This window comes from Haliotis asinina, chromosome 13, assembly GCF_037392515.1.
Source record: "Haliotis asinina isolate JCU_RB_2024 chromosome 13, JCU_Hal_asi_v2, whole genome shotgun sequence".
Taxonomy (NCBI): domain Eukaryota; kingdom Metazoa; phylum Mollusca; class Gastropoda; order Lepetellida; family Haliotidae; genus Haliotis; species Haliotis asinina.
Window position 1 is genome coordinate 51,857,695 of NC_090292.1, and position 288,358 is coordinate 52,146,052.

The 288,358-nt window shown below is 39.6% G+C and overlaps 3 protein-coding genes across 3 annotated transcripts; all 3 read left to right on the plus strand.

The window, feature by feature from the left end:
* The first annotated feature begins 10,673 nt into the window (after positions 1-10,673).
* On the plus strand, positions 10,674-18,378 carry LOC137259675 (non-neuronal cytoplasmic intermediate filament protein-like). The gene is made up of 4 exons (XM_067797274.1): positions 10,674-11,685; positions 17,707-17,772; positions 18,127-18,213; positions 18,368-18,378. The coding sequence occupies exons 1-4, from the start codon at positions 10,674-10,676 to the stop codon at positions 18,376-18,378; spliced, it is 1,176 nt and encodes a 391-aa protein (XP_067653375.1).
* A 66-nt stretch (positions 18,379-18,444) lies between these two features.
* On the plus strand, positions 18,445-126,948 carry LOC137259909 (ankyrin repeat domain-containing protein 29-like). Its single transcript, XM_067797556.1, has 2 exons — positions 18,445-18,937; positions 126,891-126,948. Exon 1 carries the CDS (start codon positions 18,496-18,498, stop codon positions 18,928-18,930), a length of 435 nt encoding a protein of 144 aa, XP_067653657.1. The 5' UTR covers positions 18,445-18,495; the 3' UTR covers positions 18,931-18,937; positions 126,891-126,948.
* Positions 126,949-130,562: 3,614 nt separating this feature from the next.
* On the plus strand, positions 130,563-138,943 carry LOC137259676 (uncharacterized). The gene is made up of 4 exons (XM_067797275.1): positions 130,563-131,574; positions 137,713-137,778; positions 138,133-138,219; positions 138,536-138,943. The coding sequence occupies exons 1-4, from the start codon at positions 130,563-130,565 to the stop codon at positions 138,934-138,936; spliced, it is 1,566 nt and encodes a 521-aa protein (XP_067653376.1). The 3' UTR covers positions 138,937-138,943.
* The last annotated feature ends 149,415 nt before the right edge of the window (positions 138,944-288,358 follow it).

Consider the following 288,358-nt stretch of genomic DNA (forward strand, 5'->3'; position numbering starts at 1 on the left):
CCAGCTGAGATCGTGTTTGTCAACAAGCGTGGATGTATCATTTTTGGTGCGAAATATGTGTGTGACAACATATTTCATACTTGCGATATGATTTATCTTAAACTACTGTACGAATATAAGCCACTTATTGCCGCCTAGCAGTCCTATTTTAACACATATTTGGTGTAAGTAAATAGCGTGCACACTGACTGAGCTGACGTACATTTTTTATGAAATTGACATGGTTATCAAAAATGAAATACCACTGAGTGAGTGAATTAAAATGTGATTGACTGTTTGTATACACAAATTAGTAACATTTGACAGTTGAGCGTGACGACATTTTATTTTGTATTATCTCCATTTTCGGTCATGGGCATGGACTGACTAAATGAGGAGAAGAAAAAGAAAATGCCAGGCTACTTATGTATTGCAGAATAACACAGATTCGTGGTTAGTGTTACATCAGACTTGCATGATTAACATGCAACTTGGCCTGTATGCTGTCGTTAGGATTTCTTTGAGACATTTATATCTGCCATGTATTGATAACTTGTGATAGAGTTGAAAGAACAGGACTAGGTACTATTTCAAGGAATAACATTATTTCTTCGTATGTTGTACATTAAACTTTGCCAAAGTGGATACATAAGCTCCCAGGATCATTGCAAGTGAAACTGTATTTGCTGGAAGGTATTTGCCTAAGTATTTATGATCACATCCAAAACAGACCTCAACCCTGACCTCTAAATATCAGATATGGTGTCAGTCCATCATGGACGAGATATTGTAAATGATATAAAAGGGCTTAGCTGAGATTTGTTTATGTAACTGGGACCAAAAATTAGTTTTCAACCCAGTGATATATATTTTTATGGATTATATTGTAGGAAAGAACTTTATTTATTCAATTTGTAGTGGTACTACGTTGTCTGTAGAACGTTTCTGTGGTTGCTCCTGTCTTACGAAAGGAGCAAGAAGTTCTTATGTTTTACTTGGTTGTTACTTATTTTGACAAACTTTTCTTAACATCAAACTTGCCTTGTGTACAGTTATTGTCTTTTTCTAGTCACTACTACATGTCATATGTTTATGATGATGTTGAAACAGCTGACGTGATGCCAATAAACAAGCACAATGCATGCCAATATTTTTCAGAAGTGTAGAATTTTTTTTAAAACTTACCCTAGAAATAATTGGCTGGAAAGGAATGAGGTAACTTTTTGGTGTAACAGGTCTGTAAATGATAATAATTTTTCAAATAATTTCTTTTCTTGAAAAAAAAGTGTATTTCGATAAATTATCCCTTGCCCTAGCTCCACATAAAATTTCATGTAAACATATACAGGTAGGACACTAGATATTCTTCTAAATACATTTACATATGTTTGTATTACATGATCTTAAAATTGTAAGGTCGAACGTATATTTCTATAAACGCTGTAAAACATTCTCTTCTTTCAGATGTTATTGTCACTATTTTGGGATGGAAAGGCCTGTTGTACCATGACAATGAATATGTATTATTTTGATGATGTGTTACTCACCGTTACACATTAATCATGAAAACTTCGTATAAAAACAAAAAAAGGTTAAACAATATTGATATGGTGCTACTCTTACAGGGCCAGATTTACAACATACATATTGTATGTTGTAAATGTGTGACTGCCATCACCAAAATGGATAGACAGGATACCATTACAGAACTAGAATGCTACAACATATATTTTGAAGTGCAGAAATATTTTTAAGGCGTTTCTAACAAAAAAATGGCTTAAAAAGGTTCATTCTTTTCTCACGATGGGTGTCTTGTAAACTAAGAACTTTTTAATAAATGTTTTCTATATGAAAACCAATGTGTTTTGTTGCTATTGAAACTTCAATCTAGTAACACATCAAATTTGGTTGAAAAAGTCCTATAAATAAAAACATGACTGATTGTGCCTACCAGCATCTTCAAATGTCATTTAGTTTCAAATTTCATACAGATTTATAAGATAATTAAAAGGGTGTAATATATACTCTTCAAAAAAAGGAAAAGAAAAAAGAAACTTGACATGCTGTTTTGCAGTTTACTTACTGCGTGCATATAATTGATTCAAATATCTCTTGAATATTGAGAGCCAGAATATTAAAACAACCACACGTGAAACGTCACACAGCTGTAGTTATCAGAAATACAAAATTAATCCTTTACTTGACCATGTTTGCTTCTCTACATAAACTACAGGTTTTCATTTTTTCTTCTTACTTTAATTATTTCTTTTTCTGTACTCCAGGGTCAGTGAATTCAGATAGTGAGCGAACTTGAGTTTTGAATAAGTTAATTTGCTCTAGTTAGTGGTATCATTGATACTGTTCAATGAGCGTTGGGTGTTGAGATAACCAACAGTTGTTCCATTCAGGGTTTTATGTATTAGCAGTCTGACATTTGCATAAATGTGTATAAATAACATTTTACTCTCAAAACGTGTTTGTCCTTACAACATGGCAGCAAAATTGTCCCATCTGGACTGCTTGTTCCTCCATCAGTTATGGAGGGTGTCCAGGAACACCTGGTGTCCCAGTGCACCACAGTCATCTAAGAAGTATGTTGCATCCAACGGCTGGTCGTGTGAAAAACTGTGACAACAGTACCCGGCCTTGCAAGCTGACCCATTCTGTCTTCGACAGGCAGAAATCACTGTCTGGGTAGATGCTGACTTTCTTTTAAATTCTATTAAAATTGGAATGTATCTGCATAATGGAGCTATATAAACTGTAGTCCATGTCAGGCAGAAGTCACTGTCAGGGTATTTGCTGGGTTTTATTCAAATTCTACTAAAATTGGAATTTATTTACATAGTGTAGCAATATAAACAGTAACTCGTTTAAATTCACTCAGTTCTGCTGTGAAAATCTATGACAAGCACAGTACCCGGCCTTGAATAATGGCGCTGATCACGTGACTTGGTAAATCGAACGTTCAACGCAATATAACTCTTTTTCAGTATACAACTCCCTTTGAAGAAATCACCCGTGTCTTTATCAATGTGTGAAAATTAGGGGGAAAAAGTGGCAGTTGTTCAACTCCAAATGTAATAGCATACACATACCCGGTGGGCAGAAAACGTTTTCTAAAATTTACAAGTTTTCTGGCAGTTTTCTTACCGGCGACTGCACCAAGGTTCAGGTACAGTGGTCATGACGTCATCATCGCCTGTTCTGACCTCACGGGGTTTCAGTCGTCTGAGTGCTTGTTTTGATTATTCTGGTGCAATGATGCGGATGTGTTCAAGTCAATGCTGTAAACTTGGTTTTGGAGCGTCCCAAATATCGCGATTTTCTACTCAACTCAACACTATTATTTGCAATTAGTCATTATATTGTAGATAAATCGCCGTATAACATATCTTCGAAACATTATCGTGACATTTCGTAATAGTTTCTTTAAAAAAAAAAAAAAGAAAAAAAATCCATGATTACTTGTAGCCTTGTAAATACGTTCACAACTGTTAAAATGCTATTGTGTCGCCAGCTCCCGTATTTATTATTTTTTCTTTCTTCAGTCTTGTGGCTGCCTCTCAACAATCAAATAATAAGGAGTTGTACGTGCTACCTGTAACCTGACGCCCAGGTAATTCTCGAGCTTTTGCCTGTGACGTCAGCACAATTTGAATTCGCTTCCTATTGTCATCTGTCAGCCTGAGACGACGGCAAGCAGACAGATGTCAACATTCCATAATGTTGTTATAATTACAGGTAAGGTACTTTCCTTGTATGTTCATTCTATAAATACCTTTAGTTGCTAGTGTAATAACTATACCTAATTGTATTACTTAACTGTCAATAAGGCTATGTAATCACAAAGTTAGTAAATCCGTGTATTGATTGTGTATAATGTAAATACAAGTATCCCGCTTGTCGCGATTACTAACTTGAATATTGCACTATTTTAGCACGTAAGAGAATGCGTGAAGGGTACATATTTCATATCATACGAGATCACTGTATTCCATGGATCACTGACCTCGCGCCATATCTGTGACTGTGTTTTAGATTGTCGAAATTTTAATCTCACTCTTGCATCAGTACTTTCATGAAGGAAAACCTTTCTTGAAAGGAGAAGTAGTTATGTTTCCATCCTCAAAACAATTTTTGCTAAAGGGATTCGAAACAGAATCTTCTGCAGGACGAGGGAAAGGTCTATCCACTAGGCTACCCCACGGTCCGCCCAGCCAGGGTTAAGGCGCAATAAGACGAGCTGTGAATGCCGCCCGCCTTGTAATCCAGGGTCTAGATTTTCTAGGCTCTCTTAGCCCTAACATAGTCTGACTGCCATGCATTGGCAATAACGTACGGCTATCTTAGAACTAAGAGAGCTTCGAAAATCTAGGCCCTGATTCATAGCACTACTTCCCTACCCATGGACCCCACCAGCAACCCTCAGTTTATAAGAACGGACTATACAATAATAATATTGATAATACAAAAGGAACCGAGAAAGAAATGGCTGGCACCTTCAGGGTCTTTCAGATGCAAGGTCTGCAGTAACATTTAATTAAAAGAATAAATAAGGTATAGCCCAAATGGGTAATAACACCTATTTCGCACACTGACTTGTAAGCCAACATATAAGTAATTAACCGTTTCTCGGGCACATTTTCATGGGGGGCATAGGACTTTGTTTTGTAATTGTCAATGGAAAAAAAAAGTGACGAGGGAGGAACACGTTGTCATTTTTTTTCTCTCAGATATTCAGCTCGGAAAGTCTAGCACGTGTTTATAAGATGTAGCTTAAGTAACTCTCGCTCTTTCAGACACTTATTCTTACAGTGGTCAAATGGATGATCGGGACACAGCGAAGTCAACATTATTTTTATTTAAATGCCAATAAAATATTATTACCCACCCAAACAAAAGTGACGCGCCGATGCCTGAGAAACATTTCACTTTTTCTGTTTAGCCTAATGTATTAAACATGATACTCACGCCCTCCCTTTCAGAATAACATTTAGAAAGCAGCAGGTGTACAAATTCTCCCGTCTTCCATACTGTGTGTCTTAGTTTTATATCAATATACCCTCCCGCCTTTTTTCTGTATGGTTTAAGTTATATATCCGATGCACTTTTCCCGTCATTCCCTTTGCGTGGTGCAAATTATATATCTTATATATCCTTCCCGCTTTTTATTCTGTATGGCGTAAGTTATATGTCCGATATATACCTATCCCGACTTTCATTCTGTTTGATGTGGTATATGAATATAATCAAAGACGAACAACAACACACAGCTGTAACACTGCTGACACAAATACGTGCTGATGACGATTGTAAACACTCCTCACGCCTGCCATTGTCTACGAATAGTATATCCCCACACACCTTGGTTACATTTCAGCCACAACGTCAACGATAGGATATTATACAATATACGCAGCCCCCTGCCTGCCTCTGCCTGCCTCTGCCTCTCTCTCTCTCTCTCTCTCTCTCTCTCTCTCTCTTCTTAACCGTAACAAGGTTCCATGTGAGCAATGCCAGTGTCTATGCTATTTATACCCTAGGTCACTGTCACCTATACACACTCAATATACAACCTGTCTTGTAGTTTAACCTGCGCTAGTGTTTGAGCAAAGAATCAAATATGCTGCTGGTGTCTTTCGGCACCCTTTTTTTTAGTTGTTATTATTTTTCATTTCACTCAGCCCCAATGACTACTGAAGCAGCTGTTTTACTACAAGTTGTAACGTTCTTTACTACATGCGTGGTTTAAAGTGGCTTTTAACCAGACCAAAATGTTGCATTTACCTTTTTGTTTAAATAGACTTTCAACGTTTAATTTTATATATTACTTCGCAATTTTAAGATGGTCTCATACGTTTTTTGGGTTTAAGCATATTTAAAATGTCATTGGAGTTCAAAGTGATGGTTGGAGAGGTAGGACAAACATGTATCTGTCCGTCTGGCAGGCAGGAAACTCACTTTTTAATTATTCCTGCATTTACCACACTGATGTATATGCCCGTGGTGATTTTGATTTGAGGGGTTAATCTCACCCGGTACCGATCGTCATTCATGTTCCTAATCACATACTTTCACGTTGTAAAACCTAGATTTAGAAAGTGTTTCTTTTTTCATGCACGGACAAGCGGTCTCGGTTATCTCAGGCAAACTGAACGATGTACAATTAATACGTGTTGTATATTCTATGTAGTCACAATTTAATCAAGCATAGTATTGAAAGACAAAACGCATGTAGAAAGACGACAGGCCAGCAGTAGAAATGCTTATATATAATTTTTCTGAAAAACACATTCCCTTTTGTCAGCGAGTGAGGATCTGACACCAAGCAAGACTTTTCCACCGGCGCCAGTGACGACACAAGACTGATCCACACGGTGGGAAGACACCCCAGCACCAACAGGTGTACTGATGCTATCACGTTGGAAAGTTACACAAACATCAACACTCTCAAGTCGTACACAAATGATGCTACAACTTCAAGCTCTAACAGAATCTTGTGTCTTGAAAACACCATCGTTAATTCTAGAAACCACATGCTAACATTCCCGTCATGTTGGATTGTTGTCAGTACCAGTACCGTACCAATGTCAGAGTCACGTATCAACATGATGTAAACATTGTAGATGTGTGACAAAGATGACTGGTGTACAATGTTTACTTTGTGTTACAGCGACTCCATCACCAGCAACAGGCCGCGACCTCTACGACGCCAGCAGGCACGGTGACCTGGAGAGAGTGAAGCGGATCCTGGCAGCCGGTCAGGTGAACATCAACTATAGAGCAAGGAACAACAGGACACCGATGACATAAGGGACACAGGGATGTGGTGGCGTTCCTGGTGGGTAGAGGGGCTGATGTGTCAATGGTGGACAGGGACGGTAGCAACGGCCTTCACTTGGCCTGTTATAAAGGAGACGGTGAAGCTGATCCTGTCCCTGGACGTGGTTGACGTCAACGCCAGTGACAAGCAGGGGAAGACAGCGGCCTACTACGCGAGAATCGGGGGACGTCAGCAACTGGTTGCACACTGAAGTTAGTGTTGGTGTAGACAGAGAATGGGCACATGTCGTTACTGACACTGACGTGGTGTGTGCCGTTCACGTAGTCGTGTGATTTCCTTTTTTTTCTTTGTGAATATAGATAAAAGTTGTTGAATGTATTTTTGTATGTGGATCAACGCATGATCAGATAAGAAAATGAGTGATTGTACGTAAACGTCGCCCGTCTTGACATAATGCTGTGTTAATTTTATTCAGAGAATCTCGCGAATTGTGAAACAGACAACAACAAACTGTTTGTTTACATGTCACTGCACTCTGTGACGTCAGGCTGAGTCCAGGTTCACCCAGCTGACGTGGCGCCATTTGTACTGTGAGAGTGACGTCACACTGCTGATGACGTCACAATCATACATTGAGGCGCCCGTCGTCTTCTCGGCCAGCTAGAGCGGCACAAAGATGGCTCCATGCCACACACCACAAGCAGTGTTAGTCACCATTGCTTATGAAAGGGAGAACATATGTAGCTGATTACTGTGGCAGAGGGAAATGCACCTATTTCGCACTGACTAAACACACACAACACAAATTTCAACTGAAAACACTCATCATCCAAATAATGTATGTTGCAAATGTAAATATTACCCGTTAAACTGAATTTGAAAAAAAAGCCAATAATTTTTATTAGTGATGAGTGATGTGTGATTTTGTCAAGTCGCAAATGATTTTGCTGAGACCTCGCCTATAACTATGTGATATAAAAACATGAAATCTTAAAATCTTCTCTCCGTCATATTTGTTAGTGAGAGTCTGGGCGAGTTAGCTTAGTTTTGCGCCTCTTCTGGCAATATTCCAGGAATATCCCGACGGGCGACACCAGAAATGAGTTTCACACACTGTACCCATGTGGGGAATCAAACCCAGGTCTTTGGCGTGACGAGTGAACGCTTCAAACACAAGGTTACCCCACCACTTCTGTTTGACAGTGTTTACAGTATCCTGTTTTATGAAACGCCCACAACACACAAATGTTCAACACTCAGCCGCAACACACGCATCCTTGAATTCTTCACAGATTCAAACAATCAGATGACTGGTGTTTTTCTCTTACGCGTGAAAACAGTGTTGATGATGTTAGCCCGTTAGATGCCAATGAAACAATTTTGATAATATAAACTCAAAGTTTGAAAAGTGAACGGTGTGCGATAATTGCGCTCACGTGGTCCTGGATCTGCTTGCGGCTATACAATTACACAGAAATGTAGAATATTATATTTTATTGACTATTAATAAAATACTAAATATATATGCAGCTCCCATCAGGATTTGAGACTAAATGATGTCCAATTGCGTATGCATTGAAAAAAGTCAATTTCTCCGTTTGTAATCGTGCATCGATTAAAACACTCTGCAACGATATTTTTAACTTGTCATCTGTACGAACAGTGTGAGTGAAGAAAATACAGCCTGATATCTGAACGACATAAATATATATAAAGTGGATTTATGCGGTTGTGCATAACATTAAACCTCAACATTAATCATGACCTGTAAATCGATTCCAATACAAAGTTTCCCAGTGTGAGCGGATATTTTGGTAGTTTCACAATTCATAAGAAAATATGCCAATGTACTACAGGAGAAAGCATGTCATAGCGATTTGGATTTTCCCGTTCGGTCTTAACTACCACACGATAAAAAAAACTATGTTTGATCTGACGTGTAATAGTACATATATTTTGATATGGCGATGTTTGTTATGGCATACTTTTGGGTTCGTGAAACAAGTGTGGACGACTTTAAGTTTATGTATGGCGTTATGACAGCAAATACTGAGCGGAGGGAGAAGTGACAGTTACAGCAAACGTTGTATCTGGGATCAATCCTTAGTAAAGTACATATCTCTGTGCTTTTGCTCGCAGGCAGATAAATACGGATGATTTACGACTTTGTTTACATCTTGGCTCTTTTAGTGCATTTCTTGGACATTTTCCACGTCGATCACGGCGCTCGTACAGTGTTGCAGGTTCCATGTGAGCAATGCCAGTCTCTATGATATTTTTACCCTAGGTCACTCTCACCTATACACACTTAACATAGTCTTGTAGTTTAACACAGCATGTCTATCAAAATATAAAGTACATATTCCGAGCCAAATATTTGTCGGAGAAGTGTCAGTACGCGGTGCGCTACTCTTCACTGAATCCACTCCGAAACTACATATTCTGTTTTGAACAAGTTGGAAAGTTTTGTCAAATCAACATCTAGACACTTTAACACCGCAATTTCAAACGAGAGATGTACCCGCAATAACTGATCTGCTTTACCAATGTCTGGGGTGTCATATGTAACAGTTCAGTGAAACTGGATGTACATAAAGTACACTGGAACTATGATATCTATCATGTACAAATAAATATCATTCTGCTTCCTACAGTGTTCAAGTATTTGTAGGTAAGCAGGGAAATATTGTCTCCCTGGATCACAAACATTATTCTATTTTAGTCTTTGTGCAGTGAAAATGCAAAGATGAATTAAAAATTAAATCGAATAAGGCAATTAAATAATCCAAATTAATGTGCACATATCTTACTTTGCCAACTGTTTAACAAACGATAATAGTATCATATTTGTTTGTATTACAAGGGAGTATGCACATTAAATGAAACAACGAGAACAAGTAGGGCGTCGCACTTGCATTTGCTTCACTTCACTTCTACAACCACTGTGTTTACCCTCTTGTAATACAAACCAATAAACACGATAACCATCCGCCTGACACACGACGTCAGTACATGGCCGGGAAAACCAGGCCTCGTCGATCACGTGCCGTAGTAGATTACATAAGTATGCATGCAGTTACAACTCTACCCTGGTCACCAAACCCAGATCTGCGGGGGCAAATTGATTTGTACAACAATGTTGACGTATCACATCTCTTCAGATGGCCATTTTCTACAAAATGGCAGCTATTCTGACAAGGGTACACAGGATTTTGGGATGACTCGTGACGTGATTCAGAGATTGTTTGTGAATAATTAAGAGATGTACGTGATTAGAATGACTCTCACTGTTTGTGTGTTTGTTATTCGTTTTTATTGTTTTCATTATAAGTTGTTTTCATTCATTTAGTTTGTTAGTTCAGTTAGCCTATTGACACCAGCTACATAATGCATGCACACATTCAGCCTATTGATGCCAGCTACATAATGCAGGCACACATTCAGCCTATTGATACCAGCTACGTAAAGAATACACACATTCAGCCTATTGATACCAGCTACATAGGGCATGCACACAATCAGCCTATTGATACCAGCTGAAGTAGTGTGTGGTTCCCTAGCTGGGAGCCATGTCTACACACACTGCTAGAGTAACGTGTGGTTCCCTAGCTGGCCGCCATGTCTACACACACTGCTGGAGTAGCGTCTGGTTCCCATAGCTGGGCGCCACGTCTACACACACTGCTTGTGTAGCGTGTGTTTCCCCTAGCTGGGAACCATGTCTACACACACTGCTGGTGTAGCGTTTGGTTCTCTACCTGGGCGCCATAATTGCATACACTGCTGATGTAGCGTGTGTTTCCCCCGAGCTGGCGTTGTTCCAAACACTTCAGTCGAGCTGTATAAAAGCCGTTTACCCAGCTGCGAGGCGGTCGCCTTCCTATTTGCGTACTGTTCTGTTGGAAAAATGGAGCTATCAACAGTTGTATTTCTGAGTCTTTTATTGTGTGGCATGCAAGACGTACATGCTGATGTCAGTTTGGCGAAACTGACTACACGTGTGAGGGTGGTAGAATATGACCTGAGCAAGTGGAAATTATCAAGTATTGCAGCTGAGAATAAACTGATGAAGAAGTTTAAGGTTTGGGAGGAGTCACTGAAAGAAGAACTGAAGTCAACATTCCTTCCTTCATTGATAGAAACTCTCGTGAAACAAGCAATTACAAGCATCCTAACTGATGATGATATTGGGCATCCGATCAACGGACAAGTTCTCGATCACGTACACAGCTTGGAGGATAAGGTGCAAAACATAACCACAAAACTTCAAGTCATAACACGAGACTTAACGCATGTTGAACGGGAAAGAAACACCTACAGGAAAACTGTCGGGAAAGAACGTAGCGATTTGACCAATGACATCCGGGCTCTACAGATGCAGGTAAATCAGACAGTAGTTCGTGTAACCTCATATGCAAGGTTACTGAGATCAGAACTGAATGAAACCATTGATCACCTGGTTGAGGCAAACCAAACACTTGCTGGCCTCACCCAGGACTTCAGGACGCTGAATACCAGTTGTGTGGTGACGGAGAAAGAAATAAAATCATACCGGGAGGGCTTGCAGGAAATGCAGAGAAACGTATCCAAAGACATTCGGAGTTTATACATTCAACTGAATCAGACCATTGGAGACCTGTCTGACTCAAACCAGACACTCGCTGGCCTCACAGAGGACTTGAAAACGGTGAATACCAGTTGTGTGGTGACTGGAAAGGGCTTACAGGAAATGCAGATAAAGTTACCTTCAGACATTCGGAGTTTATACATTCAACTGAATCAGACCATTGGAGATCTGTCTGACGCAAACCGGACACTCGCTGGCCTCACACAAGACTACAGGACGCTGAATACAAGTTGTTGTGGGATGAGGAAAGAGATCACGGAGCCTTCAACCACGACCTATCCTGGAACGACAGGTGAGTCATTAAGCAAAAGATTTGTCACGTAATTAACTTTCTGTTTCGATGTTACAACCAAAATGTATTAGATTAGCATTAACATGATTGTCAACATAGGGTTCAGATGACAGGGCAACATGGCATTAGGTTGGCATATCAACAAAACGTTGTACACGTCAACATGAAGTTTGGGTATGTCGAATTGCCGTTGTCGAATTGATAATCAAGGGATCACAAGGCATGTAAACGTTGGGCTGTCAGGTAAAGCCAACCTTGGGCTCACAAGGCATGTAAACTATGGATATGATTTCGAATTTGTCAAACATGATTTCATGGGTACCGAAGTTCCGTTGGTGATCTGAGAGGACTGATTTGCTCTCTGCTTGGCTGTTGTGGTTTAATATTCTCTTGTGCATGTATCAACGGGGGGCCTGGTAGGAGTAACCACATTCTCAATAAATCTTGCAGATCACTTTACAAGTAATTGAGCAGAGGGGGGTAGGGGTGAGGTGGGGAGGGTGTGTGTTGAGGGGGGGTGGGGGGGGGGGGTGGGAGGAGGGGGGATGGTTAGGGGGTTGGGAAGGGGATGGCTGATTTTTGGAGGGTGGATTACGGTCATTGGACTGGAGGGTTGTCCTGAGTCTTTGGAGAGCCAGTGGAAATGTAGTTGTGTGCTTTATATTTGACTCACAGACTTCTACAATGAAGTTAAAACAATTACAACATTGGCTATTTCTAACAAATTGGATCAAGTCCGAGGTTAAGCGACACTGAGCATGTTTGTTTAATTAACCTCAACAAGGGTAAACCGATCTTCATTTTACTACATGACGTATTTGTATCATTTTACTACATGACGTATTTGTATCATTTTACTGCATGACGTATTTGTATCATTTTACTGCATGACGTATTTGTATCATTTTACTGCCTGAGAACATCACTAAGAGAAATTATGTATATGTTAGACATTAATGAAGCCAGTATTAAATTGTAAATGTGTGAAAACAGTTATCCTGGTTGTGTTGAACTGCTAGGGAATATGCGCTAATCGGTCATTGTGTTTGCATTCTACGGACACACAGTGAATAACAACGGTCATCTGTTTTTACGTATCAGATGTACTAAACTTGGAATTTAAAAAAAAACATTTTCGAACAAAATCGTTCATGATACTTTTCTATACTTTTGATATGTTAAAGGTACACAACTTACTTGTTCCAGCAAAAATTGATTTTATTGCAATTTGTTCTGTCCTCTTGTTATTATTACGGGACGATAATAAGGAACTCAAATGACATAACACCGGGCTGAGGTTAGGTCAGCATGACCTGTATGGGAAGACGACACTCGCATTAACCCTCGGATGCCACAGCGACACATATGTCCTTCCTCTTCACCCATCACTTTGAAGTCCAATAAAATTCTAAATATACCACACGCACACATATATACTTCAGAGTTTTAAATTCTGCGGAAAAGTCCCCGTTTCCTGACACCATCAACTATTATTTCAGACTAAGCTGAGGTGCTTAAATTGCCTTTCAAAATACGCTTCATCGTAAATGTAGCAATTTTTCACACTATACAAAATCGCGATTCAGAGCGTTATTTGCTGTATGTTTTGAAATATGAAATTTGTATAAATACTGGGTGTATTGAACAAGGGAGTTAACTGTTGACATACAAGGACGCGCCTGGTCGAGTTTAAGAAAAAAACATACACGACTGAATGGGTAGGCGACATTGCTGAGCAAGTCGAGATAAAAGACATATTAACTTGGGGGTAGCAGACAAGACACACTGTACATAAGCTGCCTTTACCTCGTGGAATCACTTCCTGGTAGTCACATGACAAACGACAAAGGCCGGTTCTCGGCAGAAGAAACAAAAAACTTACAGACTTATCAAGAAGACCTGATCTTGTCAGGTCAGTGCCTTTAGGTCAGGCCTGTCCAGCACAGCCCCGGTCAGCTAAACATTGAACGCTCTGTGACCTGACAACTGAAAACAGTCTCAGTATGGCAGACATATGAACGTCAGATTGATATGAGAACTGAAAACAGGCTCAGTGTGGCAGACATATGAACGTCAGATTGATATGAGAACCTGAAACAGTCTCAGTATGGCAGACATATGAACGTCAGATTGATATGAGAACTGAAAACAGTCTCAGTATGGCAGACATATGAACGTCAGATTGATATGAGAACTGAAAACAGTCCCAGTATAACATACATCTGAACTTCAGATTGAATGAAACCGTACACCAGATTGTATCTTTGCTTGTCCGTGAATACCGGCATTTTTTGATTGCGCTTATAGACATTAGTTTATATTTACCCTTTCATGATTGACAACACACCAAGTAGTTCTAGGAGGTTACCCCGGGTAATCAGGCAGTGCGGGACTGCAAGTGGGGTATTTCTTTCACTAATTAACTGCATGGTAGCAGAGGTAACACAACTGCGAGGTTGGGTCTGGAATCTTCTGAAACAACCACCAGGTTATAATTACTCTTGGTTGATGCCATGGTAAATTCCAATTTCCGAGTGTTATTGAGTATTTAAAGCACGGAAATGTATTTGGAACCGACGGCGTCAGCCGGAGGTTTCAAATGAAATATTCCCGTGCTTCAAATACTCAATAACACCCGGAAATTGGCCAAAACATGATGTTTATCGACATTGTAAACAAAAAAGTAAACCAAAGGGGTTTTACTGTCTGCAATCGTTTACATCGAGAACGGGTACAGCAGTGAAGTGTCATCAGCTGGCCGTTTCAGCTGTTTCTCATGGTAGCATCTGGAGCTGCTCATTTCTGACGTCATTCTAACTTTATGTCACAATATGATTTGAATGACGTCACCACTGTTGATGACACAACTAAACAGTTGTTTACGTCTCAATACGCAGTGAATAGTCTTGCAGTTTCCGGGAATCTAATAACATTTGATCATGTTTTTCAACCAATCAGATTACAGAAAACAGTAACTTTTGGTTTACAATATCCATTATAACCAGACTGCACTGTATCTCGGTATGTATTTCGCATCTTGCACGATGGATGCTGAGTTGTATTTTCAGGCGTACATTTTCAAATGTTTTGAAAGGTGAATGTTGTGCGAGAAGCCCGCTCGCGAGATCCTGGATCTACATACCGCCATGAAATTGCACAGAAATGTAGCATATTCAAGTTCCTATATATACAATGGTATAAAAGCGACTGCCTCGCTAGTTTGAGAAACAGACACTGCTAATTTTGTATGCGTCAAAGATAGTAGAAAACGTGTTACCGTGCATCGATAAAAACACCGGGTTTAGGATTTACGGAGGGGTGTGATCAAAGAAAACACAGCCTGACATCTGAAGGAAATGTGTGTATATGAAATGGATGACTTATGTGCTTCTCCATTACGTCATACGCACAAGACAATAAATGACTCGCAATAAATGTTTAAATTGACAACATTTATTTTTCGGTAGTGCCTGTTTTATGTATTTTGCGATGTTGGTTTGCTAATTAGTAATATATCTCACACAATTTCCATTCACTGCATAAAAGGTTTTGACGACGGTGTCAGAATTTAACACTCTTTATACAAACCATAAATGATTGATTTCACCATTTAAACAGAGTTCTGAATATGTCAACACTTAGACATGTAAGCTTTCAAATCTGCTTAACCTGTTTGGTATCAATTTTAATGAAAATGAAAAATAATTTTTCACAACACCTGAATATATCTTGTAGGATAAGGCTTTTCTTTCTTTTATCCATTAATACGAATCTATTTCTCTTCATAAGTATGCAATGCAGAGAGCAGAAAGAACTATCATAGAAAAGGATCAGGCTTGTCCAAATTAAGAGGTGACATGGTAAATATATTTTACAGCAGTTTTAGTTTAAATATTGTTAGAGTTCGTTATGTTGTCATCACAATATTTTCAATAGAATAAGAATTGATTATATTAACAAAAACAATTATAATGAATTGCAAAATATTTCTGTCAAACGCGCACCTGCCCTATGAATATGCATAACTGTTTTGTGTACACATATACAAAGACGGACACAAATTCAGTGAACAAAACAATTCCTTTGAATTTGTGTACATGTATGATTCAGTAAATGGTTAAATCATTTTCATTAATATTATCAGTTTTACTTGTTATTTAGTTGAATTAAATCGGTGTTTATTAACTAGTTGATATAAAACTGTATATATTAGTTCCACTGAACTGGACATTGTACACGACAGGAACTAACGTTCAAACTGTGATCTTCTACCGTTTATGTACATATTTAACATACGGTGGACTACACTAAGTTCGTGGGTTTCTTCTGTAAGCATAATGTAAACAACTAACACCTTCCAAAGAATAAAAAATAAAAAACGCATACCACACCTCCATGTATGGTATGATGTGTCTAACTGTACATACTGAAACAAGTTTCACGAAAGCATATCTGGACGATACGCACAATGTACATCGTAATACTGGAAGCGTAATGATTGGGCGATTGGGTTTACTCTTGTTCAACCGACCGTCTAATATGTATGTATACAGGCCTTCGCAAAACATGACTTGTTAACACTCTCCAATATATGGCACAAAGCGCACTTCAGCGTCTGTGCAAGTGTATTTTCGAAAACATCCCAACAGATTCTGTTTTCACTGGCAGTGTTTCAAAATTATTACGAGTCAGTGATCAATACTCCCAGTAATTGTCCGATGTCACATTTCCAAGTTTACGTGAAAGCGAATTTCATATCGTGTCAAAAATGGCGATATTTACGATGAAACGTATTTGGAAATGTAATCTTAATCACTCTAGCTTTGACTGATGTAATAGTGAATGAACCTCAAAAACAGCAAATTTCCCGCAGAATTTTAAACTGAACTGTATCGGTGTGCGTGACATATTTAGAATTTTAGTGGAATTCAAAGTAAAGGTTGAAGTGGAAGGACATATATGTCCCTGTGGCATCCAGGAGTCTAGACGGAGTTGGAGAATGTCTGTCTACACGCAACACAACATACATTATAAGCAGGGTGCACGGTATCTGGGTATTTCTATTTCACACCTAGACTGAGCTCGTGAATATCCATCTATAGATCTACTTAGCACAACAGGATCAGAAAACTGCCGTTTCTCTTTCAAGGTTGCATTTAGCGTTATTAGCTCAGTCTGAGTGCGTCAGTGTCCTGGTTTGACAGAGTGGTCGGAACTATTACATCTGAGTCCCTGACGTCTACTAAGAATCTGCATATATATATCTGAATGATATATTCTGAAAGGAGCTCTACCGCTGTGGCTCGATATTCAGCCATTTTGTGAGAGCTTCGCAGAATCTGCCTGATACAAATTACAACTGTGTTGCACAAACACTGGCTCAAGTTGACGTGTTGCTTGCCCTTCAGACTGCCTGAAAGACACTGAAGTTTTAATCTGCTTCACATTAGAATTTGTCTAAAATACCGGGTACAGAGTCGTGCAAAAAGTATTAAGACACAATTTACAATTTCATAATTCCTCATCTTCGCTGTTTATTTGTCAAATGGCAACAATTTGATCAACAAATGCACAATGCCGAGATTATGCACTGAGGAACTATACGTAATTAAGTTGATAAATATGATGTCATTACTTAAATAGTGGTCGGAAAGTCGAACTGAAATTGTGTGCTCTGAGCAGAGATGATTTTAAATTTCAAATTCAAATTCTATGTTTTATGAAAATAAGCATCTATTCAATTACAACACTTCAACAAAGAGGACGATCTCAATTCTCATCACACCGTAAATGCAGAATACACACCTTACTACATTTACTGAAGCAGACTGTGAAAATATATTTAGGAAATGAAATCTCAATGAAAGCAAACCATACATTCAATGCCTCTGTTATAACTGACTTTATCAATACATACTATTGAAAGGCAAAACATTTGTGGAACCTGAGGCCAGTAATCATAACACTTTAAATATGTCTGTACTATGTATAATTTTCTGATTAAAATTCTTTCTGTTTCAGCCTCGACTGACCTGATCCAGAAATACACGGTTTCACCTGTGCCATTGACGACACAAGACCTACAGGGTAGGTGGGAAAACCCAGCAGACAGGAAGCTCAGTTTTTAATTCTCCCTGCATTTACCTCACTGATGTATATGTCCGTGGTGATTTGGACTTGAGGGATGAATATCACCCGGTATCGATCGACCTTGTCAATCACAAAATTTCAAATTTAATATCAGGACGTGTAACATTTTTCATACTATTAAGAGTTATCTCAATCAAACTGAAAGATATATGGTTAATACTTTTTTCATAAGATATGTATTTAGAATTTAATCATACATAATATTGAAAGGCAAAACATATCTAGAAAGGTGAAAACAGAAATGCTTATGTGCTTTGTATAGTCTTCTGAAAAACATGTTCCCTGTTTCAGCCTCCACTACTGACGCGAGTCAGGATCTGTCACCCAGCCAGACGGTTCCACCGGCGCAAGTGACGACACAAGACTCTGATGACCACGGTAGGATGGAAAACCCAGCAACAACAGTTGTACTGACACTATCACCTGGTAAAGTTCAACAAACATCAACACTCTCAAGTCGTACACAAAATAATGCTACAATTTCTGACGCTAACAGAAAGTTACTTATTAAACACGCGATCGTTAATTCCAGAAACCACATGATAACATTCCCGTCATATATGTTGGATTATTGTCAGCCATGATGGAATTGTTCAAATGACGTAGCAATGCCCAAGTCACGTATCAACATGATGTAAACATTGTGGATGTGTGACAAAGATGTCTGATGTACACAGTTTACGTTGTGTTACAGCGACTCCATCAGCAGCAGCAGGCCGCGACCTCTACGACGCCAGCGGGGACGGTGACCTGGAGAGAGTGAAGCGAATCCTGGCAACGGGGAACGTTAAGATCAACTATAGAAGATGGAGCAGTGTGACACCGGTGATGGTGGCAGCATATAATGGACACAGGGACGTGGTGGAGCTCCTGGTGGGTAGAGGGGCTGATGTGTCACTGGTGGACAGTGGCGGTGACAACGTCCTTCACTTCGCCTGTTGGAGAGGGGACCTGGAGACGGTGAAGCTGATCCTGGACCTGAACATGGTGGACGTCAACGCCATTAACAACTTCGGGCGGACAGCGGCCGACTTGGCGAGAGTCCGTGGACATCAGCGAGTGTTGGATCTCCTGGTGTCACGTGGTGCACACTGAAGTCGGTGTTGGTATAGACAGAGACGGAGCACATGTCGTTACTTACACCGACGTCGTGTGTGCCGTTCACGTAGTCGTGTGTCACAATTCACTTGATTTCCTCTTTTTCTGAATACAAATAAAACTTGTTGAATGTATTTTCAGACATTTTTGTCATGTTTTGTGTTTGGAACCTCGCATGATCAGGTAAAAAATTGTGAAGTGAATGTAAACATAAACTATGAGTGATTGTACGTAAACGTCGCCCGTCATGAGATAATAATTATTCTGTGTTAATTTTGTTCTGAGAAACAGCCAACAACAAACTGTTTACATGTCGCTGCACTCTGTGAACTCAGACTGAGCCGAGGTTCATCTAGCTGACGTGGCGCCATTTGTACAGTGACAGTGACGTCACACTGCTGATGACGTCACAACCATACATTGAGGCCAGCTAGAGCGGCGCAATGCTGGTTCTATGCCACACAACATAAGCAGTGTTAGTCAAATACGAGGTCGTTGATATTGCTTAGCAAAGAGAGAACGGACATTTGTAGCTGATTACTGTGTCAAAGGAAAATGCACCTTTTTTGCACTGACTAAACACACAACATTAAGCTGAAAACAATCATCTTCCAAATAATCTCAGTTTTATTTTTCCCTGGATGCCATTAGGACAAATATAATCTCCCTCCTGACATAACATACAGTTTTTAGGCGAAACACAATTTCTGAAAATGACCGATAATAATTATTTACATCGTAAATCTCGCCATTTTCGACAATGACGAAGTCACCTAAGTCTATGTGATTTAAAGAAACAATCTTGGTTAAAACATAAGGATGACTGTAATGTGTGGGTACCTGGTGGCTAATCTTGGCGGGTTTACTGGCAAACTCGGGTGACGAGGCAAAGGTGGTGAGCTCCTCAACAGCACTGATGAGAGGCCGAGATGCTTCTGCACATTGCTGCCGATTTGCATCTGTGAAGTCACTGTCCAGGGCCTGTAAAAATATAGTTAAAGAGCTTAAAGTGTCACTGCAGTGTTATATTGCCTGTACAAACACATCATAGTGTCATAATACCTGTACAAACACATGAGAGTGTCATATTGCCTGTACAAATACATCATAGTGTCATATTGCCTGTACAAACACATCACAGTGTCATATTACCTATACAAACACATCATAGTGTCATATTTCCCTGCATAAACATCATCAGTAATGTGACCTCTGTCTACAGCCTGTGACCTCTGTGACCAGTCTGCAGTCTGTGTTCCCGGACTACAATTTGTGACTCCTGTCTACAATCTCAGTCCCCCGTCTACAACCTGTGACACCTGTCTACAATCTGCAAACCCTGTCTACAATCTGTGACCTGTATGCAACATGTGTTCACTGTCTACAACCTGTGACCCCTGTGTACAACCTGCAAACCCTGTCTACAATCTGTGACCTGTCTGCAGTATGTGTTCCCTGTCAACAATCTCTGTACCCCTCTACAATCTGTGATCTCTGTCTACAATCTGTGATCTCTGTCTACAATCTCTGCCCCCCTCTACAATCCATGACCTCTGTCAACAATCTCTGTCCTGTCTGCAATTTGTGACACCTATCTACAATCTGTGACCCCGTCAGCAATCTCACCTTGATGGCCTTGACTAGCATGGCCGTGCTGTTAGCCACATCCTTGGCACTCTGTACAAAATGTCTTTTGGCAACTGGGTTGGTTGTCTTAGAGGAGGCTAGCCTGCAGGCGTTACACAGTGCAGATGTGTGCTTGGCGACGACAGTAGCAGCAGACAGCACCTGCAGTTGTACATCATCACATCATGAAGAGCCATCACCACACTGCCTGAGCGCTAAGATCAGGTTTACTTTAAGCCAGTATTTAAAATACTTACAGTCATGCATATATACAGAATTAGTTACAAATGGATGGAGACTCTTCAGTTTAAGATGATTAAGATGAAATTTCATCTGAAACGTGCTCGCACCTTCGCCAGCACACAAAATTGCCCCAACAGAAGAAAAACATGAAACAGCAATAAGAAAAAATGTCCCCAAACCCTCAAAGTGCAGATAAATTTAAGAATATGCGATAACTAATTTACATGAGGAGCATTACCAATAAGTCCTCCCAAAGGAGATACATGAGAATGGTTTAAATCTGCAACAATTCACAGTGACCAAATCAACGGAGCTGATCACAAACTAGAAATAGTCACAGAGAAACCTGACATTATTCAATCTTATATTTAAAATATTACAATCTCATATTTATAATTTAAATGCTTTTGTAGAACTGAAGCTAAATAGGTCCTGGTGAAGAAAGGGGGTGGTCATGCAGGTTTTGGGGGGGATGGTAGGTAGGGGTGTCTACTGAGGTTAGGTGTAGGGGGTTATGTCAGGAGGCTGCGTAACGTAAGCAACACAGACAAAGCTGAAACTGACAATACAATTTCTAACGGACATATAAAATGCTTGATGTTTGGCACCAGTTGATAACCATTTGGTGCAGACGATTTGATTATTGCATTAACTGTATGTGGATAGGTCAGAATTATCGGTCTTGTTTTGTGGGCAAACTAGCATGACATTTTTAATGATCGACCTAAGAAATGATTAACAGAAGTTTATGACATATTTGACATATGTATTCGAAGGGAGTTCCTGACACATACACTGGCAGAACAAATGGACACATACACAGCAATGGTCGTGGATGAAAGGGTGGTATGGTGTAAACATCAAGAGCACATATCATGTACACTGTGGCTTGACCATCGTCTTCTGGACAGCCACGCAGTCAAGGACTGGTTCCATCACCATTACAGGCATTCAGACACCATTACAGGCATAGAACACTGGGTTCCATTGTGCCCAGGACTTCCTGTCCTTGGATCTGCATTGTAGCCAAGGGTGGGGTATTACTGCATGGGGTATTGCAAAACCTGTTTTGACCAACAATCTGCAGGGGGTGGACAAGCATAGGGCATTGGATCCTGTTCTGCATTTATCCATTCAGGAGCTAAGCATGGGGTACTGGGGATCTGTTTTGCTCTTATCTGGACAGGAGCTAAGAGTGGGGTTCTGGGGACGTGTTTTGCTCTGATCTGGGCAGAAGCTAAGAGTGGGGTTCTGGGTACCTGTTCTGCTCTAATCTGAGCTGGAGCTAAGCAAGGGGTACTGGGGGCCTGTTTTGCTCTGATAAGTGTGATCTCCATACAAGTTGGGTTTTTTTCTAACTTCCGATGTACTGTGAAAAGACTGACAAATTCTATTCCACGTCCTACGCCTGAAAATAAGTAATAGATCGTGCTGTAATGCTCTATACTGTGCACATTACGAAGGCATGTAAGGTTGTAGAACAATAATCACAACTTTGCACAAATTCGTCCAAAAGACGTACACATGTTTTTGATTTCATTTTAGCAGCTGAAACATGATGGTTGCGCTCTGTACTATCTGATATAATTTTACTAGTCAGTACGCAAATTTAGGATTGCAGCAGCAATTACTCCCGTGTATTTTCTTTTGTTCGTGAGATGAGGTTTGTAGTACATTCCAGAACTCCTAACAACAGTCCATTTGTATTCCGGTCATTATTTTAGTGTGTGCGTGTTTGAGTGTGCATTGATCCTTGCTTGAGAGTGTGTACGTGCTTGTGCGTGTGTGTGCACGTGCGTGTGTGTATGTGAGGTTATCAATAGTTATTTAGGAAGGAGGTACAGATGGGAGCGATAAACAATACAAACACACGTGGCAAAGTATCTGGTCTACTGGTCTGACAAAAAGTCGATTTATTTTGTCATTTCTTTGAACAATAGAACTTAGTTTTCCGTTACTTGTTCATGACTGAAGGGGAAGCTCGCAATACCTCAACGTCAAAATCAACGCTTGCTACAGTCGATGAGTAGGTTACTCCGCACATTGAAATTGTGCGCAGAACATATTCTCCTTTCGTATGCATTTTCTTGTTACAGAAGACGCCAGTTATCAAACCTGAATGTATTGTTTGCTCTGTGTGGTGCTTCCTTATGACAGGAGTCCATAACTAACATTGTAGGTTTATCTGTAAACCATGTGAGGCAGTTCCGTAACATACGCAAAGCTCTACAATACAAATGTGATGAGTGGTGTACTAGATGTCAGCTTGGTAATCGCTGGGCTTTGAAAGGGAAATACACACCTTTCCGCATAGATGTTTTGAGAAAACATCCACTGCATGTGTGTTTCAGGAGTTTGTGATTAGACCACAAACCGGGCAGTGTATGACGTAGTCAGTGATTCACATGACGAATGTGTCTTCGGAAAACCTTGATGCTGTCACCAGAACTCTGATTCAGCTTAACTGGAGTTAAGCTGCCTCATGCATATTGTACAGGATTATATGCAACACCTGAGCAAGGTATCATTTTACACTGGCTTTAAACTCGTTGCCATGGATATAAGTTATTATCATCAAACATGTTTTCGTGTCCCTCACAGCACGAGAAACCTATGAAATCGCACATTACACTGCTGGTACACAGACTAATGTGTCTGTTTGGGTACCCTGGACCCTGTTCACAATTCCAACAAGAATAAGCGCAACCTGCAGACGTGGCCATTGCACGATACTGTTCTTCCCTAAGCCTGGACATAACCATTTGGATCGTTGGAATTATCAACCGAGATCTGTTACTAGCAGCGTTGGCAAGACCATGGAACGTATGATAAATAATCGCATTGTTTGGTACGTAGTAACCAATAATCTTAGCTATTCAATATGCTTTCCGTAAAAAACTAAAGTACCAGCGATCATTTAATGCGTTTAGTATATGTTGTTAAATACGCCATTATTAAAAAAATGCAGCATTTAATTCTTTTAATTTAGAAAAAAAACTATATTATACTACAAAGAAACATAATATTTTCAGAGATTTAAGTTTGTATTGAGAGACCGTTTACCACAATTCATATCCGAGATTTTTAAATGACAGGCAATATGAAGTCCTCGTGGGTTCAACCTTATTTGACTATTACAGTCAGGATGTAGGATGTCCTAAAAGGTAATAAACGGGCATGAAAACGCTTGCTGCTATGTGGTCTCTCGTGCTTGAAGTTCAGTGTAAGAGAAGCTGGAGATTTGCCGACAAAAATATATGAGCACTCACAGCTTGGCGCATTTTATCACAATGAAACACGGCAATTTCAACCAAAAACATGTGTAACCAATACTGATGCAGTCGTACACAAGTTCCTATTCACTAACCACAATTGGTACTTCTGACATGGTAGGGGCACCCGTGGCGAGCCACCTCCTCGTGGTGGGTGCTGGGTAACGCCAAGAGCTCGCCGACACCCCCGTAGTGGACCCGGGGGGATATTTGGTCAACCAACCCGTTTGCCGTGGGTTGCGGCCCTGTGTCGGCGGAGGAAGGGATCCTGGTGGTTGAGGGCAATAGGAGCTTGAATCCATGTTCCTGTTGCCTAGCACACCACTTTGGCCCTGACTTCGCCTAGACGGGTGGTAGAACTGGCCCGGTTCTATCAATCGGCTGGTCACGCCATGCCCTGTGCATAGTAAAAGTTTTTTGCACACTCAACTACTTATTGGGTCTTGGCCATTTCGAGTTTTCATTTCCAAAATATTAACATATTTAATGCCTAGAGTCCTATGCCAGAAGGCGGTGGCTCATGGGCCAATCTGGCAATGTTGACCTCCAAGTTCAATATGTGTCCAATCATTTGTCACGGGCAGAACCACCCTGGCAATTTATTTGGTATACAAATGTTGCTATTTGTGTCATAGTTGCCGGAGTATAGCACCCCTGTATCCCTGGTGTCGGCATCTTGGAGATCCGATGCTATTTGACATCGTCCTTGTTGACACTCCATGGTGGGTGGGGAGTAGGGATGCTGAATTTTTTCCTTCAATCATGGATCCCCAATCATCTGGTTCTTGGCGAAATGAAAAAAAGCGACGAATTGAAAATATTGATGAATCAACAAGAAGTGTTTCTTCCAATGCCGATAACTGGGCACGTTTCTTAGTGATTGAGGCAACAGACAATCTTCCTATTAAATTAAATCCCTTTGCCATTTCTAAGGCTGTTTCAGGTATTTGTGGAGAGGTTCGCAATGTCACCCGTCTTCGTAGTGGTTCACTTCTGGTGGAATGTGCACGGAGACAGCAATCTCTAAACCTTTTATCTATCAAAACATTTGCCAATATTGAGGTTGCTGTGTCCGTGCACAGAACATTAAATTCCTGCCGGGGCATTGTTCGGGACAGGGCTCGCTGCCTGTCTGACATGTCAGAACAAGACATAGTAACTGAACTTCATGATCAGGGAGTCACAGCTGTAAAACGGTTCACCGTCAAGAAAGAAGGAATCAGTGTCAATACCAATACATATCTCTTGACGTTTGCTCGTGCATCCTTACCACCTTCAATCAAAGCAGGGTATTTCAATATTGGAGTGGACGTGTATGTCCCCAGCCCGCTTCGCTGCTTTAAATGTCAGAAGTTCGGTCATGGGGTTAGTTCTTGTCGTGGTTCGGCTGTATGTCATCGTTGTGGTGAACAACATGATAATACAGACTGCAACAATGAGTTCAAATGCGCAAACTGTTCGGGATCTCATGCTGCTACATCAAAATCTTGTCCTGTTTGGCAAAAGGAGTCCAAAATAATGAAACTTAAATGTGAAAGGAATATTTCATACTTTGACGCAAAAAAACTGTTGACAGCTGAAACCACATCTCCATTAAATAAGACCTACTCTGCTGCCGTCACTCACGCTGTAATGACATCGCCTGTAAGTTGTCAGACAGACTTGACATGGGTTAAGTCTGCAAAACCCATTACCTTATCCTCAGTTGCAAAACCATCTTCCCCAGTAACTCAATCTACATCTGGATCACAGACTGAGAGACAGCCTGAGCCCAAATCACAATCGTATGATAAACAGACTGACAGTCAAAAACAGAAAGGAAAAAAATTAAATAGGAAATCAATTCCCATCATCCCTTCATCTTCAGAAGTTCCTGTAGAAAACTCTTTTGGGCCTCTGGAGATGGATGTTACTCTGTCCTCACAGGACAGCAGGAGGAATTTACCCTCCACACATTCGCGTGGAAGATCACCAATTGAGCCACCATGAACAAGTCCAATCTATTGCAATGGAATTGTAGAGGACTAAAACCTAATTTCAACGAGGTACAATTGCTGATACAGGACTTTCAACCATCTACGCTATGTCTCCAAGAGACATATCTTAAAAATACAGATACCTTGAATTTGAGACAGTACAGCGCTTATCATTCTTTTTCTCTTCCGGGAGATCGGGCTACTGGAGGCTCTTCTATTCTCGTTCATCAGAGCGTAATACATAGCCCTGTTACTCTAAAAACAAACCTTCAAGCAGTTGCTGTTCGCTTGACTTTACATATTGCTTTGACATTGTGCAGTTTGTATATCCCTCCATCTTCCAATATTTGTCAGTCAGATCTTCAAAGTCTATATGATCAGCTCCCCAAACCATGTATAATTATGGGGGACCTCAACGGACACAATCCATTATGGGGAAGTGACCATACTAATAATAAAGGCAAAATCCTTGAGGAATTCATTTCCGATAATAATTTTTGTATTTTCAATGATGACTCAGCTACTTATTTACATCCAGCTACGGGAAAATACTCTTCCCTGGATTTATCACTAGCTGATTCCAACTTATACAATGAGTTTGAATGGCTGGTCCATGATGACCTATGTGGGAGTGATCACTTCCCCACCATGCTGAAAGCCATCCACCCTGGTGATGATCCTCCTGTATCAAGACGGAACTTTGCTAGGGCTGATTGGTCATTATATCAGACACTGTGTGCTGAACACTTGAAGCATGATCTTTTTAAGAACAGGGAAGATCCAATACAGTCTTTTTCGGATATACTAAATGCCATTGCAGACAAAACAATTCCTATGTCCTCTGCAATTCCACATATTCGTAAACCATGGTTTACTGACGAGTGTAAACAGGCCAGAAAATGTAGGAAGAAAGCCGAAAAATATTTTCGCAAACATCCTACAGTTCATAATCTAGACAAAGTCAAAATTACTAACGCAAAGGCTAGACGTGCTTTTAAACAAGGTAAACGTCAGTCTTGGCGAAATTATGTTTCCAAAATAAATTCACGTACACCAATGTCAAACGTGTGGAATATGGTCCAAAGAATAAAGGGCAAGGGTTCCAAATCTACTGTGCATCATCTGAAGGACGGGGATGCCATATTAACTAATAAAACTGACATAGCAAATAAACTTGGCGCAACTTTAGCCAAACATTCATCTTCATCAAATTATGTCCCTGAGTTCCAAAAGTATCAGAAACAAGAGGAAAAGAAAAGAATCAATTTTAACTCAGACAATGGTGAAGACTATAACGAATTATTTTCGTTGCATGAGCTCCATACTGCCCCTGAGCAAGCTCATGATACAGCTACAGGAACCGATAATATTCACTATCAACTCCTAAAGCATTTGCCCGAATCATGTTTAGAAGTCCTTTTAGGAATTTTTTATCACATATGGACGTCGGGGAATTTCCCAACTTCATGGCGTAATGCCATTGTTGTCCCTATTCCAAAGCCTGGCCGGGATCATACTGATCCGTCTAATTACAGACCAATATCTCTAACCAGTTGTGTCTGTAAAACCATGGAATGTATGGTGAATAATAGATTAACTTGGTATCTTGAAACCAATAACATTATAACAAATATTCAATGTGGTTTCAGGAAAAATCGTAGTACCATTGATCACTTGGTACGTTTAGAATCCTTTGCTAAAAATGCTATAGTTAATAAACAACATGCTGTATCAATTTTCTTTGATCTTGAGAAAGCTTATGATACGACCTGGAAGCATGGTATTTTACAGGATTTGCATGATTTTGGTTTGAAAGGCCGTTTACCTCTTTTTATATCACAGTTTTTACAAGACCGGCAATTTCAAGTCCGCGTGGGTTCTACCCTGTCTGAACATTATAATCAGGACCAGGGTGTTCTACAAGGGAGTGTTTTGTCTGTTACTTTATTTAGCATTAAAATCAACAGTTTATCCAAAGTTTTAAATGATTCGATTGACGGATCACTTTTTGTGGATGATTTTAATATTTCCTGTCGTGGTAAAAATATGCGTACTATTGAGAGGCAACTGCAGTTATGCTTAAATAAAATTAATAAATGGTGTCTTGAAAACGGTTTCAAATTTTCTAAATCGAAAACTAATTGTATACACTTCTGTAGACGATATAAGCCACATAAAGACCCTGAATTGTTTCTAAATGGCACTGCTATTAAAGTTGTTAAAGAGACCAAGTTCTTGGGATTGATTTTTGACTCACATTTAACGTTTCTTCCCCATATCAAATCCCTTAAGACTAAATGCCAGAAGGCACTTGACTTGTTGAAAGTCATTTCTAATTGTAAGTGGGGAGGAGACCAAGCTACCCTCCTACAAGTTTATCGATCATTGATCCGTTCGAAACTTGATTACGGCTCCATCGTATATGGTGGAGCCTGTAAAAGCAACCTTAAACTTCTTGATTCTGTCCATCACCAAGGTTTGAGACTTTGTCTTGGATCTTTCCGAACTTCACCCGTTGACAGTCTTTATGTTGAGGCCGATGAACCATCTCTTACACAACGTCGTATAAAATTATCCTTACAGTACATTACTAAATTATCCTCTAATGAATCTAACCCTGCATATAACTGTGTGTTCAATCCACTTTATCAGGATTTGTACGACAAGAAGTCTTCTCTTGTTCCACCTCTCGGATACAGAATTAAACCATTTCTTTCTTCGGCCGGCATTAAGCTGGAAAACATAGCTCCCTGCCGTCTTCTTTCTTCTCCTCCTTGGCAGTTGGTTAGGCCACAAGTTGACCTAACATTATCTCCTTTTAAAAAATCCGAAACTAATGAATTACAATATAAACAAGAATATAATCAATTAAAAAGTAAATACAGTCATTACAAACCCTTATTTACAGATGGTTCCAAGGACGGTGGTGCAGTAGCTTGTGCCACTGTCATTGGATCCAGAACAATATCTTCTAGAATTCCAGATAACAGTTCTATTTTTACTGCAGAAGCAAAAGCCATATTAACGGCTGTCAAATATATTCAAAGACACCCTAAACATAAACAATATATTATCTATTCAGACTCTCTTTCTTGCCTTCAGGCGATTAAAAATATTTCTTGTAAACATCTACTTTTAATTGAAATTATTGAATTGTATAATGATCTTGCTACTGGCCAGTGCGACATCGTCTTCTGTTGGTTACCCAGCCACGTTGGCATTTCTGGGAACACGCTGGCTGACCTTGCTGCAAAAGCAGCACTCAACAAATCTGTGACACCACTTCTTATTCCATACACTGATTATAAAGCAATCATTAGGTCTTACATCCATGATCTGATGCAGAAGAGGTGGGACATACAAGTGGGTATCAACAAATTACATGAAATAAAACCGTATATTGGTTACACCTACTTGGGTTGTCAGTCAAGATTTGAAGAGGTCATTATGCGACGATGTCGTATTGGCCACACTAGATATACACATGAATATGTGCTTAAAGGTGAGGATCCCCCTTTTTGTATCCCTTGTGATGAAAGAATCATGTGGAATATTCTATCACAAGGGATAAGTATTTCAAATCAAGAAATATGAAGGATCTTTTTAGTAATGTTAGTTATCATTTAATCATTGCGTTTTTAAAGGAATTAGACCTGTTACATGACTTGTAAATGGATAAATATTTTATGATTGGAAGTTGAATTAGTAACTAAGATTGTTAGTGGCTGTATCCTCGAAGGGGGTTGAAGTACCGTAAAGTTATTGTCCTCCTAAGAGGGTACGTAAGTCCCAAACAGTTGAAGTCAGATTTAATGTTCCACGTTTTTAGTCGTAGAATATGTGTAATTTTAAATTGTGGCTAATCTTGCATACAGTCGCCAGCAGCTGAGGGGGTGGTGTAAATCCAACTAGGAACCATGCAGGTAGCTGAGGTACTGTAAGTCCCCATGGTCCCTAGTATGGTGATCTACCTTCGGTTGTTGGCGATCTATGGCCTGTTTTTATATTGTACTGTCCAAATAGTGATACGCTAGTTTTAAATACTAACTGTGATAGTCTAGTGGTTTTACTGTCCTTCGTCGACAGGTTCTTCATAATATGATTATATATTCCGTTTTATGTCACATATGTTCTCGTCACAATATGGCTACAATATTGCCGACGTGACGTTAAATGATAACTCACTCACTCTGACATGGTAGGGTAGCGATTTGTTTGTGAAGAGCAAAGATGTTGTCATGTTGTGTATCCACACGTCACAATGTTTGAGCTAACAAATGTGAAAACAGGTCGTGAAGATCATGCTTTTAATGATTTAACTTATTTCAAAATATTGACTCTTACCATGAAAAGAAACAATATATTATGACTATTGATCAAATCACTGTTCACATATCTCGGAATAAAGGCACATGGACTTACACTTTCACTGGACCTTAAACTTTGCTTGCTTCTATAGTTACATGTAACATCGCGAGAATGGAGACCATGGCATGCGCTGTTGAGCATAGTGTTCAGTCTTAAACTGACACGTACTGGGCTTATGGAGCACAGTGTTCAGTCTTAGACTGACTTCTTGGACTGGTTATGGAGCATAGTGTAGTCTTACACTGACTTCCTGTACTGGTTTATGGGGCATAGTGTGCAGGCGGAAACGGTCTCCTTGTACTGGGTTATTCAAATATAATCCGGCATCAGAGCCAAATCACATAAGCTGGGATCAGTCTCTTATTTAGCCAAGGTCCCATAATCCAGGATCAGAATCTCTCACAAAGCCAAGGTCCCATAATCCAGGATCAGAATCTCTCACAGAGCCAAGGTATCATGAACCGGAATTAGTATGTCTTACATAACCAAGGTACCACGATCCGGGATCTGTATCTCTTACAGAACCAAGTATCATGATCCGGGATCAGTATCTCTTACAGAGACAATGTATCATGATCCGGGACTAGTATCTCTTACAGAACCAAAGTATCATGAACCGGGATTAGTATCTCTTACAGAACCAAGGCACCACGATCTGGGATCAGTATCTCTTACGGAACCAAAGTATCATGTATAGGGACCAGTTTTTTTCTGATCAAGGCAAGACACAGTACATTAATCTGTCTGTACGGCTGTTTGTTTTCCAAGTTTGTCACGCATGTACCACGTATACCCTCGTGACATACTCGCAACAAGTCATCCATGATGATGGTTTCATTTCCATGTTTGTCCAATAAATGTTGTTAGAAGCTGACAATTCCTCAGTGAGCCCAGTGAGATTAAATGGGTCTGAAATTCTGCGTCCCAGTCGCGTCTTCTAAACCTGATGTACTGACTTCACTAAACAAGACTTGTCTCGCGGTAACGAGGACGCAGCACTGCTTGTAAATACCAGATGTCGTCGACAATCGGCAATCGCTCCGATGCGAGTTTTTTCATTCTGCAGATAACGTCTCCAGAGATGATGCTGTAGTGTGATGACCATATTAGGTCGGACAACATCTTCATCATTCAAAGAAGCAACATACACATGGTGTTTAGAATCTTGTTTATAAGGAGTGAGTGAGTGAGTTTACTTTTACGCCGCTTTATAGCAATATTCCAGCAATATCACGGTGGGGGACACCAGAAGATGGGCTTCACACATTGTACAAATGTGAAATAAATTACTTATCAAGCTATCATCACTGTGTTTTCCGTGTGAAGGTTTACGAGGGTAAAATAACGGTAGTACTTCTGTAGGAACAGCCGCGATGGCGCGAACAACCAAAGGATGGCAAACGTTTGGAGTTGTATAAAACATTGAAAGTCAATATATTTTATGTTGATTTAATAGAGGCAATATCCAGAAAAGTGTTTGGATTACTGAGTATCTGGCACTGGATATTCATCTTAGTATTCTCATGTACTGTTCCGCCATGTTACGTGTTATGACGTCACGTGTACGCACACTACTGGTGTAGCATGTGGTTGGTTCCCTGAGCTGGCGTTGCACCAACACCTGATTCGGGCTGTATAAAAGACGTTTAGTCGGCGGCGGGGCAGTCGTCTTCCTAGATGCGTTCTGCACAGTTCACTGGTATAATGAAGATCTCAATCTTTGTCTTTTTCCTTGCGGTGTTTGGTGGACATGCTGGTCGCAGTAGTCCAAACTTGGCTGATCGTGTGGCAGAAATGGAGAAGAAAACTGAATCACTGACAGCTGTAACTGAACAAGCTAAGACCGAACGGGATACCTTGGCTGGACGTATGAGGCTGGCGTCCGCTGAGATTAACAGCCTTAAATCCAGCCTACAGAATACAAAGACACGCCTGAAAATAATAACTCGAGAGCTCAGACATGTTCAACGAGAAAGGGGCATTGACAGGAATAGTCTTGGACAATTACGAGGAGACATGATCGAAAACGTCCGTACACTGCAGCTGAATCTGACCACTGAAGATCTCCTTGCTACAAAACAAACAAATCAGAGGTCTCACCGAGGACTTGATGACATTGAATATCATTTGTTGTGAAATGAGGAAAGAAGCTAAAGAGACTGGTGGTAATGAGAGTTCGCTGACAACATCGTCCCTGTCGCAGGGGGCGTTAACGACCGCGACAACTACGTATCCAGGAACTACACCAGGTGAGGCTTTTAGCAGAGATTTGGTTAAAATATTGATATTCCACCCCAAACATATGCGAAAAACATTAGTATTTAGTTGTAATTTATTCAATTTTCTTATAGCCATACCACATACTTACTGACTATGTGTCTTCTGCTTTTGAAACAATATGTTGGAGGTAAACCTTCTGCGTTTTTATGGAAACCATTCATTTCCGAATATGACAGTCTTTGAACTGACCATATTTCAAACGCATATTTACCAGTAGAATTTGTGAACACAAAGGCTAAGCCATTACAGGGCATTTTCAAATACTGATCACAACATGCAGATTTTATTGCGCATGTGAACATAATGTTGATAGGACATATATTTTATTGGGTATGTGTACATATAAGATAGTGTGTATTGTAGATACGTGCAGTGTGGAGTTTATTGTACATTTGATCATTAGGCTAAAGGGACATGCCACTGGTGCATGTCCTGCACAGTGTTTGTTGGACATACAGCCAACCAGGGGCTTACAAAACATGTGAACGTTGAGCTTACAATGTATCTGGACATATGATTTCTAGATTTCCACGTGTCTGTTCCTTGCTCTGCTTGTTTCTGTTGTGTATCAATTCCTTGATAACGATGATAGGAACTACACCGAAACGTCGAATCTATCTGAGCAAGAATATGTCTGTCCATGAAAAGTGATTTCTTTTGAGTTTATCATACGTCATATTTGAGATTAGGCATTCTTAGTAAATTCCATGCGTTGTACAAGATGGGATTGAGATTTTTGACAACACAAATATTTAGCAGATACAGAGAGAGGTCACGTGAATGTAAAATAACAGTAACAGATGAATTATGTCAATCACCCGCTACACGTAACCTACGCGATAAACATGGGCATAACTAAAATCTATTTTTGTTTATGTCTGTAACGGTTTGTGATGCATGAAATATAAAATTACTGTATGGATAAATAATGCAAAAATTACTACAAAGTTCTACAATGACTGCATTTTAATTATCCTGAATTACGGGTATAAATAAAATGTTTTGCTTTCTAAACTTTTATTACAGGGAAATAATATTAAAATATGAATTTATTAAATGTACTACGTGCGACACAGAAGAAGCAAAACTACCATTAGTTTAAGTACGTATGCAAGGGCACTTTCCAAATTCTATTTTTCATTACACAGCTAAACAACACATATTCACCTTGATAATATATATTCAGTCTCTAGCATAATTACTGGCACTGTTAAGTGTCGTCAGCATCAAATGGTTTACATTTTCCTGCAGTGTCTACATACATCTTGTCTTCACAATGGTCAGATTATTATAATAGTCATGACAAGGCTCATTATTATCTTTTTGGAGCTAGCTCTTCACGGTTTGTTGCACTACATTGATTTTATTTTCTAATTCTTACACAAATATATTAATAAAGTCAAGATATTTTCCCACTTTACAATATATCTGCACTGTACAGTGTTGTAGTTCTATCTGAGTTTTTGTGTGCCTTGCAGGTGTACTTTAATATTACATTACACATGCATGACTTTATTCAGTCACTGTACATATGATCTATTAAATTTGAAATTTGTTCATTGACTATTTATATTAAGAGCTGTAAGTGGGATAAGTATTTTATTTCAAGCCATGACGACTGGTGTTTCTGACGCAACCGACTAACTGCTTGGATAATAGGAGTATTGCTTTAGTTTAAGTATATCTAAAATAAATATACAGAAGTGTCAGAATTTAAAACCAAGATGGATTCAGAGGAGTGAGGAACTGCTGCTCAAAACGTAACTTATATATATATCTAACTAAATGTTATATTCTTTATGGAATTCTAAACTAAAACGTCAAACTAAAACGTGTCAGTTAATGGCTTTTCGTCGTAAAGGAGAGTTTTTATTTAATGAAGGTGACCAGGGCAATGAGTAAGCTTGGTTCTGTCTGTACACTTAGAAAATTGTCGCAACACACATTGAGTCGGGAACCAGACCAGAAGCGAGAAGTTGGACCGTCGCTTATATCATTTCAAAATGAGAGTTATTGTTAGAAAATAATTCTTGAGATGGTGCGCGCGCATTTGACCTTCAGTGTGACGCTTCACTCTCTTTTGGCAAGACGCTTGGTGATCAAGTTTAAAGCATACGACGCATTTGCTAACTGATGAGCAACATCATTTTTAAGTTGATTGCTGTCTTCTTTTACCTGACGGAGTTAGTTATATACGACCAGAATTCAGTTTGTTCCGACCACCATGTCCGCTGTAAGCCGCCATGATGGCTGATGAAATTGACTTGAATGAGAATCTCCTCAACGAGGATAGTGATAGCGACTCTAACATTCAACAAAGCCAAACAAAAACATCACTTAGCAAATTGGCGAAACCAGTGCCAACAAGTGAGATTGCTGAAACCCAAAAAACTGTGCAAGTGGGACAGAGCGAGCAACTTGATAAAGTTTCATGTTTTATGAAGAACATGAGTTCTGTTTGGAGGAAGGCCCATCATCCATCGTGTAGTTACACACGGAAACGAACTGCTAATGACAGTTACCACAAGTCGCACAAATATGCTCGATATGACACTGTACCTTCCGACAGTACAAGTGAAGAATGTCAAGAAGGGAGCTGTGAATCTAGCGACGACGCTGAAGCGCTCGTAAAATCTGGATCTCGACCTGATGAAATCCCTGTCAAACCTAGCAAATCTCGCTGAACTGGACCAGGAGCTTGAATGTGTTCAGACGGGGCCAGATGTGAATGTCAGAGTGGCTAGTGTGATTAACAAGCAGTGGGACAAACGTCTCGATCAGAAAATCCTGAAGGAGAAAATGAACAAATATATCCGACCAGGCAATGCAGAATTCATACGAACCCCACGAGTGAATGGACCTGTATGGAAATGACTCTCAAACAATCATAAGCGCCGAGACAATCGCATGCAGAATATTAAAAAACTTGTGAATCAGTAGGGGCAAACTTGTCCTATTGCTTGAATGAGTTATACTCCAAACCGAAACCTGAAGAAATGGCCATGGACATGCTTAAAACTCCTGTAACTGATGCTATGACTATGTTGGGTACGGTTCAATATGATCTGTCTTTGAGGAGAACACATGAGACCTGCTCTACACCCAGACTATAAAGGTCTGTGTAATTCTGATCCCCCTATCACTGCTTTCTTATTTGGAGACGATCTGCAAAAGGAAATGAAGGACGATATTGAAACAAACAAACTGGGATCAAAAGTCTCCAAGGCGCAGTACATGTCCAAGTCACAGTATGAGGGAGACTACTCGTCCCACAATAAACAACGGGATTTTCGTCAAGGACGGAAACCCCCACATCGGAAACGTCCACAGAAGTCCCGACTAAAGATGACAGTCAACAATAGACACACTTGTTGATAAGGTGAGTGTCCTTATCATTTATAAAGATATCAATGATCTGAAATGCTCTGTTGAAACACTTTTTTCGAAATTTGAAGGCGTCCAACTTGCAAATTATGTCGATCAATTGGACATGTTGATAAATGACCCAGAGATCCTTGACACAGTAACTGGCATGCATGTTGAATTTGATAGTAAACCCTCAATGAGTTGCTAATCCACCAAGTTTATGGTTCTCGGAATTTAAAGAATGTAGTATTGAAACAATAAAAAATGGTGATTTTATATCCAACATCTTTTTAAGAGGAAAGCGAGACGGAAGTTATCGCATGATTCTCAATTTGAAACCATTGAATAAAAGTGTCAAGAATTATATTAAAATGGAAAAACTGCAGTCGGTTTTGAAACTGGTCACAAAAAATTGTTGCATGGCATCAATTGATATGAAAGATGCCTACTATTCCTGTCCGATTGCCACTGAACATCAAAAATGCCTTACATTTGAGTGGAGAGGGCAGTTTTAGCAGTTTGTTTCCTTCCAAAATGGTTTAGCATTTGTCCAAGGAAATGTACTAAACTTATAAGAACAGTGTTTACGCATTTGAGACACAGAGGTTACTTATCAACAGTTTACATTGATGGCATGTACCTGCAAGGTGAATCTGAAAGTGACTGTATCAATAATGCCTTAGAAACTGCAGATTTTTAACAAAATTGGGTTTTAAATTCAAATCAAAATAGGCTGGGGAACAATGCTGGACTCTGTTAGAGCAGGTGATAAGTGGACTGAAATTGAAAAAAAATCACCACTTGAAATACTTGGTGTTTAGAGCAGTTTTAATAGCATTGAAGGTATTTCAGTCAGATTTGGAAAATAAGCATGTGAGAATTATGTCTGATAGTATAACTGTTGTATCATATCTGAACAATATGGGCACCTCTCATTCTCATGAATGTAATTCAATCAGGAAAGAAATTTGGGCGTGGTGTGTTGAAGGTGATATTTGGATCAGTCTTGGTCATATTGCAGGGAAAAATAATCATCAAGCTGATCAAGAGTCAAGACAAATTAGAAAGCCTACAGACTGGAAACTTAATTCACAAATGCTCTCCTCAGTTCTTAATATGCTGAGATATCCCCTACATAAGACATAATCATCAGTTTGATAAATACATGTCGTTTAAACCAGATCCAGGTTCATGTGCTGTTAACTGTCTGATTGAACCAATGAAATCACTGTTTTTCTCCTTTCAGTGTGATATCACAGACTCTTCAAAAGCTGGAGAGGGAGGGGCGACGGCTACCATGTCACCCGGAGGAACATCACTATCCACACAAGTCTCTCTGACTCCTAATCTGCCTATTGTCAGGTGACAGCTCCATAAGACTGGACTTTCAGAGGACGCTATCCAGCATGTCCTCCATGCTTGGTGAACCACAACACAAAAACAGTATCAGACCTACCTTAAAGAATGGGAAGTTGTCTGTAAGTCCTCAGGGTATGATCCATTTTCGGCCCCTTTCTGTACAGGGGTTAACTGTCTTGTAGAACTTAGTCGGAAAGTAGGGTACAGTGCTGTTATCACGTATACTTTAGGGGTGCAAACGCATAAATCACTCATTGACATCCTTATAAACACCGTCATAAAAACTACTCATTTCGATCTTTAATTACCTTAAATCGACCTTTTTGACAACAGTGCACAATTCTTCAGCCGCAAACGAAATATCAACCAATCAGAGCGGCACGTCTCCGTGATGTAATTGTAGGTATAGATATGAGGGTCTATACAGAATTCATCTACATTTGAGGGGGGAAAACTATTTCGTTTACAGGTTTGTACAAACCTGTAATTGCGACAGCTGTTGTGAAAAATGAAAGCTATATGTTCTCAAAATCCACTATCATTTAGTTTTGTCTCCTGCTTTGCCTAGTTTCTGAGTTACAACCCCTGTTTTCATGGACGATTCTGTGAAAATTACTTGGTGTCTCTAGGTTGTAATCCGTGTTATGTGGTGTAAACCTACACGTTATTTGTCGACATTCACTTGATGCTCGGTTAATGAATTCATAACAGGTATACTTAGTGATAATGTCACTCAGATTACCAGACAAAGGTCCCCATTTTGCATTTCTTGTGTCTGGATCGATCAAACGATTAACCGACAACACACTGATTAATTAACTACTTGTATGCGGATTTAAATGGGGATTTGTCAAAAGGTACTGTTTATGTATGTGCACTTACTAATCTATACTAAATACACACTGTGTCTATGTGAAAACAACACCCTTCTTTCAAAGGATTAATCGCCAATACATTGATTGATTGTTCATTACTGGCTAACTAAATTACGTTTTAAAAAGAATGACGCACATTATGCAATTAGTTGCCAGGTGTGCTATCTCGGGTGACCAATGAGACTACATACCAATGTGAAAAACCTGAAACGATACATCACGTTTTCCTATAGTAAACTGTTAAACAAAACATCACTTGGAAAATCTGCAGATGAATTATATATCAATCGTTTTTGTGGATATTGATAGATACATTCCTTGAACAAGGTGATAGCCTGACGTTGCTCCTATAACTTTAATTTGTTTTAATTTTAATATTTACGTTTTGTTTTTATTAAGTTGTCGTAGCTTTCAACTGAATCATTGTTTTCGTAACGAAGTGTAATGATACAGACGACATGCACTTGGGCGTGCGTGCGAATTATGATTCTTATAGGTAAATTATAAAATGTCTAAATATTACATTCCTGTTATACATAAGCAGATCGCTTATTTTTGTTAACTCATTAAGGCCGAGAGACGCATATGTGGGGGTGTGGGGGCTATATAAAGCACCTCTTATTCAGCGAGAGACGCATATTGGGGGTGATAAAAACACCTCCCATTCAGCGAGAGCCGCGTATTGGGGGTTTTGAATTTTAAATTCGTATTGTACCTATTAATTCAATCAATTTAGCAGTAATGATCAAAGATTACCTTTTGTTACGAGAGAGGTTACTTTCTGTGTTAATCAGAAGAACTATTAATGTGTTCTGATAACAATTGCTTGCAATGTCGGGGTCTTATACAGGCATGAAGACATGTCTGCAAGAAAGGGGATTATGAGATGTTGTTACAGGAGGTAAGTGTTTGTTACTCGTCATTGGGAGTGAGTACTAAGATACTATGTTTGCACATTGATTGAATTAACGGTGACAAGTTTACAAAACCTTCTAAATTAAATCATTCATTCATTCATTTTGTGGAGTTCATTGTCAATCTTCTGAAATTCGTTTGTTTTCAAAACAAATATAAGTACGCCCATCTTCATAAATATTTGGGGAGATTCAACTGCAAGTGTATACATCACAATAAATCAGTATCGTGTAACTTATTTTAATTCTATAATACATGTACTTGAATTGTGATATTTATTCGTAACGATGTGCAGATTATATTGAAATGCAAGCCGTTATGTTTGATGTACAGGTAGTGTGCGCAAAATGTATATGCAAATAAATACTAACTCTACTCAATGGTTGGATTGGGTTATCCAGGGTAAAAATAATTGGATTGTAGCGCTTTGAGCGCTTTAAAGAAACATAAACTCATCAAAGTGCTTGTTGGTCTTACATGTACATTTCAGGCATCCTTACGATTATGTATGTTCACGATACGCAAACTTTTTCATGATAGCTAGAGTTGATAAAGCCGAAATCTAGCATATCGATTGGTCAACGATCTAACCAATAGTCAATCTGTATCCACGCTGTCTAGTGACCGAACGTGCTCTTCAGAAATTTAGTCCACGCCCCATCACCTGTCACCTCTGTGACAGGTATCTTACGATACGATTGGTCATAGATAAGAAATCATCCACTATATTGAACAGTTGAGATACAAAACGTCCTATTCGGGAACTTTGATGACGCCCATCTCATGATCCATTGTCTTATGTATGTGTAAGGAATAGCTTTATACAATATGCATGTATGTATGTTCGCGTGATAACGTATATTTTCTACCAACCAAAGTGACAAACTGTGAATCTGTTCCATGTAAGTCACACATTAGCTTATTAGTACTTACCTTAAAATATTCAGTATATACTAGCAACGTATCAACGAAAACTCTTCTTTCATAGAAGATAATAAGGCATGTGCGTAAATTCTTTTTTTCTGCCATTGACATACCAGTTTTTTAACAATTTAACCTCACACAATGATATGAAAGGGGCAATATGTTTAATTATGTCTTACATGCAAAGAATACAAACCAAACATGTGTTAAGGAAATGCACATGCACCAAGATTATTCGGCATGAGCGTAAATTCTTCTTACTGCCATTGACATAGGTGTTTTGAACAATTTAACCTTACACAATGATATGAGAGGGACAATATGTTTAATTATGTCTTACATACAAAGAATACAAACATGTGTTAAGAAAAAACACGCCACCAAAAGTCTACAAGAGAGAGTGTAATAAAATTACGTAAAACGTTACATATGTGACATGTATTGACTCCTGCTTTCTTTCAACATATACCTTTACAACGCAATTAAACAATTAAACAATCAGGACTTGCTCGTATGACGAGACAGTTTCCTGTAATCTACGAAACCAGCCAGGGATATCAGGCGTGATTAGCCCTAATTAGTCTCGCCACAGCCGGCCAGGCAATGAGCACGGGGTTCCAGGTGTTGAGCAGTGAAGTGGCTCTCGGGCTTAATGAGTTAAGTTTCAAAATGCATACACGTATGATTATAAAGTCATTAGGATTAAGAGACCAAGTATAAAGACGTATATTGACAAGTGTCTACATACTGATGAGTGAACTTTTGCAAACCAAGTAAATTTAGCAAGTGAGGAAATTTATCTTCACTCGACCCCGACCTCGCATATGTTATGTTTCAGGTTGTGTCATGCAAACTCCTTTTGGTCCTGATTCAGATACATATTTAACTACTAGTAAAAAGTAGTTTTGATTTTATATCTTGATGAAAGCAAACCATAGTCTTAGTAATTCTAACGGACTTTAACTCGTGAACTCATGATTTGCAAAAATGGCGGAGCCCTGTCTGGGGATAAATGCTATTTGAGAGTGTTTTCACCGACTCAAAATTACTTTTCACTGGTAGTAAAATATCTATTTTATTGATAGACATTAGGGTTTTCCATGACATCGCTTAAAACATAACAATTTCACTCTTGGAAGCGAGGCGGGGGTCGATATAATATTACTTATGATAATATTGTCACTTCGACCACAACCTCGCTTACGAGAAAGAAAGCGTAATATTCATACAAAATCCTTTCGGTCAGCAATGTGTGGTAAGCAGTTTTGATTTTATAATGAAACTTGAACTCCAATATCTATCCTGGAAGCATGGTAGGGGGGAAACCATCCGATTTAGTATATGCCACTGGCTTCCACAAGGCTCGTTTCGCACACACAAATAACCAGTTTAAGCACAAATACAGGGTCCGCGGAAATCTGTGCATAGTGACACCATCACCCGACCCCCAGGAGCAACTGCCGGCAACACAGCAATTCGGCATGTCTTTGGTGACGTCGAGGAATCAGCAAAATGACGAGCTTCCTACATATTTTCTATACAACTATCTGAAAATCGTTCCTTCTATAACGTCACTGCAGGGCTCTGGTGAAAGAATTACGTAACCTGTCTGTGGTTTCGTTTGCGGGCGAGAGAGAAGCAGGCGGAGTTTTAGCAACTTTTAAGTGCTTGGTATTAATTACCCACAAGGGTTTTATGTAAAAACAAAAAAAAGAAAGAAAAGAAAAATATCGTGTTCCGTTTATGACTAACCAGAAATCTTTCATATGCAGTGGTAAAAAGAGTACCAGAAATTTAGTTTATTTGTTCTTTAATACAGCGAGATGTGTACTTTCATCTGTGATTATCATGCTAGATGGTTCAGCCTTTGGTTAACACTCCATTGTGAAAAGACTATTGAAAGGGGTATTTGAGTGTAAACCAGCATTACCCAAATGTGTGCAGGTCTGGGATCTTAATATTGTACTGTTGCATTTGAAAACTTTTCCTTGTTATGAGTCAATCTCATTGAAACAATTGACACTTAAACTTGTCATGTTATTAGCCATCATTTTAACTGGACAGAGATGCCAATCTCTGCATTCGTTGACTGTAGATTCATTGAAATTCAGTGCGGAATAGCGTCTTGTGCATATTAATAAACTGTTAAAGCAGCCCAGAGCTGGGTTTCACCAGAAACCTGTTTTGCTGAAGACATACGAAGCAGACTCAAGTTTGTGTGTTTTAAAATGTTTGCAAGGTTACATTAAGGCCACTGCAACCCTAAGGAAGGGTAGAAGTGAGTTATTTTTTAGTTACCAGAAACCATTCAGACCTGTTAGTGAGGACACTTTTTCCAGGTGGATACATCTGGTATTGTCTGCAGCAGGTGTGAACACAGAACTGTATGGAGCTCACAGTACACTGTTTCCAGGTGGATACGTCTGGTATTGTCTGCGGCAGGTGTGAACACAGAACTGTATGGAGCTCACAGTACACTTTTTCCAGGTGGATACGTCTGGTATTGTCTGCAGCAGGTGTGAACACAGAACTGTATGGAGCTCAAAGTACACTGTTTCCAGGTGGATACGTCTGGTATTGTCTGCAGCAGGTGTGACCACAGAACTGTATGGAGCTCAAAGTACACTGTTTCCAGGTGGATACGTCTGGTACTGTCTGTAGCAGGTGTGACCACAGAACTGTATGGAGCTCACAGTACACTGTTTCCAAGTGGATACGTCTGGTACTGTCTGCAGCAGGTGTGAACACAGAACTGTATGGAGCTCACAGTACACTGTTTCCATAGTGGATACGTCTGGTACTGTCTGTAGCAGGTGTGACCACAGAACTGTATGGAGCTCACAGTACACGAGCAGCTTCCACCTCTCCTTCAGTGAGTGAGTGAGTGAGTTAATATTTAACGTCACATCGGCAATATCTCAGCCATATCGTGACGAGAACGTTTAATACTGAAGTGAAATTATATGGATACTATAAAAAACCTGTCAACGACGGACAGTAAAACAACTAGAATATCACAACTGGGATTAAAACTAGTGTGGAATGTTAAAACTAATATCACTATTCGGACAATACAATATAAAATCAGGCTATAGATTGCCAACAACTGAAGGTAGATCACCATACTAGGGACCATGGGGACTTACAGTACCTTTGCTACCTGCATGGACCCTAGTTGGATTTACATCATCCCCCCCAGCTGTTAGCAATTTAGTCATATCTAGCCAAAAATTAAAAATACACATATACCACGACTAAAAACAGTGGAAGTCTAAACGTACAGGAAATGTTTTGGGGCTTACGTACCCTCTCAGGAGGACAATAATTTTACGGTACTTCAACCCCCTTTGAGGGTACAGCCACTAACAATTCTAGTTTCTAATCTAAACTACCATGAATTAAAATACAGCTATCTACAGAACATAATAATCAAAATTCAAAGATGAAATCAATTTCTTTTAAAAATCCAAGAATTAAATGAGAACTTACGGTGTTAAAAAGATCCCTAATTGTTTTTACATTGAAATATTTATCCCTTATGATGGAGAATTCAACACAGTCAAGCAAGATATGCTTGACCGTGGTTCTCTCATCACAAGGGATGCAAAACGGAGGATCCTCACCTTTCAATAGGTATGAATGAGTATATCTAGTATGGCCAATACGACATCGCCGCATGATTACCTCCTCAAATCTGGACTGACAACCCAAGTAGGAATAACCAATATAGGGTTTTATTTCATGTAATTTATTTATACCTACTTGGGTGTCCCACTTCTTCTGCATTAGATCACGGATGTAAGTTCCAATGCTAGATTTATAATCAGTGTATGGAATAAGAAGTGGTGTCACAGATTTGTTGAGTGCTGCCTTGGCAGCAAGATCGGCCACCGCGTTACTGGAAATGCCTACATGGCTGGGTAACCAACAGAAGACGATGTCGTATTGGCCAGTAGCAAGATTATTATACAGTTCAATAATTTCAATTAAAAGTGGATGTTTACAAGAAATATTTTTAATAGCCTGAAGGCAAGAAAGAGAGTCGGAATATATTATATACTGTTTACGTTTCGGGTGTCTTTCAATATATTTAAGAGCTGTTAATATGGCGTTAGCTTCTGCTGTAAAAATAGAACTATTATCTGGTAATCTAAAAGATATTGTTCTGGATCCGATGACAGTGGCACAAGCTACTGCGCCACTATCCTTGGACCCATCTGTAAATAAGGATTTGTAATTGTTATATTTATGTTTCAATTGATTATATTCTTGTTTATACTGTAATTCATTCGTTTCTGATTTTTTAAAAGTCGTTAATGTTAGGTCGACCTGTGGCCTAACCAACTGCCAAGGGGGAGAGGAAAGAAGACGGAAAGGAGCTACGTTGTCCAGCTTAATACCATTAGCAGCAATAAACGGCTTTATTCTGAGCCCAAGAGGTGGAACAAGAGAAAACATTTTGCTATACAAATCCTCATAAAGAGGATTGAAGACACAGTTATATGCAGGGTTAGATTCATTAGAGTATAGTTTTGTGACATATTGTAAAGATAATTTGATACGGCGTTGTGCAAGAGATGGTTCATCGGCCTCAACGTAAAAACTGTCAATAGGTGAAGTTCTGAAGGACCCAAGACAAAGTCTTAGACCTTGGTGATGGACAGAATCTAATAGTTTCAGGTTGCTTTTGCAGGCTCCACCATATACAATGGAACCATAATCAAGTTTGGATCGTACCAATGATCTGTATAAATGAAGGAGGGTAGTTTGATCCCCTCCCCACTTAGAATTGGAAACAACCTTCAGCAAATCTAGTGCCGTCAGGCATTTAACTTTAAGAGATTTAATGTGTGGTAAGAAGGTTAAATGAGAATCGAAAATTATACCCAAGAATTTAGCCTCCTTTACAACTTTGATTGGAGTACCATTTAAAGACAGTTCTGGGTCCTTATGCGGTTTATATTTTCTACAAAAGTGTATACAATTAGTTTTTGTTTGAGAAAATTTAAAGCCGTTTTCAAGGCACCATTTATTTATTTTATTTAAACACAACTGTAATTGCCGTTCAATGGTGCGCATATTTTTACCACGACAAGAAATATTAAAATCATCCACAAAAAGTGATCCATCGATTGAATCAGTTAAAACCTTTGAGAGACTGTTGATCTTAATACTAATGAGAGTGACAGACAAAATACTGCCTTGTGGGACACCCTGATCCTGAGTATAATGGTCAGACAGGGTAGAACCCACTCGGACTTGAAATTGCCTGTCATTTAAAAAGTTGGATATAAATTGAGGCAGGCGGCCTCGTAATCCAAAGTCATGTAAATCTTTTAAAATCTAGATCGAAAAAGATTGAGACATCATGTTGTTTATTAATTATGGCATTCTTAACAAAAGATTCCAAACGCACTAAATGATCGATGGTACTTCTGTTTTTACGGAAACCACATTGTATATCTGTTATTAGGTTATTAGTCTCCAAGTACCAAACAAGTCGATTATTTATCATGCGTTCCATGGTTTTGCAAACGCAGCTCGTTAGTGAAATTGGTCTATAATTCGATGGATCAGTATGATCACGTCCAGGTTTAGGGATGGGTACAATTATGGCATCTCGCCACGAGGGAGGAAATTTTGCAGTTGTCCAAATGTCATCAAATATATGTAAAAGTGTCTCTAAACAGGATTCTGGCAAGTGCTTCAGAAGTTGATAATGTATACCATCAGCACCGGAAGCAGTATCGTGAGCTTGGTCAAGGGCAGTATGAAGTTCATGTATCGAAAAGGTTTCATTGTAATCTTCCCCATTATCTGAAGTAAAATTAATATATTTCTTTTCCTGCTGTTTTTGATATTTTTGGAATTCAGGTACATGATTTGATGAGGAAGAATGTTTCGCCAAAGTCTCACCAAGTTTATTAGCAATATCTGATTTATGAGTCAATAACTGATTCCCATCTTTAAGATGGTGAATACTAGATTTAGAGCCCTTACCTTTTATTTTCTGGATCATGTTCCATACCTTTGAAATTGGCGTACGTGAATTTAGTTTTGAAACGTAATTTTGCCATGACTGGCGTTTATTTTGTTTAAAAGTACGCCTTGCTTTAGCATTTTGGATTTTAAATTTGTTTAAATTATGCACCATAGGATGGCGACGGAAATAATGTTCTGCTTTTTTCCGTGCCTTCCTAGCTTGTTTGCACTCATCGTTGAACCATGGTTTTCTTATGTGTGGAACTGCAGAGGACTTTGGTATACACTCATCAGCTATGGAATTCAGTTCATCAGAAAAACATTGAATAGCATCAGGAATGTCAATAAAAAGTTCAGGTTTAAGTTTTTCAGCACACAGTGTTTCATATAAAGCCCAGTTAGCTTTTTTAAAATTCCGCCTTGATGAAGAAGAAACAGCAGATGGAGGTACCGATTTTAATATAGTAGGAAAATGGTCACTTCCACAGATGTCATCGTAGACTGACCATTCAAATTCATTAAGTAGATTAGAGTCTGCAAGAGACAGATCCAGAGAAGAGTAGGTGCCGGTTGCAGGATGCAGATATGTGCTCGAATCATCATTACATATGCACAAATCAGTATTGAAAATAAAATCTTCCAGTGTTTTACCTTTAGTGTTTATATTTGTACCACCCCACAGTGGATTATGGCCATTGAGATCACCCATTATTATACAGGGTTTTGGAAGTTGGTCATAGAGAGCTTGCAAATCAGACAGTTGAAGTGTTGAAGAAGGCGGAATATACAACGAACATACTGTGAAGGCAACATGAAGAGTAAGTCTCACTGCAACGGCTTGAAGATTAGTTGTAAGTGAGACAGGGCTGTGTATAACATTCTGATTTACAAGGATTGAAGATCCTCCAGTGGCCCTATCACCTGGAGGAGAAAGAGAATGATATCCAATGAACTGACGTAAGTTAAAATTGTCTGCCTGCTTCAGGTAAGTTTCCTGTAAGCAGAAAGCTGATGGTTGTAAATCCTGAATCAACAGCTGTAATTCATTAAAGTTGGTTTTCAGTCCTCTACAATTCCACTGGACAATACACGGAGAAACTGTTTCTATGGGGGATTGATTGGGGATCTACCCCTGATCTTTTTTGTTGGTGACAAGCTACGAGCTCTACAGAGGATGTTGTCAGAAACATCCATATCTTCAAGAGATCCAAACTTATTATATATTTGGATTGTATTTTCTGCCGCTTTTGAGGTTCTGCCCTTATGGTATTTTTTTGCAGACTCATTTATTGGTTTGAGTTTTTGTTTTGGTAGTTGCTTCCCATTATTCCCAGAGGAAGGTTTGGAAATGGGCTGTGATGATGATTGTTCCTGGGAAGATGGCCGAGACTGAACTTCTTCTCTAACAGTTGTTGATGTACATAAAAGAGTTTGCGTTAACTGGTCAGGACAGTAGATTTCGGGTGCAACAGTGTCAACCCATGTCAAATCAGTTTGGCACTGCGCTGATGAAGTGGACACTGTTGAAGTTACAGTTTGATTTGTTGATGTTCTCGCAACTGAAGCATAGGATTCGTTGGGTTCTGATGTGTGAACAACAAGTTTCTTTGCATCAGCAAAACTAAGATTCCTTGTGAATTTGATTTTATTAATTTCCATTTGTTGTTTCCAGATCGGACATTCTTTTGAAAAAGATGAATGTGTTCCAGAGCAGTTGGTGCATTTTTAAAAGTTGCTGTCACAGTCTTCAGTAACATGAGTTTTGTCGCTGCAGTGAGCGCATGTAATAGCATTTGTGCAGTTGGTAACACCATGACCATACCTTTGGCATTTGAAACGGGTTAGGAATATAAGTATCAACATTGAGACGACAATATCCCGCTTCAATTGCTTTTGGTGCAGTTGGAGAAGAAAAATGGAATAGGTAGGTGTTTGTTGGTTTAGTTTCTGAGTTTTTTCGAGTTGTGAATCGTTTCACAAAAATCACTCCTTGTTCTTTCATTTCTGTGGCTATGTCTAATTCACTCATGTCGGCAAACAGTTGATCCCGGTCTCTGACAATTCCTTTGCTAGTGTTCAAAGTTCTATGTGGAGATACCGAAACTGTTATTCCAACCAAAAGCTGTGTTGACATCAAATTTGTTGTTTGTTGTTTCCTGCTGCATTCAATGAGCAAAGAACCTGATCGCAGTCGTTTGATGTTTGGGACTTCACCTGCAATACCTTGGATACCTTTTGACACTGCAAACGGATTTAATTTTAATGGTGACTTGTCAAGTGTCTCAAGAACTAAAAATCGTGGCCAGTATTCAGTTGAGTTAGAAGGTCGTTGGTCATCATCATCATCACTGTCCAGTTGAAGTTTGTTTCGTTTTTGGGGGGGTTTGTATTCCATAGTTAGTGTAGAAGGTTCATCATCCGAGCTCCCCACCCACCACGGAGTATCACAAGGACAATGCTAAAAAGCAAGTGGGTCTCCAACTTGCAGCACCAAGGATACCCGGATGATATACTCCAGCAGAAGAATTATAAATAATTAATCTACCAGACTGGCCCATGAGCCACCGCCTTCTGGGCATAAGACTCTAGGCAAGGTAAGAACTTCAAAAATGCATTTCAAATTCAGAACATATTGATGAACAATAAGGCCAAGACCGAAATTAAAATGTCCAAATACAATTTGTGCAATGGCATGTATATATAGTCCATGCACAAGGCTTGGCATGACCAGCCGATTGGTTGAATCGGGCCAATTCAACCACCCGTCTAGGTGAAGTAAGGGCCGAAGTGGTGTGTTGGGCAAATGAAACGCAGTTAAAAGCCCATCTGCCCTCAACCACCAGGATCCCGTCCTCCACCGACACGGGACGCAACCCACGGCAAACAGGTTGCCCAATTTAGTCGCCTCTTACGACAAGCAATGGGGTGCTGTGAACACATTCTGTCCCGGGTCCACACGGGAGAAGAGCACTTAGCGTTACCCAGCACCCACCACGAGGAGGTGGCTCTTCATGGGTGCCCCTCTCCTTCAGTGCAGCAGGGGGTACCTGTGTCTACCATTCTGAACATTGCAGCAGGTGGTACCTGTGTCTACCATTCTGAACAGTGCTGCAGGGATTACCTGTGTCTACCATTCTGAAAAGTGCAGCAGGTGGTACCTGTGTCTACCATTCTGAACAGTGCTGCAGGGGTTACCTGTGTCTACAAGGCCGGGCAGAACAACTTAGGAATGGCCAGCGAGTCCTAACTTGACATACAGAAGGGAGCAAGCTACAAAGACATATTTTATATCATTGGAAAGATCTCGAGGAGATGAACACGAAACGTTCATTTGCCAATGTGTTCACGTGTTAATAAGCTCACAAATTGGCTCTGAAAATGCATTTCTGCAGAAATTTCTGGCAGAAATGTTTTTTTCCGCAGAAATTTCTGGCAGAATTTTTTTATTTCACTAACAGAATTATCTTAATTTAACAAAATTAGAGAGTATAAGTAATGATACTGCTGCATGAGTGGTAGTTTCATGTTTATTACAAGTAATAAGCACTTAGCGTGATCAACGGATCTGATATTTTTGTTTGATACCAGAATTATCTTAGTTGAATAAGATTAAACACAATCGTTAAGTAAGTTAGGACTCGCTGGCCATTCCTAAGTTGTCCCGCCCGGCCTTCTACCATTCTGAACAGTGCAGCAAGGGGTACCTGTGTCTACCATTCTGAACAGTGCAGCAGGGGGTACCTGTGTCTACCATTCTGAAAAGTGCAGCAGGGTGTACCTGTGTCTACCATTCTGAACAGTGCAGCAGGGGGTACCTGTGTCTACCATTCTGAACAGTGCAGGCTGGGGTAGTGACAGTACATTTTCTATGTTTTGCAAAGTTCAGCTTGAACAGTCAAGTACTAATGACTGTTTCGCTGAAAGTTTATTGTCAAGGTTTGAGCAGGCTCGCTCATCTTCACAGTGTGACACTGACTGACTCATAAGCTGAGTATTTATGCTATCAAGTGTTATATTTACACTATGAAACTGTTAACTTGTAAAGATGTTTCAAGTTATCTGAGTAAACATTGTGAAGTGAACAATGAACACATTCTTTGATGTTTATTCTTTTTTATGTTCATGGACTCACTGCTTTAAAATCCCACGTGATTACGTAGTGACGTAGACTTTAACGAAATAGAATTTTAAAAATTAACCGAGACTTACCAGTAAGTTGAAGTTTGAGGAATCCCTAACCAACCCGGGCCTAAGAATTTCCATTCTTAGTGTGCCCACTAACTAGCTTTAAAAACTTAAGGTCACATGCGCGCGCACAATCTCACTTGATTCCTCCGTGATATTCAGGGGACCAGACTGAGTTCGGAATGTCCGTTTACACGTAGTACAACGTACATTATAAGCAGTGTGCACTGCATCTGTGTATCTCTATTTCACACATAGACTGAGCTGGGGTAAAGCTGTCTACACGTAGCACAACATACATTGCAAGCAGGGTGAACTGTATCTGTGTGTCTCTATTTCACAAAAAAATAAATAAGGAATTAAGCGATACAAACAGTCGGTGAGCGAGTGCTATTTAGGGAAGTGCCCGGCATGCTAATATACAATTGTTGTCCATGTCATGCCACAGGTAACGCGAACTGTTTTGTAACTTGGTGCTATCATAAAGCTAAAACAAAAGTAGAGAGCAAACATGGGACGATTGGAATCATTTACATACAGAGCTGTTGATCAGTCCAAGCAGGCGAGCGCCAAACGTTGTTGTGCTCCTAACCTAACACGTCACAATGACGTCATAGCTGGCAGCCCTGCTTCGTGGCGTCGCCAGTCAAAGCGTTTCTCAACTAGCAGTGAGGTGTTGCTCTTGTTAGGACGTACATTATTGATGAGTACGTTGTCATTTTGTGATTTTAAACGGATTTATGAAGTTAGATTAAACAGTGTAAATGTATATTGTATGACTGCTGTGAAGCAGTATGAATGTTGTATGAGCCAAGTGTTTGCTTCACACAATGTTTACACCCAGACCTGTGTTTAGCCTGTCACCAACGAGGGACGATGGAAGGTCTGGCGAAACATAACAACGCAGCGTTTCACCTGATAGACTTGCTATATTTAATCAAATAATGTACTCTTTCTCACCGTTAACCTTTGACCTGATGATATTTACCTCTGTCACGGGTGACTTTATGATATTATTTTAAATCTGTCTAGCCAAATATTTCATTTCAAATATTTCATATCCCCGTTGTAGCACACATCCAAACGTATCTTTATGCATTCCTGCAGCAGTCTATCAGAAATTCAATGGGAAGTAGATTATGGAAGGGCAACTATGCTTCATTTTCGTTATTTCTAATATTGAAACAGACGAAGAATGTCGGGCAACCGCCATATTTATCTTTACCACCACACACTGCCACGTGTTCCTAACTTTTATCAAAGCACATTGCTTCCATCCACAAGTAACGTTGTGTCAGCTGCAGTTTCCGCCTCGGTTGGCAGTTGTTTGAAAATTGCTCTGTCTACCATTTTAACTCGGTTTTCCGACATTTGTGAGTGATTCACAGACTATATGCCAGATTCAAACTGCAACTGTCGCACAGCCAAGTTGCCCTATTGTCCCTCACACTGTTTGATAAACACTAGTGTTAATCGCCTTCACATTAATCAATTTACTGAATAAGACTGTGAAAATGTATTTAGCAAACGAAATATCCATCAAATCAAACCATATATTTAATACCTCTGTTATAACAGATGGTTTTGGACTTCGTCCATACAAAATAGTGAAAGGCAAAACATTTGTGGAAAGCGGAAACTAGTAGTCATAATACTTTAACTATTTTTGTACTATGTGTAGTTTTCTGATTAAAATATTCCCTGTTTCAGCCTCGACTGACCGGAGCCCGAAATACACTGCTCCACCAGTGCCCGTGACGACCCAAGACCTACAGGGTAGGTGCGAAAACCCAGCAGGCAGGAAGCTCAGTTTTCAATTCTCCCTACATTTACCACACTGATGCATATGCCCGTAGTGATTTTGACTCGAGGGATGAATCCCACCGGTATCGATCGACGCTGTCAATCACAGAATTTCAAACTGTAACAATTAATATTAGGAAGTGTCACTTCTTTTCGTGCTATTACGAGTTATCTTAATGAAACTGAACAACACATGCTTAATACTTTTTCAATAAGATATGTATTTAGAACTTAATCATACATAATATTGAAAGAAAAACATATCTAGAAAGGCGAAAACAGAAATGGTTATGTGCTATGTATAGTCTTCTGAACAACATATGCCCTGTGTCAGCCTCCACGACTGACGCGAGTGAGGATCTGACACCCAGCAAGACGGTTCCACCGACGCCAGTGACGACACAAGACTCTGATCACCATGGTAGGTGGAAAACCCAGCTGCAACAGTTGTACTGACACTGTCACCTGGTAAAGTTCAACAAGCATCAACACTCCTACGTCATACACAAAATAATGCAACTACTTCTGTCTCTAACAGACAGTTCTGTATTAAACACTCCATCCTTACTTGCAGAACGACATGTTGACATTCCCGTCATGATTGTTATCAGCCATGAAGGAATTGTTTAAATGACGTAGCAATGTCCAAGTGAGTGAGTGAGTGAGTTACTATTTAACGTCACATCGGCAATATCTCAGCCATATCGTGACGAGAACGTTAAATACTGAAATGAAATATATGGATACTATACAAAACCTGTCAACGACGGACAGTAAAACAACTAGAATATCACAACTGGGATTAAAACTAGTGTGGAATGTTAAAACTAATATCACTCTTCGGACAATACAACATAAAATCAGGCTATAGATTGCCAACAACTGAAGGTAGATCACCATACTAGGGGCCATGGGGACTTACAGTACCTTTGCTACCTGCATGGACCCTAGTTGGATTTACATCATCCCCTCAGCTGTCAGCAATTTAGTCACATCTAGCCAAAAATTAAAAATACACATATACTACGATTAAGAACAGTGGACAGTTTAAATTTACTGTGAATGCTTTTGGACTTACGTACCCTCTCAGGAGGACAATAATTTTACAATACTTCAACCCCCTTCGAGGGTACAGCCACCAACAATTCAAGTTACTAATCCAAACTTCCAATAATTAAAATACATCTATTTACACAACATAACATTCAAAATTCAACCAAAAAATCAATCTCTTTTAAAAAACCAATAATTAAATATGAATTAACGCTAGTAAAAAGATCCTTCATTGTTTTAACTGTAAAATACTTATCCCTTGTGATGGAGAAATCAACACAGTCAAGCAGGATATGCTTGACCGTGGTTCTCTCATCACAAGGGATACAAAACGGAGGATCCTCACCTTTCAAAAGGTGCACATGAGTATATCTAGTATGGCCAATACGACATCGTCTTAAAATAACTTCTTCAAATCTGGACTGACAACCCAAGTAAGTGTAACCTATATACGGTTTTATTTCATGTAATTTATTTATACCTACTTGGGTGTCCCACTTCTTCTGCATCAGATCAAGGATGTAAGTTCTAATGCTAGCTTTATAATCAGAGTATGGAATAAGAAGTGGTGTCACAGATTTGTTGAGTGCTGCCTTGGCAGCAAGATCGGCCATTGCGTTACCGGAAATACCTACGTGGCTGGGTAACCAACAAAAGACGATGTCGTATTGGCCAGTGGCAAGATTATTATACAATTCAATAATTTCTATTAAAAGTGGATGTTTACAAGAGATATTTTTAACAGCCTGAAGGCAAGAAAGAGAGTCTGAATAGATTATATATTGTTTACGTTTAGGGTGTCTTTGAATATATTTGAGAGCTGTTAATATGGCGTTAGCTTCTGCTGTAAAAATAGAACTATTATCTGGTAATCGAGAAGATATTGTTCTGGATCCAATGACAGTGGCACAAGCAACTGCGCCACCGCCCTTGGACCCATCTGTAAATAAGGATTTATAATTGCTATATTTATGTTTCAGTTGATTATATTCTTGTTTATACTGTACTTCATTCGTTTCTGATTTTTTAAAAGTCGTTAATGTTAGGTCAACTTGTGGCCTAACCAACTGCCAAGGAGGAGAAGAAAGAAGACGGGAAGGAGCTATGTTTTCCTGCTCAATGCTGGCAGCAGAAATAAGTGGTTTTATTCTTAAACCAAGAGGCGGAACAAGAGAAGATTTCTTTTTGTGTAAATCCTCATACAGGGGATTGAAAACACAGTTATATGCAGGGTTGGACTCATTTGAATATAGTTTTGTTACATACTGTAAAGCTAGTTTTATACGTCGCTGCTCAAGAGATGGTTCGTCAGCCTCGACATACAGGCTGTCAACAGGTGAAGTTCGAAAGGAGCCAAGACAAAGTCTTAGACCTTGATGATGTACTGAATCTAATACTTTTAAGTTGCTTTTGCAGGCTCCACCATAGACGATGGAGCCATAATCGAGTTTCGAACGCACGAGAGATCGATATAGATGGAGAAGGGTAGCTTGATCCCCTCCCCATTTAGAATTTGAAACCACTTTCAACAAGTCAAGTGCTTTCAGGCATTTAGTCTTAAGTGATTTAATATGCGGTAAAAACGTTAAGTGTGAATCAAAAATGAGACTCAAGAACTTAGCTTCCTTCACAACTTTAATTGGTGTGCCATCTAGAGATAGTTCAGGCTCTTTATGTGGTTTATATTTACGACAAAAGTGTATACAGTTAGTTTTCGATTTAGAAAATTTGAAGCCGTTTTCAAGACACCATTTATTAATTTTGTTTAAACACAACTGTAGTTGTCGTTCAATGGTATGCATATTTTTACCACGACAAGAAATATTAAAATCATCCACAAATAATGATCCATCAATTCAATCGTTTAAAACTTTTGATAAACTGTTTATCTTTATACTAAAAAGAGTGACTGACAAAATACTGCCCTGTGGAACTTCCTGATCCTGACTGTAATGATCAGACAGGGTAGAACCCAGTCGGACTTGAAACTGTCTATTATTTAAAAATTTGCCTATGAATTCAAGCAAACGACCTCGCAAACCGAAATCATGTAAATCTCTCAGAATGCCATACTTCCAGGTTGTGTCATATGCCTTCTCAAGATCAAAAAAGATAGACACAGCATGTTGTTTATTGACTAGTGCATTTTTCACAAATGATTCTAAACGCACTAAGTGATCGACAGTACTTCTGCTTTTACGGAAACCACATTGTATGTCTGTTATAAGGTTATTTGTTTCCAAGTACCAAACAAGTCGATTATTTATCATGCGTTCCATGGTCTTGCAAACACAGCTAGTTAATGAAATCGGACGATAATTAGATGGATCCGTATGATCACGTCCAGGTTTAGGTATTGGTACTACTATGGCATCACGCCATGAAGAAGGAAATTTCCCGGAAGTCCAAATATCATCAAATATTGATAACAGCGTCTCTAAACAGGATTCTGGTAAGTGCTTCAGGAGTTGATAATGTATGTTATCAGCTCCTGTAGCAGTGTCATGAGCCTGATCAAGAGCACTATGGAGTTCATGAATAGAAAACGTTTCATTATAATCTTCCCCGTTATCAGAATTGAAATTAATAGTTTTCTTTTCTTGTTGTTTTTGATACTGCTGGAATTTAGGTAAATAATTAGAGGAGGAAGAGTGTTTAGCGAGGGTTTCGCCCAGTCTATTTGCAATATCTGATTTATCCGTAAGTAACTGATCTCCATGTTTAAGATGATGGACAGTAGATTTAGTACCTTTACCTTTAATTTTTTGGACCATGTTCCATACCTTGGACATGGGTGTCTGAGAATTTATTTTAGATACATAATTTTGCCAAGATTGGCGTTTGATCTGTTTAAACGTACCCCGCGCTTTAGCATTTAAAATTTTAAATTTATTTAAATTATGCACCATTGGATGGCGACGGAAATAATGTTCTGCTTTTTTCCTTGCCTTCCTAGCTTGTTTGCACTCATCGTTGAACCATGGTTTTCGAATATGTGGAACTGCAGAGGACTTTGGTATACACTCATCAGCTATGGAGTTCAATTCATCAGAAAAAGATTTAATAGCATCGGGAACGTCAATAAAACGTTCGGGTTTAAGTTTTTCAGAACACAGTGTTTCATATAAAGCCCAGTTAGCCTTTTTAAAATTCCGCCTTGATGATGGAGGAACATCAGATGGAGTAATAGCTTTTAATATAGTAGGAAAATGGTCACTTCCACAGAGGGCATCGTGGACTGACCATTCGAATTCATTAAGTAGTTCTGAATTTGTGAGTGACAAGTCGAGAGCAGAATACGTCCCTGTACCAGGGTGTAAATATGTGTTGGAACCATCATTATAAATACATAAATCATTGTCAGAACAAAAGTCCTCCAACAATTTACCTCTAGTGTTTGTATTTACACTACCCCAGAGTGGGTTGTGCCCATTTAAATCTCCCATTATAATACAGGGCTTTGGGAGTTGATCATATAGAACTTGAAGATCGGTTTTGGCAAACGCGGAAGACGGCGAAATATAAAGAGAGCAAAGTGTAAACGCTACATGTAAAGTAATTCTTACTGCAACAGCCTGCATATTAGTAACAAGCGAAACAGGGCTTTGAATAACATTTTGTCTGACAAGAATGGATGATCCCCCAGTGGCTCTATCACCCGGAGGCGAAAAACAATGATATGCATTAAACTGACGAAGGTCAAATATATCTGTTTGTTTTAAATATGTCTCTTGGAGACATATCACTGAAGGTGTAAAATCTTGGACTAATAGCTGTACTTCATGTACATTAGTCCTTAATCCTCTGCAGTTCCACTGTACAATATTATTGGAATAAACTATCTTTTGGGGGGATTTATGGGGGATCTACCCCGCACTCTTTTGGAGGGCGACAAGCTACGTGCCCTAGAATGGACGTTTTCAGAAACGTCCATGTCTTCAAGAGACCCTTATTTATTAAACAATTGAACTTTATTTTGTGACCCCATGGGAGCTCTGCCACTTTGTTGTTTTGAAGCATCAGGCTTTGGCTTCGGTTTACTTTTCACCGTTTGTCGACTATCAGCTGTTGATTGAGACTTTGAATGTGACTGAGATGCTGATGATTTGTGATCAGAAGACGACTTTGAGGTACTAGGAAGTGATTCCTCAGTCTGTGATGATATACCAGTGCACAAAGGCTGTGGAGAATCACAATTGACCCAAGTCAAGGTAGTTTGGCAGCCTGTGGTTGATGTTGTTTTAGAGCTAGAACCCGATGATGTTTTTACTATTGTAGCATAACTTTCTGGAAGATCAGATCTTTTTACCAGTTTTTTGGCCTCAGAGAAAGATATATTTTGTGTAAATTTGATTTTATTTATCTCCATTTGTTCTTTCCAAATTGGACACTGTTTAGAAAATGAAGAATGGTCACCTGAGCAGTTGGTGCATTTTTTAAAGTCACTGTCACAATCTTCTGTTGTGTGTGTCTTCTCACCACAGTGAGCACACACAACAGACAATGTGCAAGTACTAACACCATGACCAAACTTCTGGCATTTAAAACACCTTAATGGACTGGGTATATAGGTGTCTACATTGATGTGACAATAGCCTGCCTTTACAGATCTGGGAGCTGTTGGAGAGGAAAATGAAAAGAGGTAGGTATTAGTCTGAATGGTCTCCTGGTTTTTACGTGTTGTAAAACGCTTAACGTACGTGACCCCTTGATCTTTCATTTCTGAAACAATATCAAATTCAGACATGTCGGCAAATACTCCATCTCTATCCCTGATGATTCCTTTGCTTGTGTTAAGTGTCCTATGTGGAGATACTGATACTGGAATGCCGACGAATGTGGTGGTAGACATCAGGTTAGTAGTTTGTTGTCTTCTGTTGCATTCAACGAGCAACGCACCTGAACGCAAACGTCTGATATTTTTGACGTCACCAGCAATTCCTTGTATGCCTTTCTGTATCGCAAAAGGGTTCAACTTCAGTCTGCTGTTATCTTGAGTCTCAGTCACGACAAAACGTGGCCAGTAATCAATGGAAGTGGACAGTCTTTGGTCGTTATCATCTGGATCATTGTCAAGTGGACGTTTTTTCTTTGTAATGGGGATTTGAGAAGCCATGGTTATGGTTGAATAGTTCATCATCCGAGCTCCCCACCCACCACGGAGTATCACAAGGACAATGCTAAAAACAAGCGGGTCTCCGGCTTGCAGCACCAAGGATACTCAGATGATATACTCCAGCAGAAAAATTAAAAGATTAATGATTCCACCAGATTGGCCCATGAGCCACCGCCTTCTGGGATACGACTCTAGGCAATAATAAACAATAACGTTTTCAAATTCTGTTTCGAAATTCGCCAAGTCTAGAAAATATAAACATACAAATATCAAATTTTTGTGCAACACTACAGAGTTATAGCACAGGGCTTGGCGTGACCAGCCGATTGATAGAAACGGGCCGATTCTACCACCCGTCTAGGTGAAGTAAGGGCCAAAGTGTTGTGTTGGGCAATGGAACGCAGTTAAAAGCCCCAGTGTCCTCAACCACCAGGATCCCGTCCTCCACCGACACGGGACGCAACCCACGGCAAACGGGTTGGTGGACCAAATATCCCCCTGGGTCCACTACGGGGGTGTTGGCGAGCTCTTGGCGTTACCCAGCACCCACCACGAGGAGGTGGCTCGCCACGGGTGCCCAATGTCCAAGTCATGTATCAACATGATTGTAGATGTGTGACAAAGATGCCGGTGTACATAGTTTACTTTGTGTTACAGCGACTCTATCACCAGCAAAAGGCCACGGCCTCTACAATGCCAGCAGGGATGGTGACCTGGAGAGAGTAAAGAGGATCCTGGCAGCAGGGCACGTGGACATCAACTATAGAGGAAAGGGCAGGTGGCACAACTCGACGCCGGTGATGATGGCAGCATGGAAGGGACACAGAGACGTGGTGGAGTTCCTGGTAGGCAGAGGGGCTGATGTGTCGCTGGTGAACAGTTACGGTAACAACGTCCTTCACTGGGCCTGTGTTAGTGGAGACCTGGAGACCGTGAAGCTGATCCTCTCCCTGGACGGGGTTGACGTCAACGCCAGGGCCAACAATAGGCTGACAGCGGTCGACTACGCCAGACGCTGGGGACATCAGCGAGTGTTGGATCTCCTGGTGTCACGTGGTGCACACTGAACACAGTGTTGATGTGCATGTGGACAGAGACGGAGCAGATGTCGTTACAGACACTGACGTGGTGTGTGCCGTTCACGTCGTTGTGTGTCACAATACAGGGGATTTCCTTTTTTTTTAATGTAAATAAAAGTTGTTGAATGTATTTTCAGACATTTTGTCATGATTTGTGTTTGGAACCTCGCAGGATCAGGTAAGAAAATTGTGAAGTGAGTGTAAACATAAACTATGAGTGATTGTACGTAAACGTCGACCGTCTTTACATAATTCTGTGTTGATTTGGTTAATCAAATACCATGTCGTCGCTGTTGCTTAACAAAGGGAGAATGGAAGTGTGTAGCTGATTATTGCAAGATTTAACCATATTTAAACTGAAAACAAGTATCACACAAAACCTCTCAGTTTTATTTATTCCTGTATACCAGAAGGACACATATATATCCTCCACTTCTGTTACTCAATCTAACATACTGTTTTTAGGTGAAATACAATTGCTGAAATGACCGGCTGTAATTATGCACGCCATTTTGACACATGATGAATTCGTCATTGCGGCATCGTTTACAGTATGAATGCATGTAAATTAAATGTTGGATATGTATCCATTGAACTCAATTTTGAAAACAGCCAGTTAGTGATCAGTGGCATGTGTGGTTTGTCAAGTCGCCAATGACTATGCTAAAATCTCACCTATAAACATGGGATAAGTCTTTAAATCGCCTTAGCGGCAAGCAAACAGAGACGCCGAATTGGGCTTTACGTTATACATGTGTATTTGATAGTGTGAGTGCGTTAGCTTGGTTTTATGTCGCTTTTATCAATATTCCAGCAACACCCTTGCGGGGGACACCACAAATGGGTTTCGCACACTGTACCCACGTGGGGAATCAAACCCGGATCGTAGCTGCCGTCTAATCCAGCAACTCGGCCTTTTTGAGTTAACCTCAACCGGCGACATCCTTGACTTCACCTGTCTCGTGGCGTTTCTATCACGAACCTGTCTTGTAATCAGTCGTAGGGATATGTCACCTTCTCTCATTTTGCCATTTTGTGGCCTCAGATAACTGGTTGTAAGCCATTTTACTAAATCGTCAACTCACATAACACTACTCTCAAAACCATGTATTGGTAATTGTGTACATGCATCCATTTCACCAGGAGGCACGAGGAAAACACGTTTTCTGAATTGGTGAGGCGAATGTGTAGGTCACTGAAAGCTGTATTAATTTGAATGGTTTTATTTACATCGAGTTCAATGAGGTGTTGCCTCAAATTTTACCATCAGTCTATATACAACAATGTTGAAATACAACCTCGCTATCCATGACATACTTTTATAAAATGACGCACTCACTGACATCAACACCAAGTATTTATTTATTTATTTATTTATTTATTTATTTATTTATTTATTTATTTATTTATTTATTGCAGCATAGAAAAGTTAGAAAGGACGGTGATTCCGCTGTCAGTCTGAGAAAATGTTACACAGTGGATAAAATTGATTGTTCTGTATTTGCATTTCAAACAAGCACAGTGTTTGGTTTTACACCACATACATTTCGTTTGGTAGTATCTCTACACTAGGTATTGCTGAAAAAGACCATTTCTGATTTTATTCTGAAATACACGATGAATTAAAAAATGCATTTGTCACTGCTGAATCTGAAATGTACATGACGTTATGGTGGTTTCATGACAGGAGTAGTATATAATTAATCACTTACAGCCACACAATGGAAAATATGCGCTACACAATAGCATTCCAAGCTAAACAATAACATTCCTGAACTTAACAATACACATTCCATCTCCCAAACAATAGCATAACTGTGGAGCAGTGCGGAGCAACAGCTTAAACAATGGAAATACTTTGTATAACTGTGGAGCAGTGCGGAGCAACAGATTAAACAATGGAAATACTTTGTATAACTGTGGAGCAGTGTGGAGCAACAGCTTAAACAATGGAAATACTTTGCATAACTGTGGAGCAACTGTTTAAACAATGGAAATACTTAGCATAACTGCGGTGTGATGCAATAACATTCCTTTACAATATACATTCAACAATTAAATGAAGGTATTCCAACTGGGTAAGCTTGTGAACCAATCAAATGGTAGTAGTTCTACTCCATGTCCAATCATACAACTCATGTTTTACACAATCCCATGTTGCACCTTCTACTTAAAACTTATTTCATAATCACTTTCCCTGTCACTATCAACCAGACAACATTGAGAAAAGCATCTGTGTACATAGTCAGTATGGCAGAGAATATATTGGACATTCCACATGTGGACTTTTCCACAGATCAGTTACTTCAAGTACATTTGCATGAAACCATGATGAGGACAAGTGTATTGTACAAATCCACATACATTCACATCACAGAGAAGATGAAAACTGTACAACAGAAGCTTCCCTTAGTATCCCCTGCTCTTCTGATGATGGATTACACTAAACTTGTCGGTGCGTGTACTAATGCTAAACCTTCTAACAGTTCTCTTCCTAAAGCTAAGAAGAGTGGAAAAGTGAAGAAGCAATGCACTACCAAGGAATCAATGAATTGTAAACCAAAGAAGGTTAAACAGAAGCACAGCACACTAAAACAGAAATCAACTCCTGCTGCAACAATCACTTTTCCTCCAAAGTAAGTGGTATTTCGTCTCCTTCAAGGTTATGTCTTTCTTTGTAATTTGTCATTTCTATTCATTCACATAATGCTCTTGTATGTTCCACAAACTATACACCTGGAAATTAATCAAGCAACACCCCAATTTTTTCTATTGGAGCAACTTTGAAGTGTTCTGACAATCAAAATATGCCGGGTTGATATAGTTTGACACTTTTTTATTCAACAGACGATCTCTGACAAACAACTTAAAGGGAAAAAGTATCAAGACTTTGCTTTATTGCAACGAAATCCAAATTCTTAAAACTGTCTTAAATTCATGAAAAAATGGACACAATTTACTATTCATCCACAGACGTTGTTGTCAGGTGTATTAACACAAATGTCACATGGAAAGAAAGAACAGTCATCTGAGAGTCTGCACACCGACTTTCATCAATATCTAGTGTGTCCTCCCTGCGCACGCACCACCGATTCCAGACGCCTCCTCATTCCTTGGATGAGTCTCCGGATTTGATTCTGGGGGATCCTGTTCCACTCCTCATGCAGGGCAGCCGTCAATTCGTTGAGATTATGGACTGGTGGGTCTCTCTGCCTCACACGACGGCCAATAAAGTCCCACAAATGTTCAATGGGGTTGAGGTCAGGGCTCATGGCAGGCCATGGAATTCTGTCAATTGCATTTTGCCGCAAAAAATCATTTACAGCATGCGCCCTGTGAGGTCTAGCATTGTCGTCCATAAATATGGGTCTCGTTGCCAGAGGATGGTTCTCAAAATGAGGTACCACAGCCCTGTCAAGAACCTCCTGTTGGTAACGAACACCGTTAAGGTTGCCACGGATGGTAATGATATCCAACTTGCAGTTCATGGAAATGCACCCCCATACCATAACGGAACCTCCCCCAAAGGCCACAGTCTCCTGGATGTTCCGTGGAGCCATTGCTGTGTTCCTCTGCCTCCAGACCCGAGTACGACCGTCCACCATGTGCAGCAAGAACCGGCTCTCATCTGAGAAATGGACCTTCCTCCAAGAGGCAATGTTCCAGTGCAAACGGTCATTACACCAGGCCAGTCGGGCTGCCTTATGGGCTGGAGACAGTCTGGGTCGCTTGATTGGCCTCCTTGCCCGGTATCCTGCAGCTTTCAGACGATTCCGAACAGTCCTGTTCGAGATGGGTCTCCCTGGAAGCCACTCCTGTCTCAACCGAGAGCTCGAGTCGAAGGACCTGCGCCGTACAAGTCTCAGTAAAGCTCTGTCCTCCCGGACTGTGGTCTTCCTGGGTCTTCCTGGTCTAGGCAGGTCTTTAACTTCATTAGTGGCCCGGTATTTTTTCAAAAGTTTTGAAATTATGGAATGATGTCGTCCGATTTGAGTCCCGATTTGTCTTAGAGACATACCAGCATTCCTCATGCCGATTATTTGCCAACGAGTGGCCTCTGATAATTTCCTACGTGCCATGACATTGAAATGAATGAAAAACCGAATGCAATCGACAACCTGCGCTTGTAAACACCCCAGGGAAAAAGTGCATTTTTCGAAAGTTGAGGTTAAAGCAATGCACGTGCGCTGTGCAAGCTTCACGCGCGTCATATCAACCCATGAAAAGCTCATGCTGTATGTCAATACATCAAAATTGAATAATCAATCATCAAAATTACTTCGTTAAACTTTGTTAAGTTTTTATGTGTCTTTGAATTTGGTGTTGCTTAATTAATTTCCATATGTATATATTATCTTGTTTTTGTTTCTCTTTACAGTGTGGATGATATAAATACTCCTCCCAACAATTTAATATCAACTCTGTCAACTTCACCACCTATCATAGAATTCACAACACCACCTATCATAGAATCCACAACATTTCCTTCACTGGATGACTGGAATCCAAATATGTTTTACTTTGATGGTAAATGGTTAGACAATTCTTTGTTGGATGATCCATTTGAAGAAGAAAAACGCACACCTCTGCAAAAAGGTTGTAGTATATGTCTCCACAATAATATGTTAAGACATATGAGTTGTAATAGTGGTCAGGTTCGGTGTCATGTGTGTTGTATGGATCTTATGAACTGTCTGTGTTATCATGATCCTGACGGTATGATGGAACACATGGTATCTCAAGACTTTGAGGGTCATATCCTTACTGTCTGAATTCTAAACATTCACATTTGTCAATAGTGGTTTTTTTCAAACATCATCCTTGTGTATGTGGTAAACACAGAATTAGATCATCATAAAAGAAGAAACATGGTGTCACTTTCAAGCTGTCATCCCAATGTTATCATCACATTATTTCTTTATCTACACACTAGAAGAGGTACAGTACTTGAGAACAGTGCACATGACTAAGAACTTATTATGGAATAACTGTCTGTCACCTCAATAATGTAAAGCAGCTGTTATGTTGCACACATGTCACAGTGTATATTATGTATCATACATGAAATTATATTGGTAATCACTTTCACATGATTATATTTCTCAGCTCTAGAACTTTATGAAAGTTGGTGTGATGAACCGCTTTATTATTGCTCAATGTTAAACAGTGTGCACAAACAATTCTTAAAACATGTATCATATCATTATGTATATATATATATATATATATATATAGTACAAATAAAGCAGTAAATGTATGTTTCCATTATGTTATATATTCATTGTAAAACATGTTTTTTTTCAATTCATCATGAATTCTGGAAAGAAGAACAGCACTAAGCAACAGAAAGCATTGGAAAAGTATTATTTCAATGCTCAAAATCCAGGAGCATATTTTGGTCCATCAAAACTTCGTGATGAATTAGCGAAAAACAAACCACACAAGATCAAATTGAGGAAGGTGAAACTATTTGTCAATAATCAAGATGCATATACTTTACATAAACCAGTCAAGCATAAGTTCAAGAGATTGAAAGTCAGAGTCAATTTCATCAATGAAATGTTTGATGTGGATCTAACGGATCTCTCACGATTTAGCAAACACAATGATGGTATAAGATATTTGCTGGTAGCTATTGATATCTTAAGCAGATATGCTTTTGTTCTACCTTTAACCAATAAAAAACCTGAAACAGTGTTGAAAGCCTTCAAGGAAATACTGAATACTAGACAACCTAAGAAGGTACGTACAGATGATGGATCAGAATTCAAAGCAGAGTTTCGCTCATTCTTAAAAAGGAAAAACATAACTCATATCATTGCACACAATGAAAACATTAAAAGTAATTATGTGGAACGTTTTAACAGGACATTGAAATCTTTGATCACCCGGTACATGACTCACAACAACACCAAACACTACCTAGATGTTCTACCTAAACTAGTACACAACTACAATCATACATTACATTCCTCTCTACCTGGTGTATCTCCAGCTCAAGTCAGTAAAGCTAATGAACTGAAAGTTTGGGAACATGTATATGTCAAACCTTACATGAACCAACTGAAAAGTCTCCACAAAAGGAAGAAATTCAAATATAAAGTAGGTGACATTGTTCGCATTCCATATCTGAAGAGAGCATTCAGCAAGGAACTTGATTTGAAGTGGACACAGGAATTGTTTAAAGTAGCTCACCGTTACAAGAGACAGGAAATTCCTCTCTACAAAATCCAAGATTTTCATGATGAAATGATCAAAGGCACATTTTACACTAATGAACTGCAGAAGGTTGATAAAGCAGAAGATATTGAGTGGCAGGTGGAAAAGGTTTTAAAAAAGAAGCGGATGAATGGAAAGACATTTTTTGGTTCACTGGCTAGGTTGGCCTAGTTCCTTCGATTCTTATGTGGAAGAAAGTCAACTGAAAGTCTTGTAATGGAGAAATATGTGTTTCTGAAGTCTTCAGACTCTAAAAGTAAATATTTTAAAGAAAACTCTCCTTATCATTTTCGAGTGAAACTGAATCAAAGATTAGTGTTTGATGGTTTTTGGGTTGTTTCTCTCACTGAACTGAGTTTTGGAAAGACTGATCTCACACACATGAACAACCCTTATGTAGATGTGCTGTGTAACTTATGCGACAGTTCATTAGTAGGCGATACTCAAGCTCCTTTGTTGAGACAAATTGATTTGAGAGAGGGACCTAATTTCAAATTTGCCAATGAATACAATATTCATGTCATGGTTAAAGAATCTCCAGACATTGAAGTATGTATAAAAGCAAGTGATGGAACACCTCTCTCATTCTTAAAAGAGGAGACACACCTCACACTTCACCTTCAACGTTACCCCTTTACCAACTGATATGGAGTCTTTACCACTTTATGTCCCTGATTATAACAAATGGCAGAATTACTTTAAAACACACATGACAAACAGTTCCCCTCTTGTAAATGGAAAAATTCAACCTAAAATCATTACATCGCACTCACCAGACTCATCAAAAGTCAAGACTAATGTCAAACTGCAGATGACTTCTGAACCTCAAAGTGTGGTGGAAAGAGCAGATGCCAAAGAGAAGCGTCACAAGTCCTTAAAAAGAGCTGCAGGAGAACAAGTGGTCACAACCAAAAAGATACGTCGCACATGTACCATCCCTTCAAAGACAGCTCATGTGCTGAAGTGCAGTCCTGTGAAAGAAAACAATATCTTCAGTTAACATTATGGCATTGCTGACAAGTAAAAGTTTACAGGAAGTAGTTCCGGACTCTTTGAGCTTATTTACCCTGCCACCCTTTCAGACATGTATTCAACAACATTACTATGAAAATGTTCGTCCACTTAGTCAAATCAATGATTCGGCACCTTTGGAATTCCATGTTTCCAATTCAGGTAGTGATTACATTGATTTGAAGAGAACAAGACTACATGTGAAACTGAAGGTTACTCATGTAGATGGAACACCATTAGCAAAAGATGAACATTGTTCCTGTGTGAACCTGTTCCTTCAATCCATCTTCAGTTCACTGTCAGTTTATTTCAATGGACAATTGGTTTCTTCCACAAACAACCATTATGCTTACAAGAGCATGATGAAAGCATTGCTGAAGTATGGAGCTGATGCGAAATCAACTCAACTGTGCTCACAGTTGTTTTATAAAGATGAAGGAGATGATAATGATGATAGTGAATCCACTGATCCAGTCACAGGCTCTAACAGTGGGTTGTCAACACGAGCAAACTTTATCGCATTGAGCAAAGAAATGACCATGTCTGGTAATCTTTTTGAAGATGTGTTTGACATGAACAGACACATGATTAATGGTGTAGACCTGAGTTTCTTCAGATCATCTCCTGACTTCTGTCTGATGAGTGGGGTAGCTGATAAAGAGTACAGTATTAAACTGTTGGATGTTTATCTCAAAATTTGCAGATTGAAAGTCAACCCTGCACTCATCCTGGCTCACAACACCTTGTTTGAAAACAACTCTAATGCTCTCTATCCTTTCATTAAGTCTGAGGTGAAGGTCACCAGCATTCCGGTCTCACAGTTAACTCATACCATAGACAATATCTCAAACCCTATTGCTAACCAGTATACCATTGGGTTTGTAGACAGTGACAGTTTCAATGGGAAGTATACTAAGAATCCTTTTAACTTTCAATCTAGCATGATTAAAACTGTTAACCTGTATGTCAATGGAGTAAGTGTCCCTGGAAGAGCTGCTCCCTCAGATGATGCAGACACCTATCTCAACCTATTTGATAACTTCAAATATTGGAGTCAAGACAAAGGAAACTTCATTTCAAGAAAGAACTTCTTGCTTGGAAGTGCTCTGTTTGTTTATCATCTTGATGAAATAGGTACTGACTATCTTAATCTTGTCAAATCAGGAAATGTTAGACTAGAAATAGAATTTAAATCTGCTCTTACAAAGACATTGAGCTGTATCATCATGAGTGAAAGAAACTCTATTATAGAAGTGGATAGAGCCAGAAATGTTTACATCAAGTAAAGAAGATGAAAGCAACTGAACTGTCATGTGCACTACAATGTGACCCTGTTTTACACAATCATGTTTTGGGTGTGTTTGCCAAAGACACCCTACCTATACTGTCAGTTTCTATGATAAGGAAAGGAGTTGGACTTATTGTAAATACTGACTTTACAAGCAAGAAAGGTCGACACTGGATTGCTATCTATCTTAAAGGAAATAAAGTAGAACTGTTTGATAGTTTAGCTGAACCTGTAGATGATGTATTTCATAGTTATCTAAAGTCTTATGTTCATTCCTACACCTACAGTAGCATACGTTTACAATCAGTAGATTCAAATGTATGTGGAATGTATTGTTTGTATTATCTGCTATGTAAATTCAGTGCCAACTGGACTTTTCATCATTTCTATCATCAGTTTGAGGTTTTAACTCACTAGTACAATACACAGGCAAAGTGTGCAACTCACCATGGAAGAATGTCTGTTACCCTTTCATACACCTACTACAATTTCTGTAGCTGGAGGATCCTCTAGTGGTAAAAGTGTTTGGACTGCTCGTCTTATAAAACAAGCAGATACCATGTTTGATCCACCACCTCACTTGATTATTTACTGTTATGTTGTGTGGCAAGACATTTATTCAGAGCTTGAAAAAAGTGTTTCCAATATTAGATTTCAAGATCACTTGCCTACTGAAGAGGAACTGAAAGCTTATTCTCATGAATCAGACAAACAATGTTTACTTGTCCTGGATGATTACATGCAACAAATTTGTAAAAGTCCTTTGATTTTAGATCTGTATACCACACTATCACATCATTTAGGGATTACAGTGATCAACATTATGCAAAGTGTCTACCCTAAAGGCGAATATGCAAGAACAATGTCACTGAACACACATTACTTTGTCTTGTTGTCCAATCCACGTTCAGCACATGAATACAAGATTTTAGCATCGCAAGTATTTCCAGGTCAAGCTAAGTATTTTGCTGAATCGTTTCAAGATGCAGTAGGAGGAAAGAAATATGGTTATCTTGTCTTAGATGTGTCACCTTATGCTGATGAACAGTATGGACGTTTAAGGACCAACATATTTACTGATGATGGAATGTGTACAGTCTACCTACCACAGAAATAACTTAGCATGATTTAAATATGCACATAGATGCATTTGATACACCATTTCATTTACAACCACTGAACTGAACAGAACTATGGATACATGTGGGCCATTTGAATGTTTTCCTCATGCAGAAGCAGATTGTGTTGGTTTGACACATAATTCTCCTTATGGAGAAAAGTTTAATGATAGATTGACTTCATTCAAGACATGGCCAATTCAGATCAAACAATCGCCTAAAGCCATGGCTGAAGCTGGATTTATTTACACTGGACAATATGATAAAGTCTACTGCTTCAAGTGTAAACTTTATGCATCACAGTGGCTATCAGAAGATGACCCAATGGCTGAACATTTCAGACTGTCTCCTCATTGTAACTATATCAACATGATAGCAGCTCCGAAACATACAACTGTGAATAAATGCTAAATCATCATGTTTTTTCAACAACTATCAACCTTATATAACAGTCAATTCACTTCACTTCACTCATTCTACTACAGCCACCTCTCCTTCAGCAAACAAAATGTATGCAGTGAAAGAAAGGAACTGTGCCATCAACATTATTGAAAAACACAGAAAGAATGGTACAACATTGAAAGAAACAGCTTCTCGAATGTTGTTTACAGTGTCAGTGTGGGGAGACGATTATGCTGCTTTACAAATAGAACATCACTATGACTCTTGGACTGAAGTCATTAAAGACTTGTTGTGGAATAACAGACTGTGTCCCAACATATTGGCTGAAGATATATGGATAGATGGAAGGGTAGGATATGAATGTTTCAGTACTGAAAATGACAGAGCGGTAGCTAATAATATATTTCAAAAGGCTATGTCTTTACAAGATTACGAAGTCGCAAAACACACTAGCTCTGTGTGTGTTAAGGGTGAAGATTTGCTGGAAAGTTGGCAAGGTGACCCACCGCATGATTGTAACCAGTGCAAAGAAGATTTTTGTGTGGGGATAAATAACAATAACTAAACATGTGTTTCTTCATTTGAAAGCGGAATAGCCACCCTACTACACCATCATCATGAGTGGATTCATAAAAAACCATGTAAGTTTCTTAACAGTGTTAGCAGATGCTAATCCTATACAGAGAAAGGCTATGCTGTCTCATGCTTCATCAGATCAATTCCTATCAATTATTACACTTGTGTATAATATTCTCATGGGTAACATAGAGGTGTCAGAAGAAGATAAAACTTGGTTGTCTCGTCGCAAAAAGACCATTCGCATGCTAGCCAACAAGGGTGTCAGTAGACACAGAAAACGTGAGCTCCTCATCTTACACCATTCAATTCTTCCTATTTGCATAAGGAGTTATCTAACCTATCTAACCACTATACAAGATGTCCAAGCCAATGATTCTTTTGACAAGAGACAATTACCAGAGATTCATTACAAAACAAGAAGAAGAGAAAGCTCATCAGACAGCTCAACAGACACAACAGACAGCTCAGCCTCAGAAAGTGAGTGAACCACATAATGATGACACTTCACAGCAGGTTCACAACATGGATCAACCAGTATGCAGCAAGAAACCAGAACACCTGTTTCAAGTTCCTGTACGATTAATAAAAGATATTACTTCTACCAAGACTATTGGGAAATTGATGTCAATGTGGCTCTTAGTGAAAAAGAGCATAGAAAATGGACAACTAGATGTAGATTCAAATTTACAACTTGTTTTGTCAAATGGAGATGTTGTGAAAAATTCAAACATTGTAGATATGATTCGTTTTTTATTCTGTCACCACGAGGTAAACACTCACCTGTAGCCTATAAACGGTTTCTTAAACTCTTAAAACGTTTACATGTACCCAATCGTCTGATCACTAAAATACATAAGAAAAAGAAAACAGAGACTGTTAAAAATTCTTTATACATGAAAAGAAAAGCATCACAAGGTGTGCCTGGGATGAACAAATCCAAAACATTGGAATTGTATTACTGAAATCATATTGATTGTTATGGTATGTACAACAAGGAATAAAAGATGGAACTTTATTATGAGTTCTTTGTGTTTGAGGATCAAATGTTCTTCACATCTCTTTTGATATTGCACACAACATCTAATGACTGCTGCTAGCAATTAGCACTGTTTGCTACACAAACACATAGTTGTCAGTTCTTATGGTATATACTGTGTCATGTGCACAGTTTCTTATTCTTCCATACAGCATTCCTTACTGAACAGCACGTATGATAAACCTCTGGTAGGTGTATATAAGTTTGATGTGAATGTTTTCCCCATCTCTTTAGATTACACACAAATGTCAACTGCTAGCAATTAGCACTGTTTGTAACACAAACATAATTGTCACAGTAAATAGTCTTTGGTGATCTTCTCGATGAGCATCAACCAGGAAAAGTCCTTGACAAATGTTGCATTATTCTATATGTATCCTGAGTGTCTGCCATCCTGTTGAAGAAAAATAAAACTGCAATTAACATCAATGATCCCCAAATCAAATTATCTTACACGTTTAATAAGTATGATTAATATTAACCATAAAAAAAAAGGAATGATAGATACACTTAGCAGGATAAGATATGTGTTAAAAAGCATATACCTGACTAAAGACTTCAGTTTTCTTTCTTTCCTCTGGACTCAATCTGATGGTGAATAACCATAAGGTACACTGTGAATACCATCATCCAAAATAAAGCGTTTGTTGTCTATGGATGTCAGAGCCACTTTGCTTTCCTTATTTGTGTACAAGGTATTATTGAAAGATCTAATCAGGTGGAAGGAACAGGTGACAGCTCTGTTGTCAAATAGACACTCTTTAAACATCTGATGTCTGAGAAATTTCTTGATAACACATTTTTTAATACCTTTAGCGATTTTCTTTTCAATAATTTCTTTATTTGTTTTCATCAAAAAAGAATACATCTTTGATTTTAACCCACAAAACTCAAAGATAATGTTTCCACCTGCTTCATCCTTCATCTTACCTGTGACTTTTCTGTTTTTGTCAGAATACAACCTCTTGTAGTCATCAGGCATATAATTGGAAGTGTCAAACAAATGGAGATTTTGCTTCATGAAAACATAAGGATCAAGGATATGTTCATGTGGAGCTGCATGTACTTGCATGAAAAGACTGTCTGAGTCTGTCATGAGCAAATCCAAATGTTCATGTCCATACTGTTTCTGCATGACATTGTAGTAAAAGTCATAAATTTCATATTTGGCCAGATCCAAAATGGTGAAACCAACAGCAATGGGTTGATCTAAAACACCTTTTGTGTTTTCCATTTCCACTGCAACCACCTCGTCTGAATAAATTTTGACCTGTTTGAAGTTAGTTTTGGCCGTTAGTTTTTGAAGTTTAGATCTTTGTGTTATCACTTGCACCGATTTGTGCTTGCGTTTATTCATGCAGAAGCGGCCAAAAACACAGTTGTTCATTAATTTGTAACAGTCTTTGTCACAATCATCTTTGGCATTTTTACGATGACTCAGGTTTCGTTCAACATAGGGTTTCAACCATGGGCCCTGGCTAAACTTAAGCACTCTATGTATGTGATCCAAAACCAAACCATGTTTCAAATACAGCTGTAAAGTTTTGAAATGAATGACATAATGGTTGCGGTCTTTCAAGGTACAAAAAAGTTTTCTACCTGAAGATTGCTTTGGAAGTTTTTCGATGGGACATTTGTTAAAATGAGCAAGAAGATTTTTCAGTGTGGGTGATAACTCTTCAAAAGGGATATCATCATGGGTGGGAGCCATAGGGAAAGCAGCATGGGCATTATGTAAATGATTAGGGTATTTCAAATCAACTTCTAAGATGTAACCATGGTCTCCTTGTGTGTCTATGTTTATCCAGTCTATGCTATTGAACTCAGCAGGTTCAAGGAAATGATAATTTCCTATAGGAAGAGGTTGTAACATTACAGTGGCATACAATGAATTCACATCAAAATAGAGAAGTGTGGAAGTGTCTTTCTCAGGAGCAAAATTATCCATGTGTTCATTGTTGCCTTCTGCATACTTTTTACCAATGACACTTACTCCACCACGAATAGAATTTTCAATGAAATTATAAGTGTCTACATCTGTAAATAAGTCCAATTTTGCTCCTGTGATTTTCATAGCAGCATCTAAACAGAAACCTGGCATGGAATAGTAATGGCAAATGTCTAGTCCATAGTCAGTTAAACAACCAGTTCTGAAGGTTTCAATAATATCAGTTAGTAACAAGACATCTACTGTCACATACAATCTCATGAAATCTGACATAGACTGACATACAAATGTATACCACAACTGTTGAGCGAATGCATAGTCATCATCGCTAATGTCCTGATCAGTCAATGAACTGTGAAAAGCTTCTTTTGGTGGTAATTTCTTCTCCTGCAATTTCTGCCATGAATCCATGTATTCATATGGAAATGGAAGTTTTCGCGTTAATAAGTCTACATGTTGTGGATATTCTTCTTTCAGATTAATGAAAGAATCAAGTCCTTTATTTAACTGATTTTGTGTCAGTGCATCCAAAGAACTTTGTAAAAATTTGTAGGAATCCAAGAAGACCAACTTATTGTCAACAGTAAACGATAGAAATTGTTCTGTGGTGTGAGGTATGACAGAAATCTCTCGATCACCAAAATTGTGTGCTACTTCGAACAAAAGATGTGCGTCATAATGTTCCAAATTATGAAACATCACGATTACCTTTTTTCTTAACTGAAAGTTAAGATTGCATTTCTTATGCAAGACTTGTCTAAATTTACCAGACAAGTGGTCATGATCTAATACTCTATCTGATCCAAACAGCTGTTTACATAAACCGCAGTGAGTTGAATTTGCAATAGTTATTTTATCTTCATTGGTAAGCTGCATTGGTTTAACTGAAGCAAACAAGTTCATAATCTCATCATATTCTTTTAATATATTTTCAATGTAATGTTCTGCAGTATTTTCCCCCACATAAGTTTGAATAGGTTTGGAGTATTGTTCATCAGTACACACCACCTTGTAAGCATAAGCACAGGGTACATGACGGTTCACGCGTGAAGTATTGTTTCTCTCTGCTACTAATAAACTTTCAAAATCAACTACAATAAAAAATTTAGCCCTCTCAGTCTTGCTTTGTGATCTTAACCCAAACTGATACACTGCTTCTTCTGGTTTAGGTAAAACCACTCTTTGAGCCTTTTTGTAACAGTAGGCTTTATGAGCCTCTAGCCTATCTGAAGAAGTGAATTGCCACAAACATTTCCTACACAAAAAACACTGGTTTCTATTACCATTTCTGCTTCTGACTAACCCATTTAAATTTTCAATGAGACAGTAATGTGTGTTAGGCTTTTTGTCTACATCCATGGCTTGTTCATTATTTTCTAACCCTAGCACTCCCTCAAAATCATCTGGTTCACTTTCTTGAGTCAATAACAACAAATCCACCTGACAATGTTCTTGTACATTGAACTGATTAGAGATGTACAAGGGATACAAGATATCATCTTCAAAACCATACACATTGATGCTCAAACAATTGAGTTGTTCAAAACGAGGAATTTGTGTTAAAGTCATGGGAAAAGTAAAACCCACTAAGTTAAGTGTATTCAAATATGGAAGGTAATGACTTTCTCGGTCTTTGTGTTGTGGAGCTGGATAAAATTTTGACACAATGGATAAAGGGAAACATAAATCATTGTTTTCATTTTTGATATTTGTAATACATCTAGTATGTTTTGCCAAACTTGCAGGCAATGGTATGTAGCTTCCGCCTTTAAATGGATTAAACTTCACAACAGTGAGTTTCAGCATAACAATAGCAGACACATTTAACCCTGAATGCACTCCTTCATAGTCATCTAAAGTTTGCAACATTTTGTTTACAGCTTCAAGGTATTGATCAATCAAATCTGTGCTTTGTGTGGCTATCTGCATTTCACTTCTGAAATAGGCTTCATGATAATTTGAATTAGCATCCTCATTTGGTTTCTCCATTTTGATATGTAGACATAGTGACCATTTGATTGATCTTTTTTCCTGTATTTCTGATTCAAGAGCTGAAATAACATTAATCTGTTCCCGCACGAGAAATTCTAATGTATCAGTAGCAGTTTTATCATGAAAATCATAATCTCTGACATCACCATTTAAAGCTTGACTAGTACATGGTTTGGAAGCATCACTGTCAGAAGTAGTAGGTTGAGGAGACTGTGGTGGTTGAAATGTAGCTGTGTTGTCAGTGTCAGAATCAGGTGGAGCTACAGATGCAGTAGCTGTTTTAGTCCTTTTCTTAGCCTTACCTCTACCTATCATATCATGATGCCCAGTTTCATTCTCGTGCATTCTCAAGGCTTTACTAGTGCGAAAGAAATGTTGACATGTTTGACACTTATGATGACTAGTTTTGTTTGACAAACAGTATGTTATATGGTTTTGGTAGTCTGATTCATTGAGGAAATATTGAAAGCAATGTGGACACGACAATAGACAACTTTTTGTTTACAGGTCTTGGTATGACGTTTCAAACTGTCTTTTCTGTTGAATTTGTTTTGACAATATTGACAGGTATACAAAGCATCTTCTCGAGCACAATGCTGCTCATGGCGTACTAAATTACGTTTATATTTAAAAGTTTGATTACAGAGTTCACAAGTAAACACTAAACAAGTGCTATGAGTAGACATTTTACCTAAAGGTTATTCACCATTTAAATGTTTATGGTTGTCAATGACCAAGCACCTGTATAAAGAAAAGAAACATGTATTATACTTATTTATAGAATCTTGTGTTACTCCATCATGGTAATAAAAAATAGAAATTTTACATTTAAAGAACAACTGTTTTAAATAAATATTGTGAATGATTCATATTTCAACTAATGATATCATAAAAAAATAAATAAATAAATAAAAAAAAAATAAAAATTCAACTTACCTTTCTGCTGGTGATGGTGTGAGTAGAGCCCGAGGATAGCTAAACATGTGACCAAGTGTGTTTGATTGCAATTTGTGAGTGAAGAAAAATGCAAATCTTCAAAGTTAAATACATAAACCCTATCTGCAACCTCTCTGTGTGCTACTGAAACTACTGGTTCGGTTACAAAGTAAAGTGGTAATGATTCATAAAGCTATTATTGTATAGAACTCTGAGAAACTTATTCATCATACATGACTTTGATCTAAGGTTTTGAACAAAATTTGTAAAAGGCAAAGATGACATGGTAAAAATATTACTTATAATGTGATGAAGTTTTGAACAGGTGTAGATGAAAAGCATTCTTTCAAACTTGTCAGTGTTATTACAGCGTGAACTGAATAGATCACATGATATCTTTAATGTACAGGTGTTTGAGATGAAAGAGAAGTAACCAGGTGAAACATACCAGTGACATTGCAGTTTTGGGAATGTAAAGAACAAATCAAGTGTTATATATTGATGATGATGATGATGATGACATTGCAGTTTGTAAAAGCTGTTCTATTGATTACTTTCCTTACAAATATGGATTTCAAAGGATAGGGGTGCGTGGAAAAGGTGCGCACTCTGATGTGTGAAAATGATACGGTTGAGAAATCAGTATAACTACTAGCACCAACTCCTTTCCTGTCATCATTGCTTCCTCTGCATTGAAGATGGCTAACAGCAACCACACCAGCTTCCTGTTCGCTGAAAGACATTACTTGTCTATAAATTCATTCAATGGGGTGATATATACCCATCTCACCAACTGGAATAGTCGGGGGTGAAAAAGAGTATTTCATTCACCTCTGATGTCTTCAAGCAACTTATGGCTTCTGCGACTGAATATGTTGCAAAGGTGGAAGAGTTTGAATTGCACCATCTAGTTGACCTACCAGATGAAGTTCCAGAACCGGACATTGAGCCTGCTGTGTTGACTCAACCGGCTGTGGTGGGAAACTCCAACAGTATCCAACAGCCACAGACTCCGCTCCCACCGGCTGGACATGGAAAACCTGTGATGCCTGCACCAACTCTTCCTCCACCCGGACCGATGAGAGCTGCAACACCAACACCTGTGAATCAACCCCCACCTTACCCCGGAACAGTTCCAGTGACACAGTCGCAGCCTTACTCTGGAAACAGTAGACCTACACCTTATTCCAGAGGTAAGACAAATACGTAAATACTTTGCAACATTACAAAACGCGACGTAACACAGATGAACTATTCAGAGATAGGAGTGATGCAGTTACCGAATGATATGTAGTGATAATTTGTGAAGCTTTAGCGTTACATCATTGAGAAAACATGTGTTCTTCGCAGTGCAAATCTGCAAATATTTCAATTCCTTGTTGTTTAATTATGTAGGTGTTAATTTCTTCACAAGAATACACTGACCGAAAACTGAACAATAACAATGGTTGCACGAACGCTTTTTTTCATTTTGAGATACTTAACACCCAGTTGGTGAAGTCTTACAAAATAACACTAGTTTCCCTACTTCAGTTCAGCTAAAGCTGACATTACCATATGTAAAATACCAAAATATTATTCAGGATTAAAATTCTCCAGCGTTGCATCGTACTCACTTCCTCATTTGAAAGTACCATGCTCACACACTGAGCTTACAGTCTGTATGGCTTCTGATTGGTGGATACAAATTCAACTGATTCTGCTATGACGTTAGTTTGTAGTTGTTCATGTGAAGATATGACCCATAGTAAATGTATCAGTGATGATTTATGTTTAATATTTCTAAGTTGTGTTGTGTGCTATGTTTTGTAAATAGTTTCTTTCATACGTTCATGAGAAACTGTTTCCGTACTCCTACATGTGATTGTACGCCAAAACGCAACATGGAGGAGAGGTCAGGTTTTCGTTTTGCCTATGAGTACTTACAGGTTGTGTTGGAGCGAATGTTTCCATCTTACTCATATCACAACGCAGATTTGTATACTAACAATTGCTATTAACTAACAATAAAGCGTATATATTATTATTATATAAAATAATTTATCAGGCCCCCCTAAGTAATTGAAGGAATTACAGCAAATGTGAAGGAATTGCATCTCAAATGTAAACAAACGCAGCCCACTCGCGAAACAATTGCAGCGATATCGGTAGTTTAGCGGTAATAACAGAAACACATCGGCCCTATCGGAAGCAATGTCGGTAATACTGGAAACACGATCGGCCATCTTCGGAGATTTTTCGGTCGCGAGCGGAAACTCACGCAGCAAAACATGGCGTCGTTGGAAGAAGCACCCGTCTCGGTGAGATTTGTTTTTAGTTCCTACGATTACATTTTCATACTTATCCATCTTTGACCACCCGCGTTGAATGCGTTTAGGTATGAGGTGTTGTCGGGGCAATAGCTTATGTTTTTAGGAAAAGATTGTCACTGCAGAAGAGTGTCACAAGTCATGCCCCTGGAGATTGTTTACATCTGAACATCGAAGTCGTGCCGATGATTACGAACATCATGAACGTGCGCCATGAAGAAGTTTATGAGCCATAAGTTTTCTTGCTACGAAGTGCAATTGACAAATTTAAACACATTTTACAAAAAAATGATGTTATATCTGGCGCACGTTCGTAATCATCGGCACGACTTCGATGTTCAGATGTAAACAAACTACAGGGGCATGACTTGTGACACTCTCCTAGAGTGACTATCTTTTCCTAAAAACATAAGCTTTTGCCCCCACAACACCTCATACCTAAACGCATTCAACACGGGTGGTCAAAGATGGATAAGTATAAAAATGTAATAGCAGAAACTAAAAACAAATCTCACCGAGACGGGCGCTTCTTCCAACGACGCCATGTTTTGCTGCGTGAGTTTCCGCTCGCGACCGAAAAATCTCCGAAGATGGCCGATCGTGTTTCCAGTATTACCGACATTGCTTCCGATAGGGCCGATGTATTTCTGTTATTACCGCTAACTTACCGATATCGCTGCAATTGTTTCGCGAGTGGGCTGCGTTTGTTTACATTTGAGATGCAATTCCTTCAAATTTGCTGTAATTCCTTCAATTACTTAGGGGGGCCTGTTTATGATTTCATTTATTAATTGTAGGTGCAAAGTAAGCCCTGGACTAACAGCTCATTCAAGGCAACAACAAATAACGGACCTTTCAATGGTTAAATGTTGTTCTTGCTTTGAAACCCGAATAAAAAGATAATGCTGAAAATATGGTTGGTGTTGTTTATACGAAGTTGAAATATTCCTACATATTATTGTGTGGACTTCAATGAGTGATAGTGATATATCACAAGTGTGTATCGCAGACCTTGAACCATATTATTTCCCAAACACCGTGGTCCTAGCTGCAATGCTGAAGCCCTAGATGAAGCAAGTGTAGATTTGCTCAGGTTCAACATCCCTGGTCTTAGGCTAACAATAATTAATATATTTTACTACTATATAATATAAATCAAAAGGAGAGCTAAGACTTTCTTCATTTTCAGAATCTAGACTTGCCACATATTCCAGACTTACAAGAGCTTTCTTGGATATAGTAGATTCAGAGTCTGTACCACAGACTACTCTGGTCTCTGCTGGAGCTTGTTTGTTATTCTCAAAGTTATGCATTCAGAGACTAAGAGTTAGTGTAATGTATCGCCCATGGTTTGCTAGTTCCACATTCACAGTACATGTGAGCTGCTATAGAGTGAATGTATCACCCATGGTTTGCTAGATCCACATTTCATGTGTGATTGCTGACTGGAACAATCATGAATGAATACAAAGGATTGCATAAAACACAGATATAATATTTAAAGAAACACACAGCTACTTTATTTTAAAATACACAAGAATTTAATTTAAAACTGTTATGATAAGATGGAACAAGACAGATCTAGACCGGGGTGAAAGCGTTAGAGGACTTGCGAAACATTGTCTCAGCTGTGTCCTCCCTGCTTTGACTTCTAGTCTGTATCCTCCCCCTGTCTGGCTGTGAACGTTTCCCCTGGCTCGTCTCCCTTTCCTGAACCGGCTGTTTAGCTTTAATGACACGCTCCTCTGCCTCAGCCAGCCAGCCGGCGGGACTGTCAGCACCTTGAGCAGCCGGTTCAGGACCTGATGGCACATGAGGGGGTGGTGTGCGGTGCGGGGATGAACTAATGGGTCTCGGTAAGGAAAATTCTGGGAAAGAAGAACAGCACTAAGCAACAGAAAGCATTGGAAAAGTATTATTTCAATGCTCAAAATCCAGGAGCATATTTTGGTCCATCAAAACTTCGTGATGAATTAGCGAAAAACAAACCACACAAGATCAAATTGAGGAAGGTGAAACTATTTGTCAATAATCAAGATGCATATACTTTACATAAACCAGTCAAGCATAAGTTCAAGAGATTGAAAGTCAGAGTCAATTTCACCATCATCATCATCATCATCATCATCATCATGCTCGTCGTCATCAGCATCAACATCATCGCTGTGGTGGTTGTGGTTATGGCGGAGTATGGGATCGGGATCGGGATGTGGGTGTTGAGTGGGTACTGTGCAAGCGGATAATGATAATAGGCTAGATAGGTTATTTGTTACAAAACAATATGATTACTCAACAGTAGGTTTGTAGACTGGATTATTTAACACTATGGGTGTATTTATTTTTTTCGTCACTGTTACTTTTTTCTTTTTCCTTATTCGAAGAAATATTGTAAGAGATATAATGAAAATAATAATAATGATACCTGTTAGTGAACCAATTATGAGTGGTAAATCCACTTGCAGATTTACTGATATTCCACGTACAGATATATAGACTTTGGCGAAACTAAAAGAAGGGTAACGTATAAAATATAACAACACACTAACCTTCAAGTTGGGGAACAGGTCCAAATCGATGAACAGGTTGTCGTACATACCTTGTACGTCAATTACATAAGTATTTGGATACCTAGCCCCAGAAATATGTACTAATACTTCCCCATGTTCGGGTGAACATTTCAGCATTCGCAGTCCTTTAGTCGCACATTTCTGTGTGAACAATGAGTTTGCAGCAAACGCTATGGTCAGAATGCTCAACATACAACTTAACCTTAACATGATGTCTTTTCGAATGACCGTTTGCCGCTAAAACGGTTGTGTATAATTGGTGGGAACCAATGAAACAATGTGTTACATGTGAAGCCGCTTGGGTCAAAGATCAAAATGCACGTGATTTAATCACCGACGATCTCACACAAATTGTGACGAAAACCTGACAAAAGTAGTGAAAATACTTTTCGTCAAGTGTGAACAATCTACACTAAACAATTGAAATTCCTAAGTCGAATCATAACGAAAACAGACAATATAAGCTGAAAGGTATGAAATTATTTGCATCTTTCAGACTGATGCTGTCAGATAAGATACACTATCACAATGAACAGACACGGATATGTCAAATATGATAAAACTGACTGAATTAACAGACATGAATAGCGATACTCACCCAGAGCAACTGTGTCTTCAAACACAAAAAGTGTTCGCTGTCATAAGAATTTGAAATACTTCAAATTTGGTTAAGACGATGATTTTGCCTGAATGCAACTGTTTTAGTACAACAGATAATGTTTTTGAAGAAAATGAAAAAATAATTTCACAAGGGAAATGTTCACAGGTGATAAGATCAAAATGAGCAGAAAAAGCCAAAGTTGTGTAGTCAAAGTTTGTAATGGTTTGAACTAAATAATTGAATATTTGTTTTATCGCTTGGGCTTTAACGTCTGAACAAAATGTAATCGAAACACCAGATTTGGAAATTTGGAATTTTTCAGTCAGAGGCGAATAACTAAGATATGCATTCATGTTGAAGTTCTGAGTCCAAGAGTGTGTGTTTCCATTTTGTATAGGTTGTTAATGGAATGGTGGATTAATGAGAGTATATGATTCAGCAAAATCCACTGACTGACTAAGCGAGCTTGGTTTTACGTCGTTTTAGCAATAATGCAGTTACATGACGGCGAGGCATACCTGAAAAAAGGCTTCGTACCCTTCGCCTGAGAAAGGGAGTTTCTTAAAGTAACGAGAAATGAAGGCTTTAATTTGATTATATGCAAGGATAAATACAACCACTAAAGCGATACGTGAATTTGTATCTGTGGAAAGAGCGTGTAGAGTACGTGCTAGATGATGTTATAGATATCAAGTGATAACCTAACGATAGCTTTGATTAGGAGGTGTGCACTTGTATGATTCAGCAATATACTTTCATATGAGTGAAATGGAGTTTTATTAAAGTAACGAGAAATAAAACCAGAGATCTGAGCATAGAATTTAACATAAAAAGCAATCATATTGTGAGACATTGACAATGATATTCTAGTTCGATAAACATAGAGTTCGTGTGGTGAACTTTGCTATAGTTAATCAGTAGACAGTGGAGAAAGTTGAATGTTTGAAAACTGAGAACATTTTGTGAAACGGACAAATAGACATTCTTGAAAATGAACAAATAGTATCATGAAAGAAAACAGAAACAGTTAGAAAAGTAGGGGAGAGGAGGACATTCACTGGAACGCAACGCTGAAAGTGGTTGAGAAGCAACACGTGAACTTAAAACAAGAAAGACCTTTAGAAAGGCAAGCTTGGAGGCAACGAATTTAAATATAATATACCTAAGGTACATATAGCGTTCAATGAGGACAAGAACGCTATGCAGCATTACCATAGGCCTCAATAGAGGAAATCCTTTGTCGCACTTTCGCGCACTTATTACGATTTTTGCTCACTTAATACTTATATGCAGGACTTACTTGTACTTGTACCTACATGTGTGACATATTTTCGTTATCAAATATGAAAAAGTAAATATTTGCAAGCTATTAAACATCTCAGTGGATCGCTCACATCGCGACGCCATTTTGAATCTGGTAACCAAGGACACAACGAGGATTCCCTTCTTGAAATAGTAACACACGTGTTGCTTCCATTGTTGCTTGTTTACAAGGAATTTTCATTTATTCTTCGCCAATTAAAACGAATGTATAGACACATTCGCTTCCAGTACACACCGCCTGACGGTCGTAGACATGTGACTATTTTTAACAAAACCAAACAAAAGGTATGTCAGTTGGATTATGAACAGGGCTGCCAGTCCACTTCAGTTAGCAATAGTGAATGCAGTTATATAAAGCATTGGTTTTCACCTTTTCTCTGAAACGGAAACGGATTTGCCTTACATTTTGAAGCTAAAGCAGCAGTGTTGAAAAGTTATGAAATGCAGTTAAGATAGCAGTGTAGCCTCCAAGCAAAAAGTTTTAAGTAGAAGGTGCAACATGTGATTGTGTAAAACATTAGCTGTATGATTGGACATGGAGTAGAACTACTACCATTTGATTGGTTCACAAGCTTACCCAGTTGGAATACCTTCATTTAATTGTTGAATGTATATTGTAAAGGAATGTTATTGCATCACACCGCAGTTATGCTAAGTATTTCCATTGTTTAAGCAGTTGCTCCACAGTTATGCAAATTATTTCCATTGTTTAAGCTGTTGCTCCACACTGCTCCACAGTTATACAAAGTATTTCCATTGTTTAAGCTGTTGCTCCGCACTGCTCCACAGTTATGCTATTGTTTGGGAGATGGAATGTGTATTGTTAAGTTCAGGAATGTTATTGTTTAGCTTGGAATGCTATTGTGTAGCGCATATTTTCCATTGTGTGGCTGTAAGTGATTAATTATATACTACTGACAGGCCCTTGTAAACACTATCCAGTATGTCAAAAGTTCAGATCAGGGTTTGTACTTCTCTATTTTTCACACCTTCGTCGTCAGTATCTATTGCTACTTTGCAAACTTGAAACAGGTGACAGTACAGTGGTGACTCTTGTACCGTGCGAGAACCCCTGAAAATCCGTTTTAGAATCAGTCTTCAGCAACCCATGCTTGTCCTAAAGGCGACCTGTGGGATCGGGTGTTCATGTTCGCCAACTTGCTTGACACATGTTATCGTATCCTAGTTGCGGAGATCAGTAGTGATGCTACTGATCACTAGATTGCATGTTTCAACTCCGAATATTTACAGAGCGCTGCCCTATAGCTGGGATATAGACGAGTTTGAGTTTAAATAACCAAACAAGCAAATCTTACCCAGTGATTTGTGTACTCTGTTCTCAGTTCCATGTGCGGGTATTACTTTCGTTATTTTATCATGGGCACCCGTGGCGAGCCGTGGGTGCTGGGTAACACCGAGAGCTCGCCGCCACCCCCGTAGTGGACCCGGGAGCATATTTGGTCCACCAACCTGTTGGCCGTGGGCTGCGGCCCTGTGTCGGTGGAGGAGGGGATCCTGGTGGTTGAGGGCAATGGGAACCTACAACCGTGTTCCTGTTGCCCAACACACTACTTTGGCCCTTACTTCACGAGTGGTTGAATGGGCCCGATTCAATCAATCGGCTGGTCACGTCGAGTCCTGTGTTTAACTTTTTATGCTTTTAACCTTACTTGTGGGATGATCTCTGTTGACACAGTTTCGGATAATATATGAGATGCTTACCTAGAGCATATGCCCAGAAGGCGGTGGCTAATGGGTCAATCTGGTTGATCTAGATCTGCTGGAGTATAACAAACTTGTATCCCTTGGATGTTAGTTTGCTGGATTTCCGCTTACGTGTGGCATCGCCCTTGATGGCGCTCCGTGGTGGGCGGGGAGCAGGTTTGCTGAACCATATAACATTTCAATATGGGGTAACAAAATCCAAAATAACCAAAACGGCAACTTTCAGAATCTGATTCTAAATTAGATTCTTCTGACGATGAAATTGTCACAAAACTTCTTTATTCTGAAAGAAATACTTGGCCTCGATACCTTGTCATGGAAGCTAGAGGTGAACGTGCTTTACCTTCATATTCACCATTTCTTTTAGAAAAAAGACTTAAAGGGAAGGCTGGTGAGTTAAAAAATGATAAAAAAAATTGCGTTCTGGAGCTCTTCTTATAGAATGTGCTCGAAAAGCCCAAGCTATAAATTTGATGACTTCAACAAAGTTAGCAGATATTCCCGTAACCTGCTCGGCACACACGACACTTAACTTCAGCAAAGGTATCATAAGAGGCCGTGATCGCAGTCTTGCTGATGAATCCATTGAGGAAATTGTGTCAGAACTCCGAAGTCAAGGTGTGATTGACGCCACACGATTTACATACCGCAAAGATGGTCGTGTGTATCCATCCAATACCTATCTCTTGACTTTTGATATCACGACTCTACCCAGTTCTATCAAAGTTGGCAGCTTTTCCATACCTGTAGACCTCTACATCCCACGACCTACTCGTTGTTTTAAGTGTCAGAAATTCGGACATGGTCAGAATTCATGCAGGGGTAGAATCACTTGTGTCAGATGTGGTGAAATAGATCATGACGGAAATACGTGTACTCGTCCTTTAAAATGCTGTAACTGTGATGGAAACCATATGTCCTCCTCAACTGACTGCACTGAATTCAAATATCAGTCCCTTGTGCAAAAAATTAAATGTGAGCAGAAAGTCAGTTACTTGGATGCAATGAAACAGGCAAAGTCAGTTACTTCTGCCAATACAACAGGGCAATCGTATGCGTCAGTCACTAAAACCTTAAGAACTGTCAGCACGACATCTGGAGAGTGTCAAACAGATCTTACATGGACACATGGTGAAACACCAAAACCAGTTTCTAATCCAGAAAACACAGTTCCGGTTCCAAAATCAAGATCAGTATCTACCTCTGCGAAAGTCGCCGAAAAACATAAAAATGAAACTTCTAAAAAGAAAAATCAAACTGATCGAGTGTCAAAGGCACTGAAAAATCATACAGTACAACAAGTATGGGTTGCTCGAGGATATGGATACAGAGGTATCCCACCATGTGAACATTAATGACAACGCCAATGGTCACTCGCCCAAAAAGAAAAGAAGAGCACGGTCACCAGTTACTGCCCCTTAAATGACTAATACAGCCTTAATACAGTGGAATTGCAGGGGACTGAGGACCAATTTTACTGATTTACAGCTATTAGTGCAAGAGTTTACACCGTCAGATATACGTTTACAGGTGACTTATCTAAAAGAAACTGATATTTTTGACTTGCGTCAATTCAATGCATATCACACTTTTTCACCACCGGGAGTGAGGGCAAATGGAGGATCTTCCATCCTTGTTAAACATAATGTTATTCGCAGCCATGTTATGCTCAAAACTAATCTTCATGCTGTTGCAGCGCGACTTACGTTGCATGTTGCTTTTACAATATGCTGTCTGTATATCTCACCATCTTCAACTCTTCAACTAGCTGATATACAAGCCCTTTGCAATGAACTTCCTAAACCCTGTATTATTATTGGTGATCTAAATGCCACAGCCCACTCTGGGGTGGTTCAACCACAAACACCAAAGGTAAATTACTGGAGGATTTTATTTCAAATAACGATTTATGCATTTTTAATGATGGTTCCAATACATACATACGTCAATGATGACCTCAGTGGTAGTGACCATTTCCCAACACTACTGACACCTGTAACCCCATCTGATGTTTCTCCATCATCGAGATGGAATTTGAAAAAAGGCAAACTGGTCTTTATATGAAACGCTGTGTGCTGACAAACGTACACCGGAAACTTTCAATTATATTAATGTTCCTGATGCCATAAAAAGTTTCTCTGATGAAGTAACTCTCATTGCTGACGAGTGTATACCAAGGTCTTCTTCAATTCCACATATTCGAAAACCACAGTTTAACGATACATGCAAACAAGCTAGAAGAGAACGGAAAAAGGCACAGCACTATTTCCGTAGACCCCCATGGTGCATAATTTGACTTGATTTAAAATTTTAAATGCTAAAGCACGGCGTACTTTTAAACAAAGTAAATGCCAATCTTGGCAAAATTATGTATCAAACATTAGTTCGCGTACGCCAATATCTAAGGTCTGGAATATGATAAAACAAAAATCAAAGGGAAGGGTTCCAAATGTAGCATTCACCATCTTAAAGACTGAAACCAGTTGTTAACTGGTAGAAACGAAATTGCAAATAAACTTTCTGAAACCTTAGCAAAACATTCTTCTGAGTCCAATTATGACCCTAAATTCCAAAAGTGCCAAAAACAGCAAGAAAAGAAATTTATTAATTTCAATTCAGATAATGGGGAAGATTACAATGATATATTTTCTATTGATGAGCTCTATACTGCTCTTGATCAGGCTCACGACACTGCTTCTGGAGCTGATAACATCCATTATCAACTCCTGAAACACTTACCGGAATCATGTTTGGAGACACTTTTACATATTTTCGATGACATTTGGACAACTGGAATTTTACCTTCGTCATGGCGTGATGCTATAGTTGTTCCCATCCCCAAATCCAGGCGTGATCATACTGATCCTTCCAATTATAGGCCCATTTCATTAACTAGCTGCGTTTGCAAGACCATGGAACGCATGATAAATAATCGACTTGTTTGGTACTTGGAACCTCATAACAGATATACACTGTGCTTTCCTTAAAAACAGAGGTACTATCGATCATCTAGTGCGTTTGGAATCTTTTGTTAAGAATGCCATAATCAATAAGCAACATGCAGTGTCCATATTTTTTTTAAAAAAAACAAAAACGTATGACACGACATGGAAACATGGGATTTTGAAAAAATTACATGACTTTGGATTGCGAGGCCGTTTGCCGCAATTTATATCCAACTTTTTAAGAGACAGGCAAATTTAAGTTAGAGTGGGTTCGACACTGTCTGATCTGTACAATCAGGATCAAGGTGTCCCACAAGGCAGTATTTTGTCTGTCACATTATTTAGTATTAAAATCAACAGTTTGTCAAAGGTTTTAAATGATTCAATTGATGGATCACTTTTTGTGGATGATTTTAATATTTCTTGTCATGGGAAAAATATGCATACCATTGAACGGCAACTGCAGTTATGTTTAAACAAAATAGATAAATGGTGTCTTGCAAACGGCTTTAAAGTTTCTAAATCCAAAACTAATTGTATACACTTTTGTAGAAAATATAAACCGCAAAAAGATCCTGAACTGTTTCTAAATGGATCTCCCATAGTTATAAAATCATTTTTGACTCACATTTTACGTTTCTGCCACATATCAAATCCCTCAAAACGAATTGCCCGAAGGCACTTGACTTGGTGAAAGTCGTTTGAAAATCTAAGTGGGGAAGGAATCAAGCTTCCCTCCTGCAAATTTATCGATCACTGATCCGGTCAAAATTTCATTATGGCTCCATTGTATATGGTGGAGCCTGTAAAAGCAACCTAAAACTTTTAGATTCTGCTCACCGACAAGGTCTAAGACTTTGTCTTGGCTCCTTTTGCACTTCACCTGTTGACAGCCTGCACGTTGAGGTTGATGCGCCATCTCTTGAGCAGAGACGTATAAACTTTAGCTTTACAAAATTGTATTCCAGTGAGTCAAACCCTGCATATAACTGTGTTTTCAGTCCTCTGTATAAGGATTTATACAAAAAGAAATCTTCTCTTGTTCCAACTCTTGGTTTAAGAATTAAACTATTTCTTTCCTCAGTCGGCATTCAGCTGGAACATTGGCAATTGGTTAGGCCCCAAGTGGACCTAACATTAACTACATTTAAAAATTCAGAAACTAATAAATTCCAATATAAACAAGGCTGTTAAATATATTTGTTGTAAACATCCACTTGTAATTGTTTTCAGTCCTCTGTATGAGGATTTATACAAAAACAAATCTTCCCTTGTTCCACCTCTTGGTTTTAGAATTAAACTATTTCTTTCTTCAGTCGGCATTCAGCTGGAATATTGGCAATTGGTTAGACCCCAAGTGGACCGAACATTAACTACATTTAAAAAATCAGAAACTAATAAATTACAACATAAACAAGACTGTTAAATATATTTCTTGTAAACATCCATTCTTAGTTGAAATTATTGAATTGTATAATAATCTTGCTACTGGCCAGTACGACATTGTGTTCTGTTGGTTACCCAGCCACGTAGGCATTTCTGGTAACGCATTGGCCGATCTTGCTGCTAAGGCAGCACTCAACAAATCTGTGACACCACTTCGTATTTCCCACACTGATTATAAAGCTACCATTAGATCGTATATCCGTGATCTGATGCAGAAGAAGTGGGACACCCAAGTAGGTGTAAAAAAATTACATGCTATGAAACCATATATTGGGTATACCCACATGGGTTGTCAGTCCAGATTTGATGAGATCGTTTTGCAGCGATGTCGTATTGGCCATACGAGATATACTCATGATTACCTTTTGAAAGGTGAGGATCCTCCGTTCTGCATCCCTTGTGATGAAAGAATCACAGTCAAGCATATCCTGCTTGACTGTGTTAAGTATTCCAATACAAGGGATCAGTATTTTAATTCACGAAGTATGAAGGATCTTTTTACTAATACCAACTCTCGTTTAATTATTGCATTTTTTAAAAGAATTACATTTGTTATCAGAATTGTAAATAGTTAAATATTTAAGATTGGTAGTCTAGATTGATAACTGAGATTGTTAGTGGCTGTGCCCTTGAGGGGGGTTGAAGTGTTGTAAAATTATTGCCCTCCTGAGAGGGTACGTAAGTCCAAAACATTCTATGTAAACTTAGTACGACCAAACTTTTAATCGTAGTATCTTTGTTGTTTTTAATAATGGCTAACTTTCAGTATAATCGCCAATGGCTGAGGGGATGGTGTAAATCCATCTGGGATCCATGCAGGTAGCAAAGGTACTGTAAGCCCCCCTGGTCCCTAGTATGGTGATCTACCTTCAGTTGATCCTCCGTTCTGCATCCCTTGTCATGAAAGAAAATTGTTGAGTATTCCATTACAGGGGATCAGTATTTTAATTCACAAACTCTGAAGGATCATTTTACTAATACCAGCTCTCACGTAATTATTGCATTTTTTAAAGAATTAGATTTGTTATCAGAATTAATTAGGAGATAAACATCATGTGTTGGCCAATTTCCGGGTCTTATTGAGTATTTGAAGCACGGGAATGCATTTGGAATCGGCGGCGTCAGCCGGAGGTTTCAAATGAAATATTCCCGTGCTTCAAATACTCAATAACACCCGGAAATTGGCCAACACATGATGTTTATTGACATTGTAAACACAAAAGTAAACCAAAGGGTTTTACTGTCTGCTCTTGTTTACATCGAGAACAAGTACAGCAGTGAAGTGTCATCAGCTGGCCGTTTCAACTGGTTCCCATGGTAGCATCTGGAGTAGCTCATTTGTGACGTCATTCAAACTTTACGTCACAATATGATTTGAATGACGTCAGCACTGTTGATGACGCACCAAAACAATTGTTTGCGAGGTTTCTACGTGTCTGTACGCAGTAAATAGTCTTGCAGTTTCCTGGAATCTAATACCATTTAATCATGTTTTTCAACCGATCAGATTACAGGACACAGTGACTTTTGGTTTACAATACATATTTTATCATTGATCGTCTAGATTAATACTTGAGGTGATGGTGTAAATCCACCTGGGGTCCATGCAGGTAGCAAAAGTACTGTAGGTCCTCATGGTCCCTAGTATGGTGATCTACTTTCAGTTGTTGGAGATCTACAGCCCGTATTCTATATTGTATTGTCCAAATAGTTCTATTTGTTTTTACTCTCCACATTAGTTTTAATTGTAACTGTCATATTCTAGTATTTTTTACTGTTCTTTGACAGCAGATTTTTATAATGTATACGTGTTTCATTTCAGTATCAAAATGTTCTCGTCACGATATGGCTGAAATATTGCCGATGTGACGTTCAATATTAACTCACTCACTCACTCACTCACACTTCACCCTTAAGTGACTGAGCTAGATGTAGATTTGGTCACTAATCTACACTTTGACTGGTTCATTCCCTTATGATACTATTGATATCTTTATTTGCCATACCCAATTCTACTGCTCTTTTAGGCGCATATACAGGTGGGCTGTTTAATCTTAGATCACCTGGACATGGTCCTGCTAAGGTAACGGCACCGTAGAACATTTAGTTATCCGTATAGTGACAAAGACTGTACCAGACACATATCATTACCTTACAAAATCAAGGGACCAACAACATAAGTTTCTAAACTACAACTATATCTGACCACTGAAATATCCCAGCCGAGGCAGCTCCTTAGCCCCGCCCCTTCGACTAGTGCGTTTCTATTTCGAACACCTCAGAGCTATCCACAACAAGTCAGTAAAATCTTTCACCACTGATCAACATTTCTTCTGATCACCTCACCATCCGTGAGTGAGTGAGTGAGTGAGTGAGTGAGATTAGTGTCACGCTGTAACCAGCAATATACCAGCTATCTGGCGTGGGTCCATAATTAATCGCAACTGGGAACCAATGACATGTTTCAGCGTACCTGACCTGCCGATACCATTAGTCGCCACTTATGCAGGGGCTACTGAAGATCAATTCTAACCAGGTTCTTTACGGGGAGATAATCATGGGTTAATGAAGATCAGTTCTAACTCGTATTTTAAAAGATGGAGACAAGCATCGATTACTGAAGATCAGTTCTAACTGGAATCTTTACGGGTCTGGTATCATAAGACATTACAAGTTATCAAACAATGACACATAACCCGTCTCATTTGTTTTTGGGTTTTTTTTTTTGTTTGTTTTTTGTTTGGAGAAGTTCTGAAATTAGACAAAACGTCTTCAAAGTGCACCAGTATTGAAGAACCAGCAGTTACTTGGCAACTGCAATCAGTATGTATGGAACTGGGAATCATATTCATGCAGGGTTAATGCATATGAATCAATACACCACTTACGCCGTTAATGCGCTGTTTGAAAAATGCAATACATCATTAGAAAAGTCACATTGTTTTCTGTTATGTTGTGTAAATTGACATAACTGTGTTCCTCTTTAAATATTCAAATTGTAGATGTTGTCAATCAATAACTTTTTGAAATATAATACACCGAAACAGATCATCATGCTGTACTTAGCAATATTTCAGCTATATGACGTGCGTCCGTAATTAATGAAAATTAGCATTTTGTCGTTTGTGTTGCTGTGCAAATTGACATAAATGTGTTCACTGGAAACTGTTTCACGAATTCCTCTTTAAATATTTATATTGTAGAATTAAAACTCACTTGAAGTTCTTAGCGATCTTAGCTATCTACATCCCAGCTTTATATTACATTGGCTTTTTCAATTATTTACGGTTTAGTTACTAAACTATATATAATCAATTTGTATCTGTGACTATCTAGTTTTTTTCTTGTCCTAATTTGGCACCCGTGAACGGCCACCTCCTCGTGGTGGGTGCTGGCTAAAGCTAGGAGCCGTTCACCCCCGTTGTGGACCCGGGGGTAGGGGGGGGGGGGGGGGGGGGGGCTGGATAATTGGTCCACCAACCCGTTTGCCGTGGGTTGCGGCCCTGTGTCGGTGGAGGAAGGGATCCTGGTGGTTCCGAGCAAAAGGGGCCTGGAACCGTGTTCCTGTTGCCTAACACACCACTTCGGCCCTGACTTTACCTAGACAGGTGGTAGAACAGGCCCAGTTCTATCAATCGGCTGGTCACGCCAAACCTTGTTCATAGAATTTATTTTTGCACATTTAACTTATCGGACATTGGTTCTTTTGATTTGAAATGTAAAGATTATGCACATATTAAATTGCCTAGAGGCCTATGCCAGAAAGCGGTGGTTCATCCAATCCGGTGATGTTGACCTCTACATTCGTTGCAATTCTGTAATTCTCCTAGGTTTTGTTAAAGTTGAACCAGCATAACATTATATTTGGTAGACAAATATAGATATTTATGTCGTACTCATCGGAGTATGACACCGCTGTATCCCTAGTGTTTGCATGCTGGATATCCGCTGCAATGAAACACTGTCCTTGTTGACGCTCGCTGGCGGGTGGCGAGCAGTGGTGTTGAACTACAGTGGAAACCGCCTAAGTAAAAACCGCTTCACTAAACATATCGGATATGTAAACACTATTGTTTGGTCCCGGCAAACTTCTTCATTAATCATCACTATTTGAGTCCTGTTAACTAAAATTGGATAAGTAAACAATACCGCTTAAGTCAAAGTTTTTACGTGGTCCCTGGAAGTAAATTAATGACCAAACGAGACCTGATAAATACATTAGCGATCACCACATAATCCGACATGAGCTACATGTGTCAAGTCACCAGGTAAATAAACATCCCACTTACAGCTTGCTCTGGCGTAAGCAGTTTACAATACACTCGCAACTGGAGGCCAACCCGGATGAGTTGTTCATTGTTATATGTATCAGTATCAGACCGGTGCAATAAAACATCTTATATTACTTACAAATCTTGTCCGTTACTCTGTCATTTGCAGATATTGAATAGTTTGGATAAGTTAAAGAAAACGATAAGTAAACAATTTTGACGAGTCGATTGAAAGTTTACTTATCAGGTTTCCACTGTATATCCATCATATCTCTTGTTCCAGTTTCACAGCAACAAGAAACTTGGTCTAGGTTTATAGTCATTGCATCTACAAATGGAGAACCACTTCAACTCAATCCGTTTGTGATATCAAAAACAATTCAGTCTCTATGTGGAGAAGTAAAGAAGTAAAGAATGTCTCCGTGGTGGTTTACTTCTTGTGGAGTGTTTGCGTCGGCAGCAGTCAATCGGTTTGCTACAAAAGCAAAACTTTGCAAGTATTAGTGTTGTCTCCTCGCCACACAAAACGCTGAATTCTAGCAGAGGTATTGTTAGAGACATAGCTCGGTTCTTTGCGGACATGTCTGAAGAGGAAATAGTTTCTGAACTGAAAAGTCAAAATGTTATTTCAGTCAGGCACTTTTCTGTAAAGAAACAGAATGGTACCACTCAACCAAGCAACACCTACCTGTTTACATTTGCGTGAAGTACTGTACCTAAATCCATAAAAGCTGGTTATTTCAATATGGGAGCGGAGGTATATATCCCAGATGTACTTCGGTGTTATAACTGTCACAAGTTTGGACACGGGTCTACATCCTGTCGTAATGCACAACGTTGTCACCGGTGCTGTGAAGATCACCATGATCCTGCCTGCAATAAAGATCCTAAATGTGCAAATTGCGGCGGGAATCATGTATGGTTACCAAAATCTTGCCCTGAGTGACAGATACAATTATGAAATCCTCAAATTGAAACATAAGAGAAATATTTCCTTTATTGGAGCTAAAAAGCAAGTTACAAGCCGGATTAAATATGAAATATCGCGGACTGTTACCTAGTCAGATGTTGTCTCTGGAAATCCCAAAACAGTCTCTATCGCATGCCAGACTGAACTGACTGAAATGTGTTAAACCAGTAAAAGCCGTTACTTCTTTTACTCCTTCTGACTGCCAGTCTGCTGTAACAACATCTGCCTCTCAAACTGTGAGTCAGTCAGAACCTGAACCTACGCAAACAAATGTTGATGTTGAGGAAATGTCAAAAGCACAGCGAAAACTCCTTAACCATATAAACTCTTCTAAAATCCCCTCCTCTGGAGAGAAACCTATATCTATTGAAGAGCATGTCACTCATTTGAACACCTCGAAATGGAGGTATCTCCATCTTTACAGCACAAAGATATGGGTTCTTCCTCAACACGTCCGCGGGAGAGATCCCCAATGAAACCGCCATTAGTCAAAATCGAAATCTTATACAATGGAATTGCAAAGGACTGAAAAATAACTTCAACGAGATCCATTTAGTACTACAGGACTTAAAACCGTCAGCATTATGTCTTCAAGAGACCTATCTTACAAATACAGATACTTTTGATTTAAGACAATACAGCAAGTATCACCCTTTCTCTCCTCCAGGAGATAAGGCAACAAGAGGTGTATCCGTTTTTGTATGCCAGGGCATAATACATAGCCCTGCCCCGCTCATACAAATCTTCAAGCTGTAGCTGTTCACCTAACCATGCATATTGCGATGACACTACACAGTTTAGACATACCTCCCTTTTCTAGCATTCAACAATCGGATCTTCAAAATCTCTGTCATCAGCTTCCAAAGTCATTTATAATCATGTGTGACCTCAATGGCCACAACCCGCTCTGGGGAGGTATATACAGGAATCATAAAGGTAAAATTACTGAAAAATTAATTTCAGATAATAATGTATGTATTTTTAATGGTGATGCAGCTACATATCTACATCCAGTTACGGGAACATACTCGGGAATATTGCCTTGACTCGCTAAATACAATGTTTATTCCCAATGCAGGATATTAACCATCACAATACACACAATGTCATTCTTGCTGTAAATTTAAAACATATTTGCCACAGATCGTGAAACTAAACTTCCTGAGATGTGCCCGCATATCTATGACGCCACAAATATGTGCGTAGTAATATGTGACGTCACAAGCTCGATGACGCAGTTTGCTACTGATCACTCGTTTGTCTGAGTTAGGTCACATAGTTCCCAGTCAGCGTATTGTTGTCAAAAAACATTAACTTAGTTTGAAAAATGACAAAAAACACGTGTGGAATTGGGGAATTTTTCAGTTAAACCTTTGAACAACAAATACAATGTTCGCGAGGCATTTTTCAAGCACACTTGTCAACAGACAAAGGGTCAAACAGTTCATTCGAGATTTCCCTGGCTGCTGTCTGAGTCAATGATTGCAAGACGCCTGCGTTTCGGTGCTGGTGAGGTCGTAATCAGTCCCATCTATTATTACACGACAACAATTTTCACTCATCAAGGCACTGGCAGTTCCGTAACCACGGCCGTCAGATTAGACACGATCGCCGATACATGTGCGTGACGCCATGTTTGTTTACAGTGTGAAAGTAGTCCCTAAAATTGGCATATGGCCTCTCTAATTTGCATCGGTGTCTGTATATGACCCCAAAAGATACCGAAAATATCCGTTGGCTTTATCCTGCCGAGTACACTACCCATTGTATGATAAATCAATATCTCGGAAAAGAGACATAGTTTGACATACTATTACTATTCCTCTTGGGAAACAGTTCTGAAACAAATGATGTCATTATGTTGATATCTCGTTGTGCAGCACATCAATAGCGTTTTGTGTGACCAATCAGGCCCTTTGGCTGAGAGGAACAGCTGACACGTACTCTCAGCACATTCATAACAATCGTTGCAGCCTTCTGTGCTCTTGTGTTTTTCGTACACTTCAAGCCAGGTTTCTTGTACTGACTGTCTGACTGTCTAGAATCTAGAGATAGGTGTTTTTTTGCTCACTGTGTTTGAGGTGTAGACATATGCGTTCATAACTTTGGGTTCACTATCTACTTGGTGATAGCCTCCAGAGATTGGTGAAAATAATCTTTGCATTGACCGTGATTCTTGAACCTCGTGGTAGTCGTGCATCATCTCACGAGTGGTGATTTCAATAGCTCTCGGACATGGCACCGAGCGACCGTGTGAAACTAGTCCTGGCATTAACGATTTTGCTGATGTTTGTCATTTCAACAGGAAGCACGAAGCAGTCTACACCTAAGAAGATGGACGGCTATGTTATCAAGAACATTGGTATCAAGCTGTGCCAGCTTAAATGTGCTGAACATGGTCAATGTGTGAATATTGAATACGATGCTGAGACTTTAACCTGCCGTTTATCAACAGATGAATCAACGATCGAGAAAAAGGAGGGACATGTCAATCTTGTATGGAGCCACTCACACGTAAGTAAATGTTTCCAAAGGCTAGTCCTAAATGGGTACTCAATAAACACATGTATCAAACATGTAGTTCCTGATGCATGTTGGAATTATCTGAGCATCATTTGTAATGTTGTGTGAATGTTAATTTTTGTCTTTGTTTACTTTACATTGGGCGTCCAACACTTCTAATTTTCTTACCGACCTGTCAGTCATTCTTTTTATTCCAAAACCGAACCTGAAACCTACCACACCATCATAGAAATCTGCTTATCTTTAAATAAGAATAACGATTACAACAGATGAAAATAAAATCACAAACAGTATTGAGATAATTTTGTCTTTTTAAAACTTATTCCCGACCAAGCGCCCCATGTTCAAAATTTGGTGGACACGCAAAACAGTTTCTGAATACATCGAGACATGAAACACATAAATCTTACTCAGAGTGAAAAACGGATGGAAGGGAGAGGTTGGTCTGACCATTATGAGATTTATTGGGTAAATCGATCTGGGTATTTGAACGAAGTTAAATCATCAATAAAGTACATATACATATAAAGAAGAAATGTAGATCTACGCCTACTATATTGATATCAGTATACGCTTGTAGGAAGAAGCACGTAATATTTTCAATTTTACAAGTTCCTGTGTTAACGTTTGCGGGCGACGCCACATTTACAATCACGATAGACACCTAATATGATGTATTCGTTTACTTGGATTGTTTTATTTCCGTTTTTATCGCAGAACCTAAAGTTATTATAGGATTACATATAATGCTTGTAACCACACACACACACTCTCTCGCTCACACACTCTCTGTCTGTCGCTCTCTCTCTCTCTCACACACACAAATAAATTGTATTTAATTCCACAGAAGTGTTCTCGTTTTACATGCTGTCAGAAGGAGTGATAACCTCAGATGAAAATGATGAATGGAGTGGGTGATAAAAGTAGTATCGGTAATGTCAATCGAATCACTAGAAGGGTAAGATGGGTCATAAAAATATTCGTATATATTCAAAATTATATTATTAGATGAGGTAGAGAGGACAACATTACCTGATTCTTCTTTCTGCCTTTTCAAGGTTCCATCTGGTATGTGCAACGCAGGTCAACGATATTTGAAGACTCGATCTGGAAAAGAGGTTTGCGTAGAAGGTAATATCCAGTATTTTTAATATGATCGCTTATATACTCACCTAACATCATACAAAACTGTTCCTCTATTATCAGTGTGTGTATTAGTCATGAAATTCTTTGTCATCATTCATGTTTTCCGAATATGCTACACCAGTCCACAATATCTGTTGTTTCACGTCCATCTTAGACCTGATGCAAATGGTGGCGAAAAAGACTAAGATCTGAGACTAAAGTTAAATACGGGAGTTCACTTTAAATCAGAGACAGACGGCGTAAGTGGTCTAATGATTCAGACGCATTAACCCTACATGAATATGATTCCCAGTTCCATACATACTGACTGCAGTTGCCAAGTAACTGCTGGTTCTTCATTACCGGTGCGCTCTGTAGACGTTTTGTCTACTTTCAGAACAATTTATTATACAATAAATTGTCCTATGTTCGCATTACATACAAGACAGACATTAGCCATAGACAGCTGCGATTTCCGCTGTCATCTCAGATCATCTCTTTTCAAGGGAACTTCATCTTCGACTAAGAAAGGTGGTCCTTGATCACTTTGTATCTGAGACCAGAGTTAACCAAATGGAGTTATGAGTTAAACTCTTAACTCAAACAAATGCCAACAATGTGATATGGCATGAGGCCAAAGATAAACACAAAGTCTTTATATTCAATATTATAACTTGTGCTCCACAGAAACAACTTACAGCAGCGTCCCATAAGTCTGTGGACTCGTCAGATATAACGGGGTAAACATACGTTTAAAGAAAAATATGAACGAGAGGATGGTAATAATGATATAATTATGAAATATTATCACTAACATATTGCCCCGTCTTTTGCAGTGACTACAGTCCTTACTCTTTTTGGCATATTACGGTACAGCTTGTACAAGGTAGATTTGGGTAAACTGTACGGGTGTTTTCGACGGATGTCCACAGCCCATCACTTGATGTTGGAGAGTCTCTGGTGACGTTTTTTCGGGCCATGGTAAAACCTCGATGCCTTTGGCAGCTAGGAAGTCAGTAATTGATTTCGAAGCATGAGCAGGGGCATTGTCCTGTTGAAAAGTGAATTGTTTCTCAGGAAATGCGAGACAACGGCCATGAATATCTATGTCACTGATTATAGTTTGCTGATATCGAACACTGTTCAACGTTTCAGTCACATTTTTCAGCACACCTGGGCCATTTGCAGATATCAGTCCCCACACGTGAATTTGAGGCGGATGTTTCACAGTCGTTTGCAAACAATATGGACAGAATCTTTGGTTTTTCAAACGTCGGAACTTCATTCTCCTTCGGTTGCTGAAACATCTGAAGATCAATTCATCCGAAAACAGTATCTTCTTCCATTGTGACACTCCAAAACGTCCAGAAGAGTCGACGTTTTCGCTGCACCTTGTTTAGCAGAGGTTTTCGTGACAGGTACATAACAAACTATCCCAAATCTATGCAGCCTGCGAGAGATCGTCATCCTACTGACATACCTGCCCAGTGTCTGCTTCCGCCTACCCCGAATTATATTCAGGGTTGAATATCTTTCCTTGAGACATTGTCTCCTGATGCACTGGTCTTCTCGATGTGTCGTACATTTTGGCCTGCCAGATCTCGACAGGTCCTTCATGACACCTGTTTGCCTGTATGTCTTGTCCAGCAAACACATTCCACTCACTGACACCTTCAAATTGTTCTCCTTGGCCACTATGTCTTTAATTCTTGTCCACTGAAGTCCCATACCCCTAAGAGTAATAATCTCCGTCCTTTCCATAACGGTCCAATTTTGTCGCTTTTTACCACCCATTTTCTATCAGAAAACATGATTTTATAGTTAAAAGGAGGTAGAGGAATTGAAAAGAGATGCTATCATTTACACAAATATCAGTGAACGTGCAAAGAATTGTTTAAAGACAATTTTGACTATATATTATGCTTCCTTCACAAAAGGCCTATATCCCTCCGAAATGGCAAATTACTTTCACAAATTTAAGTGCACCAGTACGTTGTAACACTTAGAATTTCAACAGTTAATTATCAACATAGGTACTGAACATAACTCACCTGTGCTTGACAGCTGTGGTCCCCGGAAAATAACTGACGGAATGTTAAACGATAATTTTGTGGCAATAAAGTATATATTTGAATAATTTCTAGTCCGGATATTAGTAATTTGAATATTAGTGCTAACCGAATATCACAAAACAACAGCTACTTGGATTACAGATTCTAAGAATGATCATAAAAGGTAACTTTTCCTTTCATATTGTGACTTCCACAAACTTCTGGGACGCAGCTGTAGATCCACAAGAAATACAGTCCGTTTGCGTTCAAATGAGAATGGCGAATTATTAAGTAACAAGAAATTGGGATTTCTGTTTCTCACATGGCTGAGAAACAGCTGGTGGAGCATCACCACCTCTTTCCTGACAAGTAGAGTGCATCTAAAAATATATCACGAATTACATTCAGTCTCATTCATCTTATCAGTCCCATAATCAGAATCGCCTGTGACGTCACCTAACGTCGGCACTAACGAAGGAGCGGACGCTTCATGTAAGCTACTACATAACCAGTAGCTTCGTTCTACATCACCCACCACTTTGGTCTCTTCATGAACTGTGAGTCTGCTGCGTCATTCCTGTTCGCCTATGGCTATTTCCCATATAACCTGATAGCAATTCATGAACTGTGAGTCTGCTGCGTCATTCCTGTTCACCTATGGCTATTTCCCATATAACCTGATGGCAACAAGATCACAGTGATGAGGTGTGACTCGTACTACAGTGTGATTCTGACTTCTAATGTAATTGTCCAAGTTGTATAAACAATGATGGAACGAATTCGGACAATTCGCCGTTCCCACCATTGAGTATACAACCTGGACAATTATAGCACATGACCGGCTATCTCTTTCAGTGATCCACAAACTGACTTGCCAATACGTTCTTGTAAAAGCGTTCGACTTACGTACCCTAGCAAATGAACAGACCACACCACATGAGCGACACGTGTAGAACGAAAGTACTTGTAAAAGTGTTTGACCTAGATACCCTAACCAAGTGAGATGTCGCACCATGTGAGCAACAAAAGGATATGTAAGACAAACGTTCTTGCAAGAGTGTTTGACATAGATACCCAATCACCAGTCTATATATGACTTTACAACCACCTTGTCACTTGTACGAATTTTGTGTCCACAATGGTCCTTGAGGACCTCAGTGATGGTTTTGCAGACCTCTAGGAAGAACTTGCAGATTGTACTAACTTCTGAAGTTGCACTGACTTGCATAAGAATAACCCGTTGGCTTGGAAGCGAAGAATGATTGCCAACTTGGGTCGCACCTCCAGCAGTACTCTCGGAAATGTGGTCTTCTTCTCAAGATGATGGGCTATTTTCTCCACAATCTCCAGGAACAAGGCGCAGAAAAATATGATGATGTCTGTAGTCTCTCCTTGTGAATAGACACCTGTTCTTTCCTGCATTATAAGACTATTCTCTGCCGTTCAGCATCTTGTAGGTCCACAGCAATGCATGAAGCTGGGACTGATGCCTGCTAGTTTCATAGCCTGGCGTCAAGCCAGACAAGGCGGGACCAAATAATGCCACGACTGCTTCACATATGTGTGAAGTGAGTGCGGTAATGCATGACCATGCTTAAACATGCCCCACAGTTGGCGTAAACAATTGCACCAACAATACTTGACCTAGACGTAAAGAAGTCATGTGATACCATGTCATTGCATGACAATGCACACCATTTCCGGTCACTTATTGCATGCTGTTACATTGTATTATTAAAAGAGAGCAAGTTACACAAAAGTCACAATTCAATTTCACAATGCCGATGTCAAATACAATACAAATGAGACAAAGTCTAAGGCAATGGGTCACAAAATATATAGCAATCTCACCAAAGTCTTAGTGCGACAGGGAAACAGTTATGCAGAATATAACACCGTGAGCAGTTTGACGGCGGCTATGAAGATCAAACGTTGGCAGGGTTTGGTGATGTTTACTCCAGTAATGTGTTTCCGTGTCCGTGTTCAACATGACAACTAGCATTTATATATACATTCAGCCATTTCCTGAAAGTTCGAGCACATACGATCATCTCCACTAATGTGGGAAGCTCCAGAATAATCTCCCGGAAGTAAACAAATAGAAAGCCAAGGGCAGATAACTCCAAACTACTGCCTTACAGGCGTGCCTCTTACATAATTTTCTGCAGGAAATGTGACACATAATAACTATTACTTAATTAGTAACAAATTATTCCGAAAATACACACCCGTAACAATGCCTAGTGTGTACCTTATGTGTGAACATGGCGCCGGCAGTGTGCTTTACGATTTATGTGTAGCCATTAAATCACAAGCATTGTCACGGATATCGTTGTTTTACTGCCGCGGCAGAGCAAAGTTCTTGCATGTGTCAGGGTGGTATTAGCTTTGCTGAGGCTAACTCAGCTACCTTCATATGCTACAAACGAAAACAAAACAACATTCATGGTTAAGTGTTCTATTTAAGACAGTTTGTTCGTGCCTGTTAGGGCAACCTTTAACTTTACCAGGCCACAGGGGTTGTCAAGCCTCGATTTGGGGAATTAGCTATTGGGAGCGAACCTTGAAACAAGAAAGAGAGAGCTGTGAGTTCCTTGGGTTTATTCAAGCAAGTGTCTGAGATGACATTCACAATACACCAATTCATACATAATAATGACACACAAATAATAGACATAATAATCAATATCCTAATACACTTTCAGTTTACGTCAAGTAATTTAAGTAGTGTGTGGTATAACAGAGTATGTATGGTAACTGCTTACAGAAACATAATACAAATAATACATAAAACATAACCTAATCCTACGGATACCTTCCAGGGGATGTCAATAATTTTTTAGTCTTGAGCATTTCATACCCAGGTGTCACAACCTATGGTACGACATTGAGGGTGTAGCTGATGTGATGTAGAAGTTTTGGTATCCTACTCTCAGAAGTTATTGAACAGCTCACATTGACAGAAAGAGACCCCGCAGTGAAAATGAATAAAATTGGATATAGAGCAGTCATTAAGTTTTTAGTCCTTGAAGGAAACTCGGTGAAGAACATTGAAGAAAGGCTTTCAGCAGTTTATAGGAAGTCTTCCCAATCATTTGGTACCATCAAACGATGGATCAATGAATTTAAGCATGGTAGAGAGGGTCTTGAAGATGACCCCCGTCCAGGTCGCCCGAAAACAAGCACCAGTAAGGAAAACATTGACAGAGTGCACAGACTTGTGCTGGAAAATCTTCGAATCACACTCCACAAGTTAGAGGAGACCACAGGCATTTCACACAGATCCATCGAGACAATTCTACATGAACATCTCGTCATGTCTAAGGTGTGCGCAAGATGGGTGCCAAGAATGCTTGCAGATGAAATGAAGCAAACAAGGGTCACCAAAAGCAACTCCATGCTAACCAGATACAACAAGAATCCAGCAGATTTTCACTTTAGGCTAGTAACCTGTGATGAAACCTGGATCCACCACTATGATCCTGAGAGCAAACAAGATTCCATGGAATGGAAACATGTCACTTCTCCCAGGACCAAAAAGTTCAAAGGCTCCAGATCAATGCAGAAGGTGATGGCGACAGTCTTCTGGGGTAGCAAAGATTACTTACCAAAAGGAAGAAGAATGAATGGGGAATATTACGCTAACTTGTTGAGGCAAGTGCGACAGTCAGTCAAGGAGAAGCGCCGGGGCAAGATCAGACGTGGTATTCTTCTACATCAAGACAATGCTGCAGTACACGCCTCTCACGTTGCAGCAGCTGCTGTCCAGGAATCCGGATACAAAATCTTGCCGCATCCCCCTACTCTCCAGACCTGGCACCAAGTGAGTACCGTCTGTTCCCAAATCTCAAGAAACACTTGTGTGGTCGTAGATTTCAGGATGATAATGAGCTTATTGCTGCTACTGAGGCTTGGCTTCAGGACCAAAATGGCGCCTTCTACAAAGATGGCATCAATGACTGGCAGAAAAGATGGAACAAGTGTCTTGACTCACAAGGGGACTATGTTGAAAAATGAATGTGGTTCATACCAATATTTTGTCTTTTTCTATTCACTCTCAAAACGTTTTGACATCCCCTCGTACAGTAACGATTTATGACTATTAGGGGTGTAGCGTCTAAAGTTCTAACTATGGTAATGGGTTCACGATAATTACTGTATGCAGTGCATATTGCATTAACTATGGTTTGAATTAATGTCCGTTATGGTAGGTCGCGCTTGATGCATTAACTACGGTAAAACTTTACGGTTAATGTCAGTAGTTTTCAGCTATCAAAATACATGCCTTGAGCAAATACGATAAACGGCATGTAGTGCTCAGATTGGACATAAGCCATTTAACTCCAGTATTGCCAGACGCACCCTACCTACAATGTTAGCAAATGCTTTCTCAATACAATACGGTACGTGACATAAGTAACTAATACGTGTAACTACAGGGGAGAAGGTACAATTGTAGCTAGAGTAATGTTAATTTGTTTTATCATGAATTATTTGGGTGACTACGGTAAATGTGTTCCGACTGATGTTGCTATGGACAACGAGCGGTTTTGATATGTACGGAGCTCAGCAATAACGTAGAATACATGTAATACTGTAATGCTATACTTAAAGATGTCGGAATGTACATTTTTGTGCTTTACAAACAAGACAATAACACAGCTAAATGACAATGATAACTTGCTAGGATGGCTCTGATAAAATACGACACTATATAGGAACAGAATAAAGGCTGTAATTACATGCTGAACTATGCGGGTTTGAATGTATAATTTCGTGAAATAGGAAGAGAAGACAATACCATTTTTGAATGATTACGGTACTTGACTTCACGTATAAACTGTTCTGTACTGTATACAAGAGCACGTGGAACTGAACGTTTCAAATCATAAGTGAAATACTTAATCATGTTTATGAGACATCAAAATACACAATAATTAATGTTGATCATGTAAATCTACTCGAATATTATTTGATCCACGGACTCTCTGAAAATACGGAATAACTGACCTATCATATATATTCATCATTGCTCGAAATAATTGTATAAACTATCGGAACTGACTTTGTGACTAAACTACAAGCGTCTAGGCTACTGAACAAAAATCTAACCTGTATGTACAGACCTAACACGCCAATTGAATAGAACTAGACAATTGGGATATACATGTACAACTGTGTGTCGAAACATAGAAAGGGAACATTCGTTTGTACATAAAAATCATGAAACTTGTGGAGCCCACGACGCAATGTGCATAAATAAATACTTCTGGGTAGCGGCTAAGAATTAATGTAGAACCAGCAGTTGCACTGAAAGGTGCTTCAATATCGTAGAAGTGTTTCAACCTAAAATCTACCATTTTTCAAAAGAAATAGCAAGTTAGACCAAAACAAGAATAAGGTTTAAATAGTTCTTACCTTGAAACAAGAAAGGAGACAGCTGTGAGTTCCTTGGGTTTATTCAAGCTAGTGTGACTGAGATGGAAGAACCCAGGATTTTATAACCCATAGCTCTACCCGTTTGTCGTTATCAAGTTTTTTCGGTGTTGGAGCTTTCCATATGCGTTATCTACCCTATGCTGACAAGGTTTACTACATGAGGTAGGTGGTAAGGAGATGATTACCTAACAAGACTTGAATTTCTCTATGGTATAATAATAATAATAAAACAAGACATCCAGGGTCTTGACCGCCTGACCAGAAGGATCATGTCAGATAACAGAGCACACCACCCTCGTTCCTCTCTTAATCGTTTATATATGCCAATCAATTCAGGAGGTCGGGGTTTGATTAATGTGGAAGCTCTTCATGACAGAATTTTATTGTGTACTTTTGCACATATTTATTTATGGGATGATCCTCTGGTGATGCACGTCAAGACTCACAATGAAAGCAAGGAATTCCACAGCTATTTTAAGCGTGCCAGGGTTGTTGGACACAATCTGTAATATGAAGTTGATTTTGTTGATGGCGATGTACTGCTGGACGGTACAGTGATGGGAGTAAACCAGGTGAAGTCCTTCACCAAGTCTGCCCAGAGTCGGTCCTTTGTGGAGAAACTGTCTGAGAAACCATTGCATCGAGTGTGCATGCAGTGTGTGGAACAGAACAGCAATCCTTCGCCTGGATGAAGTCGGCTGGTCTCAAATGTGAAACTGAGGGCTTCCTTTTTGCTGCTCAGGACCAGTCACTTCCCACTCGCAATCGCCAGAATGTTATTCTTAAAGAGAATATCAATATGAAATGTCGTCTTTGCAATACATTTACAGAGACTGTCCAACACCTTGTCAGTGGATGTCCTTCCTTGGCACAAACAGCATATCTTAAAAGACATGATGGCATGGCTTGCTGCTTTTATTATCGTCTCCGCAATGCCTGTGGCTTTGACTCCGAGGTCCATCCATGGTACGACCCTGAACATGTCCACTGCGTCCTGGAGCTACACACTTCTCTGGAATAGGCCAATATACAGCCTGAGACGAATTCCAGCCAACAAACCTGATCTTGTCCTTTGTTGATAAAGCCAATGAAATTATTTATATCATATAATTTTCTGTCCCATTTGACAGCAACGTGATTGGCAAGATTCAGGAAAAGCATGATAAATATGCGGACCTCGCCTTTGAAATGTCTCACTTGCATCCCAAGTACACTGTCGTCAGGCTTCCCATTGTTCTCGGTGCCCTTGGTTTGGTACCTACTGATCTCCTGGCGCAGATGAGGAGAGTGCCCGGGTTCTCCACCGGGAGCACAGCCCTTCTGACAATCTGGGTAATGCAGAAGGCTGCAGTGTTGGGGAGCCTCCATATTCTCCGGAAAGTTCTTGGTGGGTTCGACTAGGCAGTGTTTCATGGGAGAAGTCCCATTCGCTGTCTGGGCTGCGTGTAGAGGGGGCGAGGGCCCTGAGCTGATGATGAGCTTGACCAGCCTGACTGTGCCAGGATCACCCGAACCCTCTCTGCTGCATTTTCATTCTAATCTGTAAAATATAATAATAATAAGTGTTCTTGTATGGCGCACAAATCAAACTGCAAGGCAATTTCTCTAGGCGCTGGAAGACAGAGTGATCTGAAGAAAGGGTTAAAGTTCATAATCTTGTTTAAAAAGGAAGGTTTTCAGTTGAGACTGGAAAGATTCCACGGACGAGGCTTGTCGTATGTGAAGAGGCAGTGAGTTCCAGAGAAGGGGAGCTGTGTAAGAGAACTTTCTATGTCCATATGACTTTAGTCTGACCTTGGGAACATTCAGCTGACAGTTCGAACTTGATCTTAAAAGCCGCGGAGGGACATATTCCCTGAGGAGATCTTTCAGATAGATTGGAACTTTGTCATGGAGGCACTTGAAAGTGAGAGTGAGGACTTTATACTCTATTCACTGTTTCGTAGGCAGCCAGTGTAAGCGTATCAGGAATGGTGTAATGTGACTGCGCTTGTTGACTCGACAAGTCAGTCGCGCCGCAGAGTTCTGAATCCTCTGTAGCTTAGACAGTAATTCTTGGCGGATATTTACAAGAAGACTGCAGCGGTAGTCCAAACGTGAGAAAATAAGTGAACAAACTAGATGGTGAGCTGCATCGAGTGTCAGAATATCACGAATGGAAGCAATACTTCTGAGGTGAAAATAGCATGACTTACAAACAGAGTTCACGTGTGTTTCCATGGACAAATTTGAGTCTAGAAAAACACCAAGGTCTTTCACCGAGTCACTGAAAGGAACTTTCTCGTTACCCACTACCAGCGAAGACACATCCACCTTAGCTTTGCTACCGGGTGATCCACACAGCGGAACCTCGGTCTTACTGTCATTTAATCTCAGTTTCCTTTGTGTCATCCATGTTTTGGAATCAAGGATACAGTCTTCGACTATAGATATATCAGCTCGGAGTGAATCCGATTTAGTGGAACGCAACAGTTGGGTGTCATCAGCATATGACTCGTACATCACACCATGGTGCCTAATGATATTGCCGAGGTTCTTCATATAGAGTGTATCCATGGCCAGCTTGTGTCAGCTGCCAATCCAAATAGCTGTCAGTACGTGCTCATGCCATTTACGACAAGACACAGAGAGTGGTACGATGGTAAAGTTGATTTTCGATTACGGCCTAGTCGGTGGTATACATGCTCCTGCTGCGATGGACCTACCTATCTGCGCTGGACCATGGGATGTAGCTGAGAAGAAAAGCCAGTGCCGACACAGCTCCATAATTTCATCTCTGATTAATTAGCTAAGGCTGGCATGGACGCGTTTGCTAATTGCCTGACGCTGTGCTTGACAAGTTGTGTCATAAACAAGGTACACTATGCACAGCAACTTGCTCCTATACGGATTTCCTTAGTTAAGAATAATTTTTTGAAACATATAAAAATATATAAGGAAATATGTGCATTGTAATATATTTAATAACTCTACTGGCTGGTTTTCATGCAACACTTGTATTACTGTCAGTACTGAGCCACATCACTGTCGGCACACCTTCGATATGTTTCCGAGTATAGACCTCTAAAAAGGAAAGAGCTACTTCTCAGTGGTAACACCACTCAGAGTACACTACAAAGGGTTCCACTTGCATTTCTCGTGTCTGGAGTAATACTCACGTTATTAAATGACGACTCATGTGGCCATATTACGTGTTATGAAGTACGAGCATGGACCAGCAGCAAGGGGAATTATCAACTGAGTTAGAAAAACAAACACTGATCAAAGGATTAACCGATAACACCCTTATTGATTAATTACTTTTGTACAGCAGATTTGTCAAAAAGTAGTAATTATGTATTTAGATTTGCTAATTGAAACTGAACACACGCTGCCGTAAAGTGTTTCTGTTAGAATGAAACCCTTCTTTCAAGGGATTAACCACCAAAAGGGTGACTGCTTGATCATTATTGGCAAACTAAATTACTTTTATTAAAGCAGGGCGGACATAATGCAATTATAAATTCACAGGTGTGCTATCTCGGGTGACCATTGAGACTGTACACTAATGTGAAAAACCTGAAACAGTCACGTCATCAGTTGTGAAAGTACCACTAGGATATAACGATATATCATTTTTTTACATTTTGGACCATTTAAAGACACATGACATGGAGAAGGATTTGTTGTCAGCTGTAGATGAATGGCACACCGTTCGTTTATGTGGAAATTGTTGTGAACATTTCTTGAATAAGGTAATAGCCCCTGATTGTTGCTATAACTTTAGTCTGTTATAATTTTGATATTTGCAATTTGTTTTTTATTCATTTGTTGTAGCATTCAGCGTAATCTTTATTTATTTTTATTTTCATCACCGGAGTGTAAAGAATCAGAAAATATACTCATGGTCACACTTTGGACATGTGTGTGAAATATGATTCACACTGGCAATCACTAACATGTCTAGATATTACAGTCATGTTATAAACTCATTATCGTGTGGTTATTATTATTTTTAGTTAGGAATATGATAATAAATCAATTAGGATAATAAGACAAAATATAAAGACCCACACTTGCTTCGATACTTTTTCAGTCCTAACATGTTCTATCACCGACTGATGATTCAGAATGTTTTCATTTGTTATATAATGACGATGGAAATATTTTCGACTAAAAATAGATTTCTTCTTTGTTGATCACATTATACTTAAAAACAAACAATTGCACACACGGGTGGCGCGACACAGGTCACGAACCAGTCAAAAATACTGGTATATCATCCTGATGCTCACGGGAGAAAAACAACAACAAACGCAACAACCAGTCTGTGGAAATTGCTTTGCATCAGTGCCCCTTTAAGATAACAAATGTAAATCAAGACCAAAAACGTTGAATATTTCACGTAGATGCTCGCGAGATTTGTTCATTGTTGTCCTGGTTACGAGTTTAGGTGGTTAAGAAACATTTCCATTGTATCCTTTTTTTATGCAGATAATTCAAGGCCGAAGCAGACGTAATGAACTTTATCAATTAGCAAGAAGCATGTTGAATTTCCAAAAGCAATCTAAAATTCATTCCTAAACAGCAGCTAAGCTTTAATTGGGTTGTACAATATTTCTGCACTACAGTGAATGTTATTCTTTTCACTTTGACTTGTTGTTTGTGTTCGTCTGAGAAGAAACATTTCCCAAGGCGGTGTTTTGCCAAAAAGAGCCACAGTTAACAAGTCACAGTTAACAAGCCACAGTTAACAAGTCACAGTTAACAAGCCACAGTTAACAAGTCCCAGTTAACAAGTCACAGGAAAAAAAGTCATAGTACAACATATAACACATATATTGTCACATAATATATACTAGTGATTTGCAAAATGTCTCATTTGTTATAAAAGCTCCTGTTTCTGACATGGTAGCATCATTAATGAGGTAATTAGTAGGGTGGATATTGCAGAGAATTTTCATGTGATGATACATTGCACATACACATACATTGCGATGTGTATTTTAACATATTGCTAGCAGGTTTTTTTTCTTAATAGTTAATTTTAATAACTTAGCTACTGATAAAAGCTACTCAGTTAACGCTGCGCTTGACCTTAATACACACTTGTAATAATTACCCCCCCCAAAAAAAAAAAATATTTAAAAAATGAAATAAAAAAAATGACAAAGAAACAAGGAAAAGAGCAGTTAACATCTGAATGTTTTCATTTGTTATATAATGATGATGGAAATATTTTCGACTAAAACTAGATTTCTTCTTTGTTGGTCACATTATGCTTAAAAAAACTCAGGGCTGATGCATCAGAGGTCAACAACCAGTCAAAAATCATGGGATAGCATTCGGATACTCACGAGAGAAAAGCAAAAACCAGTCTACAGAAATTGCTTTGTATCATTGCCCCTTTCAGATAACAAATGTCCGTCATGTCCAAAAGCCCTCTCCTTGCCTGTCTGTTACGAGATCTTCTGAGAACAAGCATTTTCCGACGTGGTGTACTGCTGAAAAAAGCACTACCATGAATGTTGTTCTTTTCACTTTGGTTTGTTGTCTTTGTTCGTCTGAGAAGAAATATTTTCCAAGTCGGTGTTTTGCCAAAAAAAGCACAGAAAAAAAGTCACAGGAAAAAAGTCACAGTACAATAACATATATTGTCCCATAATATATACTAGTGATTTGGAAAATGTCTCATTTGTTATAACAGCTCCTGTTTCTGACATGGTTCTAATTAATCAGGTAATTGATAGGGTGGATATTGCAGAGAATTTTGATGTGGCTACAATTATTGTACATACACATATATTGCAATGTATATTTTAATATATTGCAAACAACATATTTTTTTTCTTAATAGCTAAATTTATAGCTTACCTACTGATAAAAAGTACTGAGTTAACATTACACTTGACTGGACTTCAATACACACTTCTCCCTGGACACATTCTCTGTTCAGGTTTCTGATAATTGCAATGCTCGAAAACAGGGAACTAGACAGAATCTCTACTTGACAGGTTTTGCAATAATATTAAACAGCTACAAGTAGCGTGCCTTAATTAAATATATACCTCAAATGTATTGTTACACGTTGATAACTGAAGCAAATAGAAAGTAAACGGCTATAGATATAAAAAAACTGGGCGTGTCGGCACCAGTGGAAATTCGCATAACAGTTTGTTTACACTCACTAAGTTTTCAATCTGGCGAGAGTTTAGTGTTTATTTAGTCTGGTTTAGTGTTTATTTAGTCTGTAGTCCAAAGGAAAATTTTGCAAGCAATGTTTTGGTAATTATTTACTGGTTATAAGTCATATGCGTATATTAAAAAAAAGACTTAGAAGGGTTGTTTGGACTCTAAATGAAGGCGGTTTTGCTTGTTTTACTTTATTACATCCTGTATTGCAAATAATATGAAACAAATGTGAGGCACTGTGTGTATCAATAACTGTTATCATTTACATTAGGTATATAGAGTCTTCTTTTCATATTCAATGCATTTTAATAGCATATGTATTTCCGTTTGTATTGGGGCACTGTGTTCTACAATGTACAGCAACGGTATATCTCATGGAATATGTGGAGATAATTTGGGAAAAAAACCCAAAACATCCTGCTTGAAACGGTGTTTGAAATAATGTCAGTACATGTATCTGTTCGATTAGTTGACGTGTTCACAAAAGCTCACAAAAACGATGCATGGCTGAGGTACAAATATGCCAGTTGGAGTGATTTTCTGCACTATTCACCGGAATAATGGAGAATGAAAGGGTAGTGTAAATCCAGATAGGGACCATGCAGATAGCATTGTCCCTAGTTTGGTGATCCACCTTCAGCTGTTGGTGATCTATTGCCAATTATTATATTGTACTGTCCAAACAGTGATATCAGTTTTAACTTTCCACGCTAGGTTTAATCCCATCAGTGATATTCTGGGGGATTTACTGTCTTTCATCGACAGTTTCTAGCTAGCTACACTGAGTTTGGAATATTATAACATCACACATTATAACCAGGGTGCACTGTATATATTTAGAATTTTATTGAGATTCAAAGTGAGGGTTGAAGTGGAAGGACATATATCTCTCTGTGGAATCCAGGGGGCCATACTGAGTTGGGGAATGGCTGTCTACACGTAGCACAACATACATTGTAAGCAGGGTGCACTGTATGTGGGGATCTGTATTTCACACCTACACTGAAGTGGGGAATACCTGTTTATACTTAAGGCAACAGGCTCAGTAAACAGCAGTTTGTCTTTCAAGGTTATATTTAAGTGGTATAAGCTCAATGCAAGTACCCCAATGTCATGATTTGAAAGAGTGATCACCGCTATTTACACTTAAGCCTTTGGGATCTACTAATATCGAAATATGACCTATTTTGAAAGGGGACACATGTTTTTTGGAACAAATAAATAAGGAATTAAGCAATACAAGCAGTCGGTGAGTTAGTGCAATTTGGGGAAGTATCTGATATGCTAATATACAATTAACATACCATGCCACAGATAACGCGAACTGTGTTGTAACATGCTACTGTTATAAAACTAAACCAACTAGAGAGCAAACATAGGACAATTGGAAGTATTTACATATAGAGTTGTTGATCAGTCGAAGTAGCGAGCGCCAAACGTTGTCGAGCTCCTAACCTAACACGTCACAATGACGTCATCGCTGGCAGCTCTGCTTCGTGGCGTCGTCAGTGAAGGCATTTCTCAACTAGCAGTGAGGTGTCGCTCTGGTTAGGACGTAGGTTATTGGTGGGTAAGTTCTCATTTTATCACTTTAAACTGACTTATGAAACTAGATGAAATAGTGTAAATGTATATTGTATGACTGGTGTAAAGCAGTATGAATGTTGTAGGAACCAAATGTTTGCTTCACACAATGTTTACACCCAGACCTATGTTTAGCCTGTCACCGACGGGGGGCGATGGAAGGTCTGGGGAAACATAACAACGCAGTGTTTCACTTGAAACTTGTTGTATTTGATCAAGTTATGTACACTTTCTTAATGTTAAACTTGACCTGGTGGCATGTACCTCTGACACGGGACACTTTATAAGATTATCTTAAATGTGTCCAGTCATACTTCATTTGAAATGTATTCTGTTTTTTACTCGGGGCAGCTGCATTGCATTGAAATACATCCCGCTGTAGCACACGGCCAAATGTATCTTTGTCCATGTCTGCAACGTGTTTTCAATCTCAACTGTCAAGTCAGTCTGAAAGTAGATTATGGAAGGGCAACTTTTCTTATTTTCGTTATTTCTGAAATTGATAATACCACCATACACTGCTACGTGTTGATGCCTTTATCAAAACACACTGCTCCCATCGATAAGTACGGACTGTTTTGTTACACCGTTCACGTTTATATTTCCCATCTATTCAATTCCACTATATCAACAATGAAGGGGAGCCCAACTGTTATCACACAGTCAATGCACAATGGACAGCTTATTAAATTGACTGAATCATATTGTGAAAATATATTTAGGGAATGAAATCTCCATAAAATGAAACATGTTTAATACCTCTGTTGTAACAGATAACAGATTAGTTGGACTTTATCCATGCATAATATTGAAAGGCAAAACATTTGTGGAAAGCGGAAACCTGTAGTCATAATACTACTTTTGCACTATGTATAGTTTTCTCATTAAAATATTCCCTGTTTCAGTTTCGACTGACCCGAGCCCGAAATACACGACGAATTTGTCAATCACAGAATTTCAAACTGTAAAAAGTTAATATGAGAATGTGTAACTTTTTTCGTACTATTAAGAGTTATCTCAATCAAATTGAACGATATATGGTTAATACTTTGTCCATAAGATATGTATTTAGAATTCAATCATACATAATATTGAAAGGCGAAACGTATCTAGAAAGGCGAAAACAGAAATGCTTATGTGGTTTGCATCGTCTTCTGAATAACATGTTCCCTGTTTCAGCCTCCACGACTGACGCGAGTCAGGATCTGTCACCCAGCCAGACGGTTCCACGGACGCCAGTGACGACACAAGACTCTGATGACAACGGTAGGATGGAAAACCCAGCAGCAACAGTTGTACTGACACTATCACCTGGTAAAGTTAAACAAACATCAACACTCTCAAGTCGTACACAAAATAATGCTACAACTTCTGACTCTAACAGAAAGTTACATATCAAACACGCCATCGTTATTTCCAGAAACCACATGTTGACATTCCCGTCATGTTGGACTGTTGTCAGCCATGATGGAATTGTTTAAATGACGTAGCAATGTCCGAGTCACGTATCAACATGATATAAACATTGTAGATGTGTAACAAAGATGTCTGGTGTACACAGTTTACTTTGTGTTAAAGCGACTCCATCACCAGCAGCAGGTCGCAACGTCTACGAAGCCTGCATGTTCGGTGACCTGGAGAGAGTAAAGCGGATCCTGGCAGTGGGGAACGTTGACATCAACTACAGAGGAGGAAATTACAGAAGGACACCGGTGATGGCGGCAGCAGTGAATGGACACAGGGATGTGGTGGAGTTCCTGGTGGGCAAAGGGGCTGATGTGTCACTGGTGGACAATGACGGTAACAGCTTCCTTCACTTCGCCTGTATTAGTGGAGACGTGAAGATCATGAATCTGACCCTGGACCTCAACGTGGTTGACGTCAACGCCAGGAACAACGAGGGGCTGACAGCGGCCGACTGTTCCAGAATCTGGGGACGTCAGCGAATGTTAGATCTCCTGGTGTCACTTGGTGCACACTGAAGTCGGTGTTGGTATAGACAGAGACGGAGCACATGTCGTTACTGACACCGACGTGGTGTGTGCCGTTCATGTAGTCGTGTGTCAAAATTCACTTGATTTCGGTTTTTTCTGAATATAAAAAACTTGTTGAATTTATTTTCTTTATATGTTTTGTGTTTGGAACCTCGCATGATCAGGTAAGACCATTGTGAAGTGAGTGTAAACATAAACTATGAGTGATTGTACGTAAACGTCGCCCGTATTGACATAATTCTGTGTTAATTTTGTTCTGAGAATCTTGCGAATTGTGAAACAGACAACAACAAAATGTTTGTTTATATATCGCTGCACTCTGTGACCTCAGACTGACCCGAGGTTCGCCCAGCTGACGTGGCGCCATTTGTACAGTGACAGTGACGTCACACTGCAGATGACGTCACAGACATACAGAGGTGTTCGGCCGTCTTCTCAGCCGCGCAATGCAGCGGCGTACTGTCACAGAAACACAAGCAGTGTTACTGAAATACCCGGTAGTCGCTGTTGCTTAAGAAAGGGAGAATGGAAGTATGTAGCTGATTTCTGCAGGTTTTAACCAATTTGTTGTCACACGCACCCATTCTGCAGTGACTAAACTTACAATATATAAAATTAAACTGAAAAGAAGCATCAACCAAAACATCTGAGTTTTATCTCTTCCTGGATACCAGAAGGACAAATATATCGCCTCCCTTCTGCTACTCAGTCAAACATACTGTTTTTAGGTGAAATACAATTGTTGAAATGACCGTCGTAAATCTCGCCATTTTGACACATGACGAATTCGTCATTCGCGCTATCTTTTATTGTATGCATGGATGTAAATGTAAATATTGGATATTTATTCATTGAACTCTTTTTTGAAAACAGCCAATTAGTGATCAGTGACATGTGTGTTTTTCAAGTCGCCAATGCTTATGCTGAAATCTTACCTATAGACATGGGATTAGTCTTTAAATCGTCTTGGCGTCAGGCAAACACATATGCCGGCATGTCACCTTCTCTTATTTTGACATTCTGAGGGATCAGATGACTGGTTGTGATCCATTTTACCGAATCGTCAACTCACACAGCACTACTCTCGAAACAAGGTATTGGTAAATGTGTACATGCATCCATTTCACCAGCAGGCACGAGCAAAACACTTAATGCATGTTGTTTTCTGAACTGGTGAGACAAATATGTAGGCCACTGAAAACTGTTATTCATTCAATGCATTCATCTGAATGGTTTCATTTACATCACGTCCAATCAGGTGTTGCCTCAAATTTTATCTTCAGTATATATTCAACAATGTTGACATACAACATCACTACTAATGACAGACCTTTATAAAATGGCGAAATCATTGACATCGGCACCCAGGATTTATGGAAGAATCATGCCTTTATTCAGGAGTCGTTTGTACATGAGAACGTGACGTAAATAATTAGACACTTCATGTCCTGACTATTTCTTTCTTTCTTTCTCTGGTTCATTCATTCATTCATTTACTGCTGCATAGAGAAGTTAGAAAGGCCAGTGATTCCGCGTCAGTCACGATGGTCAGAAACACTGACAATTTTGTAAGTCGGTGAATGTCTAACAATTTGAGAAAATGCTACACGGAGTAAAAACGTAAAAAAAACACGACTGCCTGTGCATGTCAAACAAGCACAGTTTTAGCAGCATAGCGTTCGTTTTTACACCAAATATATTTGTACATTTAGTATTGCTGACACAGGCCATTTGTTAATCTATTCTAAAATACACGAGGAACTCAAAAATGCATTTGTCGCAGAGGAATGTGAAATATACATGACGTTATGGTGGTTTCATGACAGGCCTTTGTAAACACTACCCAATCTGTTGAAAGTTCACATCGGGGTTTGTATTTCACTATTTTCCACACTATCGTCGTCGTCAATATCTATTGGTACTTTGCAGACTTGAACCAGGTGACAGTTGTGGCTCTTATGCAGTACGTGAACCCGTGAAGATCCGGTTTAGAATCAGTCTTCAGCCACCCTTGCTTCGTAAAAGGCGACTGACGGGATCGGTTGATCATGTTCGCCGACTTGCTTGTCACATGTCATCGTATAGTATACTGATGCTACTGGTCACTGGATTGCATCTTTCAAAGCCCGAATATTTACAGACCGCTGCCCTGTTGCTGGAATATAGACGATATATAGACGAGTGTGGCTTTAAATAACCAAACAGGCAAATCGTACACAGTGATTTGTGTATTTTTTCTCAATTCGATGCTACGGATATTACTAAGCGTGTCATGAAGTAGTAATTTCAGAGTGTACCAAAATGAAATGGAACTGCTGTACGAAGTTGGCATATCCAAATTATTCTAAATCACTGCTATCTAACTGAAGAAAATTAAATAAGTTTATATATACATGTATTTGTATCGTATTTACATAGCGGCAGTAATAACATCTTAGAAAATGGACGTGGCAGAAATTCCACTGTTATGTGAAATTGAAGTCAATCTATCATGTTTGACAAACAAAGAATAACAAAACGGTTCTGTTGTCTTTGATATCGTAAATACAGACAGTTGTAAGATTGGGGTTGTCAAAACTCAAACGCAACTTTTACGTACAAAACTGAATTGTCAGGGCGTTCTTGGAATAAATGATGGCATGCATTTTTCAGAAATCATGAATTTACGAAGTGAAGTTAAAGAGAGCTCCCAGGGCCCCATTCCTCAAAGCGATCGGTGATCTATGGTAGTCGTCAGACTTACGTTGAAGTTTGGAAGTCTTAGCGACTAGCATGATCGGGTGATCAGGCCCGCTGACTTGGTTGAGAGATTGAATCCCAATTACGTAGATCAATGCTCATGCTGTTGATCACTTGTTTCTCTGGTCCAGACTCGTTTTTTTACTGAACGCGGGCATACAGATAACGTATGGTTGTATTTAGCGTTAAACACAAAACAAAGAATAATTTCATTTCCTGATATTTTAAAAACACACGGTCATAAATTGATTACCTGTTGTGGTAGACTTGCGTGTAGGTCGATGGTACCATCTCTGTGGCCGCGTCATACCAAAACACGTATGGTACTTCTTCGTCCCTGTCTGGCGCACGGCATTACTAGGTACAACAGAGACTGGTCAGCTCGGAGTCCGTATAATGTGTGTTCGGCACAGTGCTTGACCTTGCAAGTTCCCCATTCTGTCTTGAAATGCTACAATTTAGGTCTTTCACGAGCAAGAAGTCGCTGTTAGGGTATTTGCTGGCTTTTATTCAAATTGTAATAAAAGTGGAATTTATTTGCATAGTGTAGTAATATAGACAGCCGTCCATGTAAATTCAGTGAATTTTGGTGTGAAAATCCAAGAGAAGGGCAGAACCTGGCTAGCAGGTTGACCCATTCTCTCCTTTGGTTTTCCACAGTGAAAGGTCAATTTTAGGGAACATACTTGATTTTGTTTAAATATTATCAAACTTGGAATTTATTTGCATAGTAAAGCTGTACAAACACTAAATCATCTGTGTTTAATTAATTCTGATGGAAACATCTGTGACAAGCACAGTACCCGGTCTTGCAGTTTGACCCGTTCTATCCAGAAATTCTACCATATTGGTCTTCGACAGTCAAAAACCGTTAAAGTACTTACTAGATTTTGTTCAAATTCTGCTGAAATTAGGATCTCTATGCATAAGTATACTCTACATACTTGAAATTGATGAACTTGCAAGATGTACACAGCCTGTCGCATGGCTCTTTAAGTGTTATGCGAAGACGATAAGCAAAGTGATGATGGAAAACAATACCCTTGAATTTGGCTTCCTTTAAAATTTTAACAACAGTGCCATCTAACATGAATGTCGGAAAATATCTTACGAGTGATTATTCCTTCAAACCGACTAATTATATGCTTTACTTTATTTGAACTGAAAACAATAAATCAAGTTTGTATGTTTGACGTGATTAGAATCTGAAATATCGTGCGATCCCATTTTTTTCTTTCTCAGTATATGTATGTCAGAAACACTGAGGCGGGGAGGCGAGCAGGCAGCACTGTTAGTGACAGTGTGTTGTCGCAACAGTTTACGGAAAGGGGCGATTGGTTCAGAATGCAAAAATAAGAAACAGCACTGTCTTTACATGGGATGTTTATGGTCATCGTCAAATGTTCCGATTGCTTTCTTGGAATTTGTGAGTGAACTTGATCACGTGACTGTCATTGTCAGGACAGCTATGAATGTGTGCGATGTGTTACTAAACCTGGTTAATAACAGAAAAGTAAATTTATAGTAAATCAAGAAGCATGAAGTATACAGTTTGGCACATACGTATACCCAATACTGTAGGGGAAATCATTCTGCTACGAATCAATCCTCAGTTATCTTGGATTAGATATACATTTTTTAATGTGCAGGACGTTGGTTCATGGCAAATACAACGTTTGAGCAAACACAACCTGTCTCTCGCTGAAAGAAGTGAGCTCGAAGATACACGTTTACTTATGTAGCCAAGGTGTTGTTATTCTGGCGAAGAAGTGACGGCTTAAAATCTTATTAAAGGGGGTGAAAAGAATAGCAGAAACAGATGCTCCGCAATCGGCGATTTTTTCATGCGAGCATGGCTGTAGATCAGGTAGATACTAAACTGATAGCTTGGATCCAACATTTGCGATATCCAGCCAGGGGAGATAACCGAAACAGTTCTTCTCGTAAGCACAAAAACATGGTTAGAAAACGGGGTAAAAACAGGGGAAGGAGGTGTGTCTACGCATTTGTAACGTTGTCTCTGATTGCACAAAGAATACAAATAAACCAATGGAAAGGGGGATAACAAAGCTAGACACACATTTTTTCGTACTTTGAGAAATGTGACGTCAAATGTTGACTCTCATTAATATTGAGAGGCCCCGGAACAAGGATGCATACAGAGCCTGCCAGCTGAGATCGTGTTTGTCAACAAACGTGGATGTATCATTTTTGGTGCGAAATATGTGTGTGACAACATATTTCATACTTGCGATATGATTTATCTTAAACTACTGTACGAATATAAGCCACTTATTGCCGCCTATCAGTCCTATTTTAACACATATTTGGTGTAAGTAAATAGCGTGCACACTGACTGAGCTGACGTACATTTTTTATGAAATTGACATGGTTATCAAAAATGAAATACCACTGAGTGAGTGAATTAAAATGTGATTGACTGTTTGTATACACAAATTAGTAACATTTGACAGTTGAGCGTGACGACATTTTATTTTGTATTATCTCCATTTTCGGTCATGGGCATGGACTGACTAAATGAGGAGAAGAAAAAGAAAATGCCAGGCTACTTATGTATTGCAGAATAACACAGATTCGTGGTTAGTGTTACATCAGACTTGCATGATTAACATGCAACTTGGCCTGTATGCTGTCGTTAGGATTTCTTTGAGACATTTATATCTGCCATGTATTGATAACTTGTGATAGAGTTGAAAGAACAGGACTAGGTACTATTTCAAGGAATAACATTATTTCTTCGTATGTTGTACATTAAACTTTGCCAAAGTGGATACATAAGCTCCCAGGATCATTGCAACTGAAACTGTATTTGCTGGAAAGTATTTGCCTAAGTATTTATGATCACATCCAAAACAGACCTCAACCCTGACCTCTAAATATCAGATATGGTGTCAGTCCATCATGGACGAGATATTGTAAATGATATAAAAGGGCTTAGCTGAGATTTGTTTATGTAACTGGGACCAAAAATTAGTTTTCAACCCAGTGATATATATTTTTATGGATTATATTGTAGGAAAGAACTTTATTTATTCAATTTGTAGTGGTACTACGTTGTCTGTAGAACGTTTCTGTGGTTGCTCCTGTCTTACGAAAGGAGCAAGAAGTTCTTATGTTTTACTTGGTTGTTACTTATTTTGACAAACTTTTCTTAACATCAAACTTGCCTTGTGTACAGTTATTGTCTTTTTCTAGTCACTACTACATGTCATATGTTTATGATGATGTTGAAACAGCTGACGTGATGCCAATAAACAAGCACAATGCATGCCAATATTTTTCAGAAGTGTAGAATTTTTTTTAAAACTTACCCTAGAAATAATTGGCTGGAAAGGAATGAGGTAACTTTTTGGTGTAACAGGTCTGTAAATGATAATAATTTTTCAAATAATTTCTTTTCTTGAAAAAAAAAGTGTATTTCGATAAATTATCCCTTGCCCTAGCTCCACATAAAATTTCATGTAAACATATACAGGTAGGACACTAGATATTCTTCTAAATACATTTACATATGTTTGTATTACATGATCTTAAAATTGTAAGGTCGAACGTATATTTCTATAAACGCTGTAAAACATTCTCTTCTTTCAGATGTTATTGTCACTATTTTGGGATGGAAAGGCCTGTTGTACCATGACAATGAATATGTATTATTTTGATGATGTGTTACTCACCGTTACACATTAATCATGAAAACTTCGTATAAAAACAAAAAAAGGTTAAACAATATTGATATGGTGCTACTCTTACAGGGCCAGATTTACAACATACATATTGTATGTTGTAAATGTGTGACTGCCATCACCAAAATGGATAGACAGGATACCATTACAGAACTAGAATGCTACAACATATATTTTGAAGTGCAGAAATATTTTTAAGGCGTTTCTAACAAAAAAATGGCTTAAAAAGGTTCATTCTTTTCTCACGATGGGTGTCTTGTAAACTAAGAACTTTTTAATAAATGTTTTCTATATGAAAACCAATGTGTTTTGTTGCTATTGAAACTTCAATCTAGTAACACATCAAATTTGGTTGAAAAAGTCCTATAAATAAAAACATGACTGATTGTGCCTACCAGCATCTTCAAATGTCATTTAGTTTCAAATTTCATACAGATTTATAAGATAATTAAAAGGGTGTAATATATACTCTTCAAAAAAAGGAAAAGAAAAAAGAAACTTGACATGCTGTTTTGCAGTTTACTTACTGCGTGCATATAATTGATTCAAATATCTCTTGAATATTGAGAGCCAGAATATTAAAACAACCACACGTGAAACGTCACACAGCTGTAGTTATCAGAAATACAAAATTAATCCTTTACTTGACCATGTTTGCTTCTCTACATAAACTACAGGTTTTCATTTTTTCTTCTTACTTTAATTATTTCTTTTTCTGTACTCCAGGTTCAGTGAATTCAGATAGTAAGCGAACTTGAGTTTTGAATAAGTTAATTTGCTCTAGTTAGTGGTATCATTGATACTGTTCAATGAGCGTTGGGTGTTGAGATAACCAACAGTTGTTCCATTCAGGGTTTTATGTATTAGCAGTCTGACATTTGCATAAATGTGTATAAATAACATTTTACTCTCAAAACGTGTTTGTCCTTACAACATGGCAGCAAAATTGTCCCATCTGGACTGCTTGTTCCTCCATCAGTTATGGAGGGTGTCCAGGAACACCTGGTGTCCCAGTGCACCACAGTCATCTAAGAAGTATGTTGCATCCAACGGCTGGTCGTGTGAAAAACTGTGACAACAGTACCCGGCCTTGCAAGCTGACCCATTCTGTCTTCGACAGGCAGAAATCACTGTCTGGGTAGATGCTGACTTTCTTTTAAATTCTATTAAAATTGGAATGTATCTGCATAATGGAGCTATATAAACTGTAGTCCATGTCAGGCAGAAGTCACTGTCAGGGTATTTGCTGGGTTTTATTCAAATTCTACTAAAATTGGAATTTATTTACATAGTGTAGCAATATAAACAGTAACTCGTTTAAATTCACTCAGTTCTGCTGTGAAAATCTATGACAAGCACTGTACCCGGCCTTGAATAATGGCGCTGATCACGTGACTTGGTAAATCGAACGTTCAACGCAATATAACTCTTTTTCAGTATACAACTCCCTTTGAAGAAATCACCCGTGTCTTTATCAATGTGTGAAAATTAGGGGGAAAAAGTGGCAGTTGTTCAACTCCAAATGTAAAATAGCATACACATACCCGGTGGGCAGAAAACGTTTTCTAAAATTTACAAGTTTTCTGGCAGTTTTCTTACCGGCGACTGCACCAAGGTTCAGGTACAGTGGTCATGACGTCATCATCGCCTGTTCTGACCTCACGGGGTTCCAGTCGTCTGAGTGCTTGTTTTGATTATTCTGGTGCAATGATGCGGATGTGTTCAAGTCAATGCTGTAAACTTGGTTTTGGAGCGTCCCAAATATCGCGATTTTCTACTCAACTCAACACTATTATTTGCAATTAGTCATTATATTGTAGATAAATCGCCGTATAACATATCTTCGAAACATTATCTTGACATTTCGTAACAGTTTCTTTAAAAAAAAAAAAAAAGAACAAACATCCATGATTACTTGTAGCCTTGTAAATACGTTCACAACTGTTAAAATGCTATTGTGTCGCCAGCTCCCGTATTTATTATTTTTTCTTTCTTCAGTCTTGTGGCTGCCTCTCAACAATCAAATAATAAGGAGTTGTACGTGCTACCTGTAACTGACGCCCAGGTAATTCTCGAGCTTTTGCCTGTGACGTCAGCACAATTTGAATTCGCATCCTATTGTCATCTGTCAGCCTGAGACGACGGCATGCAGACAGATGTCAACATTCCATAATGTTGTTATAATTACAGGTAAGGTACTTTCCTTGTATGTTCATTCTATAAATACCTTTAGTTGCTAGTGTAATAACTATACCTAATTGTATTACTTAACTGTCAATAAGGCTATGTAATCACAAAGTTAGTAAATCCGTGTATTGATTGTGTATAATGTAAATACAAGTATCCCGCTTGTCGCGATTACTAACTTGAATATTGCACTATTTTAGCACGTAAGAGAATGCGTGAAGGGTACATATTTCATATCATACGAGATCACTGTATTCCATGGATCACTGACCTCGCGCCATATCTGTGACTGTGTTTTAGGTTGTCGAAATTTTAATCTCACTCTTGCATCAGTACTTTCATGAAGGAAAACCTTTCTTGAAAGGAGAAGTAGTTATGTTTCCATCCTCAAAACAATTTTTGCTAAAGGGATTCGAAACAGAATCTTCTGCAGGACGAGGGAAAGGTCTATCCACTAGGCTACCCCACGGTCCGCCCAGCCAGGGTTAAGGCGCAATAAGACGAGCTGTGAATGCCGCCCGCCTTGTAATCCAGGGTCTAGGTTTTCTAGGCTCTTTTAGCCCTAACATAGTCTGACTGCCATTCATTGGCAATAACGTACGGCTATCTTAGAACTAAGAGAGCTTCGAAAATCTAGGCCCTGATTCATAGCACTACTTCCCTACCCATGGACCCCACCAGCAACCCTCAGTTTATAAGAACGGACTATACAATAATAATATTGATAATACAAAAGGAACCGAGAAAGAAATGGCTGGCACCTTCAGGGTCTTTCAGATGCAAGGTCTGCAGTAACATTTAATTAAAAGAATAAATAAGGTATAGCCCAAAAGGGTAATAACATCTATTTCGCACACTGACTTGTAAGCCAGCATATAAGTAATTAACCGTTTCTCGGGCACATTTTCATGGGGGGCATAGGACTTTGTTTTGTAATTGTCAATGGAAAAAAAAAGTGACGAGGGAGGAACACGTTGTCATTTTTTTTCTCTCAGATATTCAGCTCGGAAAGTCTAGCACGTGTTTATAAGATGTAGCTTAAGTAACTCTCGCTCTTTCAGACACTTATTCTTACAGTGGTCAAATGGATGATCGGGACACAGCGAAGTCAACATTATTTTTATTTAAATGCCAATAAAATATTATTACCCACCCAAACAAAAGTGACGCGCGCCGATGCCTGAGAAACATTTCACTTTTTCTGTTTAGCCTAATATATTAAACATGATACTCACGCCCTCCCTTTCAGAATAACATTTAGAAAGCAGCAGGTTTACAAATTCTCCCGTCTTCCATTCTGTGTGTCTTAGTTTTATATCAATATACCCTCCCGCCTTTTTTCTGTATGGTTTAAGTTATATATCCGATGCATTTTTCCCGGCATTCCCCTTGCGTGGTGCAAATTATATATCTTATATATCCTTCCCGCTTTTTATTCTGTATAGCGTAAGTTATATGTCCGATATATACCTATCCCGACTTTCATTCTGTTTGATGTGGTGTATGAATATAATCAAAGACGAACAACAACACACAGCTGTAACACTGCTGACACAAATACGTGCTGATGACGATTGTAAACGCTCCTCACGCCTGCCATTGTCTGCGAATAGTATATCCCCACACACCTTGGTTACATTTCAGCCACAACGTCAACGATAGGATATTATACAATATACACAGCCCCCTGCCTGCCTCTGTCTGCCTCTGCCTCTCTCTCTCTCTCTCTCTCTCTCTCTCTCTCTCTCTCTCTCTCTCTCTCTCTCTCTCTCTCTCTCTTCTTAACCGTAACAAGGTTCCATGTGAGCAATGCCAGTGTCTATGCTATTTATACCCTAGGTCACTGTCACCTATACACACTCAATATACAACCTGTCTTGTAGTTTAACCTGCGCTAGTGTTTGAGCAAAGAATCAAATATGCTGCTGGTGTCTTTCGGCACCCTTTTTTTTAGTTGTTATTATTTTTCATTTCACTCATCCCCAATGACTACTGAAGCAGCTGTTTTACTACAAGTTGTAACGTTCTTTACTACATGCGTGGTTTAAAGTGGCTTTTAACCAGACCAAAATGTTGCATTTACCTTTTTGTTTAAATAGACTTTCAACGTTTAATTTTATATATTACTTCGCAATTTTAAGATGGTCTCATACGTTTTTTGGGTTTAAGCATATTTAAAATGTCATTGGAGTTCAAAGTGATGGTTGGAGAGGTAGGACAAACATGTATCTGTCCGTCTGGCAGGCAGGAAACTCACTTTTTAATTCTTCCTGCATTTACCACACTGATGTATATGCCCGTGGTGATTTTGATTTGAGGGGTTAATCTCACCCGGTACCGATCGTCATTCATGTTCCTAATCACATACTTTCACGTTGTAAAACCTAGATTTAGAAAGTGTTTCTTTTTTCATGCACGGACAAGCGGTCTCGGTTATCTCAGGCAAACTGAACGATGTACAATTAATACGTGTTGTATATTCTATGTAGTCACAATTTAATCAAGCATAGTATTGAAAGACAAAACGCATGTAGAAAGACGACAGGCCAGCAGTAGAAATGCTTATATATAATTTTTCTGAAAAACACATTCCCTTTTGTCAGCGAGTGAGGATCTGACACCAAGCAAGACTTTTCCACCGGCGCCAGTGACGACACAAGACTGATCCACACGGTGGGAAGACACCCAAGCACCAACAGGTGTACTGATGCTATCACGTTGGAAAGTTACACAAACATCAACACTCTCAAGTCGTACACAAATGATGCTACAACTTCAAGCTCTAACAGAATGTTGTGTCTTGAAAACACCATCATTAATTCTAGAAACCACATGCTAACATTCCCGTCATGTTGGATTGTTGTCAGTACCAGTACCGTACCAATGTCAGAGTCACGTATCAACATGATGTAAACATTGTAGATGTGTGACAAAGATGACTGGTGTACAATGTTTACTTTGTGTTACAGCGACTCCATCACCAGCAACAGGCCGCGACCTCTACGACGCCAGCAGGCACGGTGACCTGGAGAGAGTGAAGCGGATCCTGGCAGCCGGTCAGGTGAACATCAACTATAGAGCAAGGAACAACAGGACACCGATAACATAAGGGACACAGGGATGTGGTGGCGTTCCTGGTGGGTAGAGGGGCTGATGTGTCAATGGTGGACAGGGACGGTAGCAACGGCCTTCACTTGGCCTGTTATAAAGGAGACGGTGAAGCTGATCCTGTCCCTGGACGTGGTTGACGTCAACGCCAGTGACAAGCAGGGGAAGACAGCGGCCTACTACGCGAGAATCGGGGGACGTCAGCAACTGGTTGCACACTGAAGTTAGTGTTGGTGTAGACAGAGAATGGGCACATGTCGTTACTGACACTGACGTGGTGTGTGCCGTTCACGTAGTCGTGTGATTTCCTTTTTTTTCTTTGTGAATATAGATAAAAGTTGTTGAATGTATTTTCAGACATTTTGTCATTTTTTGTATGTGGATCAACGCATGATCAGATAAGAAAATGAGTGATTGTACGTAAACGTCGCCCGTCTTGACATAATGCTGTGTTAATTTTATTCAGAGAATCTCGCGAATTGTGAAACAGACAACAACAAACTGTTTGTTTACATGTCACTGCACTCTGTGACGTCAGACTGAGTCCAGGTTCACCCAGCTGACGTGGCGCCATTTGTACTGTGAGAGTGACGTCACACTGCTGATGACGTCACAATCATACATTGAGGCGCCCGTCGTCTTCTCGGCCAGCTAGAGCGGCACAAAGATGGCTCCATGCCACACACCACAAGCAGTGTTAGTCACCATTGCTTATGAAAGGGAGAACATATGTAGCTGATTACTGTGGCAGAGGGAAATGCACCTATTTCGCACTGACTAAACACACACAACACAAATTTCAACTGAAAACACTCATCATCCAAATAATGTATGTTGCAAATGTAAATATTACCCGTTAAACTGAATTTGAAAAAAAAGCCAATAATTTTTATTAGTGATGAGTGATGTGTGATTTTGTCAAGTCGCAAATGATTTTGCTGAGACCTCGCCTATAACTATGTGATATAAAAACATGAAATCTTAAAATCTTCTCTCCGTCATATTTGTTAGTGAGAGTCTGGGCGAGTTAGCTTAGTTTTGCGCCTCTTCTGGCAATATTCCAGGAATATCCCGACGGGCGACACCAGAAATGAGTTTCACACACAGTACCCATGTGGGGAATCAAACCCAGGTCTTTGGCGTGACGAGTGAACGCTTCAAACACAAGGTTACCCCACCACTTCTGTTTGACAGTGTTTACAGTATCCTGTTTTATGAAACGCCCACAACACACAAATGTTCAACACTCAGCCGCAACACACGCATCCTTGAATTCTTCACAGATTCAAACAATCAGATGACTGGTGTTTTTCTCTTACGCGTGAAAACAGTGTTGATGATGTTAGCCCGTTAGATGCCAATGAAACAATTTTGATAATATAAACTCAAAGTTTGAAAAGTGAACGGTGTGCGATAATTGCGCTCACGTGGTCCTGGATCTGCTTGCGGCTATACAATTACACAGAAATGTAGAATATTATATTTTATTGACTATTAATAAAATACTAAATATATATGCAGCTCCCATCAGGATTTGAGACTAAATGATGTCCAATTGCGTATGCATTGAAAAAAGTCAATTTCTCCGTTTGTAATCGTGCATCGATTAAAACACTCTGCAACGATATTTTTAACTTGTCATCTGTACGAACAGTGTGAGTGAAGAAAATACAGCCTGATATCTGAACGACATAAATATATATAAAGTGGATTTATGCGGTTGTGCATAACATTAAACCTCAACATTAATCATGACCTGTAAATCGATTCCAATACAAAGTTTCCCAGTGTGAGTGGATATTTTGGTAGTTTCACAATTCATAAGAAAAGATGCCAATGTACTACAGGAGAAAGCATGTCATAGCGATTTGGATGTTCCCGTTCGGTCTTAACTACCACACCATAAAAAACTATGTTTGATCTGACGTGTAATAGTACATATATTTTGATATGGCGATGTTTGTTATGGCATACTTTTGGGTTCGTGAAACAAGAGTGGACGACTTTAAGTTTATGTATGGCGTTATGACAGCAAATACTGAACGGAGGGAGAAGTGACAGTTACAGCAAACGTTGTATCTGGGATCAATCCTTAGTAAAGTACATATCTCTGTGCTTTTGCTCGCAGGCAGATAAATACGGATGATTTACGACTTTGTTTACATCTTGGCTCTTTTAGTGCATTTCTTGGACATTTTCCACGTCGATCACGGCGCTCGTACAGTGTTGCAGGTTCCATGTGAGCAATGCCAGTCTCTATGATATTTTTACCCTAGGTCACTCTCACCTATACACACTTAACATAGTCTTGTAGTTTAACACAGCATGTCTATCAAAATATAAAGTACATATTTCGAGCCAAATATTTGTCGGAGAAGTGTCAGTACGCGGTGCGCTACTCTTCACTGAATCCACTCCGAAACTACATATTCTGTTTTGAACAAGTTGGAAAGTTTTGTCAAATCAACATCTAGACACTTTAACACCGCAATTTCAAACGAGAGATGTACCCCCAATAACTGATCTGCTTTACCAATGTCTGGGGTGTCATATGTAACAGTTCAGTGAAACTGGATGTACATAAAGTACACTGGAACTATGATATCTATCATGTACAAATAAATATCATTCTGCTTCCTACAGTGTTCAAGTATTTGTAGGTAAGCAGGGAAATATTGTCTCCCTGGATCACAAACATTATTCTATTTTAGTCTTTGTGCAGTGAAAATGCAAAGATGAATTAAAAATTAAATCGAATAAGGCAATTAAATAATCCAAATTAATGTGCACATATCTTACTTTGCCAACTGTTTAACAAACGATAATAGTATCACATTTGTTTGTATTACAAGGGAGTATGCACATTAAATGAAACAACGAGAACAAGTAGGGCGTCGCACTTGCATTTGCTTCACTTCACTTCTACAACCACTGTGTTTACCCTCTTGTAATACAAACCAATAAACACGATAACCATCCGCCTGACACACGACGTCAGTACATGGCCGGGAAAACCAGGCCTCGTCGATCACGTGCCGTAGTAGATTACATAAGTATGCATGCAGTTACAACTCTACCCTGGTCACCAAACCCAGATCTGCGGGGGCAAATTGATTTGTACAACAATGTTGACGTATCACATCTCTTCAGATGGCCATTTTCTACAAAATGGCAGCTATTCTGACAAGGGTACACAGGATTTTGGGATGACTCGTGACGTGATTCAGAGATTGTTTGTGAATAATTAAGAGATGTACGTGATTAGAATGACTCTCACTGTTTGTGTGTTTGTTATTCGTTTTTATTGTTTTCATTATAAGTTGTTTTCATTCATTTAGTTTGTTAGTTCAGTTAGCCTATTGACACCAGCTACATAATGCATGCACACATTCAGCCTATTGATGCCAGCTACATAATGCAGGCACACATTCAGCCTATTGATACCAGCTACGTAAAGAATACACACATTCAGCCTATTGATACCAGCTACATAGGGCATGCACACAATCAGCCTATTGATACCAGCTGAAGTAGTGTGTGGTTCCCTAGCTGGGAGCCATGTCTACACACACTGCTAGAGTAACGTGTGGTTCCCTAGCTGGCCGCCATGTCTACACACACTGCTGGAGTAGCGTCTGGTTCCCATAGCTGGGCGCCACGTCTACACACACTGCTGGTGTAGCGTGTGTTTCCCCTAGCTGGGAACCATGTCTACACACACTGCTGGTGTAGCGTTTGGTTCTCTACCTGGGCGCCATAATTGCATACACTGCTGATGTAGCGTGTGTTTCCCCCGAGCTGGCGTTGTTCCAAACACTTCAGTCGAGCTGTATAAAAGCCGTTTACCCAGCTGCGAGGCGGTCGCCTTCCCATTTGCGTACTGTTCTGTTGGAAAAATGGAGCTATCAACAGTTGTATTTCTGAGTCTTTTATTGTGTGGCATGCAAGACGTACATGCTGATGTCAGTTTGGCGAAACTGACTACACGTGTGAGGGTGGTAGAATATGACCTGAGCAAGTGGAAATTATCAAGTATTGCAGCTGAGAATAAACTGATGAAGAAGTTTAAGGTTTGGGAGGAGTCACTGAAAGAAGAACTGAAGTCAACATTCCTTCCTTCATTGATAGAAACTCTCGTGAAACAAGCGATTACAAGCATCCTAACTGATGATGATATTGGGCATCCGATCAACGGACAAGTTCTCGATCACGTACACAGCTTGGAGGATAAGGTGCAAAACATAACCACAAAACTTCAAGTCATAACACGAGACTTAACGCATGTTGAACGGGAAAGAAACACCTACAGGAAAACTGTCGGGAAAGAACGTAGCGATTTGACCAATGACATCCGGGCTCTACAGATGCAGGTAAATCAGACAGTAGTTCGTGTAACCTCATATGCAAGGTTACTGAGATCAGAACTGAATGAAACCATTGATCACCTGGTTGAGGCAAACCAAACACTTGCTGGCCTCACCCAGGACTTCAGGACGCTGAATACCAGTTGTGTGGTGACGGAGAAAGAAATAAAATCATACCGGGAGGGCTTGCAGGAAATGCAGAGAAACGTATCCAAAGACATTCGGAGTTTATACATTCAACTGAATCAGACCATTGGAGACCTGTCTGACTCAAACCAGACACTCGCTGGCCTCACAGAGGACTTGAAAACGGTGAATACCAGTTGTGTGGTGACTGGAAAGGGCTTACAGGAAATGCAGATAAAGTTACCTTCAGACATTCGGAGTTTATACATTCAACTGAATCAGACCATTGGAGATCTGTCTGACGCAAACCGGACACTCGCTGGCCTCACACAAGACTACAGGACGCTGAATACAAGTTGTTGTGGGATGAGGAAAGAGATCACGGAGCCTTCAACCACGACCTATCCTGGAACGACAGGTGAGTCATTAAGCAAAAGATTTGTCACGTAATTAACTTTCTGTTTCGATGTTACAACCAAAATGTATTAGATTAGCATTAACATGATTGTCAACATAGGGTTCAGATGACAGGGCAACATGGCATTAGGTTGGCATATCAACAAAACGTTGTACACGTCAACATGAAGTTTGGGTATGTCGAATTGCCGTTGTCGAATTGATAATCAAGGGATCACAAGGCATGTAAACGTTGGGCTGTCAGGTAAAGCCAACCTTGGGCTCACAGGGCATGTAAACTATGGATATGATTTCGAATTTGTCAAACATGATTTCATGGTACCGAAGTTCCGTTGGTGATCTGAGAGGACTGATTTGCTCTCTGCTTGGCTGTTGTGGTTTAATATTCTCTTGTGCATGTATCAACGGGGGGCCTGGTAGGAGTAACCACATTCTCAATAAATCTTGCAGATCACTTTACAAGTAATTGAGCAGAGGGGGGTAGGGGTGAGGTGGGGAGGGTGTGTGTTGAGGGGTGGGGGGTGGGGGGTGGGGGGGGTGGGGGGGGGGGTGGGGTGGGAGGAGGGGGGATGGTTAGGGGGTTGGGAAGGGGATGGCTGATTTTTGGAGGGTGGATTACGGTCATTGGACTGGAGGGTTGTCCTGAGTCTTTGGAGAGCCAGTGGAAATGTAGTTGTGTGCTTTATATTTGACTCACAGACTTCTACAATGAAGTTAAAACAATTACAACATTGGCTATTTCTAACAAATTGGATCAAGTCCGAGGTTAAGCGACACTGAGCATGTTTGTTTAATTAACCTCAACAAGGGTAAACCGATCTTCATTTTACTACATGACGTATTTGTATCATTTTACTACATGACGTATTTGTATCATTTTACTGCATGACGTATTTGTATCATTTTACTGCATGACGTATTTGTATCATTTTACTGCATGACGTATTTGTATCATTTTACTGCCTGAGAACATCACTCTCTGTCACTGTCAGTTTCCTTCCACCGACGAACCGTGCGTCCCCACCTAAGAGAAATTATGTATATGTTAGACATTAATGACGCCAGTATTAAATTGTAAATGTGTGAAAACAGTTATCCTGGTTGTGTTGAACTGCTAGGGAATATGCGCTAATCGGTCATTGTGTTTGCATTCTACGGACACACAGTGAATAACAACGGTCATCTGTTTTTACGTATCAGATGTACTAGACTTGGGATTAAAAAAACAGAACATTTTCGAACAAAATCGTTCATGATACTTTTCTATACTTTTGATATGTTAAAGGTACACAACTTACTTGTTCCAGCAAAAATTGATTTTATTGCAATTTGTTCTGTCCTCTTGTTATTATTACGGGACGATAATAAGGAACTCAAATGACATAACACCGGGCTGAGGTTAGGTCAGCATGACCTGTATGGGAAGACGACACTCGCATTAACCCTCGGATGCCACAGCGACACATATGTCCTTCCTCTTCACCCATCACTTTGAAGTCCAATAAAATTCTAAATATACCACACGCATACATATATACTTCAGAGTTTTAAATTCTGCGGAAAAGTCCCCGTTTCCTGACACCATCAACTATTATTTCAGACTAAGCTGAGGTGCTTAAATTGCCTTTCAAAATACGCTTCATCGTAAATGTAGCAATGTTTCACACTATACAAAATCGCGATTCAGAGCGTTATTTGCTGTATGTTTTGAAATATGAAATTTGTATAAATACTGGGTGTATTGAACAAGGGAGTTAACTGTTGACATACAAGGACGCGCCTGGTCGAGTTTAAGAAAAAAACATACACGACTGAATGGGTAGGCGACATTGCTGAGCAAGTCGAGATAAAAGACATATTAACTTGGGGGTAGCAGACAAGACACACTGTACATAAGCTGCCTTTACCTCGTGGAATCACTTCCTGGTAGTCACATGACAAACGACAAAGGCCGGTTCTCGGCAGAAGAAACAAAAAACTTACAGACTTATCAAGAAGACCTGATCTTGTCAGGTCAGTGCCTTTAGGTCAGGCCTGTCCAGCACAGCCCCGGTCAGCTAAACATTGAACGCTCTGTTTACCTGACAACTGAAAACAGTCTCAGTATGGCAGACATATGAACGTCAGATTGATATGAGAACTGAAAACAGTCTCAGTATGGCAGACATATGAACGTCAGATTGATATGAGAACTGAAAACAGTCTCAGTATGGCAGACATATGAACGTCAGATTGATATGAGAACTGAAAACAGTCTCAGTATGGCAGACATATGGACGTCAGATTGATATGAGAACTGAAAACAGTCCCAGTATAACATACATCTGAACTTCAGATTGAATGAAACCGTACACCAGATTGTATCTTTGCTTGTCCGTGAATACCGGCATTTTTTGATTGCGCTTATAGACATTAGTTTATATTTACCCTTTCATGATTGACAACACACCAAGTAGTTCTAGGAGGTTACCCCGGGTAATCAGGCAGTGCGGGACTGCAAGTGGGGTATTTCTTTCACTAATTAACTGCATGGTAGCAGAGGTAACACAACTGCGAGGTTGGGTCTGGAATCTTCTGAAACAACCACCAGGTTATAATTACTCTTGGTTGATGCCATGGTAAATTCCAATTTCCGGGTGTTATTGAGTATTTAAAGCACGGAAATGTATTTGGAACCGACGGCGTCAGCCGGAGGTTTCAAATGAAATATTCCCGTGCTTCAAATACTCAATAACACCCGGAAATTGGCCAAAACATGATGTTTATCGACATTGTAAACAAAAAAGTAAACCAAAGGGGTTTTACTGTCTGCAATCGTTTACATCGAGAACGGGTACAGCAGTGAAGTGTCATCAGCTGGCCGTTTCAGCTGTTTCTCATGGTAGCATCTGGAGCTGCTCATTTGTGACGTCATTCTAACTTTATGTCACAATATGATTTGAATGACGTCACCACTGTTGATGACACAACTAAACAGTTGTTTACGTCTCAATACGCAGTGAATAGTCTTGCAGTTTCCGGGAATCTAATAACATTTGATCATGTTTTTCAACCAATCAGATTACAGAACACAGTAACTTTTGGTTTACAATATCCATTATAACCAGACTGCACTGTATCTCGATATGTATTTCGCATCTTGCACGATGGATGCTGAGTTGTATTTTCAGGCGTACATTTTCAAATGTTTTGAAAGGTGAATGTTGTGCGAGAAGCCCGCTCGCGAGATCCTGGATCTACATACCGCCATGAAATTGCACAGAAATGTAGCATATTCAAGTTCCTATATATACAATGGTATAAAAGCGACTGCCTCGCTAGTTTGAGAAACAGACACTGCTAATTTTGTATGCGTCAAAGATAGTAGAAAACGTGTTACCGTGCATCGATAAAAACACCGGGTTTAGGATTTACGGAGGGGTGTGATCAAAGAAAACACAGCCTGACATCTGAAGGAAATGTGTGTATATGAAATGGATGACTTATGTGCTTCTCCATTACGTCATACGCACAAGACAATAAATGACTCGCAATAAATGTTTAAATTGACAACATTTATTTTTCGGTAGTGCCTGTTTTATGTATTTTGCGATGTTGGTTTGCTAATTAGTATATATCTCACACAATTTCCATTCACTGCATAAAAGGTTTTGACGACGGTGTCAGAATTTAACACTCTTTATGCAAACCATAAATGATTGATTTCACCATTTAAACAGAGTTCTGAATATGTCAACACTTAGACATGTAAGCTTTCAAATCTGCTTAACCTGTTTGGTATCAATTTTAATGAAAATGAAAAATAATTTTTCACAACACCTGAATATATCTTGTAGGATAAGGCTTTTCTTTCTTTTATCCATTAATACGAATCTATTTCTCTTCATAAGTATGCAATGCAGAGAGCAGAAAGAACTATCATAGAAAAGGATCAGGCTTGTCCAAATTAAGAGGTGACATGGTAAATATATTTTACAGCAGTTTTAGTTTAAATATTGTTAGAGTTCGTTATGTTGTCATCACAATATTTTCAATAGAATAAGAATTGATTATATTAACAAAAACAATTATAATGAATTGCAAAATATTTCTGTCAAACGCGCACCTGCCCTATGAATATGCATAACTGTTTTGTGTACACATATACAAAGACGGACACAAATTCAGTGAACAAAACAATTCCTTTGAATTTGTGTACATGTATGATTCAGTAAATGGTTAAATCATTTTCATTAATATTATCAGTTTTACTTGTTATTTAGTTGAATTAAATCGGTGTTTATTAACTAGTTGATATAAAACTGTATATATTAGTTCCACTGAACTGGACATTGTACACGACAGGAACTAACGTTCAAACTGTGATCTTCTACCGTTTATGTACATATTTAACATACGGTGGACTACACTAAGTTCGTGGGTTTCTTCTGTAAGCATAATGTAAACAACTAACACCTTCCAAAGAATAAAAAATAAAAAACGCATACCACACCTCCATGTATGGTATGATGTGTCTAACTGTACATACTGAAACAAGTTTCACGAAAGCATATCTGGACGATACGCAAAATGTACATCGTAATACTGGAAGCGTAATGATTGGGCGATTGTGTTTACTCTTGTTCAACCGACCTTCACGTAGAAGAAACTGTCTAATATGTATGTATACAGGCCTTCGCAAAACATGACTTGTTAACACTCTCCAATATATGGCACAAAGCGCACTTCAGCGTCTGTGCAAGTGTATTTTCGAAAACATCCCAACAGATTCTGTTTTCACTGGCAGTGTTTCAAAATTATTACGAGTCAGTGATCAATACTCCCAGTAATTGTCCGATGTCACATTTCCAAGTTTACGTGAAAGCGAATTTCATATCGTGTCAAAAATGGCGATATTTACGATGAAACGTATTTGGAAATGTAATCTTAATCACTCTAGCTTTGACTGATGTAATAGTGAATGAACCTCAAAAACAGCAAATTTCCCGCAGAATTTTAAACTGAACTGTATCGGTGTGCGTGACATATTTAAAATTTTAGTGGAATTCAAAGTAAAGGTTGAAGTGGAAGGACATATATGTCCCTGTGGCATCCAGGAGTCTAGACGGAGTTGGAGAATGTCTGTCTACACGCAACACAACATACATTATAAGCAGGGTGCACGGTATCTGGGTATTTCTATTTCACACCTAGACTGAGCTCGTGAATATCCATCTATAGATCTACTTAGCACAACAGGATCAGAAAACTGCCGTTTCTCTTTCAAGGTTGCATTTAGCGTTATTAGCTCAGTCTGAGTGCGTCAGTGTCCTGGTTTGACAGAGTGGTCGGAACTATTACATCTGAGTCCCTGACGTCTACTAAGAATCTGCATATATATATCTGAATGATATATTCTGAAAGGAGCTCTACCGCTGTGGCTCGATATTCAGCCATTTTGTGAGAGCTTCGCAGAATCTGCCTGATACAAATTACAACTGTGTTGCACAAACACTGGCTCAAGTTGACGTGTTGCTTGCCCTTCAGACTGCCTGAAAGACACTGAAGTTTTAATCTGCTTCACATTAGAATTTGTCTAAAATACCGGGTACAGAGTCGTGCAAAAAGTATTAAGACACAATTTACAATTTCATAATTCCTCTTCTTCGCTGTTTATTTGTCAAATGGCAACAATTTGATCAACATATGCACAATGCCGAGATTATGCACTGAGGAACTATACGTAATTAAGTTGATAAATATGATGTCATTACTTAAATAGTGGTCGGAAAGTTGAACTGAAATTGTGTGCTCTGAGCAGAGATGATTTTAAATTTCAAATTCAAATTCTATGTTTTATGAAAATAAGCATCTATTCAATTACAACACTTCAACAAAGAGGACGATCTCAATTCTCATCACACCGTAAATGCAGAATACACACCTTATTACATTTACTGAATCAGACTGTGAAAATATGTTTAGGAAATGAAATCTCAATGAAAGCAAACCATACATTCAATGCCTCTGTTATAACTGACTTTATCAATACATACTATTGAAAGGCAAAACATTTGTGGAACCTGAGGCCAGTAATCATAACACTTTAAATATGTCTGTACTATGTATAATTTTCTGATTAAAATTCTTTCTGTTTCAGCCTCGACTGACCTGATCCAGAAATACACGGTTTCACCTGTGCCATTGACGACACAAGACCTACAGGGTAGGTGGGAAAACCCAGCAGACAGGAAGCTCAGTTTTTAATTCTCCCTGCATTTACCTCACTGATGTATATGTCCGTGGTGATTTGGACTTGAGGGATGAATATCACCCGGTATCGATCGACCTTGTCAATCACAAAATTTCAAATTTAATATCAGGACGTGTAACATTTTTCATACTATTAAGAGTTATCTCAATCAAACTGAAAGATATATGGTTAATACTTTTTTCATAAGATATGTATTTAGAATTTAATCATACATAATATTGAAAGGCAAAACATATCTAGAAAGGTGAAAACAGAAATGCTTATGTGCTTTGTATAGTCTTCTGAAAAACATGTTCCCTGTTTCAGCCTCCACGACTGACGCGAGTCAGGATCTGTCACCCAGCCAGACGGTTCCACCGGCGCAAGTGACGACACAAGACTCTGATGACCACGGTAGGTTGGAAAACCCAGCAACAACAGTTGTACTGACACTATCACCTGGTAAAGTTCAACAAACATCAACACTCTCAAGTCGTACACAAAATAATGCTACAATTTCTGACGCTAACAGAAAGTTACTTATTAAACACGCGATCGTTAATTCCAGAAACCACATGATAACATTCCCGTCATATATGTTGGATTATTGTCAGCCATGATGGAATTGTTCAAATGACGTAGCAATGCCCAAGTCACGTATCAACATGATGTAAACATTGTGGATGTGTGACAAAGATGTCTGATGTACACAGTTTACGTTGTGTTACAGCGACTCCATCAGCAGCAGCAGGCCGCGACCTCTACGACGCCAGCGGGGACGGTGACCTGGAGAGAGTGAAGCGAATCCTGGCAACGGGGAACGTTAAGATCAACTATAGAAGATGGAGCAGTGTGACACCGGTGATGGTGGCAGCATATAATGGACACAGGGACGTGGTGGAGTTCCTGGTGGGTAGAGGGGCTGATGTGTCACTGGTGGACAGTGGCGGTGACAACGTCCTTCACTTCGCCTGTTGGAGAGGGGACCTGGAGACGGTGAAGCTGATCCTGGACCTGAACATGGTGGACGTCAACGCCATTAACAACTTCGGGCGGACAGCGGCCGACTTGGCGAGAGTCCGTGGACATCAGCGAGTGTTGGATCTCCTGGTGTCACGTGGTGCACACTGAAGTCGGTGTTGGTATAGACAGAGACGGAGCACATGTCGTTACTTACACCGACGTCGTGTGTGCCGTTCACGTAGTCGTGTGTCACAATTCACTTGATTTCCTCTTTTTCTGAATACAAATAAAACTTGTTGAATGTATTTTCAGACATTTTTGTCATGTTTTGTGTTTGGAACCTCGCATGATCAGGTAAAAAATTGTGAAGTGAATGTAAACATAAACTATGAGTGATTGTACGTAAACGTCGCCCGTCATGAGATAATAATTATTCTGTGTTAATGTTGTTCTGAGAAACAGCCAACAACAAACTGTTTACATGTCGCTGCACTCTGTGAACTCAGACTGAGCCGAGGTTCATCTAGCTGACGTGGCGCCATTTGTACAGTGACAGTGACGTCACACTGCTGATGACGTCACAACCATACATTGAGGCCAGCTAGAGCGGCGCAATGCTGGTTCTATGCCACACAACATAAGCAGTGTTAGTCAAATACGAGGTCGTTGATATTGCTTAGCAAAGAGAGAACGGACATTTGTAGCTGATTACTGTGTCAAAGGGAAATGCACCTTTTTTGCACTGACTAAACACACAACATTAAGCTGAAAACAATCATCTTCCAAATAATCTCAGTTTTATTTTTCCCTGGATGCCATTAAGACAAATATAATCTCCCTCCTGACATAACATACAGTTTTTAGGCGAAACACAATTTCTGAAAATGATCGATAATAATTATTTACATCGTAAATCTCGCCATTTTCGACAATGACGAAGTCACCTAAGTCTATGTGATTTAAAGAAACAATCTTGGTTAAAACATAAGGATGACTGTAATGTGTGGGTACCTGGTGGCTAATCTTGGCGGGTTTACTGGCAAACTCGGGTGACGAGGCAAAGGTGGTGAGCTCCTCAACAGCACTGATGAGAGGCCGAGATGCTTCTGCACATTGCTGCCGATTTGCATCTGTGAAGTCACTGTCCAGGGCCTGTAAAAATATAGTTAAAGAGCTTAAAGTGTCACTGCAGTGTTATATTGCCTGTACAAATACATCATAGTGTCATATTGCCTGTACAAAGACATCACAGTGTCATATTACCTATACAAACACATCATAGTGTCATATTTCCCTGCATAAACATCACCAGTAATGTGACCTCTGTCTACAGCCTGTGACCTCTGTGACCAGTCTGCAGTCTGTGTTCCCGGACTACAATTTGTGACTCCTGTCTACAATCTCAGTCCCCCGTCTACAACCTGTGACACCTGTCTACAATCTGCAAACCCTGTCTACAATCTGTGACCTGTATGCAACATGTGTTCACTGTCTACAACCTGTGACCCCTGTGTACAACCTGCAAACCCTGTCTACAATCTGTGACCTGTCTGCAGTATGTGTTCCCTGTCAACAATCTCTGTACCCCTCTACAATCTGTGATCTCTGTCTACAATCTGTGATCTCTGTCTACAATCTCTGCCCCCCTCTACAATCCATGACCTCTGTCAACAATCTCTGTCCTGTCTGCAATTTGTGACCCCTGTCTACAATCTGCGACCCCGTCAGCAATCTCACCTTGATGGCCTTGACTAGCATGGCCGTGCTGTTAGCCACATCCTTGGCACTCTGTACAAAATGTCTTTTGGCAACTGGGTTGGTTGTCTTGGAGGAGGCTAGCCTGCAGGCGTTACACAGTGCAGATGTGTGCTTGGCGACGACAGTAGCAGCAGACAGCACCTGCAATTGTACATCATCACATCATGAAGCGCCATCACCACACTGCCTGACTGCTAAGGTCAGGTTTACTTTAAGCCAGTATTAAAAATATTTAAGAGTCAAGCATATATATACAGAATTAGTTAAAAAATGATGGAGACACTTCAGTTTAAGATGATTAAGATGAAATTTCATCTGAAACGTGCTCGCACCTTCGCCAACACACAAAATTGCCCCAACAGAAGAAAAACATGAAATAGCAACAAGAAGAAATGTGCCCAAAGTCTCAAAGTGCAGATAAAGCAACAGTGAAATTTCAGAATATGCGATAACTAATTTACATGAGGAGCATTACCAAAAAGTACTCCCAAGGGAGATACATGAGAATGGTTTAAATCTGCAACAATTCACAGTGACCAAATCAACGGAGCTGATCACAAACTAGAAATAGTCACAGAGAAACCTGACATTATTCAATCTTATATTTAAAATATTACAATCTCATATTTATAATTTAAATGCTTTTGTAGAACTGAAGCTAAATAGGTCCTGGTGAAGAAAGGGGGTGGTCATGCAGGTTTTGGGGGGGATGGTAGGTAGGGGTGTCTACTGAGGTTAGGTGTAGGGGGTTATGTCAGGAGGCTGCGTAACGTAAGCAACACAGAGAAAGCTGAAACTGACAATACAATTTCTAACGGACATATAAAATGCTTGATGTTTGGCACCAGTTGATAACCATTTGGTGCAGACGATTTGATTATTACATTAACTGTATGTGGATAGGTCAGAATTATCGGTCTTGTTTTGTGAGGAAATTAGCATGACATATTTTCAATGTTCCACCTAAGAAATGATTAATAGAAGTTTATGACATATTTGACAGTAAAATGTATTTGAAGGGAGTTCCTGACACATACACTAGCAGAACAAATGAACACGTACACAGCAATGGTCGTGAGTAAAAGGGTGGTATAGTGTAAACATCAAGAGTACATATCATGTACACTGTGGCTTGACCATCGTCTTCTGGACAGCCACGCAGTCAAGGACTGGTTCCATCACCATTACAGGCATTCAGCCATCATTACAGGCATAGAACACTGGGTTCCATTGTGCCCAGGACTTCCTGTCCTTGGATCTGCATTGTAGCCAAGGGTGGGGTATTACTGCATGGGGTATTGCAAAACCTGTTTTGACCAACAATCTGCAGGGGGTGGACAAGCATAGGGCACTGGATCCTGTTCTGCATTTATCCATTCAGGAGCTAAGCATGGGGTACTGGGGATCTGTTTTGCTCTTATCTGGACAGGAGCTAAGAGTGGGGTTCTGGGGACGTGTTTTGCTCTGATCTGGGCAGGAGCTAAGAGTGGGGTTCTGGGGACCTGTTCTACTCTAATCTAAGCTGGAGCTAAGCAAGGGGTACTGGGGGCCTGTTTTGCTCTGATAAGTGTGATCTCCATACAAGTTGGGTTTTTTTCTAACTTCCGATGTACTGTGAGAAGACTGACAAATGCTATTCCACGTCCTACGCCTGAAAATAAGTAATAGATCGTGCTGTAATGCTCTATACTGTGCACATTACGAAGGCATGTAAGGTTGTAGAACAATAATCACAACTTTGCACAAATTCGTCCAAAAGACGTACACATGTTTTTGATTTCATTTTAGCAGCTGAAACATGATGGTTGCGCTCTGTACTACCTGCTATAATTTTACTAGTCAGTACGCAAATTTAGGATTGCAGCAGCAATTACTCCCGTGTATTTTCTTTTGTTCGTGAGATCAGGTTTGTAGTACATTCCAGAACTCCTAACAACAGTCCATTTGTATTCCGGTCATTATTTTAATGTGTGCGTGTTTGAGTGTGCATTGATCCTTGCTTGAGAGTGTGTACGTGCTTGTGCGTGCGTGTGCACGTGCGTGTGTGTATGTGAGGTTATCAATAGTTATTTAGGAAGGAGGTACAGATGGGAGCGATAAACAATACAAACACACGTGGCAAAGTATCTGGTCTACTGGTCTGACAAAAAGTCAATTTATTTTGTCATTTCTTTGAACAATAGAACTTAGTTTTCCGTTACTTGTTCATGACTGATGGGGAAGCTCGCAATACCTCAACGTCAAAATCAACGCTTGCTACAGTCGATGAATAGGTTACTCCGCACATTGAAATTGTGCGCAGAACATATTCTCCTTTCGTATGCATTTTCTTGTTACAGAAGACGCCAGTTATCAAACCTAAATGTATTGTTTGCTCTGTGTGGTGCTTCCTTATGACAGGAGTCCATAACTAACATTGTAGGTGTATCTGTAAACCATGTGAGGCAGTTCCGTAACATACGCAAAGCTCTACAATACAAATGTGATGAGATATTATGTAGACCTGAGTACGTGGTGTACTAGATGTCAGCTTGGTAATCGCTGGGCTTTGAAAGGGAAATACACACCTTTCCGCATAGATGTTTTGAGAAAACATCCACTGCATGTGTGTTTCAGGAGTTTGTGATTAGACCACAAACCGGGCAGTGTATGACGTAGTCAGTGATTCACATGACGAATGTGTCTTCGGAAAACCTTGATGCTGTCACCAGAACTCTGATTCAGCTTAACTGGAGTTAAGCTGCCTCATGCATATTGTACAGGATTATATGCAACACCTGAGCAAGGTATCATTTTACACTGGCTTTAAACTCGTTGCCATGGATATAAGTTATTATCATCAAACATGTTTTCGTGTCCCTCACAGCACGAGAAACCTATGAAATCGCACATTACACTGCTGGTACACAGACTAATGTGTCTGTTTGGGTACCCTGGACCCTGTTCACAATTCCAACAAGAATAAGCGCAACCTGCAGACGTGGCCATTGCACGATACTGTTCTTCCCTAAGCCTGGACATAACCATTTGGATCGTTGGAATTATCAACCGAGATCTGTTACTAGCAGCGTTGGCAAGACCATGGAACGTATGATAAATAATCGCATTGTTTGGTACGTAGTAACCAATAATCTTAGCTATTCAATGTGCTTTCCGTAAAAAACTAAAGTACCAGCGATCATTTAATGCGTTTAGTATATGTTGTTAAATACGCCATTATTAAAAAAATGCAGCATTTAATTCTTTTAATTTAGAAAAAAAAAACTATATTATACTACAAAGAAACATAATATTTTCAGAGATTTAAGTTTGTATTGAGAGACCGTTTACCACAATTCATATCCGAGATTTTTAAATGACAGGCAATATGAAGTCCTCGTGGGTTCAACCTTATTTGACTATTACAGTCAGGATGTAGGATGTCCTAAAAGGTAATAAACGGGCATGAAAACGCTTGCTGCTATGTGGTCTCTCGTGCTTGAAGTTCAGTGTGAGAGAAGCTGGAGATTTGCCGACAAAAATATATGAGCACTCACAGCTTGGCGCATTTTATCACAATGAAACACGGCAATTTCAACCAAAAACATGTGTAACCAATACTGATGCAGTCGTACACAAGTTCCTATTCACTAACCACAATTGGTACTTCTGACATGGTAGGGTAGCGATTTGTTGTGAAGAGCAAAGATGTTGTCATGTTGTGTATCCACACGTCACAATGTTTGAGCTAACAAATGTGAAAACAGGTCGTGAAGATCATGCTTTTAATGATTTAGCTTATTTCAAAATATTGACTCTTACCATGAAAAGAAACAATATATTATGACTATTGATCAAATCACTGTTCACATATCTCGGAATAAAGGCACATGGACTTACACTTTCACTGGACCTTAAACTTTGCTTGCTTCTATAGTTACATGTAACATCGCGAGAATGGAGACCATGGCATGCGCTGTTGAGCATAGTGTTCAGTCTTAAACTGACACGTTGTACTGGGCTTATGGAGCACAGTGTTCAGTCTTAGACTGATTTCTTGGACTGGTTATGGAGCATAGTGTAGTCTTACACTGACTTCCTGTACTGGTTTATGGGGCATAGTGTGCAGGCGGAAACGGTCTCCTTGTACTGGGTTATTCAAATATAATCCGGCATCAGAGCCAAATCACATAAGCTGGGATCAGTCTCTTATTTAGCCAAGGTCCCATAATCTGGGATCAGTATCTCTAATGGAGCCAAGGTCCCATAATCCAGGATCAGAATCTCTCACAGAGCCAAGGTATCATGAACCGGAATTAGTATGTCTTACATAACCAAGGTACCACGATCCGGGATCTGTATCTCTTACAGAACCAAGTATCATGATCCGGGATCAGTATCTCTTACAGAGACAATGTATCATGATCCGGGACTAGTATCTCTTACAGAACCAGTGAGTGAGTGAGTTAACATTTAACGTCACATCGGCAATATTGCAGCCATATCGTGACGAGAACAATATAAGTTATAGTAATGTTAGGATGAAAAAAGAGAAAAAGTAAAACCTGTCAGCGAAGGACAGTAAAAACACTAGAGTATCACAGAACATAAAACTAGCATTGAAAGATAAAACATTGGAATTAAAGAAGACAATACAACATAAAACCGGGGCTATAGATCGCCAACAACTGAAGGTAGATCACCATACTAAGGCCCATGGGGACTTACATTACTTCTGCTACCTGCATGAACCCTAGCTGGATTTACACCATCCCCTCAGCTATTGGCGATAATCCTGAAATTTAGCCATTACTTAAAACAACAAATATTCTACGATTAAAAACTTGTAGTAGATTTAAATTGACTATGAGTGTATTGGACTTACGTACCCTCTCAGGAGGACAATAATTTTACAATACTTCAACCCCCTTTAAGGGTACAGCCACTAACAATCTAAGTTACTAATTTAAACTACCAATCATTAAAATACAACTATCTACAGAACATATCAATTACAATTCAATAAGAAAATCAATTTCTTTTAAAAATCCAAGAATTAAATGAGTACTAACTGTGCTAAAAAGATCCTTCATTGTTTTGACACTGAAATAGTTATCCCTTGTGATGGAGAATTCAACACAGTCAAGCAGGATATGCTTGACCGTGGTTCTCTCATCACAAGGGATGCAAAACGGAGGATCATCGCCTTTCAGTAAATAACTGTGGGTGTAACGCGTATGGCCAATGCGACATCGTCGCATAATGACCTCTTCAAATCTGGACTGACAACCCAAGTGAGTGTAACCAATATAAGGTTTTATGGCATGTAATTTATTTATTCCCACTTGGGTGTCCCACTTCTTTTGCATCAGATCACGAATGTACGTTCTAATGCTAGCTTTATAGTCACTGTATGGAATAAAAAGTGGTGTCACAGATTTGTTGAGTGCAGCCTTAGCAGCAAGATCGGCCATTGCATTCCCAGAAATACCTACATGGCTGGGTAACCAACAAAAGACGATGTCGCACTGGCCAGTTGCAAGATCATTATACAATTCAATTATGTCAATTAAAAGTGGATGTTTACAAGACAAATTTTTAATAGCCTGAAGGCAAGAAAGAGAGTCAGAAAAAATTATATACTGTACATGATTAGGATGTCTTTGAATATATTGAAGAGCCGTTAATATTGCGTTTGCTTCTGCAGTGAAAATGGAGCTGTTATCAGGTAATCGAGAAGATATTGTTCTGGATCCAATGACAGTGGCACAAGCAACTGTGCCACCATCCTTGGACCCATCTGTAAATAAGGATTTGTATGTACTATAATTATTTTTTAATTGCATAAACTCTTGTTTATATTGTAATTCGTTTGTGTCTGATTTTTTTAACTTTGTTAATGTGAGGTCAACCTGTGGCCTCACTAATTGCCAAGGAGGAGAAGAAAGAAGACGAGAAGGCGCTATACGTTTCAGCTCAATGCCGGCAGCAGAAATGAATGGTTTAATTCTGTGCCCAAGAGGCGGAACAAGAGAAGTCTTTTTGTTGTATAAATGCTCATAAAGAGGATCGAAAACACAGTTAAAAGCAGGGTTGGATTCGTTAGAGTATAGTTTTGTAATATATTGTAAAGCTAATTTGATACGGCGGTGTGTAAGAGATGGTTCGTCGGCTTCGACATAGAGACTGTCAATAGGAGAAGTTCGGAACGACCCAAGACAAAGTCTCAGACCTTGGTGGTGGATAGAATCAAGGAGTTTTAGATTGCTGTTACAGGCTCCACCATAAATGATGGAGCCATAATCAAGCTTCGAACGGACAAGTGAATGGTATAGGTGCAGGAGAGTAGCTTGATCCCCTCCCCATTTTGAGTTTGACACAACTTTCAATAGATCAAGTGCCTTCAGGCATTTTGTTTTCAAGGATTTGATATGCGGAAGAAAAGTTAAATGAGAGTCGAAAATCAAACCTAAGAACTTGGCCTCCTTAACGACTTTGATAGGAGTGCCATTTAAAAATAATTCTGGGTCCTTATGTGGTTTATACTTACGGCAGAAATGGATGCAATTAGTTTTTGTCTTAGAAAATTTAAAACCATTCTCAAGACACCATTTATTTATTTTGTTTAAACATAATTGCATTTGCCGTTCAATAGTATGCATATTCTTACCGCGACAGGAAATATTAAAATCATCCACGAAAAGTGATCCACCTATTGAATCGTTTAAAACCTTGGATCAACTGTTGATCTTGATACTAAATAAGGTCACAGACAAAATGCTGCCTTGTGGAACACCCTGATCCTGATTGTAATGATCAGACAGGGTAGAACCTACCCGGACTTGAAATTGCCTGCCTTGTAAAAAGTGTGATATAAAAAGAGGTAAACGACCCCTTAAACCGAAACCATGTAAATCCTTTAAAATGCCATGCTTCCAAGTGGTATCGTATGCTTTCTCGAGATCAAAAAAGATCGATACAGCATGTTGCTTATTGATAAATGCATTTTTTACAAAGGATTCTAAACGTACCAAATGATCAATGGTACTACGATTCTTCCTGAAACCACACTGAATATTTGTGATAAGGTTGTTAGTTTCAAGAAACCATGTTAATCGATTGTTTACCATACGCTCCATGGTTTTACAGACACAACTCGTTAAAGAAATTGGTCTGTAATTCGACGGATCAGTATGATCCCGGCCAGGCTTTGGAATAGGAACTACAATAGCATTACGCCAAGAAGACGGGAAATTTCCCGAAGTCCATATTGAATCAAAAATATTTAGCATTGTTTCCAAACATGATTTGGGCAAATGTTTCAGGAGCTGATAGTGAATACCATCAGCTCCTGACGCTGTATCATGAGCTTGCTCAAGGGCAGTGTGTAGCTCATGTAATGAAAATAATTCATTATAGTCTTCGCCATTGTCTGAGGTAAAATTTATTCTCTTCTTCTCCTGCTGTTTCTGGTAGTGTTGAAATTCAGGTACGTAATTGGACGAAGAAGAATGTTTGGCGAGAGTTTCACCAAGCTTGTTGGCAATATCAGATTTATCAGTTAATAACCGGTCACTATCCTTCAGATGATGAACAGTAGATCTGGAACCTTTGCCCTTAATTCTTTGTATCATATTCCACACCTTAGACATAGGTGTACGGGAATTAATTTTGGAAACATAGTTCCTCCAAGACAGACGCTTACTCTCTTTAAAAGTGCGTCGAGCCTTGGCATTTAAAATTTTTACTCTATCTAAATTATGTACTGTAGGGTGGCGGCGAAAATACTTTTCCGCTTTCCTCCTACTCTTTCTGGCCTGTTTACAGTCATTAGTAAACCATGGTTTGCGAATATGTGGAATTGCAGAGGACTTGGGGATAGTTTGGTCAGCAATGTTATTGATTATATCTGAAAACAGCTGTATAGGATCTTCGCTGTTTACAAAAACATCAGGTTTTAAATGATCAATACAAAGTGTTTCATATAAGGACCAGTCAGCCTTCTTGAAGTTCCGTCTGGATAAGGGTGGATCATCCCCAGGGATAATGCCTTTAAGAATAGTTGGGAAGTGATCACTCCCACATAGGTCATCATGCACCTCCCATTCGAATTCATTACATAAATCTGAGTCGGCAAATGATATATCCAGGGAAGAATACGTTCCCGTAGCTGGATGTAGGTAAGTAGCTGAATCGTCATTGAAAATGCATAAATTATTATCGGAAATGAATTCCTCAAGGATTTTACCTTTAGTATTTGTGGTGACACTACCCCAAAGTGGGTTGTGCCCGTTAAGATCGCCCATGATAAGACATGGTTTCGGAAGCTGATCATATAAATTTTGAAGATCTGAATGTTGAATATTTGAAGAGGGAGGTATATACAAGCTGCACAATGTCAGTGCCATGTGCAGAGTAAGACGAACAGCAACAGTTTGTAAATGTGTATTCAGAGCGACAGGGCTATGGATGACGCTCTGATGAACCAAAATAGAAGTGCCTCCAGTAGCTTTATCTCCTGCAGGAGAAAAAGAGTGATAACCACTGTACTGTCTCAGATTAAAGTTATCTGTATTTTTAAGATATGTCTCTTGAAGACATAATGCTGACGGTTTAAGATCTTGTATGAGTAACTGGATTTCATTTAAGTTATTCTTCAATCCTCTGCAATTCCACTGAATCAAAGGCTGAGAAGTATTCATCTCTTGGGCGGGTTAACAGGAGATCTTGTTCGCCCATTACGTTTCGGCGATAAACTTGTTCTCTGAGGGATGCTCTCTGAGACATCCATCACTTCAAGTGATCCAAACTTATTATAAAGTTTGATGGGATCATCAGAACCTTTTGATACTCTAACCGTTTCGTTGTTACGAGAAGAGTCAGTTTTATATCTAGATAACGAATTTTTCCCCTTCCTAGACTGTGAACTGGCTGAATCATTCTGTGCTCCTGTGTTCTGAACTGAAGTTACAGTAACAGCTGATAATGTAACAGGAACTTGTTTAGCTGAAGAAGGCTCAACAGGCGTTTGTGTACTGGACTCTGACGTGCAGGTGGGCTCGGGATTGATAGAATGTGTCCATGTCAGATCTGTTTGACAGCCAATTGAAGATGTTACTGCAGCTACTTTTCTAGTTACAGAAGCATATGAACCATTTGGATCACTGGATGGTACGAGTTTCCTAGCCTCATTATAACTAATGTTCTGAGCAACTTTGATTTTACTAATCTGCATCTCTCTTTTCCATATAGGACAATCTTTAGATGAAGATGAATGTTGACCAGAACAGTTAACGCATTTCTTAATGTTGCTGTCGCAATCTTCCGTAACATGTGTTTTCTCTGCACAGTGAGCACAAGTAATAACATTTTTGCATGAATTTACCCTATGACCAAACTTATGGCATTTAAAACACCTCAGTGGGTTGGGGATATATTGCTCAACTGCAAGGCTGCAATAACCTGCTTTGATACTTCTTGGTGGAGACGGAGACACGAAAGAAAACAAGTAAGTATTGGTTGGAATTACTTCCGAGTTTTTACGCCGAGTAAAGCGTTTCACATTTGTCACGCCTTGATCCTTTAATTCACAAACAATATCAAGCTCAGACATGTCATCTAGGAGGTGATCTCGGTCCTTTACAATGCCTTTGCTTGAATTAAGTGACCTCTGAACTGACACTGAAACAGGGAGTCCCGCCAATGTATCAAGAGAGAGTAAGTTGGTAGCTTGCTGTCGCTTAGCACATTCAACTAGAAGTGATCCAGATCTCATACGCCTGATGTTCTTTACATCTCCTGCTATACCATATACAGCTTTTGAAATCGCAAATGGATTTAACTTTATAGGTTGTTTGTCCGGAGATTCTATGACAAGAAATCTCGGCCAGTACTCAATTTGTTTAGGTGTTTGACAACCATCATTGTCATCATGATCATTATCAAGTTGACGCTTCTTTTTCAAGGGGGTTTCAAGAGCCATGTTGAAGTTGTAAAAATTCATCACCTCAGCTCCCCACCCACCACGGAGTATCATAAAGACAATGCTATATACAAGTGGGTCTCCGACTTGCAGCACCAAGGATACTGAGGTGATATACTCCAGCAGAAGGATTAAACAAGTAATCAGTCTACCAGATTGGCCCATGAGCCATCGCCTTCTGGGCACAAGACTCTAGGCAAATGAAAGAAGACATATTTCAAAATTGAATGACATTGTACAACCAAAAGAACGAGCCAAGACCTAAGTCAAAATATAATTCATAAGATAAATTGTACAGATACAAGTAATACCACAGGGCTTGGCATGACCAGCCGATTGGTAGAATCGGGCCCATTCTACCACCCGTCTAGGTGAAGTAAGGGGCGAAGTGGTGTGTTGGACAAAGGAACGCTATTCCTGGAACCAGTGTCCTCAACCACCAGCCTACCGTCCTCCACCGACACGGGACGCAACCCACGGCAAACAGGTTGCCCAATTCGATCGCTCCTTGCGACCAGCAATGGGATGCTATGGACCAAATTGACCCGGGTCCACACGGGGGTTGGCAAGCTCTTAGCGTTATCCAGCACCCACCACGAGGAGGTGGCTTGCCACGGGTGCCTTTACAGAACCAAAGTATCATGAACCGGGATTAGTATCTCTTACAGAACCAAGGCACCACGATCTGGGATCAGTATCTCTTACGGAACCAAAGTATCATGTATAGGGACCAGTGTTTTTCTGATCAAGGCAAGACACAGTACATTAATCTGTCTGTACGGCTGTTTGTTTTCCAAGTTTGTCACGCATGTACCACGTATACCCTCGTGACATACTCGCAACAAGTCATCCATGATGATGGTTTCATTTCCATGTTTGTCCAATAAATGTTGTTAGAAGCTGACAATTCCTCAGTGAGCCCAGTGAGATTAAATGGGTCTGAAATTCTGCGTCCCAGTCGCGTCTTCTAAACCTGATGTACTGACTTCACTAAACAAGACTTGTCTCGCGGTAACGAGGACGCAGCACTGCTTGTAAATACCAGATGTCGTCGACAATCGGCAATCGCTCCGATGCGAGTTTTTTCATTCTGCAGATAACGTCTCCAGAGATGATGCTGTAGTGTGATGACCATATTAGGTCGGACAACATCTTCATCATTCAAAGAAGCAACATACACATGGTGTTTAGAATCTTGTTTATAAGGAGTGAGTGAGTGAGTTTACTTTTACGCCGCTTTATAGCAATATTCCAGCAATATCACGGTGGGGGACACCAGAAGATGGGCTTCACACATTGTACAAATGTGAAATAAATTACTTATCAAGCTATCATCACTGTGTTTTCCGTGTGAAGGTTTACGAGGGTAAAATAACGGTAGTACTTCTGCAGGAACAGCCGCGATGGCGCGAACAACCAAAGGATGGCAAACGTTTGGAGTTGTATAAAACATTGAAAGTCAATATATTTTATGTTGATTTAATAGAGGCAATATCCAGAAAAGTGTTTGGATTACTGAGTATCTGGCACTGGATATTCATCTTAGTATTCTCATGTACTGTTCCGCCATGTTACGTGTTATGACGTCACGTGTACGCACACTACTGGTGTAGCATGTGGTTGGTTCCCTGAGCTGGCGTTGCACCAACACCTGATTCGGGCTGTATAAAAGACGTTTAGTCGGCGGCGGGGCAGTCGTCTTCCTAGATGCGTTCTGCACAGTTCACTGGTATAATGAAGATCTCAATCTTTGTCTTTTTCCTTGCGGTGTTTGGTGGACATGCTGGTCGCAGTAGTCCAAACTTGGCTGATCGTGTGGCAGAAATGGAGAAGAAAACTGAATCACTGACAGCTGTAACTGAACAAGCTAAGACCGAACGGGATACCTTGGCTGGACGTATGAGACTGGCGTCCGCTGAGATTAACAGCCTTAAATCCAGCCTACAGAATACAAAGACACGCCTGAAAATAATAACTCGAGAGCTCAGACATGTTCAACGAGAAAGGGGCATTGACAGGAATAGTCTTGGACAATTACGAGGAGACATGATCGAAAACGTCCGTACACTGCAGCTGAATCTGACCAATGAAGATCTCCTTGCTACAAAACAAACAAATCAGAGGTCTCACCAAGGACTTGATGACATTGAATATCATTTGTTGTGAAATGAGGAAAGAAGCTAAAGAGACTGGTGGTAATGAGAGTTCGCTGACAACATCGTCCCTGTCGCAGGGGGCGTTAACGACAGCGACAACGACGTATCCAGGAACTACACCAGGTGAGGCTTTTAGCAGAGATTTGGTTAAAATATTGATATTCCAACCCAAACATATGCGAAAAACATTAGTATTTAGTTGTAATTTATTCAATTTTCTTATAGCCATACCACATACTTACTGACTATGTGTCTTCTGCTTTTGAAACAATATGTTGGAGGTAAACCTTCTGCGTTTTTATGGAAACCATTCATTTCCGAATATGACAGTCTTTGAACTGACCATATTTCAAACGCATATTTACCAGTAGAATTTGTGAACATAAAGGTTAAGCCATTACAGGGCATTTTCAAATACTGATCACAACATGCAGATTTTATTGTGCATGTGAACATAATGTTGATAGGACATATATTTTATTGGGTATGTGTACATATAAGATAGTGTGTATTGTAGATACGTGCAGTGTGGAGTTTATTGTACATTTGATCATTAGGCTAAAGGGACATGCCACTGGTGCATGTCCTGCACAGTGTTTGTTGGACATACAGCCAACCAGGGGCTTACAAAACATGTGAACGTTGAGCTTACAATGTATCTGGACATATGATTTCTAGATTTCCACGTGTCTGTTCCTTGCTCTCCTTGTTTCTGATGTGTATCAATTCCTTGATAACGATGATAGGAACTACACCGAAACGTCGAATCTATCTGAGCAAGAATATGTCTGTCCATGAAAAGTGATTTCTTTTGAGTTTATCATACGTCATATTTGAGATTAGGCATTCTTAGTAAATTCCATGCGTTGTACAAGATGGGATTGAGATTTTTGACAACACAAATATTTAGCAGATACAGAGAGAGGTCACGTGAATGTAAAATAACAGTAACAGATGAATTATGTCAATCACCCGCTACACGTAACCTACGCGATAAACATGGGCATAACTAAAATCTATTTTTGTTTATGTCTGTAACGGTTTGTGATGCATGAAATATAAAATTACTGTATGGATAAATAATGCAAAAATTACTACAAAGTTCTACAATGACTGCATTTTAATTATCCTGAATTACGGGTATAAATAAAATGTTTTGCTTTCTAAACTTTTATTACAGGGAAATAATATTAAAATATGAATTTATTAAATGTACTACGTGCGACACAGAAGAAGCAAAACTACCATTAGTTTAAGTACGTATGCAAGGGCACTTTCCAAATTCTATTTTTCATTACACAGCTAAACAACACATATTCACCTTGATAATATATATTCAATCTCTAGCATAATTACTGGCACTGTTAAGTGTCGTCAGCATCAAATGGTTTACATTTTCCTGCAGTGTCTACATACATCTTGTCTTCACAATGGTCAGATTATTATAATAGTCATGACAAGGCTCATTATTATCTTGTTGGAGCTAGCTCTTCACGGTTTGTTGCACTACATTGATTTTATTTTCTAATTCTTACACAAATATATTAATAAAGTCAAGATATTTTCCCACTTTACAATATATCTGCACTGTACAGTGTTGTAGTTCTATCTGAGTTTTTGTGTGCCTTGCAGGTGTACTTTAATATTACATTACACATGCATGACTTTATTCAGTCACTGTACATATGATCTATTAAATTTGAAATTTGTTCATTGACTATTTATATTAAGAGCTGTAAGTGGGATAAGTATTTTATTTCAAGCCATGACGACTGGTGTTTCTGACGCAACCGACTAACTGCTTGGATAATAGGTGTATTGCTTTAGTTTAAGTATATTTAAAACCAAGATGGATTCAGAGGAGTGAGGAACTGCTGCTCAAAACGTAACTTATATATATCTAACTAAATGTTACATTCTTTATGGAATTCTAAACTAAAAAGTCAAACTAAAACGTGTCAGTTAATGGCTTTTCGTCGTAAAGGAGAGTTTTTATTTAATGAAGGTGACCAGGGCAATGAGTAAGCTTGGTTCTGTCTGTACACTTAGAAAATTGTCGCAACACACATTGAGTCGGGAACCAGACCAGAAGCGAGAAGTTGGACCGTCGCTTATATCATTTCAAAATGAGAGTTATTGTTAGAAAATAATTCTTGAGATGGTGCGCGCGCATTTGACCTTCAGTGTGACGCTTCACTCTCTTTTGGCAAGACGCTTGGTGATCAAGTTTAAAGCATACGACGCATTTGCTAACTGATGAGCAACATCATTTTTAAGTTGATTGCTGTCTTCTTTTACCTGACGGAGTTAGTTATATACGACCAGAATTCAGTTTGTTCCGACCACCATGTCCGCTGTAAGCCGCCATGATGGCTGATGAAATTGACTTGAATGAGAATCTCCTCAACGAGGATAGTGATAGCGACTCTAACATTCAACAAAGCCAAACAAAAACATCACTTAGCAAATTGGCGAAACCAGTGCCAACAAGTGAGATTGCTGAAACCCAAAAAACTGTGCAAGTGGGACAGGGCGAGCAACTTGATAAAGTTTCATGTTTTATGAAGAACATGAGTTCTGTTTGGAGGAAGGCCCATCATCCATCGTGTAGTTACACACGGAAACGAACTGCTAATGACAGTTACCACAAGTCGCACAAATATGCTCGATATGACACTGTACCTTCCGACAGTACAAGTGAAGAATGTCGAAAAGGGAGCTGTGAATCTAGCGACGACGCTGAAGCGCTCGTAAAATCTGGATCTCGACCTGATGAAATCCCTGTCAAACCTAGCAAATCTCGCTGAACTGGACCAGGAGCTTGAATGTGTTCAGACGGGGCCAGATGTGAATGTCAGAGTGGCTAGTGTGATTAACAAGCAGTGGGACAAACGTCTCGATCAGAAAATCCTGAAGGAGAAAATGAACAAATATATCCGACCAGGCAATGCAGAATTCATACGAACCCCACGAGTGAATGGACCTGTATGGAAATGACTCTCAAACAATCATAAGCGCCGAGACAATCGCATGCAGAATATTAAAAAACTTGTGAATCAGTAGGGGCAAACTTGTCCTATTGCTTGAATGAGTTATACTCCAAACCGAAACCTGAAGAAATGGCCATGGACATGCTTAAAACTCCTGTAACTGATGCTATGACTATGTTGGGTACGGTTCAATATGATCTGTCTTTGAGGAGAACACATGAGACCTGCTCTACACCCAGACTATAAAGGTCTGTGTAATTCTGATCCCCCTATCACTGCTTTCTTATTTGGAGACGATCTGCAAAAGGAAATGAAGGACGATATTGAAACAAACAAACTGGGATCAAAAGTCTCCAAGGCGCAGTACATGTCCAAGTCACAGTATGAGGGAGACTACTCGTCCCACAATAAACAACGGGATTTTCGTCAAGGACGGAAACCCCCACATCGGAAACGTCCACAGAAGTCCCGACTAAAGATGACAGTCAACAATAGACACACTTGTTGATAAGGTGAGTGTCCTTATCATTTATAAAGATATCAATGATCTGAAATGCTCTGTTGAAACACTTTTTTCGAAATTTGAAGGCGTCCAACTTGCAAATTATGTCGATCAATTGGACATGTTGATAAATGACCCAGAGATCCTTGACACAGTAACTGGCATGCATGTTGAATTTGATAGTAAACCCTCAATGAGTTGCTAATCCACCAAGTTTATGGTTCTCGGAATTTAAAGAATGTAGTATTGAAACAATAAAAAATGGTGATTTTATATCCAACATCTTTTTAAGAGGAAAGCGAGACGGAAGTTATCGCATGATTCTCAATTTGAAACCATTGAATAAAAGTGTCAAGAATTATATTAAAATGGAAAAACTGCAGTCGGTTTTGAAACTGGTCACAAAAAATTGTTGCATGGCATCAATTGATATGAAAGATGCCTACTATTCCTGTCCGATTGCCACTGAACATCAAAAATGCCTTACATTTGAGTGGAGAGGGCAGTTTTAGCAGTTTGTTTCCTTCCAAAATGGTTTAGCATTTGTCCAAGGAAATGTACTAAACTTATAAGAACAGTGTTTACGCATTTGAGACACAGAGGTTACTTATCAACAGTTTACATTGATGGCATGTACCTGCAAGGTGAATCCGAAAGTGACTGTATCAATAATGCCTTAGAAACTGCAGATATTTTAACAAAATTGGGTTTTAAATTCAATTCAAAATAGGCTGGGGAACAATGCTGGACTCTGTTAGAGCAGGTGATAAGTGGACTGAAATTGAAAAAAAATCACCACTTGAAATACTTGGTGTTTAGAGCAGTTTTAATAGCATTGAAGGTATTTCAGTCAGATTTGGAAAATAAGCATGTGAGAATTATGTCTGATAGTATAACTGTTGCATCATATCTGAACAATATGGGCACCTCTCATTCTCATGAATGTAATTCAATCAGGAAAGAAATTTGGGCGTGGTGTGTTGAAGGTGATATTTGGATCAGTCTTGGTCATATTGCAGGGAAAAATAATCATCAAGCTGATCAAGAGTCAAGACAAATTAGAAAGCCTACAGACTGGAAACTTAATTCACAAATGCTCTCCTCGGTTCTTAATATGCTGAGATATCCCCTACATAAGACATAATCATCAGTTTGAAAAATACATGTCGTTTAAACCAGATCCAGGTTCATGTGCTGTTAACTGTCTGATTGAACCAATGAAATCACTGTTTTTCTCCTTTCAGTGTGATATCACAGACTCTTCAAAAGCTGGAGAGGGAGGGGCGACGGCTACCATGTCACCCGGAGGAACATCACTATCCACACAAGTCTCTCTGACTCCTAATCTGCCTATTGTCAGGTGACAGCTCCATAAGACTTTCAGAGGACGCTATCCAGCATGTCCTCCATGCTTGGTGAACCACAACACAAAAACAGTATCAGACCAACCTTAAAGAATGGGAAGTTGTCTGTAATTCCTCAGGGTATGATCCATTTTCGGCCCCTTTCTGTACAGGGGTTAACTGTCTTGTAGAACTTAGTCGGAAAGTAGGGTACAGTGCTGTTATCACGTATACTTCAGGGGTGCAAACGCATAAATCAGTCATTGACATCCTTATAAACACCGTCATAAAAACTACTCATTTCGATCTTTAATTACCTTAAATCGACCTTTTTGACAACAGTGCACAATTCTTCAGCCGCAAACGAAATATCAACCAATCAGAGCGGCACGTCTCCGTGATGTAATTGTAGGTATAAATATGAGGGTCTATACAGAATTCATCTACATTTGAGGGGGGAAAACTATTTCGTTTACAGGTTTGTACAAACCTGAAATTGCGACAGCTGTTGTGAAAAATGAAAGCTATATGTTCTCAAAATCTACTATCATTTAGTTTTGTCTCCTGCTTTGCCTAGTTTCTGAGTTACAACCCTTGTTTTCATGGACGATTCTGTGAAAATCACTTGGTGTCGCTAGGTTGTATTCCGTGTTAGGTGGTATAAACCTACACGTTATTTGTCATCATTCACTTGATTGCTCAGTTAATGAATTCATAACAGGTATACTTAGTGATAATGTCACTCAGATTACCAGACAAAGGTCCCCATTTTGCATTTCTTGTGTCTGGATCGATCAAACGATTAACCGACAACACACTGATTAATTAACTACTTGTATGCGGATTTAAATGGGGATTTGTCAAAAGGTACTGTTTATGTATGTGCATTTACTAATCTATACTAAATACACACTGTGTCTATGTGAAAACAACACCCTTCTTTCAAAGGATTAATCGCCAATACATTGATTGATTGTTCATTACTGGCTAACTAAATTACTTTTTAAAAAGAATGATGGACGTTATGCAGTTAATTGCCAGGTGTGCTATCTTGGGTGACCAATGAGACTACATACCAGTGTGAAAAACCTGAAACGATACATCACGTTTTCCTATAGTAAACTGTTAAACAAAACATCACTTGGAAAATCTGCAGATGAATTATATATCAATCGTTTTTGTGGATATTGATAGATACATTCCTTGAACAAGGTGATAGCCTGACGTTGCTCCTATAACTTTAATTTGTTTTAATTTTAATATTTACGTTTTGTTTTTATTAAGTTGTCGTAGCTTTCAACTGAATCAACTGAAGTGTAATGATACAGACGACATACACTTGGGCGTGCGTGCGAATTATGATTCTTATAGGCAAATTATAAAATGTCTAGATATTACATTCCTGTTATACATAAGCAGATCGCTTATTTTTGTTAACTCATTAAGGCCGAGAGACGCATATGTGGGGCAAATTAATTAGCTTCTCACAGCGAGAACCGCGTGTTGGGGGTTATAAAAAGCACCTCTTATTCAGCGAGAGACGCGTATTGGGGGTGATAAAAAGACCTCCCATTCAGCGAGAGCCGCGTATTGGGGGTTTTGAATTTTAAATTCGTATTGTACCTATTAATTCAATCAATTTAGCAGTAATGATCAAAGATTACCTTTTGTTACGAGAGAGGTTACTTTCTGTGTTAATCAGAAGAACTATTAATGTGTTCTGATAACAATTGCTTGCAATGTCGGGGTCTTATACAGGCATGAAGACATGTCTGCAAGAAAGGGGATTATGAGATGTTGTTACAGGAGGTAAGTGTTTGTTACTCGTCATTGGGAGTGAGTACTAAGATACTATGTTTGCACATTGACTGAATTAACGGTGACAAGTTTACAAAACCTTCTAAATTAAATCATTCATTCATTCATTTTGTGGAGTTCATTGTCAATCTTCTGAAATTCGTTTGTTTTCAAAACAAATATAAGTACGCCCATCTTCATAAATATTTGGGGAGATTCAACTACAAGTGTATACATCACAATAAATCAGTATCGTGTAACTTATTTTAATTCTATAATACATGTACTTGAATTGTGATATTTATTCGTAACGATGTGCAGATTATATTGAAATGCAAGCCGTTATGTTTGATGTACAGGTAGTGTGCGCAAAATGTATATGCAAATAAATACTAACTCTACTCAATGGTTGGATTGGGTTATCCAGGGTAAAAATAATCGGATTGTAGCTCTTTGAGCGCTTTAAAGAAACATAAACTCGTCAAAGTGCTTGTTGGTCTTACATGTATATTTCAGGCATCCTTACGATTATGTATGTTCACGATACGCAAACTTTTTCATGATAGCTAGAGTTGATAAAGCCGAAATCTAGCATATCAATTGGTCAACGATCTAACCAATAGTCAATCTGTATCCACGCTGTCTAGTGACCGAACGTGCTCTTCAGAAATTTAGTCCACGCCCCATCACCTGTCATTTCCAATGTGACAGGTATCTCCTGATACGATTGGTCATAGATAAGAAATCATCCACTATATTGAACAGTTGAGATACAAAACGTCCTATTCGGGAACTTTGATGACGCCCATCCCATGACCCATTGTCTTATGTATGTGTAAGGAAAAGCTTTATACAATATGCATGTATGTATGTTCGCGTGATAACGTATATTTTCTACCAACCAAAGTGACAAACTGTGAATCTGTTCCATGTAAGTCACACATTAGCTTATTAGTACTTACCTTAAAGGTCACATGCAACGTAAAATACAACTTTGCAGATTCTGGTACCTTTCGGTATGCACTTACCGAAACAAATCATAAAAAATGCCAATTCAACCTATAAAGTTGAAAAAAACGCAATGAAAAAAAAGCCCGCGAAATCGGAGTTCAAACGTTTCACTAAATTCCCCCCAGCGCTGGGGGGAAAACTGGTTTCAACTGCTGTGCTGCGCTGCGTCCATAACGCATGCGCAGTGAATAGGTTCGCAGAGCTTGAAACAGTATGCATGCCCAGTGTCTGAGGTCGTGAGCAGTAGTCTGATCTTGGTTGTGTACACAAACAAGTAAATAATGTACTCGTTACGTAAAAAAACTTGTTGATTGTGGTAAGCAATCTCTGTCACAGAGAAAGCTCAATGTCTGATTTATTCACACCTGTATGTCTGTCTGCCTGTCTGCTAAAGACAACATGCAATACACAGCTTCAATCATTGACCACGTGCAATTTAAACTTAGCACCTATCAAACTATACGACATAATGAAAATAAGTTGATTTATGACTCGTGCACCCGTGTCCCGTGTCTGCCATATTATGTAATTAGGCACGTGTGATACACATGACATGTTTTTATGTCTGTGGGTTGCAAACAAACTACATTCATTTTTTTCGGATGACTGGATCTGACGGAAACTGGTGCAAACTCTTGTCAGTTTCAAGTCCTGCTTTGTACTTGGACGAATGACAGATTCCAGCCACGCAGTAGTTTACCATCTCTACTGACATGGTTTTTTATTGGATCGAGCGCAAATTCAGAGAACAAGTATTTTCCAAACCCAACATCTCTATATACATTCTTCGTGGATAACGACTTCTTTTCGTGTACATGTATATGATTTTGTTTGACAACAGTATATGTATCCATACTGAAACGACGCATCAAGTACACAAAAAGAAGTTGTTATCCATAAAGAATCTTACTTTCTTGTGACTGGCTATACTTCTAAAATGCCCATCAAACAGATCATCTTTCTGTAAACACAATGAACCCTCAGCATATCAGCAAATGAAACAGCCAATCGGAAGCCGTCGTTACACTTGAATGCATAGCCACCCGCTATGACTGGGTTCGGCCTCCCGAGGGCTTCGTTTCGGGGGAAGTAAGCCCAAGTACAAAATATTGCGCTTTTGAACCGCGATTGTACGCTTATAATTTTGTTTATTTGTTTTTCTAGCAGAAATGTATATTATATGTCATGAATAAGTGATAAATGTGCTTTAATTATGTTTGATTTTTTGGTTGCATGTGACCTTTAAAATATTCAGTATATACTAGCAACGTATCAACGAAAACGCTTCTTTCATAGAAGATAATAAGGCATGTGCGTAAATTCTTTTTTACTGCCATTGACATACATGTTTTTTTAACAATTTAACCTCACACAATGATATGAGAGGGGCAATATGTTTAATTATGTCTTACATACAAAGAATACAAACATGTGTTAAGAAAATGCACATGCACCAAGATTATTCGGCATGAGCGTAAATTCTTCTTACTGCCATTGACATAGGTGTTTTGAACAATTTAACCTTACACAATGATATGAGAGGGGCAATATGTTTAATTATGTCTTACATACAAAGAATACAAACATGTGTTAAGGAAATGCACATGCACCAAGATTATTCGGCATGAGCGTAAATTCTTCTTACTGCCATTGACATAGGTGTTTTGAACAATTTAACCTTACACAATGATATGAGAGGGGCAATATGTTTAATTATGTCTTACATACAAAGAATACAAACATGTGTTAAGAAAATACACACGCCACCAAAAGTCTACAAGAGAAAGTGTAATAAAATTACGTAAAACGTTACATATGTGACATGTATTCACTCCTGCTTTCTTTCAACATATACCTTTACAACGCAATTAAACAATTAAACAATCAGGACTTGCTCGTATGACGAGACAGTTTCCTGTAATCTACGAAACCAGCCAGGGATATCAGGCGTGATTAGCCCTAATTAGTCTCGCCACAGCCGGCCAGGCAATGAGCACGGGGTTCCAGGTGTTGAGCAGTGAAGTGGCTCTCGGGCTTAATGAGTTAAGTTTCAAAATGCATACGCGTATGATTATAAAGTCATTAGGATTAAGAGACCAAATATAAAGACGTATATTGACAAGTGTCTACATACTGATGAGTGAACTTTTGCAAACCAAGTAAATTTAGCAAGTGAGGAAATTTATCTTCACTCGACCCCGACCTCGCCTATGTTATGTTTCAGGTTGTGTCATGCAAACTCCTTTTGGTCCTGATTCAGATACATATTTAACTACTAGTAAAAAGTAGTTTTGATTTTATATCTTGATGAAAGCAAACCATAGTCTTAGTAATTCTAACGGACTTTAACTCGTGAACTCATGATTTGCAAAAATGGCGGAGCCCTGTCTGGGGATAAATGCTATTTGAGAGTGTTTTCACCGACTCAAAATTACTTTTCACTGGTAGTAAAATATCTATTTTATTGATAGACATTAGGGTTTTCCATGACATCGCTTAAAACATAACAATTTCACTCTTGGAAGCGAGGCGGGGGTCGATATAATATTACTTATGATAATATTGTCACTTCGACCACAACCTCGCTTACGAGAAAGAAAGCGTAATATTCATACAAAATCCTTTTGGTCAGCAATGTGTGGTAAGCAGTTTTGATTTTATAATGAAACTTGAACTCCAATATATATCCTGGAAGCATGGTAGGGGGGAAACCATCCGATTTAGTATATGCCACTGGCTTCCACAAGGCTCGTTTCGCACACACAAATAACCAGTTTAAGCACAAATACAGGGTCCGCGGAAATCTGTGCATAGTGACACCATCACCCGACCCCCAGGAGCAACTGCCGGCAACACAGCAATTCGGCATGTCTTTGGTGACGTCGAGGAATCAGCAAAATGACGAGCTTCCTACATATTTTCTATACAACTATCTGAAAATCGTTCCTTCTATAACGTCACTGCAGGGCTCTGGTGAAAGAATTACGTAACCTGTCTGTGGTTTCGTTTGCGGGCGAGAGAGAAGCAGGCGGAGTTTTAGCAACTTTTAAGTGCTTGGTATTAATTAACCACAAGGGTTTTATGTAAAAACAAAAAAAAGAAAGAAAAGAAAAATATCGTGTTCCGTTTATGACTAACCAGAAATCTTTCATATGCAGTGGTAAAATGAGTACCAGAAATTTAGTTTATTTGTTCTTTAATACAGCGAGATGTGTACTTTCATCTGTGATTATCATGCTAGATGGTTCAGCCTTTGGTTAACACTCCATTGTGAAAAGACTATTGAAAGGGGTATTTGAGTGTAAACCAGCATTACCCAAATGTGTGCAGGTCTGGGATCTTAATATTGTACTGTTGCATTTGAAAACTTTTCCTTGTTATGAGTCAATCTCATTGAAACAATTGACACTTAAACTTGTCATGTTATTAGCCATCATTTTAACTGGACAGAGATGCCAATCTCTGCATTCGTTGGCTGTAGATTCATTGAAATTCAGTGCGGAATAGCGTCTTGTGCATATTAATAAACTGTTAAAGCAGCCCAGAGCTGGGTTTCACCAGAAACCTGTTTTGCTGAAGACATACGAAGCAGACTCAAGTTTGTGTGTTTTAAAATGTTTGCAAGGTTACATTAAGGCCACTGCAACCCTAAGGAAGGGTAGAAGTGAGTTATTTTTTAGTTACCAGAAACCATTCAGACCTGTTAGTGAGGACACTTTTTCCAGGTGGATACATCTGGTATTGTCTGCAGCAGGTGTGAACACAGAACTGTATGGAGCTCACAGTACACTGTTTTCAGGTGGATACGTCTGGTACTGTCTGCAGCAGGTGTGAACACAGAACTGTATGGAGCTCACAGTACACTGTTTCCAAGTGGATACGTCTGGTACTGTCTGTAGCAGGTGTGACCACAGAACTGTATGGAGCTCACAGTACACTGTTTCCAAGTGGATACGTCTGGTACTGTCTGCAGCAGGTGTGAACACAGAACTGTATGGAGCTCACAGTACACTGTTTCCAAGTGGATACGTCTGGTACTGTCTGTAGCAGGTGTGACCACAGAACTGTATGGAGCTCACAGTACACGAGCAGCTTCCACCTCTCCTTCAGTGAGTGAGTGAGTGAGTTAATATTTAACGTCACATCGGCAATATCTCAGCCATATCGTGACGAGAACGTTTAATACTGAAGTGAAATTATATGGATACTATAAAAACCTGTCAACGAGGGACAGTAAAACAACTAGAATATCACAAATATGATTAAAACTAGTGTGGAAAGTTAAAACTTATATCACTATTCGGACAATACAATATAAAATCAGGCTATAGATTGCCAACAACTGAAGGTAGATCACCATACTAGGGACCATGGGGACTTACAGTACCTTTGCTACCTGCATGGACCCTAGTTGGATTTACATCATCCCCCCAGCTGTTAGCAATTTAGTCATATCTAGCCAAAAATTAAAAATACACATATACCACGACTAAAAACAGTGGAAGTCTAAACGTACAGGAAATGTTTTGGGGCTTACGTACCCTCTCAGGAGGACAATAATTTTACGGTACTTCAACCCCCTTTGAGGGTACAGCCACTAACAATTCTAGTTACTAATCTAAACTACCATGAATTAAAATACAGCTATCTACAGAACATAATAATCAAAATTCAAAGATGAAATCAATTTCTTTTAAAAATCCAAGAATTAAATGAGAACTTACGGTGTTAAAAAGATCCCTAATTGTTTTTACATTGAAATATTTATCCCTTATGATGGAGAATTCAACACAGTCAAGCAAGATATGTTCTCTCATCACAAGGGATGCAAAACGGAGGATCCTCACCTTTCAATAGGTATGAATGAGTATATCTAGTATGGCCAATACGACATCGCCGCATGATTACCTCCTCAAATCTGGACTGACAACCCAAGTAGGAATAACCAATACAGGGTTTTATTTCATGTAATTTATTTATACCTACTTGGGTGTCCCACTTCTTCTGCATTAGATCACGGATGTAAGTTCCAATGCTAGATTTATAATCAGTGTATGGAATAAGAAGTGGTGTCACAGATTTGTTGAGTGCTGCCTTGGCAGCAAGATCGGCCACCGCGTTACTGGAAATGCCTACATGGCTGGGTAACCAACAGAAGACGATGTCGTATTGGCCAGTAGCAAGATTATTATACAGTTCAATAATTTCAATTAAAAGTGGATGTTTACAAGAAATATTTTTAATAGCCTGAAGGCAAGAAAGAGAGTCGGAATATATTATATACTGTTTACGTTTCGGGTGTCTTTCAATATATTTAAGAGCTGTTAATATGGCGTTAGCTTCTGCTGTAAAAATAGAACTATTATCTGGTAATCTAAAAGATATTGTTCTGGATCCGATGACAGTGGCACAAGCTACTGCGCCACCATCCTTGGACCCATCTGTAAATAAGGATTTGTAATTGTTATATTTATGTTTCAATTGATTATATTCTTGTTTATACTGTAATTCATTCGTTTCTGATTTTTTAAAAGTCGTTAATGTTAGGTCGACCTGTGGCCTAACCAACTGCCAAGGGGGAGAGGAAAGAAGACGGAAAGGAGCTACGTTGTCCAGCTTAATACCATAAGCAGCAATAAACGGCTTTATTCTGAGCCCAAGAGGTGGAACAAGAGAAAACATTTTGCTATACAAATCCTCATAAAGAGGATTGAAGACACAGTTATATGCAGGGTTAGATTCGTTAGAGTATAGTTTTGTGACATATTGTAAAGATAATTTGATACGGCGTTGTGCAAGAGATGGTTCATCGGCCTCAACGTAAAAACTGTCAATAGGTGAAGTTCTGAAGGACCCAAGACAAAGTCTTAGACCTTGGTGATGGACAGAATCTAATAGTTTCAGGTTGCTTTTGCAGGCTCCACCATATACAATGGAACCATAATCAAGTTTGGATCGTACCAATGATCTGTATAAATGAAGGAGGGTAGTTTGATCCCCTACCCACTTAGAATTGGAAACAACCTTCAGCAAATCTAGTGCCTTCAGGCATTTAACTTTAAGAGATTTAATGTGTGGTAAGAAGGTTAAATGAGAATCGAAAATTATACCCAAGAATTTAGCCTCCTTTACAACTTTGATTGGAGTACCATTTAAAGACAGTTCTGGGTCCTTATGCGGTTTATATTTTCTACAAAAGTGTATACAATTAGTTTTTGTTTGAGAAAATTTAAAGCCGTTTTCAAGGCACCATTTATTTATTTTATTTAAACACAACTGTAATTGCCGTTCAATGGTGCGCATATTTTTACCACGACAAGAAATATTAAAATCATCCACAAAAAGTGATCCATCGATTGAATCAGTTAAAACCTTTGAGAGACTGTTGATCTTAATACTAATGAGAGTGACAGACAAAATACTGCCTTGTGGGACACCCTGATCCTGAGTATAATGGTCAGACAGGGTAGAACCCACTCGGACTTGAAATTGCCTGTCATTTAAAAAGTTGGATATAAATTGAGGCAGGCGGCCTCGTAATCCAAAGTCTTGTAAATCTTTTAAAATCCCATGTTTCCATGTCGTGTCGTATGCTTTTTCTAGATCGAAAAAGATTGAGACAGCATGTTGTTTATTAATTATGGCATTCTTAACAAAAGATTCTAAACGCACTAAATGATCGATGGTACTTCTGTTTTTACGGAAACCACATTGTATATCTGTTATAAGGTTATTAGTCTCCAAGTACCAAAGAAGTCGATTATTTATCATGCGTTCCATGGTTTTGCAAACGCAGCTCGTTAGTGAAAGTGGTCTATAATTCGATGGATCAGTATGATCACGTCCAGGTTTAGGGATGGGTACAATTATGGCATCTCGCCACGAGGGAGGAAATTTTGCAGTTGTCCAAATGTCATCAAATATATGTAAAAGTGTCTCTAAACAGGATTCTGGCAAGTGCTTCAGAAGTTGATAATGTATACCATCAGCACCGGAAGCAGTATCGTGAGCTTGGTCAAGGGCAGTATGAAGTTCATGTATCGAAAAGGTTTCATTGTAATCTTCCCCATTATCTGAAGTAAAATTAATATATTTCTTTTCCTGCTGTTTTTGATATTTTTGGAATTCAGGTACATAATTTGATGAGGAAGAATGTTTCGCCAAAGTCTCACCAAGTTTATTAGCAATATGTGATTTATGAGTCAATAACTGATTCCCATCTTTAAGATGGTGAATACTAGATTTAGAGCCCTTACCTTTTATTTTCTGGATCATGTTCCATACCTTTGAAATTGGCGTACGTGAATTTAGTTTTGAAACGTAATTTTGCCATGACTGGCGTTTACTTTGTTTAAAAGTACGCCTTGCTTTAGCATTTTGGATTTTAAATTTGTTTAAATTATGCACCATAGGATGGCGACGGAAATAATGTTCTGCTTTTTTCCGTGCCTTCCTAGCTTGTTTGCACTCATCGTTGAACCATGGTTTTCTTATGTGTGGAACTGCAGAGGACTTTGGTATACACTCATCAGCTATGGAATTCAGTTCATCAGAAAAACATTGAATAGCATCAGGAATGTCAATAAAAAGTTCAGGTTTAAGTTTTTCAGCACACAGTGTTTCATATAAAGCCCAGTTAGCTTTTTTAAAATTCCGCCTTGATGAAGAAGAAACAGCAGATGGAGGTACCGATTTTAATATAGTAGGGAAATGGTCACTTCCACAGATGTCATCGTAGACTGACCATTCAAATTCATTAAGTAGATTAGAGTCTGCAAGAGACAGATCCAGAGAAGAGTAGGTGCCGGTTGCAGGATGCAGATATGTGCTCGAATCATCATTACATATGCACAAATCAGTATTGAAAATAAAATCTTCCAGTGTTTTACCTTTAGTGTTTATATTTGTACCACCCCACAGTGGATTATGGCCATTGAGATCACCCATTATTATACAGGGTTTTGGAAGTTGGTCATAGAGAGCTTGCAAATCAGACAGTTGAAGTGTTGAAGAAGGTGGAATATACAACGAACATACTGTGAAGGCAACATGAAGAGTAAATCTCACTGCAACGGCTTGAAGATTAGTTGTAAGTGAGACAGGGCTGTGTATAACATTCTGATTTACAAGGATTGAAGATCCTCCAGTGGCCCTATCACCTGGAGGAGAAAGAGAATGATATCCAATGAACTGACGTAAGTTAAAATTGTCTGCCTGCTTCAGGTAAGTTTCCTGTAAGCAGAAAGCTGATGGTTGTAAATCCTGAATCAACAGCTGTAATTCATTAAAGTTGGTTTTCAGTCCTCTACAATTCCACTGGACAATACACGGAGAAACTGTTTCTATGGGGGATTGATTGGGGATCTACCCCTGATCTTTTTTGTTGGTGACAAGCTACGAGCTCTACAGAGGATGTTGTCAGAAACATCCATATCTTCAAGAGATCCAAACTTATTATATATTTGGATTGTATTTTCTGCCGCTTTTGAGGTTCTGCCCTTATGGTTTTTTTTTGCAGACTCATTTATTGGTTTGAGTTTTTGTTTTGGTAGTTGCTTCCCATTATTCCCAGAGGAAGGTTTGGAAATGGGGTGTGATGATGATTGTTCCTGGGAAGATGGCCGAGACTGAACTTCTTCTCTAACAGTTGTTGATGTACATAAAAGAGTTTGCGTTAACTGGTCAGGACAGTAGATTTCGGGTGCAACAGTGTCAACCCATGTCAAATCAGTTTGGCACTGCGCTGATGAAGTGGACACTGTTGAAGCTACAGTTTGATTTGTTGATGTTCTCGCAACTGAAGCATAGGATTCGTTGGGTTCTGATGTGTGAACAACAAGTTTCTTTGCATCAGCAAAACTAAGATTCCTTGTGAATTTGATTTTATTAATTTCCATTTGTTGTTTCCAGATCGGACATTCTTTTGAAAAAGATGAATGTGTTCCAGAGCAGTTGGTGCATTTTTAAAAGTTGCTGTCACAGTCTTCAGTAACATGAGTTTTTTCGCTGCAGTGAGCGCATGTAATAGCATTTGTGCAGTTGGTAACACCATGACCATACCTTTGGCATTTGAAACATCTCAACGGGTTAGGAATATAAGTATCAACATTGAGACGACAATATCCTGCTTTAATTGCTTTTGGTGCAGTTGGAGAAGAAAAATGGAATAGGTAGGTGTTTGTTGGTTTAGTTTCTGAGTTTTTTCGAGTTGTGAATCGTTTCACAAAAATCACTCCTTGTTCTTTCATTTCTGTGGCTATGTCTAATTCACTCATGTCGGCAAACAGCTGATCCCGGTCTCTGACAATTCCTTTGTTAGTGTTCAAAGTTCTATGTGGAGATACCGAAACTGTTATTCCAACCAAAAGCTGTGTTGACACCAAATTTGTTGTTTGTTGTTTCCTGCTGCATTCAATGAGCAAAGAACCTGATCGCAGTCGTTTGATGTTTGGGACTTCACCTGCAATACCTTGGATACCTTTTGACACTGCAAACGGATCTAATTTTAATGGTGACTTGTCAAGTGTCTCAAGAACTAAAAATCGTGGCCAGTATTCAGTTGAGTTAGAAGGTCGTTGGTCATCATCATCACTGTCCAGTTGACGTTTGTTTCGTTTTTGGGGGGTTTTGTATTCCATAGTTCCATGTATTCCATCCGAGCTCCCCACCCACCACGGAGTATCACAAGGACAATGCTAAAAAGCAAGTGGGTCTCCAACTTGCAGCACCAAGGATACCCGGATGATATACTCCAGCAGAAGAATTATAAATAATTAATCTACCAGATTGGCCCATGAGCCACCGCCTTCTGGGCATAAGACTCTAGGCAAGGTAAGAACTTCAAAAATGCATTTCAAACTCAGAACATATTGATGAACAATAAGGCCAAGACCGAAATTAAAATGTCCAAATACAATTTGTGCAATGGCATGTATATATAGTCCATGCACAAGGCTTGGCATGACCAGCCGATTGGTTGAATCGGGCCAATTCAACCACCCGTCTAGGTGAAGTAAGGGCCGAAGTGGTGTGTTGGGCAAATGAAACGCAGTTAAAAGCCCATCTGCCCTCAACCACCAGGATCCCGTCCTCCACCGACACGGGACGCAACCCACGGCAAACAGGTTGCCCAATTTAGTCGCCTCTTACGACAAGCAATGGGGTGCTGTGAACACATTCTGTCCCGGGTCCACACGGGAGAAGAGCACTTAGCGTTACCCAGCACCCACCACGAGGAGGTGGCTCTTCATGGGTGCCCCTCTCCTTCGGTGCAGCAGGGGGTACCTGTGTCTACCATTCTGAACATTGCAGCAGGTGGTACCTGTGTCTACCATTCTGAACAGTGCTGCAGGGGTTACCTGTGTCTACCATTCTGAAAAGTGCAGCAGGTGGTACCTGTGTCTACCATTCTGAACGGTGCTGCAGGGGTTACCTGTGTCTACAAGGCCGGGCAGGACAACTTAGGAATGGCCAGCGAGTCCTAACTTGACATACAGAAGGGAGCAAGCTACAAAGACATATTTTATATCATTGGAAAGATCTCGAGGAGATGAACACGAAACGTTCATTTGCCAATGTGTTCACGTGTTAATAAGCTCACAAATTGGCTCTGAAAATGCATTTCTGCAGAAATTTCTGGCAGAAATGTTTTTTTCCGCAGAAATTTCTGGCAGAATTTTTTTATTTCACTACCAGAATTATCTTAATTTAACAAAATTAGAGAGTATAAGTAATGATACTGCTGCATGAGTGGTAGTTTCATGTTTATTCCAAGTAATAAGCACTTAGCGTGATCAACGGATCTGATATTTTTGTTTGATACCAGAATTATCTTAGTTGGATAAGATTAAACACAATCGTTAAGTAAGTTAGGACTCGCTGGACATTCCTAAGTTGTCCCGCCCGGCCTTCTACCATTCTGAACAGTGCAGCAAGGGGTACCTGTGTCTACCATTCTGAACAGTGCAGCAGGGGGTACCTGTGTCTACCATTCTGAAAAGTGCAGCAGGGTGTACCTGTGTCTACCATTCTGAACAGTGCAGCAGGGGGTACCTGTGTCTACCATTCTGAACAGTGCAGGCTGGGGTAGTGACAGTACATTTTCTATGTTTTGCAAAGTTCAGCTTGAACAGTCAAGTACTAATGACTGTTTCGCTGAAAGTTTATTGTCAAGGTTTGAGCAGGCTCGCTCATCTTCACAGTGTGACACCGACTGACTCATAAGCTGAGTATTTATGCTATCAAGTGTTATATTTACACTATGAAACTGTTAACTTGTAAAGATGTTTCAAGTTATCTGAGTAAACATTGTGAAGTGAACAATGAACACATTCTTTGATGTTTATTCTTTTTTATGTTCATGGACTCACTGCTTTAAAATCCCACGTGATTACGTAGTGACGTAGACTTTAACGAAATAGAATTTTAAAAATTAAACGAGACTTACCAGTAAGTTGAAGTTTGAGGAATCCCTAACCATCCCGGGCCTAAGAATTTCCGTTCTTAGTGTGCCCACTAACTAGCTTTAACAACTTAAGGTCACATGCGCGCGCACAATCTCACTTGATTCCTCCGTGATATTCAGGGGACCAGACTGAGTTCGGAATGTCCGTTTACACGTAGTACAACTTACATTATAAGCAGTGTGCACTGCATCTGTGTATCTCTATTTCACACATAGACTGAGCTGGGGTAAAGCTGTCTACACGTAGCACAACATACATTGCAAGCAGGGTGAACTGTATCTGTGTGTCTCTATTTCACAAAAAAATAAATAAGGAATTAAGCAATACAAACAGTCGGTGAGCCAGTGCTATTTAGGGAAGTGCCCAGCATGCTAATATACAATTGTTGTCCATGTCATGCCACAGGTAACGCGAACTGTTTTGTAACTTGGTGCTATCATAAAGCTAAAACAAAAGTAGAGAACAAACATGGGACGATTGGAATCATTTACATACAGAGTTGTTGATCAGTCCAAGCAGGCGAGCGCCAAACGTTGTCGTGCTCCTAACCTAACACGTCACAATGACGTCATAGCTGGCAGCCCTGCTTCGTGGCGTCGCCAGTCAAAGCGTTTCTCAACTAGCAGTGAGGTGTTGCTCTTGTTAGGACGTACATTATTGATGAGTACGTTGTCATTTTGTGATTTTAAACGGATTTATGAAGTTAGATGAAACAGTGTAAATGTATATTGTATGACTGCTGTGAAGCAGTATGAATGTTGTATGAGCCAAGTGTTTGCTTCACACAATGTTTACACCCAGACCTGTGTTTAGCCTGTCACCAACGAGGGACGATGGAAGGTCTGGCGAAACATAACAACGCAGCGTTTCACCTGATAGACTTGCTATATTTAATCAAATAATGTACTCTTTCTTACCGTTAACCTTTGACCTGATGATATTTACCTCTGTCACGGGTGACTTTAAGAGATTATTTTAAATCTATCTAGCCAAATATTTCATTTCAAATATTTCACATCCCCGTTGTAGCACACGGCCAAACGTATCTTTATGCATTCCTGCAGCAGTCTATCAGAAATTCAATGGGAAGTAGATTATGGAAGGGCAACTATGCTTCATTTTCGTTATTTCTAATATTGAAACAGACGCAGAATGTCGGGCAACCGCCATATTTATCTTTACCACCACACACTGCCACGTGTTCCTAACTTTTATCAAAGCACATTGCTTCCATCGACAAGTAACGTTGTGTCAGCTGCAGTTTCCGCCTCGGTTGGCAGTTGTTTGAAAATTGCTCTGTCTACCATTTTAACTCGGTTTTCCGACATTTGTGAGTGATTCACAGACTATATGCCAGATTCAAACTGCAACTGTCGCACAGCCAAGTTGCCCTATTGTCCCTCACACTGTTTAATAAACACTAGTGTTAATCGCCTTCACATTAATCAATTTACTGAATAAGACTGTGAAAATGTATTTAGCAAACGAAATATCCATCAAATCAAACCATATATTTAATACCTCTGTTAAAACAGATGGTTTTGGACTTCGTCCATACAAAATAGTGAAAGGCAAAACATTTGTGGAAAGCGGAAACCAGTAGTCATAATACTTAACTATTTTTGTACTATGTATAGTTTTCTGATTAAAATATTCCCTGTTTCAGCCTCGACTGACCGGAGCCCGAAATACACTGCTCCACCAGTGCCCGTGACGACCCAAGACCTACAGGGTCGGTGCGAAAACCCAGCAGGCAGGAAGCTCAGTTTTCAATTCTCCCTACATTTACCACAGTGATGCATATGCCCGTAGTGATTTTGACTCGAGGGATGAATCCCACCGGTATCGATCGACGCTGTCAATCACAGAATTTCAAACTGTAACAATTAATATTAGGAAGTGTCACTTCTTTTCGTGCTATTACGAGTTATCTTAATGAAACTGAACGACACATGCTTAATACTTTTTCAATAAGATATGTATTTAGAACTTAATCATACATAATATTGAAAGAAAAACATATCTAGAAAGGCGAAAACAGAAATGGTTATGTGCTATGTATAGTCTTCTGAACAACATGTTCCCTGTGTCAGCCTCCACAACTGACGCGAGTGAGGATTTGACACCCAGCAAGACGGTTCCACCGACGCCAGTGACGACACAAGACTCTGATCACCATGGTAGGTGGAAAACCCAGCTGCAACAGTTGTACTGACACTGTCACCTGGTAAAGTTCAACAAGCATCAACACTCCTACGTCATACGCAAAATAATGCAACTACTTCTGTCTCTAAGAGACAGTTCTGTATTAAACACTCCATCCTTACTTGCAGAACGACATGTTGACATTCCCGTCATGATTGTTATCAGCCATGAAGGAATTGTTTAAATGACGTAGCAATGTCCAAGTCACGTATCAACATGATGTAAAGATTGTACATGTGTGACAAAGATGCCTGGTGTACGTAGTTTACTTTGTGTTACAGTGACTCTATCACCAGCAAAAGGCCACGACCTCTACAATGCCAGCAGGGATGGTGACCTGGAGAGAGTAAAGAGGATCCTGGCAGCAGGGCACGTGGACATCAACTATACAGGAAAGGGCAGGTGGCACAACTCGACGCAGGTGATGATGGCAGCATGGAAGGGACACAGAGACGTGGTGGAGTTCCTGGTAGGCAGAGGGGCTGATGTGTCGCTGGTGAACAGTTACGGTAACAACGTCCTTCACTGGGCCTGTGTTAGTGGAGACCTGTAGACCGTGAAGCTGATCCTCTCCCTGGACGGGGTTGACGTCAACGCCAGGGCCAACAATAGGCTGGCAGCGGTCGACTACGCCAGACGCTGGGGACATCAGCAAGTGTTGGATCTCCTGGTGTCACGTGGTGCACACTGAACTCAGTGTTGATGTGCATGTGGACAGAGACGGAGCAGATGTCGTTACAGACACTGACGTGGTGTGTGCCGTTCACGTCGTTGTGTGTCACAATACAGGGGATTTCCTTTTTTTTTAATGTAAATAAAAGTTGTTGAATGTATTTTCAGACATTTTGTCATGATTTGTGTTTGGAACCTCGCAGGATCAGGTAAGAAAATTGTGAAGTGAGTGTAAACATAAACTATGAGTGATTGTACGTAAACGTCGACCGTCTTTACATAATTCTGTGTTGATTTGGTTAATCAAATACCATGTCGTCGCTGTTGCTTAACAAAGGGAGAATGGAAGTGTGTAGCTGATTATTGCAAGATTTAACCATATTTAAACTGAAAACAAGTATCACACAAAACCTCTCAGTTTTATTTATTCCTGTATACCAGAAGGACACATATATATCCTCCACTTCTGTTACTCAATCTAACATACTGTTTTTAGGTGAAATACAATTGCTGAAATGACCGGCTGTAATTATGCACGCCATTTTGACACATGATGAATTCGTCATTGTGGCATCGTTTACAGTATGAATGCATGTAAATTAAATGACACATATATATCCTCCACTTCTGTTACTCAATCTAACATACTGTTTTAGGTGAAATACAATTGCTGAAATGACCGGCTGTAATTATGCACGCCATTTTGACACATGATGAATTCGTCATTGTGGCATCGTTTACAGTATGAATGCATGTAAATTAAATGACACATATATATCCTCCACTTCTGTTACTCAATCTAACATACTGTTTTTAGGTGAAATACAATTGCTGAAATGACCGGCTGTAATTATGCACGCCATTTTGACACATGATGAATTCGTCATTGTGGCATCGTTTACAGTATGAATGCATGTAAATTAAATGACACATATATATCCTCCACTTCTGTTACTCAATCTAACATACTGTTTTTAGGTGAAATACAATTGCTGAAATGACCGGCTGTAATTATGCACGCCATTTTGACACATGATGAATTCGTCATTGTGGCATCGTTTACAGTATGAATGCATGTAAATTAAATGACACATATATATCCTCCACTTCTGTTACTCAATCTAACATACTGTTTTTAGGTGAAATACAATTGCTGAAATGACCGGCTGTAATTATGCACGCCATTTTGACACATGATGAATTCGTCATTGTGGCATCGTTTACAGTATGAATGCATGTAAATTAAATGACACATATATATCCTCCACTTCTGTTACTCAATCTAACATACTGTTTTTAGGTGAAATACAATTGCTGAAATGACCGGCTGTAATTATGCACGCCATTTTGACACATGATGAATTCGTCATTGTGGCATCGTTTACAGTATGAATGCATGTAAATTAAATGACACATATATATCCTCCACTTCTGTTACTCAATCTAACATACTGTTTTTAGGTGAAATACAATTGCTGAAATGACCGGCTGTAATTATGCACGCCATTTTGACACATGATGAATTCGTCATTGCGGCATCGTTTACAGTATGAATGCATGTAAATTAAATGTTGGATATTTATCCATTGAACTCAATTTTGAAAACAGCCAGTTAGTGTTCAGTGGCATGTGTGGTTTGTCAAGTCGCCAATGATTATGCTAAAATCTCACCTATAAACATGGGATAAGTCTTTAAATCGCCTTAGCGGCAAGCAAACAGAGACGCCGAAGTGGGCTTTACGTTATACATGTGTATTTGATAGTGTGAGTGCGTTAGCTTGGTTTTACGTCGCTTTTATCAATATTCCAGCAACACCCTTGCGGGGGACACCACAAATGGGTTTCGCACACTGTACCCACGTGGGGAATCAAACCCGGATCGTAGCTGCCGTCTAATCCAGCAACTCGGCCTTTTTGAGTTAACCTCGACCGGCGACATCCTTGACTTCACCGGTCTCGTGGCGTTTCTATCACGAACCTGTCTTGTAATCAGTCGCAGGGATGTGTCACCTTCTCTCATTTTGCCATTTTGTGGCCTCAGATAACTGGTTGTAAGCCATTTTACTAAATCGTCAACTCACATAACACTACTCTCAAAAACATGTATTGGTAATTGTGTACATGCATCCATTTCACCAGGAGGCACGAGGAAAACACGTTTTCTGAATTGGTGAGGCGAATGTGTAGGTCACTGAAAGCTGTATTAATTTGAATGGTTTTATTTACATCGAGTTCAATGAGGTGTTGCCTCAAATTTTACCATCAGTCTATATACAACAATGTTGAAATACAACCTCGCTATCCATGACATACTTTTATAAAATGACGCACTCACTGACATCAACACCAAGTATTTATTTATTTATTTATTTATTTATTTATTTATTTATTTATTTATTTATTTATTTATTTATTGCAGCATAGAAAAGTTAGAAAGGACGGTGATTCCGCTGTCAGTCTGAGAAAATGTTACACAGTGGATAAAAGTGATTGTTCTGTGTTTGCATTTCACACAAGCACAGTGTTTGGTTTTACACCAAATACATTTCGTTTGGTAGTATCTCTACACTAGGTATTGCTGAAAAAGACTGATTTTATTCTGAAATACACGATGAATTAAAAAATGCATTTGTCACTGCTGAATCTGAAATGTACATGACGTTATGGTGGTTTCATGACAGGAGTAGTATATAATTAATCACTTACAGCCACACAATGGAAAATATGCGCTACACAATAGCATTCCAAGCTAAACAATAACATTCCTGAACTTAACAATACACATTCCATCTCCCAAACAATAGCATAACTGTGGAGCAGTGCGGAGCAACAGCTTAAACAATGGAAATACTTTGTATAACTGTGGAGCAGTGCGGAGCAACAGCTTAAACAATGGAAATACTTTGTATAACTGTGGAGCAGTGTGGAGCAACAGCTTAAACAATGGAAATACTTTGCATAACTGTGGAGCAACTGTTTAAACAATGGAAATACTTAGCATAACTGCGGTGTGATGCAATAACATTCCTTTACAATATACATTCAACAATTAAATGAAGGTATTCCAACTGGGTAAGCTTGTGAACCAATCAAATGGTAGTAGTTCTACTCCATGTCCAATCATACAACTCATGTTTTACACAATCCCATGTTGCACCTTCTACTTAAAACTTATTTCATAATCACTTTCCCTGTCACTATCAACCAGACAACATTGAGAAAAGCATCTGTGTACATAGTCAGTATGGCAGAGAATATATTGGACATTCCACATGTGGACTTTTCCACAGATCAGTTACTTACTACTGTGTTTCAAGAAGTCAGGGACATCATAAATGTTCAAGTACATTTGCATGAAACCATGATGAGGACAAGTGTATTGTACAAATCCACATACACTCACATCACAGAGAAGATGAAAACTGTACAACAGAAGCTTCCCTTAGTATCCCCTGCTCTTCTGATGATGGATTACACTAAACTTGTCGGTGCGTGTACTAATGCTAAACCTTCTAACAGTTCTCTTCCTAAAGCTAAGAAGAGTGGAAAAGTGAAGAAGCAATGCACTACCAAGGAATCAATGAATTGTAAACCAAAGAAGGTTAAACAGAAGCACAGCACACTAAAACAGAAATCAACTCCTGCTGCAACAATCACTTTTCCTCCAAAGTAAGTGGTATTTCGTCTCCTTCAAGGTTATGTCTTTCTTTGTAATTTGTCATTTCTATTCATTCACATAATGCTCTTGTATGTTCCACAAACTATATTATCTTGTTTTTGTTTCTCTTTACAGTGTGGATGATATAAATACTCCTCCCAACAATTTAATGTCAACTCTGTCAACTTCACCACCTATCATAGAATCCACAACACCACCTATCATAGAATCCACAACATTTCCTTCACTGGATGACTGGAATCCAAATATGTTTTACTTTGATGGTAAATGGTTAGACAATTCTTTGTTGGATGATCCATTTGAAGAAGAAAAACTCACACCTCTGCAAAAAGGTTGTAGTATATGTCTCCACAATAATATGTTAAGACATATGAGTTGTAATAGTGGTCAGGTTCGGTGTCATGTGTGTTGTATGGATCTTATGAACTGTCTGTGTTATCATGATCCTGACGGTATGATGGAACACATGGTATCTCAAGACTTTGAGGGTCATATCCTTACTGTCTGAATTCTAAACATTCACATTTGTCAATAGTGGTTTTTTTTCAAACATCATCCTTGTGTATGTGGTAAACACAGAATTAGATCATCATAAAAGAAGAAACATGGTGTCATTTTCAAGCTGTCATCCCAATGTTATCATCACATTATTTCTTTATCTACACACTAGAAGAGGTACAGTACTTGAGAACAGTGCACATGACGAAGAACTTATTATGGAATAACTGTCTGTCACCTCAATAATGTAAAGCAGCTGTTATGTTGCACACATGTCACAGTGTATATTATGTATCATACATGAAATTATATTGGTAATCACTTTCACATGATTATATTTCTCAGCTCTAGAACTTTATGAAAGTTGGTGTGATGAACCGCTTTATTATTGCTCAATGTTAAACAGTGTGCACAAACAATTCTTAAAACATGTATCATATCATTATGTATATATATATATATATATATATATATATATATATAGCTTAAACAATGGAAATACTTTGTATAACTGTGGAGCAGTGTGGAGCAACAGCTTAAACAATGGAAATACTTTGCATAACTGTGGAGCAACTGTTTAAACAATGGAAATACTTAGCATAACTGCGGTGTGATGCAATAACATTCCTTTACAATATACATTCAACAATTAAATGAAGGTATTCCAACTGGGTAAGCTTGTGAACCAATCAAATGGTAGTAGTTCTACTCCATGTCCAATCATACAACTCATGTTTTACACAATCCCATGTTGCACCTTCTACTTAAAACTTATTTCATAATCACTTTCCCTGTCACTATCAACCAGACAACATTGAGAAAAGCATCTGTGTACATAGTCAGTATGGCAGAGAATATATTGGACATTCCACATGTGGACTTTTCCACAGATCAGTTACTTACTACTGTGTTTCAAGAAGTCAGGGACATCATAAATGTTCAAGTACATTTGCATGAAACCATGATGAGGACAAGTGTATTGTACAAATCCACATACACTCACATCACAGAGAAGATGAAAACTGTACAACAGAAGCTTCCCTTAGTATCCCCTGCTCTTCTGATGATGGATTACACTAAACTTGTCGGTGCGTGTACTAATGCTAAACCTTCTAACAGTTCTCTTCCTAAAGCTAAGAAGAGTGGAAAAGTGAAGAAGCAATGCACTACCAAGGAATCAATGAATTGTAAACCAAAGAAGGTTAAACAGAAGCACAGCACACTAAAACAGAAATCAACTCCTGCTGCAACAATCACTTTTCCTCCAAAGTAAGTGGTATTTCGTCTCCTTCAAGGTTATGTCTTTCTTTGTAATTTGTCATTTCTATTCATTCACATAATGCTCTTGTATGTTCCACAAACTATATTATCTTGTTTTTGTTTCTCTTTACAGTGTGGATGATATAAATACTCCTCCCAACAATTTAATGTCAACTCTGTCAACTTCACCACCTATCATAGAATCCACAACACCACCTATCATAGAATCCACAACATTTCCTTCACTGGATGACTGGAATCCAAATATGTTTTACTTTGATGGTAAATGGTTAGACAATTCTTTGTTGGATGATCCATTTGAAGAAGAAAAACTCACACCTCTGCAAAAAGGTTGTAGTATATGTCTCCACAATAATATGTTAAGACATATGAGTTGTAATAGTGGTCAGGTTCGGTGTCATGTGTGTTGTATGGATCTTATGAACTGTCTGTGTTATCATGATCCTGACGGTATGATGGAACACATGGTATCTCAAGACTTTGAGGGTCATATCCTTACTGTCTGAATTCTAAACATTCACATTTGTCAATAGTGGTTTTTTTTCAAACATCATCCTTGTGTATGTGGTAAACACAGAATTAGATCATCATAAAAGAAGAAACATGGTGTCATTTTCAAGCTGTCATCCCAATGTTATCATCACATTATTTCTTTATCTACACACTAGAAGAGGTACAGTACTTGAGAACAGTGCACATGACGAAGAACTTATTATGGAATAACTGTCTGTCACCTCAATAATGTAAAGCAGCTGTTATGTTGCACACATGTCACAGTGTATATTATGTATCATACATGAAATTATATTGGTAATCACTTTCACATGATTATATTTCTCAGCTCTAGAACTTTATGAAAGTTGGTGTGATGAACCGCTTTATTATTGCTCAATGTTAAACAGTGTGCACAAACAATTCTTAAAACATGTATCATATCATTATGTATATATATATATATATATATATATATATATATATATATATATATATATATATATATATATATATATATATATATATAATACAAATAAAGCAGTAAATGTATGTTTCCATTTTGTTATACATTCATTGTAAAACATGTTTTTTTTCAATTCATCATGAATTCTGGAAAGAAGAACAGCACTAAGCAACAGAAAGCATTGGAAAAGTATTATTTCAATGCTCAAAATCCAGGAGCATATTTTGGTCCATCAAAACTTCGTGATGAATTAGCGAAAAACAAACCACACAAGATCAAATTGAGGAAGGTGAAACTATTTGTCAATAATCAAGATGCATATACTTTACATAAACCAGTCAAGCATAAGTTCAAGAGATTGAAAGTCAGAGTCAATTTCATCAATGAAATGTTTGATGTGGATCTAACGGATCTCTCACGATTTAGCAAACACAATGATGGTATAAGATATTTGCTGGTAGCTATTGATATCTTAAGCAGATATGCTTTTGTTCTACCTTTAACCAATAAAAAACCTGAAACAGGGTTGAAAGCCTTCAAGGAAATACTGAATACTAGACAACCTAAGAAGGTACGTACAGATGATGGATCAGAATTCAAAGCAGAGTTTCGCTCATTCTTAAAAAGGAAACACATAACTCATATCATTGCACACAATGAAAACATTAAAAGTAATTATGTGGAACGTTTTAACAGGACATTGAAATCTTTGATCATCCGGTACATGACTCACAACAACACCAAACACTACCTAGATGTTCTACCTAAACTAGTACACAACTACAATCATACATTACATTCCTCTCTACCTGGTGTTTGGGAACATGTATATGTCAAACCTTACATGAACCAACTGAAAAGTCTCCACAAAAGGAAGAAATTCAAATATAAAGTAGGTGACATTGTTCGCATTCCATATCTGAAGAGAGCATTCAGCAAGGAACTTGATTTGAAGTGGACACAGGAATTGTTTAAAGTATCTCACCGTTACAAGAGACAGGAAATTCCTCTCTACAAAATCCAAGATTTTCATGATGAAATGATCAAAGGCACATTTTACACTAATGAACTGCAGAAGGTTGATAAAGCAGAAGATATTGAGTGGCAGGTGGAAAAGGTTTTAAAAAAGAAGCGGATGAATGGAAAGACATTTTTTGGTTCACTGGCTAGGTTGGCCTAGTTCCTTCGATTCTTATGGTATAAGAAAGTCAACTGAAAGTCTTGTATTGGAGAAATATGTGTTTCTGAAGTCTTCAGACTCTAAAAGTAAATATTTTAAAGAAAACTCTCCTTATCATTTTCGAGTGAAACTGAATCAAAGATTAGTGTTTGATGGTTTTTGGGTTTTTTCTCTCACTGAACTGAATTTTGGAAAGACTGATCTCACACACATGAACAACCCTTATGTAGATGTGCTGTGTAACTTATGCGACAGTTCATTAGTAGGCGATACTCAAGCTCCTTTGTTGAGACAAATTGATTTGAGAGAGGGACCTAATTTCAAATTTGCCAATGAATACAATATTCATGTCATGGTTAAAGAATCTCCAGACATTGAAGTATGTATAAAAGCAAGTGATGGAACACCTCTCTCATTCTTAAAAGAGGAGACACACCTCACACTTCACCTTCAACGTTACCCCTTTACCAACTGATATGGAGTCTTTACCACTTTATGTCCCTGATTATAACAAATGGCAGAATTACTTTAAAACACACATGACAAAAAGTTCCCCTCTTGTAAATGGAAAAATTCAACCTAAAATCATTACATCGCACTCACCAGACTCATCAAAAGTCAAGACTAATGTCAAACTGCAGATGACTTCTGAACCTCAAAGTGTGGTGGAAAGAGCAGATGCCAAAGAGAAGCGTCACAAGTCCTTAAAAAGAGCTGCAGGAGAACAAGTGGTCACAACCAAGAAGATACGTCGCACATGTACCATCCCTTCAAAGACAGCTCATGTGCTGAAGTGCAGTCCTGTGAAAGAAAACGATATCTTCAGTTAACATTATGGCATTACTGACAAGTAAAAGTTTACAGGAAGTAGTTCCGGACTCTTTGAGCTTATTTACCCTGCCACCCTTTCAGACATGTATTCAACAACATTACTATGAAAATGTTCGTCCACTTAGTCAAATCAATGATTCGGCACCTTTGGAATTCCATGTTTCCAATTCAGGTAGTGATTACATTGATTTGAAGAGAACAAGACTACATGTGAAACTGAAGGTTACTCATGTAGATGGAACACCATTAGCAAAAGATGAACATTGTTCCTGTGTGAACCTGTTCCTTCAATCCATCTTCAGTTCACTGTCAGTTTATTTCAATGGACAATTGGTTTCTTCCACAAACAACCATTATGCTTACAAGAGCATGATGAAAGCATTGCTGAAGTATGGAGCTGATGCAAAATCAACTCAACTGTGCTCACAGTTGTTTTATAAAGATGAAGGAGATGATAATGATGATATTGAATCCACTGATCCAGTCACAGGCTCTAACAGTGGGTTGTCAACTCGAGCAAACTTTATCGCATTGAGCATAGAAATGACCATGTCTGGTAATCTTTTTGAAGATGTGTTTGACATGAACAGACACATGATTAATGGTGTAGACCTGAGTTTGAAATTCTTCAGATCATCTCCTGACTTCTGTCTGATGAGTGGGGTAGCTGATAAAGAGTACAGTATTAAACTGTTGGATGTTTATCTCAAAATTTGCAGATTGAAAGTCAACCCTGCACTCATCCTGGCTCACAACACCTTGTTTGAAAACAACTCTAATGCTCTCTATCCTTTCATTAAGTCTGAGGTGAAGGTCACCAGCATTCCGGTCTCACAGTTAACTCATACCATAGACAATATCTCAAACCCTATTGCTAACCAGTATACCATTGGGTTTGTAGACAGTGACAGTTTCAATGGGAAGTATACTAAGAATCCTTTTAACTTTCAATCTAGCATGATTAAAACTGTTAACCTGTATGTCAATGGAGTAAGTGTCCCTGGAAGAGCTGCTCCCTCAGATGATGCAGACACCTATCTCAACCTATTTGATAACTTCAAATATTGGAGTCAAGACAAAGGAAACTTCATTTCAAGAAAGAACTTCTTGCTTGGAAGTGCTCTGTTTGTTTATCATCTTGATGAAATAGGTACTGACTATCTTAATCTTGTCAAATCAGGAAATGTTAGACTAGAAATAGAATTTAAATCTGCTCTTACAAAGACATTGAGCTGTATCATCATGAGTGAAAGAAACTCTATTATAGAAGTGGATAGAGCCAGAAATGTTTACATCAAGTAAAGAAGATGAAAGCAACTGAACTGTCATGTGCACTACAATGTGACCCTGTTATACACAATCATGTTTTGGGTGTGTTTGCCAAAGACACCCTACCTATACTGTCAGTTTCTATGATAAGGAAAGGAGTTGGACTTATTGTAAATACTGACTTTACAAGCAAGAAAGGTCGACACTGGATTGCTATCTATCTTAAAGGAAATAAAGTAGAACTGTTTGATAGTTTAGCTGAACCTGTAGATGATGTATTTCATAGTTATCTAAAGTCTTATGTTCATTCCTACACCTACAGTAGCATACGTTTACAATCAGTAGATTCAAATGTATGTGGAATGTATTGTTTGTATTATCTGCTATGTAAATTCAGTGCCAACTGGACTTTTCATCATTTCTATCATCAGTTTGATGTACATAACTTTAATTGGAATGATATGTTTGTATCACAATATATTTGTCGCTATTTTAAATATTGCACTCCATCCTGTTTTGTTTGTCAATGAAATTATGTATCATATTTGCATGGCAAGTAAAAACACAATAAAAAGTAGCTTAGTTTAAATCCTGTGGTTGTTCTTTGTATAAAAAAGAAGTCATGTGAGGTTTTAACTCACTAGTACAATACACAGGCAAAGTGTGCAACTCACCATGGAAGAATGTCTGTTACCCTTTCATACACCTACTACAATTTCTGTAGCTGGAGGATCCTCTAGTGGTAAAAGTGTTTGGACTGCTCGTCTTATAAAACAAGCAGATACCATGTTTGATCCACCACCTCACTTGATTATTTACTGTTATGTTGTGTGGCAAGACATTTATTCAGAGCTTGAAAAAAGTGTTTCCAATATTAGATTTCAAGATCACTTGCCTACTGAAGAGGAACTGAAAGCTTATTCTCATGAATCAGACAAACAATGTTTACTTGTCCTGGATGATTACATGCAACAAATTTGTAAAAGTCCTTTGATTTTAGATCTGTATACCACACTATCACATCATTTAGGGATTACAGTGATCAACATTATGCAAAGTGTCTACCCTAAAGGCGAATATGCAAGAACAATGTCACTGAACACACATTACTTTGTCTTGTTGTCCAATCCACGTTCAGCACATGAATACAAGATTTTAGCATCGCAAGTATTTCCAGGTCAAGCTAAGTATTTTGCTGAATCGTTTCAAGATGCAGTAGGAGGAAAGAAATATGGTTATCTTGTCTTAGATGTGTCACCTTATGCTGATGAACAGTATGGACGTTTAAGGACCAACATATTTACTGATGATGGAATGTGTACAGTCTACCTACCACAGAAATAACTTAGCATGATTTAAATATGCACATAGATGCATTTGATACACCATTTCATTTACAACCACTGAACTGAACAGAACTATGGATACATGTGGGCCATTTGAATGTTTTCCTCATGCAGAAGCAGATTGTGTTGGTTTGACACATAATTCTCCTTATGGAGAAAAGTTTAATGATAGATTGACTTCATTCAAGACATGGCCAATTCAGATCAAACAATCGCCTAAAGCCATGGCTGAAGCTGGATTTATTTACACTGGACAATATGATAAAGTCTATTGCTTCAAGTGTAAACTTTATGCATCACAGTGGCTATCAGAAGATGACCCAATGGCTGAACATTTCAGACTGTCTCATCATTGTAACTATATCAACATGATAGCAGCTCCGAAACATACAACTGTGAATAAATGCTAAATCATCATGTTTTTTCAACAACTATCAACCTTATATAACAGTCAATTCACTTCACTTCACTCATTCTACTACAGCCACCTCTCCTTCAGCAAACAAAATGTATGCAGTGAAAGAAAGGAACTGTGCCATCAACATTATTGAAAAACACAGAAAGAATGGTACAACATTGAAAGAAACAGCTTCTCGAATGTTGTTTACAGTGTCAGTGTGGGGAGACGATTATGCTGCTTTACAAATAGAACATCACTGTGACTCATGGACTGAAGTCATTAAAGACTTGTTGTGGAATAACAGACTGTGTCCCAACACATTGGCTGAAGATATATGGATAGATGGAAGGGTAGGATATGAATGTTTCAGTACTGAAAATGACAGAGCGGTAGCTAATAATATATTTCAAAAGGCTATGTCTTTACAAGATTACGAAGTCGCAAAACACACTAGCTCTGTGTGTGTTAAGGGTGAAGATTTGCTGGAAAGTTGGCAAAGTGACCCACCGCATGATTGTAACCAGTGCAATGAAGATTTTTGTGTGGGGATAAATAACAATAACGAAACATGTGTTTCTTCATTTGAAAGCGGAATAGCCACCCTACTACACCATCATCATGAGTGGATTCATAAAAAATCATGTAAGTTTCTTAACAGTGTTAGCAGATGCTAATCCTATACAGAGAAAGGCTATGCTGTCTCATGCTTCATCAGATCAATTCCTATCAATTATTACACTTGTGTATAATATTCTCATGGGTAACATAGAGGTGTCAGAAGAAGATAAAACTTGGTTGTCTCGTCGCAAAAAGACCATTCGCATGCTACCCAACAAGGGTGTCAGTAGACACAGAAAACGTGAGCTCCTCATCTTACACCATTCAATTCTTCCTATTTGCATAAGGAGTTATCTAACCTATCTAACCACTATACAAGATGTCCAAGCCAATGATTCTTTTGACAAGAGACAATTACCAGAGATTCATTACAAAACAAGAAGAAGAGAAAGCTCATCAGACAGCTCAACAGACACAACAGACAGCTCAGCCTCAGAAAGTGAGTGAACCACATAATGATGACACTTCACAACAGGTTCACAACATGGATCAACCAGTATGCAGCAAGAAACCAGAACACCTGTTTCAAGTTCCTGTACGATTAATAAAAGATATTACTTCTACCAAGACTATTGGGAAATTGATGTCAATGTGGCTCTTAGTGAAAAAGAGCATAGAAAATGGACAATTAGATGTAGATTCAAATTTACAACTTGTTTTGTCAAATGGAGATGTTGTGAAAAATTCAAACATTGTAGATATGATTCGTTTTTTTATTCTGTCACCACGAGGTAAACACTCACCTGTAGCCTATAAACGGTTTCTTAAACTCTTAAAACGTTTACATGTACCCAATCGTCTGATCACTAAAATACATAAGAAAAAGAAAACAGAGACTGTTAACAATTCTTTATACATGAAAAGAAAAGCATCACAAGGTGTGCCTGGGATGAACAAATCCAAAACATTGGAATCGTATTACTGAAATCATATTGATTGTTATGGTATGTACAACAAGGAATAAAAGATGGAACTTTATTATGAGTTCTTTGTGTTTGAGGATCAAATGTTCTTCACATCTCTTTTGATATTGCACACAACATCTAATGACTGCTGCTAGCAATTAGCACTGTTTGCTACACAAACACATAGTTGTCAGTTCTTATGGTATATACTGTGTCATGTGCACAGTTTCTTATTCTTCCATACAGCATTCCTTACTGAACAGCACGTATGATAAACCTCTGGTAGGTGTATATAAGTTTGATGTGAATGTTTTCCCCATCTCTTTAGATTACACACAAATGTCACCTGCTAGCAATTAGCACTGTAACACAAACATAATTGTCACAGTAAATAGTCTTTGGTGATCTTCTCGATGAGCATCAACCAGGAAAAGTCCTTGACAAATGTTGCATTATTCTATATGTATCCTGAGTGTCTGCCATCCTGTTGAAGAAAAATAAAACTGCAATTAACATCAATGATCCCCAAATCAAATTATCTTACAAGTTTAATAAGTATGATTAATATTAACCATAAAAAAAAGGAATGATAGATACACTTAGCAGGATAAGACATGTGTTAAAAAGCATATACCTGACTAAAGACTTCAGTTTTCTTTCTTTCCTTTTGGACTCAATCTGATGGTGAATAACCATAAGGTACACTGTGAATACCATCATCCAAAATAAAGCGTTTGTTGTCTATGGATGTCAGAGCCACTTTGCTTTCCTTATTTGTGTACAAGGTATTATTGAAAGATCTAATCAGGTGGAAGGAACAGGTGACAGCTCTGTTGTCAAATAGACACTCTTTAAACATCTGATGTCTGAGAAATTTCTTGATAACACATTTTTTAATACCTTTAGCGATTTTCTTTGTTTTCATCAAAAAAGAATACATCTTTGATTTTAACCCACAAAACTCAAAGATAATGTTTCCACCTGCTTCATCCTTCATCTTACCTGTGACTTTTCTGTTTTTGTCAGAATACAACCTCTTGTAGTCATCAGGCATATAATTGGAAGTGTCAAACAAATGGAGATTTTGCTTCATGAAAACATAAGGATCAAGGATATGTTCATGTGGAGCTGCATGTACTTGCATGAAAAGACTGTCTGTGTCTGTCATGAGCAAATCCAAATGTTCATGTCCATACTGTTTCTGCATGACATTGTAGTAAAAGTCATAAATTTCATATTTGGCCAGATCCAAAATGGTGAAACCAACAGCAATGGGTTGATCTAAAACAACTTTTGTGTTTTCCATTTCCACTGCAACCACCTCGTCTGAATAAATTTTGACCTGTTTGAAGTTAGTTTTGGCCGTTAGTTTTTGAAGTTTAGATCTTTGTGTTATCACTTGCACCGATTTTTGCTTGCGTTTATTCATGCAGAAGCGGCCAAAAACACAGTTGTTCATTAATTTGTAACGGTCTTTGTCACAATCATCTTTGGCATTTTTACGATGACTCAGGTTTCGTTCAACATAGGGTTTCAACCATGGGCCCTGGCTAAACTTAAGCACTCTATGTATGTGATCCAAAACCAAACCATGTTTCAAATACAGCTGTAAAGTTTTGAAATGTACGACATAATGGTTGCGGTCTTTCAAGGTACAAAAAAGTTTTCTACCTGAAGATTGCTTTGGAAGTTTTTCGATGGGACATTTGTTAAAATGAGCAAGAGGATTTTTCAGTGTGGGTGATAACTTTTCAAAAGGGATATCATCATGGGTGGGAGCCATAGGGAAAGCAGCATGGGCATTATGTAAATGATTAGGGTATTTCAAATCAACTTCTAAGATGTAACCATGGTCTCCTTGTGTGTCTATGTTTATCCAGTCTATGCTATTGCACTCAGCAGGTTCAAGGAAATGATAATTTCCTATAGGAAGAGGTTGTAACATTACAGTGGCATACAATGAATTCACATCAAAATAGAGAAGTGTGGAAGTGTCTTTCTCAGGAGCAAAATTATCCATGTGTTCATTGTTGCCTTCTGCATACTTTTTACCAATGACACTTACTCCACCACGAATAGAATTTTCAATGAAATTATAAGTGTCTGCATCTGTAAATAAGTCTAATTTTGCTCATGTGATTTTCATAGCAGCATCTAAACAGAAACCTGGCATGGAATAGTAATGGCAAATGTCTAGTCCATAGTCAGTTAAACAACCAGTTCTGAAGGTTTCAATAATATCAGTTAGTAACAAGACATCTACTGTCACATACAATCTCATGAAATCTGACATAGACTGACATACAAATGTATACCACAACTGTTGAGCGAATGCATAGTCATCATCGCTAATGTCCTGATCAGTCAATGAACTGTGAAAAGCTTCTTTTGGTGGTAATTTCTTCTCCTGCAATTTCTGCCATGAATCCATGTATTCATATGGAAATGGAAGTTTTCGCGTTAATAAGTCTACATGTTGTGGATATTCTTCTTTCAGATTAATGAAAGAATCAAGTCCTTTATTTAACTGATTTTGTGTCAGTGCATCCAAAGAACTTTGTAAAAATTTGTAGGAATCCAAGAAGACCAACTTATTGTCAACAGTAAACGATAGAAATTGTTCTGTGGTATGAGGTATGACAGAAATCTCTCGATCACCAAAATTGTGTGCTACTTCGAACAAAAGATGTGCATCATAATGTTCCAAATTATGAAACATCACGATTACCTTTTTTCTTAACTGAAAGTTAAGATTGCATTTCTTATGCAAGACTTGTCTAAATTTACCAGACAAGTGGTCATGATCTAATACTCTATCTGATCCAAGCAGCTGTTTACATTAACCGCAGTGAGTTGAATTTGCAATAGTTATTTTATCTTCATTGGTAAGCTGCATTGGTTTAACTGAAGCAAACAAGTTCATAATCTCATCATATTCTTTTAATATATTTTCAATGAAATGTTCTGCAGCATTTTCCCCCACATAAGTTTGAATAGGTTTGGAGTATTGTTCCTCAGTACACACCACCTTGTAAGCATAAGCACAGGGTACATGACGGTTCACGCGTGAAGTATTGTTTCTCTCTGCTACTAATAAACTTTCAAAATCAGCTACAATAAAAAATCTAGCCCTCTCAGTCTTGCTTTGTGATCTTAACCCAAACTGATACACTGCTTCTTCTGGTTTAGGTAAAACCACTCTTTGAGCCTCTTTGTAACAGTAGGCTTTATGAGCCTCTAGCCTATCTGAAGAAGTGAATTGCCACACACATTTCCTACACAAAAAACACTGGTTTCTATTACCATTTCTGCTTCTGACTAACCCATTTAAATTTTCAATGAGACAGTAATGTGTGTTAGGCTTTTTGTCTACATCCATGGCTTGTTCATTATTTTCTAACCCTAGCACTCCCTCAAAATCATCTGGTCCACTTTCTTGAGTCAATAACAACAAATCCACCTGACAATGTTCTTGTACATTGAACTGATTAGAGATGTACAAGGGATACAAGATATCATCTTCAAAACCATACACATTGATGCTCAAACAATTGAGTTGTTCAAAACGAGGAATTTGTGTTAAAGTCATGGGAAAAGTAAACCCCCCTAAGTTAAGTGTATTCAAATATGGAAGGTAATGACTTTCTCGGTCTTTGTGTTGTGGAGCTGGATAAAATTTTGACACAATGGATAAAGGGAAACATAAATCATTGTTTTCATTTTTGATATTTGTAATACATCTAGTATGTTTTGCCAAACTTGCAGGCAATGGTATGTAGCTTCCGCCTTTAAATGGATTAAACTTCACAACAGTGAGTTTCAGCATAACAATAGCAGACACATTTAACCCTGAATGCACTCCTTCATAGTCATCTAAAGTTTGCAACATTTTGTTTACAGCTTCAAGGTATTGATCAATCAAATCTGTGCTTTGTGTGGCTATCTGCATTTCACTTCTGAAATAGGCTTCATGATAATTTGAATTAGCATCCTCATTTGGTTTCTCCATTTTGATATGTAGACATAGTGACCATTTGATTGATCTTTTTTCCTGTATTTCTGATTCAAGAGCTGAAATAACATTAATCTGTTCCCACACGAGAAATTCTAATGCATCAGTAGCAGTTTTATCATGAAAATCATAATCTCTGACATCACCATTTTAAGCTTGACTAGTACATGGTTTGGAAGCATCACTGTCAGAAGTAGTAGGTTGAGGAGACTGTGGTGGTTGAAATGTAGCTGTGTTGTCAGTGTCAGAATCAGGTGGAGCTACAGATGCAGTAGCTGTTTTAGTCCTTAACGACTTCGATGTTCAGATGTAAACAAACTACAGGGGCATGACTTGTGACACTCTCCTAGAGTGACTATCTTTTCCTAAAAACATAAGCTTTTGCCCCGACAACACCTCATACCTAAACGCATTCAACACGGGTGGTCAAAGATGGATAAGTATAAAAATGTAATAGCAGAAACTAAAAACAAATCTCACCGAGACGGGCGCTTCTTCCAACGACGCCATGTTTTGCTGCGTGAGTTTCCGCTCGCGACCGAAAAATCTCCGAAGATGGCCGATCGTGTTTCCAGTATTACCGACATTGCTTCCGATAGGGCCGATGTATTTCTGTTATTACCGCTAACTTACCGATATCGCTGCAATTGTTTCGCGAGTGGGCTGCGTTTGTTTACATTTGAGATGCAATTCCTTCAGATTTGCTGTAATTCCTTCAATTACTTAGGGGGGCCTGTTTATGATTTCATTTATTAATTGTAGGTGCAAAGTAAGCCGTGGACTAACAGCTCATTCAAGGCAACAACAAATAACGGACCTTTCAATGGTTAAATGTTGTTCTTGCTTTGAAACCCGAATAAAAAGATAATGCTGAAAATATGGTTGGTGTTGTTTATACGAAGTTGAAATATTCCTACATATTATTGTGTGGACTTCAATGAGTGATAGTGATATATCACAAGTGTGTATCGCAGACCTTGAACCATATTATTTCCCAAACACCGTGGTCCTAGCTGCAATGCTGAAGCCCTAGATGAAGCAAGTGTAGATTTGCTCAGGTTCAACATCCCTGGTCTTAGGCTAACAATAATTAATATATTTTACTACTATATAATATAAATCAAAAGGAGAGCTAAGACTTTCTTCATTTTCAGAATCTAGACTTGCCACATATTCCAGACTTACAAGAGCTTTCTTGGATATAGTAGATTCAGAGTCTGTACCACAGACTACTCTGGTCTCTGCTGGAGCTTGTTTGTTATTCTCAAAGTTATGCATTCAGAGACTAAGAGTTAGTGTAATGTATCGCCCATGGTTTGCTAGTTCCACATTCACAGTACATGTGAGCTGCTATAGAGTGAATGTATCACCCATGGTTTGCTAGATCCACATTTCATGTGTGATTGCTGACTGGAACAATCATGAATGAATACAAAGGATTGCATAAAACACAGATATAATATTTAAAGAAACACACAGCTACTTTATTTTAAAATACACAAGAATTTAATTTAAAACTGTTATGATAAGATGGAACAAGACAGATCTAGACCGGGGTCAAAGCGTTAGAGGACTTGCGAAACATTGTCTCAGCTGTGTCCTCCCTGCTTTGACTTCTAGTCTGTATCCTCCCCCTGTCTGGCTGTGAACGTTTCCCCTGGCTCGTCTCCCTTTCCTGAACCGGCTGTTTAGCTTTAATGACACGCTCCTCTGCCTCAGCCAGCCAGCCGGCGGGACTGTCAGCACCTTGAGCAGCCGGTTCAGGACCTGATGGCACATGAGGGGGTGGTGTGCGGTGCGGGGATGAACTAATGGGTCTCGGTAAGGAAAATTCTGGGAAAGAAGAACAGCACTAAGCAACAGAAAGCATTGGAAAAGTATTATTTCAATGCTCAAAATCCAGGAGCATATTTTGGTCCATCAAAACTTTGTGATGAATTAGCGAAAAACAAACCACACAAGATCAAATTGAGGAAGGTGAAACTATTTGTCAATAATCAAGATGCATATACTTTACATAAACCAGTCAAGCATAAGTTCAAGAGATTGAAAGTCAGAGTCAATTTCACCATCATCATCATCATCATCATCATCATCATGCTCGTCGTCATCAGCATCAACATCATCGCTGTGGTGGTTGTGGTTATGGCGGAGTATGGGATCGGGATCGGGATGTGGGTGTTGAGTGGGTACTGTGCAAGCGGATAATCATAATAGGCTAGATAGGTTATTTGTTACAAAACAATATGATTACTCAACAGTAGGTTTGTAGACTGGATTATTTAACACTATGGGTGTATTTATTTTTTTCGTCACTGTTACTTTTTTCTTTTTCCTTATTCGAAGAAATATTGTAAGAGATATAATGAAAATAATAATAATGATACCTGTTAGTGAACCAATTATGAGTGGTAAATCCACTTGCAGATTTACTGATATTCCACGTACAGATATATAGACTTTGGCGAAACTAAAAGAAGGGTAACGTATAAAATATAACAACACACTAACCTTCAAGTTGGGGAACAGGTCCAAATCGATGAACAGGTTGTCGTACATACCTTGTACGTCAATTACATAAGTATTTGGATACCTAGCCCCAGAAATATGTACTAATACTTCCCCATGTTCGGGTGAACATTTCAGCATTCGCAGTCCTTTAGTCGCACATTTCTGGGTGAACAATGAGTTTGCAGCAAACGCTATGGTCAGAATGCTCAACATACAACTTAACCTTAACATGATGTCTTTTCGAATGACCGTTTGCCGCTAAAACGGTTGTGTATAATTGGTGGGAACCAATGAAACAATGTGTTACATATGAAGCCGCTTGGGTCAAAGATCAAAATGCACGTGATTTAATCACCGACGATCTCACACAAATTGTGACGAAAACCTGACAAAAGTAGTGAAAATAGTTTTCGTCAAGTGTGAACAATCTACACTAAACAATTGAAATTCCTAAGTCGAATCATAACGAAAACAGACAATATAAGCTGAAAGGTATGAAATTATTTGCATCTTTCAGACTGATGCTGTCAGATAAGATACACTATCACAATGAACAGACACGGATATGTCAAATATGATAAAACTGACTGAATTAACAGACATGAATAGCGATACTCACCCAGAGCAACTGTGTCTTCAAACACAAAAAGTGTTCGCTGTCATAAGAATTTGAAATACTTCAAATTTGGTTAAGACGATGATTTTGCCTGAATGCAACTGTTTTAGTACAACAGATAATGTTTTTGAAGAAAATGAAAAAATAATTTCACAAGGGAAATGTTCACAGGTGATAAGATCAAAATGAGCAGAAAAAGCCAAAGTTGTGTAGTCAAAGTTTGTAATGGTTTGAACTAAATAATTGAATATTTGTTTTATCGCTTGGGCTTTAACGTCTGAACAAAATGTAATCGAAACACCAGATTTGGAAATTTGGAATTTTTCAGTCAGAGGCGAATAACTAAGATATGCATTCATGTTGAAGTTCTGAGTCCAAGAGTGTGTGTTTCCATTTTGTATAGGTTGTTAATGGAATGGTGGATTAATGAGAGTATATGATTCAGCAAAATCCACTGACTGACTAAGCGAGCTTGGTTTTACGTCGTTTTAGCAATAATGCAGTTACATGACGGCGAGGCACACCTGAAAAAAGGCTTCGTACCCTTCGCCTGAGAAAGGGAGTTTCTTAAAGTAACGAGAAATGAAGGCTTTAATTTGATTATATGCAAGGATAAATACAACCACTAAAGCGATACGTGAATTTGTATCTGTGGAAAGAGCGTGTAGAGTACGTGCTAGATGATGTTATAGATATCAAGTGATAACCTAACGATAGCTTTGATTAGGAGGTGTGCACTTGTATGATTCAGCAATATACTTTCATATGAGTGAAATGGAGTTTTATTAAAGTAACGAGAAATAAAACCAGAGATCTGAGCATAGAATTTAACATAAAAAGCAATCATATTGTGAGACATTGACAATGATATTCCAGTTCGATAAACATAGAGTTCGTGTGGTGAACTTTGCTATAGTTAATCAGTAGACAGTGGAGAAAGTGGAATGTTTGAAAACTGAGAACATTTTGTGAAACGGACAAATAGACATTCTTGAAAATGAACAAATAGTATCATGAAAGAAAACAGAAACAGTTAGAAAAGTAGGGGAGAGGAGGACATTCACTGGAACGCAACGCTGAAAGTGGTTGAGAAGCAACACGTGAACTTAAAACAAGAAAGACCTTTAGAAAGGCAAGCTTGGAGGCAACGAATTTAAATATAATATACCTAAGGTACATATAGCGTTCAATGAGGACAAGAACGCTATGCAGCATTACCATAGGCCTCAATAGAGGAAATCCTTTGTCGCACTTTCGCGCACTTATTACGATTTTTGCTCACTTAATACTTATATGCAGGACTTACTTGTACTTGTACCTACATGTGTGACATATTTTCGTTATCAAATATGAAAAAGTAAATATTTGCAAGCCATTAAACATCTCAGTGGATCGCTCACATCGCGACGCCATTTTGAATCTGGTAACCAAGGACACAACGAGGATTCCCTTCTTGAAATAGTAACACACGTGTTGCTTCCATTGTTGCTTGTTTACAAGGAATTTTCATTTATTCTTCGCCAATTAAAACGAATGTATAGACACATTCGCTTCCAGTACACACCGCCTGACGGTCGTAGACATGTGACTATTTTTAACAAAACCAAACAAAAGGTATGTCAGTTGGATTATGAACAGGGCTGCCAGTCCACTTCAGTTAGCAATAGTGAATGCAGTTATATAAAGCATTGGTTTTCACCTTTTCTCTGAAACGGAAACGGATTTGCCTTACATTTTGAAGCTAAAGCAGCAGTGTTGAAAAGTTATGAAATGCAGTTAAGATAGCAGTGTAGCCTCCAAGCAAAAAGTTTTAAGTAGAAGGTGCAACATGGGATTGTGTAAAACATTAGCTGTATGATTGGACATGGAGTAGAACTACTACCATTTGATTGGTTCACAAGCTTACCCAGTTGGAATACCTTCATTTAATTGTTGAATGTATATTGTAAAGGAATGTTATTGCATCACACCGCAGTTATGCTAAGTATTTCCATTGTTTAAGCAGTTGCTCCACAGTTATGCAAAGTATTTCCATTGTTTAAGCTGTTGCTCCACACTGCTCCACAGTTATACAAAGTATTTCCATTGTTTAAGCTGTTGCTCCGCACTGCTCCACAGTTATGCTATTGTTTGGGAGATGGAATGTGTATTGTTAAGTTCAGGAATGTTATTGTTTAGCTTGGAATGCTATTGTGTAGCGCATATTTTCCATTGTGTGGCTGTAAGTGATTAATTATATACTACTGACAGGCCCTTGTAAACACTATCCAGTATGTCAAAAGTTCAGATCAGGGTTTGTACTTCTCTATTTTCCACACCTTCGTCGTCAGTATCTATTGCTACTTTGCAAACTTGAAACAGGTGACAGTACAGTGGTGACTCTTGTACCGTGCGAGAACCCCTGAAAATCCGTTTTAGAATCAGTCTTCAGCAACCCATGCTTGTCCTAAAGGCGACCTGTGGGATCGGGTGTTCATGTTCGCCAACTTGCTTGACACATGTTATCGTATCCTAGTTGCGGAGATCAGTAGTGATGCTACTGATCACTAGATTGCATGTTTCAACTCCGAATATTTACAGAGCGCTGCCCTATAGCTGGGATATAGACGAGTTTGAGTTTAAATAACCAAAAAAGCAAATCTTAATCAGTGATTTGTGTACTCTGTTCTCAGTTCCATGTGCGGGTATTACTTTCGTTATTTTATCATGGGCACCCGTGGCGAGCCGTGGGTGATGGGTAACACCGAGAGCTCGCCGCCACCCCCGTAGTGGACCCGGGAGCATATTTGGTCCACCAACCTGTTGGCCGTGGGCTGCGGCCCTGTGTCGGTGGAGGAGGGGATCCTGGTGGTTGAGGGCAATGGGAACCTACAACCGTGTTCCTGTTGCCCAACACACTACTTTGGCCCTTACTTCACGAGTGGTTGAATGGGCCCGATTCAATCAATCGGCTGGTCACGTCGAGTCCTGTGTTTAACTTTTTATGCTTTTAACCTTACTTGTGGAATGATCTCTGTTGACACAGTTTCGGATAATATATGAGATGCTTACCTAGAGCATATACCCAGAAGGCGGTGGCTAATGGGTCAATCTGGTTGATCTAGATCTGCTGGAGTATAACAAACTTGTATCCCTTGGATGTTAGTTTGCTGGACACACGACACTTAACTTCAGCAAAGGTATCATAAGAGGCCGTGATCGCAGTCTTGCTGATGAATCCATTGAGGAAATTGTGTCAGAACTCCGAAGTCAAGGTGTGATTGACGCCACACGATTTACATACCGCAAAGATGGTCGTGTGTATCCATCCAATACCTATCTCTTGACTTTTGATATCACGACTCTACCCAGTTCCATCAAAGTTGGCAGCTTTTCCATACCTGTAGACCTCTACATCCCACGACCTACTCGTTGTTTTAAGTGTCAGAAATTCGGACATGGTCAGAAGTCATGCAAGGGTAGAATCACTTGTGTCAGATGTGGTGAAATAGATCATGACGGAAATACGTGTACTCGTCCTTTAAAATGCTGTAACTGTGATGGAAACCATATGTCCTCCTCAACTGACTGCATTGAATTCAAATATCAGTCCCTTGTGCAAAAAATTAAATGTGAGCAGAAAGTCAGTTACTTGGATGCAATGAAACAGGCAAAGTCAGTTACTTCTGCCAGTACAACAGGGCAATCGTATGCGTCAGTCACTAAAACCTTAAGAACTGTCAGCACGACATCTGTAGAGTGTCAAACAGATCTTACATGGACACATGGTGAAACACCAAAACCAGTTTCTAATCCAGAAAACACAGTTCCGGTTCCAAAATCAAGATCAGTATCTACCTCTGTGAAAGTCGTCGAAAAACATAAAAATGAAACTTCTAAAAAGCAAAATCAAACTGATCGAGTGTCAAAGGCACTGAAAAATCCCATGCAGTACAACAAGTATGGGTTGCTCGAGGATATGGATACAGAGGTATCCCACTATTGTGAACATTAATGACAACGCCAATGGTCACTCGCCCAAAAAGAAAAGAAGAGCACGGTCACCAGTTACTGCCCCTTAAATGACTAATACAGCCTTAATACAGTGGAATTGCAGGGGACTGAGGACCAATTTTACTGATTTACAGCTATTAGTGCAAGAGTTTACACCGTCAGATATACGTTTACAGGAGACTTATCTAAAAGAAACTGATATTTTTGACTTGCGTCAATTCAATGCATATCACACTTATTCACCACCGGGAGTGAGGGCAAATGGAGGATCTTCCATCCTTGTTAAACATAATGTTATTCGCAGCCATGTTATGCTCAAAACTAATCTTCATGCTGTTGCAGCGCGACTTACGTTGCATGTTGCTTTTACAATATACTGTCTGTATATCTCACCATCTTCAACTCTTCAACTAGCTTCATATACAAGCCCTTTACAATGAACTTCCTAAACCCTGTATTATTATTGGTGATCTAAATGCCACAGCCCACTCTGGGGTGGTTCAACCACAAACACCAAAGGTAAATTACTGGAGGATTTTATTTCAAATAACGATTTATGCATTTTTAATGATGGTTCCAATACATACATACGTCAATGATGACCTCTGTGGTAGTGACCATTTCCCAACACTACTGACACCTGTAACCCCATCTGATGTTTCTCCATCATCGAGATGGAATTTGAAAAAAAGGCAAACTGGTCTTTATATGAAACGCTGTGTGTTGACAAACTTACACCGGAAACTTTCAATAATGTTCCTGATGCCATAAAAAGTTTCTCTGATGAAGTAACTCTCATTGCTGACGAGTGTATACCAAGGTCTTCTTCAATTCCACATATTCGAAAACCATGGTTTAACGATATATGCAAACAAGCTAGAAGAGAACGGAAAAAGGCAGAGCACTATTTCCGTAGACACCCCATGGTGCATAATTTGACTTGATTTAAAATTTTAAATGCTAAAGCACGGCGTACTTTTAAACAAAGTAAACACCAATCTTGGCAACATTATGTATCAAACATTAGTTCGCGTACGCCAATATCTAAGGTCTGGAATATGATCCAAAAAATCAAAGGGAAGGGTTCCAAATGTAGCATTCACCATCTTAAAGACGGAAACCAGTTGTTAACTGTTAGAAACGAAATTGCAAATAAACTTTCTGAAACCTTAGCAAAATATTCTTCTGCTCCAATTATGACCCTAAATTCCAAAAGTGCCAAAAACAGCAAGAAAAGAAATTTATTAATTTCAATTCAGATAATGGGGAAGATTACAATGATATATTTTCTATTGATGAGCTCTATACTGCTCTTGATCAGGCTCACGACACTGCTTCTGGAGCTGATAACATCCATTATCAACTCCTGAAACACTTACCGGAATCATGTTTGGAGACACTCTTACATATTTTCGATGACATTTGGACAACTGGAATTTTACCTTCGTCATGGCGTGATGCTATAGTTGTTCCCATCCCCAAATCCGGGCGAATTCATACTGATCCTTCCAATTATAGGCCCATTTCATTAACTAGCTGCGTTTGCAAGACCATGGAACGCATGATAAATAATCGACTTGTTTGGTACTTGGAAACAAATAACCTCATAACAGATATACACTGTGGTTTCCGTAAAAACAGAAGTACTATCGATCATCTAGTGCGTTTGGAATCTTTTGTTAAGAATGCCATAATTAATAAGCAACATGCAGTGTCCATATTTTTTTTAGAAAAAACGTATGACACGACATGGAAACATGGGATTTTGAAAAAATTACATGACTTTGGATTGCGAGGCCGTTTGCCGCAATTTATATCCAACTTTTTAAGAGACAGGCAATTTTAAGTTAGAGTGGGTTCGACACTGTCTGATCATTACAGTCAGGATCAAGGTGTCCCACAAGGCAGTATTTTGTCTGTCACATTATTTAGTATTAAAATCAACAGTTTGTCAAAGGTTTTAAATGATTCAATTGATGGATCACTTTTTGTGGATGATTTTAATATTTCTTGTTTTGGGAAAAATATGCATACCATTGAACGCCAACTGCAGTTATGTTTAAACAAAATAGATAAATGGTGTCTTGAACAAAACGGCTTTAAATTTTCTAAACCCAAAACTAATTGTATACACTTTTGTAGAAAATATAAACCGCAAAAAGATCCTGAACTGTTTCTAAATGGATATCCCATAAAAGTTATAAAATCATTTTTGACTCACATTTTACGTTTCTGCCACATATCAAATCCCTCAAAACGAATTGCCCGAAGGCACTTGACTTGGTGAAAGTCGTTTGAAAATCTAAGTGGGGAAGGGATCAAGCTTCCCTCCTGCAAATTTATCGATCACTGATCCGGTCAAAACTTCATTATGGCTCCATTGTATATGGTGGAGCCTGTAAAAGCAACCTAACACTTTTAGATTCTGTTCACCGACAAGGTCTAAGACTTTGTCTTGGCTCCTTTCTAACTTCACCTGTTGACAGCCTGCACGTTGAGGTTGATGAGCCATCTCTTGAGCAGCGACGTATAAACTTTAGCTTTACAAAATTGTATTCCAGTGAGTCAAACCCTGCATATAACTGTGTTTTCAGTCCTCTGTATAAGGATTTATACAAAAAGAAATCTTCTCTTGTTCCACCTCTTGGTTTAAGAATTAAACTATTTCTTTCTTCAGTCGGCATTCAGCTGGAACATTGGCAAGTGGTTAGGCCCCAAGTGGACCTAACATTAACTACATTTAAAAAAATCAGAAACTAATAAATTCCAATATAAACAAGGCTGTTAAATATATTTGTTGTAAACATCCACTTTTAATAGTTTTCAGTCCTCTGTATGAGGATTTATACAAAAAGAAATCTTCCCTTGTTCCACCTCTTGGTTTTAGAATTAAACTATTTCTTTCTTCAGTCGGCATTCAGCTGGAATATTGGCAATTGGTTAGACCCCAAGTGGACCTAACATTAACTACATTTAAAAAATCAGAAAGTAATGAATTACAACATAAACAAGACTGTTAAATATATTTCTTGTAAACATCCATTCTTAGTTGAAATTATTGAATTGTATAATAATCTTGCTACTGGCCAGTACGACATTGTGTTCTGTTGGTTACCCAGCAACGTAGGCATTTCTGGTAACGCATTGGCCGATCTTGCTGCTAAGGCAGCACTCAACAAATCTGTGACACCACTTTGTATTCCCCACACTGATTATAAAGCTACCATTAGATCGTATATCCGTGATCTGATGTAGAAGAAGTGGGACACCCAAGTAGGTGTAAAAAAATTACATTCTATGAAACCATATATTTTGTATACCCACATGGGTTGTCAGTCCAGATTTGATGAGGTCGTTTTGCAGCGATGTCGTATTGGCCATACGAGATATAATCATGAATACCTTTTGAATGGTGAGGATCCTCCGTTCTGCATCCCTTGTGATGAAAGAATCACAGTCAAGCATATCCTGCTTGACTGTGTTGAGTATTCCAATACAAGGGAACAGTATTTTAATTCACGAAGTATGAAGGATCTTTTTACTAATACCAGCTCTCATTTAATTATTGCATTTTTTAAGAGAATTGCATTTGTTATCAGAATTGTAAATAGTTAAATATTTAAGATTGGTAGTCTAGATTAATAACTGAGATTGTTAGTGGCTGTGCCCTTGAGGGGGGTTGAAGTGTTGTAAAATTATTGTCCTCCTGAGAGGGCACGTAACTCCAAAACATTCTATGTAAATTTAGTACGACCAAACTTTTAATCGTAGTATTTTTGTTGTTTTTAATATTGGCTAACTTTCAGTATAATCGCCAATGGCTGGGGGGATGGTGTAAATCCATCTGGGATCCATGCAGGTAGCAAAGGTACTGTAAGCCCCCATGGTCCCTAGTATGGTGATCTACCTTCAGTTGATCCTCCGTTCTGCATCCCTTGTCATGAAAGAATATTGTTGAGTATTCCATTACAAGGGATCAGTATTTTAATTCACAAACTCTGAAGGATCATTTTACTTATACCAGCTCTCACGTAATTATTGCATTTTTTAAAGAATTAGATTTGTTATCAGAATTAATTAGGAGATAAACATCATGTGTTGGCCAATTTCCGGGTCTTATTGAGTATTTGAAGCACGGGAATGCATTTGGAATCGACGGCGTCAGCCGGAGGTTTCAAATGAAATATTCCCGTGCTTCAAATACTCAATAACACCCGGAAATTGGCCAACACATGATGTTTATCGACATTGTAAACACAAAAGTAAAACCAAAGGGTTTTACTGTCTGCACTCGTTTACATCGAGAACAAGTACAGCAGTGAAGTGTCATCGGCTGGCCGTTTCAACTGGTTCCCATGGTAGCATCTGGAGTAGCTCATTTGTGACGTCATTCTAACTTTACGTCACAATATGATTTGAAAGACGTCAGCACTGTTGATGACGCACCAAAACAATTGTTTGCGAGGTTTCTACGTGTCTGTACGCAGTAAATAGTCTTGCAGTTTCCGGGAATCTAATACCATTTAATCATGTTTTTCAACCGATCAGATTACAGGACACAGTGACTTTTGGTTTACAATACATATTTTATCATTGGTCGTCTAGATTAATACTTGAGGTGATGGTGTAAATCCACCTGGGGTCCATGCAGGTAGCAAAAGTACTGTAGGTCCTCATGGTCCCTAGTATGGTGATCTACTTTCAGTTGTTATAGATCTACAGCCCGTATTCTATAGTGTATTGTCCAAATAGTTCTATTTGTTTTTACTCTCCACATTAGTTTTAATTGTAACTGTCATATTCTAGTATTTTTTACTGTTCTTTGACAGCAGGTTTTTATAATGTATACGTGTTTCATTTCAGTATCAAAATGTTCTCGTCACGATATGGCTGAACTATTGCCGATGTGATGTTCAATATTAACTCACTCACTGACTCACTCACACTTCACCCTTAAGTGACTGAGCTAGATGTAGATTTGGTCACTAATCTACACTTTGACTGGTTCATTCCCTTATGATACTATTGATATCTTTATTTGCCATACCTAATTCTACTGCTCTTCTAGGCGGATATACAGGTGGGCTGTTTAATCTTAGATCACCTGGACATGGTCCTGCTAAGGTAACGGCACCGTAGAACATTTAGTTATCCGTATAGTGACAAAGACTGTACCAGACACATATCATTACCTTACAAAATCAAGGGACCAACAACATAAATTTCTGAACTACAAATATATCTGACCACTAAAATATCCCAGCCGAGGCAGCTCCTTAGCCCCGCCTCTTGGACTAGCGCGTTTCTATTTCGAACACCTCAGAGCTATCCACAACAAGTCAGTAATATCTTTCACCACTGATCAACATTTCTTCTGATCACCTCACCATCCGTGAGTGAGTGAGTGAGTGAGTGAGTGAGATTAGTGTCACGCTGTAACCAGCAATATACCAGCTATCTGGCGTGGGTCCATAATTAATCGACACCGATCAGCGCAACTGGGAACCAATGACATGTTTCAGCGTACCTGACCTGCCGATACCATTAGTCGCCACTTATGCAGGGACTACTGAAGATCAATTCTAACCAGGTTCTTTACGGGAGATAATCATGGGTTAATGAAGATCAGTTCTAACTCGTATTTTAAAAGATGGAGACAAGCATCGATTACTGAAGATCAGTTCTAACTGGAATCTTTACGGGTCTGGTATCATAAGACATTACAAGTTATCAAACAATGACACATAACCCGTCTCATTTGTTTGTTTTTTGTTTGGAGAAGTTCTGAAATTAGACAAAACGTCTTCAAAGTGCACCGGTATTGAAGAACCAGCCGTTACTTGGCAACTGCAATCAGTATGTATGGAACTGGGAATCATATTCATGCAGGGTTAATGCATATGAATCAATACACCACTTACGCCGTTAATGCGCTGTTTGAAAAATGCAATACATCATTAGAAAAGCCACATTGTTTTCTGTTATGTTGTGTAAATTGACGTAACTGTGTTCCTCTTTAAATATTCAAATTGTAGATGTTGTCAATCAATAACTTTTTGAAATATAATACACAGAAACAGATCATCATGCTGTACGTAGCAATATTTCAGCTATATGACGTGCGTCCGTAATTAATGAAAATTAGCATTTTGTCGTTTGTGTTGCTGTGCAAATTGACATAAATGTGTTCACTGGAAACTGTTTCACGAATTCCTCTTTAAATATTTATATTGTAGAATTAAAACTCACTGGAAGTTCTTAGCGATCTTAGCTATCTACATCCCAGCTTTATATTACATTGGCTTTTTCAATTATTTACGGTTTAGTTACTAAACTATATATAATCAATTTGTATCTGTGACTATCTAGTTGTTTTCTTGTCCTAATTTGGCACCCGTGAACGGCCACCTCCTCGTGGTGGGTGCTGGCTAAAGCTAGGAGCCCTTCACCCCCGTTGTGGACCCGGGGGTAGGGGGGTGGGGTGGATAATTGGTCCACCAACCCGTTTGCCGTGGGTTGCGGCCCTGTGTCGGTGGAGGAAGGGATCCTGGTGGTTTCGAGCAAAAGGGGCCTGGAACCGTGTTCCTGTTGCCTAACACACCACTTCGGCCCTGACTTTACCTAGACAGGTGGTAGAACAGGCCCAGTTCTATCAATCGGCTGGTCACACCATACCTTGTTCATAGATTTTATTTTTGCACATTTAACTTATCGGACATTGGTTCTTTTGATTTGAAATGTAAAGATTATGCACATATTAAATTGCCTAGAGGCCTATGCCAGAAAGCGGTGGTTCATCCAATCCGGTGATGTTGACCTCTACATTCGTTGCAATTCTGTAATTCTCCTAGGTTTTGTTAAAGTTGAACCAGCATAACATTATATTTGGTAGACAAATATAGATATTTATGTCGTATTCATCGGAGTATGACACCGCTGTATCCCTAGTGTTTGCATGCTGGATATCCGCTGCAATGAAACACTGTCCTTGTTGACGCTCGCTGGCGGGTGGCGAGCAGTGGTGTTGAACTACAGTGGAAACCGCCTAAGTAAAAACCGCTTCACTAAACATATCGGATATGTAAACACTATTGTTTGGTCCCGGCAAACTTCTTCATTAATCATCACTATTTGAGTCCTGTTAACTAAAATTGGATAAGTAAACAATACCGCTTAAGTCAAAGTTTTTACGTGGTCCCTGGAAGTAAATTAATGACCAAACGAGACCTGATAACTACATTAGCGATCACCACATAATCCGACATGAGCTACATGTGTCAAGTCACCAGGTAAATAAACATCCCACTTACAGCTTGCTCTGGCGTAAGCAGTTTACAATACACTCGCAACTGGAGGCCAACCCGGATGAGTTGTTCATTGTTATATGTATCAGTGAGTAGACCGGTGCAATAAAACATCTTATATTACTTACAAATCTTGTCCGTTACTCTGTCATTTGCAGATATTGAATAGTTTGGATAAGTTAAAGAAAACGATAAGTAAACAATTTTGACGAGTCGATTGAAAGTTTACTTATCAGGTTTCCACTGTATATCCATCATATCTCTTGTTCCAGTTTCACAGCAACAAGAAACTTGGTCTAGGTTTATAGTCATTGCATCTACAAATGGAGAACCACTTCAACTCAATCCGTTTGTGATATCAAAAACAATTCAGTCTCTATGTGGAGAAGTAAAGAAGTAAAGAATGTCTCCGTGGTGGTTTACTTCTTGTGGAGTGTTTGCGTCGGCAGCAGTCAATCGGTTTGCTACAAAAGCAAAACTTTGCAAGTATTAGTGTTGTCTCCTCGCCACACAAAACGCTGAATTCTAGCAGAGGTATTGTTAGAGACATAGCTCGGTTCTTTGCGGACATGTCTGAAGAGGAAATAGTTTCTGAACTGAAAAGTCAAAATGTTATTTCAGTCAGGCACTTTTCTGTAAAGAAACAGAATGGTACCACTCAACCAAGCAACACCTACATGTTTACATTTGCGTGAAGTACTGTACCTAAATCCATAAAAGCTGGTTATTTCAATATGGGAGCGGAGGTACATATCCCAGATGTACTTCGGTGTTATAACTGTCACAAGTTTGGACACGGGTCTACATCCTGTCGTAATGCACAACGTTGTCACCGGTGCTGTGAAGATCACCATGATCCTGCCTGCAATAAAGATCCTAAATGTGCAAATTGCGGCGGGAATCATGTATGGTTACCAAAATCTTGCCCTGAGTGACAGATACAATTATGAAATCCTCAAATTGAAACATAAGAGAAATATTTCCTTTATTGGAGCTAAAAAGCAAGTTACAAGCCGGATTAAATATGAAATATCGCGGACTGTTACCTAGTCAGATGTTGTCTCTGGAAATCCCAAAACAGTCTCTATCGCATGCCAGACTGAACTGACTGAAATGTGTTAAACCAGTAAAAGCCGTTACTTTTACTCCTTCTGACTGCCAGTCTGCTGTAACAACATCTGCCTCTCAAACTGTGAGTCAGTCAGAACCTGAACCTACGCAAACAAATGTTGATGTTGAGGAAATGTCAAAAGCACAGCGAAAACTCCTTAACCATATAAACTCTTCTAAAATCCCCTCCTCTGGAGAGAAACCTATATCTATTGAAGAGCATGTCACTCATTTGAACACCTCGAAATGGAGGTATCTCCATCTTTACAGCACAAAGATATGGGTTCTTCCTCAACACGTCCGCGGGAGAGATCCCCAATGAAACCGCCATGAGTCAAAATCGAAATCTTATACAATGGAATTGCAAAGGACTGAAAAATAACTTCAACGAGATCCATTTAGTACTACAGGACTTAAAACCGTCAGCATTATGTCTTCAAGAGACCTATCTTACAAATACAGATACTTTTGATTTAAGACAATACAGCAAGTATCACCCTTTCTCTCCTCCAGGAGATAAGGCAACAAGAGGTGTATCCGTTTTTGTATGCCAGGGCATAATACATAGCCCTGCCCCGCTCATACAAATCTTCAAGCTGTAGCTGTTCACCTAACCATGCATATTGCGATGACACTACACAGTTTAGACATACCTCCCTTTTCTAGCATTCAACAATCGGATCTTCAAAATCTCTGTCATCAGCTTCCAAAGTCATTTATAATCATGTGTGACCTCAATGGCCACAACCCGCTCTGGGGAGGTATATACATGAATCATAAAGGTAAAATTACTGAAAAATTAATTTCAGATAATAATGTATGTATTTTTAATGGTTATGCAGCTACATATCTACATCCAGTTACGGGAACATACTCGGGAATATTGCCTTGACTCGCTAAATACAATGTTTATTCCCAATGCAGGATATTAACCATCACAATACACACAATGTCATTCTTGCTGTAAATTTAAAACATATTTGCCACAGATCGTGAAACTAAACTTCCTGAGATGTGCCCGCATATCTATGACGCCACAAATATGTGCGTAGTAATAGGTGACGTCACAAGCTCGATGACGCAGTTTGCTACTGATCACTCGTTTGGCTGAGTTAGGTCACATAGTTCCCAGTCAGCGTATTGTTGTCAAAAAATATTAACTTAGTTTGAAAAATGACAAAAAACACGTGTGGAATTGGGGAATTTTTCAGTTAAACCTTTGAACAACAAATACAATGTTCGCGAGGCATTTTTCAAGCACACTTGTCAACAGACAAAGGGTCAAACAGTTCATTCGAGATTTCCCTGGCTGCTGTCTGAGTCAATGATTGCAAGACGCCTGCGTTTCGGTGCTGGTGAGGTCGTAATCAGTCCCATCTATTATTACACGACAACAATTTTCACTCATCAAGGCACTGGCAGTTCCGTAACCACGGCCGTCAGATTAGACACGATCGCCGATACATGTGCGTGACGCCATGTTTGTTTACAGTGTGAAAGTAGTCCCTAAAATTGGCATATGGCCTCTCTAATTTGCATCGGTGTCTGTATATGACCCCAAAAGATACCGAAAATATCCGTTGGCTTTATCCTGCCGAGTACACTACCCATTGTATGATAAATCAATATCTCGGAAAAGAGACATAGTTTGACATACTATTACTATTCCTCTTGGGAAACAGTTCTGAAACAAATGATGTCATTATGTTGATATCTCGTTGTGCAGCACATCAATAGCGTTTTGTGTGACCAATCAGGCCCTTTGGCTGAGAGGAACAGCTGACACGTACTCTCAGCACATTCATAACAATCGTTGCAGCCTTCTGTGCTCTTGTGTTTTTCGTACACTTCAAGCCAGGTTTCTTGTACTGACTGTCTGACTGTCTAGAATCTAGAGATAGGTGTTTTTTTGCTCACTGTGTTTGAGGTGTAGACATATGCGTTCATAACTTTGGGTTCACTATCTACTTGGTGATAGCCTCCAGAGATTGGTGAAAATAATCTTTGCATTGACCGTGATTCTTGAACCTCGTGGTAGTCGTGCATCATCTCACGAGTGGTGATTTCAATAGCTCTCGGACATGGCACCGAGCGACCGTGTGAAACTAGTCCTGGCATTAACGATTTTGCTGATGTTTGTCATTTCAACAGGAAGCAGGAAGCAGTCTACACCTAAGAAGATGGACGGCTATGTTATCAAGAACATTGGTATCAAGCTGTGCCAGCATAAATGTGCTGAACATGGTCAATGTGTGAATATTGAATACGATGCTGAGACTTTAACCTGCCGTTTATCAACAGATGAATCAACGATCGAGAAAAAGGAGGGACATGTCAATCTTGTATGGAGCCACTCACACGTAAGTAAATGTTTCCAAAGGCTAGTCCTAAATGGGTACTCAATAAACACATGTATCAAACATGTAGTTCCTGATGCATGTTGGAATTATCTGAGCATCATTTGTAATGTTGTGTGAATGTTAATTTTTGTCTTTGTTTACTTTACATTGGGCGTCCAACACTTCTAATTTTCTTACCGACCTGTCAGTCATTCTTTTTATTCCAAAACCGAACCTGAAACCTACCACACCATCATAGAAATCTGCTTATCTTTAAATAAGAATAACGATTACAACAGATGAAAATAAAATCACAAACAGTATTGAGATAATTTTGTCTTTTTAAAACTTATTCCCGACCAAGCGCCCCATGTTCAAAATTTGGTGGACACGCAAAACAGTTTCTGAATACATCGAGACATGAAACACATAAATCTTACTCAGAGTGAAAAACGGATGGAAGGGAGAGGTTGGACTGACCATTATGAGATTTATTGGGTAAATCGATCTGGGTATTTGAACGAAGTTAAATCATCAATAAAGTACATATACATATAAAGAAGAAATGTAGATCTACGCCTACTATATTGATATCAGTATACGCTTGTAGGAAGAAGCACGTAATATTTTCAATTTTACAAGTTCCTGTGTTAACGTTTGCGGGCGACGCCACATTTACAATCACGATAGACACCTAATATGATGTATTCGTTTACTTGGATTGTTTTATTTCCGTTTTTATCGCAGAACCTAAAGTTATTATAGGATTACATATAATGCTTGTAACCACACACACACACTCTCTCGCTCACACACTCTCTGTCTGTCGCTCTCTCTCTCTCTCACACACACAAATAAATTGTATTTAATTCCACAGAAGTGTTCTCGTTTTACATGCTGTCAGAAGGAGTGATAACCTCAGATGAAAATGATGAATGGAGTGGGTGATAAAAGTAGTATCGGTAATGTCAATCGAATCACTAGAAGGGTAAGATGGGTCATAAAAATATTCGTATATATTCAAAATTATATTATTAGATGAGGTAGAGAGGACAACATTACCTGATTCTTCTTTCTGCCTTTTCAAGGTTCCATCTGGTATGTGCAACGCAGGTCAACGATATTTGAAGACTCGATCTGGAAAAGAGGTTTGCGTAGAAGGTAATATCCAGTATTTTTAATATGATCGCTTATATACTCACCTAACATCATACAAAACTGTTCCTCTATTATCAGTGTGTGTATTAGTCATGAAATTCTTTGTCATCATTCATGTTTTCCGAATATGCTACACCAGTCCACAATATCTGTTGTTTCACGTCCATCTTAGACCTGATGCAAATGGTGGCGAAAAAGACTAAGATCTGAGACTAAAGTTAAATACGGGAGTTCACTTTAAATCAGAGACAGACGGCGTAAGTGGTCTAATGATTCAGACGCATTAACCCTACATGAATATGATTCCCAGTTCCATACATACTGACTGCAGTTGCCAAGTAACTGCTGGTTCTTCATTACCGGTGCGCTCTGTAGACGTTTTGTCTACTTTCAGAACAATTTATTATACAATAAATTGTCCTATGTTCGCATTACATACAAGACAGACATTAGCCATAGACAGCCGTGATTTCCGCTGTCATCTCAGATCATCTCTTTTCAAGGGAACTTCATCTTCGACTAAGAAAGGTGGTCCTTGATCACTTTGTATCTGAGACCAGAGTTAACCAAATGGAGTTATGAGTTAAACTCTTAACTCAAACAAATGCCAACAATGTGATATGGCATGAGGCCAAAGATAAACACAAAGTCTTTATATTCAATATTATAACTTGTGCTCCACAGAAACAACTTACAGCAGCGTCCCATAAGTCTGTGGACTCGTCAGATATAACGGGGTAAACATACGTTTAAAGAAACATATGAACGAGAGGATGGTAATAATGATATAATTATGAAATATTATCACTAACATATTGCCCCGTCTTTTGCAGTGACTACAGTCCTTACTCTTTTTGGCATATTACGGTACAGCTTGTACAAGGTAGATTTGGGTAAACTGTACGGGTGTTTTCGACGGATGTCCACAGCCCATCACTTGATGTTGGAGAGTCTCTGGTGACGTTTTTTCGGGCCATGGTAAAACCTCGATGCCTTTGGCAGCTAGGAAGTCAGTAATTGATTTCGAAGCATGAGCAGGGGCATTGTCCTGTTGAAAAGTGAATTCTTTCTCAGGAAATGCGAGACAACGGCCATGAATATCTATGTCACTGATTATAGTTTGCTGATATCAAACACTGTTCAACGTTTCAGTCACATTTTTCAGCACACCTGGGCCATTTGCAGATATCAGTCCCCACACGTGAATTTGAGGCGGATGTTTCACAGTCGTTTGCAAACAATATGGACAGAATCTTTGGTTTTTCAAACGTCGGAACTTCATTCTCCTTCGGTTGCTGAAACATCTGAAGATCAATTCATCCGAAAACAGTATCTTCTTCCATTGTGACACTCCAAAACGTCCACAAGAGTCGACGTTTTCGCTGCACCTTGTTTAGCAGAGGTTTTCGTGACAGGTACATAACAAACTATCCCAAATCTATGCAGCCTGCGAGAGATCGTCATCCTACTGACATACCTGCCCAGTGTCTGCTTCCGCCTACCCCGAATTATATTCAGGGTTGAATATCTTTCCTTGAGACATTGTCTCCTGATCCACTGGTCTTCTCGATGTGTCGTACATTTTGGCCTGCCAGATCTCGACAGGTCCTTCATGACACCTGTTTGCCTGTATGTCTTGTCCAGCAAACACATTCCACTCACTGACACCTTCAAATTATTCTCCTTGGCCACTATGTCTTTAATTCTTGTCCACTGAAGTCCCATACCCCTAAGAATAATAATCTCCGTCCTTTCCATAACGGTCCAATTTTGTCGCTTTTTACCACCCATTTTCTATCAGAAAACATGATTTTATAGTTAAAAGGAGGTAGAGGAATTGAAAAGAGATGCTATCATTTACACAAATATCAGTGAACGTGCAAAGAATTGTTTAAAGACAATTTTGACTATATATTATGCTTCCTTCACAAAAGGCCTATATCCCTCCGAAATGGCAAATTACTTTCACAAATTTAAGTGCACCAGTACGTTGTAACACTTAGAATTTCAACAGTTAATTATCAACATAGGTACTGAACATAACTCACCTGTGCTTGACAGCTGTGGTCCCCGGAAAATAACTGACGGAATGTTAAACGATAATTTTGTGGCAATAAAGTATATATTTGAATAATTTCTAGTCCGGATGTTAGTAATTTGAATATTAGTGCTAACCGAATATCACAAAACAACAGCTACTTGGATTACAGATTCTAAGAATGATCATAAAAGGTAACTTTTCCTTTCATATTGTGACTTCCACAAACTTCTGGGACGCAGCTGTAGATCCACAAGAAATACAGTCCGTTTGCGTTCAAATGAGAATGGCGAATTATTAAGTAACAAGAAATTGGGATTTCTGTTTCTCACATGGCTGAGAAACAGCTGGTGGAGCATCACCACCTCTTTCCTGACAAGTAGAGTGCATCTAAAAATATATCACGAATTACATTCAGTCTCATTCATCTTATCAGTCCCATAATCAGAATCGCCTGTGACGTCACCTAACGTCGGCACTAACGAAGGAGCGGACGCTTCATGTAAGCTACTACATAACCAGTAGCTTCGTTCTACATCACCCACCACTTTGGTCTCTTCATGAACTGTGAGTCTGCTGCGTCATTCCTGTTCACCTATGGCTATTTCCCATATAACCTGATAGCAATTCATGAACTGTGAGTCTGCTGCGTCATTCCTGTTCACCTATGGCTATTTCCCATATAACCTGATGGCAACAAGATCACAGTGATGAGGTGTGACTCGTACTACAGTGTGATTCTGACTTCTAATGTAATTGTCCAAGTTGTATAAACAATGATGGAACGAATTCGGACAATTCGCCGTTCCCACCATTGAGTATACAACCTGGACAATTATAGCACATGACCGGCTATCTCTTTCAGTGATCCACAAACTGACTTGCCAATACGTTCTTGTAAAAGCGTTCGACTTACGTACCCTAGCAAATGAACAGACCACACCACATGAGCGACACGTGTAGAACGAAAGTACTTGTAAAAGTGTTTGACCTAGATACCCTAACCAAGTGAGATGTCGCACCATGTGAGCAACAAAAGGATATGTAAGACAAACGTTCTTGCAAGAGTGTTTGACATAGATACCCAATCACCAGTCTGTATATGACTTTACAACCACCTTGTCACTTGTACGAATTTTGTGTCCACAATGGTCCTTGAGGACCTCAATGATGGTTTTGCAGACCTCTAGGAAGAACTTGCAGATTGTACTAACTTCTGAAGTTGCACTGACTTGCATAAGAATAACCCGTTGGCTTGGAAGCGAAGAATGATTGCCAACTTGGGTCGCACCTCCAGCAGTACTCTCGGAAATGTGGTCTTCTTCTCAAGATGATGGGCTATTTTCTCCACAATCTCCAGGAACAAGGCGCAGAAAAATATGATGATGTCTGTAGTCTCTCCTTGTGAATAGACACCTGTTCTTTCCTGCATTATAAGACTATTCTCTGCCGTTCAGCATCTTGTAGGTCCACAGCAATGCATGAAGCTGGGACTGATGCCTGCTAGTTTCATAGCCTGGCGTCAAGCCAGACAAGGCGGGACCAAATAATGCCACGACTGCTTCACATATGTGTGAAGTGAGTGCGGTAATGCATGACCATGCTTAAACATGCCCCACAGTTGGCGTAAACAATTGCACCAACAATACTTGACCTAGACGTAAAGAAGTCATGTAATACCATGTCATTGCATGACAATGCACACCATTTCCGGTCACTTATTGCATGCTGTTACATTGTATTATTAAAAGAGAGCAAGTTACACAAAAGTCACAATTCAATTTCACAATGCCGATTTCAAATACAATACAAATGAGACAAAGTCTAAGGCAATGGGTCACAAAATATATAGCAATCTCACCAAAGTCTTAGTGCGAGAGGGAAACAGTTATGCAGAATATAACACCGTGAGCAGTTTGACGGCGGCTATGAAGATCAAACGTTGGCAGGGTTTGGTGATGTTTACTCCAGTAATGTGTGTCCGTGTCCGTGTTCAACATGACAACTAGCCTTTATATATACATTCAGCCATTTCCTGAAAGTTCGAGCACATACGATCATCTCCACTAATGTGGGAAGCTCCAGAATAATCTCCCGGAAGTAAACAAATAGAAAGCCAAGGGCAGATAACTCCAAACTACTGCCTTACAGGCGTGCCTCTTACATAATTTTCTGCAGGAAATGTGACACATAATAACTATTACTTAATTAGTAACAAATTATTCCGAAAATACACAACCGTAACAATGCCTAGTGTGTACCTTATGTGTGAACATGGCGCGGGCAGTGTGCTTTACGATTTATGTGTAGCCATTAAATCACAAGCATTGTCACGGATATCGTTGTTTTACTGCCGCGGCAGAGCAAAGTTCTTGCATGTGTCAGGGTGGTATTAGCTTTGCTGAGGCTAACTCAGCTACCTTCATATGCTACAAACGAAAACAAAACAACATTCATGGTTAAGTGTTCTATGTAAGACAGTTTGTTCGTGCCTGTTAGGGCAACCTTTAACTTTACCAGGCCACAGGGGTTGTCAAGCCTCGATTTGGGGAATTAGCTATTGGGAGCGAACCTTGAAACAAGAAAGAGAGAGCTGTGAGTTCCTTGGGTTTATTCAAGCAAGTGTCTGAGATGACATTCACAATACACCAATTCATACATAATAATGACACACAAATAATAGACATAATAATCAATATCCTAATACACTTTCAGTTTACGTCAAGGAATTTAAGTAGTGTGTGGTATAACAGAGTATGTATGGTAACTGCTTACAGAAACATAACACAAATAATACATAAAACATAACCTAATCCTACGGATACCTTCCAGGGGATGTCAATAATTTTTTAGTCTTGAGCATTTCATACCCAGGTGTCACAACCTATGGTACGACATTGAGGGTGTAGCTGATGTGATGTAGAAGTTTTGGTATCCTACTCTCAGAAGTTATTGAACAGCTCACATTGACAGAAAGAGACCCCGCAGTGAAAATGAATAAAATTGGATATAGAGCAGTCATTAAGTTTTTAGTCCTTGAAGGAAACTCGGTGAAGAACATTGAAGAAAGGCTTTCAGCAGTTTATAGGAAGTCTTCCCAATCATTTGGTACCATCAAACGATGGATCAATGAATTTAAGCATGGTAGAGAGGGTCTTGAAGATGACCCCCGTCCAGGTCGCCCGAAAACAAGCACCAGTAAGGAAAACATTGACAGAGTGCACAGACTTGTGCTGGAAAATCTTCGAATCACACTCCACAAGTTAGAGGAGACCACAGGCATTTCACACAGATCCATCGAGACAATTCTACATGAACATCTCGTCATGTCTAAGGTGTGCGCAAGATGGGTGCCAAGAACGCTTGCAGATGAAATGAAGCAAAAAAGGGTCACCAAAAGCAACTCCATGCTAACCAGATACAACAAGAATCCAGCAGATTTTCACTTTAGGCTAGTAACCTGTGATGAAACCTGGATCCACCACTATGATCCTGAGAGCAAACAAGATTCCATGGAATGGAAACATGTCACTTCTCCCAGGACCAAAAAGTTCAAAGGCTCCAGATCAATGCAGAAGGTGATGGCGACAGTCTTCTGGGGTAGCAAAGATTACTTACCAAAAGGAAGAAGAATGAATGGGGAATATTACGCTAACTTGTTGAGGCAAGTGCGACAGTCATTCAAGGAGAAGCGCCGGGGCAAGATCAGACGTGGTATTCTTCTACATCAAGACAATGCTGCAGTACACGCCTCTCACGTTGCAGCAGCTGCTGTCCAGGAATCCGGATACAAAATCTTGCCGCATCCCCCTACTCTCCAGACCTGGCACCAAGTGAGTACCGTCTGTTCCCAAATCTCAAGAAACACTTGTGTGGTCGTAGATTTCAGGATGATAATGAGCTTATTGCTGCTACTGAGGCTTGGCTTCAGGACCAAAATGGCGCCTTCTACAAAGATGGCATCAATGACTGGCAGAAAAGATGGAACAAGTGTCTTGACTCACAAGGGGACTATGTTGAAAAATGAATGTGGTTCATACCAATATTTTGTCTTTTTCTATTCACTCTCAAAACGTTTTGACATCCCCTCGTACAGTAACGATTTATGACTATTAGGGGTGTAGCGTCTAAAGTTCTAACTATGGTAATGGGTTCACGATAATTACTGTATGCAGTGCATATTGCATTAACTATGGTTTGAATTAATGTCCGTTATGGTAGGTCGCGCTTGATGCATTAACTACGGTAAAACTTTACGGTTAATGTCAGTAGTTTTCAGCTATCAAAATACATGCCTTGAGCAAATACGATAAACGGCATGTAGTGCTCACATTGGACATAAGCCATTTAACTCCAGTATTGCCAGACGCACCCTACCTACAATGTTAGCAAATGCTTTCTCAATACAATACGGTACGTGACATAAGTAACTAATACGTGTAACTACAGGGGAGAAGGTACAATTGTAGCTAGAGTAATGTTAATTTGTTTTATCATGAATTATTTGGGTGACTACGGTAAATGTGTTCCGACTGATGTTGCTATGGACAACGAGCGGTTTTGATATGTACGGAGCTCAGCAATAACGTAGAATACATGTAATACTGTAATGCTATACTTAAAGATGTCGGAATGTACATTTTTGTGCTTTACAAACATGACAATAACACAGCTAAATGACAATGATAACTTGCTAGGATGGCTCTGATAAAATACGACACTAGATAGGAACAGAATGAAGGCTGCAATTACATGCTGAACTATGCGGGTTTGAATGTATAATTTCGTGAAATAGGAAGAGAAGACAACACCATTTTTGAATGATTACGGTACTTGACTTCACATATAAACTGTTCTGTACTGTATACAAGAGCACGTGGAACTGAACGTTTCAAATCATAAGTGAAATACTTAATCATGTTTATGAGACATCAAAATACACAATAATTAATGTTGATCATGTAAATCTACTCGAATATTATTTGATCCACGGACTCTCTGAAAATACGGAATAACTGACCTATCATATAAATTCATCATTGCTCGAAATAATTGTATAAACTATCGGAACTGACTTTGTGACTAAACTACAAGCGTCTAGGCTACTGAACAAAAATCTAACCTGTATGTACAGACCTAACACGCCAATTGAATAGAACTAGACAATTGGGATATACATGTACAACTGTGTGTCGAAACATAGAAAGGAAACATTCGTTTGTATATGAAAAACATAAAACTTGAGGAGCCCACGACGCAATGTGCATAAATAAATACTTCTGGGTAGCGGCTAAGAATTAATGTAGAACCAGCAGTTGCACTGAAAGGTGCTTCAATATCGTGGAAGTGTTTCAACCTAAAATCTAGCATTTTTCAAAAGAAATAGCAAGTTAGACCAAAACAAGAATAAGGTTTAAATAATTCTTACCTTGAAACAAGAAAGGAGACAGCTGTGAGTTCCTTGGGTTTATTCAAGCTAGCGTGCCTGAGATGGAAGAACCTAGGATTTTATAACCCATAGCTCTACCCGTTTGTCGTTATCAAGTTTTTTCGGTGTTGGAGCTTTCCATATGCGTTATCTACCCTATGCTGACAAGGTTTACTACACGAGGTAGGTGGTAAGGAGATGATTACCTAACAAGACTTGAATTTCTTTATGGTATAATAATAATAGAACAAGACATCCAGGGTCTTGAGTGTACATGCAGTGTTCTTACCTTGAAACAAGAAAGGAGACAGCTGTGAGTTCCTTGGGTTTATTCAAGCTAGTGTGACTGAGATGGAAGAACCCAGGATTTTATAACCCATAGCTCTACCCGTTTGTCGTTATCAAGTTTTTTCGGTGTTGGAGCTTTCCATATGCGTTATCTACCCTATGCTGACAAGGTTTACTACACGAGGTAGGTGGTAAGGAGATGATTACCTAACAAGACTTGAATTTCTTTATGGTATAATAATAATAATAAAACAAGACATCCAGGGTCTTGACCGCCTGACCAGAAGGATCATGTCAGATAACAGAGCACACCACCCTCGTTCCTCTCTTAATCGTTTATATATGCCAATCAATTCAGGAGGTCGGGGTTTGATTACTGTGGAAGCTCTTCATGACAGAATTTTATTGTGTACTTTTGCACATATTTATTTATGGGATGATCCTCTGGTGATGCACGTCAAGACTCACAATGAAAGCAAGGAATTCCACAGCTATTTTAAGCGTGCCAGGGTTGTTGGACACAATCTGTAATTTGAAGTTGATTTTGTTGATGGCGATGTACTGCTGGACGGTACAGTGATGGGAGTAAACCAGGTGAAGTCCTTCACCAAGTCTGCCCAGAGTCGGTCCTTTGTGGAGAAACTGTCTGAGAAACCATTGCATCGAGTGTACATGCAGTGTGTGGAACAGAACAGCAATCCTTCGCCTGGATGAAGTCGGCTGGTCTCAAATGTGAAACTGAGGGCTTCCTTTTTGCTGCTCAGGACCAGTCACTTCCCACTCGCAATCGCCAGAATGTTATTCTTAAAGAGAATATCAATATGAAATGTCGTCTTTGCAATACATTTACAGAGACTGTCCAACACCTTGTCAGTGGATGTCCTTCCTTGGCACAAACAGCATATCTTAAAAGACATGATGGCATGGCTTGCTGCTTTTATTATCGTCTCCGCAATGCCTGTGGCTTTGACTCCGAGGTCCATCCATGGTACGACCCTGAACATGTCCACTGCATCCTGGAGCTACAAACTTCTCTGGAATAGGCCAATATACAGCCTGAGACGAATTCCAGCCAACAAACCTGATCTTGTCCTTTGTTGATAAAGCCAATGAAATTATTTATATCATAGAATTTTCTGTCCCATTTGACAGCAACGTGATTGGCAAGATTCAGGAAAAGCATGATAAATATGCGGACCTCGCCTTTGAAATGTCTCACTTGCATCCCAAGTACACTGTCGTCAGGCTTCCCATTGTTCTCGGTGTCCTTGGTTTGGTACCTACTGATCTCTTGGCGCAGATGAGGACAGTGCCCGGGTTCTCCACCGGGAGCACAGCCCTTCTGACAATCTGGGTAATGCAGAAGGCTGCAGTGTTGGGGAGCCTCCATATTCTCCGGAAAGTTCTTGGTGGGTTCGACTAGGCAGTGTTTCATGGGAGAAGTCCCATTCGCTGTCTGGGCTGCGTGTAGAGGGGGCGAGGGCCCTGAGCTGATGATGAGCTTGACCAGCCTGACTGTGCCAGGATCACCCGAACCCTCTCTGCTGCATTTTCATTCTAATCTGTAAAATATAATAATAATAAGTGTTCTTGTATGGCGCACAAATCAAACTGCAAGGCAATTTCTCTAGGCGCTGGAAGACAGAGTGATCTGAAGAAAGGGTTAAAGTTCATAAGCTTGTTTAAAAAGGAAGGTTTTCAGTTGAGACTGGAAAGATTCCACGGACGAGGCTTGTCGTATGTGAAGAGGCAGTGAGTTCCAGAGAAGGGGAGCTGTGTAAGAGAACTTTCTATGTCCATATGACTTTAGTCTGACCTTGGGAACATTCAGCTGACAGTTCGAACTTGATCTTAAAAGCCGCGGAGGGACATATTCCCTGAGGAGATCTTTCAGATAGATTGGAGCTTTGTCATGGAGGCACTTGAAAGTGAGAGTGAGGACTTTATACTCTATTCACTGTTTCGTAGGCAGCCAGTGTAAGCGTATCAGGAATGGTGTAATGTGACTGCGCTTGTTGACTCGACAAGTCAGTCGCGCCGCAGAGTTCTGAATTCTCTGTAGCTTAGACAGTAATTCTTGGCGGATATTTACAAGAAGACTGCAGCAGTAGTCCAAACGTGAGAAAATAAGTGAACAAATTAGATGGTGAGCTGCATCGAGTGTCAGAATATCACGAATGGAAGCAATACTTCTGAGGTGAAAATAGCATGACTTACAAACAGAGTTCACGTGTGTTTCCATGGACAAATTTGAGTCTAGAAAAACACCAAGGTCTTTCACCGAGTCACTGAAAGGAACTTTCTCGTTACCCACTACCAGCGAAGACACATCCACCTTAGCTTTGCTACCGGGTGATCCACACAGCGGAACCTCGGTCTTACTGTCATTTAATCTCAGTTTCCTTTGTGTCATCCATGTTTTGGAATCAAGGATACAGTCTTCGACTATAGATATATCAGCTCGGAGTGAATCCGATTTAGTGGAACGCAACAGTTGGGTGTCATCAGCATATGACTCGTACATCACACCATGGTGCCTAATGATATTGCCGAGGTTCTTCATATAGAGTGTATCCATGGCCAGCTTGTGTCAGCTGCCAATCCAAATAGCTGTCAGTACGTGCTCATGCCATTTACGACAAGACACAGAGAGTGGTACGATGGTAAAGTTGATTTTCGATTACGGCCTAGTCGGTGGTATACATGCTCCTGCTGCGATGGACCTACCTATCTGCGCTTGACCATGGGATGTAGCTGAGAAGAAAAGCCAGTGCCGACACAGCTCCATAATTTCATCTCTGATTAATTAGCTAAGGCTGGCATGGACGCGTTTGCTAATTGCCTGACGCTGTGCTTGACAAGTTGTGTCATAAACAAGGTACACTATGCACAACAACTTGCTCCTATACGGATTTCCTTAGTTAAGAATAATTTTTTGAAACATATAAAAATATATAAGGAAATATGTGCATTGTAATATATTTAATAACTCTACTGGCTGGTTTTCATGCAACACTTGTATTACTGTCAGTACTGAGCCACATCACTGTCGGCACACCTTCGATATGTTTCCGAGTATAGACCTCTAAAAAGGAAAGAGCTACTTCTCAGTGGTAACACCACTCAGATTACACTACAAAGGGTTCCACTTGCATTTTTCGTGTCTGGAGTAATACTCACGTTATTAAATGACGACTCATGTGGCCATATTACGTGTTATGAAGTACGAGCATGGACCAGCAGCAAGGGGAATTATCAACTGAGTTAGAAAAACAAACACTGATCAAAGGATTAACCGATAACACCCTTATTGATTAATTACTTTTGTACAGCAGATTTGTCAAAAAGTAGTAATTATGTATTTAGATTTGCAAATTGAAACTGAACACACGCTGCCGTAAAGTGTTTCTGTTAGAATGAAACCCTTCTTTCAAGGGATTAACCACCAATAGGGTGACTGCTTGATCATTATTGGCAAACTAAATTACTTTTATTAAAGCAGGGCGGACATAATGCAATTATAAATTCACAGGTGTGCTATCTCGGGTGACCATTGAGACTGTATACTAATGTGAAAAACCTGAAACAGTCACGTCATCAGTTGTGAAAGTACCACTAGGATATAACGATATATCATTTTTTTACATTTTGGACCATTTAAAGACACATGACATGGAGAAGGATTTGTTGTCAGCTGTAGATGAATGGCACACCGTTCGTTTATGTGGAAATTGTTGTGAACATTTCTTGAATAAGGTAATAGCCCCCGATTGTTGCTATAACTTTAGTCTCTTATAATTTTGATATTTGCAATTTGTTTTTTATTCATTTGTTGTAGCATTCAGCGTAATCTTTATTTATTTTTATTTTCATCACCAGAGTGTAAAGAATGAGAAAATATACTCATGGTCACACTTTGGACATGTGTGTGAAACATGATTCACACTGGCAATCACTAACATGTCTAGATATTACAGTCATGTTATAAACTCATTATCGTGTGGTTATTATTATTTTTAGTTAGGAATATGATAATAAATCAATTAGGATAATAAGACAAAATATAAAGACCCACACTTGCTTCGATACTTTTTCAGTCCTAACATGTTCTATCACCGACTGATGATTCAGAATGTTTTCATTTGTTATATAATGACGATGGAAATATTTTCGACTAAAAATAGATTTCTTCTTTGTTGATCACATTATACTTAAAAACAAACAATTGCACACACGGGTGGCGCGACACAGGTCACGAACCAGTCAAAAATACTGGTATATCATCCTGATGCACACGGGAGAAAACCAACAACAAACGCAACAACCAGTCTGTGGAAATTGCTTTGCATCAGTGCCCCTTTAAGATAACAAATGTAAATCAAGACCAAAAACGTTGAATATTTCACGTAGATGCTCGCGAGATTTGTTCATTGTTGTCCTGGTTACGAGTTTAGGTGGTTAAGAAGCATTTCCATTGTATCCTTTTTTTATGCAGATAATTCAAGGCCGAAGCAGACGTAATGAACTTTATCAATTAACAAGAAGCATGTTGAAATAATTTCCAAAAGCAATCTAAAATTCATTCCTAAACAGCAGCTAAGCTTTAATTGGGTTGTACAATATTTCGGCACCCATGAAGAGCCACCTCCTCGTGGTGGGTGCTGGGTAACGCTAAGTGCTCTTCTCCCGTGTGGACCCGGGGCAGAATGTGTCTACAGCACCCCATTGCTGGTCGTAAGAGGCGACCAAATTGGGCAACCTGTTTGCCGTGGGTTGCGTCCCGTGTCGGTGGAGGACGGTAGTCTGGTGGTTGAGGGCAGTGGGAGCTCGAACATTGTTCCCTTTGCTCAACACACCACTTTGGCCCCTACTTCACCTAGACGGGTGGTAGAACCGGCCCGGTTCTATCAATCGGCTGGTCATGCCGAGCCCTGAGCACCTAATTGTTATTGCTCTGTGATTATTTGGCTTGGTTGTTTTAGAAATATTACTGACTTGTGTGTTTTTGTATACATTGTGTTACATGAATTTTAAATTTGAACAAATTTGCCTAGATGCTGGTGCCAGAAGGCGGTGGCTCATGGGCCAAACTGGTAGAACTTACTGCTGGTGTATATCATCCTTATATCTCTGATATCTGTCTGTTGGACATCCACAGGCGTTAGATATCGCCCTTGTTGGCACTCGGTGGCGGGTGGGGAGTAAAGATGATGAAACGTTATACATATAAACATGGCTTTTCAAACTCCCATTAAAAAATCCAAACGTACGCTTGAAAATGATTCTGAGACGGATGATGTTGATCTCATTTCAAAATCTGTTGAATACTGGCCACGATTCTTGGTGATGGAAACACCTGACAAAACCCCAATTAAACTTAACCCTTTTGCTGTTGCAAAGGGCATTCATGGAATAGCGGGTGATGTAAAAAATATCAAACGGTTGAGAAGTGGATCAATTCTCATTGAGTGTTGCAAACGACAACAAGCAACAAACCTGATGTCAATTGATGAACTTGTCGGAGTCCCAGTCAGTGTGTCTCCTCACAGATCTCTCAATACCAGCAGAGGAATTATTAGAGATCGTGATAGACTATTCAGTGATATGACTGAATTGGATATTGCTTACGAAATGAGGGATCAAGGTGTTAGATTTGTGAAAAGGTTCACCAGGCGTCAAGGTGCTGAAACAATCAACACAAATACGTACCTGTTTAGCTTTTCATCTCCCACTGCACCAAAATCAGTCAGAGCAGGATACTGTAAAATAGATGTTGACATGTATATCCCTAACCCACTGCGGTGTTTTAAATGTCAGAAATTTGGGCATGGTGTCAATTCCTGTAGAAACAATATAACCTGTGCACATTGCAGTGAAACTACCCATGTCACTGAAGACTGTATCAGTGAGGTCAAAAAATGTACGAACTGTTCTGGGTCTCATTCATCTTCCAGTAAATCTTGTCCAGTTTGGAAAAGAGAGATGGAAATCAGCAAAATAAAATGCACCAAAAACATCACGTATGCAGAGGCAAAGAAACTTGTACCAAATAATGAGCAGATTGCTACGTATGCAAATGTGACCAAAGGACACGCAGTATCAACAATGACAGCATCAACTCAATGTCAGACAGATATAACGTGGGTGAATTCTGTGAACCCAAAGCCCATCGTAACATCTGATTCTACTACACAAACTGCTGATCAAATTTCAGCCACAGAGGCCTCTGACGTTTTACCTTCTATGACAATTACATCAAAATCACAGTCAGGTTTACACCATGAACTATCACAAAAGGCACATTCTGGAAAAGACCAAAACGTTAAAGCGTCATGTAAATCGGACAACACATCTTCTCGTGCAAATCAAACTGGTAGACAGTCTAAAGGTTCAGATGATCCCATCAAACTGTACAATAAGTATGGATCATTAGAAGAGATGGATGTCTCAGAAACTATCCACCGTACAATTGAAAGTTCTTCAACTAAAAGAAATGGGCGAGGTAGGTCCCCAATCAAACCGCCCAAGAGATGAATCATTCCCAAATACTAATGCAATGGAATTGTAGAGGACTTAGGACAAACTTAAATGAATTACAGCTACTGAACCAGGAATTGAAACCTTCAGCTCTTTGCCTTCAAGAAACGTATTTGAAGGCGTCAGATACAATTGATATACGACACTTTAGCTCGTATCATTGTTTTTCTCCTCCTGGGGTACGAGCTGCTGGAGGCTCATCTATTTTAGTAAGGGAGGGAGTGATCCACAGCCCTGTGTTGCTGAATGTCAATCTTCAAGCTGTTGCTGTGCGAATTACACTGCACGTTGTGTTTACGTTGTGCTCTTTGTATATTCCACCTTCTTGTGTGCTTCAACAGTCTGATCTCCAGACATTGTATGATCAGTTACCTAAACCATGTATCATCATGGGTGACCTAAATGGCCACAACCCACTCTGGGGTGGTAATGTTACAAACACCAAAGGTAAATTACTGGAGGATTTCATTTCAAATAATGACTTGTGTATTTATAATGACGGTGCAAATACTTATTTACATCCTGGCACAGGAACATATTCAGCGCTTGATTTATCTATTACGGACTCCAACCTTTTGAGTGAATTTGAATGGTCAGTCCACGACGACCTCTGTGGAAGTGACCATTTCCCAACCATACTAAACCCTGTGAATCCATCTGACGTTCCTCCATCATCAAGATGGAATTTTAAAAAGGCTAACTGGCCTTTATATGAAAGTCTCTGTGCTGACCAACTCAAAACTGAACTTTTTAATGATATCCCTGATGCCATAAAATGTTTCTTAGATACACTAAATGAAATAGCTGACGAATGTATCCCAAAGTCCTCTACAGTTCCTCACATACGAAAACCATGGTTTACAGATGAGTGCAAACAGGCTAGGAAGGCACGGAAGAAAGCTGAACATTACTTCCGTCGCCATCCTATGGTCCACAATTTAGATAAATTAAAACTCATTAATGCTAAAACACGGCGTACTTTCAAGCAAAGTAAACGCCAGTCTTGGCGCAACTATGTATCAAGAATCAATTCGCGCACGCCCATATCAAAGGTGTGGAATATGATCCGGAAAATAAAGGGTAAGGGATCAAAATCTAGCATCCACCATCTAAAAGATGGGAACAAATTATTGACTAATCAATCAGATATTGCAAACAAACTTGGTGGTACGTTGGCCAAACATTCTTCCTCATCTAATTATGTACCTGAATTCCAAAAATATCAAAAACAGCAAGAAAAGAAATATATTAATTTCAATGCAGATAATGGAGAAGACTACAATGAAACCTTTTCGATACATGAGCTTCATACTGCTCTTGATCAGGCTCACGACACTGCTTCTGGAGCTGATAACATCCATTATCAACTTCTGAAGCACTTACCAGAATCATGTTTGGAGACACTGTTACATATTTTTGATAACATCTGGACAAGTGGAAATTTCCCTTCGTCGTGGCGAGATGCAATAATTGTTCCCATCCCCAAACCTGGACGTGATCATACTGATGCTTCCAATTATAGGCCAATTTCATTAACTAGCTGTGTTTGCAAAACCATGGAACGCATGATAAATAATCGACTTGTTTGGTACTTGGAAACCAATAACCTAATAACAGATATTCAATGTGGTTTCCGTAAAAACAGAAGTACTATCGATCATTTAGTGCGTTTAGAATCTTTTGTTAAGAATGCCATAATTAATAAGCAACATGCAGTATCGATTTTTTTCGATTTAGAAAAAGCCTACGACACTACCTGGAAACATGGGATTTTAAGAGATTTGCATGACTTTGGCTTACGAGGTCGTTTACCTCAGTTCATAGCCAACTTTTTAAACAACAGGCAATTTCAAGTTAGAGTGGGTTCTACCCTGTCTGATCATTACAATCAGGATCAGGGTGTTCCACAAGGCAGTATTTTGTCTGTAACACTTTTTAGTATAAAGATAAATAGTTTGTCAAAAGTTTTAAACGATTCAATTGATGGATCGTTATTTGTGGATGATTTTAATATTTCTTGTCGTGGTAAAAATATGCATACTATTGAACGGCAACTGCAGCTGTGTTTAAATAAAATAGATAAATGGTGTCTTGAAAACGGCTTTAAATTTTCTAAATCCAAAACTAATTGTATACACTTTTGTAGAAAATATAAACCGCATAATGATCCTGAACTGTTTCTAAACGGATCTCCCATAAAAGTTGTAAAGGAGGCCAAGTTTTTGGGAATAATTTTTGACTCACATTTGTCGTTTCTACCACATATCAAATCCCTCAAAACTAAATGCCTGAAGGCACTTGACTTGTTGAAAGTCGTTTCAAATTCTAAGTGGGGAGGGGATCAAGCTACCCTCCTGCAGCTTTATCGATTACTGATCCGGTCAAAACTTGATTATGGCTCCATTGTATATGGTGGAGCCTGTAAAAGCAACCTAAAACTTTTGGATTCTGTTCACCATCAAGGTCTGAGACTTTGTCTTGGCTCCTTTCGAACTTCACCTGTTGACAGCCTGTGCGTTGAGGCTGATGAGCCATCTCTTGAGCAGCGACGTATAAAATTGGCTCTACAGTATGTAACAAAATTATATTCCAGTGAGTCAAACCCTGCATATAACTGTGTTTTCAGTTCTCTGTATGAGGATTTATACAATAGGAAATCTTCTCTTGTTCCGCCTCTTGGTTTAAGAATTAAACCATTTCTTGCTGCTGCCGGCATTGAGCTGGAATACATAGCTCCTTCCCGTCTTCTGTCTTCTCCTCCTTGGCAATTGGTTAGGCCACAAGTGGACCTAACATAAACTACTTTTAAAAAATCAGAAACAAATGAGTTACAATACAAACAAGAATATAATCAATTAAAACATAAATATAGCAATTATAAACCTTTATTTACAGATGGGTCCAAGGATGGTGGCGCAGTGGCTTGTGCCACTGTCATTGGATCCAGAACAATATCTTCTAGATTACCAGGTAATAGTTCTATTTTTACAGCAGAAGCTAACGCCATACTAACGGCACTTAAATATATTGAAAGACACCCTAAACATAAACAGTATATAATTTATTCCGACTCTCTTTCCTGCCTTCAGGCTATTAAAAATATTTCTTGTAACCATCCACTTTTAATTGAAATTGTTGAATTGTATAATGATCTTGCTACTGGCCAATACGACATCGTCCTTTGTTGGTTACCCAGTCACGTAGGCATTTCTGGCAACACAATGGCCGATCTTGCTGCGAAGGCAGCACTCAACAAATCTGTGACACCACTTCTTATTCCTTACTCAGATTATAAAGCTACAATAAGATCTTACATCCGTGATCTGATGCAGAAGAAGTGGGATACCCAGGTAGGTCTAAATAAATTACATGAAATAAAACCTTATATCGGTTATACTTACTTGGGTTGTCAGTCCAGATTTGAGGAGGTCATTATGCGACGATGTCGCATTGGCCACACAAGGTATACTCATGAATACCTATTGAAAGGCGAGGATCCTCCGTTCTGCATCCCTTGTGATGAAAGAATTACAGTCAAGCATATTTTGCTTGACTGTGTTGAGTATTCCATCACAAGGGATAACTATTTTAAATCACGAACTTTGAAGGATCTTTTTAGTAACGTAAATTCTCATTTAATTATTGCATTTTTAAAAGAATTAGATTTGTTAAGTGATTTGTAAATAGATATATATTTTATGGATGGAAGTTTGAATTAGTAACTAAGATTGTTAGTGGCTGTATCCTCGAGGGGGGTTAAAGTACTGTAAAATTATTGTCCCCCTGAGAGGATACGTAAGTCCCAAAACATTTGAAGTAAATTTGAACTTACCAGGATTTTTAGACGTAGTACTCCTCTATTTTAATCGTGGCTACATTTCTTACAATCGCCAACAGCTGAAGGGATGGTGTAAATCCAGCTAGGGTCCATGCAGGTAGCAAAGGTACTGTAAGTCCCCATGGTCCCTAGTGTGGTGATCTACCTTCGGTTGTTGGCGATATATATAGCCTGTTTTTATATTGCATCGTCTAAATAGCGATATTAGTTTTAACGCCCCACGCTAGTTTTATTTCAAATTGTGATAATCTGGTTGTTTTACTGTCCTTCGATGACAGGTTTTTATAATATACATATAGTCCTGTTCATTGTTAAATGTTCCCGTCACGATATGGCTGCAATATTGCCAAGGTGACGTTAAATAGTAACTCACTCACTCACTGTACAATATTTCTGCACTACAGTGAATGTTATTCTTTTCACTTTGACTTGTTGTTTGTGTTCGTCTGAGAAGAAACATTTCCCAGTTAACAAGTCACAGGAAAAAAAGTCATAGTACAACATATAACACATATATTGTCACATAATATATACTAGTGATTTGCAAAATGTCTCATTTGTTATAAAAGCTCCTGTTTCTGACATGGTAGCATCATTAATGAGGTAATTGGTAGGGTGGATATTGCAGAGAATTTTCATGTGATGATACATTGCACATACACATACATTGCGATGTGTATTTTAACATATTGCTAGCAGGTTTTTTTTCTTAATAGTTAATTTTAATAACTTAGCTACTGATAAAGCTACTCAGTTAACGCTGCGCTTGACCTTAATACACACTTGTAATAATTACCCCCCAAAAATATTTAAAAAATGAAATAAAAAAAAAATGACAAAGAAACAAGGAAAAGAGCAGTTAACATCTGAATGTTTTCATTTGTTATATAATGATGATGGAAATATTTTCGACTAAAACTAGATTTCTTCTTTGTTGGTCACATTATGCTTAAAAAAACTCAGGGCTGCTGCATCAGAGGTCAACAACCAGTCAAAAATCATGGGATAGCATTCGGATACTCACGAGAGAAAAGCAAAAACCAGTCTACAGAAATGCTTTGTATCAGTGCCCCTTTCAGATAACAAATGTCCGTCATGTCCAAAAGCCCTCTCCTTCCCTGTCTGTTACGAGATCTTCTGAGAACAAGCATTTTCCGACGTGGTGTACTGCTGAAAAAAGCACTACCATGAATGTTGTTCTTTTCACTTTGGTTTGTTGTCTTTGTTCGTCTGAGAAGAAATATTTTCCAAGTCGGTGTTTTGCCGAAAAATGGCACAGATAAAAAGTCACAGGAAAAAAGTCACAGTACAATAACATATATTGTCCCATAATATATACTAGTGATTTGGAAAATGTCTCATTTGTTATAACAGCTCCTGTTTCTGACATGGTTCTAATTAATCAGGTAATTGGTAGGGTGGATATTGCAGAGAATTTTGATGTGGCGATACAATTATTGCACATACACATATATTGCAATGTATATTTTAATATATTGCAAACAACATATTTTTTTCTTAATAGCTAAATTTATAGCTTACCTACTGATAAAAAGTACTGAGTTAACATTACACTTGACTGGACTTCAATACACACTTCTCCCTGGACACATTCTCTGTTCAGGTTTCTGATAATTGCAATGCTCGAAAACAGGGAACTAGACAGAATCTCTACTTGACAGGTTTTGCACTAATATTAAACAGCTACAAGTAGCGTGCCTTAATTAAATATATACCTCAAATGTATTGTTACACGTTGATAACTGATGCAAATAGAAAGTAAACGGCTATAGATATAAAAAACTGGGCGTGTCGGCACCAGTGGAAATTCGCATAACAGTTTGTTTACACTCACTAAGTTTTCAATCTGGCGAGAGTTTAGTGTTCATTTAGTCTGGTTTACTGTTTATTTAGTCTGTAGTTAGCCTCCAAAGGAAAATTTTGCAAGCAATGTTTTGGTAATTATTTACTGGTTATAAGTCATATGCGTATATTAAAAAAAAAGACTTAGAAGGGTTGTTTGGACTCTAAATGAAGGCGGTTTTGCTTGTTTTACTTTATTACATCCTGTATTGCAAATAATATGAAACAAATGTGAGGCACTGTGTGTATCAATAACTGTATATAGAGTCTTCTTTTCATATTCAATGCATTTTAATAGCATATGTATTTTCCATTTGTGTCGGGGTACTGTGTTCTACAATATACAGCAACGGTATATCTCATGGAATATGTGGAGATAATTTGGGAAAAAAAACCAAAACATCCTGCTTGAAACGGTGTTTGAAATAATGTCAGTACATGTATCTCTTCAATTAGTTGACGTGTTCACAAAAGCTCACAAAAACGATGCATGGCTGAGGTACAAATATGCCAGCTGGAGTGATTTTCTGCATTATTCACCGGAATAATGGAGAATGAAAGGGTAGTGTAAATCCAGATAGGGACCATGCAGATAGCATGGTGATCCACCTTCAGCTGTTGGTGATCTATTGCCAATTATTATATTGTACTGTCCAAACAGTGATATCAGTTTTAACTTTCCACGCTAGGTTTAATCCTATCAGTGATATTCTGGGGGATTTACTGTCTTTCATCGACAGTTTCTAGCTAGCTACACTGAGTTTGGAATATTATAACATCACACATTATAACCAGGGTGCACTGTATATATTTAGAATTTTATTGGGATTCAAAGTGAGGGTTGAAGTGGAAGGACAAATATCTCTCTGTGGAATCCAGGGGGCCATACTGAGTTGGGGAATGGCTGTCTACACGTAGTACAACTTTCATTACAAGCAGGGTGCACTGTATGTGGGGATCTGTATTTCACACCACGACTGAGTTGGGAATGTTTGTCTACACGTAGCACAACATACATTGTAAGCAGGGTGCACTGTATATGGGTATCTCTATTTCACACCTACACTGAAGTGGGGAATACCTGTTTATACTTAAGGCAACAGGCTCAGTAAACAGCAGTTTGTCTTTCAAGGTTATATTTAAGTGGTATAAGCTCAATGCAAGTACCCCAATGTCATGGTTTGAAAGAGTGATCACCGCTATTTACACTTAAGCCTTTGGGATCTACTAATATCGAGATATGACCTATTTTGAAAGGGGACACATGTTTTTTGAAACAAATAAATAAGGAATTAAGCAATACAAGCAGTCGGTGAATTAGTGCAATTTGGGGAAGTATCTGATATGCTAATATACAATTAACATACCATGCCACAGATAACGCGAACTGTGTTGTAACATGCTGCTGTTATAAAACTAAACCAACTGGAGAGCAAACATAGGACAATTGGAAGTATTTACATATAGAGTTGTTGATCAGTCGAAGTAGCGAGCGCCAAACGTTGTCGAGCTCCTAACCTAACACGTCACAATGACGTCATCGCTGGCAGCTCTGCTTCGTGGCATCGTCAGTGAAGCATTTCTCAACTAGCAGTGAGGTGTCGCTCTGGTTAGGACGTAGGTTATTGGTGGGTAAGTTCTCATTTTATCACTTTAAACTGACTTATGAAACTAGATGAAATAGTGTAAATGTATATTGTGTGACTGGTGTAAAGCAGTATGAATGTTGTAGGAACCAAATGTTTGCTTCACACAATGTTTACACCCAGACCTGTGTTTAGCCTGTCACCGACGGGGGGCGATGGAAGGTCTGGGGAAACATAACAAGGCAGTGTTTCACTTGAAACTTGTTGTATTTGATCAAGTTATGTACACTTTCTTAATGTTAAACTTGACCTGGTGGCATGTACCTCTGACACGGGGCACTTTATAAGATTATCTTAAATGTGTCCAGTCATACTTCATTTGAAATGTATTCTGTTTTTTACTCGGGGCTGCTGCATTGCATTGAAATACATCCCGCTGTAGCACACGGCCAAATGTATCTTTGTGCATGTCTGCAACGTGTTTTCAATCTCAACTGTCAAGTCAGTCTGAAAGTAGATTATGGAAGGGCAACTTTTCTTATTTTCGTTATTTCTGAAATTGATAATACCACCATACACTGCTACGTGTTGATACCTTTATCAAAACACACTGCTTCCATCGATAAGTACGGACTGTTTTGCTACACCGTTCACGTTTATATTTCCCATCTATTCAATTCCACTATATCAACAATGAAGGGGAGCCCAACTGTTATCACACAGTCAATGCACAATGGACAGCTTATTAAATTGACTGAATCATATTGTGAAAATATATTTAGGGAATGAAATCTCCATAAAATGAAACATGTTTAATACCTCTGTTGTAACAGATAACAGATTAGTTGGACTTTATCCATGCATAATATTGAAAGGCAAAACATTTGTGGAAAGCGGAAACCTGTAGTCATAATACTACTTTTGCACTATGTATAGTTTTCTCATTAAAATATTCCCTGTTTCAGTTTTGACTGACCCGAGCCCGAAATACACGACGAATTTGTCAATCACAGAATTTCAAACTGTAAAATGTTAATATGAGAATGTGTAACTTTTTTCGTACTATTAAGAGTTATCTCAATCAAATTGAACGATATATGGTTAATACTTTGTCCATAAGATATGTATTTAGAATTCAGTCATACATAATATTGAAAGGCGAAACGTATCTAGAAAGGCGAAAACAGAAATGCTTGTGTGGTTTGTATCGTCTTCTGAACAACATGTTCCCTGTTTCAGCCTCCACGACTGACGCTTGTCAGGATCTGACACCCAGCACGACGGTTCCACGGACGCCAGTGACGACACAAGACTCTGATGACAACGGTAGGTTGGAAAACCCAGCAGCAACAGTTGTACTGACACTATCACCTGGTAAAGTTAAACAAACATCAACACTCTCAAGTCGTACACAAAATAATGCTACAACTTCTGACTCTAACAGAAAGTTACATATCAAACACGCCATCGTTAATTCCAGAAACCACATGTTGACATTCCCGTCATGTTGGATTGTTGTCAGCCATGATGGAATTGTTTAAATGACGTAGCAATGTCCGAGTCACGTATCAACATGATATAAACATTGTAGATGTGTAACAAAGATGTCTGGTGTATACAGTTTACGTTGTGTTACAGCGACTCCATCAGCAGCAGCAGGCCGCGACCTTTACTATGCCAGCATGTTCGGTGACCTGGAGAAAGTGAAGCGGATCCTGGCAGCGGGTCACGTTGACATCAACAACAGGGGAGGGGGCAGCAGGACACCGGTGATGGCTGCAGCAGTGGGGGGACACAGGGATGTGGTGGAGTTCCTGGTGGGCAAAGGGGCTGATGTGTCACTGGTGGACAATGACGGTAACAGCTTCCTTCACTTCGCCTGTATTAGTGGAGACGTGAAGATCATGAATCTGACCCTGGACCTGAACGTGGTTGACGTCAACGCCAGGAACAACGAGGGGAAGACAGCGGCCGAGTGTTCCAGAATATGGGGACGTCAGCGAATGTTAGATCTCCTGGTGTCACGTGGTGCACACTGAAGTCGGTGTTGGTATAGACAGAGACAGAGCACATGTCGTTACTGACACCGACGTGGTGTGTGCCGTTCATGTAGTCGTGTGTCAAAATTCACTTGATTTCGGTTTTTTCTGAATATAAAAAACTTGTTGAATTTATTTTCTTTATATGTTTTGTGTGTGGAACATAAAAAAAAGTTGATGAAATTGTTTTCAGACATTTTGTCATGTTTTGTGTTTTGAACCTCGCATGATCAGGTAAGACAATTGTGAAGTGAGTGTAAACATAAACTATGAGTGACTGTACCTAAACGTCGCCCGTATTGACATAATTCTGTGTTAATTTTGTTCTGAGAATCTTGCGAATTGTGAAACAGACAACAACAAAATGTTTGTTTATATATCGCTGCACTCTGTGACCTCAGACTGACCCGAGGTTCGCCCAGCTGACGTGGCGCCATTTGTACAGTGACAGTGACGTCACACTGCAGATGACGTCACAGACATACAGAGGTGCTCGGCCGTCTTCTCAGCCGCGCAATGCAGCGGCGTACTGTCACAGAACACAAGCAGTGTTACTGAAATACCCGGTAGTCGCTGTTGCTTAAGAAAGGGAGAATGGAACTATGTAGCTGATTACTGCAGGTTTTAACCAATTTGTTGTCACACGCACCCATTCTGCAGTGACTAAACTTACAATATATAAAATTAAACTGAAAAGAAGCATCAACCAAAACATCTGAGTTTTATCTCTTACTGGATACCAGAAGGACAAATATATCGCCTCCCTTCTGCTACTCAGTCAAACATACTGTTTTTAGGTGAAATACAATTGTTGAAATGACCGTCGTAAATCTCGCCATTTTGACACATGACGAACTCGTCATTCGGGCTATCGTTTATTGTATGCATGGATGTAAATGTAAATATTGGATATTTATCCATTGAACTCCTTTTTGAAAACAGCCAATTAGTGATCAGTGACATGTGTGTTTTTCAAGTCGCCAATGCTTATGCTGAAATCTTACCTATAGACATGGGATTAGTCTTTAAATCGTCTTGGCGTCAGGCAAACACATATGCCGGCATGTCACCTTCTCTTATTTTGACATTCTGAGGGATCAGATAACTGGTTGTGGTCCATTTTACCGAATCGTCAACTGACACAGCACTACTCTCGAAACAAGGTATTGGTAAATGTGTACATGCATCCATTTCACCAGCAGGCACGAGCAAAACACTTAATGCATGTTGTTTTCTGAACTGGTGAGACAAATATGTAGGCCACTGAAAACTGTTATTCATTCAATGCATTCATCTGAATGGTTTCATTTACATCACGTCCAATCAGGTGTTGCCTCAAATTTTATCTTCAGTATATATTCAACAGTGTTGACATACAACATCACTACTAATGACAGACCTTTATAAAATGGCGAAATCATTGACATCGGCACCCAGGATTTATGGAAGAATCATGCCTTTATTCAGGAGTCGTTTGTACATGAGAACGTGACGTAAATAATTAGACACTTCCTGTCCTGACTATTTCTTTCTTTCTTTCTCTGGTTCATTCATTCATTCATTTACTGCTGCATAGAGAAGTTAGAAAGGCCAGTGATTCTGGGTCAGTCACGATGGTCAGAAACACTGACAATTTTGTAAGTCGGTGAATGTCTAACAATTTGAGAAAATGCTACACGGAGTAAAAACGTAAAAAAAACACGACTGCCTGTGCATGTCAAACAAGCACAGTTTTAGCAGCATAGCGTTCGTTTTTACACCAAACATATTTGTACATTTAGTATTGCTGACACAGGCCATTTGTTAATCTATTCTAAAATACACGAGGAACTCAAAAATGCATTTGTCGCAGAGGAATGTGAAATATACATGACGTTATGGTGGTTTCATGACAGGCCTTTGTAAACACTACCCAATCTGTTGAAAGTTCACATCGGGGTTTGTATTTCACTATTTTCCACACTATCGTCGTCGTCAATATCTATTGGTACTTTGCAGACTTGAACCAGGTGACAGTTGTGGCTCTTATGCAGTACGTGAACCCGTGAAGATCCGGTTTAGAATCAGTCTTCAGCCACCCTTGCTTCGTAAAAGGCGACTGACGGGATCGGTTGATCATGTTCGCCGACTTGCTTGTCACATGTCATCGTATAGTATACTGATGCTACTGGTCACTGGATTGCATCTTTCAAAGCCCGAATATTTACAGACCGCTGCCCTGTTGCTGGAATATAGACGATATATAGACGAGTGTGGCTTTAAATAACCAAACAGGCAAATCGTACACAGTGATTTGTGTATTTTTTCTCAATTCGATGCTACGGATATTACTAAGCGTGTCATGAAGTAGTAATTTCAGAGTGTACCAAAATGAAATGGAACTGCTGTACGAAGTTGGCATATCCAAATTATTCTAAATCACTGCTATCTAACTGAAGAAAATTAAATAAGTTTATATATACATGTATTTGTATCGTATTTACATAGCGGCAGTAATAACATCTTAGAAAATGGACGTGGCAGAAATTCCACTGTTATGTGAAATTGAAGTCAATCTATCATGTTTGACAAACAAAGAATAACAAAACGGTTCTGTTGTCTTTGATATCGTAAATACAGACAGTTGTAAGATTGGGGTTGTCAAAACTCAAACGCAACTTTTACGTACAAAACTGATTTGTCAGGGCGTTCTTGGAATAAATGATGGCATGCATTTTTCAGAATTCATGAATTTACGAAGTGAAGTTAAAGAGAGCTCCCAGGGCCCCATTCCTCAAAGCGATCGGTGATCTATGGTAGTCGTCAGGCTTACGTTGAAGTTTGGAAGTCTTAGCGACTAGCATGATCGGGTGATCAGGCCCGCTGACTTGGTTGAGAGACTGAATCCCAATTACGTAGATCAATGCTCATGCTGTTGCTCACTTGTTTGTCTGGTCCAGACTCGTTTATTTACTGAACGCGGGCATACAGATAACGTATGGTTGTATTTAGCGTTAAACACAAAACAAAGAATAATTTCATTTCCTGATATTTTAAAAACACACGGTCATAAATTGATTACCTGTTGTGGTAGACTTGCGTGTAGGTCGATGGTACCATCTCTGTGGCCGCGTCATACCAAAACTCGTATGGTACTTCTTCGTCCCTGTCTGGCGCACGGCATTACTAGGTACAACAGAGACTGGTCAGCTCGGAGTCCGTATAATGTGTGTTCGGCACAGTGCTTGACCTTGCAAGTTCCCCATTCTGTCTTGAAATGCTACAATTTAGGTCTTTCACGAGCAAGAAGTCGCTGTTAGGGTATTTGCTGGCTTTTATTCAAATTGTAATAAAAGTGGAATTTATTTGCATAGTGTAGTAATATAGACAGCCGTCCATGTAAATTCAGTGAATTTTGGTGTGAAAATCCAAGAGAAGGGCAGAACCTGGCTAGCAGGTTGACCCATTCTCTCCTTTGGTTTTCCACAGTGAAAGGTCAATTTTAGGGAACATACTTGATTTTGTTTAAATATTATCAAACTTGGAATTTATTTGCATAGTAAAGCTGTACAAACACTAAATCATCTGTGTTTAATTAATTCTGATGGAAACATCTGTGACAAGCACAGTACCCGGTCTTGCAGTTTGACCCGTTCTATCCAGAAATTCTACCATATTGGTCTTCGACAGTCAAAAACCGCTGTTAAAGTACTTACTAGATTTTGTTCAAATTCTGCTGAAATTAGGATCTCTATGCATAAGTATACTCTACATACTTGAAATTGATGAACTTGCAAGATGTACACAGCCTGTCGCATGGCTCTTTAAGTGTTATGCGAAGACGATAAGCAAAGTGATGATGGAAAACAATACCCTTGAATTTGGCTTCCTTTAAAATTTTAACAACAGTGCCATCTAACATGAATGTCGGGAAATATCTTACGAGTGATTATTCCTTCAAACCGACTAATTATATGCTTTACTTTATTTGAACTGAAAACAATAAATCAAGTTTGTATGTTTGACGTGATTAGAATCTGAAATATCGTGCGATCCCATTTTTTTCTTTCTCAGTATATGTATGTCAGAAACACTGAGGCGGGGAGGCGAGCAGGCAGCACTGTTAGTGACAGTGTGTTGTCGCAACAGTTTACGGAAAGGGGCGATTGGTTCAGAATGCAAAAATAAGAAACAGCACTGTCTTTACATGGGATGTTTATGGTCATCGTCAAATGTTCAGATTGCTTTCTTGGAATTTGTGAGTGAACTTGATCACGTGACTGTCATTGTCAGGACAGCTATGAATGTGTGCGATGTGTTACTAAACCTGGTTAATAACAGAAAAGTAAATTTATAGTAAATCAAGAAGCATGAAGTATGCAGTTTGGCACATACGTATACCCAATACTGTAGGGGAAATCATTCTGCTACGAATCAATCCTCAGTTATCTTGGATTAAATATACATTTTTTAATGTGCAGGACGTTGGTTCATGGCAAATACAACATTTGAGCAAACACAACCTGTCTCTCGCTGAAAGAAGTGAGCTCGAAGATACACGTTTACTTATGTAGCCAAGGTGTTGTTATTCTGGCGAAGAAGTGACGGAGTAGTATAGGGAATGACAGTCCGAAAACACTTTTCAAAAACCCCTCTAAAAAGCCTCATTTACTAAATGAGGCTTTGGTGGGACCATTAACTCTTGCTACTATTGCCCCTACTACAAAGCCACACCATCACGTTTACCGTGACTTGGCAGGCGGTAACACTGTGCCGTACGGTACGATCAATAATTCTTCTCTTACAAACCCCCTACCCGGCCCATCCTTTAAGTAGTACAAGTTAGGTTCGTCGGCTTTCATATCCACTTTATCTATGTTGTAAGTTTTGACTGACCATATAGGATCGGTGGCTCGCTTACGGTTATGTTATGTTTATATCGATGAAACAGTTTAATGTGAACCGCCTACGATCTCTTTGGTGTTCATAATAAAGGCTTGCTGGGCTTTTTGTATTCCCTGTGCTATGTACTTTTTTTTCTCGTCCTCGCTGATAGCAGACTTACGAGACTTGGATCGAATATCTTGTTTCATTTCATTATATTTTTTGAGTTCAGAGAGGATTGAACTAAACTCCTCTTCTGAGATCTTACTGTCAGAGAGTGCCGTGGAAATTCGCTCACTCACTGTGTTGAGTTTTGCTTCAGCCAGAACCCTGATCTCGTCGTGTTTCAATGCCTTACGATTAAGTCTGCGTGATACTAACTTAAGCGCCAACCCTACCAACCCTGTCACCCCAGCCGTTATTTCAATACCTAGCACTATAGGTGCAGCCACGATGGTGGTTAACAACCCAACGCCTGCCGCCCCTAGTCCCATGCTGGTTGCCATAAGGGTAGTGTCAGCCCCATCCACGATATTGAAAGCTCTATTATATTTTTTACATAGTGCTTTCCGCGTGTCACGGTCTTGTTCTAGTTGACGTTTCACATCACATAACTGCCTCAAGCGGAACCCATCTACGGTTTCCAACGTCTTCGCTACTTCCTCTACGACTGGGTACAGACCCATCCTATAATATATATTTTGAAAAATATTTTAATTGGGTTTCAGTTAATATTCTATCAATGTATTTGAAGCCTATAAGGAGTAGGTCATACCTAATGATAATAGGTGAGAGGCTAATAGACTTTTCTGTTGTAATAAAAACCCCAGGGAGGTTTATTAAACGTTTTATAGAACCCGTGGGGGTATCCCGTTGTATAATAATACGGCAATATTGATCTAAGTGTTCGGTAAACCAGTGTATTGACACCCCGGGTAAAAATTGACGTCCTTTCGAGGAGTTTTCCTGGTCAAAATACGTAAACATGACTTCTATGATGATTGTGTAGGGGGAGTATATCTCAAGCTGCCTTCCGTGTAAATAACTACTACTAAATGTTAATTTATTTTCTATTCCAGAAAGTAATCCAATTTTTCCTTCATGAAAATATACCGTGGCTGTTTCTTCATTCCCCATAATGAAATCCCCGGGCCAGATACCGTTATTCCTAATCTTAGAGATAAACCTCCACCCCTCTTTTGTTGTGATATAAGGTGAGGCGAGTGTTAAGTTGATCAGCCATTTGGGTTCTTTTAAATCTGATAACGACACCCGTTTGTACACGTTGTCTTCGAATTGTAGGATGTATAATTCATCTTCCTCACCAGGCTGATCGAATCCCTCCGTATCTCCCAGGTCGTTAAGTGTAGTGTTGGGATGATGATTAGTCATTATTATACTATTATGATATAATTTCCAACTGGTTTTCTGATAATAATTCAGGGGTTAACTTTATACCCATGAAGTGTATGTTGTCAGGCAGGAAGATATTGATTAGTGATATCTTGTTTTCTACGATCACGTTGACCCCCTGCAGACTGGTCTTGGAGTCGACACCCACCCGCACGTAAACGTTGCAAACTTGAAACTGGTGTCGTTTCACCCACCCGAGTTTGATCCCCTTCACGATCTCGACATCATTCCCCGATGGTTCCCCTAGGTAGACTTTGATGAACAGTGTTGAGTTTGCCGGTAGACTCTCTAGTATCTTAACCACGCCTTCGAATTCAGACACCAACTGCAATTTCACGTTTTGCATGGCCGGTTTACTTGATAGCATGTGGGCTGCTATAGTGTTGACTGGGCTGACGACTATGCTACGTCTCTGAGTTGGGATGTAAGCCACGAGCAGGGTTCCATTGTTCACGACTTTGTTTAGGTGGTTGTCTTTGTTATCCGTGAACACGTAAGGGGAGACGAGTCTAATATTGAGAAACCATTTGTTATCGGGTAACAACACCCACTTGTCATCTTCGGTGAAGACGAGCATATATGGTTTGTTTTTGACGACGGTAGTGCTCTCAACATCGTCTAAGTCGAACAGTTTACCTCCGAATGATGGGTATATTCTCCAGTTGTCATCACCGGTGTTGACGAGGGCGTACTTAGTGTTGGCTGTTGCCCCTGTGGTATCTATCATATCACTTAGGGCTCCACCGGAGGGGATTTCAACGCGTTTGTAAATGTTGTTTTTTAGTTGCAAGGCGTATGATTTACCATCTACTCCGGGAGCGTCGAAACCGCGTGTGTCTCCGAGGTCGGAGATCCCGATATTGACGCATTTTTTCACTCCGGGCCCTTGTGCGCTGGTCATGTTACGTGAAGCGTTAAGCTGAGGTATCCTATATTTACAGGATTATGATTTATATCTAACACCGATATTGTCAGTTCAGGTATGTTGCCCTGGGTTAATCTCTTATACTGCCGTGGTGAAAATGACTCGGTTCTACCGTCGTTGAATTTCTCAGTTTTAACCGGCACTGCTCTCAGTATAGTGGAAGGGTGTCCTCCTTGAATGTTGTACGTTGTGCTAACCTGATCGAGATGAATGTATAGCTCTCGGTACGGTACTAGTTCGGGTAACTTCGTGCCTGTGACGGTTGTTGTTGGTTTTATCTCGTCAGGAGACATACCGAGTATCCTCGCTAATGGTCGGCCGAGTCTCAAGGAGGTTCTTCCGTTGTTGATTAACACCACTGTGCCGTTTGAGTCGTTCATCTTGAGTTCGGCTCCCAGGGGTTTGAAGACCTCGTCGTTTAGCGAGCACACGCTGTAGTAGCCGTCAGTTATTTGACTGCGAGTTCCACTGACGAACAGCTTATTGTTGCTGATATTAATGTTAGTCCATTGCGGTAGGTAGGTGATATCGCAGAGTGCGACTTCGAGTTGACCTGACGTGTTATCGATCGCGTGCGTCAGCTGAACGGCCTCACCGCTAGTTATTCCTGGAAGTGTTATGTACATATTATAATATATGAATTATAAATTATAATATGGATTTAGCACACTTGAAAATCGTGGTGAATGCAGATGGTACTGGGTTTAAAACAACCTTTATTGATATCTTTGAAAAGTATGTCGTGTCCGTTAATAACGCGCAGGCGGTGGTAAATTGGAATCAAAACCCAATGCAGTTTTGGCAGAACCAACTCAACTTTGCTGTGTGGTGTGCGACGACAGGGTCGGGTGTGACACCAGACTATGGTATAGACGAACTGAGTAAGGCGGTTGTTTTGTTTCATATTTATTATCAAACGAGACGAATATTGAAGGAAATAAGTGCTCCTCTTCCCCAAGATAAAGCGTGGAGTATGACGAATAACCCCTATGATAGACGCGCTTATGAACGTATTTGTGGGGAGTTTGAGATTCCAACGAATAAAGACTTTCGCCTTCCTGGTGTGAACCATGGTCTCGGTATAGTTCTCGTGTACTTCTACAGGTCCGGAAAATATTATGCCGGTTCTAAAGATGGTTCATACAACCCACACCGTCATACATTTACAGGCCCCACAACGAATGAAAAGATCCATGTCAGCTGTATAAAGCAAACCAGTCCTGATGCAGCCACAGCCTGGACTAAAATGATCTCAAAAACATCGAAAGGATTCACTCGTGCTGGTACAATACGCTTGAACGATTCGATTCGAACGTACGTGTGGGCGCTGTTGGGTGCGCAGTCGATGACGCGTTCTAACATCCTCGGTAAGGGAACTGCTTACGACGCTCAGACACAATTCGTTTCCAACGTTGATGATGCTATCAATTCACCAGTTGATCTCCCGAGGGCCATCGAACGCTACCAAAACGTATTAGAATACGCCAGATCGAAAGTCAATTACGTGTTCGGCGTGGGGTTGTACATGGCTCCGAGTGATATGCAACTGAGAATAAAAAAAGTGGTGGGTTATAACAACGAAATAGTCATAGCCACGAAGGATCAAAAGTTGGGTATCAACCCCGATATTAACACCCCCTATATCCCACACACCCAACCACGTGAAACGGGTATAGTTGCGCCACCACCGGAGCCTAAAGTTCATGTGGAGGTACCCCCGGGGGTTTCCACCACCTATCAGCAGCATATTGATAATAAAACAGCCTTAGTGGTTGGTGGGGTAACTTTGGGACTTATTTGGTTAAAGATTTCTTAGCCGCTACGTACACCAGACCCGCCACGGCGACGATGGCTGCCCACAGGTTTTGACTGAGCCACATGGCAGTTTTAGACAGAGCGCTCAACAACCACGAGACGATGCTACCCAGGATGCCGGGAAGGGCTTCGGCGGCTTTACCAGCCAGTTTAGCTAGGCCTTCCCCGAGTTTTTTGATCCAGTCTTTAACACCACCACCACTTGGAGTTCCCCCGCCGGCACTTGGGGGTGTGGGGGTTCCTCCCACCAGTGACACCACCAAGGTTGATATGATGAAACCCAATGCAGTTAGAATGCTGGCGATGGTGATCCCTTGCTCCCGGAACAATATCCGAATCCTGTTGGCTAAAGTTGTATCTTCGTTCAGTATTCTATCGATTGTTTCCCGAATGCGACTGATCTGGGATCGAAGATGTTCACGATTCGAGGAAGCGGCTTCCAATCGTGTACGTTTCTCGTCTTCTAAATCGCGTAGTCGTTCATTGATACGACGCTTCATATCATCGTCGTCAGTTTCGGTGAGTTTGGTTTTTTCCCTAGCGATGTGCTCGTCGATTTCGTTCAGTTTCCCCATGTTGTTCACGAGTTCTCCACGCACGCGTTTCACGGCTTCGTCTAAACCGCGCAGTTCCCTTACCGGAAAGTCAAATCCCGGTAACGGTTTGTCCCAGTAGGTGCTCAACAGTTTTTCTATGCTGTCCGAGGCTTCTGTAGCACGCTCTGGCGTCATTTCATCTGTAGTGGTGAGGTGGGATCTGGTAGCTTGCAGATCTTCTTTAACAGTCTTAGGTATTGCACCACCGTAATCACGCATGTTTAGATGTTCACGGATAAATTCAGCACCACCATTGCGGCTGGCTAGAGTTGACAAGGCCAGTGGTTTTTTAGTGATCTTGTTAAAGAGGTCAACCTTTGGGGCAGACTTAAGACGTAGAACACCCTTTGTATCAATAAAAAAATCCTTATGGTATCGACCCTGGGGTTCAACGTAGTTTTTATCACTTTTTAAACTTTCGTAATAATCATTTACCGTTGTTTCTAAAAGTTGTTGGCTCAATGGCAAACTAGTAAATGAGGTCTCCTGCTCATCATCGAATGCCTGGGCACTATCGTCCCACATATCATCCATAGGTATGTCTTCATCCATTAGTATTAAAAATATATTTCTTTTATATAACAATGTACGGTAGAAAATTAGATCCTTTCAGAAAATTGAGAGAGCCATTAGGTGCCAGAGCCGTGCGACAGTCGGTGACCATCACCAACAATCCCAGCAAGATAGACCAGAACCAAACTCTGTTGGTTAGATTTCCAAACCTTGGTGAGAATGACCTCATTGTACCAGGCACTGTTCGACTGGCGTTCAATATCACGTTGACCTCCGACAACGACAAACGCGAGCTAGTGCGGAACGTGGGTCGAGCTATCATCAAGAAAACGACCGTCAAGATCAGCGGTAACGAGGTACTGAGCATCGACGACAGCGACGTGTTTCACTGCTACAAGGATCTCTGGAAAAGCGAGAGAGAACGAGTCAATGATGTGTACCAGGGTATCAGCAAATCAACCCGGGCGCGCATAGGATACGTCTTCACGCAAGACCAGCAAGACAAGCTATCGGACGGTGAAAAGGCCATCGCTCTAGCATACGGAAATCGATTCTGCGTGCCGCTCGACTTCGAGTTGCTCACGGGACACGCGCCGTTTTACCAGGCCGCGCTGGGTGATAGGCTAGAATACGAGCTCACGTTTAACGACTATAGCAAAGTAGTGCGTACGCCGAACGGTGATGAGGCCAGTTATGCCATAGACAACATCTCTCTGGAATTCGACATGGTCACTAGCCCTGAGCTGGCCAGACAGGTTCGAAGCCAGTACTCTGGGAAGATGGCTATCCTGTACGATCGCGTACTGAGGCATAGATCAGTCGTGCGAGATAAGAGCGACACTGTGTGGAATATCAACCTGAACGTGCCGGCGCGATCGATGAAAGGTATCCTGGTCGTCCCCGTGGAGGATTATGATCCATTCCGGAGGGACAGCGAGAAGTTTTTCAACCCCGAGATTGAAAAGGTGGAAGTGACCATCGAGGGCGTGCCCAACCAGCTGTTCAGTCATGGTATGAGACCACACCAGCAGTGGGATGAGATAAAAAAGCTACCAGTGGGGGATTACATAACAAAGGACCTGGACCTCGGCTCCGTGCAGATCGGTGAATACCTGACCACCAAGTACGCCCTATGGTTGGACATGCGATCCACGGATGATGATAAACTGCACGGTAGCGGGCGTCGTATAGATAACGGTAGCGAAGGGATAACCATCCAGATTACTAAGAAGGCTCAAACCGCTGGTAAGTTGAAATTATATCTGTACGTTATTATGGACGCGCAACTTAATATAGACAATGGGAGATTCGTGCAAGCCATCTACTAGTGGGGGTCTCCCCCACCTACCCACTGACCCACACTGCGCTATCATATGCGGGCAGACTGGCTGTGGGAAGACCGTTTTCGTGTTGGATATGTTGGAGGGTTACTACAAGGATGTGTTCGATAACATCGTTATCATGTGCCCTACTCTGGGCATGAATAAAACATACGCGCGACCTTGGGTGATGACGGACCCGGACGTACACAAAATCGACCCTGGAACACGCCTGCAGGACTGGTTGAAAGCTCTTCACGAGAAATTTAAAGGGGAACCGACGCTGTTTATACTGGACGACTGCAGCGCTAATCGCGAGATAACAAAAAAGAGAGACATGCTATCGTACCTGGCCTTCTCCGGCCGGCATGCAAATCACAGCGTCTGGGTGCTAACGCAGAAGTTCAACTCGGTGTTGAAAGACCTCAGGGAGCAGACGCGATGGGTGGCCTTATTTCACTGCAAGGACAGGGATTCGTTCGAGGAGTGTTTGAGAGAGAACGATGTGATGAGTAAATTAGAACGGGAACGGGTAAAGAAACAGCTCGCTGAAACTAAACACGCTAAGCTCGTACTAAAGACCGACCAACCAGTAGCATATATAGTTTGCTAAGCAAAGCTAAGTAAAAGCTAAGCAAAGCTAAGCAAAGCTAAGCAAATGCTAAGCATAGCTATGATATTTGAAGTATTTGTCGTGTGCAACTTAACTTTCATTTCTCTGTGTTTTGTTTGTATTGGGTATTATATAGTTAAAACTAAATCTTACTTGTTATATTATAAGATGGAGTGTGAGGAATTGCTCGAACAATTGTCGCCCGCAGGCCCCACTGATGACAAGCGAGAGAAACTGGTGGCGTTGGCTGTTGGCGGCAAAGCCAAACATTACTTTGGAGACTACACCCCGGATAAAATTCACAAAATGTCAGCCGAAGAAATCGATAAGCTGTACGCTAGATACGAGTCCCGGCTCGGAGCAGAAATGACAAAGACAATAGGATCGGCTATGACCCAGATATACACCGGTATTGTGTCACATTTCCTTCCCATTCCACCAGAGCGCCGACTTTACCTGTGGGAGGACCTCGAGAAAGACCCTTTTATCGAACACGCCGTGAGCTCTATCAGCTGCGGGCTGTACCACAAATATGGTATGTTGTTGGCTCCAGTGACGGCGGCGATTATCACGGCAAAACATTGTCAATTTGAGAGAAAGAATAATAATAATAGTATAGATGTCCGAGGTGACGGAACCAGTGAGTCCCGAGGTGACGGTGGAGACCCCAGTGGTGGTACCCCCCACACCCCAAACAGTGAGTCCCGAGGTGACGGTGGAGACAACTTCAACAGTAACCAGACAGAAGAATCCTAAGAGAGTAGCTGCCGGTAAAAAACGGTGGTGTAACCAACATAAAGTGACTAACCCAACCCGACTGTTGTTGGCTGTAGGCGTAACTGCTGCCGTGGTTATAACATGGTTATACACCTCCCACAGTGAGCCACAACCCAACAGTGAGAACAGTGAGGGTATGGGGGTATCCCCCACTATTGACCCGCATATCATGTTATAATTTAAAATATTTTATATCATATACATAATGTCTGAGGGGAAAACGTTCGTCAACGACGCATACCACGCCACAGTGGTAGCCAGTCTAGCCGTAGGGTACGCTCGGTTAACTAAAATGGTGCTTAAACAACCAACTATCAAGCTAGATTTCAACCTGCAGGATATGGGTATGCTCATAATGAACCTTGGTATGGCGATGGCCACAAAAGACATCCTAGTAAAACAAGGAATAATACCTGATAATATAATGAAATAAATATAGGGATGGCCACGATAGCTATGATGGTTGGTGGGGCGTTAGTGAATGCCCTGGCATTTTCCGGGAGTAATTTCCTCTTCTCGAAACTACGAGATGATCACGCGGCTGAAATACAGGAAGAAAGGAAGCGACACGATCTCGCTACTGAGAAATTACAAAGAGCACAGGCCGAGTACGCTAAAAAACGCCTCCAGAGGATCGATTTTATTAACGAACAACTCACGCGTGAAAACCATGCCGTTCAAACATTCAACGATGTTGATGAAGCAATGAAAGAATACTATCTACTAACTGGTAAACAATTGGAACCGCTCAATAAACCCACACTCGCTCAGTACTACACACCATCCAAGGGACAAATGAATCGTGAACTGGGCTTCATAGTGTTGGGTATAGCAGCTACTGCGTTGGTTGCTAAGCAATTAAACTAAAATACCTATATAAGTAAACATGAGACCCGCTCCATACCGATGTGAATATATACTTATGGGGAAGACCGAGGCCTGTGGTAGGAAATGCAGGAATCAGGGGTTCTGTTGTTTCCATATGGGAAGTCCTAACTACACGTGTTCTGTGTGTGGTATCGGGGTTAAAGGACACTACTGTTTATGTAAAGCTCACGGAGCGAACGTAGTCAGACATCAACTCATATACGAGAATAAAAAAGACTACATAAAAGAACGTAGGCGACTGCTCAAGATAAAATCCAATTAGAGATTGGTTCTCTTAGGTGTAAACATGTCTACTGTACATTCTTGAATATGGAAGCCTATCTTACGGTAAAACAATTAAAAGCTATAGCAAAACAGCTTGGATGCCGGCGTTATTCAAACCTGGGGAGAGCCGGGTTAATCGAATTGTTATCAAATAACCAAACACTGATCGATGCCTACATAGATTCACACAAGCTGTTGGAAGACTTACGAGAATTGTGGCCAACAAACCGAGTTTGGTTAATAAGTGATTACAAGAAATAAAATATTTTTTATCAAGAGTGGAGGAGTTACCTCCCCTTACTGTGAACCAATTAGACATTAGTTCTCTTAGGTGTAAACACAATGACTACTGTAAGCGAGCTCAAGAGGGTCGCAAAACAGAGAGGTGTTATCGGGTATTCTAGAATGCGGAAGCCAGCATTGTTGAGATTACTAGGTTTAGAAGTCCCTCCTACGGTAAAACAGTTAAAAGCTCAAGCGAAACAGCTTGGATACACGGGTTATTCAAAATTGGGGAAAGCCGGGTTAACCACATTGTTATCACATGCCCCAGTAGCACGTCCAACTGTAAAACAACTGAAAGCCGAGGCACACGATTTGGGTTTAGGCGGGTATTCTCGTATGAGAAAACCACAGCTTGTAGAATTATTACGACAGAATAGAGCTATTGACCTACAGTTTGTGCGCACTGAGCACGCCGTAGGCAATTATTTGAGAGGTTGGCGCATGCGTGTTGATAGAAACATAGACATTACAGATATCAAGCCTCTGATAGCTGATAAGGTCAACCAGGAACTAAATAATCTAGGAAGTATCAAGTTTCAGATCACAGTGAAAATGTCGCTCGATAAGCAGGTTGGGAGTACCACTGAGTATTTTCAACCTTACTTCCGAGGTAAACAAGAGGTCGTCACACATGCAGAGACCATTGACGCATCAATCGATACAAGTTTTCAGCAGATACGAGAATACCTAGAACGCTACACGCACATGGGGTCCGGGTGGGTTGTAGATAAAATCGATAACGTCTATCTAGACATAGCTAAATACGTGCCGTTCAGAGGTGGGTCATACCTAGACTTGCCTCCCTACTATAAGAACAAACAAGCCATAGTAAACGTTAAGAATAGAGGAAACGATTGCCTGAGGTTATCTCTCAGGTCAGCCATATTTCCAGCTGTCACTAATCCGAACAGGCCTTCTAATTATCCACAGGATGATGGGCTCAACTGGGATGGTATAGATGAACCAACCCCAATAACCCAGATTACTAAAGTAGAAAAACAGAATAATCTGGCTATAAATGTTTTTGGCCACGAAGGTAATACAACAATAATACACAGGGTCAGCCCGGTGAAGGATTGTCAAGTTATTAATTTATTCATGATTCAAAAAGGTGAAAAGTATCACTACACGTGGATAAAACATCTCAGCCGGTTGTTACACGACCAGTCGAAACACGATGGGGAAAAACACTTTTGTGTACGATGCCTACACTGTTTCAGTCGGGCCGATTTATTAGAATCCCACCTGGAGGATTGCCAAGGTGTTGGGCAGACGGCCATACGAGTCGACATGCCTAAGGAAGGTGAAAATATCCTAAAATTCGACAATCACAAGAACCAAATGTCTGTGCCTTATATAATATACGCCGACTTCGAAGCCTTAGTGGTTGGGGAATCATCCACTAGTGGGAGTTTCACACAAAAAACACAAGAGCATAAAGCCTGTTCGTTTGGATACATTGTCGTCCGTTGTGACGGGGAAACGAAAGCTCCGGTAGTGTATAGGGGTCCTGACGCGGCTGAAAGGTTTCTAAAGTGCTTGCAGGAGGAAGAAAAAATTATTAGGAATGCATTGTATAGAATCGCTCCCATGCGTATGACCAGAGCCGACAAGATAGCTCACGCCAGTAGCACTAACTGTCACGTGTGCGACTCGCCACTTAACGGTGATTCGGTGAGAGATCACTGCCACATAACTGGTAAGTATAGAGGCGCCGCTCACAACGCGTGCAACCTCAAGCTTAAAATCAATCCTAAGACAATAAACATCCCCGTTGTCTTTCACAACTTGAGAGGATACGACTCTCACTTGATCATGCAGGCCATCGCGAAAATCGATGGTAATATATCATGCATTCCCAACAACATGGAGAGATACATCTCCTTCAGCTTAAACGGACTTAGGTTCATTGACTCGTTTCAATTCCTCCTGTCGTCACTCGACAGTCTGGTCAAGGCCAACAATACCTTCCCTATCACCGATCGATACACAGACGCCGAGACTAGACACCTGCTCATGAGGAAGGGCGTATACCCATATGAGTACATGGATAGCTGGGCTAAGTTCACAGAGACCAGACTACCTCCTATCGACTGCTTTTATAGCAAGCTGAATGAGGCGTCCGTCTCACGAGACGATTACTCGCACGCGATTAACGTATGGAATAAACTTGGTTGTAAGAACCTTGGCGATTATCACGACCTGTACTTGAGGACAGATGTACTGCTGTTAGCCGACGTGTTCGAGACGTTTCGGCAAACATGTTTAAAGCAGTATAAACTCGACCCCGCATGGTATTACACCAGCCCAGGTCTGTCGTGGGACGCCTTGCTTAGAAAGACCGGAGTTAATTTGGAATTGCTCACAGATTACGACATGCACCTATTCATTGAGAAAGGCTTGCGAGGTGGGATTTCCATGGCATCCAAACGATACGCTAAAGCAAATAATCAATACGTGAAAGGTTACGATCCTAACAAACCAACCAATCACATTCTCTACCTCGACGCAAATAACCTGTACGGCTGGGCTATGAGTCAGTATCTACCTACAGGAGGATTCGAATGGGTACCAAACGTTGATGTTATGAGCATTGCACCAGATTCGAACAAAGGGTATATCCTCGAAGTTGACTTAGAGTATCCCAAGGCATTACACGCATCGCACAACAGCTATCCCCTTGCACCCGAACGTATGAAGGTTAACACAGACTGGATGTCTGAGTACCAACATAACTTGTCAGGTGGTCGTGTGGCGGACGTTGAGAAACTCGTGCCTAACTTAATGAATAAGACCAAGTACATAGTTCACTATCGCAACCTACAGCTGTACCTGTCATTGGGTATGAGGCTGACCAAAATACACAGGGTGCTCATGTTCGACCAGAGCCCATGGATGGAGCCCTACATCAGAATGAACACAGACCTACGAAAAAAAGCCACCAGTGATTTTGAGAAAAATCTCTACAAACTCATGAACAACTCGGTGTTTGGTAAGACTATGGAAAACCTGAGGAAACGCGTAACCGTGAAACTGGTTAGATCTAGTGAGGAAGACAAGCTCAGGAAATTGATAGCCAGTCCGGCATTCAACCGTAATAAAATATTCACAGATGACCTAGTTGCCATACACATGAAGAAAAGTCACATAAAATTCAACCGACCTGTTTACGTTGGGATGAGTATCCTCGATTTATCCAAACACCTGATGTACGACTTTTACTACAACGAGCTTAAGAAACAGTACGGCGACAGGTGCGAAGTGCTGTACACTGACACGGATTCCCTGCTGATGGAGATTCGAACCGAGGATGTATACGAGGATATGAAAAAACACATCGATTTATACGACACCAGCGACTATCCTAAGACCCATACCATGCACAGCACGGTAAATAAAAAGGTCCTAGGTAAGATGAAGGACGAGTGTGCTGGCACGCCAATAGCTGAGTACATAGGTTTGAGACCTAAGATGTACTCCATATTGAAAGCCGACAATAGTGAGATCCGAAAAGCTAAAGGGGTTAAGAAGTATGTGGTGAAACAACACATCAAACACGCCAGATTCAAGGAGGCCCTGTTCAAGACCCGTACCTTTAGACATAAGATGAACACGCTTAGAAGTGATGGACATAAGATATACGGACTGACTATAAACAAGACGTCCCTATCGCCTATGGACACGAAACGTTGGATAGCTATTGATGGTATAAACACATACGCGTATGGACATGAAAAAATTTGAGGCTATTTATTACAGCCCGCGTGGATATTGGAAAGGAGCTAGCGCAGTAGATAAGCTAGCTAAAATGGCGCGAGTATCACCGGAGAAAGCCAAAGCGTGGCTTGAAAAACAAGCCCTGTGGCAGATCTATTTGCCAGCGCCACGCTACGTACCTAGAAGGAGTTTCGGAATTAACATACCTAATAGAATTCACCAGGCAGACCTACTGTTCCTACCCCACGATAAGAGGTACAAGTATGCCTTAACCGTAGTGGACGTAGCCAGTCGTTACAAGGAAGCCGAACCCTTGACCACGAAAGATTCGGTCAAAGTAGCCAGAGGATTCGAACGCATATACAAACGCAGCCCGCTGACATGGCCAACAGAGCTGCAAGTTGACCCCGGACGGGAGTTCATGGGTGCCGTGTCACAACTGCTAGCCAAACACGATACGAAGGTCAGGCGTGGCACGGCTGGAGCCCATCGCAGCCAAGCTATAGTTGAGAGATTTAATAGGACTTTAGCTGAGCGCTTGTTCGGTCATCAATATGCTAGGGAAATGACAACCACTGGAAAACGATCGACCGAATGGGTAGCGAGGTTACCCGAGGTGGTGTCGGCAATCAACCATGAAGTAACCCGGCTCACTGGTAAGAAACCGGCAGACGCTATCAAACTAAAATCAGTGTTAGCAGAGTCGTCTGCTCCATTGCGTGGAAAGGAGAAACAGATACCAGATAGGGTCTTAGTTAGGTATCTATACCAGCCGGGGGAACACGAGGGCGATAGCCGTAAGCGAGCCACCGATCCTATATGGTCAGTCAAAACTTACAACATAGATAAAGTGGATATGAAAGCCGACGAACCTAACTTGTACTACTTAAAGGATGGGCCGGGTAGGGGGTTTGTAAGAGAAGAATTATTGATCGTACCGTACGGCACAGTGTTACCGCCTGCCAAGTCACGGTAAACGTGATGGTGTGGCTTTGTAGTAGGGGCAATAGTAGCAAGAGTTAATGGTCCCACCAAAGCCTCATTTAGTAAATGAGGCTTTTTAGAGGGGTTTTTGAAAAGTGTTTTCGGACTGTCATTCCCTATACTACTGACGGCTTAAAATCTTATTAAAGGGGGTGAAAAGAATAGCAGAAACAGATGCTCCGCAATCGGCGATTTTTTCATGCGAGCATGGCTGTAGATCAGGTAGATACTAAACTGATAGCTTGGATCCAACATTTGCGATATCCAGCCAGGGGAGATAACCGAAACAGTTCTTCTCGTAAGCACAAAAACATGGTTAGAAAACGGGGTAAAAACAGGGGAAGGAGGTGTGTCTACGCGCATTTGTAACGTTGTCTCTGATTGCACAAAGAATACAAATAAACCAATGGAAAGGGGGATAACAAAGCTAGACACACATTTTTTCGTACTTTGAGAAATGTGACGTCAAATGTTGACTCTCATTAATATTGAGAGGCCCCGGAACAAGGATGCATACAGAGCCTGCCAGCTGAGATCGTGTTTGTCAACAAGCGTGGATGTATCATTTTTGGTGCGAAATATGTGTGTGACAACATACTTCATACTTGCGATATGATTTATCTTAAACTACTGTACGAATATAAGCCACTTATTGCCGCCTATCAGTCCTATTTTAACACATATTTGGTGTAAGTAAATAGCGTGCACACTGACTGAGCTGACGTACATTTTTTATGAAATTGACATGGTTATCAAAAATGAAATACCACTGAGTGAGTGAATTAAAATGTGATTGACTGTTTGTATACACAAGTTAGTAACATTTGACAGTTGAGCGTGACGACATTTTATTTTGTATTATCTCCATTTTCGGTCATGGGCATGGACTGACTAAATGAGGAGAAGAAAAAGAAAATGCCAGGCTACTTATGTATTGCAGAATAACACAGATTCGTGGTTAGTGTTACATCAGACTTGCATGATTAACATGCAACTTGGCCTGTATGCTGTCGTTAGGATTTCTTTGAGACATTTATATCTGCCATGTATTGATAATTTGTGATAGAGTTGAAAGAACAGGACTAGGTACTATTTCAAGGAATAACATTATTTCTTCGTATGTTGTACATTAAACGTTGCCAAAGTGGATACATAAGCTCCCAGGATCATTGCAACTGAAACTGTATTTGCTGGAAAGTATTTGCCTAAGTATTTATGATCACATCCAAAACAGACCTCAACCCTGACCTCTAAATATCAGATATGGTGTCAGTCCATCATGGACGAGATATTATAAATGATATAAAAGGGCTTAGCTGAGATTTGTTTATGTAACTGGGACCAAAAATTAGTTTTCAACCCAGTGATATATATTTTTATGGATTATATTGTAGGAAAGAACTTTATTTATTCAATTTGTAGTGGTACTACGTTGTCTGTAGAACGTTTCTGTGGTTGCTCCTGTCTTACGAAAGGAGCAAGAAGTTCTTATGTTTTACTTGGTTGTTACTTATTTTGACAAACTTTTCTTAACATCAAACTTGCCTTGTGTACAGTTATTGTCTTTTTCTAGTCACTACTACATGTCATATGTTTATGATGATGTTGAAACAGCTGACGTGATGCCAATAAACAAGCACAATGCATGCCAATATTTTTCAGAAGTGTAGAATTTTTTTTTAAAACTTACCCTAGAAATAATTGGCTGGAAAGGAATGAGGTAACTTTTTGGTGTAACAGGTCTGTAAATGATAATAATTTTTCAAATAATTTCTTTTCTTGAAAAAAAAGTGTATTTTGATAAATTAGCCCTTGCCCTAGCTCCACATAAAATTTCATGTAAACATATACAGGTAGGACACTAGATATTCTTCTAAATACATTTACATATGTTTGTATTACATGATCTTAAAATTGTAAGGTCGAACGTATATTTCTATAAACGCTGTAAAACATTCTCTTCTTTCAGATGTTATTGTCACTATTTTGGGATGGAAAGGCCTGTTGTACCATGACAATGAATATGTATTATTTTGATGATGTGTTACTCACCGTTACACATTAATCATGAAAACTTCGTATAAAAACAAAAAAAGGTTAAACAATATTGATATGGTGCTACTCTTACAGGGCCAGATTTACAACATACATATTGTATGTTGTAAATGTGTGACTGCCATCACCAAAATGGATAGACATGATACCATTACAGAACTAGAATGCTACAACATATATTTTGAAGTGCAGAAATATTTTTAAAGCGTTTCTAACAAAAAAATGGTTTAAAAAGGTTCATTCTTTTCTCACGATGGGTGTCTTGTAAACTAAGAACTTTTTAATAAATGTTTTCTATATGAAAACCAATGCGTTTTGTTGCTATTGAAACTTCAATCTAGTAACACATCAAATTTGGTTGAAAAAGTCCTATAAATAAAAACATGACTGATTGTGCCTACCAGCATCTTCAAATGTCATTTAGTTTCAAATTTCATACAGATTTATAAGATAATTAAAAGGGTGTAATATATACTCTTCAAAAAAAGGAAAAGAAAAAAGGAAACTTGACATGCTGTTTTGCAGTTTACTTACTGCGTGCATATAATTGATTCAAATATCTCTTGAATATTGAGAGCCAGAATATTAAAACAACCACACGTGAAACGTCACACAGCTGTAGTTATCAGAAATACAAAATTAATCCTTTACTTTACCATGTTTGCTTCTCTACATAAACTACAGGTTTTCATTTTTTCTTCTTACTTTAATTATTTCTTTTTCTGTACTCAGTGAATTCAGATAGTAAGCGAACTTGAGTTTTGAATAAGTTAATTTGCTCTAGTTAGTGGTATCATTGATACTGTTCAATGAGCGTTGGGTGTTGAGATAACCAACAGTTGTTCCATTCAGGGTTTTATGTATTAGCAGTCTGACATTTGCATAAATGTGTATAAATAACATTTTACTCTCAAAACGTGTTTGTCCTTACAACATGGCAGCAAAATTGTCCCATCTGGACTGCTTGTTCCTCCATCAGTTATGGAGGGTGTCCAGGAACACCTGGTGTCCCAGTGCACCACAGTCATCTAAGAAGTATGTTGCATCCAACGGCTGGTCGTGTGAAAAACTGTGACAACAGTACCCGGCCTTGCAAGCTGACCCATTCTGTCTTCGACAGGCAGAAATCACTGTCTGGGTAGATGCTGACTTTCTTTTAAATTCTATTAAAATTGGAATGTATCTGCATAATGGAGCTATATAAACTGTAGTCCATGTCAGGCAGAAGTCACTGTCAGGGTATTTGCTGGGTTGTATTCAAATTCTACTAAAATTGGAATTTATTTACATAGTGTAGCAATATAAACAGTAACTCGTTTAAATTCACTCAGTTCTGCTGTGAAAATCTATGACAAGCACTGTACCCGGCCTTGAATAATGGCGCTGATCACGTGACTTGGTAAATCGAACGTTCAACGCAATATAACTCTTTTTCAGTATACAACTCCCTTTGAAGAAATCACCCGTGTCTTTATCAATGTGTGAAAATTAGGGGGAAAAAGTGGCAGTTGTTCAACTCCAAATGTAAAATAGCATACACATACCCGGTGGGCAGAAAACGTTTTCTAAAATTTACAAGTTTTCTGGCAGTTTTCTTACCGGCGACTGCACCAAGGTTCAGGTACAGTGGTCATGACGTCATCATCGCCTGTTCTGACCTCACGGGGTTCCAGTCGTCTGAGTGCTTGTTTTGATTATTCTGGTGCAATGATGCGGATGTGTTCAAGTCAATGCTGTAAACTTGGTTTTGGAGCGTCCCAAATATCGCGATTTTCTACTCAACTCAACACTATTATTTGCAATTAGTCATTATATTGTAGATAAATCGCCGTATAACATATCTTCGAAACATTATCGTGACATTTCGTAACAGTTTCTTAAAAAAAAAAAAGAAAAAACATCCATGATTACTTGTAGCCTTGTAAATACGTTCACAACTGTTAAAATGCTATTGTGTCGCCAGCTCCCGTATTTATTATTTTTTCTTTCTTCAGTCTTGTGGCTGCCTCTCAACAATCAAATAATAAGGAGTTGTACGTGCTACCTGTAACTGACGCCCAGGTAATTCTCGAGCTTTTGCCTGTGACGTCAGCACAATTTGAATTCGCTTCCTATTGTCATCTGTCAGCCTGAGACGACGGCATGCAGACAGATGTCAACATTCCATAATGTTGTTATAATTACAGGTAAGGTACTTTCCTTGTATGTTCATTCTATAAATACCTTTAGTTGCTAGTGTAATAACTATACCTAATTGTATTACTTAACTGTCAATAAGGCTATGTAATCACAAAGTTAGTAAATCCGTGTATTGATTGTGTATAATGTAAATACAAGTATCCCGCTTGTCGCGATTACTAACTTGAATATTGCACTATTTTAGCACGTAAGAGACTGCGTGAAGGGTACATATTTCATATCATACGAGATCACTGCATTCCATGGATCACTGACCTCGCGCCATATCTGTGACTGTGTTTTAGATTGTCGAAATTTTAATCTCACTCTTGCATCAGTACTTTCATGAAGGAAAACCTTTCTTGAAAGGAGAAGTAGTTATGTTTCCATCCTCAAAACAATTTTTGCTAAAGGGATTCGAAACAGAATCTTCTGCAGGACGAGGGAAAGGTCTATCCACTAGGCTACCCCACGGTCCGCCCAGCCAGGGTTAAGGCGCAATAAGACGAGCTGTGAATGCCGCCCGCCTTGTAATCCAGGGTCTAGATTTTCTAGGCTCTCTTAGCCCTAACATAGTCTGACTGCCATGCATTGGCAATAACGTACGGCTATCTTAGAACTAAGAGAGCTTCGAAAATCTAGGCCCTGATTCATAGCACTACTTCCCTACCCATGGACCCCACCAGCAACCCTCAGTTTATAAGAACGGACTATACAATAATAATATTGATAATACAAAAGGAACCGAGAAAGAAATGGCTGGCACCTTCAGGGTCTTTCAGATGCAAGGTCTGCAGTAACATTTAATTAAAAGAATAAATAAGGTATAGCCCAAATGGGTAATAACACCTATTTCGCACACTGACTTGTAAGCCAACATATAAGTAATTAACCGTTTCTCGGGCACATTTTCATGGGGGGCATAGGACTTTGTTTTGTAATTGTCAATGGAAAAAAAAAGTGACGAGGGAGGAACACGTTGTCATTTTTTCTCTCTCAGATATTCAGCTCGGAAAGTCTAGCACGTGTTTATAAGATGTAGCTTAAGTAACTCTCGCTCTTTCAGACACTTATTCTTACAGTGGTCAAATGGATGATCGGGACACAGCGAAGTCAACATTATTTTTATTTAAATGCCAATAAAATATTATTACCCACCCAAACAAAAGTGACGCGCCGATGCCTGAGAAACATTTCACTTTTTCTGTTTAGCCTAATGTATTAAACATGATACTCACGCCCTCCCTTTCAGAATAACATTTAGAAAGCAGCAGGTGTACAAATTCTCCCGTCTTCCATACTGTGTGTCTTAGTTTTATATCAATATACCCTCCCGCCTTTTTTCTGTATGGTTTAAGTTATATATCCGATGCACTTTTCCCGTCATTCCCTTTGCGTGGTGCAAATTATATATCTTATATATCCTTCCCGCTTTTTATTCTGTATGGCGTAAGTTATATGTCCGATATATACCTATCCCGACTTTCATTCTGTTTGATGTGGTATATGAATATAATCAAAGACGAACAACAACACACAGCTGTAACACTGCTGACACAAATACGTGCTGATGACGATTGTAAACACTCCTCACGCCTGCCATTGTCTGCGAATAGTATATCCCCACACACCTTGGTTACATTTCAGCCACAACGTCAACGATAGGATATTATACAATATACGCAGCCCCCTGCCTGCCTCTGCCTGCCTCTGCCTCTCTCTCTCTCTCTCTCTCTCTCTCTCTCTCTCTCTTCTTAACCGTAACAAGGTTCCATGTGAGCAATGCCAGTGTCTATGCTATTTATACCCTAGGTCACTGTCACCTATACACACTCAATATACAACCTGTCTTGTAGTTTAACCTGCGCTAGTGTTTGAGCAAAGAATCAAATATGCTGCTGGTGTCTTTCGGCACCCTTTTTTTTAGTTGTTATTATTTTTCATTTCACTCAGCCCCAATGACTACTGAAGCAGCTGTTTTACTACAAGTTGTAACGTTCTTTACTACATGCGTGGTTTAAAGTGGCTTTTAACCAGACCAAAATGTTGCATTTACCTTTTTGTTTAAATAGACTTTCAACGTTTAATTTTATATATTACTTCGCAATTTTAAGATGGTCTCATACGTTTTTTGGGTTTAAGCATATTTAAAATGTCATTGGAGTTCAAAGTGATGGTTGGAGAGGTAGGACAAACATGTATCTGTCCGTCTGGCAGGCAGGAAACTCACTTTTTAATTATTCCTGCATTTACCACACTGATGTATATGCCCGTGGTGATTTTGATTTGAGGGGTTAATCTCACCCGGTACCGATCGTCATTCATGTTCCTAATCACATACTTTCACGTTGTAAAACCTAGATTTAGAAAGTGTTTCTTTTTTCATGCACGGACAAGCGGTCTCGGTTATCTCAGGCAAACTGAACGATGTACAATTAATACGTGTTGTATATTCTATGTAGTCACAATTTAATCAAGCATAGTATTGAAAGACAAAACGCATGTAGAAAGACGACAGGCCAGCAGTAGAAATGCTTATATATAATTTTTCTGAAAAACACATTCCCTTTTGTCAGCGAGTGAGGATCTGACACCAAGCAAGACTTTTCCACCGGCGCCAGTGACGACACAAGACTGATCCACACGGTGGGAAGACACCCCAGCACCAACAGGTGTACTGATGCTATCACGTTGGAAAGTTACACAAACATCAACACTCTCAAGTCGTACACAAATGATGCTACAACTTCAAGCTCTAACAGAATGTTGTGTCTTGAAAACACCATCGTTAATTCTAGAAACCACATGCTAACATTCCCGTCATGTTGGATTGTTGTCAGTACCAGTACCGTACCAATGTCAGAGTCACGTATCAACATGATGTAAACATTGTAGATGTGTGACAAAGATGACTGGTGTACAATGTTTACTTTGTGTTACAGCGACTCCATCACCAGCAACAGGCCGCGACCTCTACGACGCCAGCAGGCACGGTGACCTGGAGAGAGTGAAGCGGATCCTGGCAGCCGGTCAGGTGAACATCAACTATAGAGCAAGGAACAACAGGACACCGATGACATAAGGGACACAGGGATGTGGTGGCGTTCCTGGTGGGTAGAGGGGCTGATGTGTCAATGGTGGACAGGGACGGTAGCAACGGCCTTCACTTGGCCTGTTATAAAGGAGACGGTGAAGCTGATCCTGTCCCTGGACGTGGTTGACGTCAACGCCAGTGACAAGCAGGGGAAGACAGCGGCCTACTACGCGAGAATCGGGGGACGTCAGCAACTGGTTGCACACTGAAGTTAGTGTTGGTGTAGACAGAGAATGGGCACATGTCGTTACTGACACTGACGTGGTGTGTGCCGTTCACGTAGTCGTGTGATTTCCTTTTTTTTCTTTGTGAATATAGATAAAAGTTGTTGAATGTATTTTCAGACATTTTGTCATTTTTTGTATGTGGATCAACGCATGATCAGATAAGAAAATGAGTGATTGTACGTAAACGTCGCCCGTCTTGACATAATGCTGTGTTAATTTTATTCAGAGAATCTCGCGAATTGTGAAACAGACAACAACAAACTGTTTGTTTACATGTCACTGCACTCTGTGACGTCAGGCTGAGTCCAGGTTCACCCAGCTGACGTGGCGCCATTTGTACTGTGAGAGTGACGTCACACTGCTGATGACGTCACAATCATACATTGAGGCGCCCGTCGTCTTCTCGGCCAGCTAGAGCGGCACAAAGATGGCTCCATGCCACACACCACAAGCAGTGTTAGTCACCATTGCTTATGAAAGGGAGAACATATGTAGCTGATTACTGTGGCAGAGGGAAATGCACCTATTTCGCACTGACTAAACACACACAACACAAATTTCAACTGAAAACACTCATCATCCAAATAATGTATGTTGCAAATGTAAATATTACCCGTTAAACTGAATTTGAAAAAAAAGCCAATAATTTTTATTAGTGATGAGTGATGTGTGATTTTGTCAAGTCGCAAATGATTTTGCTGAGACCTCGCCTATAACTATGTGATATAAAAACATGAAATCTTAAAATCTTCTCTCCGTCATATTTGTTAGTGAGAGTCTGGGCGAGTTAGCTTAGTTTTGCGCCTCTTCTGGCAATATTCCAGGAATATCCCGACGGGCGACACCAGAAATGAGTTTCACACACTGTACCCATGTGGGGAATCAAACCCAGGTCTTTGGCGTGACGAGTGAACGCTTCAAACACAAGGTTACCCCACCACTTCTGTTTGACAGTGTTTACAGTATCCTGTTTTATGAAACGCCCACAACACACAAATGTTCAACACTCAGCCGCAACACACGCATCCTTGAATTCTTCACAGATTCAAACAATCAGATGACTGGTGTTTTTCTCTTACGCGTGAAAACAGTGTTGATGATGTTAGCCCGTTAGATGCCAATGAAACAATTTTGATAATATAAACTCAAAGTTTGAAAAGTGAACGGTGTGCGATAATTGCGCTCACGTGGTCCTGGATCTGCTTGCGGCTATACAATTACACAGAAATGTAGAATATTATATTTTATTGACTATTAATAAAATACTAAATATATATGCAGCTCCCATCAGGATTTGAGACTAAATGATGTCCAATTGCGTATGCATTGAAAAAAGTCAATTTCTCCGTTTGTAATCGTGCATCGATTAAAACACTCTGCAACGATATTTTTAACTTGTCATCTGTACGAACAGTGTGAGTGAAGAAAATACAGCCTGATATCTGAACGACATAAATATATATAAAGTGGATTTATGCGGTTGTGCATAACATTAAACCTCAACATTAATCATGACCTGTAAATCGATTCCAATACAAAGTTTCCCAGTGTGAGCGGATATTTTGGTAGTTTCACAATTCATAAGAAAATATGCCAATGTACTACAGGAGAAAGCATGTCATAGCGATTTGGATGTTCCCGTTCGGTCTTAACTACCACACGATAAAAAAAACTATGTTTGATCTGACGTGTAATAGTACATATATTTTGATATGGCGATGTTTGTTATGGCATACTTTTGGGTTCGTGAAACAAGTGTGGACGACTTTAAGTTTATGTATGGCGTTATGACAGCAAATACTGAGCGGAGGGAGAAGTGACAGTTACAGCAAACGTTGTATCTGAGATCAATCCTTAGTAAAGTACATATCTCTGTGATTTTGCTCGCAGGCAGATAAATACGGATGATTTACGACTTTGTTTACATCTTGGCTCTTTTAGTGCATTTCTTGGACATTTTCCACGTCGATCACGGCGCTCGTACAGTGTTGCAGGTTCCATGTGAGCAATGCCAGTCTCTATGATATTTTTACCCTAGGTCACTCTCACCTATACACACTTAACATAGTCTTGTAGTTTAACACAGCATGTCTATCAAAATATAAAGTACATATTCCGAGCCAAATATTTGTCGGAGAAGTGTCAGTACGCGGTGCGCTACTCTTCACTGAATCCACTCCGAAACTACATATTCTGTTTTGAACAAGTTGGAAAGTTTTGTCAAATCAACATCTAGACACTTTAACACCGCAATTTCAAATGAGAGATGTACCCCCAATAACTGATCTGCTTTACCAATGTCTGGGGTGTCATATGTAACAGTTCAGTGAAACTGGATGTACATAAAGTACACTGGAACTATGATATCTATCATGTACAAATAAATATCATTCTGCTTCCTACAGTGTTCAAGTATTTGTATGTAAGCAGGGAAATAGTGTCTCCCTGGATCACAAACATTATTCTATTTTAGTCTTTGTGCAGTGAAAATGCAAAGATGAATTAAAAATTAAATCGAATAAGGCAATTAAATAATCCAAATTAATGTGCACATATCTTACTTTGCCAACTGTTTAACAAACGATAATAGTATCATATTTGTTTGTATTACAAGGGAGTATGCACATTAAATGAAACAACGAGAACAAGTAGGGCGTCGCACTTGCATTTGCTTCACTTCACTTCTACAACCACTGTGTTTACCCTCTTGTAATACAAACCAATAAACACGATAACCATCCGCCTGACACACGACGTCAGTACATGGCCGGGAAAACCAGGCCTCGTCGATCACGTGCCGTAGTAGATTACATAAGTATGCATGCAGTTACAACTCTACCCTGGTCACCAAACCCAGATCTGCGGGGGCAAATTGATTTGTACAACAATGTTGACGTATCACATCTCTTCAGATGGCCATTTTCTACAAAATAGCAGCTATTCTGACAAGGGTACACAGGATTTTGGGATGACTCGTGACGTGATTCAGAGATTGTTTGTGAATAATTAAGAGATGTACGTGATTAGAATGACTCTCACTGTTTGTGTGTTTGTTATTCGTTTTTATTGTTTTCATTATAAGTTGTTTTCATTCATTTAGTTTGTTAGTTCAGTTAGCCTATTGACACCAGCTACATAATGCATGCACACATTCAGCCTATTGATGCCAGCTACATAATGCAGGCACACATTCAGCCTATTGATACCAGCTACGTAAAGAATACACACATTCAGCCTATTGATACCAGCTACATAGGGCATGCACACAATCAGCCTATTGATACCAGCTGAAGTAGTGTGTGGTTCCCTAGCTGGGAGCCATGTCTACACACACTGCTAGAGTAACGTGTGGTTCCCTAGCTGGCCGCCATGTCTACACACACTGCTGGAGTAGCGTCTGGTTCCCATAGCTGGGCGCCACGTCTACACACACTGCTGGTGTAGCGTGTGTTTCCCCTAGCTGGGAACCATGTCTACACACACTGCTGGTGTAGCGTTTGGTTCTCTACCTGGGCGCCATAATTGCATACACTGCTGATGTAGCGTGTGTTTCCCCCGAGCTGGCGTTGTTCCAAACACTTCAGTCGAGCTGTATAAAAGCCGTTTACCCAGCTGCGAGGCGGTCGCCTTCCTATTTGCGTACTGTTCTGTTGGAAAAATGGAGCTATCAACAGTTGTATTTCTGAGTCTTTTATTGTGTGGCATGCAAGACGTACATGCTGATGTCAGTTTGGCGAAACTGACTACACGTGTGAGGGTGGTAGAATATGACCTGAGCAAGTGGAAATTATCAAGTATTGCAGCTGAGAATAAACTGATGAAGAAGTTTAAGGTTTGGGAGGAGTCACTGAAAGAAGAACTGAAGTCAACATTCCTTCCTTCATTGATAGAAACTCTCGTGAAACAAGCGATTACAAGCATCCTAACTGATGATGATATTGGGCATCCGATCAACGGACAAGTTCTCGATCACGTACACAGCTTGGAGGATAAGGTGCAAAACATAACCACAAAACTTCAAGTCATAACACGAGACTTAACGCATGTTGAACGGGAAAGAAACACCTACAGGAAAACTGTCGGGAAAGAACGTAGCGATTTGACCAATGACATCCGGGCTCTACAGATGCAGGTAAATCAGACAGTAGTTCGTGTAACCTCATATGCAAGGTTACTGAGATCAGAACTGAATGAAACCATTGATCACCTGGTTGAGGCAAACCAAACACTTGCTGGCCTCACCCAGGACTTCAGGACGCTGAATACCAGTTGTGTGGTGACGGAGAAAGAAATAAAATCATACCGGGAGGGCTTGCAGGAAATGCAGAGAAACGTATCCAAAGACATTCGGAGTTTATACATTCAACTGAATCAGACCATTGGAGACCTGTCTGACTCAAACCAGACACTCGCTGGCCTCACAGAGGACTTGAAAACGGTGAATACCAGTTGTGTGGTGACTGGAAAGGGCTTACAGGAAATGCAGATAAAGTTACCTTCAGACATTCGGAGTTTATACATTCAACTGAATCAGACCATTGGAGATCTGTCTGACGCAAACCGGACACTCGCTGGCCTCACACAAGACTACAGGACGCTGAATACAAGTTGTTGTGGGATGAGGAAAGAGATCACGGAGCCTTCAACCACGACCTATCCTGGAACGACAGGTGAGTCATTAAGCAAAAGATTTGTCACGTAATTAACTTTCTGTTTCGATGTTACAACCAAAATGTATTAGATTAGCATTAACATGATTGTCAACATAGGGTTCAGATGACAGGGCAACATGGCATTAGGTTGGCATATCAACAAAACGTTGTACACGTCAACATGAAGTTTGGGTATGTCGAATTGCCGTTGTCGAATTGATAATCAAGGGATCACAAGGCATGTAAACGTTGGGCTGTCAGGTAAAGCCAACCTTGGGCTCACAGGGCATGTAAACTATGGATATGATTTCGAATTTGTCAAACATGATTTCATGGGTACCGAAGTTCCGTTGGTGATCTGAGAGGACTGATTTGCTCTCTGCTTGGCTGTTGTGGTTTAATATTCTCTTGTGCATGTATCAACGGGGGGCCTGGTAGGAGTAACCACATTCTCAATAAATCTTGCAGATCACTTTACAAGTAATTGAGCAGAGGGGGGTAGGGGTGAGGTGGGGAGGGTGTGTGTTGAGGGGGGTGGGTGGGGGGGGTGGGGTGGGAGGAGGGGGGATGGTTAGGGGGTTGGGAAGGGGATGGCTGATTTTTGGAGGGTGGATTACGGTCATTGGACTGGAGGGTTGTCCTGAGTCTTTGGAGAGCCAGTGGAAATGTAGTTGTGTGCTTTATATTTGACTCACAGACTTCTACAATGAAGTTAAAACAATTACAACATTGGCTATTTCTAACAAATTGGATCAAGTCCGAGGTTAAGCGACACTGAGCATGTTTGTTTAATTAACCTCAACAAGGGTAAACCGATCTTCATTTTACTACATGACGTATTTGTATCATTTTACTACATGACGTATTTGTATCATTTTACTGCATGACGTATTTGTATCATTTTACTGCATGACGTATTTGTATCATTTTACTGCATGACGTATTTGTATCATTTTACTGCATGACGTATTTGTATCATTTTACTGCCTGAGAACATCACTCTCTGTCACTGTCAGTTTCCTTCCACCGACGAACCGTGCGTCCCCACCTAAGAGAAATTATGTATATGTTAGACATTAATGAAGCCAGTATTAAATTGTAAATGTGTGAAAACAGTTATCCTGGTTGTGTTGAACTGCTAGGGAATATGCGCTAATCGGTCATTGTGTTTGCATTCTACGGACACACAGTGAATAACAACGGTCATCTGTTTTTACGTATCAGATGTACTAGACTTGGGATTAAAAAAACAGAACATTTTCGAACAAAATCGTTCATGATACTTTTCTATACTTTTGATATGTTAAAGGTACACAACTTACTTGTTCCAGCAAAAATTGATTTTATTGCAATTTGTTCTGTCCTCTTGTTATTATTACGGGACGATAATAAGGAACTCAAATGACATAACACCGGGCTGAGGTTAGGTCAGCATGACCTGTATGGGAAGACGACACTCGCATTAACCCTCGGATGCCACAGCGACACATATGTCCTTCCTCTTCACCCATCACTTTGAAGTCCAATAAAATTCTAAATATACCACACGCACACATATATACTTCAGAGTTTTAAATTCTGCGGAAAAGTCCCCGTTTCCTGACACCATCAACTATTATTTCAGACTAAGCTGAGGTGCTTAAATTGCCTTTCAAAATACGCTTCATCGTAAATGCAGCAATTTTTCACACTATACAAAATCGCGATTCAGAGCGTTATTTGCTGTATGTTTTGAAATATGAAATTTGTATAAATACTGGGTGTATTGAACAAGGGAGTTAACTGTTGACATACAAGGACGCGCCTGGTCGAGTTTAAGAAAAAAACATACACGACTGAATGGGTAGGCGACATTGCTGAGCAAGTCGAGATAAAAGACATATTAACTTGGGGGTAGCAGACAAGACACACTGTACATAAGCTGCCTTTACCTCGTGGAATCACTTCCTGGTAGTCACATGACAAACGACAAAGGCCGGTTCTCGGCAGAAGAAACAAAAAACTTACAGACTTATCAAGAAGACCTGATCTTGTCAGGTCAGTGCCTTTAGGTCAGGCCTGTCCAGCACAGCCCCGGTCAGCTAAACATTGAACGCTCTGTGACCTGACAACTGAAAACAGTCTCAGTATGGCAGACATATGAACGTCAGATTGATATGAGAACTGAAAACAGTCTCAGTATGGCAGACATATGAACGTCAGATTGATAAGAGAACTGAAAACAGTCTCAGTATGGCAGACATATGAACGTCAGATTGATATGAGAACTGAAAACAGTCTCAGTATGGCAGACATATGAACGTCAGATTGATATGAGAACTGAAAACAGTCCCAGTATAACATACATCTGAACTTCAGATTGAATGAAACCGTACACCAGATTGTATCTTTGCTTGTCCGTGAATACCGGCATTTTTTGATTGCGCTTATAGACATTAGTTTATATTTACCCTTTCATGATTGACAACACACCAAGTAGTTCTAGGAGGTTACCCCGGGTAATCAGGCAGTGCGGGACTGCAAGTGGGGTATTTCTTTCACTAATTAACTGCATGGTAGCAGAGGTAACACAACTGCGAGGTTGGGTCTGGAATCTTCTGAAACAACCACCAGGTTATAATTACTCTTGGTTGATGCCATGGTAAATTCCAATTTCCGGGTGTTATTGAGTATTTAAAGCACGGAAATGTATTTGGAACCGACGGCGTCAGCCGGAGGTTTCAAATGAAATATTCCCGTGCTTCAAATACTCAATAACACCCGGAAATTGGCCAAAACATGATGTTTATCGACATTGTAAACAAAAAAGTAAACCAAAGGGGTTTTACTGTCTGCAATCGTTTACATCGAGAACGGGTACAGCAGTGAAGTGTCATCAGCTGGCCGTTTCAGCTGTTTCTCATGGTAGCATCTGGAGCTGCTCATTTGTGACGTCATTCTAACTTTATGTCACAATATGATTTGAATGACGTCACCACTGTTGATGACACAACTAAACAGTTGTTTACGTCTCAATACGCAGTGAATAGTCTTGCAGTTTCCGGGAATCTAATAACATTTGATCATGTTTTTCAACCAATCAGATTACAGAACACAGTAACTTTTGGTTTACAATATCCATTATAACCAGACTGCACTGTATCTCGATATGTATTTCGCATCTTGCACGATGGATGCTGAGTTGTATTTTCAGGCGTACATTTTCAAATGTTTTGAAAGGTGAATGTTGTGCGAGAAGCCCGCTCGCGAGATCCTGGATCTACATACCGCCATGAAATTGCACAGAAATGTAGCATATTCAAGTTCCTATATATACAATGGTATAAAAGCGACTGCCTCGCTAGTTTGAGAAACAGACACTGCTATGCGTCAAAGATAGTAGAAAACGTGTTACCGTGCATCGATAAAAGCACCGGGTTTAGGATTTACGGAGGGGTGTGATCAAAGAAAACACAGCCTGACATCTGAAGGAAATGTGTGTATATGAAATGGATGACTTATGTGCTTCTCCATTACGTCATACGCACAAGACAATAAATGACTCGCAATAAATGTTTAAATTGACAACATTTATTTTTCGGTAGTGCCTGTTTTATGTATTTTGCGATGTTGGTTTGCTAATTAGTATATATCTCACACAATTTCCATTCACTGCATAAAAGGTTTTGAGGCACCCGTGAACGGCCACCTCCTCGTGGTGGGTGCTGGGTCACGCCAAGAGCCGTTCAAACCCCCGTGTGGACCCGGGTCAACTAGGTCCATAGCACCCCATTGCTGGTCGCAAGGAGTGACCGAATTGGGCAACCTTTTGCCGTGGGTTGCGTCCCGTGTCGGTGGAGGACGGTAGTCTGGTGGTTGAGGGCAGTAGGAGCCTGAACCGTGTTCTTGCTGCTCAACACACCACTTTGGCCCTTACTTCACCTAGACGGGTGGTAGAATCGGCCCGATTCTATCAATCGGCTGGTCACGCCAAGCCCTGTGTATGGACTTGTATGTCATTACACACATTTAATTTGCAAATGCTTTACTTTTGGACTTGGTACATTTGTTTATATCAAATGTTCACGATTTTTCACACTGATGTTTTGAACTTTGCCTAGAGTCTTATGCCCAGAAGGCGGTGGCTCATGGGCCAATCTGGTGGATTTGTTATTTATAACTCTTCTGCTGGAGTATATCATCCGAGTATCCTTGGTGCTGCAAGTTGGAAACCCACTTGTTTTTAGCATTGTCCTTGTGATACTCCGTGGTGGGTGGGGAGCTCGGATGATGAACCTTAAAGCACTAGCCATGGCTTACGAAACCCCTGTCACCAAGAAAAAACGTCCTCTTGACACAGAACCTGATATTAATGAACTCAGACCCTCCACATCTATTGACCATTGGCCACGTTACATAGTACTTGAGACCGTTGACAAGACACCTCTGAAGCTGAACCCTTTTGCCATTTCAAAACGCATACACGGCATAGCAGGAGATGTTAAAAACGTTAGACGTTTGCGTTCAGGATCTCTTCTCATTGAATGCAGTAAGAGGCAACAAGCAACTAATCTCCTGTCAACTAAATCTTTTGTCGGCATTCCCGTATCAGTCTCTGCCCACCGAACACTTAACACCAGCAAAGGCATAGTGAGAGACCGAGACTGCCTTTTTGCTGATATGCTGGAGATTGATATTGCCTCAGAAATGAAGGAACAAGGTGTACTATATGTAAAACGTTTCACTACCCGGAAAAACAATGAGATCCAACAAACAAACACATATTTGTTCTCTTTTTCTACTCCGACTGCTCCCACATCAATAAAGGCTGGTTACTGTCAACTCAAAGTGGAAACGTACATTCCAAATCCATTGAGATGCTTCAAGTGCCAAAAGTATGGGCATGGCGTAAATACCTGCACATTGTCTGTTGTGTGCGCTCACTGTGGTGAGAAAACACACACAACAGAAGATTGTGACAGTGATTTTAAAAAATGTACCAACTGCTCAGGTGACCATTCATCTTCATCGAAACAGTGTCCAATCTGGAGAGAGCAAATGGAAATAAACAGAAAAAAGTACACCCAAAACATCTCTTTTTCTGAAGCAAAAAAACTGGTGAAGAGATCTGATCTTCCAGAAAGTTATGCTACAGTAGCAAACGCATCATCTGTGCGCAACTCTAAAATAACAAAGTCATCTACAAGCTGCCAAACTACCTTGACTTGGGTCAACAGTGACTCTCCACAACTTCTATACCCAGCTATGTCATCACAGACTGAAGAATCACTTCCTGGAACATCAAAGTCTTCTTCTGATCATAAATCATCTTCGCAGTCACGCACTGAGTCTCAATCTACAACTGATAGACAACAAACTGCTAAAGGTAAATCTAAGCCTAAGCCTGATGTTTCAAAACAACAAAGAGGCAGAGCTCCCAAGGGGTCACAAAATAAAGTTCAATTGTTTAATAAATACGGGTCTCTTGAAGACATGGACGTTTCTGAAAACGTCCATTTTAGGGCACATAGCTTGTCGCCCTCCAAAAGAGTGCGGGGTAGATCCCCAATAAATCCCCCCAAAAGATAGTTTATTCCACTAATATTGTACAGTGGAACTGCAGAGGATTGAGGACTAATTTACATGAATTACAGCTATTAGTCCAAAATTTCACACCTTCAGCGATATGTCTCCAAGAGACATATTTAAAGCAAACAGATACATTTGACCTTCGTCATTTTAATGCATATCATTCTTTTTCACCTCCGGGTGATAGAACTACTGGCGGGTCATCCGTTTTAGTCAGACAAAACGTTATTCAAAGTCCTGTTTCACTTAATACTAATATGCAGGCTGTTGCAGTGAGAATTACCTTACACGTAGCGTTTACGCTATGCTCTCTTTATATTTCGCCGTCTTCGACGTTCACTAAAACTGATCTTCAAGCTCTATATGACCAACTCCCGAAGCCCTGTATTATAATGGGAGATTTAAATGGGCACAACCCACTCTGGGGTAGTGTAAATACAAACACTAGAGGTAAATTGTTGGAGGACTTTTGTTCTGACAATGACTTATGTATTTATAATGATGGTTCCAACACATATTTACACCCCGGCACAGGGACGTATTCTGCTCTCGACTTGTCATTGACAAATTCCGAACTATTAAATGAATTCGAATGGTCAGTCCACGATGACCTGTGTGGAAGTGACCATTTTCCTACTATATTAAAAGCTGTAACTCCATCTGATGTTCCTCCATCATCAAGGCGGAATTTTAAAAGGCTAACTGGGCTTTATATGAAACACTGTGTGCTGAAAAACTTAAACCTGAACGTTTTATTGACGTTTCTGATACTATCAAATCTTTTTCTGATGAACTGAATTCCATAGCTGATGAGTGTATACCAAAGTCCTCTGCAGTTCCACACATAAGAAAACCATGGTTCAACGATGAGTGCAAACAAGCTAGGAAGGCAAGGAAAAAAGCTGAACATTATTTCCGTCGCCATCCTATGGTGCATAATTTAAATAAATTTAAGATTTTAAATGCTAAAGCACGGCGTACTTTTAAACAGAACAAACGCCAATCTTGGCAAAATTATGTATCCAAAATAAATTCTCGGACACCCATGTCCAAGGTATGGAACATGGTCCAGAAAATCAAAGGTAAAGGTACTAAATCTACTGTCCATCATCTTAAACATGGAGATCAATTGCTTACTGATAAATCAGATATTGCGAATAAACTGGGTGAAACCCTTGCTAAACATTCTTCCTCTTCAAATTATGTACCTAAATTTCAGCAATATCAAAAACAAGAAGAAAAGAAAACTATTAATTTCAATTCTGATAATGGGGAAGATTATAATGAAACGTTTTCTATTCATGAACTCCATACTGCTCTTGATCAAGCTCATGACACTGCTACAGGAGCTGATAACATACATTATCAACTCCTGAGGCACTTACCAGAATCCTGCCTAGAAACGCTTCTCAATATTTTTGATGATATTTGGACATCGGGTAACTTTCCTCCGTCATGGCGTGACGCCATAGTAGTACCAATACCTAAACCTGGGCGTGATCATACGGATCCGTCCAATTATCGACCTATTTCACTAACTAGCTGTGTTTGCAAGACCATGGAACGCATGATAAATAATCGACTTGTTTGGTACTTGGAAACAAATAACCTTATCACAGAGATACAGTGTGGTTTCCGTAAAAACAGAAGTACTGTCGATCACTTAGTGCGACTGGAGTCATTTGTTAAAAACGCACTAATTAATAAACAACATGCTGTGTCTATCTTTTTTGATCTTGAAAAAGCATATGACACAACCTGGAAACATGGTATTTTGAGGGATTTACATGACTTTGGTTTGCGAGGTCGTTTGCCTCAATTTATTGCCAACTTTTTAAATGACAGACAATTCCAGGTCCGTGTGGGTTCTACCCTGTCTGATCATTACAATCAGGATCAGGGTGTTCCACAAGGCAGTATTTTATCTGTCACTCTTTTTAGCATCAAGATCAACAGTTTGTCAAAAGTTTTAAACGATTCAATTGATGGATCGCTTTTCGTGGATGATTTTAATATTTCTTGCCGAGGTAAAAATATGCATACTATTGAACGGCAACTGCAGTTGTGTTTAAACAAAATAAATAAATGGTGTCTTGAAAACGGCTTCAAATTTTCGAAGTCCAAAACTAATTGTATACATTTTTGCAGAACATATAAGCCACATAAGGACCCTGAACTATCTCTAGATGGCACTCCCATCAAAGTTGTAAAGGAGGCCAAGTTCTTGGGATTAATTTTTGACTCGCATTTAACGTTCCTACCACATATCAAATCCCTCAAAACTAAATGCCTGAAGGCACTTGACTTGTTGAAAGTCGTTTCAAATTCTAAATGGGGAGGGGACCAAACTACCCTCCTGCAACTTTATCGATCACTGATCCGGTCAAAACTTGATTATGGCTCCATTGTATATGGTGGAGCCTGTAAAAGCAACCTGAAACTTTTAGATTCTGTTCACCATCAAGGTCTAAGACTTTGTCTTGGCTCCTTTCGAACTTCACCTGTTGACAGCATGTACGTTGAGGCCGATGAGCCATCTCTTGAGCAGCGACGTATCAAACTAGCTTTACAGTATGTAACAAAATTATATTCCAGTGAGTCAAACCCTGCATATAACTGTGTTTTCAGTGCTCTGTGTGAGGACTTATACAATAAAAAATCTTCGCTTGTACCGCCTCTTGGTTTAAGAATTAAACCATTTCTTGCTGCTGCCGGCATTGAGCTGGAAAATATAGCTCCTTCCCGTCTTCTTTCTTCTCCTCCTTGGCAGTTGGTTAGACCCCAAGTGGACCTAACATTGACCACATTTAAAAAATCAGAAACTAATGAATTACAGTATAAACAAGAATATAATCAATTGAAACATAAATATAGCAGTTATAAATCCTTATTTACAGATGGGTCCAAGGACGGTGGCGCAGTAGCTTGTGCCACTGTCATTGGATCCAGAACAATATCTTCTAGATTACCAGACAACAGTTCTATTTTTACCGCTGAGGCTAACGCCATATTAACAGCTCTTAAATATATTCAAAGACGCCATAAACATAAACAATATATAATCTATTCCGACTCTCTTTCTTGCCTTCAGGCGATTAAAAATCTTTCTTGTAAACATCCACTTTTAATTGAAATTATTGAATTATATAATGATCTTGCTACTGGCCAATACGACATCGTCTTCTGTTGGTTACCCAGCCATGTAGGCATTTCAGGGAACACAATGGCCGATTTTGCTGCCAAGGCAGCACTCAACAAATCTGTGACACCACTTCTTCTTCCATACTCAGATTACAAAGCGAATATTAGAACTTATATACGTGATCTGATGCAAAAGAAGTGGGACACCCAAGTAGGTATAAATAAATTACATGAAATAAAACCGTATATTGGTTACACCTACTTGAGCTGTCAGTCCAGATTTGAAGAGGTCGTTATGCAACGATGTCGTATTGGTCACACCAGATATACGCATAAATACCTTTTGAAAGGTGAGGATCCTCCGTTTTGTATCCCTTGTGATGAAAGAATCACGGTCAAGCATGTCTTGCTTGACTGCGTGGAATATTCCATCACAAGGGATACCTATTTTAAATCACGTAGTATGAAGGACCTTTTTACTAATATCAGTTCTCATTTAATTATTGGATTTTTAAAAGAATTAGATTTATTAAATGAATTGTAAATAGATAATTTTTTTATCGGAAGTTTAAATTGGTAACTGTGCTTGTTGGTGGCTGTATCCTCAAAGGGGGTTGAAGTATTGTAAAACTATTGTCCTCCTGAGAGGGTACGTAAGTCCACAAACATTCAAAGTAAATTCAAACTTTCCATGTTTTTAATCGTAGAATAAATGTCTTTTTACTGAATGGCTAGATTTCCAGAATTGCTGACTCCTGAGGGGATGATGTAAATCCAGCTAGGGTCCATGCAGGTAGCCAAGGTACTGTAAGTCCCCATGGTCCCTAGTATGGTGATCTACCTTCAGTTGTTAGCAATCTATAGCCCATTTTTATCTTGTATTGTCCTCTATAGATAAATTGTTTTAGGTATAGTTACTAGTTTTATACTCTACTCTGTGATATTCTAGTTGTTTTACTGTCCTTCGTTGACAGGTTTTATAATAGGCATATAGTTCATTTCAGAATTAAATGTTCTCGTCACGATATGGCTGAGATACTGCCGATGTGACGTTAAATGTTAACTCACTCACTCACTAACTCACTAAAAGGTTTTGACGACGGTGTCAGAATTTAACACTCTTTATACAAACCATAAATGATTGATTTCACCATTTAAACAGAGTTCTGAATATGTCAACACTTAGACATGTAAGCTTTCAAATCTGCTTAACCTGTTTGGTATCAATTTTAATGAAAATGAAAAATAATATTTCACAACACCGGAATATATTTTGTAGGATAAGGCTTTTCTTTTTTTTATTTATTAATACGAATCTATTTCTCTTCATAAGTATGCAATGCAGAGTGCAGAAAGAACTATCTTAGAAAAGGATCAGGCTTGTCCAAATTAAGAGGTGACATGGTAAATATATTTTACAGCAGTTTTAGTTTAAATATTGTTAGAGTTCGTTATGTTGTCATCACAATATTTTCAATAGAATAAGAATTGATTATATTAACAAAAACAATTATAATGAATTGCAAAATATTTCTGTCAACTGTTTTGTGTACACATATACAAAGACGGACACAAATTCAGTGAACAAAACAATTCCTTTGAATTTGTGTACATGTATGATTCAGTAAATTTTTAAATCATTTTCATTAATATTATCAGTTTTACTTGTTATTTAGTTGAATTAAATCGGTGTTTATTAACTAGTTGATATAAAACTGTATATATTAGTTCCACTGAACTGGACATTGTACACGACAGGAACTAACGTTCAAACTGTGATCTTCTACCGTTTATGTACATATTTAACATACGGTGGACTACACTAAGTTCGTGGGTTTCTTCTGTAAGCATAATGTAAACAACTAACACCTTCCAAAGAATAAAAAATAAAAAACGCATACCACACCTCCATGTATGGTATGATGTGTCTAACTGTACATACTGAAACAAGTTTCTCGAAAGCATATCTGGACGATACGCAAAATGTACATCGTAATACTGGAAGCGTAATGATTGGGCGATTGTGTTTACTCTTGTTCAACCGACCTTCACGTAGAAGAAACTGTCTAATATGTATGTATACAGGCCTTCGCAAAACATGACTTGTTAACACTCTCCAATATAACGCACTTCAGCGTCTGTGCAAGTGTATTTTCGAAAACATCCCAACAGATTCTGTTTTCACTGGCAGTGTTTCAAAATTATTACGAGTCAGTGATCAATACTCCCAGTAATTGTCCGATGTCACATTTCCAAGTTTACGTGAAAGCGAATTTCATATCGTGTCAAAAATGGCGATATTTACGATGAAACGTATTTGGAAATGTAATCTTAATCACTCTAGCTTTGACTGATGTAATAGTGAATGAACCTCAAAAACAGCAAATTTCCCACAGAATTTTAAACTGAACTGTATCGGTGTGCGTGACATATTTAGAATTTTAGTGGAATTCAAAGTAAAGGTTGAAGTGGAAGGACATACATGTCCCTATGGCATCCAGGAGTCTAGACGGAGTTGGAGAATGTCTGTCTACACGCAACACAACATACATTATAAGCAGGGTGCACGGTATCTGGGTATTTCTATTTCACACCTAGACTGAGCTGGTGAATATCCATCTATAGATCTACTTAGCACAACAGGATCAGAAAACTGCCGTTTCTCTTTCAAGGTTGCATTTAGCGTTATTAGCTCAGTCTGAGTGCGTCAGTGTCCTGGTTTGACAGAGTGGTCGGAACTATTACATCTGAGTCCCTGACGTCTACTAAGAATCTGCATATATATATATATATCTGAATGATATATTCTGAAAGGGGCTCTACCGCTGTGGCTCGATATTCAGCCATTTTGTGAGAGCTTCGCAGAATCTGCCTGATACAAATTACAACTGTGTTGGCACAAACACTGGCTCAAGTTGACGTGTTGCTTGCCCTTCAGACTGCCTGAAAGACACTGAAGTTTTAATCTGCTTCACATTAGAATTTGTCTAAAATACCGGGTACAGAGTCGTGCAAAAAGTATTAAGACACAATTTACAATTTCATAATTCCTGTTTTTCGCTTTTTATTTATCAAATGGTAACAAATTGATCAACATATGCACAATGCCGAGATTATGCACTGAGGAACTATACGTAATTAAGTTGATAAATATGATGTCATTACTTAAATAGTGGTCGGAAAGTTGAACTGAAATTGTGTGCTCTGAGCAGAGATGATTTTAAATTTCAAATTCAAATTCTATGTTTTATGAAAATAAGCATCTATTCAATTACAACACTTCAACAAAGAGGACGATCTCAATTCTCATCACACCGTAAATGCAGAATACACACCTTATTACATTTACTGAATCAGACTGTGAAAATATGTTTAGGAAATGAAATCTCAATGAAAGCAAACCATACATTCAATGCCTCTGTTATAACTGACTTTATCAATACATACTATTGAAAGGCAAAACATTTGTGGAACCTGAGGCCAGTAATCATAACACTTTAAATATGTCTGTACTATGTATAATTTTCTGATTAAAATTCTTTCTGTTTCAGCCTCGACTGACCTGATCCAGAAATACACGGTTTCACCTGTGCCATTGACGACACAAGACCTACAGGGTAGGTGGGAAAACCCAGCAGACAGGAAGCTCAGTTTTTAATTCTCCCTGCATTTACCTCACTGATGTATATGTCCGTGGTGATTTGGACTTGAGGGATGAATATCACCCGGTATCCATCGACCTTGTCAATCACAAAATTTCAAATTTAATATCAGGACGTGTCACATTTTTCATACTATTAAGAGTTATCTCAATCAAACTGAAAGATATATGGTTAATACTTTTTTCATAAGATATGTATTTAGAATTTAATCATACATAATATTGAAAGGCAAAACATATCTAGAAAGGTGAAAACAGAAATGCTTATGTGCTTTGTTTAGTCTTCTGAAAAACATGTTCCCTGTTTCAGCCTCCACGACTGACGCGAGTCAGGATCTGTCACCCAGCCAGACGGTTCCACCGGCGCAAGTGACGACACAAGACTCTGATGACCACGGTAGGTTGGAAAACCCAGCAACAACAGTTGTACTGACACTATCACCTGGTAAAGTTCAACAAACATCAACACTCTCAAGTCGTACACAAAATAATGCTACAATTTCTGACGCTAACAGAAAGTTACTTATTAAACACGCCATCGTTAATTCCAGAAACCACATGATGACATTCCCGTCATATATGTTGGATTATTGTCAGCCATGATGGAATTGTTCAAATGACGTAGCAATGCCCAAGTCACGTATCAACATGATGTAAACATTGTGGATGTGTGACAAAGATGTCTGATGTACACAGTTTACGTTGTGTTACAGCGACTCCATCAGCAGCAGCAGGCCGCGACCTCTACGACGCCAGCGGGGACGGTGACCTGGAGAGAGTGAAGCGAATCCTGGCAACGGGGAACGTTGAGATCAACTATAGAAGATGGAGCAGTGTGACACCGGTGATGGTGGCAGCATATAATGGACACAGGGACGTGGTGGAGTTCCTGGTGGGTAGAGGGGCTGATGTGTCACTGGTGGACAGTGGCGGTGACAACGTCCTTCACTTCGCCTGTTGGAGAGGGGACCTGGAGACGGTGAAGCTGATCCTGGACCTGAACATGGTGGACGTCAACGCCATTAACAACTTCGGGCGGACAGCGGCCGACTTGGCGAGAGTCCGTGGACATCAGCGAGTGTTGGATCTCCTGGTGTCACGTGGTGCACACTGAAGTCGGTGTTGGTATAGACAGAGACGGAGCACATGTCGTTACTTACACCAACGTCGTGTGTGCCGTTCACGTAGTCGTGTGTCACAATTCACTTGATTTCCTCTTTTTCTGAATACAAATAAAACTTGTTGAATGTATTTTCAGACATTTTTGTCATGTTTTGTGTTTGGAACCTCGCATGATCAGGTAAAAAATTGTGAAGTGAATGTAAACATAAACTATGAGTGATTGTACGTAAACGTCGCCCGTCATGAGATAATAATTATTCTGTGTTAATTTTGTTCTGAGAAACAGCCAACAACAAACTGTTTACATGTCGCTGCACTCTGTGAACTCAGACTGAGCCGAGGTTCATCTAGCTGACGTGGCGCCATTTGTACAGTGACAGTGACGTCACACTGCTGATGACGTCACAATCATACATTGAGGCCAGCTAGAGCGGCGCAATGCTGGTTCTATGCCACACAACATAAGCAGTGTTAGTCAAATACGAGGTCGTTGATATTGCTTAGCAAAGAGAGAACGGACATTTGTAGCTGATTACTGTGTCAAAGGGAAATGCACCTTTTTTGCACTGACTAAACACACAACATTAAGCTGAAAACAACCATCTTCCAAATAATCTCAGTTTTATTTTTCCCTGGATGCCATTAGGACAAATATAATCTCCCTCCTGACATAACATACAGTTTTTAGGCGAAACACAATTTCTGAAAATGACCGATAATAATTATTTACATCGTAAATCTCGCCATTTTCGACAATGACGAAGTCACCTAAGTCTATGTGATTTAAAGAAACAATCTTGGTTAAAACATAAGGATGACTGTAATGTGTGGGTACCTGGTGGCTAATCTTGGCGGGTTTACTGGCAAACTCGGGTGACGAGGCAAAGGTGGTGAGCTCCTCAACAGCACTGATGAGAGGCCGAGATGCTTCTGCACATTGCTGCCGATTTGCATCTGTGAAGTCACTGTCCAGGGCCTGTAAAAATATAGTTAAAGAGCTTAAAGTGTCACTGCAGTGTTATATTGCCTGTACAAACACATCATAGTGTCATATTGCCTGTACAAATACATCATAGTGTCATGTTGCCTGTACAAACACATCACAGTGTCATATTACCTGTACAAACACATCATAGTGTCATATTTCCCTGCATAAACATCACCAGTAATGTGACCTCTGTCTACAGCCTGTGACCTCTGTGACCAGTCTGCAGTCTGTGTTCCCGGACTACAATTTGTGACTCCTGTCTACAATCTCAGTCCCCCGTCTACAACCTGTGACACCTGTCTACAATCTGCAAACCCTGTCTACAATCTGTGACCTGTATGCAACATGTGTTCACCGTCTACAACCTGTGACCCCTGTGTACAACCTGCAAACCCTGTCTACAATCTGGGACCTGTCTGCAGTATATGTTCCCTGTCTACAATCTCTGTACCCCTCTACAATCTGTGATCTCTGTCTACAATCTGTGATCTCTGTCTACAATCTCTGCCCCCCTCTACAATCCATGACCTCTGTCAACAATCTCTGTCCTGTCTGCAATTTGTGACCCCTGTCTACAATCTGCGACCCCGTCAGCAATCTCACCTTGATGGCCTTGACTAGCATGGCCGTGCTGTTAGCCACATCCTTGGCACTCTGTACAAAATGTCTTTTGGCAACTGGGTTGGTTGTCTTAGAGGAGGCTAGCCTGCAGGCGTTACACAGTGCAGATGTGTGCTTGGCGACGACAGTAGCAGCAGACAGCACCTGCAATTGGACATCATCACATCATGAAGAGCCATCACCTCACTGCCTGAGCGCTAAGATCAGGTTTACTTTAAGCCAGTATTTAAAATACTTAGAGTCATGCATATATACAGAATTAGTTACAAATGGATGGAGACTCTTCAGTTTAAGATGATTAAGATGAAATTTCATCTGAAACGTGCTCGCACCTTCGCCAACACACAAAATTGCCCCAACAGAAGAAAAACATGAAATAGCAACAAGAAGAAATGTGCCCAAAGTCTCAAAGTGCAGATAAAGCAACAGTGAAATTTCAGAATATGCGATAACTAATTTACATGAGGAGCATTACCAATAAGTACTCCCAAAGGAGATACATGAGAATGGTTTAAATCTGCAACAATTCACAGTGACCAAATCAACGGAGCTGATCACAAACTAGAAATAGTCACAGAGAAACCTGACATTATTCAATCTTATATTTAAAATATTACAATCTCATATTTATAATTTAAATGCTTTTGTAGAACTGAAGCTAAATAGGTCCTGGTGAAGAAAGGGGGTGGTCATGCAGGTTTTGGTGGGGATGGTAGGTAGGGGTGTCTACTGAGGTTAGGTGTAGGGGGTTATGTCAGGAGGCTGCGTAACGTAAGCAACACAGACAAAGCTGAAACTGACAATACAATTTCTAACGGACATATAAAATGCTTGATGTTTGGCACCAGTTGATAACCATTTGGTGCAGAAGATTTGATTATTGCATTAACTGTATGTGGATAGGTCAGAATTATCGGTCTTGTTTTGTGGGCAAACTAGCATGACATTTTTAATGATCGACCTAAGAAATGATTAACAGAAGTTTATGACATATTTGACATATGTATTCGAAGGGAGTTCCTGACACATACACTGGCAGAACAAATGGACACATACACAGCAATGGTCGTGGGTGAAAGGGTGGTATGGTGTAAACATCAAGAGTACATATCATGTACACTGTGGCTTGACCATCGTCTTCTGGACAGCCACGCAGTCAAGGACTGGTTCCATCACCATTACAGGCATTCAGACACCATTACAGGCATAGAAAACTGGGTTCCATTGTGCCCAGGACTTCCTGTCCTTGGATCTGCATTGTAGCCAAGGGTGGGGTATTACTGCATGGGGTATTGCAAAACCTGTTTTGACCAACAATCTGCAGGGGGTGGACAAGCATAGGGCACTGGATCCTGTTCTGCATTTATCCATTCAGGAGCTAAGCATGGGGTACTGGGGATCTGTTTTGCTCTTATCTGGACAGGAGCTAAGAGTGGGGTTCTGGGGACGTGTTTTGCTCTGATCTGGACAGAAGCTAAGAGTGGGGTTCTGGGGACCTGTTCTGCTCTAATCTGAGCTGGAGCTAAGCAAGGGGTACTGGGGGCCTGTTTTGCTCTGATAAGTGTGATCTCCATACAAGTTGTTTTTTTTCTAACTTCCGATGTACTGTGAGAAGACTGACAAATGCTATTCCACGTCCTACGCCTGAAAATAAGTAATAGATCGTGCTGTAATGCTCTATACTGTGCACATTACGAAGGCATGTAAGGTTGTAGAACAATAATCACAACTTTGCACAAATTCGTCCAAAAGACGTACACATCTTTTTGATTTCATTTTAGCAGCTGAAACATAATGGTTGCGCTCTGTACTATCTGATATAATTTTACTAGTCAGTACGCAAATTTAGGATTGCAGCAGCAATTACTCCCGTGTATTTTCTTTTGTTCGTGAGATCAGGTTTGTAGTACATTCCAGAACTCCTAACAACAGTCCATTTGTATTCCGGTCATTATTTTAGTGTGTGCGTGTTTGAGTGTGCATTGATCCTTGCTTGAGAGTGTGTACGTGCTTGTGCGTGCGTGTGCATGTGCGTGTGTGTATGTGAGGTTATCAATAGTTATTTAGGAAGGAGGTACAGATGGGAGCGATAAACAATACAAACACACGTGGCAAAGTATCTGGTCTACTGGTCTGACAAAAAGTCGATTTATTTTGTCATTTCTTTGAACAATAGAACTTAGTTTTCCGTTACTTGTTCATGACTGATGGGGAAGCTCGCAATACCTCAACGTCAAAATCAACGCTTGCTACAGTCGATGAGTAGGTTACTCGGCACATTGAAATTGTGCGCAGAACATATTCTCCTTTCGTATGCATTTTCTTGTTACAGAAGACGCCAGTTATCAAACCTGAATGTATTGTTTGCTCTGTGTGGTGCTTCCTTATGACAGGAGTCCATAACTAACATTGTAGGTTTATCTGTAAACCATGTGAGGCAGTTCCGTAACATACGCAAAGCTCTACAATACAAATGTGATGAGATATTATGTAGACCTGAGTACGTGGTGTACTAGATGTCAGCTTGGTAATCGCTGGGCTTTGAAAGGGAAATACACACCTTTCCGCATAGATGTTTTGAGAAAACATCCACTGCATGTGTGTTTCAGGAGTTTGTGATTAGACCACAAACCGGGCAGTGTATGACGTAGTCAGTGATTCACATGACGAATGTGTCTTCGGAAACCCTTGATGCTGTCACCAGAACTCTGATTCAGCTTAACTGGAGTTAAGCTGCCTCATGCATATTGTACAGGATTATATGCAACACCTGAGCAAGGTATCATTTTACACTGGCTTTAAACTCGTTGCCATGGATATAAGTTATTATCATCAAACATGTTTTCGTGTCCCTCACAGCACGAGAAACCTATGAAATCGCACATTACACTGCTGGTACACAGACTAATGTGTCTGTTTGGGTACCCTGGACCCTGTTCACAATTCCAACAAGAATAAGCGCAACCTGCAGACGTGGCCATTGCACGATACTGTTCTTCCCTAAGCCTGGACATAACCATTTGGATCGTTGGAATTATCAACCGAGATCTGTTACTAGCATCGTTGGCAAGACCATGGAACGTATGATAAATAATCGCATTGTTTGGTACGTAGTAACCAATAATCTTAGCTATTCAATATGCTTTCCGTAAAAAACTAAAGTACCAGCGATCATTTAATGCGTTTAGTATATGTTGTTAAATACGCCATTATTAAAAAAAATGCAGCATTTAATTCTTTAAATTTAGAAAAAAACTATATTATACTTCAAAGAAACATAATATTTTCAGAGATTTATGTTTGTTTTGAGAGACCGTTTACCACAATTCATATCCGAGATTTTTAAATGACAGGCAATATGAAGTCCTCGTGGGTTCAACCTTATTTGACTATTACAGTCAGGATGTAGGATGTCCTAAAAGGTAATAAACGGGCATGAAACCGCTTGCTGCTATGTGGTCTCTAGTGCTTGAAGTTCAGTGTGAGAGAAGCTGGAGATTTGCGGACAAAAATATATGAGCACTCACAGCTTGGCGCATTTTATCACAATGAAACACGGCAATTTCAACCAAAAACATGTGTAACCAATACTGATGCAGTCGTACACAAGTTCCTATTCACTAACCACAATTGGTACTTCTGACATGGTAGGGGCACCCGTGGCGAGCCACCTCCTCGTGGTGGGTGCTGGGTAACGCCAAGAGCTCGCCGACACCCCCGTAGTGGACCCGGGGGGATATTTGGTCAACCAACCCGTTTGCCGTGGGTTGCGGCCCTGTGTCGGCGGAGGAAGGGATCCTGGTGGTTGAGGGCAATAGGAGCTTGAAGCCATGTTCCTGTTGCCTAGCACACCACTTTGGCCCTGACTTCGCCTAGACGGGTGGTAGAACTGGCCCGGTTCTATCAATCGGCTGGTCACGCCATGCCCTGTGCATAGTAAAAGTTTTTTGCACACTCAACTACTTATTGGGTCTTGGCCATTTCGAGTTTTCATTTCCAAAATATTAACATATTTAATGCCTAGAGTCCTATGCCAGAAGGCGGTGGCTCATGGGCCAATCTGGCAATGTTGACCTCCAAGTTCAATATGTGTCCAATCATTTGTCACGGGCAGAACCACCCTGGCAATTTATTTGGTATACAAATGTTGCTATTTGTGTCATAGTTGCCGGAGTATAGCACCCCTGTATCCCTGGTGTCGGCATCTTGGAGATCCGATGCTATTTGACATCGTCCTTGTTGACACTCCATGGTGGGTGGGGAGTAGGGATGCTGAATTTTTTCCTTCAATCATGGATCCCCAATCATCTGGTTCTTGGCGAAATGAAAAAAAGCGACGAATTGAAAATATTGATGAATCAACAAGAAGTGTTTCTTCCAATGCCGATAACTGGGCACGTTTCTTAGTGATTGAGGCAACAGACAATCTTCCTATTAAATTAAAGCCCTTTGCCATTTCTATGGCTGTTTCAGGTATTTGTGGAGAGGTTCGCAATGTCACCCGTCTTCGTAGTGGTTCACTTCTGGTGGAATGTGCATGGAGACAGCAATCTCTAAATCTTTTATCTATCAAAACATTTGCCAATATTGAGGTTGCTGTGTCCGTGCACAGAACATTAAATTCCTGCCGGGGCATTGTTCGGGACAGGGCTCGCTGCCTGTCTGACATGTCAGAACAAGACATAGTAACTGAACTTCATGATCAGGGATTCACAGCTGTAAAACGGTTCACCGTCAAGAAAGAAGGAATCAGTGTCAATACCAATACATATCTCTTGACGTTTGCTCGTGCATCCTTACCACCTTCAATCAAAGCAGGGTATTTCAATATTGGAGTGGACGTGTATGTCCCCAGCCCGCTTCGCTGCTTTAAATGTCAGAAGTTCGGTCATGGGGTTAGTTCTTGTCGTGGTTCGGCTGTATGTCATCGTTGTGGTGAACAACATGATAATACAGACTGCAACAATGAGTTCAAATGCGCAAACTGTTCGGGATCTCATGCTGCTACATCAAAATCTTGTCCTGTTTGGCAAAAGGAGTCCAAAATAATGAAACTTAAATGTGAAAGGAATATTTCATACTTTGACGCAAAAAAACTGTTGACAGCTGAAACCACATCTCCATTAAATAAGACCTACTCTGCTGCCGTCACTCACGCTGTAATGACATCTCCTGTAAGTTGTCAGACAGACTTGACATGGGTTAAGTCTGCAAAACCCATTACCTTATCCTCAGTTGCAAAACCATCTTCCCCAGTAACTCAATCTACATCTGGATCACAGACTGAGAGACAGCCTGAGCCCAAATCACAATCGTATGATAAACAGACTGACAGTCAAAAACAGAAAGGAAAAAAATTAAATAGGAAATCAATTCCCATCATCCCTTCATCTTCAGAAGTTCCTGTAGAAAACTCTTTTGGGCCTCTGGAGATGGATATTACTCTGTCCTCACAGGACAGCAGGAGGAATTTACCCTCCACACATTCGCGTGGAAGATCACCAAATGAGCCACCATGAACAAGTCCAATCTATTGCAATGGAATTGTAGAGGACTAAAACCTAATTTCAACGAGGTACAATTGCTGATACAGGACTTTCAACCATCTACGCTATGTCTCCAAGAGACATATCTTAAAAATACAGATACCTTGAATTTGAGACAGTACAGCGCTTATCATTCTTTTTCTCCTCCGGGAGATCGGGCTACTGGAGGCTCTTCTATTCTCGTTCATCAGAGCGTAATACATAGCCCTGTTACTCTAAAAACAAACCTTCAAGCAGTTGCTGTTCGCTTGACTTTACATATTGCTTTGACATTGTGCAGTTTGTATATCCCTCCATCTTCCAATATTTGTCAGTCAGATCTTCAAAGTCTACATGATCAGCTCCCCAAACCATGTATTATTATGGGGGACCTCAACGGACACAATCCATTATGGGGAAGTGACCATACTAATAATAAAGGCAAAATCCTTGAGGAATTCATTTCCGATAATAATTTTTGTATTTTCAATGATGACTCAGCTACTTATTTACATCCAGCTACGGGAAAATACTCTTCCCTGGATTTATCACTAGCTGATTCCAACTTATACAATGAGTTTGAATGGCTGGTCCATGATGACCTATGTGGGAGTGATCACTTCCCCACCATGCTGAAAGCCATCAACCCTGGTGATGATCCTCCTGTATCAAGACGGAACTTTGCTAGGGCTGATTGGTCATTATATCAGACACTGTGTGCTGAACACTTGAAGCATGATCTTTTTAAGAACAGTGAAGATCCAATACAGTCTTTTTCGGATATACTAAATGCCATTGCAGACAAAACAATTCCTATGTCCTCTGCAATTCCACATATTCGTAAACCATGGTTTACTGACGAGTGTAAACAGGCCAGAAAATGTAGGAAGAAAGCCGAAAAATATTTTCGCAAACATCCTACAGTTCATAATCTAGAAAAAGTCAAAATTACTAACGCAAAGGCTAGACGTGCTTTTAAACAAGGTAAACGTCAGTCTTGGCGAAATTATGTTTCCAAAATAAATTCACGTACACCAATGTCAAAGGTGTGGAATATGGTCCAAAGAATAAAGGGCAAGGGTTCCAAATCTACTGTGCATCATCTGAAGGACGGGGATGCCATATTAACTAATAAAACTGACATAGCAAATAAACTTGGCGCAACTTTAGCCAAACATTCATCTTCATCAAATTATGTCCCTGAGTTCCAAAAGTATCAGAAACAAGAGGAAAAGAAAAGAATCAATTTTAACTCAGACAATGGTGAAGACTATAACGAATTATTTTCGTTGCATGAGCTCCATACTGCCCTTGAGCAAGCTCATGATACAGCTACAGGAACCGATAATATTCACTATCAACTCCTAAAGCATTTGCCCGAATCATGTTTAGAAGTCCTTTTAGGAATTTTTGATCAAATATGGACGTCGGGGAATTTCCCAACTTCATGGCGTAATGCCATTGTTGTCCGTATTCCAAAGCCTGGCCGGGATCGTACTGATCCGTCTAATTACAGACCAATATCTCTAACCAGTTGTGTCTGTAAAACCATGGAACGTATGGTGAATAATAGATTAACTTGGTATCTTGAAACCAATAACATTATAACAAGTACCAAGTAGGTGTAACCAATATACGGTTTTATTTCATGTAATTTATTGATACCTACTTGAGGGTCCCACTTCTTCTGCATCAGATCACGGATATACGTTCTAATGCAAGCTTTGTAATCTGAATATGGAAGAAAAAGTGGTGTCACAGATTTGTTGAGTGCCGCCTTGGCAGCAAGATCGGCCATCACATTTCCAGAAATACCTACGTGACTGGGTAACCAACAAAAGACGATGTCGTATTGGCCAGTAGCAAGAGTATTATACAGTTCAATAATTTCAATTAAAAGCGGATGTTTACAAGAAATGTTTTTAATAGCCTGAAGACAAGAAAGAGAGTCGGAATATATTATATACTGTTTACGTTTAGGGTGTCTTTGAATATATTTAAGAGCTGTTAATATGGCGTTAGCTTCTGCTGTAAAAATAGAACTATTATCTGGTAATCTAGAAGATATTGTTCTGGATCCAATGACAGTAGCACAAGCCACTGCACCACCGTCCTTGGACCCATCTGTAAATAAGGATTTGTAATTGTTATATGTATGTTTCAATTGATTATATTCTTGTTTATACTGTAATTCATTAGTTTCTGATTTTTTAAATGTCGTTAATGTTAGGTCAACATGTGGCCTAACCAGCTGCCATGGGGGAGAGGAAAGAAGACGGGAAGGAGCTATATTGTTCAGCT

Excerpts from the sequence above, each read along its gene's own strand:
- LOC137259675 (XM_067797274.1), top strand. The coding sequence starts at position 10,674 with ATGGAGCTATCAACAGTTGTATTTCTGAGTCTTTTATTGTGTGGCATG. Across the intron at positions 11,686-17,706 it reads GACCTATCCTGGAACGACAG|CCTCGACTGACCTGATCCAG; the intron begins GTGAGTCATTAA and ends TTTCTGTTTCAG. Across the intron at positions 17,773-18,126 it reads GACGACACAAGACCTACAGG|CCTCCACTACTGACGCGAGT; the intron begins GTAGGTGGGAAA and ends TCCCTGTTTCAG.
- LOC137259909 (XM_067797556.1), top strand. The coding sequence starts at position 18,496 with ATGTCTGATGTACACAGTTTACGTTGTGTTACAGCGACTCCATCAGCA.
- LOC137259676 (XM_067797275.1), top strand. The coding sequence starts at position 130,563 with ATGGAGCTATCAACAGTTGTATTTCTGAGTCTTTTATTGTGTGGCATG. Across the intron at positions 131,575-137,712 it reads GACCTATCCTGGAACGACAG|CCTCGACTGACCTGATCCAG; the intron begins GTGAGTCATTAA and ends TTTCTGTTTCAG. Across the intron at positions 138,220-138,535 it reads ACAAGACTCTGATGACCACG|CGACTCCATCAGCAGCAGCA; the intron begins GTAGGTTGGAAA and ends GTTGTGTTACAG.